Source organism: Furipterus horrens, unplaced genomic scaffold, assembly GCF_987537825.1.
Source record: "Furipterus horrens unplaced genomic scaffold, mFurHor1.1.pri manual_scaffold_3, whole genome shotgun sequence".
Classification (NCBI taxonomy): domain Eukaryota; kingdom Metazoa; phylum Chordata; class Mammalia; order Chiroptera; family Furipteridae; genus Furipterus; species Furipterus horrens.
This window is the reverse complement of record NW_028327173.1, coordinates 959,122-1,230,695: the sequence shown is the minus strand read 5'-3', so window position 1 is coordinate 1,230,695 and position 271,574 is coordinate 959,122. Positions and strand designations below refer to the sequence as shown.

The following is a 271,574-nucleotide window of genomic DNA, read 5'->3' as shown; positions in this document are numbered from 1 at the left end:
GGCTGTCCCCGCTCAGGTGCGTGGGGCCAACGCTAGCCCAGAAAGGCACAGGGCGGGGGTGGGGGGCGTTCCCACGATGGCTCAGCAGAGCCCCGTGCCCGCTGCGGCCACTCCCCGAGTGCCCCTGGCCATGGACGCGGCGCCCGCTGTGCAGCCCGGTGCCCGGGCGGCATCCTGGCAGGGCCGGGGGCCCCGCACCCGCACGCTGGCTCCGACCGGCAGCGCACCCGCCTGTCCGCCTGGCCGAGCACGGGCTGAGCAGCCCACTTGCTATTTCGAGGCTGCGGGCGCCGCGTCGGTGCTCAGTGTCACCGGGAGCCGGGCCGGGGGAGGAGGGCAGAACCTTCAGAACGAATGTCAATTTTCTGCATCAAATGTTTTGATAATTAAACAAAGCTGATCAAGAGAGGCGCGCGGCATGGCTCCGGAGCTCAGGAAGCAGCCCATTAAATGGAGGCCCCGAAAGCGCCGGCGGCGGCAGCCCCAGATTAATGGCTTGGCCGTAATAGATTTTCCCAAGCTCAGCCGCACGGGGCAGCGTGGGCCAGGGAGGGGCTGGCAGCCCGCGCCCGAGGGAGACCGTTAAAGGGACAGGGACAGTAAATCAAGGGGCCCACAGTGATGGGTGGGGCCAGCCGTGGGCTGCGACCCACCCACTCACGTCTGACCCAAGGTGTCCCCTCCTCCGGGGTGACGAGGGTCTGTGACCAGGCACACAGGCCCCGGCAGACCTGCTGCGCTGTGCCTCCAGCTCAGATGGACACACGGGCCGGAAAGGCTCCTCATCCACCAGGGGCTCCCTCCTTCCTGACACCTGCTCTGTCCAGGGCGACAAAGGGATGGGCCGAGGGGTGCTGGGCCCTGGGTGAGCCCCCGGGGCCCCTGGTGCTGCCTCGCCCTGCAACGTGCCACCTGCTGCCGTCTGCGCTGGCCGGGAGGGGTCAGGCTGGGTGCTCTGTGCGTCTGCCGGACCCCTGCCCAGGTGCACACGCTGCGGAGTACGGAAACCAGCTGAAGGAAGCACGTTTTCAGTCCCAACAGAGGCTTGATAGAAGCACACTACAGGCATGGTTTCCATCTGGGGTGCCTTCCAGGACGGGGGGCCTGAGAGGTAACGAGACCCAGGCCTGCTGACCCGGAAGGGCGGGCGGACGTGCACGTGGGGGCAGGCGGCCACGCAGCCCTGGGCCTTGCAGGACGGGCAGAGCCGTGGGGTTCCGGGCCTCTCGGGGCCCCTTGGCAAGAGGGGGCTTCAGACGCCGCCCGCCATCGCATGCCCTCCGTGAAGCTCTGCGGACTGCGGGGCGGGGGCGCCCCTGGAAGGGCCCTCCTGTCTCAGCGTTGTCAGCGGGTTCGCTCTGCGCTCACACCCTCGGGGGGACGCTCCACGAACAAGGAACAGAGACGTGCACCAGGCCTTTGGCTCTCGTTCAGCAAACGCTTCTTGGGCGGCTGTTGGGAGCTGAACCCAGGAAGACCTGCACAGTCCCGGGGTGGACCCCACTGGGCCCCTGTTCTGAGGCTCATCCACTCAGGCTGGTGGAGAGAACGCGAGCACCCGTCCCCCAACCTCCAGGCCCGGGCGCGTGGCCTCTCTGCCACCCCTGGGTGCGCTCCCCTGAGCGAGCCCGCAGCGGTGAGGTTTCGGCAAAGGAGTCCTGTGGGGGCGGTGGGCAGGCTGCTGCGGGGTTCTCCAGGGCGTCCAGGAGTTATTGAGTCCCCCACAACCTGGGGCCTCCCCAGGAATGGCCGGGAAGTCCTGGGTCCCTGTCCGGCCACCGTGCCTGGGCGTTCTCCACCAGCCTCAGCCCTCTCTGGCCCTAGGCCATGGGACCGGCCCGGGGACCTGGGTCTCCCCGGTGGCCCGCTGTGCCGCCACAGCTCCCCGGGGACACTTTGACCTCTCCGAGGCTCCTACCTTCTGGCCCCATGCTCTGGATCAGGAGGGAAGGATTTCGGGGGGGAGCCCCCGTGGGCAGCATGGAGCCAGAGCGCCCCCAGCCCTGTGCTCCCCCAGCTGCAGCCCCCTCCGTGCCACCCTCCCCCCGGGACACGCACGTGAAAAAGCCCCCACACAGGCCAGCCCACCCGTGCCCCGCCCAGGCTACTCCGACTCCAATCACTTATCTCCTCTGTTCATCCTGGAGAGCGGAGCGTCCCCTTCCCCGCACGGGTACCGTCTCTCCACACAGACGCACGCTGCCCGACGGAGCGGCCCGCCCTGAGCACGCGCAGTGCAGACCCAGCCCGTTGGTCAGCACCAGGACGGGGCGGCGGGGCTGCAGGCAGGGACCAGCGCGGAGGGCGAGGCGGTGGGAGGCCGTGTGTGCAAGGGCCTCACGGTGCTGGGCATGAGCGTGTCGGTGTGCAAGTCTTTGTGTGTGAGTGTTAGGCCCTCGTGAGTGTGTGTGAGTGGACAGGCCCTCGCACACACGTGTGTGTGTGTGTGTGTGCAAGCCCTCGTGTATCAGTGTGCAGGCCCTCATGTGTGTGCAGTGTGTCCCTAACCCTAATCCTGGACCTCGGCCCAGAGGAGGCGCCCCCCCATCCCCAGGGCCTGCGCCGTGAGGGAGCCTCCGGTCCCACGGGGCCCTGTGCACAGTCACCTGGAGGCCCTGCGTCCCAGCCCCTTGCAGGCCTGGACGCTCCACAGACCCACAGAGGCACAGCCCCGCCTGTGTTTGGGAACCTGACACCCCTCCTCCCTGCCCACCCTCAGGGTCTCAGGGTCCCTGTTCAAGGTCAAGGGCAGCCCATGCGGTCTGCTGTGTGGGGATCACCGGCCACAGGTGCTGTTGGCCATGCGTGCCGCCCAGCCCAGGCCGTCAGCACCGACACCGCAGGGTGGGCCTTTGCCTATCTCTGTGGGCTGTGACCGCAGAGATAGATCTACGCTGGCCAGGCCACTGCTGGCCGCAGGCCGCGGTGGGCACTGCAGAACCGGAGCCCCAGCAGTGATGTCTGCTTGGGGCGGGACTCAGGGTCCCTGACCTCAGGTGCCCAAGCCCTGGGACACTGCAGCTCCGAGTCTTAGGTTGTCACCTGTTGGCTGTGTGTTGGCTGCAGCCGTCGCTGACCCTCTCCGTGCCTCCTCTTGCTCACGTGCAGAGAAAGGGTAGCCGCCCGACACTGCAGCTGCCGACTGGATGAAGGCAGAAATGGGAGCATCCCGCCCCAGGCCTCCCCCGTGGCACGTGCCACCCCCACCACGGGGTCTCCAGGCTCCACTGGCCACTCTCTTTCGTGCCCGGCCACCCGCCCCTCACTGATCTGTGAGGCGCCGCGCTGGCCACCCCTAGGCCCAGGCCAGCACCCCGGGCAGCCTGGGCAACCCAGAGGGCGGGCGAAACCACCAGGCCTGGTGTCAGGACTTGTCCCCACTGTGGAGAGGACATCAGATGATCCGTGAGACTCCCAGTCTCAGGCTCCACACCCACAGAGCTCTGTGAGCAATGCCAATGCCACCGGGAAGAAGAGCAGGCCTTGCACCCGTCACCCGCCCAGCCCCGGGGCCCCTCAGGGAGTCCCTCCCACCCAGGTCACTCGCAGCGCAGGGACCCGTGGCCCATGGGGACCTCTTCCCGTATCCGTCTCCTCCCATTGGAAACAGCACCTGAGGTCAACACAGGCCTTGCCGGAGCCCCTAGATCTGAAGAAGATGGGACCTCGGGCCCAGAGCTTGGCCAGCTCAGCGCTATCCGCTCCTCACTCCCAGTGGCCTCTGTCCTCAGAACTCGTCCCCTGTCAGCCCTGGCACTGCACCTCCATCCGCCCCTGTCTCCCGGGACCCCACCTCTTCCTGGCCACTCTGCCTTTGTCCTCCTGGAGGGACCCCCAGTGGCCTCTGCTTAGCTGGCGAAGGATGTTTCCATGGAGCCAGATTAAGATTCAGTCACCGAAAACACTGGGGAAAAAGAGGGTGCTATCAGGACCCCGTCACCAGGGGCACACTGGAAAAACAGAAAATGGCCCCAGTGCCTCAGGCTCACCAGTTCTCCAGCCAGGATCCCCGACAGGAGGTCCCCTCTGGGAAGGGCGCCTGCCTGCAGCGGGGAGGGGTCTGCCATCCGGGTGCCCGTCCCCACAGCACAGACACAGACCAGGGGCTCAAGGGCTGGGGTCACAGGGAGGGAGCCCCAAAGGAGCAGGGGGGCGCTGTGGCCGCCGGCGCTGCAGCAGAAGGCACAGCTCCTGGGAGCCCCAGGGCACGGCTAGGCCCAGTCCCTGTGCCCAGGGCCGTGGGGACGCCTGGCCTCGACGCCACCAAGCAGGATAAGTCTCTCCAGCCTCCCCGACGGGAGCGCCCACTTCGGGGTCCTGAAGCGGCAGCTGTGCCGTGACCTTTACACCCCCGCTCAGCAAGGGAAGCAGCAAACCTCCACCAGAGGCCAGGCGGGCAAAGCGGCGTTTGGGGCTGGTAGTGGGTGCCAGGACCCTCATGCCTGGGAGTGACCGGGTGACCTGCGCCCCTGGCCAGCTGCCCACTGTCCCAGCCCGGAGACAGAGCCGCATCCGGCTCCATCCGAGCAGATCAGATCAGGTCCACTCCAGCCCCTCCCCACCCCTGATAGATAATGGTTTAATAAGCGATCTGTTTTTTATTTAAAGGGTCGGCAGTAAACCCAGATCACGTTTCTCACTTGGTGGGTCAAAAACCGCTTACGCTCATTTCTGCAATGTAAAGCGACACTCTATCAAATCAAACATTTCCAGATGCGCCCAGCTTGCGCGGAGCTGTGGGCTGCAGGCGGCGGGGGCGCCGGGAAAGCAAGCCGGGAACACCACCTACTGGCCGCCCGGAGCCCAGCCCTGCGCCCCTGCCTGGAGGCCGCGCGGCCCCCGGGAGATGCCTGTGGGGTGGACGCGAGGGACGGGCTGCCCGCGCTCACTGCCCCGCGCCCGGCGGCCTGCCTGCCCGCCTCTCCGGCCACCTCTCACCTCCCAGACCACAGCAGCTGGAGGAGCCCCCAGAGAGCGGGTCTCCCAGGGGAGCTGGGACGCGGGCGGGTGTGAGAACCGGGAAGGGAAGGAGGGACCGTAAGGGACTAGCAGCCCAGCACTGAGGGGAGCCCCTGCCTGGCACTGAGCTCACCCAGGGTCGTGGCCCCACACCTCAGCTCCACACCAATGGCGTGCAAGGACCCCCCTGTCTTAGAACAACACACACAAACTCCCAGAGGGCTCAGTGTGTGTTCGGGTCTGGAGCCCACCCGCTGCCCTGTCTCCGGGGGGCCACGAGGACCTCTGAGATTCCAGGCCACAGTGCCAAGGACAGGGGGACAGCCACTGGGCAGCTCCCCTTGCCCGCAAACAGGAAGCAGCAAACGATGTCCAGGCTGAGGCCACCACATTCAGTTTGTAAACCGCGGCTGCCCGGGGTCACAGACGCGGGGCAGGGTGGGCCGCCAGAGCGCCTGCGTGGCGAGGCCTCAGGAAGCCCCCTTCCCGTGCTTGGGGGGCTCCCAGACCCACCTGGGCCATATCGGGGGACCCCTGGAAACACACTTGCTGGCAGTCACCCTGAAGCACATTCCGTATGCAGTTTTTGCCCTGAATTAAAACCGCAGCCAACGTTAAATTTAATAATAGAGTTATAAACTCCTGAACGTGTATGGATGGCTGACCGGCCCCCGAGAGCAGAGGGAGGCTCTATAAATAGAGGCCCTTGTAAGCAAATATTGGGATTCGGTCCAAAGCTTGTTGAATTACCTTTTGTGCAAACTCCATGTCTGTGTCAGTCACGGGTGGGGCTCCATGACTGGGGACGCTGGGAGGACCCCCGTGAGCTGCCACCCTGCAGGACCCACCAGGCTGCTCCTGCTGCAGGGGCTCCCCACCCCAGAACCCAGACTCCTGCTGAAGCCCAGTGCTCACACCAGTCTCTGCGTGGTGCTGAAAGGCGAGGTGGGGACAGAGGAAAAGGGGGACGGATGACAGACGAGAGCCAGCTGGTCAGGAAAGTGCTGTCCTGCCTCCAGGCTACAGACAGACCGCCTCGGGACAGAGCCCGGGTGGGCCCAGCCTGACCAGAGCCAGCTGGATGGGCCACCCCCAACGTCCCCCAAGACCAGCCGCCCACAAACGTGAATGATGAGAAATGCTTGGGGTTTCTTGGGGAGCAGAAAGCCTTCCCCCACTCTGTCCCCTGATGGATCTCTGAGACGCAGACCACCCCACACACACACACACACACAATGTGGAGCCTGCAGGACATTTGCTGGCAGGTGGCTCAGCTGCACTGGCCATTCACTGGTCACACAATGCCGCAGAACAGAAACCTAAGCATCCAAGAATCTCTCCCTGCCCCCCAACCCCCGACACTCACTGGCCCCACCTGCAGGGACCCCCCTGGTCCCGTAAACACTGCCCTGTGGGTCTGGGAATCCCTGGCACTTTCCCAAATGCAATGTCTGCATGTCCACCTCTCTTCCCCTTCCCCTTCCCTCATCACATCTCTAAGTGTTGCTCACAAAGGTAGAGAGCAACCCCCTTCACCCTGGGGTGTACATTTCCCATGGAAGGAAATTGTAACAGACACTATAGGGTAAAACTCGGCTCTTCCTGAGCATAAATGCCACCTCCTCCAAGAAGCCTCCCTGGTTTAACACCCCCAACCCTGGGCACTCCCTCCTACCCTGAGCCACTCTGGGGTGGAGTCTGTGCTGTCTTCATTCTTGTCATCCTGCAAGGCCCCCACCATCACCACAAAGCCCCAGCCCCCAGTCCCTGGCGCAGAAAGTGCACCTGAAGGTGACGGGTCATTTCCATAGGAAAGTATTTGATGCATCTTTAAAATAAAATAGCTCAGGCTCAAATGTGTTTTTGCCTTTGTGACAAAATGAAGGCTTGATGCCAGCCCTTTATGTGGGTTTCCCTGAGCCCTACAACACCCCAGCACAGAGCCACCGCGGCCCCCGTACAGACCCAGGAGAGGCTTCGGGAGGCCAGGGGACCCCACCCATCACCCCGGTGCAGCCCCACACACCTGGCTGACCAGTCCTGGCCCAGAGTGACTCACTGATGGGCACCACATTTGTTGTCTGTGGGTTTTGGGGGGCCCCTCTGCCCCACGGCCATCCCTGCGGACTTGGCTGCCACCACTGTGACTGTCCACGTCGGGCGGTTCGGGGAGAGCCAGACCTGTGCAAGCGCTCCCTTCCCCCGCCCTGCACCTCTGAGTCCTTGGACTACAGCACCGGCCTGACGGGTCCTTTGGGATCAGGGATTAACTGATGACAGGCAGGCGAGAACTTAGTGCACCCGTTTGGATCACACACCCAAGGGTCACCCAGTTCCCTGCTCTGTCCTCCAGGGAGGGCAGCTTGGGAGGGACATGAAGGCGAGTTCCCTTGGACAGGGGGTAACTGAGCAGGGACTCAGAAAGGAGTGGCTGGTCCAGTCTCGGGGTGTCCAAGGGCACCTGGAAAAGCTGAGTGTCAGCCCCTGGTGCCTGGGAGGGGACAGGAACCCTTCCAAAGCAAATGACACCCCGCTCCAGCCTGGCAGCTCTCCCTCAGCTCCATTGTGCCCCCTCCCCCACCCCAGGGACGTGGTTCACTTGGGAAAGTGGGAAGCAGTGGCCGGCAGCCCCAGCTGCCCAGGGCACCCCTCAGAGAAGCAGGGCCTGGGGCGGGGCTCACCTGTGCTTGAGGCAAGCCACGCTCAGCAGCACTGGGGGCGGCGGGGTCCCTGACTCGGAGTCCTTGACCCGCCCCACCCAGCTTACCTCTGTGGGAAAGTCCTCTCAGGAATGCTCGCCATCATCCCCTCTCTGCCTAGGTGCCCGGTCCTTGTCACCAGACAACCCCCTCCCCAGTGATGTGCAGAGAGGAAAGAGGGGGATCCCATCCTAGGCCTTGGCCCTGTCCAGCCTCACAGCGACGAACAGACCAGCACTTCTCCAGGAAAAGCATGTTCAGGACAGGAGGCTTCTCAGAGGGGAAGGCCCTGCACTGTCCCAGAGGCTCCACAGAACTAACTCAGCCTTGAGGGATCCAGGAAGGCTTCCTGGAGGAAGAGGCATTTAAGGACAGGCTGGAAAAGAGCTGCTGGGGCCATAGAGGTCAGGAGAAGTAGCAAGGAGGGTGGTCACTAGAGGCAGGTTGGGGGTCTCAGCCAGGCCCACTGCCTCCCAGCAGGTCAGGGCTAGAGCCCCAATTCCTCTGTAAAGGGGTCAGCAGGACACTGGAGGGTGGTACTCAAGCCCAGTCACAGCGGACACATGGAGAGCATTTGTGGGGGGAGGGCAGCAGAGCCCCTCCTGGGTCAGAGCCTGGAAAGCCGGCCCTTGGAGGAGGGGCTCGGGCCACCTGCTGCCCTTGTGCCAGGCCCCTCGGGCCCTCCACCCCACCCCCCGCCATGGCTCTGCTGGCTGCTGAGAGCAGGCTTCTCCACAGCCCAGCTGCCCTGTCTCCCAGGCCTTGGACACTGCTCTCAGCAGGCAGGAGAGGGTCCAGTCCGGACAGGGTCCCCCAATGTGTCCTTGCCCAGGAGAGGGGGACCTTTGAGAGGGTCTCCACTGCTGCCCTGATGGGGTAAAGGGGTTTACACCCTCCTGCCTGGTGGGGGCTTCTCCCCACACCCGTCTCAGCCAGGAGACAGGCACTGCCCCGCTGGGCCCTTGGGGAGCCCCAGGGGCTTGGGATGCGGGTAGGCAGATTTGGGGCTCCAGAGGACATGGACCCCTGGGCTGCACTCTTCCCTGGGTCCTGGCCACTGAGCACCTGCCATATTCCAGGACTCCTTCTTGCTGCTGTGGACAAGTAAGAGGTCCCTGGAGCCAGCAGAGGACTTGGGGGCCTGGGAGCCCTCATATACCCCAGTACAGGCCTCCAGGCCCCGCCCGGACCATGCCAACCTCAGTTCTTTCAGTGCCTGTCCTGGCCCACCCATCGCCCCCTCCTCTACAAGCTTCAATGGCTCCCTTGGGCCCAGGCTGAGAGCTGTGCTCTCCCTGACTCCAGACACTCCTCTCTCAGGGTTCAGTGACCCCACACCCTCCCACTCACAGACACCCACCGTTTAGACACAGGCCCCCACCTCTATGCTCCCCCAACACCCCCCATTCTTGACTCTGGGCCTTTGCACATGCCGACCCCAGCCTGGAACACTGTCCCTTCCTCAGCCGTCGGAGAGAAGCAAGCACATTCCTCCAGGCAGCAGGCCCCCAGCACAGGCCCCGCCGGCCCCCCGCCGGCTCTAAGGTCCGCCTCCCCCTCTGTGTCTGCCCCTGGACAGAGAGCGGGAAACCCACGGTGGCAGCACCAGTCCCCAAGGTCCACGCACGCCCCGCTCCCCGGGAGCACAGCTGCACCCCCTCCCACCCCTGGGGGCGGGGGAGCCGGAGGGTGGGGGCCTGGGGTCTGGGCTTTGTTGATGAGCCGCCCTGCAAACTCGGCAAGCTCTGTCAAAATATTTTTAGCATTTGTTCTGTTTTTAAAACCCTGAGGTATTAGAGTGCACTAATCTTTAAAAAGGTTAATTTATTCATAGAGATTTTGACAGAGACATATGGCACCATGCAGCCGTGGCCCCTTCCCGGGGGGCGCGAGCGCGTGCAGAGCAGGGGTGCTCACACAAGCCGGACAGCAGCCACCCAGGGCCCGGGCCTGCCTCACCCCCCCGGCCGGGCCCCCACCCAGCCTGCCACACCCCCAGCATCGGCCTGACCACCCCCGTTTGCTCACTGACCTCTGCCCAGCCTGCAGGGCAGGGCTTGTCAAAGCCCTCAGTGTAAGAGGCAGGGCCCAGCGGAGCCAACGGCCTTGGAGCCACAGGAAGAGCCCCTGAGAAGCCCTGAGCACCCACCAGCCCCCTAGGGCCTGGAGTCGGGCACCCATGTCCCGTCTGGATGAACATGTCCTCCTGCGCCTCGACAGGGTATTGGAAGCACAAAGGAGGGAGTGGGACTGGCCTTCCTCCCTGGCCAGACCCTCATGGGCCAGGGCTTCAAAGGGTCCTGGAGAGGCCACAGGGCCCCCAAGGGTGGGCTGGGCCCTGTCATCCAGCAGTGACCCACCCAGGCAGAGCACCCACCCCACCAGGACCACAGCTTCAGGGACACAGGGGAGCAGGCAGCTCTAGGGTTTGTATGTTTTCAACACCGAGATCGGTCTCATCCCAGGGCCTTTGCACCAGCTCCTCTACCAGACTCCCCCCAGACCTTCCTGTGGTGGCATAAACACCACCTCCTCCAGGAAGCCCTTCTTGGTTACCCACAGACCACCAGAAACCCAGACCCCAGCATGTCACTGTTTTGTGTCCTTCGACCACCCCCTCTGAAAGGTGTGTGTTCATTTATCAGTGGTGTGCGTGGTTTGCAGCTCCCCCACCAGGGGTCTCCTCAGCCTCAGAGCCATCTATTGAATCCAGGAGCCCTATGCACATGTCTACCTGACATCCAGAGGCCCCTCTGGCGACTGCCACCGAGGTTAGTCATCGCACCCCCAGAGGGACACACACCTTTGTTTTCTGTTTCTTTCTACTGGGGGTGACGCAGCAAGAAACACCTCTAAGCAGGAATCTGTCCATGCGTTTACAGACTGGAGCTATCAGGCCCGAGGGCATGGCTTCCCCGCCACTGTGTTAGTGCCTCCAACAGCTGTGGGGAGACCTGCCCAGCCCACCCGGCCCGAGCTCTAAGCCTGGACGGCCTGTTCCCGTGAGCTGCCTGGCCCGGGCTGGAACCTGGCTCTGATGTGGGCTGGTATGTGACTCTGGGTGAGGGTCTTTTCTTTCTGCAAAATGGCTGGCAGCAAGAGCATGTAGAGCGTTTGGCCTAGAGGGAAGCTCAGTAAATGACCGTGTCCCATGCGGGGACCACTGTCAGCCCACTTGCTGGGCCACGCCAGGGAGGCAGGACCGGCAGTCAGGTGAGATGTCCCCTCCCACTGCTCAGGGGACACCCGGGCATGGCCCACACCCTGAGTCCCACGACACTGCACCTCCCCTGCTGCGGGGGGGGCCCTTGGGCAGCTCTGCAGAGCCCCCCACCCCACCCCGAGGTTCCCAGTTGAAAAGCCTCTGTGTGTCCTTGAAGGGACAGGAGGCTCGGAGCAATGGGGGGCTCGCACACACTCCGGGCCTCTGGGCCGCGTAAACAAGGCAGGAGAGGGCGGGGATTGGGTTACGCGGGTGGAATACCGTAACGTAAACACGGGACGGTTGGTGAGCTTCAGGTGAATTAGCCTGATTCAAGCTGTCAGCTTTAGGAAGTCTAAATAAACAGAGCCGCCGCCTCTTCCCGGCGGAGGAGGGGCGCGGGCGCGGAGCAGGCACGCGGTCCAGCTCATCCATCAACCTGCGGGCAGCCGGCGGCCTCGGCCACAGGAGCCCCGCCCCCAGTGTGGGCCCTCCTGCAAAGCAGGGCCCGTGGCCCCCGGGACGCAGCTCAGTGCTGCTCTGAGCCACCGCCTTCCCCTCCTTAGGGTGGGGCCACGGGGACACCAGCCACCCTCTCGAGGTGCCAGCCAGCTCTGGGGTGGGGACGAGGGGTGGCTCCGCTGGCCTGGGAGCGTGTCTGGCCCACAGTTGTGTCCACTGCAGGTGACCGTGAGAGGGGGGAACCGTACACCTGGTCCAGCTGACCTCGGAGATAGTCTCAGGGAGGTGTCCCCACCCAGGGCCGGGGCTCAGAGCCCAGAGGGGATCCAGAGCACCTGGCCCCACCCCGGGCTCACCATGGACCCTCTCCAGGGCCACCTGGCCACGGTGGGCATCAGGATGGACACAGACCAGCCCCTGCCTTGCAGGCCCACTCGCTCGGACGCAGGGCCAGACGGCAGGCGGGGCTCGGGCCTGGGGCGGGGAGAGGCAGCCTGAGCTCCAGGCCCTCCCCCGCCTGCCCCAGCCCCACTCGGCGCAGACTCGGGTCTCCGCCTTCCAGCAGCACCATCGCTCCAGGGAGGCTCCGTCCCATCAAGAGGAGTTGGAGGGACCCAGGGACTGGGTCTTAGGGCCACCACTTGGGGCAGCATACCCCTCTCTCTCTTGCCCCCCACCTTCCCTACTCTGCTCCCCACATCACAGCGGGGCCTCCGCCTCTCCACTCCATGGGGGGTGGGCACCCGTGGGTGGAAGCCGGCCGGCACCACCCCCCACACAGCTCTGGGGCGGTCACCTCTTTCGTACGGTACGACGTGAGTTGGGAGAAAACCCTCCTGATGTCTCCTCCCAGGGCCCCTCAGAGAGGAGCTCACGATGCCCCCTTCACCCCTTCCTCCCTTCGGCCTGTCGGGGGTCCCCCGCAGGTGGGAGACACAAGGCCGCACACTGCTCAGAACCCTACCCCTAAAAGTGGGGGTCAGCCCCACCACGCCCTGCCGATCCGGGAGCTCCACCTGCGGGGGGCCCTGCGCAGCCCAACGGAGCACAGGGGGGGCCCGGCCGGAGGTCACCCACGGCCCCACGACAGGGCGAGCGAGCCTGGCAGGGCCCTGCCCCACACTGGGGCCTCCTCGGGTGGCCCTCGGAGGAGGACCAGAGCGCGATGGGGAGGAGAGGCTGGATCGCCCCGACTGCCCCGTGTGTGTGGGTCCCTCACAGGAGCGTTTTCTGGGAAGTGGCCCTGAAGGCTCTCAGGCGGGCACCAGCCCCTTCCACACTCACTGGCTTTCCAAACGGCCGGCCGATTCCCCAGACGGTCAATGCTTCGCCCCTCCACCCACCCCCAAAGCGGAGACTCGAGTCCCGAGCCACCAGCTTGGGAACCGGCCGGTCTGGGCTGCGCCACCCGCGGGGGCTGAGCTGCAGCGGCTCCGAAGCCTGGGTCTCAGGTCAGCGCCAGCCCCGCTAGACCACCTGCCCGCTGGCAGGAAGGCGGGGTGCCCTCCCGTTTGGCCAGGAGTTTCCTGAGGCAGGGTCTTCAGGGACCCCAGGGCCACGGCCTTGCCTGAGTGCTGTGGCCTCGAGGGTCTCCTCGCCCTGACTCCGCAGACGGCAGGCTCCCCGCAGCCGCACCGCTGCACTCCTTAGGCCTCAGCCCGCGCCCCGGCCCTGGACAGGGCTGGGGGCAGGGCCACCGGGCTGGGAAGGGGGGCGGTTGCTCAAGAGGTCCCTGGGTGGCAGGAGGAAGCGGTCTCATCTGCGGGCGGGAGTTTGTTGATATCCATTTCCCTTCCTGGGGAAACTGTGTGCGTCTTAATCCAGGGAAGCCGGCCGGAATCCGCAGGGGCCCAGAGCCGCCCCGCCCCCGAGGGGCTCGAACCTAGTGGGTGGTGGGTCCCCGTGAGGCTGCCCCACAGGGTCGGAGCTTCTTCGCCCGCCTGCACGGAGCCCTCCACAGCCTCCGCGGGGTCGCACCACCGTGCCAGGCCGGGCCCCGCCTGGGCTCCGCTGAGCGCAGCACTCGGGGTGCTGGGCACCTGGAAGGGGCTCCTTCCCCACGCTGCTGCCCCTCACCATCGGCATTTTATTTCCAACCCGTTCACGGCCCAGGTCCTGGTGCCAGGATGGGGACCCTGCCTTCTCCCAGTCCCATCGGGGCCTGAGGGGACCATGTGCCCTGCGTCCCCAGCGCCTCCCCGCAGGTTGCCCCTGCAGAGAGCCAGGTCCCCATCCAGGGCAGACAGCAACGTCCACGCTGGATGCAGATTTGGGGTTCCGGGCTTGGGGATATGCGAGGTGGCCCAGCCGAGGGCCACAGATCCTGCCCGGGCCAAACCCCAGTGACATGGGCAGTCCCCAGGGTCCCCACAGAAGACACCCTCCTACCCTGGCCACAGCACTGCCCCCACCCCAAGTACAGGCATGGCTTCCTGCCCTCCCTGGAGTGGGCAGCTGGTGGCACCTCTGGCCTGGGTCTGCCCTCACTGCCTCACTTTTGAGGGTTCATTTCTCAGTGACACCTTGGGCCCCAGGAGAGAGGGGAGGGCAGAGCCACCCTGGGGAAGGTCACCGCTGCCCGTTTGCACCACACCTGGGCTACCCCTCACTACCCTGTGGCCGAGCTGGGTGACTCTCTTGCCAGACCCAAACATGTCACCTGTCCAAGCCACAAACTTCATCAAAACGTCGGGGAGCTGGGGGCTGCTGGCTGCGGTCGGCGCCCGGGGCCAGGACGAGAGACACACCTGGGACAGAGCCCCAAGCATGACCTCGGCGGGGCTGCCAGGGGGCCTCTCACCTTCCCAGACCCCCACCCTCCCCAAGAAGCCCCCCAACACACACATAGAAAGAAGGTCGGGGACAGGCTCCATCGTCCGAGCTGACCTCCGCAAAGCGCCTGGGCCTCGGCCTCCCCAGGTCCCTGGAGGGTGTTGTGGGCCTGTGTGGCTGTGATGGAGGTCCCAGCTGCGTCACCTCACGGAAGATCCTGGGCGGGGGAGGCACCGGGCCTGGGGCAGTCTTTCCCCTCGGTCAGCCCCAGGGCCTTCTCGCCAGACGGGGCGTGGGGGATTTGTTGCCACCGAGGCTAACAAAGGGGTCGTTACCGCACTGAAACTGGAGAACACGCAACTCTAAGCCTGACACGCGGCTGCTTCGGCCCCGAATGAGCAGAAACTAACATCTCTGCGCCACAGGCCTGAACGTTTACACTTAATTTAACAAATGGACTCTGCTTCCGGCTCAGCGCGCTCAGCGGAGGGGCCCGCGCCCCACGGGCAGGCGTGTGCTGAGCGCGGGGGACGGCCCCAGGCGTGGGCACGGGGCAGCGCGGCCCCTGCGTGGGTCGGGGCACCGCGGGGCACAGTCACCCGCGCAGCAGGCCCGCGGACCTCCACTCCTGCTGATAACGGAGTCGGCGGCCTTCCCAGCTCGTGAGGCCTGGTCCAGCCTTTCGGGGGGCGACACCCACGTCGATGGACAGGAGAGAGCATGGAGCTCGTTGCCCCAGAAGCCATGAGGCCCCCAGACTGGTCCGTCCCCAGCCTCGGACACCGCTCCTGCCGCCATGGCCCCTGACCTAGCAGGCGCCACGTGGGAGGGGAGGAGGGGCTCCCTGCGGGAGTGTCCAGGGAGGTGTCAGTGTCCTTCTGCAGCCCCCCGCCCTCCAGCCAGCCTCGTTTTACCTGGAGGTCCCCTGATGGCCCTAGGATGGGGGGCGAGAAGGGGGGTAAGTGAAAGAAAGTCAGCCGGGTGGGCGGGGCAGGCCTGCCTGAGGGGCAGCGGTGACACAGGGGGACCTGCTGAGGACGCTGCACCAGCCCCAGGGCCCCTGCGGGCAGGTCCACCGAGACCCTCCTCCCTGGGAGTGTCCCCACACGCTCCTTCCGACAGTTCCCTGGGAGGCCTGGAGAGCCGCAGACGCTGCCTCTGGCAGGGCTGACGTTAAGGAGAAGCCAGATGTCTTGGCCCTGAGAGGCCCCTGGGAGCCCTGAGCGACCCCCGCCTGGGCCTGGACACGGACCCAGGCCACTGTCCCCAGACACCCAGGTGTCTGGACCGCACAGAGCCTGTCTCTGGTGGCCTCTCCAGAGCGACCGCTCCCAGGACCGGACCCTCACCTCAGGAACACCCACCCCGGCTCAGCCCCACCGGCCAGAGCAGAAGCTTCCTCCCCAGAGCACCCGGGCCTGCTCGCTGTCCCGAGCCGGCCACAGGGCACCACACGGCACCGGCCTCAGCCCGCTCCCAGGGGGGCACGCATGGCACAGGGGCCTGTCTCCTGACACCCAGGGCAGGGGGACCGCGGCAGTCTCGTGTCCCCGCGTGGGAAAGCACACTGAGGAGGAAACAGAGCTCAGGGGAAGACGTGGCCAGCAGGAAGGGGAGGTGTCCTCCAGAAGGACCCGGCCCACGACGTCCCCAGGGGCCCCAACACTGGCACAAGGTTGCATGTCCCGGGTCCACAAAGACAAGAGCCCCGTGCCCAGGGCCGCGATGTCACTTGAGGAGCACACGCGAATGTCAACAGGCCGGCACCTTCCCGCCTCCTCCCTGCCGTTCTGGCCCCACGGTGACAGAGGAACCCTGAGAGGGCCGAGGTGTCCCTGCCGAGTGGGGCCAGAAGACGAGGTTCTGCTGACTCCCTGGACCCAAAAGGAAGCCACAGAGGCCGCTCCAGCCCCGAGCTGCGTGGGGAGAGCTGCAGCCAAGGCTGGGGTGCTGGGTCCGGGCTCCCAGGCCCCATCCCCAGCTGTGCGGCCGCCTCTCCCGGGGGGGGGGGGGGGGGGGGGGGCATGAGGACGGCGGGAACAGCGAAACCCTGTTCTCCGAGGCGGACACAGCGGGGAATCACCTCCACTCCCCTCGCAAAGCCACCAGTGGCCGGGTCACGACACAAGCACACGCCGCCGCCTGCCTTTCAGTGGCCGGTGACCGTCTGCCCCGTGCTCTGCACCCCCGGCCCCCGGCAGCCTCGCCAGCTGGAGGGCAGGCATGAGCGTGCCGCCTTGCAGATGAGGAAACTGAGGCAAAGCGAGACCAGCAGCCGATCAGGTGGCCCCGGTGAGGCCGGCCCCCCAGCTCTGCGTCAGGTGCTCCCGTGCCAGCTGCTGGCGGGACCCAGAAGCTCGGGTGTCACGCCTCCCAGAGCAAACTTCCAAGTCGCAAACACTGATGTTCACGGTTTGGTAGGAGGACCAGCCAGTGGTAAGACGGGGGCAGGGAGGGGGTGCCTGCCGGGCCTCCTGCTGCATGACCCCGGGGCTCCTCAGGGGTCCCCTCTCTGACACAGTGGCAGTGACAGCACCTGTCCTGCGAGGCGTCCCAGCTGAGCAGCCTGCCGCATGGGGGCCGCACCCTGAGTCTCGAGACTGCTGCCGGCCCGGCTAGGTGCAGGGCGGCCAGCGCTGCCCGGGCAACCAGAGGCCACAGAAGGGCACGCTGCTGGGCTCTGCGCTCTGCCGGGCCCGGGGCAGGGCCCAGGGGTGCTGGCAGCGGGTCACATCCAGGGCGGCCAGTGAACGCACGACCGAGCCCAGGGAAGGCTGTGCCCTGGGTCCCAGCAGCCGGGCTCGAGGACCTGGTGGCTGCGTGGGCCAGCTCCACCTCCACCCAAGCCAGCTCACCCTTCTCTCTTCCTGCAGGGGGGGGCGGGGCCGGCAGCCTCCTGCCTCAGCCCCGCCCCCCCCCACCGTCCCCAGGGCCAGGGGCAGCCTCCCTCCCTCGGGGATGTGTTAGGAAGACAGGACGCTCCTGTGCCTGGTGCCCTGACCCCCACATCTGAGCCCAACCTGTTCTGGGTCACTCCCAGAAAGGTCTACTCGCTGACCCTCAAACTGCAGATATGTGCGTGTACACGTGGGGGAGTATGCACACGTGCGCACATGTTAGCACACATACGCGCATGGAATAGTACACGCGTGTGTGCGCGTGGGTTGTGCACGTATGCGTGCATGGGTTAGTGCACACGGGTGTGTGTGGATTAGTGTGCACACACGTGCATGCATGGGTCGGTGCACACATGTGTATATGTGGGTTAGTGTGCACATGTGCACATGTGGGTTGGTTCGCATGTATGCAAACATGGATTAGAGCGCACATGTATATGTGGGTGGATTATGTGCCAAGGTCACGAAAACCAGAAAAGAGGGAGGCTGTCACAGCCCGGGGGAGCCCTTGAGAACCACGCCTGAAAGCCGCGCGGTCCCCGGTAGGGTCCTGGGGCAGAAGGCCGCTCTCAGGTGAGTCTGAGCAGAGTCTGGAGCTTGTGCCTGTAGCCTGCCCAGCCTGTGTCCCTCTGCATGTGTCTGGGGGCCGCTGGGTGGGGGGTGTGGGGACAGTCTCGAGGAGGACAGGCAAGGGGTCCAGGAAAGGATCCCCAATCTGGTTTGTCTGACACTCCGTTCAGCACTTCCCTGGAGTCACGGGACCGGGAAAGACCCCCAAAAAGAATGAACAGAAGCCTTCTGGGCCCTTTGCACCATTTCTGTTCATCAGAAATTACTCCCCAGAACAGAGCATGTTTCCAAAACCCACCCCCACACAGTGGCTCCCATGCAGCCGAGGCCTGACCATTGCTCACTCACGCCTTCAAGGTGCCTGGCCGCTGCCCAGGGGACCGAGGCCAGGGCTGAAGGGACCCACGGGGGCCCTGGGCTGAGCAGACATGGAGGCTCCTGGCCACATGTCTGGTGAGCAGGCCATGACCCCCAGGACAGTGGGGGCCTTGGCTGTGCTGCCAGCCTGTCCCCAGCTCCGTGACCCAGCCAGCCCACAGGTGTCACAGAACTGCCTCCACTGGCTTCTGAGAGACAGGTGGCCCTCAGGTGTGGGTGGCGGGTCCCTGAGAACGAGGGGCCCCACCCAAGCAGAGGATGGGGGACAGAGTGACCTCAAGGTGCCCGCCGAGAGCTCAGCTGTGGGCCCCAAGCAGGGAAGCTCCCCACGTACCACGCGAAGATGAACGATGGGCCCCGTTCCAAGCGAATCCCACTAATGACTGTTTAGCACGTCTGTAACTTCACCAACAAACTCAGCCTGTGGATCCCAGCGAGGCTGGGTCCTTGATTAATGCTAATGGCTTTTCTCGCCAGCTGCGAAAATGCATTTTCCATAATTTAGCTGTCATTACCGTGGGAAGGATTTATAAAACACACGCGCGCTGCGTGCCTGGCGGGCCTGGGGGGCAGCAGCCCTGGGTGAAGCGCCCCGAGCGGCCAGCCCCTCCCCCGCCCCAGGCATGACGCCCGCCTCACCCGGGCACCTGCCTCGGGTCCCCCAGCCAGGACACAGCGCGGCCTGTGTCCACCTCGGGGTGCAGAGCCTCTCCCCAAGCCAGGCAGGAAGGGGGGACAGGGTCCCTCTGTCTGGGACCAGGATGCCCCCATCTCAGGAGGAAAGAGGGAGAAGAGAGGAGAAAGGCCCTGTGGGCGGCAGGGGTGGGGGGGGGCACCCAGGCCTAACAGCAGCCAAAGCCCTTTGGAGATGTCGGGTGAAGTCTCTCAAGAGCAGAAGCAGCCACGAAGGACCCGCGCTCCAGCCAGCAGGAACCCCGACACCGTGACACCTGGCCAAGGGCAGGAGCCCCGGGGGCCAGGCGGCCACAGACACTGCCCCTCGGCTCCCCCCTCGCCTGCCGCCTGCACCCCGACTGGTTTCAGGCACCAGCAAATCTCTGGAAAGGGCACGGGGCGGGGCGGGCGGGCAGGGAGCGGAGCCGGCATCCAATCGATTAGCGCCCGCTCTTCCGCGGGCCGCGCGCGCACGCTGCCTTCAATTAGCGGGTCTGGCCGCGCGCAGGCCCGGAGCCACGGCCACGGAAACTCTCCTTCTTGTTTTAATCTTTCCCGAGCCGGCCTTTCGCCTCCAGCCCGTCTAATTGAAACTAATCTTCGCGGGCAAGGCCTGTCTCTTCCCCTAATCCTCCTCCAAGGAAGTTCACATGGTCCCAATTACAGCCCGCGGGCCCTTTCTTCCCGCCCGCGCCGCCCTCTGCCAGCCTCCGCTTTTGAAAGCTGCATTATTAACTCCATGCCTGCGAGTTCCTGCCCGTCACGGGGCCGTGAGATGCTATCGCCGGCTGCGACGGATAGGGTTACCGCGAAAGCATTTTGTGGATTACGTTTCGCACAAAGGCGACGGAGGGCATGATGGCGCGGAACCGGTGAGCTCCGCGCGCCGGGTGGAGGCGGCTGGCCCGCGGCCCGGGCTCCTGCTGCAGCCCGCGGCCCGGGAGTCCAGGGGGTTCTGGAAGCTTCCGAGAGGGGTGGAGAGGAAAAGAGAAGGGCGAGGCGCCCCCCGGCCCCGGGGCAGGACCCCCGTGCCACACTGGGGGGCTGCCAAGTGGGAGCTGGGGTCCCCGCAGCTGGCCCCGATGTTACCACAAGCCGAACGGAAATCCTACATTTCCAGGCCGCAGAGCGCGCTGTTTCCGAGCTCCAGGCTGGAATCCCGTCACCGCCGCGTTATCGCGGCTGATCAGGCCCAGTTTGGCAGCTGCGGATGTCTCCGGTTCTTTTTTTTTTTTTTTTTTTTTTAAGCGAAACTGAAATGATTATTATTTAATAAAGGCAGTTGTTGTTTCTTTTAAAGTCCCCGAACTCAGACCAGGGGAAGAGACAGTGAAAGGGCCAGGAGGCTGGCGGTCAGGGGAGGGTCAGGGAGGCCCTTCCCACACAGCCCCGCGTGGACGGGCCAGGCCACAGACACCAAAGCTGTGAGTGGAGCCCCAGTGCCCCGCCCACCCGCCGCCCCAGCGAGGGTCTGCTGTGCCGACCTGGATTTACGGCCTGTTTATGGACTTCGGGCTTAAAGCTAGAGGTGTGTAAATCACTCCCCCGCCACGCACACCGGCCAGCAGCCTCAGCGTTTCTAGAACAGTCCACGGATTGGGAAGGAACTCCCCACAGGAAAGACCCAGCCAAGACCCCAGTGAGTGGGACCCCCTGGGCAGGCTCTCCAGGAAGCTTCTTTCCGCCTCTGGGGCCAGACGCAGAGACCCGGGGCTGCAGGCTGCTGCGGCAGGTTCCTGGCAGCTCCAGCTTCCCAGCTGAGCCGGGACGCAGTGACCAGGAGGGGCCCTGGCCCAGGCGGCGGCATGGTGACTCCACGCCCTCCTGGTTCTGCCTTCGGCCCTCGCTGCTCTGCCCACTGGGCCCCGGCCCCCAGGCCTGGTGAGTGGGCTCCCCTCCCACACGTCTCCTCCCGCTTCCCGCAGCCTCTCCTTCGCCGAAGCCCGTGGTCGCCACTCAGAGCTGGGTTTTCTTACCTGTGGCTCAGAGCTGTGCCCCGGGTCCCAGAAAGATGAGGACTGCCTCCGAGAGTGTCCAGCGCACCACTGCCGGGCCCTGGGCCTGAGCAGGACACACGTGGCCCCCAAAGAATTTCTCCGTTCCTCCCTTGTCTATAACTTCTCAGCTCAGCCTGTCTCCTGTCCCCTCCAGCCAGTGTCCTGGCGACCAGAGGCCCCGGGACCCCGGTGCCTGCGAGTCTCAGGTCCTATGGCACCGAGCTGACACTACACGACTCAACCTGGTGCCCTCCTGGACGGGAGGGGCAGGGCGGGGGCGGGGGGGAGGCCAAATGAAGAGGAGCGAGGAGCGGCAGACCCTGCTCAAAAGCAGAGGGGGAGAGGTGGACATAAAATAAAATGAAATGTCAGGATGGCTGAAATCAGAGACTTTGGTGCCAGGTGCTGACGAGGACGGAGAGCCACGGGAACCCTGGCACCGGCTGGGAAGGTGGTCCGGCGGGTTCCTGCCAAGCTAACCCTAAACTTGCCTGAAGACGCAGCTCCTTCAGTGCTCGCTATTTACCCGAGAACGGGAAACACCTGGCCAACCGGGGGCTTGTAAGGGAAGGTTCAAAGCCGCGCTGCAGCGACCGAGGCTCCCTGAGCCCCTCCACACAGTGGGTGCGATGTGTTAATACACACAGTGGACACATGGAACACATAGACGGGTGGGTACATGCTGTGGGTATAATGGACGCGTGCGGTAGGTACAATGTATCAATACATGTGACAGGTGCACCGCGGGTGGACATAGACAAGGACCCCATGAAGTGGATACAGTAAGTGTGTGTGGTGGACGCAGCGTGTCCATGTGTGCGGCGAGCTCCACGGGTGGGTACACACACACAGCAGCTCACAGCACTTACCGCAGCCTCACTGCATTGCGGGACTTTTTAAAATATGATAATTATTTATCGCGGATTTTTCGCTCTATCGCGGGATTTTGCGGTACTGTATACGTATGTTGTTAAAGTTACGTAGGTGTAAGAGTGCAGAATATGTTTAAGAACATAAGTAGTGTTTATAAACGTGTGGGAAAGGTTAATAAGGGACCGGGAACGGTTTATACGTGTGTGGGAAGGGTCTATAAAGCCTTAGATACATATAAATACGAAATAAATGGAAGGTTCCTACTTCGCGGAGTCTCACCTACCGCGGGGCGTCTGGAAGGGGATGCCCGCGATGCGTGAGGGGTGCTGTGACTGCACCCCACCCAGGCCTACAGGCTGAAGTGCTGGCACGCCGGCGACGCAGGTGAGCCACGGACCAGTGGCGCTGCGGGGAAGCAGTGGGACCAAGCGGACCCACCTGGGTAACCCTCCGGAGGCTCCAAACAATCACGATGACAGGCACCCGATCCCGGGTTGCCGGGGGGTAGGGGCGGGGGTGTCTTCAGAGGGTGGGGGCCACTTTCTGGGGGGACGGCAGCGCCCCGCAACCTGAACAGAAGGATGGGAATACGGCATGACATTTGCCAAAGCCCGCCTACCGGGACCCTGCTGGGCGCGCTAACTGTGGCAAAACATGCGCAGTGTAAACTGTGCCGCGTTGGCCACCTGTGAGCGTACAGTTCAGAGACACTAAGTACCCTAACGTCACCACCGTCATCGCGAGAGCGTCCCCATCTTCCCGCCCTGAAGCTGTGTCCCGTGCCATGCTCGCCCCTACTCCCCACCGGCCCGGCCCCCGGCCCCCGGCCCCCGCACTGTTTTCTGCTTCCGTGAGTGTGAGGCCTTGCTGGGGCCTCGCGGGAGTGTTGTCACGCAGCACCGTCACACGCCGCCCAAGGACGGTTCGGGCCATGGGCCACACCCACAGCAGGGGCCCTGTAAGACTATAACGGGACTGGAACCCTCCCGTCACCTAGCGACGCTGAAGCCCTTACAACGTCGCAGGGCCACCACCGCGCGTGCGTTTGGGGTGACGGTGGTGTCGGCCCGCCGCTGCCCTGCAGCCGTGGGGCAGACAAGCCTGCACGAGGACGGTAGCCGGCAATTCCGTCCGGCTCTGGGGACGTGCGCTCAGCACACCACGTGGCCACGTGGGTCGGAATTGCCTTCCTTTCCAAGGCCGGGCTAGATTCCGCCGTAGTCGTGTGTCTGTCTATCGTCCGTCAGGCCACAGACCCCTTGGGCCGTTTTTACCCTTTGGCTCTTGTGAACCCCGCTGCTGAGCACACAGGGGCACAGACGTCAGGCCCCCACCTTCAGTTCTCTCGGGTCTCCCCCCGGACGTGGAACGGCTGCAGCCTGAGGCGGCGCCCTGTTCAATTGCCGAGGAACCGCCCCGCTGTCCCACGGCGGCGGTACCTCCCCGCCGCACCCACTGTGAGGAGGCTCCCGATCCTCCCGCGGCCTCGCGGCACGTGTTGTCTTAGGGCCGCGTTCTGACAGGCGTCTGTCACAGGCCAGGGTCACGCCTCAGCCGACGGTTCTAAAACTGTTAACGGAAACCAATGAAGTGAAACCCCTGGCTCTGCCCCCACGCCCTGAGCAGAAGGGGCCGCTCCAGAGCCCTGGGTCTGTGATTGGGCAGATCGCCCCGTAAGCCCCTGAGCCTCTGGATAAAGCAAAGTGGAGAACGCGAGGTGTGCCCCGGGGCCTGGTCGCTGTGGAGGGCCCTTCGCTGGTGGCTGTCAGGATGAAGACAGCATGACACCCACCCCCGCCCATGCCGGGCCACTCTCCCCTGCCCCGGACTCTCGGGCACCCTGGGGTGCAGCTCAGTTCGGCACAGATGCCCGAGACAGAGCAATGGATGCAGTCAGCACCAAGGTGCCTCCCTGAGACCCCAGGCAGTGGGGACATCTCACCATTAGCCATGAATCCCACGCGGGCCAGGGCACATGGCACGCTCGCTTTGCCTGTGACAGCTCCAGCACCCACCGAGGAGCTCAGCAAAGGTGCCCCCAGGGGACCCGCCTCTGCCTTCCCATCCCCGTGTGCTGATGGCACGGAATCATGGCGTTTCCAACACATTTGCTCAGAAATAACAGCGGCGGCGTCCACGGTCTGTGTGCGCCCCCCACCCCACCCCCGCCGGCTCTGAGATTAGACCCACTATAGCAGCAGGGGCCAGGCGCCAAGTCACAGCCACCCAGAGTGGCCCGGAGTGGCCTCCCAGGGCCCCGGGCCCCACCAGTGTGGCCAACGCTGGGCCCAGGGCCGCTCTGCACCGTCCTCGGCCAGGTTTGCGTTAGCTCGCGGCCTCCTCGGCCACCAGACAGAGCACTTGCCACACACGGTTCTGGGCGGAGCTCTGATCCCGCCGCAGCCTCCGGCAAGCACGTTCCTCCACGTGGCCCTGAGAGCCCTTTGCATGTGCTGGGGGGCGCGGGGGGAGTGGGGGCAGCATCAGAACCCCCTGGTCCTGAGCTTTTGTTGGAAAAAATGCAGACGCTTCAAGGGCTCCAAGCCTGTGACCAGTGTCACAGCACTGGGGGTCAGGCGGCGGGTCGGGGGGCCACCCTGTAGAAGCAAATGATGGTTGTTTGCATGATGGGATTTCTGTGGGAATCATAATTCACCTTAGATCTCACTCAGGGACCCCTTCACCCAAAGCCACCGCGCTGCCTGAGGACCACTCAGGTGTCGGGGACCGCCGGGCCCGAGTCTGAGGCCCAGCACGCAGGCGCGGCGGCGGAGGGGGGAGCTGAGTGGGGTTACATTCGGGGACCCAGGGGCACAGCCCCAAGGCTGGGGCTGCTGCTGAAGGCTCTCGCGTGAACTGCCCGAAAGCCACTGGGACCCCGCAGTTCCCACCCCAGAGTGACAATGAAAGGCCCAGGGTGAGAATAAAACCTCCCTTGGGGGCCTAGTGACTTTTCCAGATTCTCGGGGGGCTCCAGAGGGGTGCCAAACGGCTCCCCGGGGGCCGGGCCTCCTGTGGCCCACCCTCCCCTCCATGGTCCGGCTGCTTCTCCATCTGTCTCCCCCCACCCAGCACCCACTCACGTGTCCCAGCGCCCCGCCTTGAAACCTGGGCCCAAGCCCCACAATCTCCAGGGTCCCCGGGGCCCCAACCACACAGCCAGGCTCCAGCCAGAGGGGCCGGAGCCTCTGGAACGCTCCAGATGGCGGGAGGCAGGAGGGAGCCCGGGCTTCCCAAGGCGCTGGGAGAGGGCACCGCGCACAAAGCCCCATTCTCCTCGCCCCCGCCCGCCCTCCCTCCCGGTGGGAGAGCCGCAGCCACATTTTCCATGAAGGTTTCCCGCCCCGCTGCCCGCTGCTCCCAGCAAAGCCTCTTTGTGTCCCTTCCTGCCTGGCCCCCACCTCCATAAACACCTCAAGCCTCCGAGGCTGGGGCTGTGGGGGCAGGGTCCCGCATACCGCGCCCCCCGCCAGCCTGCAGACCCCAGGGAACTGCCCCCCTTCCTCCCACCCCCGGTGCCCCCGATAGGCTAGCATTTGGGGGGAGCAGGGATGAAGCGAGCCAGGCACTGACCCTCGTCCAGGCGTCAGGGGAAGGGGACCCGCGCCTGCCCTCTGCGCCCAGTGCCCTGCCTCCGTGGTTGCTGAGACAGAGCACGTGTGGCGTGGTGGGGGCTGACAGACACTGTCCCCGGGACGATGACCGTGGGGTGGCAGCCCAGGTCTGGCAGCAGGGCCTCTCGGGCTCCAGGGAAGGGCGAGTCCCTCGGGCACGCGTGTGCACACAGGCTGGACAGTGCTCTCCACACGAGGCCACGGCGAACGGCAAACCCACCGAGGAAAACGCGAGGGTCGCCGCACTACATGGGCCTCGGGAGGAGTCTGTTCACCGCCGGAGCTGAGGCGACGGCGACCCCGGGCCTCCACCGCTGTCGGCAGTTGCGAGAGTGGCCACGTGCGCCCGTCCTCGGGGCTACGCATCGCTGTCCGTGAGCAGGCGATTCGCGAACACGAAGGAGGACCGGCTCTGCTACACGCGCGGACGTGCCCGCTGTGAGAGGGCGAACCGTGCCCTACAGGGCTCGTCCCGGAGATGCGGTAATAAAGCCTCATGTGCAGCACACGACATGTCCCCAATGGCAAGAATGGGCCCACCCAGGTCTGGGCGGGAAGCAGGGGGCGACGGGGCCCCCAGCAACTGTGCTTTCTCCATCTGACCCTCTCCCGGGCAGGCCGCAGCCTGGCCCCCCCCACCTCGGGCATCTGCCGGGTGCACGCACAGGGAGACGGGCCCAGGGAGCGGCCGTCACTGACCCCTGGCTTCAGGGTGGCAGCGGGCAGGCCAGGCCGGAGGGCAGCTCCCTGACCAAAGGCCCGACATCGAGACCCGAGCAGAACAGACACCCGGTTCCCTACGGAGCCCAGTTGCACCCAAGGTCCTGGCCAGCAGTGAACAGCCCCTAGGCACCCCCAGTTTGTTAAAACTGTTATTGTACCCCTACCTCTGGATGGCCGCTGAAGGGGACTGCTGCCCACAGAAGAAAGGGCTCAGGAGACCCCAGTCCAGCGGCCACACCCTCTGCACTGCCCCCCAGCCCCCAGTGGGTGGAGGGGGGGCAAAGACAGTCATCCGGGGGCCATCCCAGCCCTCACTCAGCCCCCGCCTCGCTGACTCTATTAGGAAGAGTATGTTTTATTAATACTGGATATTAAAGTTTAATGCTGTGATTACAGGGGAAAAATGGGACTTCACCTTCGAGGAGTATTAGAGGATTCCACAGTGAGGCTGCGAGTGAGAGGGACATTTGTCACGGCCTTGCAGGGCGGTGGCCCCCATTCATCACACCCCCAGGCATGCCTGCATGGCCGGTCGGTGGACCTCACGCCACAGCTCTCCCTGCGGTGCTCCGGCAGGCTCTGCTCCCACCCGGGGGTCCGAGGCCACCAGGGAGGAAGCGTGAGTGGGGCAGGGGCACCAGGACCCCCACACAGGGGCTCCCAGCTCAGCACCTGCGCCTCTCCATCACCCCCAGGCCGCCTTCCGCCAGGCGGAGCCCAAGGCCAAATGCCCCTCATCAGCGCTCCTGTGAAGGGAGTTTGTGGGGGCACGCACCCCTGGTTTGCCACAGGAATGGGGGCCTGGACATCCCTCACCCCCAGGCTGGGCGTGACGGCCAGAGCACAGCTGGACCGCGCCCTCCTCGGAAGCAGGGGCCATTGGGGTGGGGCAGGCCTGGGGCTGCCGGTGGGCACTCTAGAAATGGGAGGGCACCGCCGACGGCCACGCTTCCTCCCCCTTAGCACCCCTGGGCAGAGGAATTGGGGTGCTGAGCCCCCAGGCGAGACTTTGAGGCCCAGCCCAGAGCCTCCCGCTGTGAGCCCTGCAGCCCGGCCAGCAAACCCAGGGTTCCCTCCTGTCCTCGCCCTTCTCCGCCACTACCCGCGGTAGCACGCGTTCCTCTCCACCGGCCAGGACACCCGGTGAGACACACAGCTTGAATCTTGTCACCTCCCCATCCCCAGTGCACATGCATGCATGCGTACGCACACACGTGCACTACATGCTCACATGTACACGCCTATGCACGTGTGTGCACAGGCGCACAACCTCATTCTGAGCACAGGGCTGATCACTACGCAGTGGTGCGGGGCCAGTGAGGTTCATGAACGCTTTGAGAACACGCTGCCGGTGATGAGAAGAGGTGACCAGGTCGGCAGGCCCGGGGTGGGGCGGTCCCAGCAGCCCCCACGTTCACCAACTCAAAGATGACGAGGGCCGGGCAGGATCAGAAATGATTCAGCCGACGGGTGGCAGACGGCCCTCCCCAATCAGACATCCCAGATCAGTCACCACATGCACGTGGCTGCTGAGCCCAGACCAGCCAGAGCCTCCCCCCCAGGCCCCCTCCAGGCAGCCAGGCCCGCTGGTCAGAGCGGTGGGCAAGCTGGGAGCCAGGCAGAGGTCCCACTTCTGTGAGGGACCCAGAGAGCCGGGTGTGGGGTCAGGCTGCGATGGCTCACATTCCCCTCGGGGGGGAAGCTAGGATGCAGAGGGCGCGCAGCGTGCTCCCGGGCGCCCCCAGGAAGGCCTGCGGGTGGCTGTGACCGGCCCTGAGCAACAGCCTCTGTGACGTGTCCGCCTGCTGCCTGGCAGAGCCCAGGGCCCGGGGACGGCCTGGCAGGGTCACGCGGGGCCCGCGGCCCCCAGCTGGGCGGGCCCAGGCCAGGTCCCTCTGCCCAGAGCAAGGACAGATGGCTGCAATGAGGACCCCATCGGTGCCTCCTGGGGAGGTCAGGCCCCCTCGGGGGACAGGGCTCCGGGGCCTGGCGGGAGCGGGCCGGAGGGGAACACCAGGAGCCGGGGCAGGCTGTGCAGACGGGAGCCGCCGCCCACGGCCACAGCCCTGCTGAGCTGGCCTGGGGGTTGGCAAGAAACGGCCTCCCGTGAAGCATCCCCATGGGAGTGACCTCACCCAAGGCGACCCCGGGCGCAGCAGCACAGACGGGTGAGACCCACGAGCGGGCCCCAGAGCACAGCCAGCCCCTCCTGGCAGGACCAGGGGCCTCGAGAGACCAGACCTTCAAGGGCAGAACCAAGGTGAGGCAGGGTGGGTGCAGGGGGCTGGGGAGGCACCCGGGGCCAGACTCCAAGCAATTGGGGTACCTGGGGGCCGCTCCAGAGCACCCCTTGGCATCGGCACAGCTCAGGGCGCAAACTGAACCCACAAAGCAAGAAATACCAGAGAGGCCCCGGCAAGACCCTCGGTCTGCGCTGCCGCCATGTCCCGGGTGTCCCCAGGCAGCCCCAGCTCCAAACAGCCGGTCACATTGAAGGAGCCCCGCCCGGCCCTTACCCAGAAAAATCGTGGGCGGGGGGCCACGTGGAAGGGGATGTGAGTTGGCGCCAGGCTCCCCCTGCTGTTGCTGGCGGCTCAGCAACAAACACGCAGGCACGGGCCCCCCGCGGGCACCTCGACCCCTCTGTTGTGACCGGAAGGAACAGAAGAGATTCAGTGGGCAGGGTGCTCAGACAGGGCATGGGGTGGCTGGCGGCGGAGGGCGGGGGCACCTTGCTTCTCCCTAGAGACTGTGGTGCGTTCTGAACTTGTATTGTGTTTTCAAGAAAAAGAAAAAACTCAATTGAAAATAAATATCCTCACGCTTCTCTGAGCCTATCTTTCTCACGCCCAAGAAACGCTGTTCACCCTGAAACTGGGTGAGGAAGGAGAGTGTGGGCATTGCAGGGACCTGGGGCCTCCCCTCCACCTCAGGAGCTCAGAGCTGGTGCAGGAGGCTGTCTCCAGGTTTCAGGCAGCCATGCAAGACGGGAGCCACAAGCCGGACGCGGTGAGTTCAGCATAAATTAAGGAAAATAAATAAAATCTAAGATCCAGCTCCTGAGTCACACTAGCTACATCTCAAACGCTCAGCAGCCACACGAGGCCAGCGGGCACCCCTGGACAGTGCAGATACAGGGCATTTGGGCACTGCTCCAAGGCAGGGTGCGGATGTCCCCGTCACTCAGGCCAGCCCTGCAGCCCCCCCTCCCCCAGTCTCCCAGGCCTCCCTTGTACACAGTAGGTGCTCAATCAATACTCCAAGAGCTGCATGCTCATCTGATGCCCTGGGGGGAGGCACACCGTCAACTGGGCAGAGTGGGATGTGCAAACAAAGGGCTGGTCAGGGAGGGCTTCCTGGAAGAAGTGGAGTGTCAGGCAGTGAAGTGGCAGTGAGAATTGAGGAGTGAGTAGAGAGGAAGGTGGAGGCAGCTGGTCAGAGATGGCAGCACAGATCTTGGAGGAGGGGGGCCCTCCAACAGTACTGGGCAGCGATGACACTGACCAAGGTATACGCGGACCCCAGGGACACACTATGACCAGGGATCTTGATGGCCCCAAACTTTCTGATGATTCTGATGAGCAGAAATGCTTTCATCCCTGGCTGGTGTGGCTCAGTGGATGGAGCACCCGGCCTGAGAACCAAAAGGGTCGCTGGTTTGATTCCCAGTCAGGGCACAGGCCTGGGTTGCGGGCCAGGTCCCCAGTTGGGGGCGTGTGAGAGACAAATTGATGTTTCTCTTCCCCTTTCTCCCTCCCTTCTCCTCTCTCTAAAAATAAATAAATAAAGTCTTTTTTAAGAAAGAAAAAAAGAAAGAAAGAGAGGGTGGGAGGGAGGGAGGAAGGAAGGAAGGAAGGAAGGAAGGAAGGAAGGAAGAAATACTTCAGGGGCAGGTCCAGACCCGACGGCAGTAGGAGCAGGGCCGTCCAGGACAGACTACTGGGTCATCTGGGCCACGTGGGACTGCAGCAGGTCCTGAGGAGGCCAAACGTGACCCCACGGAGCCTGGTGATCTTGTGGGGGTCTCCCTGGCCGTTGCGCCCTTTCTGCACCCTGAGACCCCCGGGCCGAGTCTCTGAGCCTCCCCCTCCCCACCTGAGCCTGGTGACCATTACTTGGAGCTTGAAGGAGCAAGGAACGCACCTGAAGGAACCCCACTCCTTGAGCTGTGTTTTTTATTTAATTTTCCAACGAACACACTCTTTTATCATTCAAAACCGTGAAAGTAAATTAAGGAGAAATGGGTTTCTTTCAATTAGGCTCCGCGTTGCTTTGAGTAACTGCCTATAATTCTATTTAATGAAAAAATAAAATCATTATTCCACGCACCCCCCCCCCCCCGCCCTGTCACAAGCCCGCAGACGGGCTCCATTAGCGCGCTCCGTACATTTATTTAATTAGAAAAATATTTTGTTTTCTCTGATTCTTTGGGAAAAGAAAAAAAAACCCTCCAGGCACAAAATTAATCAAATCTGTTACCTGGCGGTGAATGGCTCCCACGCTGCGGCGCTTCTCCGTCCACGCTGCTCCTGCCTCTGCATCTCCCCCCAGACGTGGGTGCCTGCCCCGCGGCCACCACTCTGCCCTGGATGCATCTGGCGAACTCAGATGCCAAGGCCCTCACTGCCGGGGGGGGGACCCCCGTGGCAGGCACGCAGGAAGGCAGCCAAATTCTTCCGTCGCCACAAAGAGCCGTCCTCTGGGCCCGGACCCCCACATGCTGCTTGTTAACCCACAGGCCCTGTCATGGCGCCCACCCCGGGACCACCCGCCCGGGCCTCATCTGGTCCCCAGAGACCTGAGTGAGGTCCCGGGTGGCAGGAGGGGTCCAGAAAGACCCCATAACTGTGAAGAAGCTGTCACTCCCATCCTCCTGGGGAACGGCAGGGTGTGGGGGTCAGACACTGAGGACCCCCCAGAGTGGCTTCAAGTGCCCAGCAGCAGTGCATTCAGTGGGGGGTGTCCCTGTACGGTCGGGGCCACTCTGGGCCTTGTTCTGGGGGTATCCAGTCACCCGCCCTTAGCGCTTCCAGAGCACAAAACACGGAGGGACCCGCTGGGAAGCCCCTCGGACACGGTGAGGCGGGGGGGTGCTGACACAGAGGCAGGGAGCTTGGAGCTTCGGGCCAGGGAAGCTGGAGGGACGTAGGTGAGACTCAGAGAAGAACTTCCACGGGGCAGGACTTGTGCATCCGGTGCCCTGGGCTGAAGGAGGCCGTGAGGTCCAGATCCTCAGCCCCAGAGCTCCTCCGCCCCCTCCCCGCCCTGCCCCCAACTTCCCTCCATCTCAGGGCTCCCAGAGGCACCTCAGAGAACCTTTTCTCCCGATCTCAAGTCATTCCATTGGAAGGAACAGGGCTGGGCAGTTAGAGGGCGCCCATGCACCACCCCGCTCGGGGAGCACGTGCGGCCCAGAGAGCTTCAGAGGGAAGCCCCCGCCTGCTCCCGGGGCGCCGTCCCCAGTGGTCCCGACACCCCGCTTACGTGGACCAGCGTCCGTGGCCCCATCAATCCTGCTATGTTCCTTACACAGCCCTGAAGGACTCGGAAGCAAGTTTTGTTTTGCTTTATTACTGATTTCTCCCCCAACACAAGCAGCTCCCCTTTATTTCAGGGGAGCTCAGGGCGGCGCGGGGCCGGGGAGGGGCCGGCTGCCGGGCGGGCGGCCAGGCCCCGGGTCTGTCTGGAGTTTACCCGCAGCTGCTCCTGAGCCCACCGGGCTGGGGAAGGACTATCTCAGGGTGAGTCTGATTCCACCTCTGGGGGGGCTGCTGATAAACCCTCGGACACACAGGCACGTCCTCCGCTCAAGGGGCTGGCCTGCCTGCCCGGCTCCCACCCAAACGCAGCCTGGGACGTCGCAGAAGAGAGAAGGTTCTGGACCCATGGCCACGGGCAGGGGAGCTTCATTCTCTGCAGCTGTCGGCCCAGGAAGTGCTGGAAACTCTTTAGGGATGTGTTCCCACCTGACACCTTGGCAAATGCCCCCACAGCCACCTGCAGGCAGGGACTGGAGCCCCCCACGCGGGGCAGTGAGCACACAGAAGAAGACAGCCATCCACACACTTCTGCCCGAACGGGGCGCCACACTCCCAGAGAAGAGGGGCCAGGTGCACGCCTCCGGGTCAGCAGGCCACCTCTTGGTCCCCATCCACTCAGAGTCCCCAGCAGGGAGAAGTGGCTGCCTGTTGACCATGTCAGGCAGCCACCCACTCCCACCCCACGCCACCTCCCGGAGTGTCCCACCAACGCAGACAGGGTCCCCTCCCACCCCCGCACACCTCCCAATGGACAGGGGCTCCCCGTATGGTCTCCAGGGCCCTGAGGAGCTACGGGTGTCTGGCCGGAAGCCTCTTGTCCCGCTGCCTCAGTCTCCCTCCTTGGCACCGTCCCCGGCCCAAGCTCTGGAGGACCCCATGCAGACACGCACTCCGAGGCTGGCCAAAGCCAGAGCGGACAGGCCAGCAGCCTCTCAGCGTTCGTGGTGACACCTCCGAGGCCTGTTCTCTCCGCCCGCCTCCCAGCCCCCACCCCACCCCCGCCCCTGTGTTAGGCTGAGGGCCCCCGCCCTCCCTGCCGCCCTCACCACCAGGGACAGAGCTGCGGTGCGCAGGGCCCCTCCGTGCGTGGAGCACGGCCTCCCCCTGCTGGCGCCCGTGTGAAAGGACCACGGGCCGGGATCTGGGCTGTCACCGCGCTGTTCATCCCCCGTCTGGGGTGCGGAGCCTGTGCAGGCAGACCCGGCCCTGCCAGGCCCGGGATGAACGCAGCCCGCGTCCACTGGAGCGGCCGCCGTGAGCAGGGCAGGCGCTGAGTGCTCCCAGGGGACGGGTCCCTGACCCCACAGCCACGGAGTCAGGAAGGAGACCAAGGGCAGACGGGAGACAGGGACCCAGAGGTGCGGTCACCGTCCCCCCCGGATGGGGAGAACCTACCAGCACCAAGGCCGCCGCCCTCCACCCATTGCCCAGATGGGGAGACTGAGGCACAGCCACCAAGTTGGCCGCGGCCCTGTCTGGGGTTCTTCTCTCTGCGGGCAGCTGGTCTGGGGCGATCTAGAGGGGACAACTGGTGACGGGGAGGGGAGGAGCTGGGCGGACCTCTCTAGTGGAGCCAGGAGGCCACCCTCCCACCCAGCAAGACTTCTCCCCGAAAGCAGCTGTGGGCAGGGCTGGAAGCCCAGGGTGGTGGCGGGCGCCGGCCGGTGTCCAGTGCCACCTGAGCTCCCACCCTGCTCACTCCCACAGGGGCCACCAGAGGCCCCAGCACCCCAGCACGGCCTGGCTGCACTGCTCCCTGGAGCCAAACGCTGGGCCTGGCCACCCGGCTGCCACCTCCACTGAGACACCAGGGAGCAGTGGGAGGCCACAGAACTCACCGGCCACGCAGACGGAGGGCTTCTCTCAGCGCCTCCGTGGGCGACCCCCGGCCCCAGAGGGGGCAGGGTGGCCCCAGCAGGACCGGACAGCGGGGCCAATGGTCAGTCTGTCCCCAAGCGAAGGCAGGCGGCTTCTGTCCTCTGTGCCACTGTGGCTCCTGAGGGGCAGCTGCCACAGGATGCTGGCCGGGGCCAGGGAGGACCGAGTCCACCTCCACCCACCCCAGAGGCCCGGCTCCCTGGGGGCGTGAGGTCGCCATGGCCTGGCCCCTGACTGCCAGCCCCACCCAGGAACCAAGACGGCACTGGGCCACTGCCCCCCACTCAGCCCCAGGGGAGCCTCATGGAGCCTCGGGCCCCGACCGCGAGGTCAGTGTCACCATGATGGAGAACGGAGGTCGCTGAGGCTGAGGCAGGTCAGCAGCAAACGGGAACCGGGAACCGACAGGTGGGGATGGTCGCCACACCATCACCGTTACCCTCACGCCCTCCTGAGGGGGGTGTTGACACCCCCACATCCAAATGAGGAGAGTTGGGCACAGAGCAGCTAAGGGGCGCGGCTAAGTGATTGAATGGAGCGGGCAAGGCTGCACCCTGCAGAGGGGGCACCTGGGTCGGATGCAGGCCCGGGGGCCAATTCAGGGAGGGGACCCCACGGTTCCCCAAGAAAAGCCAGCTGTGTGGCGGCAGCAAAGGAGCGTGACCGAGAGAGAGGCCTGGGGCTCCCGTGCCTCTGTACCCTCCCTCGGAGCAGGTCCGGGGTCCACAGGACTGTGGCTGCCCCACTCAGGCCGCTGGTGGGGGTCGGGAGCAGCGTCGGCACACACGGCTGTATGCGTACACACCAGCACACACACACACACATGTGTACAGCATGTGCATGCTTACACGCGGACATGAATACAGGCACTGTGTACATGCACTCACATATATGCCCACGCTTGAGTGCACAGCATGCACACGTGTGTTTGTGTGCGTGCACAGAAATAACGTGCATGGCACCGTGTGCGCGCATGTGCAAGCAGCTTCTGTGTTTCTGGTGCTTTGAGAAGCTCGGGGCACCCGGTGAGGAAACGTAAATGGGGCGTGGGCTGTCGAGCCAGAGACCCCACGGGTTCCCGCCCAGGTCTCCTGTAAGCTCCTGAGCCCCTCAGAAATCTCATTCTTCTTTTTCTGGTTTTAAATTTGCAAACATCATTTTCACAGAGGAGAGCGTAAATCCCTTTGAACATTCTAGACACACATGAGAGGGTAAAGATCAGTTCCTCCTCAATGCCTCCCCGCTCTGACCAACAACCCTCCCTCGAGGGCTTGGTAAGGAACTAGTTATCCTAATGAAATAACACTGGTAACTACAGAGCAATCTTAGATTCTCTTTAAAAGCCAATTCTGCAAACTTAGTGAAGTTGCCTTCTGCTGTTCAACTTAAAGTGCCAAGTCTGGAGAATCATTCAAAGCGTTAACGTGGAGCATAAGGCTGGGACCATCTAGACCAGGCCCAGCTCCCGTAGCTGCCCAGGTACTCAGAAAGCCCGCGTGGGGGGTACGTCGGCACCAAGCACCGCGCATGAGCAGGACGGTGTGGCTGTACCATCTCTTGGCTTGACTCCTGTGCTCTGGGGCCAGGATGATGACTCTCCAGGGAAATGACGGGCCCACCCCGCCCCCCCGGGTGACCTTTCCCATGATCCCAGACCAGCTTTTTATAGCCACTGTGCAGCGGGCTCCTAAAAAGGGCTGGTCTCACAGTGTGAGGCCAGGGTTTAAATGCGGTCCCCTTCAGGGCCCCGGGAGGTGGCCCCTCGCCCAGCCTGGGCCGAATCCGGCTGTCAGGACCAGCACAGGGCAGTCAACCCGTCATCTCACGTCCTGTGGCCGAGAAGTGCGTGGCAGGTGCGGGCCACCGGTTTGCTCGGGCCACAAAGCCGCCTGTCGCCCTTGGCATTGCTGCTCGGAAAACACGGGGCATCTGCTCAGCTCGGCTACAGGGTCGGAGTGCCACAGTGCCCCCTTCAGCCCCCGTAACACTGTCCCCGGCTTCGAGAACCGGGCCCTCCCGTGCTCCCTAATGGAGGAGCTCCGCTCCCACAGGGCCACAGGGAATGCTGCCGGCCAGGTGGATCTTCCGCAGGCCAGGTGTGGAACTTCCGAGGGCCAGGTGGATTTTCCACGCATCGGGTGGGGCCACAGGAGGGGCTTCGACTAATGGCATGTGAGCTCTCCACGGGGTGGGGCTGAAACACACTTGAGAGCCTGGCTCTGCTCCCAGTCCCTTCTCTCCTCTCCCAGTTTCCTGTGGCGGCTGCAGAAAATTGTCATGAACGTGGGGGCTTCAAACACCCGAAAGTTAGTACCTCACGGTCCTGGAGAGCAAGTCCCAGGTCGGTCTGCCTGGGCTAGTCCAGATGGTCGGCAGGTTCCCTCCGGAAGCTCCGGGGGCGGCCTGCTCCTGGCCTTCCCCGCCCCTAGAGGGGCCCACATCCCACGCTCGGGGTCCCGTCCTCCGCCTGCCAAGCCGGCCGCGTGGCGCTCTCTCCTCCCTGACCCTGGGTCTCCCTGGCTGCCTCTGCTGGTCCCTGAGGACCCTCGTGGCGGTGTGGGGTCCACATGCACAACCCAGGATAACCCCCATCTCAAGACCGTTCCCTTCACCGTCTGAAAGTTCCTTGTATCGCATAAGGTGGCACTTCTACAGGTTCCAGGGATTCTCATTTGGACGTGTTTCAGGTTCCTTACTCTGCCCCCCACCTCTCCACATGCTAATGTCCCTGCCCCTCAGAGGCGTCCCTTCAGCCGGGGTCTGGACCAAGGGGCAGGCCGAACCGAGGCGGCCGAACCCCGAAGAGCCACGGGCACCTGGCTGCCCTCCCGCCCAGGGCTGGAAGCCCCGGAGAAGCGGCGGTGGGTGTTGTTGGAGCAGAAGCTGCCTAAGACGACACTTGTGGCCGGGAACAGCGTCACCGAGTCCAGGTGGGAAATGTTGTCTCTAAGTATGTTTAAGGAGCAACGTATTTTCAACGGAAAACCCAAAGATTTCCCACCTCACTCCACCAAACACCTGTGGGTCCTTTCCTGACCCCCTGAGGCTTCCTTGTGTCTCTCTGAGGCCGATGGCGATGACAGTTATGAAGATCACAGTGTCACCCGTGGGGCAGGCCCCTGACACCCCGCAGGCCAGGCGGCTGCTCACCCGTTCCCGGGGCCGCTCTGCAGGCGCGAAGCCAGCCCAGAGCCAGGCCTGGGATCAGAGCTGGATCGATATCGCCTCCGTGAGAAGCTGGACCTGGCGGCGGCCGAGGAGCCGTGGGCCCAGGGGAGGGACAGGTGCGAGCCGGAGGATGTGGGCGTTGTGTCGACAACCCCTGTCCTTGACGTGCTGCAGACAGGCCCTCGGCCCTTCTCCGCTGGGCCCCATCCAGGGGCCTGACCCCGGCCTGCCGAGGTCTCAGGGAGCAAGAATCCTGCTAAGTCAGCCAGGCCCGACTCCCCAACCCTTGGTGGCAGGTCACATCCCTCGTCCCCACCCGAGATGTCCGGTCGCTCTGGCCTCCCTTCCGCGGGAACCCCCCATTGTTTCCCACCCCCTGACACCCTCACCTGCTCCTGAGCTGGAAACTTTCGTCCTTGTGTGGCATTGAGTTCACGCGTGTCCCAGCTGCAGACGTCTCGACTAGAGACGTCCTTATCCTCTCCCGGTGTCAGAATGACACCGTCTCTGACAGTGACCACCCCCACCCCTGTCGCCCCCAGCGCAGGCCAGATTCTCTACTCTCCTGTCCATCCCGAGGCTGCAGCCAAGGTGGAGGGGACCCACACCGCATGCGCGGGAGCCTGACACCTCAGCCTCCTCCGCCAGCCTCACCCCCACTCTCTGAGCACCCCGCCCTCCCTCACCCCCACCCCCACCCCCTGACCGTGCCTGCTGCTGACCCCACCAAGGCCAGCAAGGCCACCAAGGCCACCACACAGAAGGCCCCCCAGCCCCAGGAGCGGCAGCTCGCCTGACTTCATTAATCTCACACTCGTTTGCGTGTCAAAGTGCACATGGTTTCCAGTAAGAATGATCCAGCTGCTAATGAGGCTGTTTATAACTTGTTTCCCTGGTCACTAATGATAATTAACATGCAAATTAGCTCTGGGAGGGGAGGCTCTGGGGCCCCCGCTTCATTACCACGTTAATTACTGTTTGCCTACTTAACGTTGCAGATACAAATAGCGGCACTTAGGGTAGCAGGCAGGACGATAATTATACCAACGACATTTTGAGAAGTCATTTTGCTGTGTTATTTTTCTGCGTGATTAATGATTCCGTGCCTTGTTGATAAACTTCATTAGTGCAAACCAAAAGAGGCTGTGCACAGAGGCCGGCCAGCGGGCTCGGCCCACGGATCTCCCGGCCCGGTTCGTTACCGAGTTTCAGAGGAAGGAAAAGGCAGAGGAGGCAGTGGGGCAGCTTTGGGGGGGAGCAAACTTCCTGCACCTCCTGCCTCTAGGGCTCCTCTGAATCTGCTCCATCCACGGTGTCTGTTTAAGCCGCTGAATCCGGGGAGATCTGTGGCTGGAGGCTGACTTCCCAGGAAGAGTCAGGGTCCTCACCAAGGTCACAGGAGGCCCCGCTTCCCTCCGCCCCCCTCCCTCCTCGCTTCCTCCCTCTCCCACCTGCCAGGTGCCCTGCTCAGCGGTGGCAGCCCAACTCTGCCTCCCAGAGCCAATGTCCCAAAGAGAAAAGCCTGCAACAGACAGGGGACCGGCACGGGCAGCGTGGGTCCTAGAGCAGGCGAGGGGCAGAGGAACGAGGAACTGTTTTAGGGGAGGGCTCAGCAAGGGTCTCTAAGGAGCGGTGATGGACCCAAAGGAAGCGAGGGGGGAAGTGCAGGGAGACGGGCTGTGCAAAGGTCCTGGGGCAGAAACAGGCTCATCAGGGAACAGGTGGGTGGCACAGCAGGGGGCAGTGTGGCTGGGCTCAGTGGCCAGGTGCTGGGAGAAGCAGCAGGAGTGGGGCAGGAGCTGTTAGTTTGGGGAACTCCAGTAGCCTAGGGCCATCTCCCCAACACTGGGACATGAATTCTCAATCCTGCCCCCCCTCAGACAGGCGCTCCGCCCACAATAGCACCCCTCATGGTAGGTGGCCCTCAGCAAACCACCAGCCCTGTCACTGAGATTAAAACACACCCAGAGCAACAGGTGGGCAGGTGGGGGAGGGGACGCTCCTCCCTCGCTGCATTATTGATCAGGTACAGACCAGGAGAGCCACCATGACAGGTGCGCTGCCACCCACTCTCCCCCCTGCCAGGCCTGCAAGAAGCTCAGCGAGGCAGCAAGGCGGGGGGAGGGGGTCAGGCCGTGGGGGGTCGCGGCGAGGAGGAAGGGCCTGGGTGGATTGGTCACTGCTTAGGAGTGCACCCCAAGGGCGCTGTGCCTGCAATTCCTGTCCGTCTGGCGGCAGGGACCAGGGACTGAAATTTCATCTGGTGACGGCCAGGCGCTCACCCACTCTGGTCCCCTGGATCTCTGCAGGTGTCCAGCCGCTGCAGCCTCAGGTAAGGCCCCGGGGGCCGAAAGGCTGCTCAGAATCCTGGGGGTTGGGGTCCTGAGTGCTGGCAGCCAGGGGCCCTGGGTGAACTCACACTCCTCAGAGAGCACCCAGGGGTCCACGGGGTGGTGGGAGCTGCGCCCCGTGCAAGACCAGAGCTGCACCTGGCTCCCAGGGAGGGGGAGAGGGAAGCGCCCAGGAGAGTCCAAGGTCGCCTTTGGGGGTATTGGGTGCAGTCCTGGGCTGTTGCTAAGTGCTCCCCCTCGTCACCTGGATTGGCTGAGGAAATGAGTCCACCTTCCTGGTTGGGTACCTGAGAAGGGGGGTGGGGGGTGCCCCAGGGGAGACCACAGGGGACAGTGTGAGCTCGGGCCTGGGGCTGTGTGGGCCCTCTCCTCCCCATGTGCCACTGCAGGGCCGGGGGGCATGCAAGGCCCACCCATTTGCCTCGGGGTCGTGCCCCCCTGTCTGGAAGCCATGCCCTGGGCCCTGGCAGTGACGCTGGCTCACAGGTGTTGGGAGGGCCCACATTTTCTCCTGGCCGAGAAGAGCAGCCGTAGGCACGGGTCCTTCCAGGGCCACAGCAGGGTCTGTGAGCAGGGACCTCGCCGGGCACACACACACTGGTTTCTGCGCCCAGAGCTGGGGTGGGACCTGATCTGGGGCAGCTCTTAGGTGTCTGGGGGACGGGCAGTGGGCGAGGCAAGGGAAACGCACCTGCTTTTGGACAGGCGATGGGGAAAGTGGACTCTCCAACCCAATGGCCTTGGTGCCCCCCCTGAGGGGTCACGCAGATGCAGCAGGAGCTCCTCGGCCCCGGCAGGGGACCGCCCAGCTCCGCGTGCCGGCAGACAGGGCCTAGGAGCAGCCTGTCCCCCCACCTCCCACGAGGGGAAAGCCACAGAAGCGCGAGGTCACCACAAGGCCATCGCCAGCTGTCCACTTCCATAAACACTTCCACTTCCAAAGAAAATGTTCATAACATCACTCAGAACCTTCTTTCCAGAGTCGGGGAGGGGGTGGGTCATGACATCTCAGCATCTGCAGCAGGGACCTCATGCTCCTGCTGGGCCCGAAACATGGGCACCCACGTCCCTCGGGACGCCATTTCAGGGGTCCCTTCAGGGGGCAGGGGCGGCACCCTGTCCCTCCCTAAGCCCAGCCAGGTCTGACTGCACACCCACAGGCCACCGGGAGCAGGAGGAACAGCGCCGGGGCCTCCTCCGGTCTGTGACGACGGTGGCCCTGGGCTCCAAGCTGCCTTCCACTCGGTCCCTGGCACAGCAGAGCAGACCTCAGTCCAGTGCGTTCCGTCGGAGCCTGACGCTTCCTTCACAGGAAAACTCCATCTGCCCCTACTGCTGTGTTCACGCCATGAACTTCCCACAAAGAGGCCACCTGCCCTGTCCTGTAAAGGTTTTCACGGGCACAGCAGTGCAAAGGGCAAGCGCCCGGAGTCACCGCTACCAGCTGCCCAGACGCCATCAGAAACGCAAAGCCCCCTGCCACTGAGGAAAGGTCCCTCCTCCCGAACCCAGTCCTCACGGGGGCTGGAGTCACACACGGAGGTATACAGCACACCTGCTCGTGGTCCTGCATCCTGACCCTCCCCCCACCCCAGGGCACAAAGCAGGCGCCCTGGGGTTACCTGCCTCAGGTGTGCTGCTCCAGGTGGGGGCTGTGGTCACAGCCCGTGTCACGCCAGGAGCACCAGGCTCTTCTGGCCAGTGCCTGCAGGCCCTCGGGCACCGTGTGCCAGGCAGAAACCCGGGGGACTCATCGGGGCTAATGTGATGGCGAGTGGCAGGCAGCCCCCCACCTCCTGCCCCGGGCACTTCCCACGGCCGGTGGGACGGCTCCATTACGGGCCCTGCCTAATTAGGGTAATTAAAATGAAAGTAATCAAAGCAGTGGGAAGTCTCCTAATAAACTGTCACCACCACTGTGTGCAGCCCTCGGTGCTGTGCCTTTGTGAAGGTCGAGGAGCTGCAGGGAGGGCCAGGAGCCGCGCAGGAAGACCAGGCCCGGCTGACCACACCTGCCTGCCCCGGCAGCCCTTGACCCAGACTCCCTAACCGACTGGGGGGCCACCTCCCAGGAGACCCAGGCCCTGGGAAGGAAGCCGGAGGCACAGCACTCACACCCATGTCCCCAGGGAGGTCACCCACCTGGTTCCCTAGCCCTGCAGAGGATGGGGCTTGGCCTGACATTGGGGCCCTTGGCACCTCGAGTTGGGGGGGCTCTTGCCCAAAGCCGCACCATCTTCTCAGGCAGCCTGCAACTCCCCTGCCCTGCCCCCACCCTCAGGGGTCCCCAGGGCGCTGCCTGTGAAGGGCCCTTTCCTTCTGCTGCTGGAGGGGGAAGGACAGGATTCCCCAAATATCACCTGATGCTGCAGCCCCTTCCTCAAGTACAGGCGAGGTGACCCCAGCCTGCGGACCCCTGTCAGAGCCCCTCAGAGCCACTTGGGGCCGCCGTCCAAGGAGAATCCCTCGCCTTTGGGAAGACCCCCCAGGAATGCAGGTGGGGTGCGGGGGGAGCCTCGGGCGGTTTCCCTGGCAGCAGAAGGGGCTGGAAGCAGCCTGGCCGAGTTCTGGAGGGGGCAGGGACCAAGCTACCTCCTCCTCCGCGAGGGCAATGAGGATGCGGGCGAAGGGTGCCCCCAAACTGCGGTCAGCTCCCCCCCAGCGTCCAGGAGCCCCGCACCCTGAGCCCCTCACAACCCGCTCCGAAAGCGCCGGGAGCCGGGCCCCTCCCCGCGCCGGGGCAGGGTGGGGATGCAGGGGCAGCGGGCGGGGTGTTGACGCTCTCCCGGGAAACGCGCGGGCCGCCCCGGCCCGCGGCAGCGCTGCTGCGGCGCCTGGAAGCCCAGCCCCGGGGGGCCTTCCGGAGAAGCTCTCATGCCCCCGCCGCGCCCGGCCAGCAGCGAGGTGGGGGTGCGCGCGCCCTTCCCTTCTCCATGCCCCTCATCCTCCGAGCACCAGCAAGTGGCCGTGTGCGCCTGTGTGTCGGTGTGCCCGCAAGTGTGTCTGCGCGTGTCAGAGGCACTGACTGGGAGGGGGCTTGTCTGCGGGCGCTTTGGGAGACAGAGGAGAAGGGGCCGTTGGTACAACAGTTACTTTTCCAGGCCGGAGGGCGTGGGGGCGCAGAAGGGCATGCGAGGGCTGGTCCCCAAGCCTGTCTCAGAACGGACCCCCAACCAGGGCCAATGGCTCCCCGCCACCACCCAAGAGCCGGGCAGGTGCCCCTCAGCAGCCCAGCACCCACTCCCGCCCCCATCGCACAGGTGTGGCCGCTGGGCAGGGGGGTGGCCCTGAGGTTGGACAGGTCTGTGGAGTCTCCGTGCTGAGGAGGCTGGGGGACACTTCTGTGGCCCGGGTTGGTGGGGGCGGGGGGGTTCTGCCTCCCTGAGGGGCCTGTACCAGGAGGGCAGGAGGTGAAGCGAAGGTTCAGGGTTCCTGACCCCTCGGCCCACCAGCTCCTCCCCACGTGGGTGCTCCGGGGCCATCACGTGTAGCGCCCACTCTGCAGAGGAGGGAGCTGAGGCCCAGAGGCCTATGTGGGCTGGGAGCTGGCCTGGCAGACCCCGGCCACCGCCCCCCACCCCTGGGGACGCCTGCAGAGCAAGCTTCACCCGACGGCGGAGCTCACCCGGTTTCCCCTCAGCAGGACTCAGCACTGGCTGGGGTCTCGGTGGGGAGAGACGCAGGCCGCTCTGAACCAGGGCCGGGGGCTGCAGGGCGCGCGGGCTGACTGCTGCTGTCTGAGCGCTAACCACGCTCCCCTCCCCGCCGCAGGTGCCCGCGCAGACTGGACATGCACCCATTGGAGGCACAGGCGTGATGGCGGCCCAGGAGCTTGTGGCCTGCCTCTGCCAGGAGGGGGACCAGCACCTGGCCCTGGGGGAGCCCCCCCTGGCCACCGCCTTCTACCTGGCTGCGTTCAGCTGCCACGCCCCCTCCACGGTGCGCAGGGTGCGGGCTGCGCTGGCCGAGGCTCGGGGGGCATCCGTGGTGGCCACCCTGGAGGCCTGGTGCCGAGGGGACAGCCAGATCCCGGCCATCCACTGGGACGGCATGGCCGTGGTGTCCCTGACGGGGACCCTGGCCTCCGCCTTCCTGGCCACGCTGTGCCCGGACCACCCAGCTGCGGTCCTGCACTCCCTGGCCAGCCTGCTGGCCCGCGGGCGCCACGGCGAGGTGGTGCGGCGCTGCGGCTCCCTGCTGGACGCGCACTGCCAGCAAGCCCTGGAGCTGCGGCTGACCCGCGCCCTGGCCTGGGTCCTGTCCGGGGAGCAGGTGGACACTGGCCTGGCCGACTACCTTCAGACCTTCGCCTCGAGGGCCGACCGCACGGTGACCTTCGTCCGCACCCACCAGCAGCCCTACCTCCCCCTGCTGGTCGGCGCCCTCCAGAGCCACCTCTCACGGTGCCGGCGGGCTGGGGACAGCGCCAGCCAGCAGGAGGCCGACTGCCAGAGGCTCCTGGCCGCCCTGGACCCTGGGGGCACCTGGGGCGACGCCCTGGCGCCTGAAGCGCTGCTCCACGGGGGCCGCTACGAGGACTGCCGGGCCGCCTGCAGCCGGGCGCTCGAGCCCCACCCGACCGGCAGCAGACCCCAAGGTAGGAATGCGGGTCGCAACCCCCCCAAGGGTCGGGCTAAAGTCACTCCCGCTGTTCCTTCACAGCACAGTTCAGTCCTGTTTGTGGTGGGCACTGGGACACCACAGTGACGGGAAGGACACGCCCCTGCCCTGACAGAGCGCCAGGAAAAGAAGCAAAACAAATGCCCTGGGAAATGTAACACGCAAGGTGTGCCTCTAGCCAGACGCTCAGGGAAGGCTTCTGGGAGGAGGTGTCATCTGAGCCGCGACAAGGATTCAGACTGCAGCAACGGAAAGCGCCAGGTGGCTGACGGAGCCAGAGCCTGGCGTGTCCATGCCACTGAGCGGAGCTAGGGTGGCTGTCGGGGGTGGGGCAGGGGGACCGGAGGCCCTGGGGACAGGAGCCGTGGCCAAGCTCTCCGGGCTATGAGCACCTTCCGAGTTAGCCTCGAAGGACCGAGAGCCACAGGTGGGGGCAGGGGGCGCGGGTGCTGAAACTGTGACTCTGAGTCGTATCTGTAAAGTGTCCTCGGCTGCTGTGTGCAGCGTGTGCCCAGGGAGGCGGGGCTAGTGAGGGGCGGGGCTGCTAAGGGGGCGTGGTTGGGTAGGGGCGTGGCTGCTGAGGGGGCGTGGTTGGTGGTGGGGCGTGGCTGCTGAGGGGGCGTGGTTGGGGAAGGGGCGGGGCTGGACGGAGAGGAGCCATGGAGGGTCGAGGTAGGAGAGCCGGAGACAGACGATGGGTCTGAGATATCATCACTAAATTAGAAATGACGAGATTGTGGCTAGATTTAGTGGTGGAGAGAGGAGTGTGGGAAAGGTCGGGGATGATTTTAAGAGTTCACCTGCAGCAACTGGAATGCAGAGGGCAAGGGGGGGGCAGAAGGGGAGAAGGGGGTGCAGGGGTGTTACACACACCCCGGGGTAAGGTACCGCCCCTGCCGGGCCCCTCTGCTGGGTCCTCCTCCTAGTGGGGGGTAGGTAGAGGGGTGGGTGTCAGGTTATTATTCCACACAGTAGAGAGAGCTATGTAGAAACACCAGAAGAAACAACAAAAATGTATCAAACACAGGAACAGACTTTCACAAGATATGCAAAAAGCATTTATATTTATAGACAACAGCAAGAAATAGAAACTTTGTGGTTTAAAAAACTACCATTTAATATAGCAATAGAGAATAATTTATTTGAGTCATATGATTTTATGAAGATAATTATAAAATATTATTAAAAGATAATAAAGAATAATTATATGAGTAGAGAGGTGTTTGATGTCTATTGTTAGAAAGATTTGATATAGAAAAGGAAGGACCACTAATATATAAGGTGAAGAAGAAGGGGTGGGGGAAGAGGAGGAAAAAGAAGAGGAGGAGGAGGTAAGGAGACGGGGAGCAGGAGGAGAAGAAGGTGGTGGTATAAGGATTTGTTCCATCAGTTGGTGCAAAACTAGATAGAAAGGCCAATAAAACAAATTATGCCAGACACAGCACCGTCTGGAACTTCATACTTGAGAATGAGCACTGCAAATCTGTGGTGAAAGAACAGGACCATTACTCATGGACGATGCCAACACTCTACTTCAAACCATGCAATTTTTTCCCCCTTTGCTCGCCTCTGCCCAGTAACCCCCTTCCCTTCAGCAATCCCACCCCCCTGCGTTCATGCCCATGGATCATGCTTATAAGTTCTTTGGCTTTTCCTTTCTTATCTTATTGCATTGGCTAGCATAGCCTTACTTCTTCCCTTATGCGTTTGCCAAGTCTGTGAGCATCTTTATCACCAGTGTTTTGAACTCATCATCTGTTAGGTTGGCTCTCTCCTCATTGCTTAGTTCTCCCGCTGGGGCCTTAATCAGTTCCCTCTTTTGGGCCATACTTCTCTGTCTTCTCATTCTGACAGGCTCCTGTGTTTGTTTGCCTCTGTGTCTTAGGTAGAGCTGTCGCACCTGTTACATTGTAAGGGGCGGAGCCTTAGGTATTCGTCAGTACAAGGTGACCCATTTTACCTGTGGTGTTGTATGTGGGGGAGGGATCTGAGAGGGAACAATGCTCAGCACTCGCCCCTTTTGCAGGCACTTCTCCCACTTCCATATGGGACTGGCACCTCTCTAGCTGCTGCCCTGGCCGTCGTTCCCAGAGTGGGTGGGTCTGCGGATGTTCTAGGACCATGGGGGCCCTTTAAACAAGTGGACTCTGCTGAAAGACCAGCAGTTTCTTCCTCTGCCCCAACCCCCACTGCTTTGCACAGTCAGAAGCAATGAGGCTTGATTTTCCCCGGAACTGGGACATGAGCTGCATGGTCTGGTTGGAGGCTGGGAGCGCTCCCCAGGTGTCCTTCCTGACTTTTTAAAACATGTGACTGTGCTTTCTGCCAGCCTGTCGCTGCCACCGCTGCTGCCACCACCACACCACGTCCTCTCTGCCCCAGCTCCGCCCATCCTGCCTGTCTGGATGAGTATTTCTTCTTTGTATCTTTGTCTGTTGGACTTCCATGCAGCTAAATATTCTGGAACTTCTACTTGACTCTAGCTTTGAGGTAGTTGTGTTCCTTCTTAGTTGTGGAGGGAGATGTAGCGTGTCTGCCTGGGCCTCCATCTGAGCCGGAAGATGCATGTTTTTGCCTGTTCTGGCTGCATGAAGCCTGGGGGGAGGGGGTAGCCAAGTTGAATGTCTGTGTGCACATGAACATTGTTTGTTTGCTGCAGTCTTGTGCATCTCTTGTACATAAGCCTTGTCGGCTTTCAGAGTTATACGTTTTGGGTACTGGTCCTTTGGCTGGGAGTCTTAAAAGTTGGGGTGCTAAATATGGAGTCCAAATTCTTCACCCCTCATGGAGAAGCTGTAAGTTGGGAGTTCTCGCGCAATTGAAATTAAACTTTTTAACCGTCTGTGTTGCCCATAAGTATAGAAAATGAAAGGACAAGCCACAACAAAGAGAGAATATTTGCAAAATATACAATGGGCAAAAAATTAGTACCCAGAGTATGTGAAGAATTGCTACGTAAACCTCGTGCTAGAATTGGCAAAAGCCCTTCCCCAAGGAGAACACACAGATGGCTAATGAGCACATGGGACGTGCCCAACTTCCTAGTCACAATGCAAACGCGAGTTACGATGAGATGCCCCATTCTGCCCGCCAGACGGGGTGGGGGGAGCATTTTTAAATAAACGAGCCTCACTAGTCATCAGGAAGACGAAAATGAGACCAGCAGCGGGGAAGCGCTTTGTGTCTGCCAGACTGCCGACATTTTTCGGTCTAACAGCGGAAGAGTCTGGCTTCCCGTCCTGGTGGAGAGCGTGACTAGGCTCTGTGCCCCGCAGACAGCAACGGTGAGACTGGGACAGGCTGTAAACTGCACCCACGGGAAGGCACGGAGCAGTGACCGGATGCGGGCAGAAATTGGCGGTGGGCCCCTGGGACGTGGGGACTGTGGAAGGCGAGGCTGGCACGCTTGCCGCTTTTTGCCCAAGGAAACGCCTCACTCGGGTTTTATACAGGACGCGGCAGCTCCCCTGGCCTGCACGGGCCTAGGACAGGGGACAAGGCCGGAACACAGTGGCAAGTCCTGAAAAGGAGGAAGCCACACAGGGGCTGAGACCCAAAGCCTCTGTGTTCAATGTACCTAAATCCTCAGCTGACCGCCAAACTGTACACACAAGGGAGAGACTGCGTGGTCGCAAACGCAGGAGCCAGGCACTACAAGACCTGGATGGGCATTTCCGCCACTAGTTTGATTTTATCCAATTTAACTGCCTGCTGCAACAAAATTCTTCCTCTTCAGAGGAACATAACTGAATCCAGGCTCTGCAAAGCATCAACCAGATATCTAGTGCACAATTTTTTAAAAAATGCTAGACATGCAGAGAGATAGGAAAATAAAATGTGAGCCACAGTCCAGAGAAAATGAAGTCACTAGAAACCGACTTTGAGATGATCCAGCATATGAAGGACTTTAAAGGAACTATGAATAATATACTGAAGAACTAAAGGAAAATATGACCGTAATGAATGAACAGACATGGAATCTCAGCAAATAAATGGAAACTGTTAAAATTCTAGAATTGAAAAGCACAGTAACAAATGAAACATTTCATAGCGTGTTGGAGATAGCAGAAGAGTCTGTGCGCTCGTCCCATCTGGCAAACTGACGGAAAATGTTCAGAGCCTCAGTGCCCAGCTGAACAATATACAGGAGTCTCAATGCTTGGAACTGGAGAGTCGGGAGCGGAGCAGAGAACTGGGGTCCGTGTGGAGAAAGATGTAGCTGCTCCCCAGGCCCCAAGGGCTCTCCACCCGCCACAACTGCAGAGCCATTTTGTCAGCTGCCAGAAAAGGCTCGACAGTTTTTGTTTGGTTTGGTTTTGTTTTTGTTTACTTTGGCCACCAGGATTAGACAGAGTAACCCCGCTGTGGGTCGCCTCATTGGTTGGTTGATGTCAGGGTGCTGATGTGTTTTTTTTTACTTGGCTCTGGGCTGTGATGTGACCCTTACCCACAACGGCCGCCGCCGGGCAGGGCAGTAGCAGGTCTGCCTCTGGGCCTGCTCCTGTTTCAGTGGGAAGGGTTACTGTCGTTGTGGCCACTGTGCTGGGTCACAAGGAAAAGTGCTGATAGTTCAGAAGCTCTGTGCAAAGAGCACCAGTGGGGAGTTTCAGAGACCCGGGATGGAGCCACAGAGGGGCTCCAAGAACTCCCCTCCCCGGCCACACCTGTCATATGGCGGGGGGCAAGGGGTACCCGTGACCTTGGCCCCCACCTGTGCGGAGTTGTCTGGGGCTCCTCAGTGGTGTGCACCTGCCTGGGGCGCTGCTGGGGGCGGGGTGGCTTGGCTTTCTGTGCTGACATGGACCCTCACTGAGTCACAGTGCCCATCAGGCCGTGTTCCAGGCACCAGGCGGACCATTGATCCGTCTGTTTCTTGCAGCTCTGCGACTGTAGGACCGTCCTCCTTCTGCAAAGCAGAAGAGGAAACGGAAGGGGAGTTCAGTGAATGTCCTGAGTCCTCCACTCTGGGCAGCCGCATCCCCTTTCCTGGACCTGACCAGGGATGGGGGTCGGTGATTTGTTTCAGAGAGGATTGGGCCGGATGTAGCCCAGGGAAGAACAGAAACAGTCTCGGTGCTGACAGCTGCCCCCTACCAAGGTCACTCCGTCAGACCTCAGCTCTGGCTTTGCGCTGATCCCAGGAGCGGGAACTCAACCCTAATATTTATTACGAAAAGTCGGGGTGGGGGCTGGGAGGAGGTGTTGTAACTAAATCTGCATGTTGGCTGGGGATTGAGACAGACCGACTGCGAACCCGGGCTGGGGAGGCGTCCAGGGCAGCCGCCGTCCGCACTGCCCCGCCTGCCCTGGTCCTGCGCCCGCACCAGCGAGCTTCGGGCCTCCTGCCCGCGCTCCTCCCGGAGGGCCCGGAAGGTGCCACGAGCGGAAGTGCTTCAGAAGGTCCAAAGGCTGGGCGTTTGGGGGCCTACGCGTGGCAGCCCGGTGGGAGGTGGCCCAGCAGGTCCTCTGTTCTCTACCCCAGGTGAGCGTCTGGCCGCCTTGCTGGTCACCCGCGCGGCCGCAGCCTTCTTCCTGGACAGCGGGGCCCAGGACCTGCTTCGGGACCTGCACGAGGCCTTCCGCCAGAGCCCCTCGGGGGCGCGGAGGCAATTCGAGGCCGTGCTCTCGGCAGAGGACCGGGAGCGCGTGCGGACCCATGTGCAGGAGGTCGCGGACGTGGGTTTTGCCCACTTCCAGGAGGCCGTGCGGAGCCGCCCTGAGCTCCGCGAAGACTCGGACCGTGAGCTGCTGGCCCCGGTGACCTGCGCTCTCCGTGTCCTGCTGCGCGTGGCGCCGCCCGAGACGCGCCCAGCACTGGGAGCCCGTCTGGCCGAGTGCCTGCTGCTGGCCGGGGACGCGGCGGGCGCCCGGACGCTGTGCGAGCGCCTGCTGCGACCCTCGCGCCCCAGAGACCGTGCGGGCGAACGCACCGCGGGGGACCGCGCGCCTCTGCTGGCGCTTCGCGGCTTCTGCGCTCTGCACGTCAGCGACATGCGCTGTGCCCGGGAGGACTTCCAGGAGGTGGTGGAGCAGGGGCCGCCGCACCCGAGCGGCTGTGTGCGTGCGCTGTGCGGCCGCGGGCTGCTGCGTGTGCTGGCGGGCAGCGCGTTCCTGGGCGCGCTGGACTATGTCACCGCCTGCCGGCTGCGGCCCGATGAGGCTCTGCTCGTCGCCAAGGCGTATGTGCCCTGGAACCAACGGGGGCTGCTGCTGACCGTGCTGCGGGAGGAGGGCCGCAGGATGCTGCAGCGGAGGCCGGACCCGGGACCCACGGGCACGCGGGGCCGCCGGAGTAAGGCCGCGGAGGTGGATAGCTCCGTCGCGCAAGAAGGGTAAACCCTAGCCCCGCGTGCGCACTCCCGGGCTGCTTTGTTCTGGGCCCCTGCGAGGCAGTCAGGTGTGTTTCTTCCTATCTTGCAGATGCGTAAACTGAGGCAGGAAGCGGCTGGGTGATTTCTTTAAGTCGTTGGTGGCAGATTTAGCGCTGGGGCCAAGATCTCAGCCCTTAACAGCGATGCATTAAGGACTGACCTAGAGAAAAATTAGAACTGCAGACACAGAAATGAAAAAATAAAACTTACGCGTCACCCCACAGAGAGCACCCCCTTCTAGCTGGTTCTCTGCGCGTGTAAAACATAGTTCCCAGAAATGAATTGCCCTGCATACGCAATTGATCTCCCACGGTTGTCTCAGCCCAGCAGATCGCGAACACCTCCTCTGCCCGATCTGTCTCCCGCAGCCCAGGAGCCCGCGGGTGACCACGCCGTCATCCCCCAGCTCTGCTCTTAGTGGTCACACCTCCCTGGTGTCCTCTCCGCACCGTGCTCTGCCCCTAATATGGCGGCCGAGGGGGAGCTGCTGGGTCAGGGGGTGTGACCCCAGTGAGGTCCTTGACTTGGAGAGCAGCCCGCCTGCCCACTGGGGGCCGCCTCCAGCCCTGAGTTTCCTTTGCAAACTCTTGGCCAGCCCAGTGGTGACTCCGCAGCTGTTTTGAGCTGAAAGCACTGAGCTGGGGGTCTCCTGGGGGGCGTGCTTCATGTGACCCCACCACACGCGCGCGCACACACAAACGCACGCACGCGCGCACTTCCTCCGCCCCCCACTGCCTGGTTTGCTTTGCTTTGATTTGCTAGTGAGGAGGGATTTCGGTGTGTGTGGTTGGGGCCCGTGATATTTGTTCTCTCTGGGGATTTCCACATTCCAGGGTCCCCACCCCTCGTCCAGGGCACTGGCAATGTAACCTGGCGTGTTTCCTAGCTCTGCCTAACATTCCCCTGAGCCCACCAGCACAGACATTGTTACCCCGTCTTTGCAGAAAAGGAAAGTAGGGCAGGGTTGGCTGGGGCCTGCACACAGCCTCAATTCTCTTCTCTGCGAGATGCCTGCCCCAAGGGGTGGGGGGCGGTGGAGAGGGGAGGGCCGAGGATTCTGGGGGCAGTACATGCAGCGGCCCCTCCGGCAGCACCCTGGTCTCTGCATCTCAGCGGATAGGGAGCTGCCCGGGCCAGGTGCGTGGGCTAGGACTTGCCTGTTGCCTGCCCGTGGGGTGGGGGCGGGGGGTGACAGGGCGAAGGGAAGGGGCCTGCGCTCCCCCAGCCGCTCTCTCCACAGGAACACCCAGGGCGTGTACCAGCTGGCCCTGCTCCTGATGGAACTGGACACGGAAGACGAGGCCGCGCGCCTCCTGGCAGCCGACTCCCTGTACCGCCTGGGCCGCTTGGACGACGCGCACAGGGCGCTGCTCGTGGCCCTGGCCCGGAAGCCCCAGGCCGCCCCCGTGCTGGCGCGGCTGGCCCTGCTGCAGCTGCGGAGGGGCTTCTGCTACGACGCCAACCAGGTGAGGTCGGGGCCCAGCTCTGCTCCCTCTCTGGCCCTCGGGCTCCTCCTCTGTGTCCTGGCCCGTGGGCCGTCAGAGGAATTGGCTGCGGTCGGTGCTCCAGGCCCCCAGCAGGCATCAGCATGCAGCAGGCACCCCACACCTGCTTCTGTTGTGTTATGAAGAAAAAGGGCCAAGAGCCGCGTGCAGGCCAAGCTTCGTCCCCGATCTCCCGTGCAAACTCAAAAAACGGCTTTGATGTGATCCTGCCCTGGGACAGCGGGTGGGGGGACGGCGTAGGGATCTCCAAGCCCTCAGGCCTGCTTGCCTCCCTCCGAGACTGCTCGGCTCCCAGGAAAAAAGCGGAACTTCACCTCCCTGGGATGTTATGAGGGCTTCCTGCTGGAACGCGGTCGGAAGGTTACGTTCCGGGGGAAGGTGTCGGGCTCTGGGGCAGACACCGTGTGGCCCGTCAGCGCCCTCCTTCCCTCTGACCTGGTTTGGAGGTCTGGTCGCCCCGCACTGGGCGATGCAAGTGGAACGAAAGGATGGTCTGGGACCTGTGTCCCCAGCGAGTGGCCCGCAGGGGCACCATCGGATCTCTTTGGGGTGGAGCTGCTCTGAGCTCCAAGGTCATGTCCACCTGGTGTCTCGCTCCCAGAACGGGCATTGGTTCCAGGACTCTTGCTCCTCTGCCTCCCATGTCACGGAGGAGTAGGCGCGGCTTAGGGATACTGGAACACCCCAACCCCCCGCCATGCAACGGAGAGGAGCAGCCCAGAAGGACCTCACTCCTCCCGGACCCCAGCCTTCCCCGCGCTCTGCTCTGAGTCCTTGTCCTGTGATAAGCCACGTCCCCAGGAGCCACGCCCTCTCAGGCCACGCCCCCTCACGACACCGCCACCGTGGGCTACGCCTCATTGGCCACGCCTCCTCGGGCCCCACCTTTGTCAGCCGCTTCCCTGCAGGACGCACCCCATGACCACAGCCCGTGGCAACCCCTGTGGGCTACTCCCCGGAGGCCACAGCCCTGTGAGCCCAGCCCTGCCACCGTCATGGGGGCGGAATGGACTGGGGCACAGGGTGGAACTGCGTGACTGTCCTGCCCCTGCAGCTGGTGAAGAAGGTCGTCCAGTCCGGGGACACGGCCTGTCTCCAGCCCACCCTGGATGTCTTCCACCCAGAGGACCGGCAGCTGCTGCGGGGCCACTGCCACGCGCGGGCCCTCGCCATCCTGCGGGCGCAGCCAGGCGGGGCCGAGGGCGAGGCCCACACCAGGGAGGCCATCGCGTACCTCTCTCTGGCCATCTTTGCTGCAGGTGGGAGCTGCCCGCCCACCCGCAGGGCCCCCACCCTGTGCCGGGCGCGTGGGGGGGTCGGGAGCCTCTGCCTAGCTGGGGGCTGGGGGCCAGGGGATCCGAGCACGCCTTTGGTTCATGGGTTCTAGGGTGTGCGCGCCCTGAGAGGGCGTTTGCACCGAGGCCCTGGCAGTGCAGGTGGGTATGCCAAAGCCCGGGAGAGAGGCCAGGCCAGGCAGAACGTGAGCTGGGCCCACCCCACTCCCTTGGCCCTGGGGGTAGGAGGGCCAGCGGAGGCTCCTCTACCAGCTTTGCTCATCTCCCTCCAGCTACGGGAGGGGAGGGCTCAGTCCCCTAAGCCCATCCTGGGAACAGTGGGCATGTCTCTGCGTGTGCGCGCCAGGCCTCCCCGCTCACCCAGCCAACCCACGGCCTCGCTCTGGGTGCTGGGCAGGGGCCTCAGGGCGACAAGGGAAGGTACATTCCCAAGGAGGCACAGTGAGTTCCGGGGGTGCTCAGGATTCAGCACAGACTTGGCATCAGCGTGCCAGCAGACCTCTGGCTCTGTGCTTACTGGCACCTCCTCTCCACGTGGGGTGATGGAGACCCCGAGTGGGATGGGAGTGAGGGCTAGGCGAGCTAATTCTCGGACAGCTGGGGATGGTGCCGGGTGCAGAGTTCACACCCCACACACGTTAGCTGGGGAGGGGACACGCCCCAAAGTGTCCTGCAGAGCCCAGAGCATTGTCTCCGTTGTCCATCACAGGACACACACTTGGAAGAAGCATGGGGGTGACAGGCTCTTGGGGGAGGGTCCTGGAAATTAGAGGGCTCCTCCCTGCCCTCCTGCCACCTTCACACTGTGGCCATTATGTGCCCAGCCCTGGGGACCCTTCCTCCTCCTGGCCCCTCACCTCAGATGCAGCTGCAGTGACTCCTTTTCTCAGAAGCCCCTTTTGACTGCCCACCAGCCATCCCAGGCGCTGCCCCTCCTTGCTGTCTTGGTGCCCAGTGGTCTGTGGGCTCCCTGAGGTGGCCCCACAGCTGGTGCACCCTCTGGGCTTCCCCTCCCCTCATGGGGCACCAGGAGGGAGCAGTGAATGCTGGGTGAAGGCAGATGCACTGTGCCCCCCAGCAGTCAGCAAATGGTCCTGATGCCACGCACCCCTTCCTCCAGGGAGTCAGGCAAGTGAGTCACTGCTCACCCGCGCCCGATGTTACGGGCTCCTGGGCCAGAGGAAGACCGCCATGTTCGACTTCAACTCCGTGCTGCGGGCCGAGCCGGGGAACGTGCGGGCCCTGTGCGGACGGGCACTCCTGCACCTGGCCCTGGGCCAGCAGAAGGTACAGGCCCGCCCTCCCTACCTGGGACTGGGCAAGCAGCGGAGGGCACTTTGGGGGAGCTGCTGCCTTCCTTCTCAACCCCCAGAGAGGGAGCAGGGGGTCAGGCCATCCTGTAAGATACCCATCAAAACCGCACCTGCCCTGGGACTCACGGAGCCTCGCCCTCCCATCCCCAGTCTCAGAGTCCTTTCCAGTCACCCGATGTCCCGTGCCTCTGAGCCTCGGTCAGCATGGGCACATGTGCCAACCCTCAGAGCTACCAGGGGGCCCCCAGCTTAAAGTAATGAGACTTTGGCTGCTGTCATGGGTGCCCCCTGCCCTATCTACATAGAGCCCGTGGGTTCGGATCATCAGGGTGCAGGGGCAGGGCAGGAGGGGGCAGGGCGGGGGTGCAGGGCAGAAGGGGTCTGCTGCCAGGCCCAGGGCAGGTATTTATCACCGAGAAGACATGCCCAGAGGCAGCCACCGCCCAGCAGCCCTGGACAAGGCACTTCTCAGCCAACAGCAAGGTCTCTGGCAACTGACTGAAACTGGCTGTCTGCCTGAAGCTTCGCTGGGCAAAAGAATAGCCTGGAGGTCACCTGCCTGCCAGGTTCTTTCATTTGCTCCAGGGCTGCAGTCCCAGGACGCAAGGAAAACAACCCAAGGGCACCTCAGACGGCTCTTGCTTCTGCCTGTTGGGGTGTCCGTCTCCCCCAAGGGTGCTGGCAGCCTGGCGTCTGTTCCAGCCCAGGTGCACCTGTGGTCAGAAGCCAGCCCTGGACGCCCCGCCTGGGCCGGGCAAGCATCCATGGTTTGCAGACAGAGGCCCATTAAGCCGAGATGGGGTCCAGCCAAGAGCACCTCATTTTGCTGACACACTCGCCCCGCTGTGAGAGGGAAGGGACAGGGCTGTCTACCCCTCCTGCCGCCCACCCTGCGCTCTGCCCTTGCAGGAGGCGGTGGACGACGCCCTCTCGGCCCTGCAGCTGGACGCGCGCACAGCGGTCCCTGAGATCCGCTCTCTGAAGCCGGAGGCCCAGGCCCTCTTCGCGCAGAGCCTGTCATCCCGCTGCCGAGACCTCCTGAGCCGGCAGCGGGACACCGGGGCCCCCATCAGTGACAGGGACGCCCAGGGCCTCCTCGCTGTGGGGGAGGCCCTGATCAAAATCGAGGCCGGGCGGCAGAGTGGGCACACCCTCCTGGTGGACGTGCTCACTGCAATGGGTACGCCGCAGCCCGGGCGTGGGGGCGTGGGGGCGTGGGGGCGTCCCGGCTCCTCTCCGCCCAGGAGTCTGTTCTGTAAAACAGGAGAGGCATCCTAGACTCAGTGGCTCCTGAGGTCCCTTCCGCCTAAATCCCAGCTCCTGGGGCCTGGTCCCCGTGTGGGCCTGCTGTGTGCAGTGTGTCCGTAGCTCCCGGGCACCTGCGTGGCTTTGCCTGCAGGGAGGAGAAACGAGGTGACTTGGGGCTTCATACAACGCTCAGTCTCCTCGGTAACCCAACAGGTGGCCGAGTGCCCCTGGGACCCAGGCCCCACGCAGGTGGGGTTACACCCAAATGTGCCAAGCGTCAGCCCTTCCTGACACGTCCTGAACATGTTTCAGCGCTAACATGACAGGGGCGGCCTCTGTGCGGCCTGCATGTCCCGTCTGTCCCCTCGCACCCAATCCTGAGAGGCGCCCCGACCCCAGCCTCCGGGGAGCCTGGGGCTGCCGCTGCCCCCTGCTGCCCTGCTTCCGTGGATGATGGCCACAGTGAGGAGCGCAGCCTGGGGGTCATGGGCTCCAGTGACCCCCCCACCCCGAGGTGGGGCTGCTGGTAGCAGGCAAGTCCATGTGGCCTGGCCAGCATGGTGTCACCAGGTCCCTGTGCTCCTGGCTGTCCCCCCCCACCCCGGTGCTGAGCCCCTCCATCAGCCTGCTGCCCCCCGAGCCAGCACCGAGCAAGGGAGGCTGTGGCAGGCTCCCCAGCACAGTGGTCAGTGAGTCCCACCTCTTCCCACCCGGCTCAGCGCCACCCTGTCCTCCCCGAACCCCTGACAGGCAGCTACGAGGAGGCGGGCGTCCGCCTACAGGAAGCTCTGCACCCCACCCCGCCATCAGGGGCGGACCGGGCGCGGCGCGGCCTGCTCTGGCTCAAGAAGGGAGATGTGCCGGCTGCTGCTCGGGACCTGCAGTGCCTGGCGGAGACCGACGCTGAGGACCTGGGCTTCCTGCTGCGTCTCCTGGAGGCCCCAGAGCGGCAGAGCCTGGCCCAGGTGCGTGCGGCACCCCACAAAGGCCCCGTGTCAGCCCTCCCCGGCACCTTGGGTGCTCGGGGCCGCTTTGCAGCCCCTGTGTGATTTCGGGTGGGTGGGGGTGTGAGCCCAAGACATCCAGTGTCACCATCTCAAGCTCTGACAACTCCAGCAATTTTCTGGCTTTGCATGAGGAACAGGTGACTTGACGGGGGGGAGGGAGGGAACCCCCTCCTCAGAGCCAGGCAGAACCAGTCAGGAGCAGCTTGCTCTCGCAGAAAGCCCACCCCAGCCCCAGGTCAGGCCAGGGGAGATGCACCCATCCCAGTGAGAGTGGAGCTGGGGGGCGGGAGGGGGCTGCGAAGGGATGTCAGGCTGGGCTCACTGCCTCTTTGGCTGGCTGGCTGGTTTTCCACTCCACTCCTTACCCGACAAGAACGCCTGAGCGCTTTGCACCAGGTGCTGGGTGGAGCCACAGCCCCGCCCCGTGGCCCTCGCATGTCAGGGGAGACAGTGGGGGTTCACGCCAGTGTCCTTGCTGCAGAGACCCTAGGGCAGGGCAGTGGGGCAGCGAGGGCGCCCTGGGGGTGAAACCGTGGTGGGGAGACACAGGCCAAGGCACGGCCGGGATGGAGGACTGAGCTCAGAGCGTCCAGGGCCCGGCTACACCGGCGTCGCTGATGGGGCGGGGCGGGCCCGGCGTGGGCAGAGGTTCTGGCCTGAGCGCTCATGGAAGCCCGTCCCACGGGAGCCTCAGTCCGCCCCGGGCCCGAGGTGCAGGTCGGGGACGGAAACTGCGTTCCCGCGTGGCTGGATCGGTCCTTCGCTGGGCGGGAGGCCAAGAGGACTCGGGGTTCCAGCCCGTGTGGCCTGGGGCGCCCACGGCTCGTGTGGGCTTTGGCACCCGGGGTCCGCCAGGAAGGGAAGCCGCTCTAGGCGCCTCCACGAGGGGTTTATTTAGAGTGGACTACACGCAGAGAGGTGGGCAACACGGCGGGACGCGGCCGCCGTGGGCCGAGGGTGCCAGGAAGGGGGGCAGTGTCTTCGGGGCCAAGAACGCAGGAGGGGCCGCAGAGCGGGGCGTCCCCGAGCACCGAGCGGGTGGGGAGAGGCCGCCCGCAGGCTGCTTTTCACTGCGGGGCGCGGGCGAGGAAGAAACCGCGTGTTGCCCAGCAATGCACGCCAACCCGGAAAGGGGGCGGAAGTGGTCACGCCCCGCTTCCGGCATCGGTACTGCGCCTGCGCATGGCTGGCGGCACCGCCCCCGAGCCCGGAAGGCGCAGAGCGTGTCGGGAGGGGGCTGCGCCTGCGCTCGTGCGGTGGCTCCTCCCAGGGAGGCGGAGCCCGCTTGTCGTGTCCCAGGGCGGAGACGCGCGCTGGCTCCCTCGGGTCCCAGGCGGCCGTCCCGGCTCCGTACGCTGTCCGTCTGGGGGGAAGACAGACCACAGCTCCCGGGAGGGAACCCCGACAGCGACGCCACGGACACTGCACCCTGGTCCCAGCCAGGCCTCCCTTCCCCGCCCGGCGCTCACCTCCGCACCCAGACAGCGTCCCTGCTGAGTGTCGGGGTGCCCGTGCCCCCCCGGGGCTATGGCGCCGAGGGTGTGTTAGTGCGACCCGGCTGCGTAGAGGAAAGGGCGGGAGGGACAGCGGGCAGGCAGGGTCTTGAGATGCCCCGTTCTTCGGTGGGGAGCCCCGGGGAGGCGCCGCACGGGCCCCCGGGTCTATCTGGTGGGAGAGAGGCTGCGCCCAGACGCGGAAGGCGAGGCTGGAGGGCGGAGAGTGACCGCAGCGCCCGGGGGCCGCGGTGGCAGCTGCCGGCGTCAGTGCGGCGCGCGCAGGGGGTCGGGGGGCGGCCGCGTGTCCCCGGCTGCGACTGGCTCCCAGGACCGTAGGGAGAGGCCGCGGAGGGGGCCCCAGGGCCAGGCTGGGCAGAGGCAGCGTTTGCTGCTGGTCCCGGGCCCGGGGAACTGCGCTGGGGGGGCGGGCCGGGGGCGGGGCCTGCGGAGGGCCTGTGGGTGGCAGGGCGGTGCCCCCCGCCCCCCGGAACTCAGCGAGCCCCCCCGCAGGCCGCCGTGCAGGGCCGGGAGCAGCAGTGGCGTCCCGGGCTGACCGGCGCTCCCTCCTGTCCGCCCCGCAGGCCGCCGTCCGGGAAGCCAGCAGCCTCCTGACCGCGGGGCAGCCCCGGCGCGCGCTGGGCTACTGCTCGCTGGCCGTGCTGGCGGGGGGCGGCCGCGCCTGTCACCTGCGCCTGCGCGCCGCCTGCCTGGCCGAGCTGCGGGAGTTCGGCCGGGCGCTCGGAGACCTGGACCGCGTGCTCCGGGAGGCTGCGGGGGACGGCGACCTGCCGACGCGGGCGGAGGACCTGTGCTCCCGGGGCCGGCTGCTCCTGAGCCTGGGGAACGAGGCCGGGGCCGCGGGGGCCTTCGCCCAGGCCCTCAAGCTGGCGCCCGCGCCGGCCCAGAGCAGCCTGGGGGCGCGGCCCGGCCAGGCCCCCGCCGCGCAGGTGCTGCTGCGCCACGGGCAGCGCTGCCTGGAGGGGCGGCGGTGGGCCGAGGCCTGGGCGGCGGCCGAGAGCGGGCTCCTGCTCGCCCCCGAGCACGGCGGCCTGAAGAGGCTGAAGGCGAGGGTCCGCAGGGAAGCGGCCTCGGGCTGCCGGCTCCACTGACCCCGTGCTCATCGGGGCCACGCTGTCCACTTTCCCCAAACCAGGGGGGTGCCCACCCCGACCTCCAAGGCCCAGGGCAGGTGTGTTACTGGAGAAACCCTGGATCTCCTTGCCGGTGCAATAAAGGATTACAGATCAGCGAGCCTGGTAGCGTGCACGCGACATTTGTCAGCGCGCGGGGGAGCACAGGCTGGGGTGGCCCGCTCACCCTAGGGTGGCCAGAGCGCCAAGGAGAGCGAGGCCTTCGACCTGGGGACTTGCATAGTCGGCCGGATGGGGGTGAAGACACTACATATTGATTGACAGGCAAAGGTGGTGCCAGCTTTCCTCGGGGGAGCGTGACCACCCAAAGGTGTCAATGGGCTTCGTCCTTTGGGCACCGTGGACCCTCTCCCGCCACCTCGGGCCTTGGGGTGAAAGCGCAGTTTCCAAGGGTCCCTTTCCCAGATACCAGAAAGGTGCATAGGGGTTTCAAGGACTGTCCTCCCGTGCTCACACAGTGTTTCCTGGGATGCAGGGACACCTGGCGATGTCACCAGGCCAGGCCCGGGCCTGCTGGTCAGCGGGTAGGACCTGTCTCCCTCTGCCCCTAGTCTCCTATATAAGGTTCTGTGTTAGATGCCGTGGTGAGGGTCAGGCCTTGTTCCCCTCTGCTCAGGGCCCACAGCGGACAGCCCGCCCCGGGGAGCAGACAAGGGAGTCACACTGGCCTGGAGCGACCTTCCTGGGAGGCCCAGAACCCCTTGCTGCAACGGTGTCCTGGTCCCCAAAGCTGAGCCCTTGTGGCTCTAGTTCGGGGAGATGGCTCCGCCCTTCCCTGGGCATGAGGCTGCCTTTGATCCTGGCCTGAGCCTCAGGCGGGGCCCCCAAGGACAGAACTTCCCGGCTGGGGCCTGCCGGCTGAGACCCATGCTTTCATGGAGCTGTTCTGGGGAGCCCCATACCCAAACCCCCACCGCTGCAGCCATGGGGACCACGGGGCCCCTCCCCCTGCCCACCCCACTAATGAGCAAGGGCTGGCCTTCTCTGGCTGCTCCGGGACCGCTATGGGTTATAAAGGTATTTTGTGGGTTACACTTGCCCTTGGTTTGCATGGGGAACCCTCTCTCAGCGGGCGGGGGGCGGGGTGCAGAGCTGCCCATGGCTGTGGGTTTTGTGGGTTTGTCTCAGAAGCCAGAGCCAAGTCACAGGGGTTTTCTCTTGGCTTTGTGAATGAGCCATGCTAGACAGGCCACTTTGAAAACCTGGACCTGGGACCCTTCCCGCACTCTGCCCGGGGGACAGGCAGGGTCAAGGCCGTGGCCACCTGCCTCCTCCTTGCTTTCCTCTGTGGCTGTCTCTGCTTCCGCCCACCACAGACGCACCTGCGTGGACCCCCACCACCGCCGCTCAGGGCCCAGGCGGGGCTGTGGCCCGGCCCTCCCACCCCACACCTTCGCAGAGGACAGCTTGGGCCCCGCCCCCACCTGTCTGCCTTCCGGGACTCTGTAAACACCCGTGGATGCCCAGGGACGGGCGCAGTTCAGGGGTACACACGAGGGTCCGAGCGGCTCATGTAGACGAGTCAGCTCCAAGCCGTGGGGTGGGGGCTGGCCCAGGGGTCGACCCCCCAAGCTTCAGGAGGATAGACAGACACAGTGGGGACCGTCACCACCTCTGCCGTCACCCGCCACCAGGAATTCCTGCCCCCCTCCGTGCCCTCAGGGCCATATCAGAGCTGTCCTGCTCCCCCACGTCCAGGCAGCTCTGCCCGTCGCTGCTGTCTTGGGCCCATGTCACCGTTCTCGGTCAGCCTGGGCCTCTGCAGAGGGGCTCCCTGAGCAAGGTCCGCCCACGCCCAGGTCCAGGCCCAGCCTGCCCCGGGGACGCTCCCTCACCCCCTGCAGGTACAGGTGACGGCAGACCGCTACCCCAGCCTCACACCGGGCACTCAAGTGGACAAAAACCACCATGCCCTGCGCGGCGCCTGCTGTTCACAAAGCCACGGCACCTTAGGGTTCCGAGAACACATTCCCGGGACAGTAGAGGTGGCGCGGCCTGACTTGGGACAGTGAAGGATTTGCGCAGCCCCTGAATGTTGAACAACTGGACTCGGGAGGAAATAGAGTCTGCAATTGAGAGTTCTGGAAACGTAATGGTAACAAACACAGGACGATGCCTGCGATTCAGCCTCACAGTCCCAGACAGAGGCTCGGCCCGAGGGTGTCCATGGCTTGGTGACCCAAACAAAACAGGTGATGCCTGTGCTCGATTTGGGAAGAAAGAAAGAGACCACAAACAGGAAGTCAGAAGGCAGGAGTGCGTGGGAGCGAAAGCAGAGGTTAGTAAGTAGGAACAGGAAAATGGAGGAACTAATAAATAAATAAATCCAAAATATAATCATTCAAAAGTGCCATAAAATAGCTGAGTCAATAGGACACAAAATCACCCTGATCCATGTGGCTCAGTTGGTTGGGTGACGTCCGGCAAAGTAAAGGGTCACTGGTTCGATTCCCGGTCAGGGCACGTGCCTGGGTTGCGGGTCAGGCCCCCTATTGGGGCGCATATGAGAGGCAACCGAGCAATGTTTCTGTCCTCTCTCCCTCCCTTCCCCTCCTCTAAAAATAAATAAAATATTATTTAAGAAGGCTGGAAAAGCACAGAGACACTGTCATGTCCTCCCGACCTGCTGATGGGTGCTCCTTGGCAGGGAGGCCGGGCACCCGCCGACAGCCCCGTGCGGAGCCAGTGTCGGGCTGGACCGGCCCTTGTGGTCATTGCGATGTCAGGGCGCAGTGGAGCGAAGGCCGTCAGGGAACTTGGAGGGACGGGATTTACTGCTCACAGGTCCCAGAGGATGCACGGCATGGCAGGGTCACACAGTGAGGTCAACGGGTGGGAGAGAGTGCGCGGCCTGGGGCTCCGACTTGATTGGGGTCCAGGGGGATGTGGGGGGTTTTCTGGGGTCCCTCATTATTGGCTCCTTTGGTGCATAAGAGAAGGAATTAGGTCTCGCGAGACTGGAGGCAGGCTCCCCTCCGCAGTCAGTGATGTGGGTACCCAGAGTTTCGGGGAAGGGGAAGTTCAAGGGTGGAAGCGGCCTCGCCCCGGGCCTGGGGGTGGTGCTGCTGGCTTCTGGCGTCTGTTTATTCGGGGTGAATGTGCTTTGAAATGGCAGTTGCTTTCACTACAGACAAAATTTTTAAAAGTGACAAGGACAGTGACAGAGGACATTGAAAGGAGCATAAGCGATGACCTTTCTCAACTCTGCGTGAACACATCCGAAGGCTTGGATGACATGGATTCGTTCCTAGGGAATATTCTTTAACTAAACCGACTCCCGAATAGACGTGAAGTCACGCAGGACTGGAGCCAGGCAGGAGGGGAAGGCGGTGAAGGAGCCCCGGCCCCCCCCCCCACCATGCAGGCCCGGGTCCCAGTGATGTCGGGGAGATGCACCAGCCTTTAAAGAGGGTTCATCACAGGCAGGGGGCTTTCAACTCCTTCAGAGCCAAGGAGGAAGGCTCCCAAGTTCTTTTGCAAAGAAAGCAAGATCTCAACCAAATGAAAGCCATGGCTAATTTCATTTAAGGAGTAACAGCTCAAAAGCCCTACACGAAACACCCAGAACAAGTCCAATGGCCCCGCAGCTGGGTGAGGCCCCCCGAGCCATGCGTGCGGAACGCAAGCTTGCTTGGAGCTGAAGTGCTTGCTGGGGTTTGTCAGAGCGGCAGGGGAGGAAGAATCCTGTGACTCGGGGGGAGGGCTGCGTGGGGCGCACCGGTCACACGTAATCCGTCTGCTCCAAGTGCTGTCTCCCTGCCCCCCCCCACCCCCCCACGTAACACTGGGCAAGTCCCAGCGTCTCCGCCTCATTAACTGTGGACCATCGGGGCCAGACGTCGTTCCCCAAGTGAACTGTTGGGGTCACGTCGGCAGCTGACGGGAGCCAACGCAGTGCATCCAGCGTCCCCGGCAGGTGGGCCCGTGGCAGCAGAGCCACCCCTGTGTGGAACTGTTCCCACACAGAATTCCCACGTTTCTCAGTGTGACCTTGGAAATCCTGCAATATTGGGGTGCATCTGCCATTTCCTCCTGGGTCAGCCGTCGCCCTTGACCCCCTGCCCCCCAGTGTGGAGAACCAACCCCGCTTACAGCAGGGGAGGGGGGCAAGGGGGTGAACAGCAAAGGCGCCCTCTCTCTAGGCCCCCAACCCCACGCAAGCTTCTCGCAGGGTTTGCCGTGAGAAGTGACTGGTCTCTTTGGAAGCTGGAGAACAAGCCGCTTCCAAAGAAAAGGGGGGCTCAGCAGACTTGGGGGTCAAGGTTCCCAGCTTCGCCTGAGCCAGACCAGACACCCCCTTCCTAGTTTCAGGGTGCCATTCCTTCCCAACCCCGCCCTAGCTCTTCATGAGGAACGTGGTGAGAAAATCGCGCTGACTTCTGCTGGGGCCAGGCCCGCGCACTCCCTGAGGGTTCTTTCGGGGCCACATGGCGTCCTCGATGGCTGTGACTTCAGCTGAGCGTCCCACAGTAACATGGGAGGCTTGGCCGCGTGGCACCGTCCTGGCACCGCCGCGGCTGGGCGACACCGTGAGCCGTGGCACCTGGGCCCTCCATTCAGCGGCCGCCTCCACCCACCGTGCACCGGGGACCCCCTTCCGAGGACCTCAGCCCTGCAGTCAGGCCCCAGGACACAACCAGGCCTCTCCCCAACCCAAGCCCTACCTGAAGGTCTGGTGGCAGGGACCACGCCCAGAGCCACCCTGGTGACCCGGTCGGGCATGAAGAAGGGAGGCCCAAGCTCTGCCCAGGGCCCCGGCCCCCATCAGCGGGGCTGGGGTGGCTGAGTCACGCTCCGAAGAACTGGGCGCCCACCAAGCCCCAGCCCCTCCCCCACACGCCCAGCCAAGGTCGCCGGCCCCCTGGGGATTGAGCCTCAAGTCTCCAGGGACAGAGGGAGGCAGCAAGCCCCACAGCAGCCAAATGTGGGTGTGTCTGGTTGGGGAGCCTCCTGGCAGTCATGCCCACTCCCATCGTGAGCAGGGACCCCCACCTCCCCTCACACGTGGCAAGGCCCCCACGACCCACCCTGGAGACTGAAGGGAAAGGACACCATGACGGAGCCTTTGCAGCCCCCACTGCCCACATGGCGCTCTGGTCCTGCCCTCTCCACCTGTCGGGCCGGGTGGGCAGGCCCTTCCTTCCCAGCAGCCCCTGCGGCCCCCGTGGACTGAGGGGCCAAGGAGCAAAGGAGGAGAGGGTAAGGGGGCAGGGCCAGAGGCCGTGGAAGGGACACCCACGCAGCGGGGAGCCCCGTGCCCTGGAAACTGCCCTCCGCCCCCTCCCCCACAGCAAACCCAGATGGAACTCGGAACTCGCTGCCTGGGCGCAGAGGGTCAGCGCCTGAGTCACAAAGGGCCTGGGAGCCCCAAGGCGTCACGGAGCCCCTGAAGCCCCGGCCTCCTGCCCCTGGGAGCCCTTCCGCCCGGCCCCGCTCACTGCAACCCTCGGCCCTCCGGACCCCCGCGGGCCGGCTGTTCCCGAGCGGCCTACAGGTGAGCCCACCGAGCGGCCGTCCCCTGAGAACACCCTCCCGGCCCAGGGCCCAGCCCGTAAGGACCCCCGTCCTCGTGGCTGCAACCGCCTCGGGAGGCCGCGGGTGAGGCCCTCAGCTGCCCGCGCACGGCTCAGCCGTGCCCAGCCCTCGGTGGGGAGGCTTCTCCTGCGTGGGAGCCCGGGAGCCAGCAGGACAGATGAAGTGGCTGGGCCATGTCCAGTGAGGGACTAGCTCGTCCGTCCTGTTGACACAGACGCCGGTGAGGCCAGGGTCCCAGGTGCTCAGCCAGGCCAGAGCCGCCCGCCCCCACGGACGCGCCTGATGTGCCAGGCAGTCGGTCACCACCCACTCAGTCACAGAATGGTGGCTGATGGCCGGGGGGGGCGGGGGGGCGGGGGGGGGGGACACGGCCCCTGCCCCGCGTGCTGGTGGGAATGGACATAGAAATAAGGAGCGTGTGTCTGGTGGTAAAACAGAAATGCGCGTGGGGTGCAGCAGTGCTGGGGCTGGCCGCAGTGAGTCTGACCCCCGGGGAGGCCTTGCTGGAGGTTGGGGAGGGGCCTTGAGAAGGAGCTCTCGGGGGAGGGGAGGAGGGCAGCAGTGGGGTCAGGGCGGGGAGGACATGGGGCCACAGCAGGAGGGGATGGCGATTCCTGGGGGTCCTGAGGTCAGAGCAGGCCTGGCTTCTCCCCTCAAGTTGGGGCAGGGGAGGCCCAGGAAGTGAAGAGATCACCTGAGCAGCCGTGGGAGTTGGGACAGAGCTCAGGCAGACCCTCGGTGCCAGCGGGTGAGGACATCTAACCCAGCCCTGGGGGTCTCGGCGGCCGGATGCGCGCTGCCCTGGGCCCCAGCCTCGCCTCGTGCAGGGCCGGGCGCCGGGCGTGGGCATCGGGGGTGTGAGTCTGTCCTGGTGAGGACGACGCCCGCTGCTCCCAGTGCCCGAGCAGCCTTTGCGGCAGAGCTCCAGGTACCAGCAGAGGAGGGGCCCGCGCACCAGCGTGCACGTGTGTGCTTGTGCACACACGTGCTTACACATGGGCACACTCACACCCATGTGCACACATGTGCGTGACTCCCAGGCAGGCGTGCGCACGTGCACACACTTATCTACACACACGCATACACGGAGCACATGTACACTCATTGCACACACACCTGCACGAGCTCGGAATTTGCATACAGATGTGAACACGGGTGTAGGCCGGCCCCCCAGCAGCAGCCCCCTGACCTGGACAAGGAGCCTGGGTCTGGCGCGGGGACCCCACGCCGTGGGCAGCACAGTACAGTCCCCGGAGCAGGCCCTGCCGGACACCAGCCTGGGAGAGGCCGACCCTCGGAAGAGGCTGCTCTCAGGGCCAGCAGGCTGGGCTGCCCCCCAGGGGCCCCGGCACTCAGGGACTCCAGTCCAGCGAGGGGTGGGAAGCCCTGCCGCACGGGGTGAGGGCCGGGCAAGGACTCGGCAATGGAGGTCAGGGCTGAGCACCCCGAAAAGACCTGGCACCTGGTCCCAGCAAGCGTCAGGCCCGTCCAGCCTCAAGCTCCACAGCACGCTTCCCCTGCCCTGGGTGGACACTGCCCCGGCCCTTGGCCTTGGGGTTGCTCACCCTGCACCGTTCCTGTCTAGAGACTTGGTGACGGGGAAGCTCGAACACCCGATGGGGATGGTGGAGATCGGCCGGCCAGGGCAGAAGCGCCCCAGCTTCCTGGAGGGGAGCCTGCTGCTCCTGCTGCTCCTGGCGACGGGCGCCCTGGTGGCCTTGCGCCTCCTCTACGCCCCCAGCAGAGGTGAGTGACGGCGCCCTACCCCAGGCCGCCACCCCCCGCTGGCTCACAGCCCCCCGCCCCCGGCCCTCTGAAGGGGCTGCGTGCTGCCCACCGGGAGGAGCCGGACTCCTCAGTGGGGCGGGCAGGGGGGTCATTGACCTGCTGGGGGCTGGGCCGCCTTCCAGAGGTCTCTGCCCAGAGACCGGCTCTGGAGCGCGCCTGGCTCTGCGGGACGCTGAGCGTTGCAGACCAGGCAGGCCTCTCCGGCGGCCGCGTCCCTTCGCCACGCGCCGCAGTTCCCAGCCGGCCCAGCAGCAGGAGCCCGCGCTCCAGGCTGGGACCCGCGGCGTCTCCTGCTGCCTCCATGGCCACCTGTGGAAGAGCCTTTAGGGCTCCTCCTCCCCTGGCCCCAGGGAGGCCAAGGTCACAGGCGCCTCGTGGCTTCCCGGACAGACAGACTGCGTTATTGGAAGATGGTGGGAGGGTGCTAGGCTGGGGTCCCGGAGAGATGCAGGGGCGGCCAGGGCTGCCCTGGAGGAGTGGCCCCCACCAGCCGTCCCCACCCCTGTCCCCTCCCAGGCCTGTGAAGGAGCCGGGACTGCCCCCCTCCAGGTCAGGGGCTCATGCGCGTGCCCCTGGGCGCCAGGCACCTGGTCAGATCCCAGCTGCGCCCTCGGGGGCGGCAGGTGTGCACCGCTGGCCGGTGCTCCTCACTCACCCCGTGGGCTCGGGAGAACCTGCAGGTCTCTCAACAATGGGGCGCCACAACCTGGTACTAGAATGTCCCCCACTAGCCAGCGCGCCTGCACCAGCGCCACAGTGGGACCATCCGGGCGGCCCCGGGCAAGGCTGCTTCTGGGAGCCAGAGCAGGTCCGCCTGCGAGTGAGGTGGCCCCCTGCCCAGGTGCAGCGGCGGGGGTCTCCGGCCCCCCTGGGTCTCCTGCCAGGGTAGATGGGCACTGCCAGCTCCGTGGGCGTGGGACGGGGGAGGGGAAGGGTCGCTCGATACCCAGAGAGCCCTGGGGAGCCTGAACCCCAGAACACCTCCGCTCAGGGCTCCCCAGCCTGCAAACACCTGGCTTAGAGGGTTCCAGGGAACAGGGCTGAACCCACCCACCTCAGCTGTGGGGAGCACGGGGCCCTGGCCTCTCCTGGGCAGTGAGGAGTGGCGAAGCCCGCCCCAACAAGGGGGACCGTCCCTGCCCAGCCTGCCTCCCCCTCCTCGCCATCCCATAACTACAAGTGGGGTCTGCCGAGGCTCCAGTCAGGACTCTGGGCCTGCACCCCCAGAAATGATCCCCCAGTCGATCGCAGCCTCGGGTTGAGTTCACGGAAGGTTTTATGAGCGGTGTAATTCTTTATTTCTACATTTTTCATTTCCACGATGATGTTTTTATTGCCTCAAGAGTTATTCAGAAATGTTTTATTTTAATTTCCAAATGCACAGAGATTTGTTTAGTTACCTTTTTAAATTGGTTTCTAACTTAATTGCTTTGCTGTCAGAAACCGTGAGTTATGGGATTTTGATTCTCTGATACTTGCTGAGTCTTGCTAACCCGTGGGCTAACCCGGGGTCAGTTTGATAAATAATCCGAGTGTGTTTGTGGGACAGAGCCAGCCCCTGTCAGATAGACACAGACGTGGATGCAGGCACGGACAGACCCATTAGAGACATTAAATCTTCTGTGTTTGCTTTTTCCATTGTCTTGATCTTTTCATTGTTGAGAGATGCCTGTGTTAAAACCCTGCCCTGGAGAAGCACCCACTTTCCCGTAGTTAAGTGAGGTGTCCGGTTACCTGCTCCGAGGTCGCCTCGTTCTGTGAACACAGATGTAGACTTCGTGTGCCTTCCAATGCGTGTGATCACGTGCCGGCCCCTCCCGTCTTACCGCTGCGTGTTGCCCTAAGTTCCGTTCCGTTCTAACTTCTCCTTCGTCTGATAGAAACTTAGTAGGGAATGCTCGTCGGCATTAGCGCCCTCCATTTCTCCCAGTGTCCTCACGGAAACTGCGTGTCTTTGGCTTCAGCGTCGCTCGTGCACCGGCTGCGGCTGGAGGCCCTCGTCCTCCGTCTGCCTCCCCCGCGCGAGGCCGGCTTCCCCGCCGTGTTCCTGGCGCTGCCTGCACCTCTCTTCTTGCCCCCTTTTGGATCACGCTGTTGTTTTTCACTCCCTTTCCCCCCTCCGGCTCGGAGGCTTTATGTTTCTATCTTTCTCATGGTTACATCGATGCTTTGTTTTAATATTTGTTATTTTTAAAGTTACAGATAAACCCTTTTCAGAAAATGAAAAAAAAATTTTTTTCTCTTAAGTTGAAATTACACAGGGAAACGCCGTCTCCTGCCCGCAGTCCTCCCGCCCCGGGCTTCTGCTCCTCGGGGCAGCCGCGTCTGTCGTTTGCGCCGAGGCCAGGAGACCGGCCTGCCGCCTGTGTTGGCGAAATGTAAAGATTTACTGGGACACGGCCGCGCCATTCACGGGCGCGTCACCTGTGGGTGCTTGCGTGTTGCCCACAGGCCTCAATTCTCACTGTCCGGCCTTTACAGAAAAACATTGCCGGCTCCTGTGTCTAGAACCCCGACTTGGAGCCCTCTCTCCATCACCCGTGTGAGGTCTTGGGAGGCACAAGGCCGGGGTTACCACCCCGACTCCTAAGTCTGACGGCCTGGCTGGGCAAGTCGCCACACCCGGCCCCCGCCTCGTTCCAGCCGTGTGGCCCGGGAGGTTTCTTCACACCTTTATGGCCCGGTTTCCTCGTCTTCAGAATGGGACGGAACGTGGTACAACCTTAGAGGCTCACTCGAGGGTCCAGTGGTTTAGTGCCTCAACAGCGCGTGGAAAAACCTCTGCCGTGCTGTTCATGAGCGGGTGCAACCACGGAGCATTGGGTGTGGTCCTTGGCGTCCCAGGCCCCCGCGCTCCCGGCGCGGGCGCAGCATGGCCTCGGGTAAACCCCGCCATCGCTCGGGTGCTTCTGCTGGGGAGTTTGCACAGCTGAGCTCTGAAGGGCAGCTGGGATCCGTTTTCCCCCCTTGTTATTGTTTGGCCTTCTCATTACTAACAGCTCCCCGGCTGAAGGCATTTTCTTGCCGTCAGATTATTTGATTACAGGCCTGTGTTTGTCCACGCCTGCTGCCTGTAAAACACGTTTCCCTGCGGGACACCGTGACAGGCGACATGAGTCCAGGCACTCATATTCACACGTGGCACGTCTTGGTAATCACCCCAGGCCTAGGTCCATTCAAAACGACATTTCAAAATCTTAAACTTCTTCTCCCATCTTCTTATCCTTTCTGCAGACAGTTGCTTAGACGTGAGCAGCTGTTAATGCTGCGCAGGTGCGCCAGGTCGCGATCTCCCACGAAAGGCTACACGCCTGAGTGGCAAAGTCCTGGAAGCGTCCAAGCTCAGGCGAAGCCCAGAAAGAGATCTGCCCGCCCCCCGGCCCCCGGCCCAGGCGACCTACCCCCTCTCCGCGGTTCTGCTCCTTTCAGAAGAGGGCATCCAGCTGAGCCCTTGAGACCCGGTTCCTCTCTGCGGCCCAAGGGTCTATAACTGTGGGAAAGAAGCTAACGCTCGCTCTGCGTAGCAATGATCAGGCTGAGGGCAGGTGGGGGACTCTGGCTTGCGCCCACAGATATAGAAGGTATGTCAGTATCCTTCCAGAGTGCCAGGAACCCTGGATCGGTGAGCCTTACCAAGTTCACTCACAGTTTTATTATTTTTTTTAACCGTTCCCCGTGCTCTGCATTTTGTATGAAGGTTTAGATTCCCATCCGGCATTGTTTTCCTCCCTTTAACTCTTAGTGTAGTTAAAGGGTCTGGGAATGAATTCTCTCGGCTTTTGTTTGCCCGAAAAGCCGTTGTTTCACCTGAATTTTAGAAGTTACTTTCTCAGGGTATAGAAACCTGAGTTGACCATCCCCCACCCCTCCCCCATCTCATCCCCTCCATTGACTTCCGGCTCCCATAGTTGTGAGTGAAAAGTCGCCTGTTTCCTCTTGACTCCTCTGTGACGTTTCTTCTTTTTCTGATGCCCTCAAGATTTTCCCTTTTCTTTGGTTTACAGCAGTTTGCTGTGGTGCGTCTAGGGGTGGGCAGCGTGTGTGAGTATTTGAATATTTATACTGTTTCTGGGGTATTTGGCGGGGGAGGCTTTATTATCTTTCACTAATTTAGAACATTTTTCAGCCATTATCTTTGTTAGTCTTTGTTCTGCCCCTTTCTCTGTCTCTTGTAGACTCCGCATCTGTGTCAGGCAGGTGGCGTGATGTCATCCCACAGTGTCTGGGTGCTCTGTTCAGTTTTTGTTACGCATTTACCCCTTGTGAAGCCATTTGACCCTGATCAGCATTCCAGCCCATCGGGTTCCCTTGGCCGCGGCCGCTGCCTTGGCTGACCACAGAAGCCCTTCACCACTCATCACGTGCCCTTCATGTCTCATATTTCCGTGTGTGTCCTTTGATAGTTCCCGTCTCTTTGCTGAAACTTCTTATCTGTTTGCTAGATCGTTTGACTTGTTAATCACAGTGGTTTTAAAGCCCCCCTCTGATGGCGTCCATCGCGGGCCACGTCTGAGTCCCGGGCTACTGATCAGCTGGGCCTGCAGCGATGGGCTGCGTTTTCTTGCCTCTGTTTGTGCGTCCCGCACATTTTCACGGAGGGCGGGCCATGCCGAGAGGAAGGGCCTGAGGCGAAGAGAATTTGCACCATGAGTGGCCACGCCGCTCCACTGTCAGTCTGTCGGCGTGAAGGGCTGGGTTCCTCTAGTCAGGGGTCCCCTGATTTGGAGTTTGGCTGTCACTGTTGTCACCGTCAGGGCCGCAGCTGCGTTCCCTCCAGCAACAGGCTAGCACAGCTTCACGCTTAGAGAAGCAGGCCTGGGGTGCCCAAGGTTGTCACCCTTGCCCTTGCCCTCGCTGCAGCTGGCAGCAGTCCTGGGTACCGGGGACACCGAGGGGCCTCCCTCCAGCCTTTGTTCCTGCAGAACCGGCGGGTTGCCCTTGCTTCCGGTGCTGGGCTCACGCCAGGCCAGTGGGGTTCCCGATGCGCGGCCCAGTCTCTGTCTGTGTCACACCTGGCCCCCAGGCGGAGCTGTCCCTTCGGTCCTGCCCTAACCCCCACGCCCATCCAGTTCCGTCTGGTGCTGAGTTTCCTGCCCCGTCCCTCGTGACGACCGTCAGTGTGGTGTCGGCCTCAGACCCTGGGCAGAGGCTCTGGACCCTGGACTCTCGTGCCGGCCAGTGGGTGTCCGCCTGGCCCCTGGGGGCGAGAGGGCCCACTACCCCCGCCCCCACAAGAGGAGGTGCAGGCAGGCAGGAGGAGCTCCGTGCGGTGCCTCTGCAGAAGCAGAGAGTCTGCAGCCCGGAGACCTGCAGAGACGGGTCAAGATCCGGGCCCCCGAGGCCACCTTCCACATGTCTGGGTCGGATAAGCCCCCGTGTGAACTGCCTGGGTTCCGGTCGGCCTGTTACTTCTCCCTCATGGAAGCTCCTCTTTTCATTACTGTAAACCCGTGTTCCCATCGGCTCCCCCGTGGGAACCCCGTGCGACCCGGCTGAGAAAGCCCCTCTGGGAACACGTGTGAGCCTCCGCCACGCATCCGGGGCGCGGCCAGCGGGGACGGTGGGAAACCCTCAGCTCGAGCTTTCCCTGACCACATGCCTGTGTAAACGCACACCCCACGGCCGCAGGACAGCCAGTCTGCGGTCACGCACTGTCTAGGCCACGGTCGCTCTCCGCCCAGCAAAGTGCTTTGCAGCCCCCGTTTTTTAGAGAGAGAGCCAGGAATAGGAGAGGGAGGAAACAGAAATTATTTAAATCAAGGCCAATTCCAATCACAGTTGACCTTTGGGAGAGAACGAAACGTTCACAGGAAATGTCAAAACTATGTTTTCAATGTCGAGTCTTTGTGGAAACAATCTGCGTGTTACAGTGATTCGTGCGAGTGTGACGGAGCACAGGGCAGGGTGTGGGTGGGCAGGGTGCCCTGACGCTGCTCCCCCTGTGACAGCGAAGGAGAAGGTGCCCCTGAGGGGCTCCTTGCGGCATTTCCTGCGGCGCCCACTTTAGCAGGGGGCGGGGGAGGGGGAAGGCTCCGTGCCTCTTCAGCTTCTGTGACAAAGGGCTTTGCTGTGTTTGCTTCTTTCTCTGGCTTGGAGAAACAGATTTTTAAATAAGAATCTGGGGCTGGAAGTCCAGCCCCTGTCCCTCCCGGGACTCATGGGCAGCACCCACGTCCCCGTTGGGTTTCCGTGATCACTGAGGCAACACATGTGAAAAGCCCGTGTGGAAAGTGTGGCTCTCATCTACGTCAGCTCTGCAGTCTGTAAACCCCGGAAAGGTCCCCACCAGGAGACGGGGGCCACCGCGCTGGGACCGTGGGGCGGGGCGGGGAGGGGGCCGATGGCAGAGACACACAGGCATGGGGGCAGCATGAACTTACCTGTCTAGTTCTGGTAATTTGTTCTGGTTATGGGTGCAGTGTGCCGCTAACTTTCTTTTTTAGAAAAAGAGAACCTTTGTTTATTTTTAAGATTTTATTTATTTATTTTTAGAGCGAGGAGAAGGGAGGGAGACAGAGAGGGAGGGAAACATCAGTGTGTGGTTGCCTCTCACATGCCCCCAACTGGGGACCTGGCCCACAACCCGGGCCTGTGCCCTGCCTGGGGTTCCAACCAGCGACCCTGCGGGTCACAGGCCGGTGCTCAGCCCACTGAGCGCCCCCAGCCAGGGCAGTGTGCCATTAACTTATAAAGTAACATCTCCACTCACTTGTATTACACTTACATTCCGTTTTCTATAGTTTCCATTTATCTGATAACTTATCAATTACCTGTATATGTTTCCACCTTCTGTACAGAGCCCTCCTGATCATGGTTACTTTAAACACCCTGCTCCCTAACTCTGGTTCTGCTCACCAAGTCTGTGGGCTGTTCGGGGGGGTTTTTTGTTATGAGTCACGTTTGCCGGCTTCTTCACGTGGGAAGGTTTCTCCCAGCTTTCCCGATCCGCCCCTGCCCTCACTCACTGCCACCCTGCGCACATGGGGGTCATGGGAAGACCTCCACCCCGCACCTCGCACCAGGCTGCAGGCAGGTGTAGGAGGCTCTGACCAGCTCCCCCAGCTCCGGCTCTCCTTCTAGCAGAGGCCTGCGTCTCCCCCAGCAATGGCTGAGTGACAGGGGCCACAGGGGCCTGCTCTCCTGGCAGGGCCTGCCCCTCTGTCCCCGAGGGTGTGGGCCTTTGAGGGCCCTGGGCCCCTGAGACAGGCAGACACTGCGGGGCAGCCGGGACCGGTACCCGTTGGCCCCGCACTTGGGCTTCTGGCCTGCGGACCATCCTCTCCTCTCTGGAGCTCGGATTTGCGTCCACGGGTGCAGCGCGCAGCTCTCTGTCCACTTCCGCTGCACGGGGGGCTCCCTGAGGGCAGGGCCCAGCGCCGAGCTGGCTCACAGCACCCCGCTGATTTTGGCTGAGTGGATGGACAGGGGACCGAAGGAAAGAGCAGCAATGGGCAGAAGGAGAACCCACCGCCTCACCCCAGGGAGCATCCAGCATTCTCAGAGCTGCCCACGCCTCTGAAAACGGGGTGGCCAGGGTTGGCCCCGCACTCGGCCCTGCCGGCAGCCCTGACCCGGCTGAGCCCAGCTCCCTGGGAGGGCGGGAGGAGGGAGGGTGGCTTTGCACTCTCAACAGACAGTGAAGGGGGAGAGGCCAGAGCTGAGGGTGGCTCATGGAACCCACTGAGCCCCAGCAGGTCAGGGAGCCCGCGGGGGAGGGGCCCTGGGACTGGGGCTGGCAAGCCGGGAGCCCCCAGCCCCCTCCCACTCAGATGAGTTCTGCTGGGGTCCCTGTGTGTTGGGACCCTGCTGATGAGCCCTCACGACAGGGGGGCGGGCGGTGGCCCCGTGCGGGGATGGGAGCGCCCCAGGGCCCAGCACGGAGGAGAAGGCCAGCACGCTCCCCAGCAGTCCCTGCGGTGCCCGGGAGCAGGAGGCTGAGCCAGGGGCTGAGCGCACCTTTCTCCCCAGGGGGGCAGCTGCCACCGCTCACTGACCGGCTGCGCTCCTACCGGCTCGAGAAGATCGCTGTAGCACGAGCGCCCCGAGGTAGCCTCGCCTTCCCCACCAGACCCACGGGGCGGGCGGGCGGGCGGGGGCCCTCGGCCAGGCCGTGCCCCCTGCAGACCCCGCGTGTGTGGCAGTGCAGGGGGCCCTGCCCAGAACGACCCGGGCCCCCCGGAAAGAGAGCACAGTGGCAGGAGGCAGGCTGTGCCCGGGGGCTGGGAGCCAGCACAGGTCACACTGCCCCCAGGCTTGGGCGCTGCCCCTGAGGCCCGGCAGGGACACACCCATACAACTAGCAGGAGGGCGCGGGGGAATTGGGTCTGGGGGCCAGGGGGTCAGGGGGTCGGGGGGTCAGGGAGTCAGGGGGTCGGGGTGGGCAGAACCGGCGGTGCAGGCAGGCAGGCTGCCTGGAGGAGTGGGCCCCTGACGGGCTGGGAGCTGGCAGGGCAGAAAGACAGGAAGGCATAGTGGCCGGCTTCTGCCCTGGGCTCTGGGGCAGCTGCAGGGGGCTCGCCCTCACTCAGGGCCCAGGCCTGGGCCACCCAGGGAGGACGGGTGGTGGCCCTGTGGACTTGCCCTCGGGGTGCCAGGCTGGACCGCTGTTGGGGCCCAGTGGTGGTGGGGAGGCCGAGCCCCGCTCCCCGACGCAGTGCCCCACCCCCTGCCCCCACCTGCTCGCCCGCCTCTCTGGGGCTCCCACTGCTCCTTGCCCACAGCCGTGGAAGCGTCCAGGGAGGAGGGCAGAGTCTGCACCACCCCCGGCTGCGTGATAGCAGGTGAGCCCACTCCCCCCACGCCGTCCTCAGCCCTGCGCTGCAACGGCATTGGCCAAGGGGAGCGACCCGGAGGGAGACCGTCACCGGGACAGAGGGCAGGCCTGGCGGCTCTGCCTCTGCAGAGGCCAAGGAAGTGGGTCCTGCCCCCGATGTTCACTCCCCAGCCACCCCCATTCCCCTCCCAGAAGCACCTGCATTTACAGAAAGGTCTCACGAATGTACATCCTCAGTCAGGTGTTCTCCCAGGAACTGATCTTAAAATTGGGGGTCACGTGCTGCCAGTTGCAAATAAAAAACAAAACAGTGAAAATGGTGCAAGGGAACACTAGTGAAAAAAACGTGGGGTCATGGGTGTTCCTGCGGGTGCTTCCTGTGAGGGGCCAACCACATGGAACAGAATTCTGGGGGTCCTAGGGGGGCCCAGCCCGGCCGCCTCCGCTGAGAGCAGTCAGCCAGGCGCGGGGCCCCATGGTCCCTGTCCACTCAGGTCCTGGGGTTCCGGGGGCAAAGCCATGTCCTCTAACAGAAGACACCCCCCGTTGGTGGTGGTGGGGAAGAGCTGCCCCTCCTCCCATCCCGGGACATGGGGCTCCAGGGACAGAGCAGGGCCACCCTCCTGACACTCCCGTGAGCCTGTGGTCTCAGCCCATCCCCCGCCCCACTGCTAGGACTCCTGGCTTCCTGAAATTAGGAGGGAATAGAGGGATTCAAGGTCACAGGGGTTCAAGGTCACGTGGCTGATACATGGTGGCTCCAGAGGTTGAATCCCCTGCTTCCAACTTTCCTGAGGCTCAGAGAGGGTGACTAACGCCGCGAAGGGTGCACAGCGGCGAGGGAATGTTGGCCAGCCTGCCAGGGGTCCACAGCGGGTGTCCCCTCTTCCCCTCCACCCCCTGGGGACAAGCAGCCGCCAACATCCTCCAGAACATGGACCCGTCTGAGGACCCCTGTGATGACTTCTACCAGTATGCATGCGGGGGCTGGCTGCGGCGGCAGGTCATCCCCGAGACCGACGCGCGGTACAGCGTCTTCGATATCCTGCGGGACAAGCTGGAGGTCACCCTCAAAGGTGAGGCGGCAGGACCGGGGCAGCCCCAGCTGAGGCTGCACGCCCACCCCACTCAAGGCCGGCGGCGGGGCCCGTGGGGGTGGCCTGTGAGCCCCCCTCCATCCACTGGGCCCAGGGGCGGGACCCCCTGGGACAAAGGCCCAGCAGGGGCAGAGGGACCGCCTGTCGCCCAGTATGGCGGGAGCACGGGACCTTGGCCTGGCCCCCCAGCAGCCTCCTCAGGCCCTCACCCAGCTTCCGCCCGGGCACGCAGGGGTGCTGGAGAAGCCCGCCGCCACGGACCGGCCGGCCGTGCAGAAGGCGAAGACGCTGTACCGCTCCTGCATGAACGAGAGTGAGTGGGGCCGGGGCTGCCCGGCTGGGACCCTCCTTAGCGCTGGGCCCCCAGCCCTTGCAGCAGAGCGTGGGGAAGGGGGTGCCACTCGGGGCTCAGGTCGGAAGGGCTGTGGGCTGTGCCCCCCCCGGCCACCGTGCCCAGGCTTCCTGAGGGGCACGGACTTACTGCCAGCTGACCGTGACCCCGCTCACACCCTGACCCCAGCACAGGCCACATCCTGTTCAGGCAAGAGGAGGACAGTGAGGAACCTGGCTGGGAGCCCCAGGACATGTGCGCTGCACACGTGTGTGCACGTGTCTGCATGTGTGTGCGTGCATGCATGTGGGTGTGTGCTCATGGGTGCGTCTGTGTGCATGTGCATGGGTGCACCATGCAAGCATGTTTCTGTGTGCTGTGGTGCATGTACTCATGTGTCTATGCGTGCGTGCTGTGTGTGCACATGTATGTGGGTGTGCGTGTGTCATGCATGGGGGCTGTGTGTTGTGTGTATGTGTGTGTGTATTGAGTGTTGTATGTGCGTGTGTGTGTGTGTGAGGGGGGCACCCAAAAACCCAGAATTACCTTCTGGAGGGCGGGCCCCTTGTAGTACAGACTCCCCCTCCAGGTGAGGGTTCTGGGAGCCCCTCTGTGTCAGTGCACCAGCGGGCATCGCTGTGAGAGGCCGCGTTCGGCTTCAGTGAACTTTTGTTTGGAAGACTCACTGTGCGTGCCCATTCCATGACGGGTGGGTTACGGCACGCCTGCCCGGGCCACACGGAGTGGTCAGCAGGGCATGACCACAAACAGCCTGGTCCCGTGCCCCAGCTGCTTATCCCCCCGACCGCGCCCCCAGCAACTTCCTTTTGTTTCTCCAATGAAAAAAGTCCTCGAAGGGAAACGTTTTGCCAACGTGGAAGGCGAAACAAAAAACAGCAGCAGCACTAAAGGCATCAAAACCAGTGAGTTCAGGCGCTGTGCCGAGCAGGGGGAAACGTCTCTGTGCGTAGGCACATTGCTTCCAGTGGAGAGGACTCTGCAGGTGACTGAAGGTCAAACGTGTGAGAATAAATACACCATTTTTGTAAATAAATTCTGGGTTCTCTGAGTCCCCCCTCATATGTGTGTGAGTGTGGGTGTGGGTGTGTGTTAAAGAAAAACCTGCTCCTGATACTTGTTGAAAATGGAGAGGCAGACTGCCCAGGGCCCTCTGGACAGCATGGGACCCCCGTCATGGGGCTTTGCAGAGCGGGGGGGTGGAACTCCCAGCAGCAAGGAGGCCAATAGGGGCTTTGTCGCCGAGGAGCGGGGGAGGGGGGGCGGTGGAGTGGATGGAAAATTCCCAGGAGGAGCTGCCATGGGTAGAGGGGGAGATTCTGGCTAAACCAGCCTAACGGGATTCTTGCGGAAGATGGGGCAGGTGGTCAGACACCACCTGGGGACAGGGGGGCTGAGGACCCCGACTGAGTACAGAGGACAGAGCTCAGCAGGGTTCCTGCTAATTGGATTTAAGGAGGGGGTGTGCCATGGGCCTGAGAGAGCCCTGGGGCCTGACCCCGGCCGGTCAAGAAAGAGTGTGTTTGTCTGTGTGTGCATGGGGGGGGTAACGATTATAGGTGTGTGTGTAGGTATGTGTGTGTACAGGTGTGTGGGTACATGTGCACACATGTACACACATCTGTGTGCTCACATGCATGCACATGTGTGCGTGTGCACATGTGTGCACACATGTTTGTGTGTGAGCATTGTGTGCTGTGGGATTTCTCAGTGCTCTGGTTCCTATTACGAGGACTTACACACTTTTTTTCTGGGGGTGTCCCGGGGCTGGGCTGCCTTCTCACTGGGCCCCCCGCTGTGTGGGTGGGCTTCCCAGCTTCCTGGGGCGCAGACCCAGGCTCATCACTTGTGCCTCTGGAAGCAGGGGGTCCGTCCATCCAGCCTGGGCAGTCGCCAGCAGGTGACGGGGGCTTCCTGAGTTCCCACCTGCACGGAACTCCCAGCCCGAGACTCAATGGCGCAAGGACAACAGCCAGGCCACATCTAAAACCCCAAGTCTGAGCCCCAGTCTCTGCCAGGAAACCAATCCACCATCACAGGAGCCAGCCCCGCAGACCCCACCGCTCAATGACGCCTCCCTAAGCTCTGTCCCCACTTCCAGCAGGGCCACCCAGAACCGAGGGCACCCCTGGCCTGCCATAAAGGCGCCCTGCTGCACGATGTCCCCACGGGGCTCTCCCCTACCCCGCCCGCCCCGCACTCCTGTGCCTTCCACTTGCGAATCTCCCTTGTCTCCACACTCTGTGTCCCCACGTTCGCCTTGTCTCTGAGCCGAGGTCCCCCATGCGTCCTGCCAGCTCCTTGCTGAGCTGGAGAAGTGGTGCTTTAGTCTGTCCGGCCGGGGTGGCTCTGAGCCCTGCCTGCCCCGGCCACAGCCCTGCCCCCCACTGGCCCGCCCTCACCGCCGGCTGCTTGCAGTCCCAGGCCTGTCCTCCCCGCCCCGGCCTCTGTACCTGGTGGCCCCTGTGTGTTTGTCAGCTCCCACACCCCCGTCACACCCACGTCCCATTTACAGGCCCTTCCATGTTCCGTGTGGGAGAGTCTTGGCGGGAGGGCAGGCTTGGCACCTGCCGTGCGGCACCCCCACGGGTCTGGGCAGGTGAACAGCCCCTCCGTCCTCTCCCAGGCGTCATAGAGGAGCGCGACTCTCAGCCCCTGCTGGACACCCTCGAGGCAGTGGGAGGCTGGCCGGTGGCCACGGAGGGGTGGAGTGACTCTGTAGGTAAGACCAGGGCGAGGATGATCTCACAGGGGGCACCCTGAGCCTGGGGCCCCTTGGCACCGAGGCCTTCCAAGCCCAGGCTGGGGACTTTGCACCCGCAGCTGGCAGGCCCCCTGTGGCTGTCCGCTCCAGCTCTGAAGAGGGGCATCCCTTCCAGACCCCTGGGAAAGACTCATCTCCCAGACCCAGGCCCAGGGACCCAGGGCTCCCAGCTCTGGGAGTGGCCTCTACTCTTCACCCTGGGGGCGGAAACGGAGTGTACCCGGGGCTGGAGACCCCCAGCACACCCCCGCTTCCAGGGCCCTGATGTGCCCTGTGGACTGTGGAGAAGGGCATCCCCCACATCCCCCAGCCCCCAGGCCCACACGTGAGCTGTGCAGGGGTCCCCTGTGCCCCCCGAGGTCTCGGCTTAGGGCGCCGGGATGCACTGTGCCCTGCGCAGCTGGGCGGGGCCCTCGGGCACCCGTGCGGTCTCCAGCGCGGGGCACTGACTCCCCAGGCCCCGGGTGGGAGCTGGAGCAGCAGCTGGCCCTGATGAACTCGCAGTTCAACAAGCGCGTCCTCATCGACCTCTTCGTCTGGAGTGACGACCAGAACTCCAGCCGACACATCATCTACGTATGAACCACGCGGTGGGCCGGGGCTGGGAGGCAGGTCCCCGCGCCTGGCTGGGCTCTCGCAGCAGGGAGACAGCCGGCGCCATGGCCAGAGTGGCAGACGAGCCCCGGGTGGTGTTCCGAGGGCCCTGCTCTGGTCCATGTCTGCGGTTTGGGGGACCAGCGGCCTATGACCTGTGTCCTGGTCAGAGGCCCGTGTGCAGAGTGGGTTCTCGGGAGGAGCTGTTCCATCCTTTGGCACCTGGGCAGCCAGCCTGACCTCAGAGAGCCCCACCGCTGGCCTCGGCCAGAGGCCCAAGAGCCCCCTGGGGGAGGCTGCGCGCCCCTCAGCCCACGCTGCAGTCCTGCCCCGGCAGCCTCCGCCCGCCACCCACCAAGCTGGGCACGGGCACCTGCACACAGCCCAGCACCGCCCTGCTTCTGAGTCCTGGGGAAGGGACGGGGCCCGGCCAGGCTGTGGGGACCCCAGCACCTGGCCCAGGGTCACACCTCTGTGTCTCCAGATAGACCAGCCCACGCTGGGCATGCCGTCCCGGGACTACTATTTCCAGAAGGGCAGCAGCAAGAAGGTGAGTCCGGGCCAGACCCCAGGCCCCAGGCCCCCGTCACTTTGAGGCCACTGGGGTCCCCGCTCCCCTGCACATCTGCTCGACCCTTGGCTCCACAGCCAGCCTCTGTGAGCACCTGCGTGGGTGGAGCCTGGAGCTCTGGGTTGGGGACAGGCTTTGTCACCATGGTTGGGACTGTCCCTGAACCTCGGGGACAAGCTCAGCCCCACAGCCCTGAGGGGCACAGCCCGCCAGACCCATCGCACCGTGAGATTTCTGCACGGGGCTGTCCCCTCAGCCACTCTGCTCCTGCACATGGAGGAACCCAAGATCCCGACAGTGGCAAGGCGGACAGACCTGGGCCCGTGGGGACAGGGAGACGGGGAAGGAAGGGGAGGGCGCAGAATGCTGACAGGCGGGGGTGTGACGTGGCCGCGGCAGGCAGAGGCGGCCGTGAGAAAGGACAAGCGTGACTGGAGGCCGTGTGGCCGCAGAGCCAGCGAGGGACCCGCCTCAGAGCAGCTGCCCGGCCCCGGGAAGGGCTCCCACCTGGCAGCCCCGGATCAGGCCGGGCAGCTGCGGTGGCCCCGGGGTGCCCGCCTGCCCTGAGAGAGCACCAGGCTGGGGCATGAAGGCAGCGGGCGAGGCAGGCATGTGCCCCCGAGTCCCGGCTCCCGGTCCCCAGGCTGAGGCAAGCGTGGCTGGGGCAGCCCACCCCTGACGCTGGCGCCCGACCACCCTGGACAGTCCCGGGCCTTCACCGAGCACCTAACGCACGCCAGCCAGGCAGCCCGGCAGCCTAGCCTCCGAGTGCCGTGGAAGCTCGGGGGGCATGGGGCACGGCTGGGAGGGGAGAGCGGGCGCTCGGCCCTGAGCTGTCTGGGCGCGGCCTTGGCTGGGGGCCCAGGACCGGGTCTGGGAGGCAGGCGCAGCCGCCCCGGGCAGGCCTGTGGGAGTGTGAGCAGTAGCGGAGGGCCCGGCCCGGGAGGGCGTGACCGTCGGCAGTGCCCCGCGTGCCGCCGTGGCCCGCCGGCCGAGGTTGGTGGCCCGCGTCCTGGGAGCCGGCTCCGTGCCATGCACAGGCCCACCCCCACCCCAGAGAGAGCTCCCTGGGGGCCACCGGACCCCATCCTGCGTCCTCCGGCCCAGGTCCGCGAAGCCTACCTGCAGCTCATGGTGTCGGTGGCCAGCATGCTGCGGGACGACGGGAACCTCCCCGAGGACAGCCACCTGGTGCAGGAGGACATGGAGCAGGTGCTGGAGCTGGAGACGCGGCTGGCGAACGTGAGGCCCGGCCCGCGGGCAGGGGACCGGGACACACCGGGGCCCTGGGCACCACCCCGTGGTCACCGCCGGCCCCCATGCAGGCCACGGCCCCCCAGGACGAGAGGCACGATGTCACCGCCCTGTACCACAGGACGGGGGTGTGGGAGCTCCAGAACCAGTTCGGCCTGAAGGTGAGTCTGGGCGGGGGGCTGGGGGGCGGAGGTGGGGGCCACGCGGCGCCTGGTGGTGGCGGGAGGCAGACCCCGCCCAGGCCTCTCTGCTGCCCGCCTCTCACTTAAGCGCAGAAACACGTGCGGCCCTGAGCAGGGCCCTGGAACTGGTCCTCAGACAGGGACACTCACCCACTGGGACAGCAAGTGTCAACCGGGCAGTGCGGAGCGGGGGGCCCTCCATCCGCGAGGAGGCTGCTGTGCCGACCCCGGTTTCCTGAGCAGGAAACAAGCTGGGGAGACCCCACCACCGTCCCGCTCTGAACCCCAGCAAGACGCTGCCCACCCATGGCCCCGCCTGCTCCCGACAGAGGGGCCCGTGCCAGACCCGTGGGCCCTCCCCTCGCCACAAGCTGAGCCCCGGAGGGGCTGTCTCTACAGAAGTGGGGGTGGGAGTGCTATTCTAGCCACTGCCGGCTGCTGCAGGGCAGAGGGCAGAGGGCAGAGGGCATGGACTGGGACAGAACCAAGGTCGGAGGCTCGGTCAGACCCACAGCCAGAGTTTAAAATAGTCCAATTACTGGCTTATCAAAGGCAGGTCCGCCTGCTCTCCATGGCCAGTGTTCTTCGTGTTTTGCTTGAGAAACCGTGGTCCCCACGCCAGGGTGGCCTTGAGTTTATTTTTTACAGAGAGCAACGAAGAAATCATTTATTGAAAAGACTCCCGCCACCCCTCCCCGGCACCTCTGCTCACAATCAAACATCCGTGTGTGCTGCGCAGTGCGTCTGCCTGCGTGTGTCTGACATCCCTTTGTCTGCCGACCCCCGCGCCCCCGCTGCCACATTTCGGATAATTCTGTTCGACACGGGACATCTAAGTCCTTTGTCCTTCGGAGTCCCCTGGATTATTCTTGGTCTCTTGCATTTTCTTACAAAACTTGGTCAGCCTGCCGATCCCACCGGCAGGCCTGTGGAGATTTGGTGGGGGTTGCTCTGAATCAAAGTATCAATTTGGGGGAGACAGACTCTTTACTGTTGCGTCTTCCGGTCCATGAACCTAACAGATGTTCCCATCTGTTCACGTGGTCAGCTGTTTCTCTCAGCGGGCTTCATAGCTTTCTATGCCAAGACCTCCCACATCTTCCGTGAGAGGTAGTCCTTTGTTTTTTTATATTATTGGAAATGTGGTGTAGCCCCGTTGCGGCTGGTACCCAGGAATACGGCTATGTCCCCAGCGCTGTCACCCAGGGCCCGTGCCGGGTCCAACACCTGGACGTCCTCTTCGATTCTGTCTCTTGCGCACAAAATCACGCCCTCGGTGAAGTTCCGTTTCTTCCCTCTCAAGCCCTGCTGCCCCGCTCCCATTTGCTGTCTCACAGGACTGGCTGGGACACCCAGCCTAGTGCCAAAGGCACAAGGACGTTGGTTGATTACGCAGGACACCACTTATATTTTCTATTCTCTTTAGTCACTTGCTAAGCTGTGTTTTCCCAGGAATCTTTCCATTACACTCCAGTTCTCAGATATATCAGCATCTCTCACCGTCCCCGACTGTCGGCTCCGTGGTAATGTCACCGCCCCCCGACGTCCCCTGATTCTGAGCGTCTGCACCTGCTCCAGCTTCCTTCCTGGAGGTTCTCTGGGGGAGCGGCTGTCTCGGATGCCCGGGCCTGTACGCAGCTCTCTCCCCCCAGGGCTTTAACTGGACCCTCTTCATCCAATCGGTGCTGTCTTCTGTCAGAATCCAGCTGCTGCCCCATGAAGAGGTGGTGGTCTACGGCACCCCCTACCTCCAGAACCTGGAAGACATCATTGATGTCTTCTCGCCCAGGTGAAGCCCAGGGAAGGGCCCCGAGTGCTCCGCCTGGGTGGCCGGCCGTCCCCTGCCCCCAGCTGCTCCTCTCAGGCGAGAGCCCACAGAGCACTGAGGCCCAAGGCACGGGGGGCGGGGGGGACAGTTCACGGCCTCACATTAGAGAAAGGAGGCCCTCCTTGAGCACCCCAAATGTCCAGGGCCAGACGGGCTGTATCTGGGGGAGGCTCTGGAGGTTTTCTCCACTGCCCTGAACGCCCTGGTGTGGGTAGAACCTGCAGACGGGGACCCATGGCCGCGTCCCTCCCGGGAAATAGCACCCGCCCGACGTGTCCGCCCCGCCCCGGCCCGCAGGACCATGCAGAACTACCTGGTGTGGCGCCTGGTGCTGGACCGCATCAGCAGCCTCAGCCGGCGCTACAAGGACGCGCGCGCCGACTACCTCAAGGTGCGTCCTGGCTGCGGCCCCGTCCCCGAGCCCCCGTCGCTCCCTCGGTTTGTTCAGGGTACTGAGCACCGGCTGGGGCTGAGGTCACGGGGTCAGAGCCCCGGCGGAGGCCAAGGCGGCACCTGCCCGCTTGGGGCAGCAGGACAGTAGGCAGCGAGCCAGCCAGAGGTTTGCCGTCTCAGAACCCACGGGTCGGGCAGGAGGGCGGGTGGGCTCTCCATCAGGGCCCGGGTGAGCTAAGACACTGGGGCAGACCCCAGCGGCAGAAACGGTGGTGGAGAGACAGGGGCAGGGGGCCGGCGGGGCTGCTACATGGGTCCAGGCCGGAGGCCACTCTGGCTGCTGGGGGGCGGGCAGGGGGGAGCGTGGAGGCAGGGGACCCGCCAAGGGCCCTGTGGTCATGGTGGCTGTTCTGGGACAATGACCTGGGAGTGGCGGGGTCAGAGCACAGGCGGCACCAGCACCCAGGTGTACGTGACTCCAGGAGAGGCACTGACGACGGGTGGGTGGGGCGTCCCTACTGACGCAGGGGCGGAGGGACCCAGGAGTCGGGGGGCTCCGAGGTTCTGTGCAGAGCAAGGGGCAGGCAGAGGCCCCGCGCAGCCCCAGGTCACGGGCAGGCTGGGCTGGCGGCCGGCCAGGAAGAGGGAGGGAGCTGAATCCCAGAGCTCTGCGGAGACGGGGAGGGGTACACTGGCTTCTCTGGGGGAAGGGAACCCCACGGTCCTGCAAAGTGGGGCACACGCTGGTCAGAAATTGGGGCCAGCTGAGATCTGGGGTCAGGAACCGGATGGGGACACATGTCCATCTTGTACCCTGGGGCTTCTGGGGACCGATGGGCCAACGTCCTCATTACCTCTTGGGTGATGAGAAAAGCAGGACCCCAAGAGCTGGTGGCTGAGCGGGCACGGTCCCCAGGGCCACTCTGGAGTCACTGCCAGCCTGGGGACAGGGCTGCCCTCCTGGAGGACAGAGTCCGGCCACACAGACCGGCAAGGACAGGGGATGAGGAGCTTGGGGCTGGGCAGGGCCCTCCATTCCCAACTTCCTGCCTGGGTTGGAGCCCCTCCCTCAAAACCACACACCTGACCCTCCCCATGCCCGTGCCCAGCATTCGGGGTGAGTCTCTGAGTGACCCCGTACACCCCATGGGCCGAGTGCAGGGAGTCGTCAGCAAACGCAGCGGAATGACTGAGGAAGGAATGGAGGGAGGGAGGGAGGGAGGGTGACGGCACCGGTGACCGCCAGGCGCTGTACGGCCAGACCAAGGGGGCGGCGCGCTGGCAGGAGTGCGTCGGCTACGTGAACAGCAACATGGAGAGCGCCGTGGGCTCCCTGTACGTCGCGGCGGCCTTCTCCAGACACAGCAAGGACGCGGTGGGTGCTCGGGCCCGTGACGCCGTCAGGGGACCACACAGCACCCACAGGGACTGGCCCCGTGCAGATTTAGGGGGGGGGGGTGCAGGTCGCATCGCCACCAGGGGGCACTGTAACAAGAGCTCCCAGAGAGGGGGCCCTGCCTGCCCCCCAGCAGCACGGGTGTGTTCGGGGCAGGGGAGTGTTGGGAACACACGTTTGCCCTGGGGCCCAGCAGCAGGAGGCTGGGGGACCCTTGTCCGTCGGGGCTTGTGGCCCTCAGCCGGGCCCGGACCCTGCAGGCTGCCTGGGAAAGTGTTCCGTGTGCCCGGGGGTGGGGGGCCCCAGGCACCCCTAGGACAAAGTACAGCAGCAGGGACCCTGCCCTAGGAGGGTCATCCCGCCCACCCCCACCCCACGTCGGGCGCAGACAGCAGCCCGGGCCGGCCTTGGACCGGAGCCCGCAGAGATGTGGGGCTGGTCGCCTGAGCCCCCGGGCCCTGCCCCCCAGGTCAGAGAGCTGATCGACAAGGTGCGGGCTGCTTTCGTGGAGACCCTGGGCGAGCTGAGCTGGATGGACGAGGCGACCAAGAGGAAGGCCCAGGAGAAGGTGGGCAGGAGGCTTCCTGGCAGACAGGAGAGGGCAGCGCAGGGCAGGGCAGGTGGTGATCTCCGTTCCCCTCACTTTAAAGAGACGGCAGGGGGTCTGGGGCTGGTGGGCTCAGGAGGGGCCTGTGGGCAGAGACAGGCCTGCGGACCCCCAAGCGCCCCAAGAGTGGGTGGGGAGACCAAGGCCTCAGGGAGCGGAGCGCTCAGGAGTGAGGCCGGCACCCACCCGGAGCCCCTCTGGGCCAGGGTGACACCAGCCAAGTGACACACCAGCCCCAGCCCCACCGGACCCCCGGCTGGCTAGGGGGTGCAGAAGCTGGGCTGGGGCCGAGGCCCCCCCCAGTCTGGCTCCATCAAACCTCCTCCGCAGCCTGCAGGGAGGGGCCCAGCCCTCAGTCCCTTACCGACGACGCGGTGAGGGCAGAGCCGGGTGCCCCCAGGAGGGCAGATGTGGACCACCCCTCTCTGCTTCAGGCCATGAGCATCAGGGTGCAGATTGGGTACCCCGACTACATCCTGGACAAGAGGAACAAACGCCTGGACGAGGAGTATTCCAAGGTGCGCCCCGTCTCCAGCCAGGGGGCCTTCGAAAGCCCGCATCTCAGCCCTGGCGCTGCCCTGTTACAGATGGGGAAACTAAGGCCCCCAGGGGACAAAGAGACTTGCCCAGAGACACGTCAGTGTGCAGAGTCAGGGTCGCCTGCCCCCGCGCCTGTCAGCCCCGGGCAGGACTGCCCAGCGAGTCCCAAGACCAGCCCCCAGCCGCCCTTGACCTGCCCCCTCCCCGGACCTGCTCGCCGGCAGTGAGCGCCCCTCTCCTGCAGCTGAACTTTTCAGAGCACCTGTACTTTGAGAACGGCCTGCAGAACCTCAAGGCCGGGGCCCAGCAGAGCCTCAGGAAGCTGCGGAAGAAAGTGGACCAGAACCTGTGAGTGGGGACAGCACGTGGGGGCCAGGGCGGACACGGCCTCAGAGCCACCCCTGCTTCTGGGGCCAAGGGAGGCGCCGAATGTCCTGACTGGCCCGCCCCTGCCCTGGCTGTTGGCAGCGAGTGCAGGGCTGCAGGGGTGGCCCGGAGGGAGGGTCCCTGAGGCCAGGGCTGCCCGTGACCCGCTCACTCATCCCAGCTGGATCATCGGGGCTGCCGTGGTGAACGCGTTCTACTCTCCCAACCGGAACCAGATTGGTACGGCCGCCCCCTGCCCCCCTTCCCTCCATTGCCAGAGGTGCGCCTCGGCAGCCCCCTTCCTCCTGGGGTCCCCCAGCCCGCTCTCTCAAGGGGAGAAGGTGCCATCGCTCCCACTTGTAGGAACCCCGCCCTGCCCAGTCTGGGTTTGGGGCAGGGCAGCAGCCCCCACCCCCCGGAAGGAAGGCAGCATGAGGTGCAGATAGCCTGGCCTAGGGTGCTGGGCCCGCCCTACCTCAGCCCCCGGGCTCTGAGCCTCCGCGTTCCCAACTGTAAAACGGGGGCGTGTGTCCTGCCCTCCGCCTCCCAGGCTGTAGGGTTCCGTGTTAGGACTCCAGAGGCCCCGGCACCCAGGGGGTGGGCTCACTCACAGCGACTCTGTTGCCCCGCCCACCCCCGCCTGGGCAGTGTTCCCTGCAGGGATCCTCCAGCCCCCCTTCTTCAGCAAGGAGCAGCCACAGGCCTTGAACTTCGGGGGAATTGGGATGGTGATCGGGCACGAGATCACACACGGCTTTGACGACAATGGTGAGAGGCTGCTGCGGGGTTGGGGCTTCAGGGCTGCACCCCCAGGTCACACAGCCCCTCCCCGGAGTGCAGGGACTGCGGACCAGGTCGGGATCCTGGGACAAGGCCCTGGGGCTGTCCGCCCAAGTCCTCTGTGGTTCGGTGGGAGTTCCAAGGCCCAGGACACAGGAAGGCCTTGCCAGGTGCCCGGGATCTGTGGCAGCAGCGCAGGTCTTGAAGGGCAGGCTCAGGCCCTGGCTGGCCCCCTAAGCCGGGCACAGGGCTGGGGGCCTGATCCTGACGCCCCCGTGTTTGCCGCCCCCGCTCCCTGGGTCCCTGGGCCTGTGAGCTGAGAACGGCGACACTCCCAGCCCGGAGCCCAGCCCGGTGTCCTTCCGGGGCAGCCAGCTGCCGCGCTGACCTGACATTCAGACCTCCTCCCTCTGGGTGCGGCCCCCCTGCCTGGTCCTAGTGGCCTGTCACCAGTCACAGGGACTGCAGCTGCAACCCAGGGAGGCTGGCGACCCTGTGCACCTTCCAAGGGCAGCCCCATGTCCCAGGACCACACCCACCCGTATCCCGGGTTTACAGTTTAGACATCAGGAAGGGCTATTGAACCACAGGGCCTCTGGGGCCCTAGGACCTGGGACCCCAGGCCCTGACCCCAAGGGTGGCCTGGGAGACCACCGAAGCCCCCTCCCTCCCAGGGCCTGAGCCCCGGTCCCGTGACAGCGCGCTGGCCCCCGGGAGCAGGCCGGGCCGTGCTCTGCTCACAGGCATGAGCTCAGACACTGGGGTCCCTGGCGGACAGCCCACCTTGCCCCCACCCAGGCCGGAACTTCGACGGGAACAGCAACATGCTGGACTGGTGGAGCGACTTCTCCGCGCAGCGCTTCCAGGAGCAGGCGGCGTGCATGGTCCGGCAATATGGGAACTTCTCCTGGGACCTGGCGGAGCGGCAAAGCGTGAGCGAGCTGCGCCGGGGCTGGGACCGCCTGCAGCCCTGGCCCCCGGGAGGGGTGGGGGAGGCCGCGCCGCTGCCCGCCGTCCTGTCTCCTGCACGCAGGTGAACGGGCTCAGCACCCTTGGGGAGAACATCGCTGACAACGGAGGGGTGCGGCAGGCGTACAAGGTGGGTCCAGGGCCCCGAGAGCGAAAGAAACTGCCCCCTGCCCAAACCCAGGGGTATCTGGGCCCCTCGACTGCCAGGAGCTCATCCTAGGTGGGTGCTCCGTGGGGGCTGCCTGGGCAGGGAGCCCATATACAGCCCTGCCACTGAGTAACTAAGGTGCTGAGCGCCTTCCCTGAGGTGCTGAAAGGGCCCTCAGCACAGAGGCCGCACCCACTCCGGGACAGGCCTCAGAGCCAGCCCTCCATTCTGGCCAGGCAGCGCGGCCCCGGAGGGAGGGCAGACCCGTGCCCAGCCCGGTTGGTGCCCAGCCCGGTTGGTGCCCGCAGGCTTACCTAAAGTGGATCGCAGAAGGCGGTCAGGACCAGCAGCTGCCGGGACTGGAACTAACCTTCGACCAGATCTTCTTCATCAACTACGCCCAGGTAGGAGCCATGGATCCCCTTCCCAGCGGCCCACTGTGGGGCACACTGTGGGCAGGAAAGCCTGACAGGCCTGGAAGGCTTCCAGGAGGAAAGGATGGGAGGGGCTGAAGCTGGGGAGGAGTCAGGGGAGGCTGTGGAGGGCACGAGGCCCCTGCTGCCCCACCCCCACCCCTCAAGGAGGAGCAGCCTGAGACAGGGGGACCCCTTCTGCCTGCGGTAGAATGAGACCACTCTCCCCTCCCCACCCCCCGCCAGGTCCCTTCCATCTGCTCAGGTCCCCTCTAGCCCCACCCCCCCACCCCCGTCCAATCCCCAAGACCCGCCCCTCCCCGCAGACCCTCGCCCCCTCTTCCGCGGTCCTGCAGCCACGCTCCCCGTGTGCTCACAGGTGTGGTGCGGGTCCTACCGGCCGGAGTTCGCGGTCCAGTCCATCAAGACTGACGTCCACAGTCCCCTGAAGTACAGGCAAGCAGTCCCCACACCCCCAGGCCCCCACACCCTGCCTGGCCGGCAATCTCAGGCCCCCCCATCTGCCCGCAGGGTCCTGGGCTCCCTGCAGAACCTGGCCGCCTTCTCCACCGCGTTCCACTGCGCCCGCGGGACCCCCATGCACCCACCGGTGCGGTGCCGCGTCTGGTAGCCAAGGCCGAGCCGCAGCGCTGCCCACGCCCCCCCGTGGTCCCGGGCGTCCCAGCCGCTCGGACACGGTGCAGCCGTGGGGACCTGCCTGTGCCCCGTGCCTGAACGGCAAGCACCATGCCAGGCCTGGAGCAGAGGCCTCGCCCCGGGCACCCAGGGGTGAGAGCCGGCCCCAGCCCGGCCCTGAGAGCTCGCGGCACCCACCTCGGCCCATGCACGCGTTTAACTGTCCTCTGCCCGCCCCTACGCACGTCCCCCTCAGATGTCCACGCGCCTCAGACCTGAGCTAAGTAAACGCTTCAAAGACGGCTGCTGCCTCGTCGTTCTCGGCCCTGTGGGTGGTGGGTGGCAGCGCCCAGAGAGGGAGCGCCGGCTCTGTCCACCCGCTGCTGCCGCGGGCTCTGCCGCTGACCCTGGTGGCCTTGGGCGAGGCAGCTGCCAAGTGCGGAGACTGCAGGGCGCTCGGGGGCGGGGGGCTGGGGGGGGCGGGGGCGTTCCTGACAGGCACCCCTACCCCGCGGCCTTTGTCTGGGGTCACGGCAGTGATCAGGATGTCCCCAAACGATGGCCCTCGGCCCTCAGGGGCCGCACGGTCAGAAGGAGGACTACTAGCAGGACGAAGCCGGGCTCAGGGGTGGGGGGGTGGCCCAGGAGCCAGGGGAGAAGTTAAACCACAATAGGACGTCTTCGCCTGCTCCCAGCTTTTAAGTGACCTCTGAGGCGGTGGGGGACTGCACCCAGCAGGGGTGGGGTGGGGTGCTCACCAAGCCCCACCCTGGGGGCACACGGGAGCGACTGAGACGGTGGTCTGGACCCACTCAGGCCAGAGAGGGCCCGAGGAGGTGGGCCTGGGGGTTGGAAGTGCTGTCGCGCCCCTTAGGGAAGGTGGGCGGGCGAGAAGTACCAACTGGGCCAAGACAACCGCCACCCGCCACCCCCAGCAGGGGCAAGTGACGATTCTCCCAGGGAAGGTCCTGCGGGCACACCAGCCCTTTCTGTCAGTCTCTGACCGTCCCAACTCTGAGGGCGGAATGGAGCCCACCTCCCTGGGAGCTGTTTCGCTCCCACCAGGCGTGAGCACTGACTGACCCCTCCATCTGGGGTTCCTTCTGCCACCTGGGACCCCTGCTCCCTCGTTATCACACGGAGCCCCACCCCACCCCCATCATGCCAGTCTTCAGACCCCTGGCGCTCCCTCCCCGGGGAGGCTGCAGGGGCCCGTGCAAGCCCGGCTGGCCCCGAGGACGCAGGCCCCAAGCCCATGGAGAAATGCCCGGAAGCAAAAACGGCACATGAATGTGCAACACTGCCCGCCCACCAGGCAGGGCTCTGCGTCCCAGACCAGAGACCCCAGAACAATCCTTCACATCCGACTCTGCAGCGTGCCCAGGGCGGCAGACGCCTCCCAGATCCTCAGAAGCCTGGGCCTTCACCTCGGTCACACCCGTGTCACACCCACACTTGGGGCATCGTCACAAAGGCCCCCTCAGGCCAGCCACACCCCCGGGGTCCAGAGCTCTGGCCCACGCACTAGCAGCCTGCAGCCCAGGTAGAGGAAGGAACGTACTGGACACTCCCCTCCTTTCAGGGCACAGGTCAGCCACCAGGACCACCGACAGTCCCCCAGGACAAACCCAGCCCTCCTGAGGCCGAGGGGACGGGCAGCTCACTGCCTGCAGGCCCTGGGCACACGTGCCCACTGGAGAGGGCCCTGCTGCGCCTGCCCGGCCAGCCACACTGCCCTGGCCCTCCCTGGCCTCCCGCCGCCTGTTGCCCCTCTGCAAAGGGCAGTGGCACCGACATCCTGGGGTGACCTAAGCCTGCAGGGCCCAGCTCAGCCCCTGACCACGCCGAGCGCTGCCCCCAGGGGAGTCGGTTATCAGGCAGTGCCCGCCGCAGCCAGAACTGACCTGCGGCAGCCTGCGGTCAAGGACCAGACGCCCAGGGCCTGCAGGTGCACTTCTCGGGAGGTAGTGCCCAAGGACATGGGGACAGAGTCGCAGCTCTTTGCAGCACAGGGTGCCCGTGAGCTGGGAGGATGGAGGCAGCCTGGTCAGCCGTGACCCCACCTGGTTACCGAGCTGAGGGCTGTTCAGCTACCCCCCACCCACGGCTGCAAGGCCTTCCGCCTGCGGAGGTGGCCCTGCCTGCCCACACCCTGGCTCACGCCCCTGCACCCAGCCTCCTGTCCACCGTCGGCGCCCAGCTTGCGCACCCAGGGCGGGGGGGCCAGAGCAGGGCTGAGGCCCAGAGGTGGCGGGTGGGAAGCGGGAGCAGGGCTCGGCTGGACTGCGCCGCGGGGCGCTATGGGGGTGTCCAGGGAGGGGTCCTGCGGGTGCCGATGGGGGCAGCTCGGCCTGGGCTCCCATCCCAGCTCCTCCTGCGGGGGGGCATTCTGGGGGGTTCAGGGTCTGCAGCGACCAAAGGCGGGGGCGGGCGCCGTTGGCCCGGTAGAGACCCTGTCCGATTCCAGGCCGGAGTCACCGCTGGGACCACGCCGTCTGTCCGCACCGGGAGGGACACCAGGGCAGGGGGTGCGGACCGGGGCCACCGCTGGGGGGGCCGGGAGGGGCGAGGGGCGTGACGCTGCTCCTGGGCTCTGCGCGCGCGGGCAGGCACCAGGCTCCGAGCTCGGCCGCCCCCGGACCGCCTCCCGCCTGCTTCCCAGAGTGCCCTGAGGTATCTAATTTGCATATGCATGAGAACGGCGCCAATGGTGTCGCAGTGGGCGGGGCTTGTCGGTGGGCTGCTCGCCCGCTCGCAGGGCGGCTCGGGGAGGTGGGGCAGAACCGCGGGTCCCGGGGTGGCGGCGCCGGCCTGCGGGCGGTGGGTGGGGTGCGGGGCCAGGTGCAGGGTGCAGGGTGCAGGGTGCAGGGTGCGGGGTGCAGGGTGCGGGGTGCAGGGTGCGGGGTGCAGGGTGCAGCGAGGGGCGCGGGGGGAGGCTGAGCTGCCGCCAACGCCCGGGCTCGGCGGGGAACTTCCCGTCCAGCAGCGGCCTGGTGACCCCGGGGAGCAAGTGTATCCAGGACGCTGTTTTGTCTGCGGGGACGGGAGGCGCTGATCTCTCCAGCGGAGAAGAGCCCAGAACCTCCGCCTCCCGCGCCCTTTATTGAGGGGGGGACTCGGGAGCTCCAAGGTCAGGACTTAGGGGTCAGCCATACGCTCTCAGACGCTTGGGCCGCAGGGGACAGTCACCGATGACAGATGTCAGTACAGAGAACGCAGGGACCAGCCTGGGTCGGGCCTGCGGAGCATCCCCACGCGCGCCGACGGCAGGGGCGGGGCTTCCCGCGTCCTTCGCTGCAGACGGGGCGCAGGTGACCAAGGGGCAAGGGGGGCGGGGCCGGCTCCAGGGCATCGCCCGCGTCCCTTAAACCCAGGTCCCGCGGGAGCCCTCCGAGCGGCCTTCGGTCCTGCCTGCCGCGCGGGCGTCCGGTTTCCCCTGAGACCTGGAGGCCCCCCGGGGGGGGGGGGGCTGGCTCACGGCTTGGGCTGCAGCTCCCTGAACCACAAGGAGCGGTTCCCCACGGAGGGGCCCAGCGGCGCGAGTCCAAGGACTTAGCTGTTCCCCGAGGTCTTGTTTCCGAGTGAAGATCCCGTGGACGCAGCATTTTCTCAGCTACACGCCGTGCCGGCCTGGATCATGCAATGCTGTCACTTTCACGCCAGCTAAATACACACTTTTAACCCACAGACTTCGGTCACAGGAGCGGAAGGGGCCTGCAGCAGCGTCGAGGTGCCTCGTGACTTTGTCCTGTGCAGTCCTCACCACAGCACGGGGACACCCGGTTTCACCGCCGAGGGACACAGGCACAGAGGCCAAGGGGGACAGACCCCGGCAGCGGGGCGCCTGCCGGGGTCCCCAGCCCAACCGGGCCTGGCTCCGCGGGGCTCGGGGTGGAGGGGGACAGAGGCTCCAGGGCCTGGACCAGGCTGGCGGAGGAAGGCGGCAGCCTGCCCTGGGTTTGGGGGGGAGCCCCCTCATGGCACCACAGCATCCGCCATAGAGAAGGGAACACAGGCCACAAAGGGGTCTGCAGTGTCCTCAGCGGGGGTGGGGCTGAAGCTCCAGACAGCAGAGCAGAACCCCAGTTGCTCAATCAGAAAAGAGGAAGTTCATCTCTGAGGTTCTGAAGTCCCAGAGAGCAAAACCAGGAAGGGGAAGCCACCCAGACAGTCACAGCACAGGGGCATTCCCACCAGGAAAGGAGCCAGGGAAGAGCCCAGGGGTGCAGCGCCCATGGGGCAGGGCTGCCTCTGCAGGACCTGCAGCCCCCACCCCAGGGGCGCTGGGTCCCCAGTGGGGGGTGGCCAGTATAGAGACACCCCAGAAGAAGGGGAGTGAGGTCAAAGGCCTCTGTCCTGAGCCACGCCCACATCCGTCTTGCCTGCCTGTTAGAGGCTCAGTGTCTCAGGAAGGCGCCAGGTGTGAAGCAGGTCTTTCGGGTCCCCCCCCCCCCCCCGCCCCGAGCTGTGTGGCTCCTCCCTGACGCATGTGTGTCTCTGTCAGGAGGAACCCGCCCAAAAGAGGTGGTTTTCTCAGGTTGCTTGTCCCCACACTGGCGGTGATGCTGCTGGGCTGGGTGGGTCCCAGTTCCCTGTGGGTGCTGGGTTCTTGCTGGGCAGTGGGCTAACTCGGGACGCGGGGGCCCCCCTCCTCCCCTGGGAGATCCAATTGACTCTGAGTGTCACGGGCACTGGGGAACAGCCGGCCACAGGATCTTCATGCTGACCGTACCTCGCAGAGGAAATGGCAGCAGGCAGAAGGGGACACCAGAGCTGCCCAAGCCATGCGGGTCCCTCAGGCCTGGCCAGATGTCACCACGGTGCCTGTGGAGGGGACAGCGTCAGTGTCCCCCAAGTGACTGACCAGCTGACCAACGCTCAGAGGGCAGGCGTCCGCGCCGTCTCCCAGAGCCTGCGAGAGCTGCCAGGCCCCCAAGGACCCAATGTGGGGGCCACGGAGCCAGTGGCGCCCACTCCTGGGGGCTTAGCCTGCACAGGCCGAGGAGACACCTGCTGCCGCTCAGGGGCTTGGAGACCCCACTCGCCTCCGCATCAAACTCATGAGGCGCCTGAGCCCTCCCCTCCCCCAGCACCGTGAGGGCACCCACGGGACACCTGGTGCCCCACCCCCCGCGCCCGGCCCTGTGAGGCTCAGGGGAAAAGGCTTAAGGGGTGTAAACCTTCAGTTATAAAATAAGTAGGGCACAGGGACCCAGTGTGCTGCATTGGGGACAGACGGTTACCGGGCTTCCTGTGTCTGCCAGGCATGGAAATGTCTGATCACCGTGTTGTGCCCCTGAAACTGGTACAATGGTGGACGTCAACTAGGACTTTAAAAGTTTTAAAAGAAAACTCAATTCTTTTGAACCAATAAAATGTGTCCTCACACTTCCTTCTGATTCCGCTTTTTTCACATGTTGAGGTCATAAGCGGGTCAAAGTTCTGAATTCTGCTGTTGTTCTGACCCTTTATCATAAGCGTTTTCTCACACTATGAAAGACGCTTGGTGATCGTTTTAGTTGGTTGTGCAATAAGAAGCTATGTGCTCATTAAATTACACAGCAATGTGTGCGATTTGATTAAAGAATACGATTGAGAATAAATAACACATACATATGCTTCACCTGAAAAATGTATGTTTTGACCCTGGCTGGTGTGGCTCAGTGGACTGACCACCGGCCTGCAAACCAAAGGGTCACTGGTTCGATTCCCGGTTGGGGCACAGGCCTGGGTTGCTCGCCAGGTCCCTGGTTGGGGGCGTGTGAGGGGCAACCACACATTCATGTTTCTCTCCCTCTCTTCCCGCCTCCCTTCCCCTCTTGCTATAAATAAATAAATAAATAAACAATTTAAAGTTTATTCTGGGAAGACATTTGGAGAGATGGCTGTGTCCTCTGTCACCGACCTTAGCCACTGACGACCTTGCCTGCGCGGTGAGTATGGGACTCCCCCAAGGCTGGTGCGATTCTCTGCACTGGAAGAACTCCCCCTGCTCCCCATCTCTTTACATCCTGGTGGTCTCAGGACTTCTGTTTTCAGTCAGTGGAGTCTAGCCCTGGCTGTCATTTCTTTTGGTACTGAAACTGTCCTTGCTTTGTGCCACAGGACAGCCTTCAGACGGCTTGTGACCCACATTCCCCATCCTGTGCACAGAGACCCCCTTGGGACGATGGCGTCCCAGGGACAATGAAGACAGCCTGCCGCCCACAGTGGCCCCTAAAAGCACCTTCCCCGGGAACAGCCAGGGCTCCCTGGGAAGGGCGGGCCCGGGAGGGACAGGGTGTTGGGAACAGGTCCTGACGTCCACGGGCGGAGGCCACACTCAGCACCTCTCTCCCCACTCAGTGTGCACGGGCCCCGAGGCGTCCCCACGGGGTCCCACCAGCCCAGCCTCCACCCTGAGAGTCCCCTCCAAGTCCACTGACGTCACGTCCCCCTGCTCATGGCCGCCTCGGCCAGCACAGCACCTCCTTCCCTCGTTAGGGGGCTCAGGGGGGACAGCACAGCCCCCATGAAGTTTCAGCGCACCCCGACCAGTACCCCCCCTCGGGGACGAGAACCCCCATTCCCCTAGGCGGGGACAGGTCTGGGGGGCACCTCTGGGCCCTGCTGCTTGTCCGAGTTCAGCAGAGCTGCCTGGGCCCCTCCCTGCCGCTGCCGCCGCCGGGCCTTTAATGCTCCTGGAGCAGAAACACCCGGTTACTTTTTTTTTTCTTAAGAGAGGAAGAAACAGAGAGAAACACGGACGTGCTAGAGACACACCCATGAGTGAGCGGAACATTGATTGGTTGCCTTTCGCACGCTCCTCACTGGGGACCTGGCCCGCAACCCAGGCTGTGCCCTGACTGGGGATCGAATCGGTGACCCTTTGATTCACAGGCCGGCGCTCAGTGTCCTGAGCCGCACCCGCCAGGGCAGGGACATCAGGCTTTTCACCGGTGGGAGGGTCACTCCCTGCCGGCCAGGGGGCAGAGTGCCAGCCCGCTGCACGGCCGCAGGATCGCCGCGCTGGCATGGCCGGCAGATTCCAGGCACGGCTGTGCTCACGGGCGTGGCTGCCCACCACGGCCACTCCTCTCACGCAGCCAAGAAGGCGTCACTTCTCCAGTGAGAAGCGCGTGCCTTACGCTCACGGAGTGACCGTGAGAGCCCACAGAGGTCAGCGTGACCCCCCGTGACGGGCAGCACGCCCCGCCCACTGAGGTTGGCTCCTGAACGCCTTCTCCATGGAGACGGCCAAGCTGTCGGGAGGGAGGCCCGGTCCCGGGGCCAGGGCAGGGAATGACCAGACGTGCCCGGGCTCCCGAGGGGCCGGAGCTGACGGAAAGGCTCCTGGAACGATGGGGATACGCCGACAGAACGCAGGAGCCGGCTGGAAGGGACTCCCGCGGGAGCACGGGGGACGGGGTCGGCACCAAACAAACGGGACTCCCGGCCAGGACCCAGCAGATAGAACGAACAGCACGAGGCCATCGCGGGATCTGGACGCACGAGAGGGAACGAGTGAGGGAGTGAACGGGGAAGGCTCCCCTCCAGGTCAGCGCTGCGGGTGGACAGACGCAGGGAACGGAGCACGTTCGGTCTCCGAGCCTGTCCTCCGACCGCGCTCGGCTGCCCACCGCGTCGGCCCCTCGGGGGGTCCCCGGAAGTCTGACCAGGACCCAGGTACAAGCTCTCAAAGCATCCGGCAAAGACTACTTTCAATGAGCAATGAAAGCATAAACAAAAAGGCACTGCAGTGGAAATAGCGTCAGAAGTGACAGTCACCAGTGACCCACTCACGGCCCCCTGGGACCGGTCCCCGCCCGCTCGGGGCCCACAGCCCACCCTGCAGCTGAGCGGCTGAGCCTCACAGGCCGGGCGCGGGGGGTGGGGCACCAGGTGTCCCATGGGTGCCCTCACGGTGCTGGGGGAGGGGAGGGCGCCAGGCACCTCATGAGTTTGATGCGGAGGCGAGTGGGGTCCCCAAGCCCCCAAGTGGCAGCAGGTGTCTCCTTGGCCTGTGCAGGCTAAGCCCCCGCAGGAGTGGGCGCCGGCGGCTCTGTGGCCCCCACATTCGGTCCTCGGGGTCCTGGCAGCTCTCACAGGCTCTGGGAGACGGCGCGGACGCCTGCCCTCTGAGCGTTGGTCAGCTGGTTGGTCACTCGGGGGACACTGACGCTGTCTCCTCCACGGGCTCCGTGGTGACATCTGGCCGGGCCTGAGGGACCCGCATGGCTTGGGCAGCTCCGGTGTCCCCTCCTGCCTGCTGCAATTTCCTCTGCAAGGTTTGTTCAGCATGAAGATCCCATGGTCGGCTCTGCCCCAGGGCCTGTGACACTCAGAGTCAGCCGATCTCCCAGGGGTGGAGGGGGGCCCCCGCGTCCCGAGTTAGCCCACTGCCCAGCAAGGACCCAGCACCCACAGGGAACGGGGACCCCACCCAGCCCAGCAGCATCACCGCCAGTGTGGGGGTCAGCAACACTACCTGAAGAAACCATGTCCTTAGGGCGGATCCTCCTGCCAACAGAGACACATGTGCGTCAGCCGGGGGGACCCGAGAGTCCTGGCTTTCACCGAGCCCTTTCCCCGAGACCCTGAGCCTCTGATACACAGGGAAGACGGATGTGGCCCCCCACTGTCCCTGGGGCCACGACAGGTGCAGAGACAGGACACCCTGCCATTTCCCAGCTCCCAAACCCCGTCCCTCGCTCCGACCAATGGGACCATAACTCAGGGTCCACGGCGGTACGCGGGCACTGGGCTGGCACAGGGCTCCTTAGGGAGGGGGTCCCACCCTCCATGCCACCCCCCAGTTTGAGAAACAAAGCCAGGGACAGTGTCTGCACGAGAGCACTGGGACCTGAGCCCAGGGGGCACCGAGGGTGTTACTTACTTCGTGACTTCCTAATGCAAAGGAATACGCATATAATTGACAGGAGGGAGAAGGTGATGAACATGACGATGAGCCAAGGTATCTGGGAGGAGCATGTGACATCTGTGCTAGTGGTCCCAGCCTTTGCTTCCCTCTCCCACCAGCCGCTGCACCTAGAGGAGAGGGGACGTGGGACGTGGGGCTGCAGGCACACGCTCCTCCTCCGCGAGGGCAGATGCGCGCTAGGACCCGCCCCGCGGCCGGCTCTCAGCGGTGCAGGCGCCCGCCCCCCAGCCTGGTGAGTGGGTGGCTCTGGGGGTGACATCAGGTCTGTCTGACTCCATGTCCCGCAGCTACGGGGAGACGGGGGAGGGACGAAGTCGCGGGGCAGACATGGGAACAGGGACACTCAACTGGAGGAAGGGACAGCGAAGGAGGTCACAGTGGCTGCAGACCCCGCTGGCGTCAGGGACGGAAGACCGTGAAAGCCAGCGCCCCAGCCAGAGGGACAGACGCAGGAGGGGACCAGAAGGGAGAGGCGGGTGGAGACAAGGAAACGCACCTGGGGAGGGGGACGCAGACGGGTGGGGTGGATGGGGACAAGGGACAGACGGAGGGAGTGGGGACGAGGAGAAGGGCAGGGTGGAGCCAGAGGCCCCCGGTCGCCTCCCCTGTGGCAGACACTCCTGGTCACCCCAGCCGCCCCCAGAGACGCTGAGCACCCAGGTCAGAGTGGAACACGGGGTCAGCATTTGCGGGCCCCTGCGGCAGGGGCAGTGGGGTCCTCACTCTGAGAGCCTCTCTTACGCCTCCCCTGACACCAGCATGGCAGGGAAGCCCCACAGCCTGACCCTGGGGACACCGCCGGCCACAGGGTCCCGGGTCCCTGGCAGCAGCACCCCGACTCCAGGGCTCTCAGCCACAGTGACCAGTTGTGTGAGAGCCGCTGGACTTCGGGGCCCCGTGTCTGCTGCGGGTGGGCCCTGATGCCCCAGGGGAGCCTGAGAAGCCCCCTCCTGGGGCCACCCCGGGTCACCTACTTGGTCCAGGGCTGACACGCGGCCAGGGTCCCATTGGGAGAGAAGGTGCCGGGCGGGCAGTCCTCACACACCGTGTCCTGCCGCTCGGTGCCTGAGAAAGAGTGTCAGGCGGGAGCTCCGGGGGTGCCCTTGTCCCCTGGGCGGGGCCTGGCTCCTCGGAGGGGCTGTGACTCACCGTGCTCCTGCACCCGCTGGCCTGGTCGGCAGCCACGGTGGGGTCTGCACTCAGCACACTGGTCCCTGTCCTCCCACACACAGAAGTGGCCTTGGTCACAGCCACACACGGTGTTCGCGGTGCGGGAGCACGTCCGCCTGGTCACCAGGCCCATGTCTGGGACCCAGAGAAGGAGCTCAGGCAGCGGCAAGGGCCAGCATGAGTGGTGGCGAGGGCCCCGTCACGGGAGGAACCAAGCCGAGGGCTGGAGGGCACCTGCAGGCTGGGGGCTGCTGCCTGGGGCCTGGGCAGGGCACAGGGGGCAGCAGCCTGACCCAACTCTGCTCCCAACTGGGACCCGGACAGGGGTACCCCAGGCTCAGCCAAATCATACTGCTGGGAGCTGCTGGATATCGGGGGGAGCCCCAAGGGGGCCCCAGGGCCACGGCCAGCATCAGACAGGGGCAGTGGCGGAAGGGTCTCCTCTTCAGGGGGCCAGGCGTCTTGGGGAGACTTAGATACCCCGGCCTGGTCCCCGACAGGAAGTGAGAACCAGTCCATGACGGGCCGCACCTGGAGGCCACGGTCAGCCCCACGCCGCCCGCCCTGCAGACGCAGCCCTCGGACGCGTCCCCGTCCTGCTGACCAGGTTGCTCGGATGGCAGCAGCGGGACATCGAGAGCCCCTCGGCCGCGGGGGCGGCGGGGCACCCTCCTGAGTGGCGGCCTCAGTGCTGTCTGACCCGGGCTCAGCCCAACGCGACAGCATGAGGCTCACCCCACCTCACTGAACCCCAGAGCGCTGTGGCCTGCACGCCTGTCCTCGCCTTCCTGCTGGGCCCCTGTCCCCAGGCCACCCGCCCGGGCAGGAGGAAGGGCGGGGTCCGTGCTCAGCCTGAGGAGGCGTCAGGGTGGGCATGGGGGTCGGGGTTCTGGGAGTCTGCACACCACAGGGGGCGGGGGCCCTGCGCCCAGGCCCCGAGGGCTGGCCCTTTGCCCCGGGCTGAAGATCACAGTGAGGGGGTGACGGGGGAAGGACCACGGGCCCCTCTCTGGTGAGAGGCGGACGTGGCTGCGGGCCTGAGGGTCCCCATAGGATCCACAGCAGGGGCTTCCCCCCGCGATGGGGGCGGCCAGCCCGGGGCGGCCAAGGGCCCTGCAGCCACGCGTGTGCAGGCGCAGCTGGACGGGGGCTCAGCTTGGCAGTGGCGGGGCCCGTGTTCTCACCTGGGTCACAGACCCGACACTGCAGACACGCGTCCAGGACATTGACGTCGGCAGTGTAGGTCCCCGGGGTGCAGGGCACACACAGTGTGCCCGTGTGCTCCCTGCACCTCCCCTGCACCCGGTAACCTGCAGGCCAGAGGGACCCACACGCTCAGGACGGGGACGGCCCTCAGGGGCCCAGGCAGGTGGGCACCTCCCACGGCAACTCAGAGGTGCCTGAGCTGCTCCCAGGCCACCGTGGCCAGTTCTGGGGGGAGGGAGAACTTTCTGGAAGAATGTGGGCCTGCCGGGGACACTGAGACCGGGCTCAGAAACCCAGTCTTATGGCCATAGACGGGCTGGCCGCCCCCCAGCCCACACCTGCTCACCGTGAGCAGGGGTCCCAGGGGGTGAGCTGAAGCTGCAGGGGTGCCCTGGGGCCGAGCCTCCCAAACCGCCCCTCTGTGCCCCCCCCCCCGGTCCCCACGCCTCCCGTGGTGCTGGGTGCTGGGCAGAGGGGCTCCAGGTCATGGATGGCGGGCACGTCTGCCCACACAGGGTCCCTGCAGGGTGGCACCCACCTGGGCGGCACTTGGGGCAGCACACGGCCCCCGCGGGGTACTCCTCCGGTTTGCATGAGGGCGTCCCTAGGGCACAGCGGACACGTCCCAGGACAACAAGGCACAGGGCCTGCGGCGGACGAGCGGGCGCTGACGGAGCGGCTGCCTGGGCCTCGGTCTCTCCTCCCAGGAAACGGGCTCCAGCAGCCCGTGTGGCCCGCGCACCATCGGGACGACACGCAGGGCCCCCCCCCCCCAGGCTCAGGGAGCTGTCCCGCTTCCACAGACGGCCGCAGAGCTGGGGTGGGGCCTGAACCCCTCATCCGGCCCCCGTATCACCCCTGCCCTGCCCCCGCCCTGTGCTCACCAGCGTGGGCCCCCCACCCCTGGGACCCACAGCGCTACCCCCGTCTGCACAACCCGGGGCCTCCTGCAGGCCTGTCTGCGAGGACCCGCGGAGCCCTGGGACCGCAGGGCGGGGCAGGGACACAGGATGTGGGGACGGGCTTGGCGATGAGGGGTCGTCCGGAGGGGTGACCGCTGTGCTGACACAGAACCACGCAAATGGCATGGGCCCCCCCCACACCGCATGCAGACATACGAGGCTCAGTGAGCTGGGCCTGGCCCCACGAACGGGAAGTTTGGGGCACCTTCCTGGGTTGTGGGCCGGTCGCCCCTGGTCACCCCCGGCTGCCAGTTGGGGGCCTGGGAGAGGCAGCGCAGCAATGTTTCCCTCCCTCATCAAGGCTCCTCTCCCTCCCGCCCCCTCTCTCTCCCTCCTGCTCCCTCCCGCCCGCCCCTTCTCTCTAAAAATAAATAAAATCTTTAAAAAAATACATTCTAGTTTCTGTCCCGCGGAAGCCACACAGGCCGGGCGGGGGGCCAGTGTGGACAGTTTCGACTTTATCTCCCAGGACAGGCCGGCCAGCTGTGGGCGAGGACCCGCCCCCGCCAGCTCCTGCCCAGACCCTTGTCCCAGCCCCTCACCCTGCGGGGGCGGGGGGCGCATCTCTAGCCCCTGAATAAGGCGGCAGGAGGGGGCTCCACAAGGGGAGTTCTTAGGATGGGGACATGGCCTTCCTGCCTGTGCCCTCGGGCCCCGGTGGTCAGGGAGCCGACTGTCAAAGGCTGGGACAGCGCGGGGGAGGTGGGCTGCGGGAGGGGGGGCATAGTCCCGTGTGACAGGGACGGGGACGGCAGAGGCTCAGGGCCAGCACTGCGGCGGTAGGACGACGGTTCTGGGCAGGGTGGGACAGAGAGGAGGCTCCGGGAGACTCACGAGACTCAGGGTGTCAGCTTTGAGTGCCAGCCTCCAGGGGAGTGGGCCCCACGCTTGTAGAGGCTCCATGACCCGCCTCAGGGCCCCGCATTTTCCGACGTCTGTCTCAGGATTCTGGCCGGTGGGACCACCGACATGACCTTGCTTTCTGCCGCCTCTGGGGAAAGAGAAAGCGAAAGCAAACTGATCATTTCTTCTCCTGCCCCTTTGTTAGTTAGTTCCCCTGAACCTCGCTGTTAGACTGAGAGGACCCAGGAGTGGGGGGGGGCGGAAACGGAGGGGAAGGGGGGCTGAGCGCAGCCTCCCCTGCACGTGCTCCCGTGCAGTCAGAGGGCACGAGCCTGGCAGAGTCCTCGGGGCCCCTCTCCTACCCATGTGCGGCCCCCCTGAGGTCCCAGTAGAAGTGGGCACCCTCCAATGCTCATCTTCATGTTCTTGGGGCTCTGCCCCCCCGGGAGCTGACACGTGGCTTCCCCACCAGCCAGAGTCCCCTGGGCTGCCGGTGCCCCCTCTGCCCCTCCCACGGGCCGGTTCCAGAGCTCAGCCCCCACACGGGCCCTCTGCCCCGTGGCAGGGGGAGGGACACTGTCACCTGGAGCACCTGGGGGGCTCCCACACTTGCTCATTTACACTGGATAACTCAGGTCTTTTAAGCCAATAAAATGTGTCCTCACACTTCCTCCAGATTCCGCTTTTTTCACATGTTGAGGTCATAAGCGGGTTAATGTTCTGAATTCTGCTGTTGTTCTGACAGGGGCAGTGGCAGAAGGGTCTCCTCTACAGGGCCAGGCGTCTTGGGGAGACTGAGATACCCCAGCCTGGTCCCTGACAGGAAGTGAGAACCAGTCCATGACGGGGCGCGCCTGGAGGCCACGGTCAGCCCCACGCCGCCCGCCCTGCAGACGCAGCCCTCGGACGCGTCCCCGTCCTGCTGACCAGGTTGCTCGGATGGCAGCAGCGGGACATCGAGAGCCCCTCGGCCGCGGGGGGGGCGGGGCACCCTCCTGAGGGGCGGCCTCAGTGCTGTCTGTCCCCTGCTCAGCCCAACGCGACAGCATGAGGCTCACCCCACCTCACTGAACCCCAGAGCGCTGTGGCCTGCACGCCTGTCCCCGCCTTCCTGCTGGGCCCCTGTCCCCAGGCCACCCGCCCGGGCAGGAGGAAGGCCGGGGTTCGTGCTCAGCCTGAGGAGGGGCCAGGGTGGGCATGGGGGTCGGGGTTCTGGGAGTCTGCACACCACAGGGGGCGGGGGCCCTGCGCCCAGGCCCGAGGGCTGGCCCTTTGCCCTGGGCTGGAGGTCACAGTGAGGGGGTGACGGGGGAAGGGCCACGGGCCGCTCTCTGGTGAGAGGCAGGTGTGGCCACGGGCCTGAGGGTCCCCGTAGGATCCACAGCAGGGGCTTCCCCCCGCGATGGGGGCAGCCAGCCCGGGGCGGCCAAGGGCCCTGCAGCCACGCGTGTGCAGGCACAGCTGGACGGGGGCTCAGCTTGGCAGTGGCGGGGCCCGTGTTCTCACCTGGGTCACAGACCCGACACTGCAGACACGCGTCCAGGACATTGAGGTGGGTGGTGTAGGTCCCCGGGGTGCAGCGCACACACAGTGTGCCCGTGTGCTCCCCACATCTCTCCTGCACCCGGTAACCTGCAGCCCAGAGGGACCCACACGCTCAGGACGGGGACGGCCTCAGGGGCCCAGGCAGGTGGGCACCTCCCACGGCAACTCAGAGGTGCCTGAGCTGCTCCCAGGCCACCGTGGCCAGTTCTGGGGGGAGGGAGAACTTTCTGGAAGAATGTGGGCCTGCCGGGGACGCTGAGACCGGGCTCAGACACCCAGTCTCTGCCCATAGACGGGCTGGCCGCCCCCAGCCCACACCTGCTCGCCGTGAGCAGGGGTCCCAGGGGGTGAGCTGAAGCTGCAGGGGTGCCCTGGGGCCGAGCCTCCCAAACCGCCCCTCTGTGCCCCCCCCGGGGGTCCCCACGCCTCCCGTGGTGCTGGGTGCTGGGCAGAGGGGCTCCAGGTCATGGTTGGCGGGCACGTCTGCCCACACAGGGTCCCTGCAGGGTGGCACCCACCTGGGCGGCACTTGGGGCAGCACACGGCCCCTGCGGGGTACTCGTCCCGTTTGCATGAGGGCGTCCCTAGGGCACAGCGGAAACGTCCCAGGACAACAAGGCACAGGGCCTGCGGCGGACGAGCGGGCGCTGACGGAGCGGCTGCCTGGGCCTCGGTCTCTCCTCCCAGGAAACGGGCTCCAGCAGCCCGTGTGGCCCGCGCGCCATCGGGACGACACACAGGGCCCCCCCACAGGCTCAGGGAGCTGTCCGGCTTCCACAGACGGCCGCAGAGCTGGGGTGGGGGCTGAACCCCTCATCCGGCCCCCGTATCACCCCTGCCCTGCCCCCCGCCCTGTGCTCACCAGCGTGGGCCCCCCACCCCTGGGACCCACAGCGCTCCCCCCGTCTGCACAGCCCGGGGCCTCCTGCAGGCCTGTCTGCGAGGACCCGCGGAGCCCTGGGACCGCAGGGCGGGGCAGAGACACAGGATGTGGGGACGGGCTTGGCGATGAGGGGTCGTCCGGAGGGGTGACCGCTGGGCTGACACAGAACCACGCAAGCCGGGGTGGGGCCCCCCCACACCGCATGCAGACATACGAGGCTCAGTGAGCTGGGCCTGGCCCCACAAACGGGAAGTTGGGGGCACCTTCCTGGGTTGTGGGCCGGTCGCCCCTGGTCACCCCCGGCTGCCAGTTGGGGGCCTGGGAGAGGCAGCGCAGCAATGTTTCCCTCCCTCATCAAGGCTCCTCTCCCTCCCGCCCCCTCTCTCTCCCTCCTGCTCCCTCCCGCCCGCCCCTTCTCTCTAAAAATAAATGAAATCTTTAAAAAAATACGTTCTAGTTTCTGTCCCGCGGAAGCCACACAGGCCGGGCGGGGGGCCAGTGTGGACATTTTCGACTTTATCTCCCGGGACAGGCCGGCAGCTGTGGGCGAGGATCCGCCCCCGCCAGCTCCTGCCCAGACCCTTGTCCCAGCCCCTCACCCTGCGGGGGCGGGGGGCGCATCTCTAGCCCCTGAATAAGGCGGCAGGAGGGGGCTCCACAAGGGGAGTTCTTAGGATGGGGACATGGCCTTCCTGCCTGTGCCCTCCGGCCCCAGTGGTCAGGGAGCAACTGTCAAAGGCTGGGACAGCGCGGGGGAGGTGGGCTGCGGGGCGGGAGGGGGGGCATAGTCCCGTGTGACAGGGACGGGGACGGCAGAGGCTCAGGGCCAGCACTGCGGCGGTAGGACGACGGTTCTGGGCAGGGTGGGACAGAGAGGAGGCTCGGGGAGACTCACGAGACTCAGCGTGTCAGCTTTGAGTGCCAGCCTCCAGGGGAGTGGGCCCCACGCTTGTAGAGGCTCCATGACCCGCCTCAGGGCCCCGCATTTTCCGACGTCTGTCTCGGGATTCTGGCCGGCGGGACCACCGACATGACCTTGCTTTCTGCCGCCTCTGGGGAAAGAGAAAGCGAAAGCAAACTGATCATTTCTTCTCCTGTCCCTTTGTTAGTTAGTTCCCCTGAACCTCGCTGTTAGACTGAGAGGACCCAGGAGTGGGGGGGGGGGGGGGGGACGGAGGGGAAGGGGGGCTGAGCGCAGCCTCCCCTGCACGTGCTCCCGCGCAGTCAGAGGGCACGAGCCTGGCAGAGTCCTCGGGGCCCCTCTCCTGCCCATGTGCGGCCCCCCTGAGGTCCCAGTAGAAGTGGGCACCCTCCAATGCTCATCTTCATGTTCTCGGGGCTCTGCCCCCCAGAGAGCTGACATGTGGCTTCCCCACCAGCCAGAGTCCCCTGGGCTGCCGGTGCCCCCCTCTGCCCCTCCCACTGGCCGGTTACAGAGCTCAGCCCCCCACACGGGCCCTCTGCCCCGTGGCAGGGGGAGGGACACTGTCACCTGGAGCACCTGGGGGGGCTCCCACACTTGCTCATTTACACTGGATAACTCAGGTCTTTTAAGCCAATAAAATGTGTCCTCACACTTCCTCCAGATTCCGCTTTTTTCACATGTTGAGGTCATAAGCGGGTTAATGTTCTGAATTCTGCTGTTGTTCTGACCCTTTTATCATAAGCATTTTCTTACCCTGTTAAATACGCGTGGGGAACATTTTAGTTGGTTGTGCAATAAGATGTGTACTCATTAAATTACACAGCAATGTGTGCGATTTGATTAAAGAATACGATTGAGAATAAATAACGCATACATATGCTTCACCTGAAAAATGTATGTTTTGGCCCTGGCGGGTGCGGCTCAGTGGACTGAGCACCGGCCTGTGAACCAAGTGTTCCTGGTTCGATTCCCAGTCAGGGCATGTGACTAGGTTGCACGTCAGGTCCCCAGTTGGGGGCACATGAGAGGCAACCACACAGTGAGGTTTCTCTCCCTCCCTTTCTCCTTTCCCCTCTCTCTACAAATAAATAAATAAATAAATAAAACAAATAACTAAACTTTTTTTTTAAGAGACTTCTGTTTTCAGTCAGTGGAGTCTAGCCCTGGCTGTCATTTCTTTTGGTACTGAAACTGTCCTTGCTTTGTGCCACAGGACAGCCTTCAGACGGCTTGTGACCCACATTCCCCATCCCGTGCACAGAGACCCCCTCGAGGCGATGGCGTCCCAGGGACAATGAGGACAGCCTGCGGCCCACAGTGGCCCCTAAAACCACCCTTCCCGGGAACAGACAGGGCTCCCTGGGAAGGGCGGGCCCGGGAGGGACAGGGCGTTGGGAACAGGTCCTGACGTCCACGGGCGGAGGCCACACTCAGCACCTCTCTCCCCACTCAGTGTGCATGGGCCCCGAGGCGTCCCCACGGGGTCCCACCCGCCCAGCCTCCACCCTGAGAGTCCCATCCAAGTCCACTGACGTCACGTCCCCGGCTCACGGCCACCTCGGCCAGCACAGCACCTCCTCCCCTCGTTAGGGAAGCAGGGGGAACAGCCCAGAGTAGCCATGTAGTTTCAGCGCACCCCGACCAGTGCCCCCCCTCGGGGACGAGAACCCCCATCCCCCTAGGCGGGGGTAGGTCTGGGGGGCACCTCTGGGCCCTGCTGCTTGTCCGACTTCAGCAGAGCTGCCTGGGCCCCTCCCTGCCGCCGCCGCCGCCGGGCCTTTAATGCTCCTGGAGCAGAAACACCCGATTCCTTTTTTTTTTTTAAGAGAGGAAGAAACGGAGAGAAACACGGACGTGCAAGAGACACACCCATGAGTGAGCGGAACATTGATTGGTTGCCTCTCGCACGCCCCTCACTGGGGACCCGGCCCGCAACCCAGGCTGTGCCCTGACTGGGGATCGAATCGGTGACCCTTTGGTTCACAGGCCGGCGCTCAGTGCCCTGAGCCGCACCCGCCAGGGCAGGGACATCAGGCTTTTCACCGGTGGGAGGGTCTCTCCCTGCCGGCCAGGGGGCAGAGTGCCAGCCCGCGGCACGGCCGCAGGACCCCCATGCTGGCATGGCCGGCAGATCCCGGGCACGGCTGTGCTCACGGGCGTGGCTGCCCCCCACGGCCACTCCTCTCACGCAGCCAAGAAGGCGTCACTTCTCCAGTGAGAAGCGCGTGCGTTAGGCTCACGGAGTGGCCGTGAGAGCCCACAGAGGTCGGCGTGACCACTCGTGACGGGCAGCGCGCCCCGCCCGCTGAGGTTGGCTCCTGAACGCCTTCTCCATGGAGACGGCCAGCGCTGTCGGGAGGGAGGCCCGGTCCCGGGGCCAGGGCAGGGAAGGACCAGACGTGCCTGGGATCCCGTGGGGCCAGAGCTGACGGAAAGACTCCTGGAACGACGGGGATACGCCCACAGAACGCAGGAGCCGGCTGGAAGGGACTCCCGCGGGAGCACGGGGGACGGGGTCCGCACCAAACAACCGGGACTCCCGGACAGGACCCAGCAGATAGAACGAACAGCACGAGGCCATCGTGGGATCGGGACGCGCGAGAGTGAACGAGTGAGGGAGTGAACGGGGAAGGCTCCCCTCCAGGTCAGCGCTGCGGGTGGACAGACGCAGGGAACGGAGCAGCTCAGTCTCTGAGCCTGTCCTCCGACCGCGCTCGGCTGCCCACCGCGTCGGCCCCTCGGGGGGTCCCCGGAAGTCTGACCAGGATCCAGGTACAAGCTCTCAAAGCATCCGGCAAAGACCACTTTTAATGAGCAATGAAAATATAAACAAAAAGGCACTGCAGTGGAAATAGCTTCAGAAGTGACGGTCACCAGTGACCCACTCACGGCCCCCTGGACCCTGTCCCCACCCGCTCGGGGCCCACAGCCCACCCTGCAGCTGAGCAGCTGAGCCTCACAGGCCGTGCGCGGGGGTGGGGCACCAGGTGTCCCGTGGGTGCCCTCACGGTGCTGGCGGAGGGGAGGGCGCCAGGCACCTCATGAGTTTGATGCGGAGGTGAGTGGGGTCCCCAAGCCCCCGAGCGGCAGCGGGTGTCTCCTCGGCCTGTGCAGGCTAAGCCCCCCAGGAGTGGGCGCCGGCGGCTTCGTGGCCCCCACATTCGGTCCCCGGAGGCCTGGTAGCTCTCCCAGGCTCTGGGAGACGGCGCGGATGCCTGCCTTCTGAGTATTGGTCAGCTGGTTGGTCACTCAGGGAACATCGACGCTGTCTCCTCCACGGGCTCCGTGGTGACATCTGGCCGGGCCTGAGGGACCCGCATGACTTGGGCAGCTCCGGTGTCTCCTTCTGCCTGCTGCCATTTCCTCTGCAAGGTTGGTTCAGCATGAAGATCCTGTGGTCGGCTCTGCCCCAGGGCCTGTGACACTCAGAGTCAGCCGATCTCTCAGGGGAGGAGGGGGGCCCCCACTTCCTGAGTTAGCCCGCGGCCCAGCAAGGACCCAGCACCCACAGGGAACAGGGACCCCACCCAGCCCAGCAGCAGCACCGCCAGTGTGGGGGTCAGCAACACTACCTGAAGAAACCATGTCCTTAGGGCGGATCCTCCTGCCAACAGAGACACACGTGTGTCAGCCGGGGGGACCCGAGAGTCCTGGCTTTCACCGAGCCCTTTCCCCGAGACCCTGAGCCTCTGATACACAGGGAAGACGGATGTGGCCCCCCACTGTCGCTGGGGCCACAATGGGTGCAGAGACAGGACACCCTGCCATTTCCCAGCTCCCGAACCCCGTCCCTCGCTCCGACCAATTGGACCATAACTCAGGGTCCACGGCGGTACGCGGGCACTGGGCTGGCACAGGGCTCCTTAGGGAGGGGGTCCCACCCTCCATGCCACCCCCCAGTTTGAGAAACAAAGCCAGGGACAGTGTCTGCACGAGAGCACTGGGACCTGAGCCCAGGGGGGACCGGGGGTGTTACTTACCACATAACCTCCTTCTCCGAAGGATTACGCATGAAATTATCAGGAGGGAGAAGGTGATGAACATGACGATGAGCCAAGGTATCTGGGAGGAGCATGTGACATCCGTGCTAGTGGTCCCAGCCTTTGCTTTCATCTCCCACCAGCCGCTGCACCTAGGGGAGAGGGGACGTGGGACGTGGGGCGGCAGGCACACGCTCCTCCTCCGCGAGGGCAGATGCGCGCTAGGACCCGCCCCGCGGCCGGCTCTCAGCGGTGCAGGCGCCCGCCCCACAGCCTGGTGAGTGGGTGGCTCTGGGGGTGACATCAGGTCTGTCTGACTCCATGTCCCACAGCTACGGGAAGATGGGGGAGGGAGGAAGAGGCAGGGCGGCCAGGGGAACAGGGACACTGAACTGGAGGAAGGGACAGCGAAGGAGGTCACAGTGGCTGCAGACCCCGCTGGCGTCAGGGATGGAAGACCGTGAAAGTCAGCGCCCCAGCCAGAGGGACAGACGCAGGAGGGGACCAGAAGGGAGAGGCGGGTGGAGACAAGGAAACGCACCTGGGGAGGGGGACGCAGACGGGCGGGGTGGATGGGGACAAGGGACAGACGGAGGGAGTGGGGACAAGGAGAAGGGCAGGGTGGAGCCAGAGGCCCCCTGGTCTCCTCCCCTGTGGCAGACACTCCTGGTCACCCCAGCCGCCCCCAGAGACGCTGAGCACCCAGGTCAGAGTGGAACATGGGGTCAGCATTTGGGAGCCCCCTCCGGCAGGGGAAGTGGGGTCCTCACTCTGAGAGGCTCTCTTACGCCTCCCCTGACACCAGCATGGCAGGGAAGCCCCACAGCCTGACCCCGGGGACACCGCCGGCCACAGGGTCCCAGGTCCCTGGCAGCAGCACCCCGACTCCAGGGCTCTCAGCCACAGTGACCAGTTGTGTGAGAGCTGCTGGACTTCGGGGCCCCGTGTCTGCTGGGGGTGGGCCCTGATCCCCCAGGGGAGCCTGAGAAGTCCCCTCCTGGGGCCACCCCGGGTCACCTACTTGGTCCAGGGCTGACACGCGGCCACGGTCCCATTGGGAGAGAAGGTGCCGGGCGGGCAGTCCTCACACACCGTGTCCTGCCGCTCGGTGCCTGAGAAAGAATGTCAGGCGGGAGCTCCGGGGGTGCCCTTGTCCCCTGGGCGGGGCCTGGCTCCTCGGAGGGGCTGTGACTCACCGTGCTCCTGCACCCGCTGGCCTGGTTGGCAGCCACGGTGGGGTCTGCACTCATCACAGTGGTCCCTGTCCTCCCACACACAGAAGTGGCCTTGGTCACAGCCACACACGGTGTTCGCGGTGCGGGAGCACTTCTGCCTGGTCACCAGGCCCATGTCTGGGACCCAGAGAAGGAGCTCAGGCAGCGGCAAGGGCCAGCATGAGTGGTGGTGAGGGTCCCGTCACGGGAGGAAACCAAGCCGAGGGCTGGAGGGCACCTGCGGGCTGGGGGCTGCTGCCTGGGGCCTGGGCAGGGCACAGGGGGCAGGAGCCTGACCCAACTCTGCTCCCAACTGGGACCCGGACAGGGGTACCCCAGGCTCAGCCAAATCATACTGCTGGGAGCTGCTGGATATGGGGGGGTAGCCCCAAGGGGGCCCGAGGGCCACGGCCAGCATCAGACAGGGGCAGTGGCAGAAGGGTCTCCTCTTCAGGGGGCCAGGCGTCTTGGGGAGACTGAGATACCCCGGCCTGGTCCCCGACAGGAAGTGAGAACCAGTCCATGACGGGCCGCACCTGGAGGCCACGGTCAGCCCCACGCCGCCCGCCCTGCAGACACAGCCCTCGGACGCGTCCCCATCCTGCTGACCAGGTTGCTCGGATGGCAGCAGCGGGACATCGAGAGCCCCTCGGCCGCGGGGGGCGGCGGGGCACCCTCCTGAGGGGCGGCCTCAGTGCTGTCTGACCCCGGCTCAGCCCAACGCGACAGCATGAGGCTCACCCCACCTCACTGAACCCCAGAGCGCTGTGGCCTGCACGCCTGTCCCGGCCTTCCTGCTGGGCCCCTGTCCCCAGGCCACCCGCCCGGGCAGGAGGAAGGCCGGGGTCCGTGCTCAGCCTGAGGAGGGGCCAGGGTGGGCATGGGGGTCGGGGTTCTGGGAGTCTGCACACCACAGGGGGCGGGGGCCCAGCACCCAGGCCCGAGGGCTGGCCCTTTGCCCTGGGCTGGAGGTCACAGTGAGGGGGTGACGGGGGAAGGACCACGGGCCGCTCTCTGGGCAGAGGCGGACGTGGCCGCGGGCCTGAGGGTCCCCATAGGATCCACAGCAGGGGCTTCCCCCCTCGATGGGGGCAGCCAGCCCGGGGCGGCCAAGGGCCCTGCAGCCACGCGTGTGCAGGCGCAGCTAGACGGGGACTCAGCTTGGCAGTGGCGGGGCCCGTGTTCTCACCTGGGTCACAGACCCGACACTGCAGACACGCGTCCAGGCCATTGAGGTGGGCGGTGTAGGTCCCCGGGGTGCAGGGCACACACAGTGTGTTCCCGTGCTCCCCGCATCTCTCCTGCACCCGGTAACCTGCAGCCCAGAGGAACCCACACGCTCAGGACGGCGATGGCCTCAGGGGCCCAGGCAGGTGGGCACCTCCCACGGCAACTCAGAGGTGCCTGAGCTGCTCCCAGGCCACCGTGGCCAGTTCTGGGGGGAGGGAGAACTTTCTGGAAGAATGTGGGCCTGCCGGGGTCACTGAGACCGGGCTCAGACACCCAGTCTCTGGCCATAGACGGGCTGGCCGACCCCAGCCCACACCTGCTCACCGTGAGCAGGGGTCCCGGGGGGTGAGCTGAAGCTGCAGGGGTGCCCTGGGGCCGAGCCTCCCAAACCGCCCCTCTGTGCCCCCCCCCGGGGTCCTCACGCCTCCTGTGGTGCTGGGTGCTGGGGTGAGGGGCTCCAGGTCATGGTTGGCGGGCACGTCTGCCCACACAGGGTCCCTGCAGGGTGACACCCACCTGGGCTGCACTTGGGGCAGCACACGGCACCCGCGGGGTACTCGTCCCGTTTGCATGAGGGCGTCTCTAGGGCGCAGCGGACACGTCCCAGGACAAAAAGGCACAGGGCCTGCGGCGGACGAGCGGGCGCTGACGGAGCGGCTGCCTGGGCCTCGGTCTCTCCTCCCAGGAAACGGGCTCCAGCAGCCCGTGTGGCCCGCGCACCATCGGGACGACACGCAGGGCCCCCCCCCCCCCAGGCTCAGGGAGCTGTCCCGCTTCCACAGGCGGCCGCAGAGCTGGGGTGGGGCCTGAACCCCTCATCCGGCCCCCGTATCACCCCTGCCCTGCCCCCACCCTGTGCTCACCAGCGTGGGCCCCCCACCCCTGGGACCCACAGCGCTCCCCCTGTCTGCACAGCCCGGGGCCTCCTGCAGGCCTGTCTGCGAGGACCCGCGGAGCCCTGGGACCGCAGGGCACAGCAGGGACACAGGATGTGGGGACGGGCTTGGCGATGAGGGGTCGTCCAGAGGGGTGACCGCTGGGCTGACACAGAACCACGCAAGCCGGGGTGGGGCCCCCCCACACCGCATGCAGACATACGAGGCTCAGTGAGCTGGGCCTGGCCCCACAAACGGGAAGTTGGGGGCACCTTCCTGGGTTGTGGGCCGGTCGCCCCTGGTCACCCCTGGCTGCCAGTTGGGGGCCTGGGAGAGGCAGCGCAGCAATGTTTCCCTCCCACATCGAGGCTCCTCTCCCTCCCGCCCCCTCTCTCTCCCTCCTGCTCCCTCCCGCCCGCCCCTTCTCTCTAAAAATAAATAAAATCTTTAAAAAAATACGTTCTAGTTTCTGTCCCGCGGAAGCCACACAGGCCGGGCGGGGGGCCAGTGTGGACATTTTCGACTTTATCTCCCGGGACAGGCCGGCCAGCTGTGGGCGAGGACCCACCCCCGCCAGCTCCCGCCCAGACCCTTGTCCCAGCCCCTCACCCTGCGGGGGTGGGGGGCGCATCTCTAGCCCCTGAACAAGGCGGCAGGAGGGGGCTCCACAAGGGGAGTTCTTAGGATGGGGACATGGCCTTCCTGCCTGTGCCCTCCGGCCCCGGTGGTAAGGGAGCGACTGTCAAAGGCTGGGACAGCGCGGGGGAGGTGGGCTGCGGGAGGGGGGGCATAGTCCCGTGTGACAGGGACGGGGACGGCAGAGGCTCAGGGCCAGCACTGCGGCGGTAGGACGACGGTTCTGGGCAGGGTGGGACAGAGAGGAGGCTCCGGGAGACTCACGAGACTCAGGGTGTCAGCTTTGAGTGCCAGCCTCCAGGGGAGTGGGCCCCACGCTTGTAGAGGCTCCATGACCCGCCTCAGGGCCCCGCATTTTCCGACGTCTGTCTCGGGATTCTGGCCGGCGGGACCACCGACATGACCTTGCTTTCTGCTGCCTCTGGGGAAAGAGAAAGCGAAAGCAAACTGATCATTTCTTCTCCTGCCCCTTTGTTAGTTAGTTCCCCTGAACCTCGCTGTTAGACTGAGAGGACCCAGGAGTGGGGGGGGGCGGGGGGCTGGGCACAGCCTCCCCTGCACGTGCTCCTGCGCAGTCAGAGGGCACGAGCCTGGCAGAGTCCTCGGGGCCCCTCTCCTGCCCATGTGCAGCCCCCCTGAGGTCCCGTAGAAATGGGCGCCCCCCAATGCTCATCTTCATGTTCTCGGGGGCTCTGCCCCCCCGGGAGCTGACACGTGGCTTCCCCACCAGCCAGAGTCCCCTGGGCTGCCGGTGCCCCCTCTGCCCCTCCCACTGGCCGGTTCCAGAGCTCAGCCCCCACACGGGCCCTCTGCCCCGTGGCAGGGGGAGGGTCACTGTCACCTGGAGCACCTGGGGGGGCTCCCACCGCTGTTCATTCCCGCTCCCACTGTCCCTGGAGGGGGCAGGGCTGGGCGATTCCTGTCCCCATCTCACAGCTGGGGAAATGGGGACTCAGAAGCAGACGAGCTGGGGCACATGTGGGCAGGCCGGGGTGGGAGACCCCCACACAACTAAGCGGCAGGCTGAGGGGTCCCAGACAGGCATCCCAGCCCCTGTTCCTGGTGCCCCGGATGGGCAGTCACTGGGGGAGTGGGCCCTGAACCCCTTGGCTGCCACATCACAGGCTTCCCTCATCTGTGAGGCTGCAAAACCGATGTACAGGGTGGCTTTGGTCTAATCAGGCCAGTGCAGCTGCGGTGGGCGTCCCGCTCCACAGGCCTGGGCGGGTCCCTATCGGGCTCTCCCCAGACCTGGGAACTGTCCCTCCTGCAACTGATGGCTGGACGCCCAGCCCAGGCTGACCCGGGGCCCCTCCTGGGGCCAATGTCCTCGGAGTCGCTACCTAATTTCATTTCCCGGGAGCCTTACATGGAGAGCCGGGTGCTTCCATGGGGGAGTGGGGTGGGGTCGGCAGAGCTTCGAGCACTCAGAAGCTGGGTCCCCCGTCGAGCATCGTCTCCCAGGATGGCCAGCCCAGCTGCGCAGACCCCAGTGCTCAGAGGCAGGGTGGGGTTCAGGCGGGACCCAGGGTTCTGGGAGCAGCCGTAATTGTCCCAGCAGCACAGGTTCCTGTCCCCACCCCCAGGGGCCCCCCGTCCTGCTATTCCTCTGCCTGCAGACCCATGGGCTTTCCAATGAAAGGCAAGCCCTCCCCCCATCTGCACTGTCCCCGAGCCCCAGCGAGCCCTGGGCAGTGCTGTGCAATGACCCAAAAGCCCCAGCAGCATGCAGCCTCCCTGGAGTGCCCAGCCCCCTGCCGTCCTCTCCAGACCCCCCAAAAGCCCCAGCCTGCTCTCTCCGAGGGGCTGCTCTGCGCTGTGGCGCCCCAGCAAGCCTTCTCCCATGAGCTCTCTGGAAAACCCCTGACCCGTGCTCCCTTTCTTTCTGAGGGGAGACTTCCAGGGCCTGGCAGGTGGGACAGGGGTTATGAAAGCCCCCGGGCTCCGTCAAGCCCAGTCCTGGAGGGAGAGAGGCGGGGCACCCGGATGGCCCGCCCTGAGCGCCCTCCTCGGCGGGATGCTCCTCAGCTCCCCCAGCTTTGTGTGAGCCCCCCCAGGCTGGGCGCCCGGCCCTCGCCCTCTCGGGGTCAGAGGCCTGCGGTGAGAGCCGCCCAGTGGGCAGCAGAGGCCGCGGGGGCTCTGAAGGATGAATGGGAGCTTGGTGTGGGGGCAAGGAAGGAAACGCCATTCTCCGGGAAGGACGTGGGTGGGACAATGTGGCCGTAAGGACTGGAGGGCCACTCCTGGTGACGCGCGGAGCGGGTCACACCTGGTGCTGGTGGCGCCCCCAGCTGGCAGGGAGCTGCTGCTGTCGGGCCGCGGTGGAGGGCGAACAGAGCGGCTGCAGCCACACGAGCAGGCTCCTGGGACCACCCAGGTGGACAGCTGAGAAGCAGGCAGGGCACGGAGACAGGACAAGTCAGGTGACGCCCAGAGGTGCCGAGCCTCTGGGACTGTCTCCAGCTCTCATGGCGGGGCGCAGGGGGTGGACGAGAGGCCGGGGCCAGAGAGAGAGAGAAGTGGGGGGCTCAGGGGGCATGGGTCAGAGGGCGGTCAGCTGGTAGGTGCCTGCTGCAGCCTGTCCTGCTCCTGGGGGGCAGCATGTGGGGGGGGGGACACCCAGGTCTGCTCTCCACCCCAGACCGGCTCCTCCCAGCAGACCAGCATGTCGGTTGCTGACTGAGACATCTACCCAGAGTCCCAAACTTAGGGTCTCCGGCGCCCCCGCCCCAAATGACCACCTACAATCTCCCCACCTTGGGGAAGGTCCTCTCGCCACCCCACTATCAGGACCCTGGGGGGACAGTCGCATTCCATACCTCAGCACCCCTGCACCCACAGCCGGGCCCGCGCGGGCCTGGAAGCTGCCCCTCCCCCGCTCCGTCCAGGCACCCCCGGTGCCGCGCCCCCCCCTCCGGCTCCCCCAGCTCCCCTGTCCAGGTGTTGCCACACCTAGAGTCAGGTCCCCGAGTCTCTGCATCACAGCAGTGAGCACTGACCTCCGTCAAGATCAAGCAGGTGGAGCTTATTCAGATTGGCGCTTATGTGCAGGGAGTCGACCAAAAGGAGAAGCGCCGCCCCCTAGGGACCTCGGGGTGGGTGTGGGGCTGGGGGACGGGGGTGAGGTCAGGTGTCCCACAGTCACCACGGGGCGACGGTGGGTCCCGTGGTGCTCACCAGGCCCTTCCCATGGCCAGGGGGCCACCCAAAGAGCCCGGAGAATAATTCTTGCTCAAACATTCCGCTTACCGCGTGACGGACAAAAACTACTGTTTTGCAAAATATCACGGGAAGAAAAGGCACCAGTCATGCGTTGTTTCCTCCGGGGCTGTGGCGAGGCTCCTTTCAGTTACGAAATGTTACTGAAGCAAGCGGTCACAGACAGGCCTCCCAGATGAAGTTCCTTCGGTCAAGATAGGACCCAGTCCTGGCTGGTGCGGCTCCGTGGACTGAGCGCCGGCCTGCAAACCAAAGGGTTGCCGGTTTGATTCCCAGTCAGGGCACAGGCCTGGCTTGTGGGCCAGGTCCCTGGTGGGGAGCTCACGAGAGGCAACCACACACTGTTTCTCTCCCTCCCTTTCTCCCTCCTTCCCCTCTGTCTAAAAAATAAATAAGTAAAAACATATGCAAGTTAAAAAAAAAGATAGAGGCCAGGGTTACCCCTGTACTGTCTCACAGGCAGCCCCCGGGGACCTTTGCAAACTGTAGACCAGGCGCCTTTGTCCCCAGTCTGACACCCCAGGTGCCCACCGCCGTCTGCCCACGGGGGCCCCACCGGCCCCCACCTCAACCTCAGCCCCTGCTCACGGGTGCCGGGCCCTTGCCTAGACTTACGGCACCCAGTCCCCTCTCAAAGCAGCTGCCTCCCTTGTTTCAGCTCAGGAGGAGAGTTCTGGGAGGCTCTCCCTGGCCCTCTGAGCGGGACTGGACCCAGGGAGGGCCTCTGGCCGCTGCAGCGGGGGTGCCTTGGAGCCTCGGGGCCTCCTGCCACCAGGGTGGCAGCACTGCCCGGAGGCCATCGGCCAAGCCGGGGACAAAGTCTGCGACCGGGAGAAGGGAGAGAGAACAGCAGGGCCGGCTGGGAGAGAGGGAGACCAGGCGGGCAGACCCACCAAAGACACGGAGGAGGAAACTACGAAAGGAGTGTCCACAGGCTGAGATGGGCACACAGTAGGCCCAGCAGGGCACATGATGGGGAACGGACAGAGTGTAGGGGCTGACTGTGCGCAGGGGCAGCCTTCCTGGGAAGTTTAGAAGTGACGATCAAGCATCTTAGATCACCGGCTGGTTCATCCAGAGTTCGTCCACGAATCACCCAGGAAGCCCCACCGGGGAATGACGGGGCTGCGAGCACAGCCACCGAACGCAGAGGAGTGTGCGCTCGAGCCTTTACAGGAACAGAGAACGCTGGAAACAACCTGGCTGTCCATCAGGAGGGAGCGGCACAGCCTGGACTTCACGCTCTGTCGCAAAGCTGGAAGCTGGAGACGATGAGTCAGCCTTTCTCAGAAAGGCGGCGACGCGCACCTGCGGCGTCCTGAGGGAGGGGCAGCGTGTCGGTGTGAACGGAGCCCCGGGATCGGTCTGGCGCGGTGCCCGGGGTGCGGTGCGTCTGGGCTGCAGGGCAGAGAGGGGCCCGAAGCAGAGCGTGGCGGGCTTGCCGCATTAAGGGTGCGGGATTTCCCAAGCAGACGGAAGAAGTCACAAGCTCACTTCCAGTAACGGGGAAGCTGCACAGACCGAAGGCTCCAGAAGTCTGCAGAAGATTCACTTCTGCTCACGGAAAACAAGTTATGCGTGGAAGCAGAAAACTCCAAACACCAGGGCAGGGGCAGGGGGCTCTCAGGGCTGGGAGACAGGGGAGTCCCGAGCAGCCAGCGGGGAGAGTCCCCACGGACCCAGCGGGCGTCCTGCCTCGTCAGGAGGGCCCTGCTGCGTCTAAGTAAAAACTCGTCTCAGCCTGTTCTAGCAAAGCTCAAACACAAGCCACCAGAAGACCACAGCAAGACACGCAACTGAGCTGTAACACTCTGAAGAACGATTAGAGGGGGAAATGTCCGGGGAAGAAAACAGGTAAAACACAAGGTCCAGCATCCAATCAAAAATCACTCATATGCCGCCCTGGCTGCTGTGGCTCAGTGGATTGAGCATCGGCCTGCGAGCCAAGTGTCGCTGGTTCGATTCCCAGTCAGGGCACGTGACTCGGTTGCACGACAGGTCCCCAGTTGGGGGCGCAAGTGAGAGGCAACCACACAGTGATGTTTCTCTCCCTCTCTTTCTCCTTTCCCCTCTCTTTAAAAACAAACAAACAAACAAACAAACAAATAAATTATATTTTTTTAAAAATCACTCATATGCCAAGAAGCAGGAAACTAGGACCAAGAAAAAAATAAGTCAGGAGGAACAGACCCCAAAGTAACGGCAATGATGGGATTACCAGACAAGGAGCCCAAGTTAGCCATTAGAGACTTTATGTAGAAGAAAATATAAGCAGGAGAGGAGAAATGGAAGATATAAAAAAAGAACCGAATGGAAGTTTATAAAGTCTCACGTGAAACACGTGCTGGACGGGCGTGTTAGTGTGACGAGGCTGCCGTAACAACGCGCCGGGATAGGCTGGTTTACTTCCCGGTTCTTCAGGCTGCAAGGCCAAGGGCAAGGTGATGGCGGGTCTGGCTTCTCCGGGCCCTTCTCCCCGCGGCCTGCAGGCGGCGCCCTACTCGCTGTGTCCGCCCTCGAACTTCGGTCTGTGCTGCACATCCCTGGTGTCTCCCGTATCTGTATTTCCTATTCTTTTTCTTTTTTAAAAGATTTTATTTATTTATTTTTAGAGAGAGGGGAAGGGAGGGAGGACGAGAGGGAGAGAGACATGAGTGTGTGGTTGCCTCTCGCGCGCCCCTCACTGGGGACCTGGCCCACAACCCAGGCCTGTGCCCTGACTGGGAATCGAACCAGCGACCCTTTGGTGTGCAGGCCTGCAAATATCACCTGCCCAGGTGATATTTCCTATTCTTAATAGACTCCAGTGAGAATGGATTAAAACGCACCCATATAACCTCATTTGAATTTACTTCCCTCTTTTAAGGTGCTATCTCCAAATACAGTCACATGCCAACTAAGGTGCTGGGGCTCAGGGTGTTAAATATAGATCTGGCACCCCCAAGTCGGGGACACAATCCAGAGACAACAGTTGGGTTCACAACAGGTCAGGCGCTTCAATGGGCTGTCAGTGACCTGAAAGGTACAGGTGACAAAAACTGTCCTCAGTGAGTAAAAAGGAAACAGAAAAATGAAGAGTCTTAAAGACCCCTGGCGACTACCAAGCCGTGGAATACAAATGGAATTGGAGTGTTGTTTTAAAAGAGAGGACAAAAACAGAAAAAATACTTGAAGAAATAATAGGTGAAATTTCTCTAAATTTGAAGAAAACTCTAAACCCACAAGTGCCAGAAGATCAATAGACTCCAAGAAAAAGAAGCAGAAAGGAACACCCAGCCAGGAAAGTCACAACCAAATTCCTGGAAAACAGCGACAGACGGCAGTTTTTGTTTCGTCTGAGGTGACACCCACTTCGTGTACGAAGACGCGACGGCAGGGGTTGCTGGAGACTTTCCGCCTAAACCAGCGCGTGTCAGGAGACGCTGGGAAACACCTCTGAAACGCTGGGAGGGAATCCCAGCGTGGATTCTGTACACAGTGAAACTACCTGCCCAAACTGAAAGCAAAATGAAGACTCAGGACTGCAAACGAAAGCTTGGATAACTCACCCCAAACAGGCTGGCATTGTACTGTGTGAAACGTTACGGGCTGTTCTTCAGGCACCAGGAAATCAGTCCCAGGAGAAAAGTTACCTCTACGCAGAGGGATAGAGTGGAAGAGGTGGTAAGTGTGTGAGGGAACACGAGCCATCTCTTCCTCGTTTCAAAAATGTGTGTTAAAAACAGAATGCTGACAGCAACCAGAGCGATATATTGTTGAGCGCGTGGTCTGCAGAAGGCCGACCTGGGAGAACCGCAGCAACGGGAGTGGGAGGGGGAGGGCATGCGCTGCTGCCAGGTGCGCCCCGTTGGAGCTGAGTGGTAAGGTACGATCTGAAGGTGGACTCTGGTACCTGACCACGCCTGTGGTAAGCCCCATTGCAACCACAGATAAAGCAAAGATAGTGCAAACAAAACAAAATACTAGAATATATACACTCGATGAAGAACAGGAAAGGGAAAGAGGAAAAAGGAAGAAAGAACAGCTAATAATTTGCAAGATGATAGGTCCAGATCCAACCATATAGAAAATTACACTGAAGGTAAATTGTCTAAATACTCCAATTAAATGCAGAAATTGTCATCTGGATACAACCCCAATACCCAGTTGTAGATTGACTACAAGAAACCCAATTTACACATCAAGGTACAGGTAGATTAAAAGTAAAGGGATGCAGCCATTTTAGACCTCCAGCCAAGATGGCGGCCTAGACAGACGCTGCGTCTCCCTCCACAACTAAGAGGGAACACAATGACCTCAAAGCTAGAGACAACCAGAAGTTCCAGAAAAACCAAGCTGCATGGGAGTCCAGCAAACAAAGATATAAAGAAAAGATACTCATTCAGACAGGTGGGAGGGCGGAGCCGGGGCGGAGAGGACGTGGTGTGGTGGTGGCAGCAGTAGCAGCGACAGGCTGGCAGAAAGCACAGTCACACGTTTTTTAAAGTAGGCGGAGACACCTGGGGAGCAGTCCCAGCACCAGAATAGACTGCGCTGCTCATGGTCCCAGCGCCAGGGAAACATCAAGCCTCATTGCTTCTGACTGTGCAAACCAGCGGGGGTTGGGGCGGAGGCAGAACCTCCGATCTCTCAGCAGACTTCACTTGTTTAAAGGGCCCCCATGGTCCTAGAACGTCCGCAGACCCACCCACTCTGGGAACGATGGCCAGGGCAGCAGCTAGAGGGGCGCCAGTCCCATACAGAAGTGGGAGAAGGGCCTGGAAAAGGGGCAAGTGCTGAGCAAGTGGCATTGTTCCCTCTCAGACCCCTCCCCCCCCACAGCGCCACAACGTGGTGAAACAGGTCACCTGTACTGATGAATCCCTAAGGCTCCATCCCTTACAACGTAACAGGTGCAGCAGCTCTGCCTAAGACACAGAAGCAAACACACACAGGAGCCTGTCAAGGTGAGAAGACAGAGAAGTATGGCCCAAAAGGGGGAACAGAGCAAGGTTCCAGTGGGAGAACTGAGAGATGAGGAGACAGCCAACCTAACAGACAAGAAGACAGACAACCAAACAGATGCAGAGTTCAAAACACTGGTGACAAAAATGTTCACTGGCTTGACAGATACGCTTGAGTACGGCAAATGCATAACAGAAGAAGTGAAGGCTATGCTAAATGAAACAAAGGAAAATCCACACAAAACCAATGGTGAAGGGAATAAAACCGGGGTTCAAATCAATGATTTGAAACATAAGGAAGAAAAAAACAGTCGACCAGTGCAGAATAAGGAAACAAGAACTGAAAAAAAATGAGGAGAGGCTTAGGAATCTCTAGGACAACTTTAAATGTGCCAATATCTGAATCATAGGGGTGCCAGAAGAAGAGGAAGAACGAGAAATTGAAAGCTTATGTGAAAAAATAATGAAGGAAAACATCCCAAATTTGGTAAAAGAAATAGACATACAAGTCCAGGAAGCACAGAGTCCCAAAGAAGCTAGACCCAAGGAGGACCACACCAAGACACATCATAATTAAAATGCCAAAGGTGAAAGATAAAGAGAACATCTTAAAAGCAGCAAGAGAAAAGCAGAGCGTTACCTACAAGGGGGTGGGTGCCTATAGAACTATCAGCTGATTTCTCAGAGGACACTTTGCAGGCAAGAAGGGACTGGCAAGCAGTATTCAATGTGATGAAAAGCAAGGACCTACAACCAAGATTACTCAATCCAGCAAAGCTATCACTTAGAAAGGAAGGGCAGATCAAGTGCTTCCTAGACAAGGTAAAGCTAAAGGAGTTCATCATCACCAAGCCATTATTATATGAAATGTTAAAGGGACATATTTAAGAAAAAGAAGATCAACACTACGAACATTAAAATGACAACAAACTTACAACTATCAACAACTGAATCTAAAAAATAAAAACCAAATCCAACTAAGCAAGCCAGAACAGGAACAGAATCATAGGTGTGGGGATCATTTGGAGGGTTATCAGTTGGGAGGGGGGAGGGGGAGAAATGGGGAAATGGTGCAGGGACTGAGAAGCATAATTGGTAGGAACAAAATAGACAGGGGGGAGTTAAGGATAATTTAGGAAAGGGTGAAGCCAAAGAACTTATATGCACGACCCATGGACATGAACTAAGGGGGATGGGATTGCTGGAGGGAAGGGGGTGCTGGGTAGAAGGGAGAAAGGGGGAAAATATTGGGATAACTGTAACAACATAATCAATAAAATACACTAAAAAAATTAAAAATAAAAGTGAAAGTAAAGGGATGGGGCCTGGAAATTACAAGAGACATGGGAGCTATACAGAAAAATAGCCCCCCGAAATTTGCAGAGGCATCTATAAAAACCCACAGCTAGCCTCAGTCTTAATGGTAAAGGCTGCATGCTTTTCTGATCAGAAGCAAGGAAGGAAACTCCGCAGTGGAAAACCACGCAACAATGTAACGGTGGAGAATTGTGACCCCCGCCACCATCTTTTATGTTGTCTCTGTAAGTGCTGCCTCTGAGGCGTATGTAGCTTGTTACATTCGTGGGAGGAGGAAGGGAGGAGACGGAAAACCAGTTCAAAGCCTTTACTGGGGGCGGGGCCGGCAGGGGTCAGCACCAAGGGAAGGGGCAGAGGGATGGGTAAGGGCGTGGAGCAGACCCTCAGGGGCCGTGAGTCACCCGCTCCAGAGTCCAGGATGCAGGCGGAACAGCAGTGGCCTCTGGTTAGGGACGGTTGGTTGCTGCAGGAACAGAAAGTCCAGGAGATTTATGGCCCTTGTTTCTGGGAAATAATCAAGGGGGGGGAAACCGATTCTCAGCAGGATGTGGCGGCTGTGCCTCAGTCGCCTGAGTTCATGGGGACCCTTGTGATCGGGTGTCTGGCCCGTGACGCAGACCCTCTTTGTTTCGGCACCAGCAGTGGCGCAGGGCTGCGAGACCACAGGCCGCGGTTTCCGAGAGCACAGTGACCGCAGCCTGTTCTGCAAGGCCTGACTCGGGTGGCAGATCAGGGGGCAGGCAGCGTGGGGTCTCTAGCCCTAACAGCTTGTAGAGGAGCAGAATGTTTGTATAAGAATCCTAGGGACGAGTTTCAAAAGACACAGACTCCAACCTTCAGGCATCCCAGCTCGGGGAGGTTTGCGGACCTTCCCCCATGGAGCCAGGATGACGGGAAGCCAGGAGACTAAACCAGGATGACGCCACTGGCCTTCCTCCGCCCGGGGCACAGCCTGCTCACCCAGCGCCCGGGACCGACGGTGCCTGTCTAACGCCAGGACGCCCGGCATGCGGGCTGTCCCTGGGATGGGCCATCACCTCAGCTCACGGGCGCAGGTGTGTCCCGGCTGCAGCGCACCAGCTGCAGCTGGGCTCTTCAGGTGAGGCCACTAGATGACTTGCCAGCACATCTGGGACACGCACCCCATGCACACACATGCACACGCATGCACACACGCACATCCCAACCAGGAGGACAGGGAGGCCAAAGGACTTGAAAAGGGACAGAGAAGGTCAGCCTATGATGTGCAGAACAAAGGAGATGTACCTGCCTCTCTGCGACCCCAGACGCCAGGTGTCCTTCCCCAGAGGGCTGGGGGTCTGTCACCAACTGCTTTCACTTTCTGATTGATTCTTTTTTGCACTTTGTGGGTTTTTTATAACAGCAACTTTTACTTTTATAAGAAAAAGGTTAATCCAGAAATGCATTAATATTCACTGCTGCTGAAGGCCAGGCCACCGGGCCAGCCCCAGGGGACCCCATAATTTCCCCAGAAGGCGCTTCAGCCATTACTGTCTGCTGCAAGCCCTGTCCCCACTTCCTCTCTGGGTCCCCTGCACCCCTCAGCCCTGGACCGCAATCCAGAAATGAATCAGGCCCCCAGGGGCCACCTCCAGAACTCCCAGCAGCCAAAACATGGGAGCAGCCCAAGTGTTCGTGGACGTGTGAGCCAGACATGACATCCACAGACAGGGATATTGTTCACCTGCCAAGAGGAAGGAAGCTCTGGCACCTGCCACAACGCGGACGCACCTGGAGGCCGTCCTACTGGGCGGTACCGGCCAGACCAGACACGGGAGGACATGCGCTGGGTGAGTCCAGGCACGTGAGGTCCCTTGGGGATTAGATCCAGAGGCAGGAAGTGGAGGCTGGGGAGGGCAGAGGATGAGGAAGGAGTTAGCGCTCAATGGGGACAGAGTTTCATCCGGGGAAGATGCAAAGTTCGTGGAACGGCTGCACAACCGTGCAAACGTGCTTAGGGCTGCTCACAAGTGGTGAGGGTTTGCGTCCAATGTGTACGCTGTGTCACAGTTCTTCGTTAAGATTTATTTATTTTTAGAGAGAGGGGAAGGGAGGGAGAAAGAGAGGGAGAGAAACATCGATCGGTTGCCTCTCGTGCTCACCCTGACCTGGGACCGAAACCACAATCTAGGCTGTGCCCTGACCGGGAATCAAACCCGCGAAGCCCAACCCACAGAGCCGCACCAGTCAGGGCAAGTTTTAATCACAAAGTTTTTACACAAAACTTTTAATCTGGTGACAGACATTCTCTGCCTTGGTCAGAGACAGCCGGCGTCCGTCCGTCCGTCCGTGCAGCGCCCCCGGGAAGCGGGCGCAGGTCCTTTGTGGACTGTTTGTTACAATTAGCTGTGAATTATCTCAGGAAAAAAAAAGTCCCCAGAAAAACAAAAGTGGACCGAGAAGCACTCAGAACTGGCGCTTTGCCCCGGGGTACAAAGGGGGCTCAGCGGAGCACAGAGCCCGTGCGGGGAACACCATGCGGCTCGGAGCAAACACCAGCTCACCACACGCCACGGCCGGCCACACACGGAGGCGGAGGCGCGCAGGCCCGCCCCCAGGGCAGGGGACACGCAGGGCGCCCTCCACCACCCCGCCGGGAGGGAGGCAAACACTGAGCGTCGCTGCCACCAGAGGACCAGCTGCCCCTGAGCAATCCCGGGGCGCCAGGGGGGCCTCCCCACCTGCCCTCACTGGCCTCGACACGAGGTGCTAAGTTGGTGGGGTAACAGAACCCGAACTGTGAAGGAGGGGCTCGGAGGGCCACCACTAATGGGGGAGGCCCGGGACCCCAGAAGCAGCAGTGGCCTGAACGAGGCGGGCCGGGGATCACGGCCCCCGGTGACCTGTGCCTCCGTCTGGTCTCTCTCGGGGCTTCCCCAGAAGGTAACGCCCACCTGGTTCTCAGCGGCTCCCCACCTGCTTTCCGGGAACAGGCGCACGGCCACCCACACCTGGGCTTCCCCCACCCCCTCTGGCCCGGGGGCTGGGGCGGGGCCGCGGGACCCTCCTCCCACTCGCCACCAGAGGGCAGCACGCCCCACGCCCTGTGCTCGCCTCCCTCGTGGCGGGGCGTGGGTTGGGGGTCTCACACCCTTCCCTGCTGTCCCCCCCGACCCCGCAGACGCAGACTGCTCCCCGCTAGTCCTGGCTCGGTGAGGCACGCTGCTGGGCTCCAGCCCGCGGGGCCTCACCGCCAAAGCGCTTGTCCGGGGAGTCAGCGGGGTGAGGTTCGGGGCACCGGGCAGGGAGGCACAGAGGGCGGCGCTCTCCTTGCTTTGCTCAGTCCATGCCGAGAAGTCACGCGGGGCCAGGAGCGGGCGACGGAGGCCCAGACCTGATCCCACTGCCAAGGGCACCGGCCCACCCCGGCCTCCATGAGTCCTTGGCCCCATCCCTGAGGCCGCAGGCGCTCGGTTCCTCATCAGGGAACCCAGGACAGCAGACCCAGGCAGGGGCCCGCCCTCGTGGGGGCTCCCCGCATGGCCTGGTCGGCCTCCACATCCCTGAGGATCTCCCTGTAGTTGGGGGCCAGGTGGGTGGGCCTTGGCCCAGGGAGCGACCAGGAGGGCAGGGGTCCAGCCCCTTGTCACACGGCCCCACGTATAGCCCGGGCGGGGGCCCAGAATCTCAGAGGTGGCAGTCTGCCTTGGGGCCGGTGAGGGGAGAGAGCTAGCTGGAGCTGCAGACCAGCGCCTTATTCACGCTCCACGGTGGCCAGCACCGAGGCATGCGCTGCATGTGCCGCCCACACGCCCGCCATTCACTGACGGACACGCCTGCATCCCACTGGGATGCCACCGAGGCCCCACACCCGCCCTGCAGTCCAGCCCTCGGCCAGGTCCTTCCCATGCTCGGCACCCGCAGCCCGCCCCACTTCCACATAAAACACCCGGTCCTTTCCCAACCTGGGAGAAACAGAGGCCCAGCTGCTGCAGGCCTGGCTGGGATGACCAGGAAGCCCCTGCCCGCCCCACGGTCAACCACGTACAGCCTTTGTAACACACGGAGCCCTTGTCCAGAGGGGAAGACTCTGGGAACCTCCTGTCCACAGGCTGGGCTGTTGGGCGTGGGATGGAAGGGAAGCCCGTCTCTCCTGCAGGAGCCCAGGGACCCCAGGGTCCGGCGACCTGGCAAAGTCACCTCCAGGGCCACCACCCAGGCCCCCGTGGGCGAGGGTGGGAGTGGGGGACAGTGAGGCTCGTGACTGTGAAGCAGCAGAAAGGGTCTCTTGTGCAGGTGGTCTGCACTCAGCCGGGCCTGGGTCTCCGTCCACATGGGCGCAGAGAGAGCGCAGAGCCAGCCAGTGAGTGAGCTCATCTGGGGGAGCAGGGCCATGAACGCAGGACACCCGTCCCTCGGGGGGCACCCCGCCTCCACCACCTGGCCAGGCCCGGCGCTGTGCTCACCGGGGATACTGCCACCTCCATCTCCACAATGTCCCTTTCCCACCTCAGAGCTGGGCTGGTGCCCCGAAAACTCCAACAAGAGGGAGAGCAGAGAAGTGGCGAGGGGCACCCGCCGGACCCCGCCCAGACCCCCGTGTGTGCCCTGCGCTGCTGCTGCAGTGACCCTGACCCATCTTCACTTGGGGATGGGCAGGCGGTGAACCCGGGATCAGGCAGGGCGCGCGGCCGAGAGCGCAGCCGGGGGAGCGGCCAGAAGGCTGTGGCGGCAGCAGGGGAGCGGCAGCGCCTTTATGCAGCCCGGGCCGGTGGGGCCGCTGGAGCGCGCGCTTTCCCACGCTCCGCAGCCAATCCGCGGCCAGGGTGGGACAAAGAGCCGACCCCCGGCGGGCCTGGGGCTGGGATAATGGCGCACCCCCGCCCCCAGCAGGTGGGGGGTGGGGTTGGCGGGGGACAAGTGGGTCGTCAGCTGGGACACGCCCCGCCTCTGCGCTCTGATCTCAGGCCCCCACAGAGCAGGCCCCGCCACGTGGTCCAGCGCCTGCCCAGGATGCAGAGGCCAGGGGAAGCGCCGTTTCTGGGGGCCAAGCACCCAGCGCAGCTCCTCCCCTAACCCAACCTCCCTGTCCTCTAGGCACAGGACCAGCGTCCCCACTGGCCATCTGTGCCATTAAGGGGCACGTATGGATAAGATCGTGGCCACCTAATTTGGAGGTTCGGATTCACAGACAATAAAAAACCCCACGTCAAAGGTGGATAGCTAAGCACTTCATTAAGCGAGAGCAAAGGGAAAGCAGGACTCAGGCTCATAGGTCACCAGACGGGAGCTCACCAGTGCCGGAACATAGGCGTTGGGGAAGCCCGGAGACAGCGTCCGGGGTCCGACGGGGAACGCGCCGAGCGAAGCGTCCTTCTCTCGGGTGGAACTCCGAAGTCTTACTTTGGGGGTTAGGCTTAACTATGTTTTAGATAAAAGAGGCTACGCGCCAAGGGCTTTCCCTGACTTAGCTAACCAACAGGTTCCTCTGGGAGGGTGGCCCGTCCTCCTCGAAGGAACAGTTAACCATTAGAAGCACTACTCTCCCCGGGAGAGAGCACGCCTATACAGCTTTTCATTCTTGCAATAAAGGGCACAGCTCGGGCATAAACAGCGAGGATTCTCAATGACCCTTTAACCTGTCACCATCCTCTGGTCACTGCCTGTCCCCCTGAGCCACACTTGGCCCCTCCTCTGGGCTCTCCAAGTCCTCACACCTGACTGGTGTGCCCACCAAACAAGGAGCTCTCCCAGACAGCTGGGGGCTGGGCCTGGCAGTACTCACTGGGTGGCTGAAGTCGCTGCAGGGCCAGCCCAGGATGTGGAAGCCACAGGAAGGAGACACAACATCAGGGAAAGGGTGCTCAGAGAGGGGTCCACACACTTTGGGCCAGGGCTGCTGCCCCTGAGCATCCCCACCCTCCTCCTGGCTTTCCGAAAAGCCAGGCTTCAGCTTCCACCTCCTCCAGGAAGCCCCCCCGTGACCTCTTCCTCCCTTCCCCAGACTGGTCTTTGTATTATAAGGTCAGTAAAGGTGCTCTGGACAGTTAAATCCCAGGGCAGCGTCCTACGTCCCACCCGGCTCCCTGGGACCTGGGAGTTTTAGACACCAGGGAAGAGGCCGTGCTGTGTGCTTCTCAGACGAGGAAACTGCAGTCCAGGAGCAGGCCTTGCCCAGCCCTCTGCCCCACCTGTTCCCCTCTGTCCCGTGGATCGTGTGACCAGATGGGCTGGGGGGGGTGGCATGAAAGTAAACGGGTAAGCCTGGCACAGGCACGGGAGCAAGGAAGCACACCCCTCAGGGTGAGGCCAGGCCATGGGGGGGGGGCAGCAAGAACGGGAAGGCTCCCCCATGCCAGGCCCTTCCCCTGGGCGCCCAGGATGAGTGAGGGACTCAGAACGGTGCCAGCCCTGGGCCAACCGGGAGGCCGGTGCCTCGCCGGGGCCACTGCACAAGACACTCCCAAGGGCCCAGCCCTGGGGCCTTCTGAGCCCTCCATGGTCCGTGGGCAGGGGCCGCCCCTGGGGATGCAGGGCCTGCTGGGGGTGGCCAGGTAGGGCGCGCTGGGCCTCTGCTTCCCGCCAGCCGCCAGGCCCTGAATGGCTGGGAGCCTTTTGTGGGCGAGCAGCTGGCGGCCCTTTATGTGGGGCTGTGGGAAAGTCCCCGGGCAGCCTCTCACAGCCTCTCAAAAGCCAGGATTATCTGCCCTCGCCGGCAGGACACCCTCTCAAGGACGTCCCCTCGGTGGGCTGGGGGCAGGGGCCCCTCCCCAGAGGTCCCGCCAGCCAAGCCCTGGCCCCACAAGTCCCTGGGCCAGGAAGGGTCCCCTGAGTGGAGAGACCCTCATCCCTGGGCTCCCAGCCCTCCAGGCCAGCTGCCCAGACTCAGAGCTGCCACGAGGCTGGACGGGGCTTTCAGGGAGTCCTCACCCCCTCAACCCTCCTGTAGGCGCCTCCTGGTTGTCCAGGCCCCTGGCCCTTTGGGGGATGGTCAGTGGAAGGGCTTGCTTGGGGCTGACAGCCCCCACCACCACAATTCATGGGGCTGCACTGACTCCACGCAGGTCCAGGGCTGACACCAGGCTTGGGGGTGCTCGGGGGGCCTGGATGGCGAAGCAGGGCAGGGATGGCACTTATCTAGCACCTGCTGCATACGGGCTGAGCTGGGCCCTTCTTCCTGGACCTGCTCAGAATTCTGGGAGGAAAGTGGGACCACACCTGCCCCACACATGGAGCAGGGGACAGGCCCACGCCAAGCTGCTTGCTGAGGTCACAGGGTCTCTGGCGCACTTTGGCCCCAGAGCTCCAGCCTGGCCTAGCTCCGTCGGCCGGCTCCCGGGAAACGGAATGCAGAGGGGTGCGCAGAGCCCGGGTGGGGATCACAGATGACAGTGATGTTCATGCCAGCAGCTGCGTGCTGAGGTGGCCTGATTGCTGCGCCCTCATACACTCTCTCTGTCCTCGGCGTGTGCCAGGGAGGTACTGCTTTTAGCCCCGTTTCACAGATGAAGAAACTGAGGCCGGGAGAGCCCAGCCGCTAAGCAGCAGTGCCTGAGTCCAACCCCTGAGCCCACAGCCCTACCCATGAGGCCGGGCTGCCTCCCGAGGTCCTCTGATGGGCACCCAGGGGCTGCCATCCAAAGCCGGGGGGCGGGGGGTGGGGAAGGAGTCGGGCAACCCTTTTGTCCCTTTGTCAGGACAGAACTTGCCGAGGACACCAGGGGGCTGTGGGAACGGTAAGGCCATGGCAGGGCCAGATGGGAGGCCTTCCAGCGTTGCTGGGGAGCTGCTGCGGCCCAGTCCCCAGCCATCAAAGGCCACTGGGGGCCTCGCCCTGCTGGGAGACCGCACCCCAGATGGCCTCTGGGCCCCAGCTCCGCACAGAAGCAGGCAGCCCTTCGAATGAGCTTGTCACCTGCACGCACCCTTTGTGTAGGATGAATGTCCTCCATAGGGGGCAGGGGTGGGACGCCACCCTGAGCGACCCAAGTTCCCCTCGGGGCTGGGTGGGGGACAGGGCTTTGAGGCCGCTGCCTTGGAGGGGCCCCGCACCCCTGGGTGGCCCTGTGTGGCAGCAGACTGGCAGGGTCCATGGTCCAGGGGGACCCCAGAGGCTCCCTCCTCACCCCCAAAAGAACATTTCAGAGGCTCAAGGGGGCGCTGACAGGGGCCGTCCTCACTCCCCCGTCAGGGGGGCTGCGGGGTTCCCCACAGGGCCCAGGGCCCGGGGCAGGGGAGGGGAGCGGAGTGCTTTTAGGCCCAAACCGGTCTTTCCCAGGTGCAGAGAAGCAACCTGCTCTGGGAGCACAGACCCCCGCGGGTGTGAAAGGGGGGTCCCCCCTGGACGTGGGAGAAGCACAGGTGGCCAACACGGGGGCTGAGTGAACCCCTCCCTGGGGGGAGGGGCGGTGGCCCATCTGTTCCAACCCAGGGTGCAGTCTGCGCTGACCCCCCGGCAGCCTGGCCTCGGGTACAGACGGGCCTCAGTTTGCTCACAGGTACAGCGGGTATGGGCTGCTCCACGTGGGCGAGGCGGCCTCTCCTGCGTGGGGCTCCCACAGCAGCCCCCTAACGAGAAGGGCGGTTGGGGCGAGGCGCCTTGGCAGCATTAACACGGCCGACAGAACAGTGGTCCCCCGTTCGCACCCGCCTCGGCCGCAGAGGGAAACGTTTTCTGAAGAGCCCTACAGTGAATATTTTAGGGCCGCAGCGCCCCCCCCCCCCCCCAGCTCGGCCTCCCAACGGGAAAGCAGCCCTTCCCTGAGGCAGGAACACCGGTATTCATATTCGTGGCGGCCGAAGTGGGAATTTCATCTCATTTCCACGAGTCACAAAGGATTTGTCTTCTGTGGATATTAGTGTCAGCCCTTTGAAAATGGCACGGCCGTCCTGGGGAGGCGCAGAGCGGGCCGGAGCCCACCTTGCTCTGAGTGTGCCTCTAACCCCCCCCACCTAGAGGTGGGCGCACTGGCTCGTCCCCGGTTAACAGATAAGGAAACTGAGGCACGGAGGGTTAAGTGCCCTGCCCTCGGTCACCCAGTGGGGAGACTCCCTGGGGGGCGCCCCCGGCTGCCCGCGCCCCGCCCGACGCGCGGACCGCCCCGAGGCGGGGCCGGGGCGCGCGCCGGCCGTTCCCACGCTGGGCTCCGGGCGCGCCGCGGAAGCGTGCCTGGGCCCCCGGCGTTAGTGCCGGGCTCTGCCTCTGAATGGAAAAGGGCGGCCGCGGGGGGCGCGGGGGGGCAACTCCCAAAAGACCATCTGGCTCCGCGTTATAATAGAGCAATAAAGGGCTTGTCTGCCCTCAGGGGTTGGGAACGGGCTGCTCTCTGACACCGCGCGGTTTTTAACCAGCTCCGGAGGCGACCCGGCCCTGCCCCGGCCGCGCGGGGGGCGGGAGGGGGCGCGGCCACGTGGGCGGGTGCGGCCCCTGATGGCGGGGGGCGGGCGCGGTGAGACGTGGGGACCCGGCGCTTTCCCACCGCCCACGCGTGCGCGTTCCCCGGGCCCCCGGGGTCTGTGCGCGCTGCTCTGGAGTCTGCAGCGCTGCCGGTTGGGAATGTGGGGCCTGGCTTGATTCGCAAAAGCGGGGTTTCCAAGTCTGGCCCTGGGACGCCGCGGGGGCGGGATGAGGGAGAAATGTGGCCCATGGGTCACCCCGCTGTGGAGGGCAGGCGCCCTCCCACTACACCCCGCAGTGGGGCTCCAGGGTAGAGGCTCTTGGTGATGAGACGAGAGAAGGGGGTCACAGTCCCACCCTCCAAGACTCAGGTCCTCGTGCGGAAAAGACGAGGCTGCCACTCAAGGGTCCAGGCCCCCCTGAACCGCAGAACCCGATCCCGCCGGCAGATGTGTGACCTCACCCCGTTTCTGAGCCCCCCCACCCCCAGCCAGCTTTGAACGCAGGCTTCTGCTCCGGCCCAGCCCCCCTCCTCCCGGCACTCGCACACAGCCCTTCTGGAGCGTCCCTTCCCTGAGCAGGCCCCGTGGCTCCCCACTGCAGAAGGAGAGGTTGGCGTGCAGACAGGGGGCGCGCGGAGGGCCCTGTCCCCTGACCCAGCGGCCCGGGCTCAGCTCCCTGGCCGTATCTGTGGCCAGAATCCCAGGCAGGCTGGAGCCGTCAGCCACAGCAGTAGGGGGTTCCTTCCCGGCCAGGCCCCAGCAGGCCCCCAAGACTGTTGGAATTTGGGGGTTCCCCTCCACCTCTCTTGCCAATGTCAGGTGGGCATCCTGGTCAGGGTGGGGCCTATCTTCAACATAACTCCATGGTGGGCTCAATCCGTACTCTCACATTCTCTCCCACATGCCAGGGCCTGCCCAGCCCCAATGTCTGCCTTCAGGCCTCAGTGCCTCCCAGCCCCGGTGTCTGCCGCAGGGGACAGGGGCCCACAGTGCAGTGGAGGGAGGTACAAGAGCCCCAGGTCTGGTGGAGGGGGTGCAGGAAGCGGAGGCCGAAGCCAGGCTGGGGTGGAGGCTGGGGCTCCTGCTGGCCGTGGTGGGCCAGGCCGCAGCACCCCTCACCGGAGTGCAGCTAAGCAGCCAGCGTTTCCCACCAACTGCGCTCTGGGTTCCCAGCCACCAAGGCAGCCTCCCAGGGTGCATGGAGCGGCGGCCCCCACTGTCCGGTCCCGGGCCCCTCAGCTACCGTGCACCACTGAGCCCGCCATCTGCAGGCTGCCGGGGTTCGGGACCGCCGGGCAGAAGCCGTCACCTCTCCCCAGGTGCCCCGGCTCTCCTGGGGACCCAGCCCCACTGTGCACCCCCTCACGTGAGCGCCCCAGGCCCCCAGCCGGGGCTCAGCACACCCCTTCTCCTGCCACCAGTCTGCGTTCCTCTGGCTGCTCCAGAAGGAGGAAGGCAGCCTCTGGAGGCTCGCGTCCCAGCTCTGACCCTCCCCGACTTCCCTGTGGCCTCAGCAGCCTTGATGGGACAGGCACGTCAGGGACAGGAGTCAGTAAACACCCCCACTCCGTGGCCTCGTCCTCAGGTCCACACCCGTGTGTGTGCCTCTTGCCTGACAAACGCTCACGGCCAGCCACTCATCATCATCATCGTCGTCATGACGCCAGCGGCCGAGTGCACCCCACCCTGGGCAAGTCACCCTGCCTCCGTGACCTTCCGATGCCTGTCTATCACGTGGGCACCGGGACACTCCCCCTGCATGGTTGTCCTGAGAAGTCACTGCTGCCTGCACCCACCCCCACCCCGCCTCGTGCTGAGTGGGTCCTCAAACCCTGAGCCTCTTACCCCGTGAGCTCACCCAGCCCCTGCCAGATCCCCTCGGGGAGACGCAGCGGCCAGACCACCAGCCCGATGCTCCCCAGCGCCTGGGCTGGCTGGGATGGAGACTGGTCTTGCCTTGTCCCTTTACCTCCTTATCATCTGGGTGCAGGGTCAGGGGCCACAGCAGGTGGCCTGTCTGGCAGAGGGAAGGCCTGCGGCCCTGCCAGGGAGCTGCTGGAGGCCAGGAGGGGACACAGCACGCATTTGGGTAGCCCCCAGACAGGGACCATGGTGCCGAACACTTGCAGGGTGCACCATCCCCATGCCACACACAGTCTGGGGTCCATATGGCGGCCTTGGACTTGGGGCACCGTGCCACTGTGGGCTGTCCCCGCCCCACCTTCCCCGGGAGGCCAGCCTCACTGCTGACCGTCCCCAGGCTGCCCTCTCCCCACAGTCCCTGCTGGAAACCCTCCTGGGACCAGGAGCACCCCGGGCAGCCGGCGCTCCTGAGGACCCTGCCGAGGTTACCACCTTTTCCAGAGAATCTCGCCCTTGGTCTGGGGTGGATCCGGACATGGCACTGGGAGGTCTCAGTACCAACAGAAACTAGAGGGGGGTGTTGCCCAGCTGGGGAGGGAGTGTGTGGCTAGTCTCGGGGACACGAAACACATTCCCCCTGTCATGCAGCCGCCACCCCGTCCTCTCCAGGACTCTCTGTCTTCCCGCACTGCAGCTCTGTCCCCATTGGCACTCCCACCCCTCCCCCCGCCCCTGCACACTGGCTGCTCTCTGTCTGTCCCTGAGGGCCTGACTCCTCCCAGGACCTCCTGGGAGTCTCGGTCCTTCTGTGTCTGGCTCATGTCACTCAGCATGACGTCCTCCGGTCCGTCCACGTTGTAGAAAGTGTGAGAGTTTCATTCCCCTTTAAAACAAAATTTTTTTTCTTTCAGAGAGTGGGGAAGGGAGGGAGAGAAACACCAGCTGGTTGCCTCTCATGCGCCCCCAACTGGGGACCTGGCCTGCAACCCAGGCAAGTGCCCTGACTGGGATTCGAACTGGCGACCCTTTGGTTCATAGGCCGGGTCACAATCCACTGAGCCCTACCAGCCAGGGCCTTCCTTGCTGTTTAAGGCTGAGTCGTGTTCCCTAATGTGGACAGACGACCTGGTGTGTGTCCATCATCCACGGACACTGGGCTGTTGCCACCTGTTGGCGCTCGCGAGCAGGCTGCCACGCATGTGGGGGCGCAAGTATCTCCTACTTTCAGTTCCTTTGGGGACACACCCAGGAGTGGCATTGCTGGGCCCCGGGGCCGTTCCACGTTTAATTTCTGAGAGACCTCTGCACTGCACCCACAGCGGCCCCACCATGTACAGCCCCAAGGCCCTCTCTGGCACATGGAACAAATACTGTGCTTTGCCGCCAGCCTGGGAGGGGTGCTGTTGGCGGGGGGGTGTTACGTAGAGATGGGCCCTGGTCCTGGACTCCTGGATTCTAGCACAACGGTGCCTCAATGGCCGTTCCTAGGACAGCATTCGCTCTAGACAGCCCGCTCCACCGGCCGGCCTCCCAGGCCTACTGAGCTGCGCGGATGGGCGGCAGAAACTCTCCCTCATCCTCAGAGCCTCAGCTGGAGGGAGGACCCCTCCCCAGCTGCAGGGGGCAGCCAGACAGAGGATCTGGTCCCCCAACATTCTGGGTGCCGGTGTGCAAAGCCTGTCAACCCTCCCTCCCCCGCCCCGCCCCCTGGGCAGCCCCGCCCCTCGACTATGCTGCCACTCACCTTGGACTGCGTGAGCCAGGAGCCCTGCGAGTTTCCCACACTGTGGCCCCATTCACAATGTTAAACGGCCCACAAAGGCCAGGCGTGTGCCTCGGAGGCCGGAGCTGCCATCTGGCCTGCACTCGGGCGGGAGCCAGCCTTTCATCCTCTGGCAGGGATTTAACACCATTCATTTCATATTTCCCACAACGGAAAAGTGGATCAAAGCTACTTTGGGCCGGAGGAGGGGGGACGGGGCAGGGAGAAGACAGCCCCAGGCCCACCCTCGCCTCCCTGAGCCAGCCACCCTGGTCGCGGCGGGTGGGGAAGCACTTGGGGTACAGTGGGGGCTGGACCACGACTCCTGGCACGTGTCTCCTTTGCGCTGGGAGCTGGCTTGGAGGAGAAGGCCAGGGCAGGACAAGCCCCAGCCCGCTACCCTCTCCGAAGCTTGGGGGGCTGGCGCTGGAGGCCCCACCTGGGTGCCACCTGGGTCCCCACTGCCAGCAGCCAGGCAGTCTGCACATGAGCTCAAGCTGCTTCCAGCCGGTGGAGGCCCGGGCCAGGGCCGGGGTGGGCTTGGGGCGTGCCCTCATTCCTGCACCCCCTCAGCCCTTGACTAGCACCTCCTGGGCGCTGGGTCCCAGGGGCAGGATGCAGGCCATGGGGGACACAGTGAACTAAGTCATCCTGCCCCCCCCCCCACCCGCCCCCAGGACACACATAGCACAAGCCCCACTTGGGCTGCAAAAGGCTCCCCTGGATGTCCCCGGGTCCCCGCCACAAGCAGCCCATGTGCACGAGGCGGTGGGCAGAGGGCTGAGCACGTGGCCTCACCAGCTCACCCTGGTGCATCACACAAGGACCACATACCTGCGGGAGGGTCTCATCAGCTCCGGGGGCAGCCCAGCTCACAGCGTCCCCTGCTTCCCCACAGCCAGCCCAGGAACTGTGTCCCTTTCGAGAGCTGTGTCGGTGGGGGGAAGGGGGGGCTGCCTTTCCCCCTCCTCCCAAGCCACCTGAAGGTTCCACCCTGGGACCCCCCCCAACTCATCCCAGTGGGTGACCAGCTGGCCTGTGGGGCCGCACTGTGCTGTCTCCAAGCCAAGCCTGCCCTGGCTGTCCTGACACCATCCTGCCTGCTTCCCGGATGGGGCCTTCACTGGGCAACCAAAGGCTCCTTGTATACAGTGGGGGTGGGCTTCTGCTCATAGCTGTGGGTCGCTGCCAAGGCCCTGGGAGGGGGAGGGTCTGATTGGACCCTTGTTAAGGCTCTGAAGTTCCAGCCACACTCGGGTGGGCTGCCGTCCAGGGAACTGTGCTCCTGGATTTAAAATCTGATGACAGTGCCCTGGTGCCCGCTGCGACGCCCTGCCCAGCCCCAGCCTCACCCCTCCCTCAGCCCCCACAGGACAACGGGGTCCCCGGCTGGGCAGATTCAGAGGAAGGTGATCATTCTGGGCGCAGAGGAGCTGCCAGCAGCCCCTCTCCTAGGGGCCCTGGGGGCACTGGGGGCCCCAAAGCTGCCACTGGCCCTCAGCTGACCAGGTGCGGCATTCCTGAGGGCTCCAGGCCCACCCTGCTCCAACCCGGGTGTCTGCCACCTGACACCCCCACCCTCAAAATGTCCAAGGAAAGCAAACCTACAAGAGCCCATCAGGCTGGGCACGCAGGAGCAGTGACACAACCCAGTGCTCTGGTGTCCTCTGTGGAGAACAGGGTCAGGCTCCCCGCCAGGTGCGGTGGGGTGGGGTTGGGTGGGCCCCAGGTGCTCTCTGGGGTGCAGTGGCAGGGGGGACCGCCCAGGTGCCCGTCTCTGTGAAGCTCCCCAAAGCCCAGCCAGAGATGCCTGGCAGCCCATGTTCTAGCTCTGGAGGTCATGTGTCCCAGGCCACATCCTGGGACTTGCCAGAGGCCAGCAGGCGGGACCCTAAGACTGCGGGTCCCTCTGCCACCCAAACACAGGGAGAAGCAGACGCCTGTGCAGAAGTGTGGCCTCCTCTGGCCCCTCCCCTGGGGGGGCAGCAGGTCCCTGTGAGGGAGGGTGCCCGCTGCCCTGGAAGCCACTGCATTTGTTAGTCCTGAAGCTCTTCCCTTACCCGCGCTAGTGGCCTCTGCCAGCCAGCAGCAGGGAGTCGCTGAGGGCGGGGGGGGGGGGGGGGAGCGGGGAGAGCAGGGGCGGGGAAAGGTCGCTCCTCCCTGCCCCCCTCGGCTCCGCGGCCTGGGAAAAGGCAGCATATTGGGGCGCGGGGCTCCCAGCACAGGCCCAGGATGCAAATGAGGGCGAGCGCGTTCCCACAGCCCGGACATTGTGCCGGGCGGCCCACCTGCTCCTCGGGGAGCGCCCATTGTGCCCGCGCCAATTCACAGGCAATTTAGCGTGCGCTAATGGGCCGGCGCCTTTGTGCGGCCCGCGCCCCCACTGGCCGCCGAGTGTGGGAACGGCCGCGGCGCCCGGGCCCCAGGCGCCAGCCCGCCGCCCGCGCCTATATAGGGGCCGCCCGCCCGCCCGCCGCTGCCTGCTCGCCGCCCGCCTCTCTCCGCGCCGGCATGGCCCCCAGCACCGTGGCCGTGGAGCTGCTCAGCCCCAAAGAGAAAAACCGAGTAAGTGCGCTCCCCGCCGCGCGCCGCCCCCGCGCCCCCCGCGCCGTCCGGCCGCGCCCCTGACGCCCCCGCTCCCGCAGCTGCGGAAGCCCGTGGTGGAGAAGATGCGCCGCGACCGCATCAACAGCAGCATCGAGCAGCTGAAGCTGCTGCTGGAGCAGGAGTTCGCGCGGCACCAGCCCAACTCCAAACTGGAGAAGGCCGACGTGCTGGAGATGGCCGTGAGCTACCTGAAGCACAGCAAAGGTGAGCCCCCCGGCCCCCGCCGACCCCCGCCGCGCCCCCCGCCGCGCTCACCCCGCGCGCTCACCCCGCGCCTCCCCGCAGCCTTCGCCGCCGCCGGCCCCAAGAGCCTGCACCAGGACTACAGCGAGGGCTACTCGTGGTGCCTGCAGGAGGCCGTGCAGTTCCTGACGCTGCACGCGGCCGGCGACACGCAGATGAAGCTGCTCTGCCACTTCCAGCGGCCGCCCGCCGCGCCCGGCGGCCCCACCAAGGAGCCCAAGGCGCCGGCGCCCGCCCCGGCCAAGGCCAGCGCCGCTGCGCACCAGCCCTCCTGCGGCCTCTGGCGGCCCTGGTGACCCGGCGGGACGTGCGGGCTGCCGCGCCCGGACCAGAGGGCCCGCGGCTGCTCTGTGCTAGGGGAGAGCCTTCCGGTCCGTCCGCGCCACGCGGGGCTTGGGCGGCCCCTTCTCTGGAAGGCTCGCCCCGAGCCGGGCGGCCAGCGGTAGGGTCGTTCTCAAAGAATGTGCCTGCAGAGTCCTTGTCATTTAGGACAGTCGGGGACCCCCTTCTGCCAAGTGTCTGACCCCATGGGGTTGTTCTGTGTTTGCATTTCCGCAAGTGACTTCTGGGAAGTCCCCGCTGCCCGGGGTTCTATGACATTTGTAGGTATTGGGGGCTCAGCGCCCCCGCTTGTAGAGGACTTTCTTCAGGGCCCGCCGCTGCAGGGTCAGTGGGCCGGCGGGCACATTTGCCTTTTGTGAAGGCGGAACTCAGGGTGCGTCCTCATAGGAAAGAGTCGGCCTGGATGGGCGCCGCAGGGCCACACAGAGCCGCGCGGGCTTGGTGGCTGGTCCGGGCCCACAGTGGGCTGTGTGGGGAGGGCGGGGGTCTCCACCATGACCCTTAAAGGGTTCCTGTGTGGGTGGGTGCTCGTGGGCTTGACTTTGTACTCAGAATCTGAACCCGGTCTCGTGGCAGCCACGCGACTGTTCTGCAGACTTCCAATAAAACCTGGCTCCTCAGTCCTCTGCTGTGTGTCTCTTGTGCCTCACAGGCGTCCTTGGCAGCCACCGGGCATGCGGGGACCGGGGTGTGAAGGGGAGGCAGCATTGTCGTGTGTGCACCGTGGGGGGGAACCTCTGGACACAGGAAGAAGGACTGGGTCCTGGGAGGGAGGGAGGTGAGCAGCTGGGAGGGAAGCAAGGGGAGGGAGAGGCAGCCTTGCAGCCCACATGGCCTGGGGGGCAGGAGCAGGGGACACACCCCAGACCTGGGTTTCTGCCCCAGGCCTCTCACTAGCTCCCTGCAGGTGGGGTGAGAGCCAAGTGACAGCTTCCAGTGCTGTCCGTCTGAGAGGGACCTGAGGGCCGCAGCCTGTGCTGGAGCTCCCGCTGCAACAAAAGGGGTTCAGCTGGGCCTGACACACAGGAAAAAATGTCCGTCCCCACCCTGACCCTTTGTGGCCTGCAGCACCCACCCCTGGACATGCTCCTGGGGGCACCTGCTTGGCTAACCCACAGGTGGCTTCCCTGCCCTCCCTGCTGGCTGGCCCCTCGCCAGGGCTGGGACAGGCAGTGCTGGAGACAGACCTGCCAAGGGCAGTCCTCGCCTCAAAAAGGACACCTATTTTTAGGCAGGTCAGCAGTTGAGTCTGCAAGGATCTAGAGGTGCCCTGGCCTGCCCAGGGGCGAAGTCCCCCCTATGGGGAGCCGGCCGTGGGGCCAGAGACATTATTTTCAGAGGCGTGGGGCCCAGCCGGCTCCTCCTCCTTCCTGCTCTGCGCTTCTCCCGCTCCATCTTCTATCCCTTTCCATCCTCTCTGCAAGGGGGTGTCCAGCGGCGCCCCCTCCAGGCCAGCGTAGTACCTGCTGTGGCCTCTGGGGGTGAAGCTGAGCACAGGCCCCGGGAGTGGTGAGCAGGGGACAGAGAGCCGCCGCCTCCTCCACCCCAACCGCTTCCTGACTATGGGGCCGGCACCCCAATCAACGGGGTGGGGTGTGCCTCCTGGTCAGGCTGGCGCCCAGCTGTCCCACTGTCCAGGGTCCTGGATGTTTGAGAAGGCCCTCTGGCAGCAGACCCCCTGCACTCTTCCACCCCAGTCCGCCCCCACCCCCGACAGAGCCACCCCCCGCCCCGTGGGAGACCTGCAAGGGCAAGGCTGCCTCCCCCTGCCTGATGCCCGGACGCACGACCCCTCCTGTGGCTCACCCTGGGGCTCTTCGCGCTGCTCCCAGGCCTCTGCCGTGGCAGCCTTGCCAGGTAGCTGGAGCATGCTCAGGAGGTGGCTGAGGCCCCCAGAAATGAGGCTGCCAACCTGGGGTCACCTAGGGGAAAGGTGCCAAAGTCACTTGCGGGCCCTCTATCTACTTCCAACACGGGGTCCTTTCCCAAAGCACCCAGTGTCTCTAGAGGGGGACGCATCCCTTAAGGGTCCCCAAGCCAGTGAGGGCTTCCCGGCGACTGACCCTGGGACCCCTGCCACACTACCCCATGTGTCCCTGCGCCAGCTTTGGGAGCTTGCTCAGCTTCTTTGCAAACGCCCCTAGATTCCCCCGCTTGCCAGAAGACAGCCTCCTCCAGGCAGGAACCCCCTTCGAATTGGCCATCAAAGCACACATCTTCCCCAGCTGCAGGTGCATGTTCCACGCCGGACTGGGGGCACCGCGACGGCAGGGTCCCCAGCTCCCCGTCTGGCGTGGGACTTGTGGCACCGACAAGCCAGCATCCCTGGAGACCTAGGCGATGGGTCCCACACGCCTTCCCGCCAAGTGCCAGGCTTAGTGCCCCACACGCTGAAAGAGGCAGGTCTCTGGTAGTCTGCAAGCCCCAGGGGGCACCTCTACCGTAGCTCGAGGTCAGCACCCCGCGAAAGAACAAAGATAACAGTGCGGAGGCTCAAACAGCACCGCAGAATTTTTGGGCTCCCTTCCGGGCCGGGCCTCTGGGACCCCAGCCCCGGCCGGGCCAGACCACGTGGGCGGGCGGGGCGGGGCGGCCGCTGTGCCTCATTAGCATAATCTATGCGCGGGAGGCGTTTATCATTCAAATATATGCGCATATATCTCCATGGCTGATGAAGCTGGCCGGGCACATTCAAAATGGCGGAGTGTGGAGCGAGCGGCAGCGGGAGCGGCGGGGACAGCCTGGACAAGAGCATCACGCTGCCCCCCGACGAGATCTTCCGCAACCTGGAGAACGCCAAGCGCTTCGCCATAGACATCGGTAGTCGCGGGCGGACGCGGGGAGCGGGGCGGTGCGCAGCGGGCGTGGGCGCGGGCGGCGGGGTCGGCGGGCCGGGGGCGGTGGCAAGGACGAAGGGCGGGGCTCGGGCCGCCGGCGCGCACAGCCTGACGGGCCTCGTAGTCCGCGGGCCGCCAGTGCGCACGCCCTTCGCGGAGGCTGGACTACAGCTCCCGGCAGGCGCCGCGCGTCCGGAGCGGGACATGCCGGGCCTCGTAGTCCGCCTGCGGAGGGTCTGCGGCGCCGCTGGGCCGCCCGGGCCGACTGGGTGGCTGTCCCGTCTGGCGGGAGATCCAGGCCGGGATGCGGATGGGCTGCAGCCCCAGCAATGGTCGCGGGAAGCCTCGGCAGCCGCCCGGAACCCAACCCAGCGGGCCCTGCTCTCGGACGGTGGCCTTTTGGCGGGAGTTTCGACGACCTGGAGATGGGACCTCGGAACATCTGCTGGCCTCGGGTCAAAGCCTCCGGGTCTCCCGCGGCCTGCTGAGGAGCCCCCAGGGGCCACTTTAGCCCCCAGCCTCTCCCAGGCCCTGTGCCGGGCCTCGCACACCCTCCCCGCAACCCGTTGTCACAGATGAGGGCACGAAGGGGGAGAGGTCACCTAGTGGTAGGCGGCCAGCCCTCGGCTGCTGCTCAGCCCGTGTGTCAGGACGGAGGGCTTCCTGGGGGCGGCCCGGTGTATAGGCCACAGCCGCTCTGCACCTCCCCCTCGGCGGGATCGGGGCTGCGGCCGAGCTTGTGTCTGTGACTGTCGGCTGTCCCGCCCCAGCACCTGCCCCGCCCCTGGCTGGTGGTTGCCGCTCAGTGGGTGCTGGGCTGGACCTCCTCTCCCCGAGAGGCTGGGCCATCGGCTAGGGCCGGTCATCTTCCGAGAGCCCTTCGCGCGTGATGCACTGGCACTGCCCTGCTCTTGGAGGTCACTGGAGGCACAGGCCTGGGGGGGGATGCCTTCCAGGGAAGCGGGGGGCTGGCGTGGACGTGCAGCCAGCGCGGATGAGGGCGCAAGGTCCGTCCGCGGAAACCTGGCAGAGTGTGGTGCCCGCCTCGGTGGCGGGCTGGAGCTGGTGGGCGTGAGAGCCCAGCGGGGGTCGCCCGCTGCTAGGCCTCCCCCGGGGCTCAGGTCAGCCCCTCGGCCACGCTGGGATGTGACCGCAGACCAGTCGGGCGTGCGCTCTGCCTCCCCCCACGGGGGCTCTGCTCTGGGGGAACAAGGCAGCCTTTCGTGTTTCTGCAACATGGCTGAAAATGGACTCGCCACAGGGCCTCCCTTGGACCTTCATTGTGGCCCCCAGGAAGGGGACGGCTCCGGGGGCTGGAGCTGCCTGTTGCCCTGGGCGGAGCTCCTTGGCAGCAGACACTCAAAGGGGTATTTTTGGTGTCAGTTTTACTTCCTCTCTTGGAGGTTTCCCTCGGGTCTGGGTCCCCTGTCTGCTGCTTCAGGGACCCGTACGTTGTCAGTAAGGACGGACCTTCTCTTTGTCAGTGCAGCTCTGTGGGTCTGTCCCCGGTTTGGCTCGCAGGCAGGCTTGTCTGTGTGCTGCCCCCGCGGCCGGCGCCTCTCCCCCAGGAAAGCTTGGGGCCTGCGGTCTCGGCCAGTCCTTGCCTCTTGGCAGGCACCTGGGGTGCTCACCCATCAACACACACTTGGCAGGAGCACCCTCAGTCCCAGCGTGGAAGGGCAGGTCAGGGAGGCGGCAGGGAGGACAGCCGTGCCGGGCCCCGGGGTCTGGGGACCGAGCAGTCCTGGCTCAGGTGCCGAAGTGAAGCTGCGGGCAGCCAGGGGCGTGTGGGCTGGCGCCTGCCCTGGCTGCTGTGACAGCCTTGGCGGGGCTGCCATTTGCTCTCATTGCAGGGCACCCTGGGCACAGCTGGGTGCCTGCGCCCCCAAGGCTCCGAGAGCTCCCTCTGCTCCAGGCCGGCCGGCCCGTGCCGCACGTCCCTGCTCCTACCGGGCCCCCGTCTGCCCTCCTCGGGGAGCGGGACGTGGTCCTGGCTGTGCCGGAGGTCCAGGCCGCACTGCTGGGCGGCAGGAGCACTGGCCCTCGCAGGCCTGGTGACGCCGTGTCTGTTTGCAGACTTGGGGCTTCCCGGAAGCTCTGAGACAGCCCGTGGGAAGCCACCTCCGCCGTCCTCATCCCGTCACAACAGCATCTGCCTTGCTTGTGTTGGACCCATAAGAAACCCTGTTTCAGAGTCACTGTGGCTGTGAGCAGGTCACTCCCCCTCCTGTCTGCCACCCGTGGGCCGTCACAGCCGCGGCCGTACGTGGAGCCTCCCAGGTGCCTGCTGTCCGACCCCGGCGTGCTCACCAGAGCTCAGCCTTTAGGACGCTGCTCTGGGGTCCTTCACGCGGCCTCTGGCAGTGCCCCAGGGGCCTGACCATGGGGACAAGGCCTTGCTGCCCTCGGTGGCCTGTGGTCGCTCTGGGCCTTGGGCCGCCCCAGCCTGAGCCTATGGAGGGCAGGCTGCTGCTCTCGGGCCCGAGGCCTCAGATGGCCGTGGTGGGCGTGGCGGCCGCCGCCTGTCGCCCCGGAGAGCCTTTATCTCCTTCCCTGCTGTGACCCCCGGCCGCCAGGCATGTGCTTTTCAGTGAAAACAGTGGATTCAGCAGCTTTTCACTTTGGGTCATTTTCAAGATTAGAGCTTGAAACAATTTTCCTGAACTGCTAGTGAGCACCAAGGTCGCCCGGAAGTAGGAAGTCCCCCCCCCCCCCCCCCGGGACGCGGGGCTCAGGGTGACGGCTGCCTCCAGCCCAGTCTGGTTGGGGACCAAGAAGAGGCAGACCTGTCAGAGGAGCAGAGCCTGTTCGCCTCGGCTTGGCGCCTGCAGGGTGTTAAGTCCAAGCGGCAGCAGCCACCCTGTGCACGTGACCCGAGCACCGGGTGGGGGTGGGGGGCTGAGCTCCGGCCCCTCCCATCCTGCTTCTCGACGTGCGTTTGTGTCTTGCCTGCAGGGGGGTCGCTGACCAAGCTGGCCTACTACTCCACAGTCCAGCACAAGGTCGCCAGGGTGAGGTCCTTCGACCACTCGGGCCAGGTGAGCCTCCTGGGCGTGGGGGCTGGCGGGCTCTGGGGTCAGCTCCAGGTGGGCCGGAAGTGCCACCAGCCCGCACCCGGGCCTGGCAACCGCCTCGTGTCCTCATGCTGCTCCCCCCGCCAGCTCAGATCCCGGAGGTTTCTCGTGCCAATGACCCTGCCCCCTCTTAGCCCCCCTCCCCCTACCTTCACAGACCCGGCAGGGGCCCCACCCCCACTCGGAAGCCTGCCTTCCCACCCGGGAACCCCCTGCCCAAGGTTGGCACCCAGAGTCCTGCCCGTCTCAGAGATGACGGAAACAGTTGGCACTGCCGGGTGGTGCGTGGCGGTCCCCTCCCAGTGTGCACACCCCCCCAGACTCCGTCACTCTGACCCCAGGACGCAGAGCAGGACCACGAGTCGCCCTATGAGATCTCTGTCCAGGAGGAGGTGACCGCCCGGCTGCACTTCGTCAAGTTCGAGAACAGCTACATAGAAGCCTGTCTGGACTTCATCAAAGACCACCTGGTCAGCACAGAGACCAAGGTCATCCAGGCGACGGGGGGCGGGGCGTACAAGTTCAAGGGCCTCATCGAAGAGAAGCTGCAGCTGAAGTAAGTGGGGACGTCAGGCCCAAGGGCGGGGGGCTGTGGCCTCTGTGCTCGGGGTCAGGCTCTGAAGCAGTGGTATCCGAGGTCAGCCCGGCTCCTGCAGCCGTGGTGAGGCTTTGGGGGGCAGGCTGCGGCAGGATCCGGGGGGCGGGTACCCGGGAAGAGGCAGGAAAGGCAACAAGCCCTGAGGAGGCACCTGCCCGCAGGCAATGCTCCGCGTCCTGCTGGGCAAAGGTTCCCAGGGCTGCAGCCCCGCGTGGGAGGGGGGCTGTTTGTACGGGGGTCGTGCAGGGGCTTTAGGTGGGCCAGGGATGCTGGCCTGTCCACAGGGAGTGTCCGTGAGTGCAGAGGGGACACTGATCTTAGAGCTGTTCCATCGAGAGCAAGCGTGGCTGTGGGGTGAGGAGCTGAGCTCGGCCGGGCAGAGCAGCGCCCCCGGGACTCGTGATGCTGCGGCCGCACCGCCTCAGCGCCGCCCCCTCCCCTTGCAGAGTGGACAAGCAGGACGTGATGACATGCCTGATAAAGGGGTGCAACTTCGTGCTGAAGAACATCCCCCACGAGGCCTTCGCGTACCAGAGAGATGCCGACCCCGAATTTCGATTTCAGACAAATCACCCCAACATTTTCCCGTATCTGCTAGTGAACATCGGCTCCGGAGTCTCCATCGTGAAGGTGAGGCAGAGCTTTTTGGCATGGGGTAACCCAACACTCACTGCGCGTCTGCGCCGCTCTGGGCTCAGGGACACAGGCAGACGTGACTCCAGCCTGGCGCCGGTGTTCATGGCCCGAGCCATGTACCATCTGTGGGAAGGCGGGCCTCCTGCGTCCAGCATCAGTGCCCACCCAGCCCGCTCAGCTGCGCCTTCAAGAGTGTCATTGGACATGTCTGGGGGCAGCCCTGGGCCACCACACCCCTGGGCGGGACCTGCTGGGTGGTGGCTGGGGCCCACTCGCTAGTGCGCCTGCCCGCCCTCTGCTCCCAGGTGGAGACCGAGGACAGGTTCGAGTGGGTCGGCGGCAGCTCCATCGGAGGCGGCACCTTCTGGGGACTCGGGGCTCTGCTCACCAAGACAAAGGTACCCCTGCGGCTGCAGGAAGACGCTGCTGGCTCCGTGCTGTTCCCGCCCCTCAGGGAAGGGCGGGCGCTGCGGGCTGTGAGGCTGTGCTGAGCTCGGGGTGTGACGGAAGTGGCTCCTTCCTAGGCCTCATCCTGACCCTCCGGGGTCTCCGAAGGGCCGGCGTCCGGTCGGCCAGAGCACGGCTCCGCTGCGGGGCCTTGGAGCGCTTCCTTTCTCTGGCCGCCCCACGCGTGGCCCTTCCCCCCACGGCGTGGAGTCAGGGACAGGGCCCCGCCACTCCCCGCACCTCACCCGCCCGCCTGTGTCCCTGCAGAAGTTCGACGAGCTGCTGCAGCTGGCGGCCAGAGGCCAGCACGCCAACGTGGACATGCTGGTGCAGGACATCTACGGCGGGGCCCACCAGACGCTGGGGCTCAGCGGCAACCTCATCGCCAGCAGCTTCGGGAAGTCAGCCACCGCCGACCGAGGTACTGCCCCTGGTGGCTCGCCCTCCCGCTCGCCTGCCGGCGCCCCTGCCCAGCAGCTGACGCAGTCCCCGCGCCCGCAGAGTTCTCCCAGGAGGACATGGCCAAGAGCCTGCTGCACATGATCAGCAATGACGTGGGGCAGCTGGCGTGCCTCCACGCGAGGCTGCACGGCCTGGACCGGGTCTACTTCGGCGGCTTCTTCATCCGCGGCCACCCTGTCACCATGCGCACCATCACCTTCAGCATTAACTTCTTCTCCAAGGTAACGGCCGCGCCCCTCCGTCTGCTGCCGCCTGGGCTCTGCTCCTCCCAGGCGCGCCAGCGTGGACCCTCTGTGTCTTCAGAACCAGCCCGCCCGTGGGGCGAGGGGGCCCGCAGGCGCCAGACGAGCAGTCGGGCGCCCACTGCCGGGCCTCTGCCCGGCGTCCCACGCTGGCGCCGCAGGGCGGTGTCTGAGATGGGGCACGTTGCCAGCGCGGGGCCTGCGGGGCGCGCCTGCGGCTGCCAGAACTTCTCGGGGCCCGGAGGCGGCTGTCCTGCTGGGTGGGGCCGTCGGGGCGGGCCCCTCGAGAACCCTCCAGTCACGTGGGGGGGGCCGCCTGCGGGGGCGTCAACGCTGGTGCGCTGAGCTCTGGGCAGCAGGTCAGCCTCGTGCGCTCTGGCCGTTGCAGGGAGAGGTCCAGGCGCTGTTCCTGAGGCACGAAGGCTACCTGGGGGCCATCGGGGCGTTCCTGAAAGGCGCCGAACAGGACAGTGAGTGGGCGCGGGCCCGCCGAGGGAGGTGGGGAGGGCGAGGCCGGCCAGGCACCCAGGGTGGGGCCTGCACCAGACAGTCCCGCCCAGCCCCCTCCCCCACCTCCCCCTGTGGACAGAGCGGCCCTGCGGGCTGTGACGTGGCTTTTGCTGGGTCCCATCTCTGGCAGTGTCGGGCCAGGCCTGCCCCGGCTGGGACTCTCCCAGGCAGCGGTGGAAGCGGGGTCACGGGGGCGTGCATGTGCCGTGCCAGCACAGGGTCCTCGTGTGCAACGTGGGCGCCGTGCCGGGGCCGCGGTGCATGTCCCTCGCTGTCAGCCAGGCTCGGTCCCTGAGCCGTGGCCCCTCCAGTCCGTCCTTTCTGAAGGGCCCTGGGGCAGTCGCAGGTGTCCTTCTGCCCTGGGGTGCGCAGGGGCGCTCAGTGCCGTCAGCACGGCCTGCGGCGAGCGCCCCTTTGGCCCTCGCTCCCGTCTGAGGCGCACGAGAAAAGTTTCCTGCGACGCTTCGAGAGGCCTAGGTGGTCGTTGCGCAGGGCCCACTGCCGGCAGTGAGGGCCAGCACAGAGCGGGGCACCCCCCGGCTCACAGCGGGCTCTCCTCGCCAGACCCGAACCAGTACAGCTGGGGAGAGAACTACGCAGGCAGCTCTGGACTGATGAGCTCCTCCCCCGAGCTCTGCCCCACGCAGCGGGCGAGGGGCGGCATGGTGAGTGCGTGCCAGCCTGGCTGGCTCCTGCGGGGGGGCCCCTGACGGCCGGGGCGCCGTGTCCTGGGACAGACTTCGGGGCAGAAGGAGGACAGTGCAGCTTGCTTTCCTCCTCGCCTGCTTCTCGTGTGTCCGGAACATCCAGCGGGCACCTCGGGGACTTGCAGCCCAGACCCTGGGTTTGCAGGGAGGAAGGAAGGGGCCCTTCACAGCAGACCCGGGGTTCGAACCAGAGACCTAGGAGCCTCCTGGGCCTGTTCCCTGGGACAGTGTCTGTCTGGTGGTTCCGGGCGGCACTGGGCACACAGAGCTGCTCCCCTTGGAAGGGGCCGTCCTTCCCGCCGTCCCCGCTGGGGTGAGGCCCACGTGATGGGAGGGCTCCCGGCCTACTAAGCGTCAGCCGCGTGCATAAGACGCTGCTGCCGGCCCATCCTGGCGGCTGTCATGTCACGGGCCGTCACGGGCTCGTCAGCAGCACATCCCAAAGGGCCCATCGGTTGTAACCTGGTGAGTGGTGCCGGCAGATGGGCTGCTCAGTTCAGGCAGCGCGTCCGGGCACCAGACAGGATGCTGCCTCCTGGCTCCGACGGCCACGGGCGCGGTCGCACGCCGTGCGGCAGCGTGCCTGGCCTGTCCGGTGTCCGAGTGCACAGCCCGCACGTGCGGTGTCCTCCAGCCTGAGGTCTGGCCGCACGGCCCCTGCCAGGCACTCCCGGGCGCAGGCCGCCCCGGGCCCGCCTGGCAGTGACGGTGCACAGTTCCGGTTCGTGGGAGGTGACCAAGTCCCCTCCACAGCCCTTCGTGTGCCTGCTGTGCGGGTTCCCACGTGGACTGAAGTGCAGGGACCCGCCGCCAAAACGAGGCTCCACTGGGAGCTGCCACCTGTTGGGAGCAGGAGCCCCCAGAGCCTGTGGCAGGGTGCACTGGAAGCCAGCGACCCCCTTGGGTGACAGGCCTGTCCAGGCCATGCAGCTCAGGTGTCGGGTGTGCTCCAGTGCACGCGTCCTCACCTGGGCTGGGCCCCGCGGCCAGCGGAGTTCACGCGTCCCCTTAGCCCTGGCCCAGCCTCACGCAGGGCGGGCCGGGGACTGGGCCTCTGCACACTCATCTGCGTCAGTTCTTGCAGTGAAAACGTAGAGCCGGGGGCGAGCCCCAGCTGGTGCCCGCAGACATGGGAGGCCCGTCGGGCGCCGTGGCCCGGCCCTCCCTGAGCGCCGCTGGGGCAGGCAGTTGCGGACGCTGGCCTGTGGTCAGCAGGCATACTGTGAAGACAAAGGCGGGGACTGCCTGTCCCCCTGAGGTCACTGTGGCCCTGCCCTGGATCTGACAGTGGGCAGGCGCCGCCGGAGAAGGGCTGAGTGTGGACAGCACCCTGGGGGGCCCTGAAGAGGGAGAACAAGGCCCAGAAAAGCGCTGGCGTGTCTGGGGGCCACAAGTGTGGAGAAAAGGGGCCCAAGATGCCCGGCGTCACTGGCAGGAGAGCAGTGCGGGTGTGAGGTGACGTCACGTGGGCGCAGGCTCGGGGCCCGGGTGTTTGGGGCCACCAGACGGCGGCGGGCATGGTGGGGTGGGGCCCCGAGACAGGAAGGACGGGGTGCTCGTCAGCTGCACGGGAGCCCCTGGCCGACCTCCCGACGCCTCCCAGGGAAGCCAGTTCTGAAAGCGGACAGAGCTCGGGCTGGTGATTGAGGGGAACGCGGCTGACATGTGCCTGCTGCTCCCCCGCAGTTCGACCTGCTGGAGATGGACCGGCTGGAGCGGCCGCTGGTCAGCCTGCCGCTGCTGCGGGACCCGTCCTCCTACGTGCCCGACACGGTCGACCTCACCGACGACGCCCTGGCCCGCAAGTACTGGCTCACCTGCTTCGAGGAGGCCCTGGATGGGGTGAGGGGCGCCGTGTACAGCCCACGGGGGCCCTGCCTGGGCTCCCCAGGGCGGCGCGCGTGGGGACCAGGTGGCGTTTCCAGGAGCCAGCCAGTCTGTGAGGCTGGGGGCGGACTTGGTGCCCAGGCCAGTGTGCCACCCGGGGTCGGTCGGGCCAGGAAGCTGGGACGTGGAGTCAGTGGGGCCCCTGCGTCTCTTCAGGAAGCACAGGGGTCACAGCCCCAGGCGGGCCGTGGCTCAGGCCTGCAGAGGAAACAACGGCCCTTAAGAGGCCCCTGGGGTCTGTTTCCGCGGTGGGACCCGGCCCTGCCCTGCCCCGGTCCCCGCATGCGTTCTGAAGGTGGTTCAGAGCCTCCTGGCCTCTCGGGTGGGAGCTGGTGGCCCATGGGATGCCCAGACTCGCATCGGATGACATCGGTTTGCGCCTTGGGTCCGGGTAGCCATGACCGCTGTTCCGCGCTAACAGAGAAAGGCCCAGTAGGTGGACCCACCAGGCAGATAAGCCTGTCGCAGTCACTTCCGCTGACGCCTCCCGTTGGCGTGCGGGGCTTCACTGACCGCCCTGCCCTCGGCAGGTAGTGAAGCGTGCTGTAGCCAGCCAGCCGGGCTCTGTGGACGCGGCCGAGAGGGCGGAGAAGTTCCGCCACAAGTACTGGGACAAGCTGCAGACGCTGCGACACCAGCCATTGTGAGTCTCCCGCCTTCCCCCGGGGTGACTGCACGTGCCCAGCCACGCCAGGTGCTGGAAGCACCCTTGGGTGTGCGCCAGGGCTCCCCTTGCTGGGGAATATGCATTCACACCGGGGGCTACTCCCACAAAGCCCTGGTGCATGTCTGCGCACACCCCAGGGTGCTCAGCCCGCCTAGGTGTCGCGTCTGGATGCTGTGAGGGTGTCCCTGGGGCCAGAGGCTGCAGCCGTCGGCCCCAGGCAGCGTGTCCACCCGCTCAGCCGCCTCTGCCTGGCTCTGTCCCCAGCGCTTACGGGACCCTGACTGTGCGCAGCCTCTTGGACACGAGGGAGCACTGTTTGAACGAGTTCAACTTCCCAGATCCCTACTCCCAAGTGAGTGCCATCCTCCGAGGGGGGGGGGGGCGTGCCTGCAGGGGACACAGTGCGGGACGCGGGCTCCTGTCCCACTAGCTCCAGAGTTACGTCCTGGAACTGCCCCGGCGCTTCCCACCGCCCTCCCTGGTCACGCCGGCCGAGCCCTCCTGAGCCCTCTGCGCAGGCTAAACGTGCCGGGTGTCAGCACCCACAACCCGCACACGTGTTGGTGCGGGAATGCCAGCAGCATTTTAACGTGACCCAAACTTAGCTTAAGATTTTATTTACTTATTTTTAGAGACAGGGGAAGGGAGGGAGAAAGAGGGAGAGAAGCGTCAATGGGTGGTTGCCTCTCGCACGCCCCAAACTGGGGACCTGGCCCGCAACCCAGGCCTGTGCCCTGATTAGGAATCGAACCGGTGACCCTTTGGTTCGCAGGCTGGTGCTCAGTCCACTGAGCCACACCAGCCAGGGCTGGGCTTGTTTAAACTTATGCAGTGATGTCACCCAAGCGTTCCATCCCCTTAGTGTGGCTCACAGTTGGTGGCATCTGCAGCTGGGGGAGATGTGGCCCTTTGTCACTCACGGCGAGTGTCGCATCCCTGGCAGGTGAAGCAGAAGGAGAACGGCGTGGCGCTGCGGTGCTTCCAGCAGGTGGTCCACGCCCTGGACGCGCTGGGCTGGCAGGAGCGGCAGCTGGCCCTGGTGACAGGCCTGCTGGCTGGGAACGTCTTCGATTGGGGCGCCCAGGCCGTGTCCGAGTAGGTGCAGCCCTGCCCCTTCCTCTGGGCCCCGCGTCCCCACGGCCGCTCTTGGCTCGCTCCCGGCGGGCTGCCTGGGACCAGTCCTGGGAGCGGCCCAGGGTCCTGGTGGAGTCGCTGCTGCTTGCGGCTTTGGGGGCACAAGCACCCTTGGGCAGCACCTGGTGGGCGAGGGGGTGGGTTTGGGGCTGCCGTGTCCAGTGGGGAAAGTCCAAGTTGGTTGCCACATGGCGTAGGGAGGACATGGCCCTCAGTGTCTGAAATGCGGAGGCGCCTCCCCCCCAGCGACCCCCCCACGGCCCGGCCTGCGCTGGGCGGCCGGCGGTGGTCACGCAGCTGAGCTGCCGCTGACGGCTGCAGGCCGGCCCGGGTGGGGTGCACAGCGAGCCCTCAGGCCGAGGCTCTGGGGTGTTGTGACCGTTTCCTCCTCCCACTTGCAGCGTCCTGGAATCTAACCCCCAGTTTGGGTTTGAGGAGGCGAAGAGGAAGCTGGAAGGTAGGGACGCCGAGGGCGGTTCTACGGTGGGACTGGGCTCGAGCCGGGGACGGGTGACGGGGCAGCTGGCTCCCACCGTGCTGGGGGGACCGGCCTCCAGGAGATGAGGGCGGGGTGCCGGGGGGGCGTGACGCCCATCGCGGACGTGGCTCACTGCTTGCCCTTGTCCCCCAGAGCGGCCCTGGCTGGTGGACTGCTATGACCGGTGGCTCCAGAGACTGAAGGTACATGTAGCCACCCCGCCCCGCCCCTGTCCCGGGTCACAGCGTGCACGCGGGCCTGAGGAGGGGTCGGGGGTCACTGGAGGAGCCGGGGCCCCCAGCTGCAAGTCTTAAGTTGACCATTCCCTGTCCCAAGCTGGACTCCTGCAGCGACCGCTGAGTCGGCCAGCTGGCCTCGGTGCCGAGGTCGTCTGGACCAGCAGCTCTGGGAGCGGCCGGGGCAGGCCCTGCCCGGCGCCCGTGGGACCCAGCGGCCTCGGCCTCGGCCACGGGGAGTGTGGCGTGCGGAGGGTCTGAAACGCTTGGACGCGCCTGTTCCCAACTGAACGTCCTGGTTTTGTCTTGCAGGGGCCCCCTCACAAATGTGCCTTAATTTTCGCAGATAACAGTGGAGTAGACGTCATTTTGGGAGTCTTCCCCTTTGTCAGGGAGCTTCTGTCTAGAGGGACGGAGGTGAGTGTGGGCTGCACACGGGACCCTTGCCCGGCTGCTCTGCCCTTGGTGGGGTTGGCGCGGCCCTGCAGGGCGCAGCAGGTAGGTGCAACGAGGCAGCGGCCCGGCGCCTGCGCACTGGGCCGTCCTCTCCCGGGCCACCAGGCAGCGACAGGCGTGCGGGGCGTCCACAGCCGCCCCGACGGGCGGGTGAGCATCTCGGCTCGGTGCCGGGTGGCAGCCAAGGTCCCTCAAAAGTCCGGGGTGTCTGCCGCAGGTCATCCTGGCGTGCAACTCGGGCCCCGCGCTAAACGACGTGACCTACAGCGAGTCCCTCATCGTGGCCGAGCACATTGCAGCCATGGACCCCGTTGTCTGGTAAGCTTGGCGTGAGGCCAAGGGGCCCTGGACGGAGAAGGGGGTGCCGTGGGGTCTCCAGGGGCCCCCTCACGGGCACCCACCCCTTGTGCTCACAGCTCGGCGCTCCGAGGAGAGAGGCTGCTGCTGCTGCAGACCGGCTCCAGCTCCCCGTGCCTGGACCTCAGGTACCTGCAGCGTCTCCGCCCCCCAGGCTCCGGCACCCCTCCCCCGTCCCCCTGGGCCCCTGTGCAGTTGTCCCTCTTTCCTCGGGGACCCTGTCAGGGTGTCAGGAGCTGGGTCTGGCTCCTGTGCCAAACACCCAACGCCACCTGGCTCGGAGGCCAAGGGTAGGGACCCCCACCTGTAGCTGTTGGGGGCTGTTCCCCGTGATTTTTCTCAGACAGTGAGTCCATCACTGTTGCTCTGTCTGCCCTGGGGGTCCTGAGCCTAAAGACCCAGCCACCCGGAGCCCGCGTGTGGGGGCCGCTGTCAGCCCGCCATCCGCTGCCGCTGTGCCAGGCAGAGGGGGAAACCCCACAGGAGGAGCGGACCCTTTACAGTTCACCGAGGCCCAGTTTTCAGAACGGGCTGCGCGCCCGCAAGGGACGCGCGGCCTCAGCTCGGCTGTGGACCTGGAGCCCACGAAGTCCGGAGGGTGGGGGTCTCTGCGCCCCCGGGGCAGGCAGGGCGCGGCGTGCGCCCAGGAGTCCCCCAAGCCCGCCTCACTGTCCTCTTCCTCCCCGAAGCCGCCTGGACAAGGGGCTGGCCGTGCGGGTGCGGGAGCGCGGCGTGGACCTGGTGGTCATCGAGGGCATGGGCCGCGCCGTCCACACCAACTACCACGCGGCGCTGCACTGCGAGTGCCTGAAGCTGGCCGTCATCAAGAACCCCTGGCTGGCCGAGCGGCTGGGCGGCCGGCTCTTCAGCGTCATCTTCAAGTACGAGGTGCCGGCCGAGTGAGGCGCTGCCCCGCGCTGGTCGGGAGCGCCCTTCAGCCGCGACGGGGACAGCACCCGAGGCAGAACATCTGCGTCGTGTTTCCATGACTGACTCCGGCCGCGCGCCCAGCGGGGGCCTGCGGGCCTGGCGGTGGGCTCGGCTCTTCAGTGCTGCCGTGTTCACGGCGGGGGACAGGGCCAGTCCCGTGGGACCCCCGCGGTGGAATGTATTTAACTGTTAACCTCGTGTGCATATATTAAATATGTGTATACACCTGTGTCGCCGACAAGGACATGGGCTCCGGGCACGCGCCGCACAGATTCCCGAACGAGACCAGAGCTACGCGTGCTTGGCTGTGTGGGCGCCGGAAGCCTGCGACCCCTCCCCGGGGAAGCTGAGGGCAGGGTCCTTCCCTGCGGCCTGCTGCTGGCTGCCAGCGTCCCGGCACCGCTGCTCACGGGACAGGGCATGGAGCAGCACCCCGACTCGGGAGCCCGCAGCGCAGACTCAGGAGGGCCCTTGGCACGGCGGCAGGTGTGCTCCTGCTCAGTGCCCGTCAGGCCCTGTGGGCTTCATCACATGGCCTTGAACCTGCGCCCCAGCCCTGCCCGTGGAGGGCGGGCGTCCCTGGACCCAGCCCTGGGAGAGCCGCCGGCTGCAGGAGCCCACTGTTCCCAGCTGCTCCCCCAGCCTGACGTGTCCCTTGAGTTACAGACCTAAGCCACAGATGCGTTATTGCGCGGCTCGCTTTGCAGTCCGCGTAGCTGTGGGGGAGCCCTGCCCAGGTGGGCTGCCCGGGACCCCCAACCCTGGAGGGCCCAGAAGCAGGCTAGGGTGGTCACGAGGGCAAGCTCACCTGGCTGTCCCCAGCAGGGCCTGAGCGTGCTCCCCTTTCTGCTGCCCTTTACTTTCCACCAAGGCCCCCCACATGGTCCCTGTCCTGCTGGGCCACAGACAGGGACCCCCTTCCAAGGGGCTCTGCTCTGCCCCAGGGCACGGGGCAGAGCCCGACCCACCACGGCCCCCGCCCCTGCTTCCCGTTCATGTGGGGCAGTGACCTGTCCCCCAGCACACCAGCTCCTCCGGTGGCCATGCATCATGTCCTGCCTCCCTCACCCCCCAGCTCCGAGACCCAACAGCAGCAGCTCCGGTGGCAGAGCTGGGGCTGGCCCTCTCGCAGGTGGCCCCCAAGGGGCGCGGCCAGTGCACCCATGGTCCCGGTCCCTGGGAGACCCCCGTCCCCGTCCCCTGCCTGCCCTCCGTGTGGCTCAGCAGCATTTGGCTGCCGGGCCGCCTGCCCTGCTCCTCCCCCAGCTGCCTCTGTCCCCTGCTCCCTGGCAGCGAAGAGGGCCCTGGCCTAGGGTCCCTGGATCCAGAGGGGGCCCAGCCCAGATGTCTCCCCAGCTGCCCAGGCCTGGCCTCCAAGAGCGCTGGACAGAGGCCAGGGGGACCTGCAGAGGCAGCACCATGAGGGGCCCCAGGGCGCCGGGCACAGGCCCCTGACCAGTTCCCCAGTCCCCAGGGCCCCTCCTGTGACACCCTGTCCCTTTCCAGCTGGAGCAGAAAGGCTTTGGCCCCCGGGCGCTGAGAAGGTACCCACATGGCAGGAGGCAAGGCCCTGCCACTTTGCCGTGAGAAAGCAGCACACACGCACCACCGGAGCCCTGTGGTCTGGGCCTCACTCAGCGGACAGCTCCCCAGGCTGAGGCCCTTCCATGCCCGCTCCCGGCGCTCAGCAACACCCCCTTCCTGAGACTCCAGCAGCCCAGAAAGCCTGTCTGTTCTGGGGTTGTGCCAGGGCTCCCCCCATGCAAATGCGCCCAGACTAAGGAGGGTGGAGAGCTACCAGGTCCCCAGGGGCTGGTGGGACCAGCAGATACTCTTCGCCCAGGCCTCTGCTGAGCTTGGAAGTGGTCAGCACAGGTCCCTGGGGCCCAGAGGTCTCCAGTGAGGGAGAGTGCCCCAGCCTCCCAAGGGCCTCTGCTGGGACAGCAGGCTGTTCCCCGGTGGTGGAGCCAGCTGCACTACCCACTGCCTGAGGCAAGAAGATAGGTGACTGCCCACTGCAGAGGTGGGGGGCGGGGGGAGACACAGCGGGCTGGCCCCAGCAGACCCTGTGGCACGGCCAGCACCCCAGCTTCTCCAGGGAAGGGGCAGTCCTGGAACCTGGCGTCATTGAGACGAGGTTAAGGCAGCCAGGGGTGCGGTGTCCCTGCCCAGGGCCAAGGTCTGCCCCCAAGGCGGGGTGGGAGGCAGCAGGGGTGTATGCCGGGGCCATCCAGTCCAGCACAGCCCTCCGCAAGCAGGGTCAGGCGTCCTCGGACCTTGCAGACCCAGGAGCACAGTGCAAGGCCACGGGAGCTGCAGGCCGGCAGTCGGCCCCACACAGAGAAAGCACGAACATGTCCACTGGAGTTGTATTCAGGAATTTTTAAAAAAGATTTCATTTATTTTTAGAGAGGGGATGGGAGTGAGAAAGAGGGAGAGAAACATCTGTGTGTGGTGGCCTCTTGTGCGCCCCCAACCGGGGTCCTGGCCTGAAACCCAGGCCTGTGCCCTGACTGGGGATTGAACCAGCGACCCTTCGGCCCAGAGGCCGGCGCTCCGTCCACTGAGCCACCAGCCAGGGTGGGAATTTACAGTCTGAAAAGTCCGTACAGAGCAGGGTTTGTGCAGAACAAGCCAAGCACAAGGAGCGGCTCAGGGCACCCGAGCGGGGCTGGGCAGGCTCACCCACACGCAGCCACACACAGCCACGCAGCTAAGACCTGGGGACCGTGGGGAAGGACTCGGCACCATTTTAATGTCATAGAAGCTTTGTGTCTAAAAATTTAAACATCTCTCTATGTATATAGCTTTAAACGGTGGGGAACTTGGCCCAGCGATGGACATCCTCTCTCCAGGAGGCGGGGTGGGGGGCAGAGGGCAGGGCTGCCAAGGGGCACGCAGCTTTGGGGACCAGCTCTCTCCACATCTTGAGCAGACACTGGACCCTGCCCTGGCCGCTGGGTGAGGGGAGGGCGGCTGAAGCCCCACTGGGGGCTGGGTCAGAGTCTGAGCAGCAGGCCTGGGGTGCTCTTGGGGACTGGCGCATCCCCAAAGCTCTCGTGGCCCACGGAGCAGGCGCCCTCAGGGGTGCCCCGCTCCTCCTCCGGGAGCCCCTGTGGGCCCCGCAGCCGCTGCTGACGCTCCTGGGCCTGGCGGGCCCGGCTGGCGATGGCACGGACGCGGCTCTGGCTGCGAGACGGGCGCCGCTGGAAGGCCGAGCTGCCTGCCGCCCCTCCCCCGGCAGGGCCCAGGCTGGTGGGAGACGTGATGTCTCCCGCCTGTTGGAACGCTGTGAGCCAGCGCAGCTGCTCTGTCAGGGGGTCCCGCCGCGGCGCCCGCCCCGCCGGCCCCTTCCCAGCCTGGCCCAGCCTGCAGCCCAGGCGTCTGCCCAGGCCCTCAGCGTGGGGGACAAAGTCATCGGCAGTCAGGTCCCCCAGGCTCTTGGACTTGGTGGACACAGGGCAGTCCCCAAGGCCTGCCAGCAGGAGGCATCCCCAGGGTGGCCGAGGGGCCAGGGCCCAGGGCCGATGCTCATCAGGGGCTGCAGCCCACAGGTTGGGGCTGGACTTGCTCTTGGTTGCAGAGAGGAAGTCCAGGCAGGCGGCCGAGGCCAAGCAGGGCCGCGGGGGCAGGTGTCCAGTTGGGGCCCCCGAGAGGCTGTCTCGACCCAGGCCCAGACCCAGGCCTGGCAGGGAGAGGTCAACGACCGTGTCGCTGGACGACAGGCTGGAGGAGGAGGACACACTGTCGCTGTGGCTGCCCGGCTCCAGCCGCTGCCATAGCCGGTCTCCACCTGTGGCGTCCGAGCACAGGGCCGGTGAGGGCCTGGCCAGGGGCCATCGTCCACTCAGGGGCTCCGAGGGCACCTGGCCCTCGCTTTTGGCCCTTCTGACCAAGGGCCGGTGCCCCAGGGGCCGGGGCTGGCCCCGGCTGTCCGTCTGGCTGCTGGGGGCCACTTCGCACGCCCCACCAGGGCCCCTACCATCACATGTCTGCTGTCCGCTCTCGGGAGCTGGTTTTGTGTCCCCGTGGCTCTCGGTCCTGAGCTGGAGGGGCACAGTGGCTCCCAGAGCTGCCCCTGGGGGCCTCTCAGCTTTGGCTTTGGGTCCTGTGGAACCCCAGGGCCTTCCCCTCGGGGGGCTAGGCGGGGCCGTCTGCAGAAGTGGGGGGCCGGGGCCCAGGGCTGGCTCCTCAGCAATGGTTTCCAGGGAGGAGGCCGCCCACTGCACGGAGAAGGAGCGGGTGTCTGCGGGGGGGAGGGAAAGGAGGCGTCAGGCGAGGGCCCGCGGCCTGCACCCACGGGACACAGTGGCCCTGTGCCCTGCCCTCCGGCGGCCCTGCGGCTGGATCCTCCCGGGCCAGGGCAGCGCAGGGCACACGGGGGACCAGCCCCGTACCTGTCACTCGGCTGCTGCTCTCAGTTCCTAACTATGGAGGCAGCATGGGGACAGAAAGGAGAACAGGGTGGTCAGTGGGGGGGGGGGGGGGGGCTGCTGACCCGTGGACAGACAGACAGCGAGGGTCAGGAGCAGGAAAGGGAGCAGGCTGGCTCAGCATCCCTCTCCCCCAGTTTGGGTCCCCCCCGCCGTGACAAAGTGCTGCCGCCAGCCACGGGCGTGGACTGTCCAGTGCAGTTCAGACCATACAGGAATCCCCAGGGCAAGGGGCACGTGCGATCTGCTCCGCCTGGCGCTTGGCCAACTCTGAGCTCAGTCCAGGAGTCTGGGGGCATCTGGGTCAATGTCCCAGAGGACTGCTGTGCAGGGTCAGGCGCCAGGACAACGCCAGCCTGGCCCTGGAGGGAGACCGGGCTGGGACTGGACCCTGTGCCTGGGTCCTAGGACGGCCAGGGAGGCAGGGCCAGCAGGGCACTGGTTTTCACCAGCCTCAACTGGGCCACAGGCCTCCGGGACAGCCTGGCTTCTGTCCCACCTGAGGTGGGACATTCCAGGGTGAAGGTGGCTGTGGCCGGCCCCTCGGCCCCTTGGGGATGGGGGACTCTGAGGGCAAGAGAGCCTGGGGTCAGTCTCGGTCAGGTGGGGGCTGGGGGCCCGCAGGGCAACGACAGAGGGAAGGCAGATGCAGGTGCTGAGCACATATGCCGCGGCAGCTCCGGACACAGAAGTGCAGCGGGGACAGCCGGCCAGGCCATGCCAAGGGCTGGGTGTGCCACAGGAGACGCGGGGGGCGCCCTGGTCTTACCGGTGGAGAACACCGGGGATTGACTCCTAATCTCCTCCAGCTTTTGAACGAACAAGGCACTCATCTCTCCCTGCAGGGCCCCCTCGGGCCAGTGCGGGGCCACCGCGGGGCTGCCCGGGCTGCTGGAGCGGGAGGACGCGGAGCGGGCGCCGCCCGGACCCTCCGAGGCCCCTGCACTGCTTCTGCCCGGGGCCGCACAGGGGGCGCCCAGCAAATCTGCCCGGGCCAGGGGCTGCTGGCTGATGGCCACACACGCGCCCACGGGCGCCGGGCTGGGCGGCCGCCCCCCGAGCAGGCCCTCAGCCTCCTCGCCGGTGCAGGAGCCCACCACGCACTTCATGCAGGAGGCGGCCACCCCGGCAGGCCCGGGGCCCTCGGGGGCACGCAGGAGCCGCCCCTGCCCAGGGCTCCTCTCTGCCGGCACCTTACCTCGGGGGCTGCGGCCTCCGGGCTGCTCCCGGGCCGGGGCCTCCACAGCCGGGCCGGGGCTGGGCGGCGCAACGCCCAGGGCCTCCCCCTCAGAGCCCACGTCCCGAGAGCCCAGGACCAGCTCTGGAAAGGCCTTGAGGCCTGGCTTCTGGCTCTTGGCCGGGGCGCTGGCCGTGCGCCTCAGGAGCCGTTGGCTGACGGAGGGCCGGAGCGGGGGCCGCCCAGCAGCATGACTGTCCAGAGAGCCGGGCTTTGGGCCGCGGAGGAACAAGCCTTTTAGGCCCAGGGCCTGCTTGACCTGCAAGAGAAGGAGCCCACATAGCTGGCGGCTGGGCACCGGGGGCCCGGGCCTGCCCTGCCCAGCCCATGGGCACTTGAGCGGGCAGTGACCTGGTGGTGCCCGCTGCAGCCCAGGGCTCAGCTGGGTGAGGGCATCTAGGCGTGCCAGGACAGGGCCACCCAGGGCCGTGTGCAGGGCGCCTCCACTGGGGACATTGGCTGCCACAGCCTCCACGCTGACCAGGGTAGTGCCCTGTCTGCACCACGTGGCGCAAGCAGGTCTTAGGGCAGGCAGAGCCCCCAGGGTTCTCCCAAGCTGAGACCTCAGAACCTGCCACCACACTGTGCACCTGTCATGGGTTGCACGGCCCCTAACCCTGGCAGGTGGTGCCTGCAGGGCAGTGCTGGTGTGGAGAGAAGAACTGAGAACCGGCTGGAAGCAGGCACCGCCGAGCTCCCGTGGGCCCGCCCCCGGCGCTGCAGGCCCAGGAAGCAAGCACAGCCAGGTGCAGGCCAATGGTCTGCTCTCCACACCCCGGCCCGGCCCATGCACCTGGAGGTGCTACCTCTTCCAGGAAGTCTTCCTGGACTCCTGACAGGCAGTCTTTCCCAGCCTCTCCCTGTGCTCTGTGCACATGGCCCCAAGGGCAAGGCTAACGCCAGTTTGGTGGCCCCTGAACTGCTACTGGCCCAGGGCCTTTGTGTGTGGCAAGCTGGGCCCAGGAGGTTCTGCAGGGCCTCTCCTGGCAGCCTCCCTGCCTGAGGGGGGCAGCTGGAGGTCCCCGGGACCAGATGGTAAGGGCTAGAGAGGCCAGCAGCTGCATCCCGAGTGTGCAGAGGCCAGAGTGACCTCGCATGCAGAGACCCCAACAACAGCGACAGCTCCCCAATGACACAGTTGCACTTCTGTGCAGAGGTGTCACAGTGGCCAGCACTTGAATCAGCTTCCAGACTCAAGATCCCAAATGCAGAGCAGTTTGGGCAAAGTTGGCTGGAAGGTCATTTAGAAGAAGGTCCAGGATTCAAGCTCAGAGTTCCTGATCCCAGGACCTCCCCCCCCCGGCACTGGACGTTGGGGGCACGGACAGGCAGGGGACACATGGGGGTGCAGAGAGGGGAAGGAAGGGGTGGGGCGGGGATGCTGGGAGAGCTTGCCGCCAGAGGCCGGACACGGGCTTGGGGCAGGGCGCGCGCACAAGAGGCCTGGCCGAAGTCCTGGACCTGCTTCGTAAATGCTGCTCGGTGGCTGAGGATGGCCCAAGGGCCCTGGAACCCCCAGGACCGTATCACGATCCGTGTCACATGAGCCGACAGTCTCTGCAATGCTACCAGGAGTCATGGATGCTAAGGGCTGGCCTGAGCATGCGGGCGGGGCGGCGGGCTGAGGGCCCAGTGCCGGGGTACCTGCGTGCTCCTAACGGGGCCGTGCTCCTAAAGGCAGACTTGGGACAGAGAGAACCCACTGCAAGACCAAAGAGACAGAGTGAAGGCTGTGAGGCACAGACAGCGGGGGCGCGGAGCCCATGGAGACCAGCGCACACGACAGACAGACGGACGGACGGACGGACGGACGGACGGATGGACGGACGGACGGCAGACGGCGACGGGCAGCTGGGAGGCCTGTGGAGCCCAGTCCAGCCGGCAGCTCGGCCCGTGGAGCGTGGCAGGAGAGAGACGGTTAGTGATGGGACCTGCGAGGGGCCTCGTGCGCGCCTGCCTGGGCCCTGACGTGGGGCCAGGGAACCCTGGGCGGGGCAGACTGGGAGAACGCCAGCCGAGAGGGCTGTCCCGGGGCAGCAGCCAATGTGCTGCGGTGCAGGGTCGGGGCGAAGCCAGGCAGATGCCTTCCGAGGAGGGACGGGGAGCCAGGGGCCTGAGAAGTAGCGAGAGGCACGGGAGACGCAGGAGACGTCCGCCTCCTAGTGCCCCCACCACCCACTGCACGGGGGGAGGAGCAGGCCCGGCGGGGTCCCCAGCAGACCCCACGGCCCTGGGGTCGTGGCTGGGTGGCTGCGGGCAGCCTGCAGGTGGCACTCACCTTACCACTGACGTCACTGGTGGCCACGTGGACAAAGATGGAGGCTTCCTCCATGCCCTCCAGGTACACGTGCCGATAGCCTGAAGCACCGACCACAGGTCAGCCCTCTGCCTACAACCCGTGAGCCCAGCCCAGGGACTCTGCCTCCTCTGGGAAGCCTGCCAGCAGTGGTCTGGACTACAGGGACCTCTTCCTCCTCCTAGGGGCTTGGAGAGGGGCTCCTCAGAGTGAGCTCCCCTCGCTGCCCACAAAGTACCTGCCTCCTCAACTCCCTCCATCCCCAGGCACCCCCAGGGCAGAAGCCAAGTCACAGGAGGAAGCTGAGCCCACCCTGCCCAGCATGCCTCTGCTAGCCCACGGGGACACTGGTGTCCACGGGTGACACTGGTTGGTGTGGGGATGCTGGCTGCAGCAGGAGAGGCTGGCCTCTGTGGGGACATGAGCCCAGGACTCCGCCCTCCCCGCCCTGCCAGCCCCTGTCCACCTGGCATCATGCTGCTGAAGGGCAGTGTCCTCTGGCCGATGAAGTCACGCCCGATGGGGTCGTGGTCCCAGACGAGGAAGCGCACCAGTGCCACTTCCGGCATGTGCACCACGAACACCAGTGTCTCCTCCCACATGGGGTTGAAACCTGGAGGCCACCAAGAGGAGGGGCTGTCACTTCCCGCCCCAGCGCCAGCCTGGAGGCTACCTCAGCCCACACCCTCCGCCTGGACCAGCCGCATGGCGTCCAGCCGAGGGCACAGCATGGACAGCTCCTTGGGTCCTGGGAGGCGGCCTTGGCACGACCGGCACGCGGTGTCCCCAAGCACACCCTCACCGTTGTCGTCCACCACGCGGGTCTGCTCCTTGCAGCAGTCCACCGGGAGCCCGATGACCTCCACCTCCACGTAGGGGTCGATGATCTGCAGGGAGGGCAGGGTGAGGCCAGGGCTGGCGTCTGCACCGCCGCTGCCCACCGAGACCCGGCGGCCACCGCCTACCTCCCCTCGGTCCCCCAGCATCGAGTCCCGCGGCTTGGGGAGCTGTTGCCCGCTGATGATCCGAAGCACCAGCTGCTTCTTGAGCTGCCCGGGCAGGGGGTCCTCGGAGTTGGGGTTGAAGGTGCCTGGGGGGGGGGGTGCATGAAGCTGACGGGGTAGGACGAGCCCCCCAGCAGCGTGGCAGCACCGTGAGAACCCCACTTACTGGACATGAGCCCCAACCCAGGAGGGAGGGCAGGCAGCGCTCCAGCGTGGACCCTGGGACCTCCATGCCACCCTGTGACCTGAGCACAGCTCGTCCCCTCTGGGTGGGCCAGTGCCTGGGAGCACAGCGGGTGGGCACTGGGCGCAGGTGACGGGTGACAGGGCAGTGGAGCTTGCAAGGCTGACACCTCGAGCAGGTGAGTGCAGAGCAGCCCAGAGGGGGAGGGGCGGGTTAGGGTCCCACAGGAGCAAAGCCAGGTCTTTTCTGCACGTGTGTCCCAAGAGGAGTAGGGAGGCTCCCGCTGCAGGGGGGGGAAGGGGGCTCCCTAACTCATCCCTGCCGATCTCAGCACTACCCTCTGCCCCTCGGGTCCCCGGGTCCCCCAGGGCCTCACCCTGGCACATGCATTGAGGCTTCAGCACGTAGCCACAGTTGCCATTGGCACTGAACTTGGCCCGGTTCAGCTGCAGCATCCGCCCCTCTGACTGGTAGTTCAGGGCAACTGCAGGCAAGGATGTGCAGTGGCCGGTCAGCGCCCGGCCGGAACCTCCCGCCAGCCGTGCACCGCCGCCCATGAACCTGACAATCGCCGGCATGAGCAGGGCCCTGAGGCTCGCCGTTGTGCCATCAGGGCCACGCGTCCAGGCAGAGGCCCCCCCCACCCCGGCCCTCAGGCACCAGAGGGACTAAGGACCCCCCCCCATGCCAGGCTAGTGAGTGGGCCGACAGAAGCAGCACAGGCCGGGCGCCGGCCGCACCCCTCTGGGCCCCTGAGCCGCGCAGCGGCGCCACCCACCCATCTGGCAGCCGGCGTTCCAGAAGGGCTGCGGGTTGTAGTTGCTGGAGTCCACGCGGTAGGAGGACGGGTAGATGCGGGACAGCTGGTGCTGGTTGAAGCGCAGGTACTGCGCCGGCTTCTGCTGCAGGACCTGCTGGGCCTTCGTCTCGCTGAAGGACGACACCTGCCAGCTGGACGCCACTGCGGCCGCCCACGGCCAGCGTCAGGGGCGCTCCGGGCTGGGGCCCCGCCCCCCCAGGCCCCCCGAGCCCGGGCCGCTCCTCACCCTCCGTGTCCACGTCGTGGGCGCCCACGGACTTGGTGTACTTCACCAGGTCTGACAGGGCCCGCGAGAGCTGCATGGTCTTCTTCTGCCGGGCTGCCCTGCGGGGGGGGGGGGGGGGGGCGGGCGTGGGGGTCAGCGCCCTGAGGTCACGCCCCTCCCGACTCGGGCCAGCCGGGGCACCCTGGTCCGAGAGGCGGGCTCCAGGTTAGGCCAAATTCATGGGTTCACGTAGAACGTCCATCAAGCGTCTGCCTGGCCCTGAGCTCTGGGAGCCAGGACACGTAGTGGATGTGCTCAGAGGGGACGCTGGGGCGGGGGCAGCACGAAGCCCCCCAGGGACCGCCTCTCTGACCAGATGGGACTCCTGGAACAAGCCCAGGGACCTTCCCCGGGAGCCCCCCGCACCCCCCACTGCCCCGCCCCAGAGCGGTCCCCGGCCTGCGCCTCCGACTTTGGCTGCGGTCCCTGCTGTCTATTCAGGGGTCTGGGGTCGGGCAGGCGCTGACCCGCGGCTCTGGCTGCCCTGCAAGTCAGGGTCCTCGTCCACCTCTTCCACGCTGGCCACCTTCTTCAGCTTTCTGCTCCTTTTCTGTGTACAAGGAGGGCCGGGTCAGGTCAGCCCCAGACCCGGCCAGGCCGTCTGCAGAGGCCAGGAGGGTGCAGGAGGTCATCCTGGGGTCCCGGCGCCCACCCTGCCCGGGGAGGCCTGCCCCGTCCTCTGTGGTGCTTCTCAGCCGGGGCCTCAGGTGACCTGAGCTCAGGACATCGGCCGGTGTGGGTCAGGGGACGGCCACGGGCCCTGCGCCATCTGACCAGGGCTCGGACCCCAGCACCTGCAGCTGGCTATGCAGCCAGGAGCTCTCAGGGAAGACCCCCCTCTGGCTGGCGCAGGGACAGCGGGGCATGGGGGTGCAGGGAGGACCCCAGCCCAGGAGCCCCCCAACCTTGCGCTTGGAGAAGCTGCTCACGAGGAGCCGGCCGTTCCGTCTGCTGGCTCCAGCATCCTCCCCCAACTCCGTGTCCTCCTCAGCCTGGGAGGAGGGACAGACGGAGGGACAGGGTGAGCCCAGCGCCAGGCCAGGTGGGCAGGGGCAGCCCAGGTGGCCTTTCTGGATGAGGCAAGGGAGCAGGGCTGGAGGACGGGGCACCGAGTGGGCTGGCTGCCTTCCCGAGCCCCACGGGAGGCACCACCCGCACGGAAAGGTGGCGGCCCCAGCGGACACGCCGCCCCAGCTGCTGTTTGAAACTCCCTGCGCTCCCCGCTCTGAGCTCTTCCGGCAGACGGTGCCGTCCGGGGGGCTGGGCCGGTCCTCAGCCAGCTGCTTATGTAACAGCCTTCCTGGGGGGGTGGTCACCTCTCCCCCGTGCCGCCTGCTCCCTGCCGTGGCCCAGGTGTGCCTCCTCAGACACGTGAGAGCCCCGCCTCCCCACAGCCGCGGCTGCTTCCTGTCCCCCCTTGGGCCACGGTGAGCCCGTGCGCCACCCCGTTTACAGAACATCCACGTCGGGGCTCTGGCCCGGCCGGAGCTCATTCACACCAGGGGAGGCCTCCGCAGCCACCGCCTGCCCCCCGGGCCCCGCCCAGCTCTGCTCGGGACATGAGGACCCCATCCCAGGACCTGTCCCCATTCAGGGTGGCGGCTGGCTCTGTCGGGCTGCCGGGCACCTGCGGCTGAGGGTCCACGTTAGAGGGGCTTCAGCCAGAGGCAGGTGCACATGCGCCCCCCCCCACACACACACACCCCGCGCGCATACACCCCGCGCCCCGGGCCCCCACATGCTCTCTGTAAACTCCCCCTGGGAGTGCCCAGTGCACAGGCCCCCACCTCCACGCCCCGACCTGGCAATGCCAGCCCCTCACCCAGGAGGCGAGCAGGTGCCTGCGGTGAGGACTCTGGTCCCTGGGGGCGGGCAGGACCGTCAGCACCTGCCCCCCGGGCAGAGTGGAGGGAAGGGGACCCCAAGAGCCCCCCGTGGGCCTGTGACGCTGCCCACCACAGCTCATGCACTAGGAAAGGGAAGAGGGCCTGGGGCAGTGTCGGGGCTCCTGTCCCCAGCAGCTTCCCTGCCCTCTGCTCACTCCGGCCCCGGCAGCAGCTTGGCCACCCCCGCACCTGCAGGGTCAGCAGGGCCACCTTGTGGGCTCCTGCCCCGGACACGGGTCTGCCCTCCTGAGTGACGGAGGGGCCTGTCTGTGCCCTCCTGGGCCTTCTGGGCGGCGGAGGGGGGCACACAGAGAGGCTCTTGGGAATGCCGAGCCCCGCACCGCCTCCGAGACGCCTCTCCCACGGCCCTGGCAGCGCCAGCCTTGCCCCCTCGTGTCCTTACGGTCCTCGTGCTGGCCGAGGCCCCGGGAGCCCCGCTTAAAGTGTTCACCAGTGTGAGGCCAGCGGGCCTCCGCTCCTTAGACACTGCTCGAGACCCCCACGAAGACCAGGAACCCGGGACCCGCCAGCAGAGGCTGCCTGGCCCAGCATCCCAGAGAAGTGGCTGCAGCCAGAACCCCTGCGCACCCCAGGACCGGCCGGGGAAACAGCACCGGCCCCCAGGGCGGCTGCAGGCAGCAGCGCTGTTGGCAGTGGGGGACCCACACTGGCCCCTCCGGCCCCAGGACGCAGCCGGTGCTCACGGAGAGCCTGGCGGGTGGGGGAGTGTCCGCACCTCAGACGCAGCGCGGCTGCAGGCCAGGCCCCTCCCGGCTGAGGGGGTTCGGTCCTGGACGCGCTGGGGGGCGGGGTCTCCTGCAGGGGACCAGGCCTGGCCTTGGGAATGCCAGCACCCACAGGTGTGCCCAGCACACGGGGTGGGGACCCCTTCCTCACCCATCACCTCTACCCTTCCAGACGACACTCCTGTGTCCCCACACACCTGCCCCCTCCCACAGGGACCGTCCCTGGGACCCATGGAGGGGTCCCCGCCTCAGGCCCTCCCGCAGCAGACAGGACAGACAAGCACGTGGAGGCGTGTCCATGACGCCCTGTCCCAGAAGCTCCCCCACCCGCCTGGGTCCCCCAAAATTGCTCTGTGGCCGTACCCGGTCATCCCGGCAGGAGAGGGCAGGGGCTGGTGGGCGTGGGGCTCCCTGCTGCCCCCCAAGTCCTCACACCGGGCAGTTCAGCCTCAGCTTTCCCTCTTCTCCCTCCGAGAAGCCTCCCTGAGAATCTACGCCCCGCCCCACCCCAGGCTGCCCTCCGGTTTGCCCCCAGGGGCGCTGCCGGCTGTCTGGCTGATGAAAAGCAGGGAATCCAATCCCCTCTGCCTGGCTGGGCACCCTGCCCACCTGCCTGCCCGCCCACTGCAGCCTCAGGCGCTGTTTTCTCCGCCTGGATGTCTTTGAGACTGAAAATAAATGACCACTTGTCAGCAAGGGACCTGTGGGAGCCACCTGCACAGAGCACCCCGTGAGGGGCGGTGGTACCAGCTGCGCTGAGCACCCACGGATGGGACACGCGCCTGCGTCTGAAGGGGCTGCAGGCGCCCTGCCCCCCTGGTGCAGCCAGGGAGCGGCGGCCTTCCACCATCGCCCCAGCCCCGCTCGCCTGCGAAACAGGCGCGCCGCCCCCTCCCGCCCAGGCCAGCTGCCCTGCCCACCCCAGTGCCTGAGGGGCCCGCGGGTGCTCTAGCCCCTTGGCCGATAGGCCTGTCCCTCACGGCTCGCTGCCCCCCTTTGAAGGGACTCCGACTCCTCAGCCTCAATGCCCAGCCTGGCACCACACTTCGGCCTCCCGCGGCAGCCCGCCCCCCGTTAGCCCACGGGGCACCTCCAAGGGCTCCTTGCACTTCCCCAGGAGGCTGTGGGGGGCTCTGGGCAGCCCCCAGTGTTGGCAGGGTCCTGAGGTCCTGCGAGCCCCTCCCTGTCCCTGCCCCCAGCCCCACCACCTTCAGCAGGAGCTGCAGGTGGCAGGGCAGGCCCCGGGCCTCTAGGGGACAGACTGCAATCGCTAGCCACACGGGAGCAGCCACACACACCGGGCAAATGGTCACTCAGCCACCCGCTGTGACATGGCGAAGGCAGCGGGGCCCATGCAGCCATGTGTGCAGTTGTGTGCATGCACAGGTTTGTGTGTGTGAGCATGTGCAGGCATGAGTGCAGGTGATGTCTGAGTGTGTGCGCATGCAGGTGTACACGTGTGTATGCAGGTGTGTGTGCAGGCACACGTATTTGCACAAAGTTGTGTGCAGGTGTGCAAAAATGTGTGCAAAGTTCATGCGTGCACAGGTTGGGCATGCAGGGGTAAGTCGCATGTGTGTGCATGTGGGTGGGTGAGTGCATACAGGTGTGTGCAGGCATGTGCAGGTGTGCATGTATTGGAGCTTGTGCACATGTGTGTGCAGGTGCATGGGGTGAGTACGCACAGGTGTGTGCAGGCATGTAGGGTGTGCAGGTGTACACAAGTACGCACAGATACATGCGAGTGCACACATGGGTGCATGCATGCGTGTGCACAGGTGTGCACAGACTACATGCTCAGGCCCGTCAGCCAGCCTCAGGTGCTCACCATCCTGCCCTCTGCCCTGTGCCCAGCTTTCCCTGGTGGAGGCAGCGCCAGTACAGTGAAGTCATTTGGGTCCTCGTGGTCTCGAATCTTTGACTCCTTGATGAGGGAATCCAGTTTCCTCTTGGCAATGTTTTCCACACGCTTCCGGTTAGTGGAGGCCTGTAACAGCCCATGACCAGGCCTGGCGTCAGCGCCCAGCCCTGTGGGCAGAGCCACAGGGGCCTGCTGGTACCGGGCCGGCCCGCCCCAGAAGGAGCTGGGCCCGTCCGGGCCTCTCACCGGTGCTGCCACACAGACCGCTGGGTCACCGTGCCAGCCCTCGCACCCCCCGCCCACTCGGGGCCAACAGCAGGCGCGCGATTTGCCTCAGGGCTGCAGACGGAACCCGGGCCCGTCCGGCTCCGGCGCTGCCCCCTTCGGCTGCATGACGCTGCTGCGGGGCTCCGCCAACCCGCGCACACGGCAGCTGCTGGCTCAGGGCCTGGGACCCGCCAGTCTTCCGAGGAGATGGGAGGGGACAGGACAGACACCCAGCCCGAGGCAGCCCCAGGGTGGCCCTGCTGAATGTGGAGCCCTCCCGGGCAGGGCCTGGGCCCCGGGCAGCTGGAGTGGGTGCCAGGGAGACCTCGCAGAGCCGGGCGTGCCATCAGCTTGGGGCCCGCGCAGGCAGGCCCTCCTGAAGCGGGAAGGGTCCCGCTGCCTCGGGGCTTCCTAAGGCACCAAGGCGCCAAAGCTCCTGTGCAGTTACCTTCCCACGCGATGGCCCCTCGGGGCGACACAGTGCCACCCGTCCCGGGAGCCGCCGCCCACCGAGCGGGGCCCAGAGCAGAGCAGACACCAGTTCCCGGGCCTCCGGGCCCCACCGTACAGAGCTCCCTGCCCCCCACCGCTGGCAGCCCCAGGTCCAGCGCTGCCGGAGCGGGACAGCAGAGGTGCCGTGAAGAGGGGCCAGCGCGCTGTGGAACTGGTTTCCTGGACTTCGGGTGCTGCCTGCAGGCGGGGCAGCGCGGGGCTTGGGGGTGGCAGGGCAGGACCAGCAGGCAGGCACCTGGGCGGGAGCAGGGTGGGCTGGAGAGGGGCCCGGAAGCAGGTGTCCTGGTGAGAGCTCAGGCAGGTACAGGTGCGGGGGGAGTGGGGGGACCCGGGGAGGACCCCTCCCCCCATGTGGCCCCCTTGCTGAGCGCAAGATGAGCACACAGCACCCCGAGAAGCAGGCACCCAAGGGTCCCACACTGGCCGGGAACGCGGGATGCATGTCCTGTGTGGAGGGGCCCCGGTGGCCTCAGACCGCGCGTGTGCCCGGCAGCCCGGTGGCTAGCACGGAACTCCGGGCCGCTGCCGAGTCCTCCTGGCCCCCTTCCTTCCTCCCCGGCCGCCCCCGCTGCCCTCACTCACGTCCCCATTGAGGAGCTTGCAGTCCTCGTCGATCTCGTCCGCGCTGTCCTCATCAGACACCTCGCCCTCCTCCGCGTCCTCGCTGAGGCTGGCCGGGAGCTTCTTGCCCTGGGGGAGGAGGGGGCTGTGGGAAGGCCCCGCAGGAAGGGCTGGGGGCAGGTTCCACCACGGAGGGGGCCTGTAGCCTGCTTGCGGGCGGGGGCCGGCCCGGGCAGCAGCGTGGGAGCGCTGCCCTGGGTGTGATGCCGACGTCCCCGACCGTGTGGCCAGGGCAGACGGGCCCCGGGCAGCACCGAGCGCAGGCCAGGGCTCACCTTCACCAGGACCTTGCCCCTGAGCATCTGTGGGGAGGGCAGCCTGGTGGCATCCTCGTTGCTCACAGACGACAAGTCCAGCTTGTCCCCGAGGATGTCGGTCAGATACTGAGCCATCTTCTTCTGCTGGACCACACTGCAGTGGTTCTCAATGGACAGGATCACCGGGTACCTGTGACCCCGACGTGGGAGGAGCAGGTGAGGCCGGGGGGCCAGGTTCCACTGTGTAGGTCCCAGGTGGCCTGCACTGCTGAATAAGAAGGGGTTTCCTCCCTGACCGGTGGGGCAACGGGAAAGGTTGCTGGTTCGATCCCTGGTCAGAACACACGCCTGGGTTGCGGGTTCGGTCCCCAGTCAGGGCATATGTAAGCAGCAACTGATCAGTATTTCTCACATGGATGTTTCTCTCCCTCTCTTTCTCTCTCCCCTCCCCTCTTTCTAAAAACAAATAAAATCTTTTTAAAAAGAAGGGGTCCCCACCAGGGCCCAGGATAGACGGAGCTACTGGCCACTCATCAATAGCTTTTACAAGCACCTGAGCAGGTGGGAGAGGAGCTGGGAGACCTTAGTAAAGAAGGCACGCATGTCTCCCCCATGAGAAAGCAAAGGCAATTGTAAACTCCAGGAAAACCAAAGAGAACCCTTGAGCGAGTCAGAAGTCATGGCTTATCAATGATGCGGATGGAACGGAAGCAATGCAGCTGGGAGACTGTGAGAAGGGACCCCCTGGGTCTAGACACTGGAGACACCGTCCGGAAGATGGCCCTGGGGTCCTAACACAGCCTGGCACACACCATCCGTGGAGCGCTGTCATCTGCGTGGCGCTGCGTGGGGCTTTTCATTGTGAGTTCTCCCCTCGTTTGATTTTTTTAACCATGTGCCCATTTTACTTGGATTTTTGCCAAAAAGCAAAAGAACCCTTTCAGAAAAATGTAAGTCACTTGGACCAAGAGGACAGGAACAGGGCCAGGGACGGGCAAGTCCTGTGAGCAGAGACAGCCAGCAGGTCTGGGGGCAAAGGTGTGCATCGCCCTGTTTCTCAGGCAAGGAGCGAGGCCGAACCCCCGCGCCGGCAGAGACCACGCCGACCCATGCAGTGCGGGCCCTGTCCTGAGACCCCCGCGGGCACCGGGCCGCCCTGGGCCCTGAGATGCCCCTCACCTGCAGTCCCGGGGCCCAGGCCACCCTGCAGAGACTGCTCACAGCCGCTCCCCGCCACACACACACACACAGCCCCAGACAGAGCCAGCCCCTCCGCGTGCGGCCACGGTACTTCCCTGTCCTCACTCAGCCCTCCTGTCCTCCACAAACCAGCCCCGTCCGCGCCTGCTAAGACTCGAAGGTAACTGGCGGCACGGGGCGGCCTCTTCTATTTCCAGAAACCAAATTGGATTTTGTCAACAGTGTCTGCAGCCACAGCTGAGTGACAGCAAACTGTGTCTGGACACAGAGCAGCTTCTGGGGGTGATCAGTGCCAGAGCCCGTGGCCGCTGTGGCCGGCTGGCACCGGGCTGCCGCCGAGGGCGCGTGGACCCGGGCACCTGCAGAGCCCCGCCTGCCACTGCTTCCTGGGCCCCGTCCTCGCCAGAGACCCAGAAGGCAGCCCCTCAGCCCCCGCCCCAGGAAGGGTGAGGGGCAAGGGCAGCCCCCGGGCCGGCCACTCACTCGTTCTTGAGGAAGGCGTACTTGTTGATGGTTTCGATGACGTCTCTGAAGAGGATCTTGGAGGTCAGGGTGTAGCCGTGGCACACAATGGGCTCCCCGTCGGGCCCGTCCCAGCTGTCCACTGCGGGCAGGCGAGCGAGTCGGCTCCACGGCTGCGCAGCCCGGAGGCCCAGAGCCCATGGCCTCCTCCCGCTCAGCGACTGACCCCGGGGGGCCTTCCCCAGCCCCTGCCCGGCACCCTGCCCAGAGGCCTCAGACAGGACACGCCAGCCCACGCCCCAGGCCGGGCCGCCCGGCACTCACCCTCCACACAGCGGCAGCCGGCCTGCAGCACCCAGGCGTACATGTCCGCCCGCGACTGGGACATGAGCTGGTCGCCCACGAGGTAGGTGTTGTGGGACGAGGTGATGAAGTAGTGGCTCAGCGGCCGCGTCATGTCCTGGTGAACACGGTGGTGCTCGGGGTTGAAGATGTCCCCGGCGGGGCTCCGCATGTAGTTGGTGAAGCCTGCAGGGCAGCGTGGCGCGGGGCGGGCTCAGTCCCGCCGTAGTCACGTGCTCCAGCTGCCCGCCCAGGTCCCCAGGCTGCCCCTCGGTGCCCCCACGCCCCGCTGGCCTCCAGGAGAGTGGAACTGAGGGGACGCCCCACGTACCGTCAATGCCCAGCACCCCCTTACTCTTGTTCTCTGGGCACGGCTCAAACTGCTGAATGATGTCCTGGCAGCTCTCGAGTGTCACGCCAGCCATCTAGACCAGAGAAGGGGCGCAGCCCAGGCCAGCCATCCATCACCAGGGTGGCCCAGCCTCGGTCCCACCCGCCCTCGGCCCCCAGGCCGCTGCCTCCAGCCGTGCAGTGGGGTGGGCTCTGGGCCCTGCCGTGCGCTCCCCCACCTCAAGGCTCACTGGCCACGTCCAGTGTCACATGACTCAGGACCGGCCAGCGGCCCACAGGTGGTCCCCTGGCTTCGGAAGCCCTGGCTCTGAGGATGCTCAGGCCACCCCCAGTCGCCACCCGGAGAGCTGTGGCTGGGGGCGGGCTTGGCAGAGAGCGCGGCTGGGGTGTGAGACGGTGCAGCAGTGCCTGACCCTGTCCCACCTGGAAGGATCCGGGGCCCGGGGGCCACCTCTCCTCTCTGCCAAGCTCCTCCTGCTGCCTGCCTTTGTCCCTCACGGGAACGCGGCCCACCGCGGCCAAACCCAAGGTGGCCCTTTGCGTCAAAGGCCGCGTGAGCTCCCCGGCTTCCAGGAGCCCCCAGTGCCCCATAGCAGACCCACGAGCGGGGCTTCCAGGAAGTCCTCAGGAATGTGGGGGGTGGTACAGGTGAGGGGGGGACAAAAGGATTCAGAGTTCCCAATGGCTGTGGACTTCGGGAGGGCCAGGCACCAGGGCACCCGACACAAACCACCTGCTTGGAGGAGGGTTTGGCCCCGGACTGAGTGCAGAAGCCCTCTGAAAGGCTGGGGCAAAGGTGAGGGAGCAAAGGTCAGTTCTGTCCATTCCACGCCCAGGCCACCTGCCCACCCTCTGCCCCTGTGCAGGCAGCAGGGACAGGGACTCATGGCATGTGTGATGCCACCCACAGCAGCCAGGCTGGAAGCGAGGGGCCAGGGTGCTGGGTCCCCCCAGGCCGGGGCCAGCCTCCCACGTGGCAGAGGATGGAGAGGAGGCCGGCGGGCGGCCACAGGACGAGCCCCAGCGAACCGTGTGTCTGCAGCGGGGAGGGAGCTTGGGTCCAGCCTGGGGTGGCTCCCCTGCCCCACCTGGGTTTCCAGTGGCCCCGAGGGACATGTCTGAGACAGGACAGCACAGCCTGATGGGAGATCTTAGGCGACGCCACAGACCGCCCTGGGTCCCCCAGCCGGTCCTCTGTGGTTCCTGCCACCCAGCCCTGGCCGTGCCCGGTGGCAGCTGCTTGCGAGCTGTCCCCGCAAGGCTGACTCCCTGCACACGAGGTCGGGCAGGCCTGCAGCCTGAGCCATCCCTGGCTGGGATATCTGGCCCCAGAAGTTCTGTCCTTGCCCGCTCTCCACCCAAAGTGGGCCGGTGTGGTCCCGGGAAGGAGCTTGTCCTCGCCGCTGCCTCCTACCAGCCCCGGGAACAGGGCCACATGCTGTCTGAGCCCCCACGGGGCCCTCCCTCCTCCAGGGACACTGGCCTTTCCCTCCCCCACTCGGACCTCCAGTGTCCTGCCCCTCAGAGCTGGTGGCACCAGCTCCTCCAGGGCCTGGGACGAGGGGTCCAGGCCTTGAGTCTCTGGACACCAGGTCCCTGGTCAGCAGGGCAGTGCCCAGGGAGCACTCAGCCCCTCCGGATGGACGGGGCTGCCTGGGGCCGAGGGAGAGGGACGCGCGTGCCCTACTGGCACCCGGAGGCATCTGGGCATCTGCTAGATAAATGGGGGAGGGGAGGCGGCAAAGGCCCGAGCTTGGGGGCGCAGATGGGACGGCTGGGCCCAGGAGCCCTAGACCCACGAGTGTCCACACTGAGGACGGTGCCGTGGCCCGGTGCGAGCTCCCCCCAGCACCCCGCCCCTGCCAGCAGCCCTCACCTTCTGCTCCACCTCCAGGAAGCGCTGCAGGTTGGCGGCGTCCAGGTGGTCCTTGTGGTTGCTGTAGGTCAGCAGGAGCAGGTAGAGGTCCCGGCGGGTGGACATCATCTTGTAGAAGGTGCAGAACTCCTCGAAGCCCAGTGTGCCCTGCCTGTCATCCGTGTCTGCCTCCTGCGACACAGACCTGTGGGTCCCCCTGTGTCCCACCCCAAGCCGCACCTACGAGGGGCCCTCCAGGCCCACCCCCACTTCTCAGTCACCCCTGCAATCCCCCTCCCTCCTCCAACACCACTGCCCATGTCACAGCCTCACAGTGGCTCCCGGGACCCTCACTGGGGTCCCCTGTGACTCTCCCACCAAGACCACTGAGTGACCCTTAACACAGACCTGACCACACGTGTCCAAGCCTGTCGAGGGCAGCCTGCAGCTGAAGCCAGCACAAGGCCCCGCACTGGGAGCCAGCAGCCCCCCGAGTCACGCCCACCCTGGCTGTGACCTGCCATTGCAACGGCTGCCTCCCACACAGAAGAGCCCCAGGCCCATCGGGTGCAGCGTGTCCTGGCTCTGGTCCCCACAACAGAGATGAGAGGACCTGCCACTGTCACCCTTCTGCAGACAGAGGGGCTCCTACGCGCCCACGGGAACCTCAGGGAAAAGCCACTGGGACCCCAGCGAGACCGTGGGCCCCTCACAACCCCACTGGCTTAGGGAGCATCTCTGAGGTGTCAGGCCCTGGGGACACTGAGGGCCATGGTGCTGCCCTGGGGACAGACCAGAGGGCGAGGGTGCCCAGCGCCTGGGTGCCGGGCCGCCCCGAGGCCTGAGGTGCACTGACGCCAAGAGCCCCTGGGAGTGGGTGAGTCAGGACCTGAGCAGGTGCCACAGAAGACACTTGCTCGGTCCAGGGGTGAACAGAAGCAGCTCAGAGGGGCCTCCGGTTCAGCACCATGGACAGCGGTGCCACAAGCCCGGTGGGCCATCTGGCTAGTGTCTTCTGTGGCGACACCGTCTGGGGCGGCCCTGGGGTGGGTACCAGGTCCCTAAGGCCCCCTCGGAATCAGGAGCATCACCAATGAGTCTGGGGGCAATAGCCACCCCCCCTTGTCCCCATTCCCAATGAGAGCAGGGCTCTGGGAAGGCTAGATCCTGACCTGCACTCCTGGCTGCTGCCACCACGGCACTGCGGCTTGGAACTGAGGTGGGTGCCCAGCGGGGCATCCTTGTCCATTGTCTTGCCCAGGACCCAGGCGCCTATGCCAGGGACCCATGCCCAGGCGGGGACAGGGTCAGCTTGGTGCTAGGACATCAGCCAAGAGCCATGTGGCAGGGGCCCAGCAGATGCCTAACAAAGGCCCCGGTGTGTCTGGTGCTGGGTTTGAAGGCAGCCCAGGAGCCGGAAGGACAGACCGGCCCAGAGCACATGGTGCAGGTCAAAGGGTCCCTCTGGGACAGCGCAGTCCAGCAGCCCTGCCGGAAGCCTGGCTGTGGCTGGGCCTGAATGCCCATTCTGTGTGACCCACGGGGTGGTCTGGCCTCCACTGGGCTCTGCCTGAGCGGCACAGTCGGATCTCCACCAGCTGCTGTTCCCAGCAGTGACTAAAAATGTTCCATGAGGACTTCCGGCCAAGATGGAGGCCCAGGCAGACACGCTGCATCTCCCTCCACAACTAAGAAGGAACACAGCTACCTCAGAACTATGACAACCGAAGTTCCAGAAAATCGAGCTGCATGGAAGTCCAGCAAAAAAAGATATAAAGAAGAAATGGTCATCCAGACAGGTAGGAGGGGCAGAGCTGGGGCAGAGAAGATGCAGTGTGGTGGCAGCAGTGGTGGCAGCAGCAGCAGTGACAGGCTAGCAGAAAGCGCAGTCACACATTTTTTAAAGTGGGGGGAGACACCTGGGGAGTGTTCCCAGCACCAGACCAGACCGTGTAGCTCATGGTCCCAGTGCCGGGGAAAATCAAGCCTCATTGCTTCTGACTATGCAGACCCGTGGGGGCTGGGGCGGAGGCAGAAACTGCTGGTCTCTCAGCAGAGTCCACTTGTTTAAAGGGCCCCCATGGTCATAGAACGTCCGTAGACCCACCCACTCTGGGAATGATGGCCAGGGCAGCAGCTAGAGGGGCGCCAGTCCCATATGGAGGTGGGAGAGGTGCCTGAAAAAGGGGTGAGTGCTGGGCAAGCAGCATTGTCCCTCTCAGACCCCTCCCCCACATACAGCACCACAACGTGATGAAACAGGTTGCCCTGTACTGACCATTCCCTAAGGCTCCGCCCCTTACAACCTAACAGGTGTGACAGCTCTACCTGGGACACAGAGGCAAACACAGACAGGAGCCTGTCAAGTTGAGGAGACAGAGAAGTATGGCCCAAAAGGGGGAACAGACCAAGCTTCCAGTGGGAGAACTAAGTAACAAGGAGACAGCCAACCTAACAGACAAGGAGATAGATAACCTAACAGATACAGAGTTCAAAACACTGGTGATAAAGATGCTCACAGGCTTGACAGATATGCCTGAGTATGGCAGATGAATAAGGGAAGAAGTGAAGGCCATGCTAAATGAAACGAAGGAAAATCTACATAAAACCAATGGTGAAGGGAAGGAAACCGGGGTTCAAATCAATGATTTAGAACATAAGGTAGAAAACAACAGTCAACCAGTGCAGAATGAGGAAGCAAGAATGAAAAAAATGAGGAGTGGCTTAGGAAACTCTGGGACGACATTAAATGTGCCAACATCCAAACCATAGGGGTGCCAGAAGGAGAAGAGGAAGAGCAAGAAATTGAAAGCTTTTGTGAGAAAATAATGAAGGAAAACTCCTCAAATTTGGCAGAGGAAATAGACATACAAGTCCAGGAAGTACAGAGAGTCCCAAAGAAGCTAGACCTAAAGAGGACCACAGCAAGACACATTATAATTAAAACGCCAAAGGTGAAAGATAAAGAGAATCGTATAAGCAGCAAGAGAAAAGCAGAGAGTTGCCTACAGGGGGTGCCTATAGGACTATCAGCTGATTTCTCAAAAGAAACTTTGCAGGCAGGAAGGGACTGGCAAGCAGTATTCAAGGTGATGAAAAGCAAGGACCTACAACCAGGATTACTCTATCCAGCAAGGCTATCACTTAGAATGGAAGGGCAGCTAAAGTGCTTCCCAGACAAGGTAAAACTAAAGGAGCTCATCATCACCAAGCCATTATTATATGAAATGTCAAAGGGACTTCCTTAAGAAAAAGAAGATCAAAACTATGAACACTAAAATGACAACAAACTCACAACTATCAACAACTGAATCTAAAAAATAGAAACAAAATCCAACTAAGCAAACCAGAACAGGAACAGAATCATAGGTATGGGGATCATTTGGAGGGTTATCAGCTGGGAGGGGAAGGGGGAGAAATGGGGAAATGGTGCAGGGACTAAGAAGCATAATCGGTTGGTACAAACAGACAGGGGGAGTTAAGAATAATGTAGGAAAGGGTGAAGCCAAAGGACTTATATGCACGACCCATGGACATGAACTAAGGGGGTGGGATTGCTGGGGGAAGGGGGTGCTGGGCGGAGGGGAGCAAAGGGGGAAAAATTGGGACAACTGTAATAGCATAATCAATAAAATATATTTAAAAAACAAAAAAAAAAAAAAAAAAAAACAGCTCCCCGAGCCCGGAAAGGATAGAGCCAACCCCCAGCCTCACAGACGGACCAGCGCAAAGCCGCAGTGGAAGCTGGCCCGAGTGCTCCCAGGTCATGAGGCCGAGGGCCGTGCAGGACCTCACCACACCCCGGTCACCTCAGACTTCACTGCATGGCGAGCGAGCCCCTCCTCGCCCCGCACACCGGTTTCCCCTCTGGTCGGGCCATTTCCAGGGGTGGACACGATGGTGAGATTTCTCCACAGCCAGGCTGACAGCGCCAATCAGAGCTACTCCGCCCGGCTGGACAGAGGCCAGCCTCCCTCCCTGGGCTCCGCGCGCCGGCCGAGAGCGGCCAGGCTGGTGGGCAGGGAGGCACCGCTGCTCGGGAACCCAGCTGTCTGGGCTGCCCAGGGCCTGGGTCTGTGGCTTCCGGCCGGCAGCCCCTACTCACTTCCCCCGCAAGTCAGCCCGGAGCCCACCCTGCCTGCCAGACCCAGGTGCAGGGTCTCCTCCACTCTCCAGGGATCCTCGGGGTGATCAGGCAGAAGCCTGGATACAGCCCATCTTGAGGGACCCCCCCAGGTGCCGGAGGGTGCGTGAGAGACCCAACACCCTTACAGGAGGGGGGAGAGGGGCTTCCAAGAGCCCCCACAAGGGGCATTTTTAAGCCAGGACTCGGTGCTGGAACTTCAGGCCCTAGGACCTGTACTCGCTCACACCCCACTCTGTAAGGGGGCTTCTTCCTCCGGCCTCCGTGGCCGATCTGGACCCCACATCCTGAGCCAGCCCGACCCCTGCTGGCCCGCATCACAGCCTCGCCATTCTGGAAGGGCCTGCTGACCCCAGAGCTGCCCCTGGAAGCAGGACAGGCAGGCACCAGGCGGGGATGACCTGCAGGTCTGAGCGGTCTGCCAGCTCCTCGGCCCAGGCTGGCCCTGTCCCCTCCGGGGCCTTCAGGAGGGGCCCCGTACACCTCCCGTCCGCAGCCAGCAGTCTGGGAGCAGCCCGCTCACCCCCGCTCACACACCGGCCCTGAGCCACCGAGCGTGACCACCTGTCTGTCATCAGAGCCCAGCAGGGGCTGCACCGGACAGAGCCGTGAGGCTGTGTGTGTGCATGCATGTGCCCGTGTGTTCGGGTATGTGTGTGTGCCTGTTCAGACGTGCACGACACGTGTGTGCATGCCTGTGCTTTGTGCACATGTGTGCTTGTGTGTCTCGTGCTCAGGTGTGTGCGTGTGCGTGTGCATGCGTGTGCGTGTGTGTGGGTGCAGAGCCTGGGTCAGGCCCTCAGAACCCCCTCTGCAGGCGGCACTGAGGCAATGGGGCCCTGACGGCTGACCACGAAGGCCTCTCCTCGGCTGGAGGACGCATCTTCACGTTCTAACACCAGGGTGCTCGGGGGCTGGAAGGCTGGCTGTGCTGCCCATGCGGGGCATCTGGGCACCTGCGACCCCAACAGGAAGGGCGCCCCCCCATTAGAGTGGTGTATTAGGGGGAGGGAAAGGGGGTGTGGCCCCCTTTGGGTGTTCCTCACTGACCAGCACCGGCCCCAGGTGCCCAGGCCTCTGGACTGGGAGGACCCAGCTCAGCTACAGAGAGGTGGCAACGGCCCAGGACGGCCGGCCAGGCCGCGTCCCCTGCATCGGCTGCAGCCCCGATGGCAGCGCCCAGGCCACCCTGCAGCCCGAGCCGGGCGGCCGCCCCTGGACACACACCTGCAGCCCCTCATGGTGTCACGCCCGCCGGCCCGAGCGCCCCGCGGGGGCCCCGCCGCCTCACCTTGAACATCTGCTTCACCCGCTGCCGGGGCAGGCTCACGTTCAGCTTGTGCAGCAGCTGCAGGACCTCGCCGATGCTCAGGCTGCCGTCGCCGTTCCTGTCGGCCTCGTCGAACGTCTGCTTCAGCCACTTTGGGGCCGAGTTAGGGGCCGACACGGGACCAGCAGGGCCGGTGCCCCCGCCCCCGCCCCCGCCCTAGCGCCCCTTCTCCCACCCCTCCCCCAAGCGTGAGACCCAGCCCAAGGATATTGGTCCCTGGTGCGCTGGCGGCGGGCCAGGCTGTCCTCGTCGCTGATGCCGGCCATGAGGTAGCGGAGGCCGGTGACCCAGGTGCGTGCCTCGTCGCTGCTGGGCGAGACCAGGCCCAGCGACTGGCGGTGGCTGCCGTGGTAGATGCTGAAACAGCAGTTGGGGTCAAAGCTGCCGTCGGGGTAGCGCTGGAAGATCTCCGACTGGCGGCCCTCGCTCACCTCCTGGATGGAGTCGATGGAGACTACGGGGCGGGGACTCCGGTCACAGCCCGCCCCTCTCCAGGCAGCCCCCCAACCTCCTCACCCAGGGGGGAGCTGCTCTGAGGGGCCCCCCCAGGCACCCACTCACTCTTGGCTTTCTCATTCTTGCGGGAGGGCCGCCATCGGATGCAGGAGCGGTGCTCGTCCAGGAAGTAGAAGCGCACCAGGCCCTTGGAGCTGCCGCGGAGCTTCACCATCTGCGTCCCCGCCTGCATGGCGCTCATGCATCGCTCCACTGGACGCGCCAGCCAGCACGCGGCAGGGGACAGGCGGAGACAGACAGACAGCAGCGCCCGTGAGTGCTGCGGCAACCCCCACACGGCCAGCCCCCCCATGCTAGGGCGATGTGGGGGCCACTCATCCACCTACCACCTGCCTGTGAGGGCCGAGCTCAGTCCCCAGGGCTGCCTGGGACCCCGGGTGCTGGCCTGGGCTGCACCCCAACCTGGGATCCAGATCAAGGCCCAAAGAGGCCACAGAGACGTGGTGACTGCCCAGTGAAGGCCTCAGACAGGAACGGCCGCCAGCCCATCCCACCGTCTACCAGCAGGACAAGCCCCTGTGGCCACCATGACCTGCCCAGTGGCTACTACGCAGGAGAGGACTCAGCCACGGGCGGGCAGTCCCCCACGATGCTCAGCCTGGCTCCCAATAGCCTGCACCCCCTGCCTGGCATGTTCAGGGAAGCTACCCCCCTGCATGCTGACAGCCAGGGCCCCACAAGGGGATGGGCAGAGCACCTGTCAGAGCCAAGGACGGGGCCAGCCCTGCCTCCCGGCCCCAACCACCTTCCCAAAGGCCCAGGTGTCCATGCCAGCCGGGACCCCATGGTCACCTGAGCGAGTCCCACCTACCACTCTATCAGAGTCCCACTCAGGGCCCAGGGCCCAAGGCCCGAGACCCCGCCCCAGTGCTGCCTGAGAGCAGACCCCAGCTGACACCTGGAGGAAGAAGGGCCCAGCCCCCACCCCAGCCCCACAAAGGCATCACAGAGGGTCCCTGGGGCGCCTTTGACACCAGAGCCAGGCTCCCCACCACCCACCCAGCGTACCCACCGCTGCACAGGGCCGACCAGGGTCAGAAAGCCCCAGGCGCCACCGCCGTCCGCACGCTCAGCCAAGCTCCTCCCGCTCCTTCCCCGCCTGGAGCCGGGCACCTGAGGCTGCTGCCTGGTGGCTCCCCGGCCTCCAGGTCCCCTCAGCTGTCCCAGACGGGAGCTACAGGCCACACGGGAGGCTGGCCGGGCCCAGGGCCCCTGGTACCCACGGGCCAGGGCCGACGGGGCAGGAGGCCCACGGGGGAGAAGGGCGCCCCGGCCCCTCCGTCCGCACGCGCACCGCACACACCAGAGGCACCCCTCTCAGCCCCTCCTGACTGCCTGTGCCTGCCCCTGTGACCTGAGTCCCTTGTGACTCCTCAGGGCCGACAGGCCTGTGCCACTCTGCAGGGTGTGACCCCAGGGACCCCCAGTCCTGTCCAGCTCTGGAGCTCGTCCTGCAGGAGCCTGTGCACAGACAGACGTGCTTGGCACAGACGGACGCATGGGCAGGGCCACCCACCGACGAGGGGTCCCCCTCAGCTGGGCCTGGCACCATGGCTGACCGGGACGCGTGGCAGTTCCCGTGAAGGGGAGTCCCTGTCCAGGTCCCGCGGAAGGCACCCCAGCCCCGCGCTCTGCAGGGGACGCGCGGCCGATGCTCCAGGGACGAGCACTCGCTGTCAGGAGCCAGGAGCACGGGCTTAGTTTTATCCTCACGGTGGAAATGGGTCTTGTCCTAACACAGCTGGCGACGGGAGGCCAGCGGCATCCTCAGCATCTCCGCTGAGCCCCGGGGGAGGCAGGGAAATCAATTTAATCTTCCAACAGAGTGCAGAGTACACCACAGGCTTCCGGGCAGAGCCCACGCAGGCAGGCAGACCCCCCCCACCGCGGGGTGCAGGTGCGTCCACGCGTCCACTGAGCAAGCGTGCTCCCGCGGCGTGGGGGTGGCCTGGGGCCGCGTGGGGGTGCACGTCCTGCCGCCCCTCCACAGGCCCTGCTCATGCTCCAGCCCCTTCCTGCTCCAAACTTCTTTGCCTTTTGAAGGACCTTTAAGAGGGCACGTCCCAAGTCCACTAGACAGGGTGGTCAGCAACCTCGGGACTCGTGGGTGAGGCTCCCTGGCCCCACCCCACCCCCAGGGGGTCCTCGCGCCCTGGGCCTCTCCAGGAGCCCTGAGGCTCCCCCCTTCTCTCTCTGTTGCTGTTGTGGGCCCAGCTCTGCACACAGTAGGTGCTCACACTGCGCTTGGCTGGAGAAGAGGAAGGAGGCAGAGGCTGAGCAGGGATCAGCCGGCCCCTGACCAGGCCTCACAGGAGGGGGCGCCGGGCCACACACAGATGGCTGAGATTATTTAAACATCTGAGAAGCAGCTGCCCCCTCCCCCAGTGTCTGGGTGCCTGCCCCCGCCCCCAACTATTTTTATTTAATTAGAGAGTGTGAGTGGGCTCCTCATGCCATCACCCCTGCAAAGTGGCTGTGCCCAGTGCCTAGGGCTGTGGGAGCCCGGGTTGGCCTGAGGGTCACTTGACAGGGTCAGCAAAGCCTCTGTTGGTCCCAGATAAGCAGTGGGCGGAGGACTGGGGACAGGATGGGAGTAGGGGCAGCTGGGGCAGGAGTGGGGGTGGCCAGGGCAGGAGGGTCACACTGGCCCCTCCACTGGCCAGGATGTGCCCCTTTCCTCCCACAAACCCCCCTGAGGGGCAGGCAGCGCAGGCTGACAGCAGGAGAGGTGAGAGCCGTTTGGGCAGCACTGAGGCCGCAGGAGCCAGCCTCTGGACCCCTGCCCTCCCCTGGCCTGTGCTCTAGAGCCTGGGGGCCAGGGACAGCTCCAAAGGCCAGCCACGATCTGTCCTCATGCCAAGGACTGGCCCCACCTTCCCAAAGAGGCCCCCTGGGGTTCGCGTGGTCTGCGAGGGCCAGCAGCAGCCTGGTCCCTTCCCAGCAGGCACCTCGATCAGCCCCAGGGAGGGCCAGAGGGACCGTCCTGCCTGTCACCCGGCAAGGAGTAACACACCAGCGACAGGCGCAGCTGTCCACAGCGGTCCCCGGCGCCTGTAGCAGTGGGCAGGAGTGTCCCGCGCCTGGGGCCCGCCCCACAGAAGCCCCTCCAGTGCCGTCCTGCAGCCCACTGAGGCTGGCTGGCCGCTGCCCCCGGGCCCCAGCCAGGTCAGTCCAGCCTCCGCGATGGCCGTCCCAGAGCAGCTGCCCCGCCCCCGTGCTGCTGAGGGGGTCCCCACCTCAGCCACCGCGGTGACATTAACCACACGCAACAGTCCTGTGGAGAGGACTCTATTAATAGTGTCCCCAGCCTCCTGCCCTCACAGGTGCCCCGGTTCGTGTGTTCTGGGGGTTCCTGGCCAGGCCCCGGGGCGGAGTTTGGGAGGGGCATGCAGGGGGACCCATGTGCACCTGCCTTGGTCAGAGCGCCCTGGAGGGAGGTGTACAGCCTACAAGGGGATGGGGTCCCCGGGGGCCTCTGTCAGCAGCGAGGACGGAAGAGAGGCTCCCAGCCTCCATGGGGGTGGGGGCACTTTCCTGAAAAGTCACCAGATGGAGCCCAGCCTGCCTGTCGGGAGGAGAGGAAACTCCTGCAGAGTGAGGGAGGGCCCCGCTCCCAGGGAGGGTTCTGGAGGCTTTGGTGGAGCTGGCCCTGCCCCCACTGCGTACCCCCCCACCCCGGGGAGGCAGGGGGTGCCAGGTAGCAGCTTTCTGGGCTGGATGCCACCGGGCAGAGCGGGCAGAGGGGACAGAAAAGAAGGCTGAGCCCGAGGCTCTCCCCAGCCTCTGCTCCTCCTGCCAGGGCAGCCGGCCCTTGATGGTGGCTTCTTGGAGAGCCCTGGGGCCTCGGCATGGAGACACCAGCCTCCAAGTTTACCGCCTCCGGCAGGGGGCGGGACCCCTGCTCTGCTCCCCCTGCCTGGGGCCAGGCCCCGCCTCCTCTCCCAGGGTGGGCTCTCCTTGAGTTTCACCTGACCCTCTGTGCTGTCCCCCTCATGCCCCCCCCCACTGGCTGGGAAGTGGGTGGTTGGCTCTTCACTGCAGGACCCTAGACTCCAGGGAGAATTTCCAAAGCAAACAGCTCGGTGGTCGGGACAGGCATGTGGGCCAGGCCAGCTTCCATGGACGGGGAACAGCCACCCTGGGCCGCCCCTCGGAGGTGTGTCTGTGGGCTCCCTGACCTGAGCAGGACCCCCAGGATAGTGTGGCCCAGTGTCCCCAAGTCGGGGGCCCCAGCATGGCTCCCAAGGACGTGCCTGCTGATGGAGCCTTCCTTGGGCACCCTGCCTGGGTCCCCCACCCTCGGGACCTCGGGTCCCTGTGGATGCTCAAGCAGGTGGGCTGTCAGGGTGGCTTAGCTCCCTTCGGCCAACTACCCAGCGCAGGATGTGGTCCCCCCCTGGGGTCCCCAGGGCACGCTGCCCCTGGCTGGTGGAGGTCCCCTGCTGGGGCTGCCCAGATCGGTGGCTTCCTCTCCCCCCAGCCTCCCAGGCTCAGAGAACCCCTCCTGTCCCCACACTGGGGGTGTCCGTCCCCACCCGAGGCCCACGCCCGCAGCCTTCCCCACACAGGAAGCCGGGCCAGCCCACGGGAGCCCACATTCACGGCGCTGGAAGCGGGGTCCTGAGAAGAGGTGACACTGGCGACTACTCAGCCCCCACCGGAGGCCCCTCCCCAGCAGCTGCCAACACGGATGGGGAGCTGCTGGCACCGCAGGCAGCGCCCTGCGTCCCCGTGCGCGCAGGCCTTCCAGGAGGAAGGTGCCAGCAGGACCGAGGCCATCGTCGCCGGCTCGGTAGCTGCGCAGCAGCAGGGCCAGGACCCCAGCCACCTGCTCCGTCCCCGGCTGCACATGGGAGGCCGTTCTCTCCCCGGAGCGGGCGCCCGCACGCTCTCAGCAGCAGGCAGCCCGGCCAGCAGCGTCCGCACCACCCGCCCCACCTACACCTGCCACACTGTCCTCTGGTCACAAAGGGCATCTCGCCAGGGACGGGAAGGGACAGCGCGTGGGCCAGACCAGCGCACTGAAGGCTCCCAGCCGCCCGTGAAGGCGGTCCCACGCTGTCCCCCGGCCACAAGAGGCCCCGGGAGGGTGGGCGCCTTGCTTGCAGCCACACAGCTCATCGGAAGCCCTGCCAGGAACGCGCCATCCTCAGCGCGTCCAGCAATGACGCCTCTGCACCCCACACACACTCAAGGGTCCCCATTCCCTCCTCTGTGCCCACCCCAATCAGGGGGCAGCAACAATTAGGTCCAGGACAACCAGGATGTGTACAAGTTGCCAGAAGGCAGGCTCCTACTCTCCTCGGACCCCAGCCCTTAACTGGGAAGTTCTTCAGCTGTCTGGCCCAAGTCACTCCTGCCACAGCCGCAGCGCCAGCCCCCCCGCCCCCCGCACTGCCAGACACGTGCTGCACCTGGGGGCAGACAGAGACCCTGCGTGGAAGAAGCCCTGTCCCGTAGGGTCCCTGACACCGCACTCCTGCCCCTCCTCCCGCCCCAGCTCCTCGGTGCTGCGCAGCCCTGCTGATCTGTGCCATCTGCCCAGGGCAGTGCCGGGTCCCCAGATCAGGGCAGCAGGATAGACCAGAGCAGGAAATCTCCCTCCTGGGGTCCAGAAACCTGAGAGCAGCACCGAGATGGGGGCACCCTCGGGGGAAGGCGGCCGCTGCGCTGTCCGTGGTGCTGAGTGAGGTCCACCCGCCCTGGACGAAGGCGAGCCCCCGGATCCCGCAGGCCAGGACACCCCATATCTGACCCCCGTAACCAAGGCCGGTGTCCGCTGGGAGCAGGCTGGAGGTCTGGGGACCCTTTGGGCTGAGGTTGGGGGCACCTCCTCCTGCCGCCCACCAGGATTGTCTCCGCCCTTCACAGGGAGGCGCCAGCACGAGGGATCTGGGCCCTCCCAGAGGCCCCTGGGGGGGGGGGGGGTCAAGCACTGCCTGTGCGGGGTCAGTGGGTCACCGAGGGGCCGCTCAGAAGCTGCTCTGAGCTCCCTGAAGGGGTGGCTACTGTCCCCTTCTTTGAGCCCCTCCTGTCCGCCTTACCTTGGTCCTGGCTCAGCCCACCAGGGACCCCCGGCTCTTCCATGGCCTGCGGGTGCCACCCCCACCGCTGCTAGCGCTGCCCAAGGGGGCGCGGGCGGCAGGCTGGCCCTGCGCGTCCCTGAGCCCGTGCCCATCAGCATCCACGGGCCGAGCCCGAGCCCGGAGCCGCCGGACCGCCCTCCGCCGGGAGCCCCGCCCACCTTAACCCTTCACAGCCCGCAGGGCGCGGGGCCCGCGGGGGAGGGGGCGGCTCTCAGAGGCCAGCCTGGGGGTGGGGGAGGGGCGGCGCCACACTGCCCCCCGCTGCTGTCCTGACCTCCAGGCCTTCCTAGCTGCTGCATGCCCCCCTTAGAGCTGCCTGTCCCCCAGCTGGCAGCCCCCATTCGACCACAGGGTCTCTCTATCCTGACACACAGCCCCCCCCAGGGCGGAGGAGCCAAATCCCTCCTGGGCCCCCTCCCTGCCTCCCCCACACATCCCTTGTCCCTCAGTGAGGGTCCTGCAGAAGCCCCAGGGGTCTAGGGGATGGTGAGGGTCACCAGGAGGCAGGAGGAGAGCCCCCATCGCAGCCTGCTGCCCCGAGCGGCGGGCAGTGAGCGGGACCTGTGCTCAGCAGCCCCCACCAACCCCCCCCCCCCCGCCTCTTGCTGGGAGGCATGTTCTGGTCTGACCTGCTGCTCTGGCATCTGAGGGACATGACATTTCCCAGATCAAGGGAGGAGATCTCCACCCTGGGGCTGTTTGGGAAGCTGACAGCTTCCGCCTGCAGACAGCTGCTCACCCTGACCTGCAGCTCTGGGCATGGCCTGGGGAGGTGTTTGGAGACCAAGTTTGAGATGGGCCGCCAGCCCGGTAACCCCAGGTGTGGCTGCCTCCTGCCAGGGGAGGCCCCAGGTGTAGAGGGGGAGAGAAACCAGGTCAGCTCACCACCTCCACCTGGATCCTGCCCAGGGAATGCCCCAGGGCCCGCGGCCCAGCTCCCTTAAAGGGGCAGCTGTCCTCCACCCACGGCCACTCACGGATCCCGGGCCCCTCCGTCAGAGTGCCCACTGCCTGGGCTCTGGGGACCTGCCCTCGTGAGATGGCCCTATGACTCTCCCGTGTCCACACTGGCCACATAGGGGCTCAGCGTCAGGGTCCCTAGGCCTGTGTCCACAGGGGTCTCAGAAGCGAGGCACCTGGTGTGACTGATCGCCCTGCTGGCCGCAGCCATGGGGGTCCTACAGCTGAGCAGGAAGGCAGAGGTGGGGTCTGCCAGGCCAAGAGGGGGCCAGTCCCAGCAACAGGACCAAGTGCAAATGTGTAAGAGGTGGCCGGAGGCCAGGGAGCAACTGTCCCCCCGTCGGACAGTCCCCTCTGGGAATGGCCAGCAGCCCCAGTTCCAGGGGAGGAGAGACTGAGGGCAGGAGGGAGAGGGGACACGGGGGGGTGAGGAGGGAGAGGGGACACGGGGGGTGAGGAGGGAGAGGGGACACGGGGGATGAGGAGGGAGAGGGGACACGGGGGATGAGGAGGGAGAGGGGACACGGGGGATGAGGAGGGAGAGGGGACACGGGGGGTGAGGAGGGAGAGGGGACATGGGGGGGCAGGGAGGGAGAGGAGACACGGGGGGTGAGGAGGGAGAGGGGACACGGGGGATGAGGAGGGAGAGGGGACACGGGGGATGAGGAGGGAGAGGGGACATGGGGGGGCAGGGAGGGAGAGGAGACACGGGGGGTGAGGAGGGAGAGGGGACACGGGGGATGAGGAGGGAGAGGGGACACGGGGGATGAGGAGGGAGAGGGGACATGGGGGGGCAGGGAGGGAGAGGAGACACGGGGGGTGAGGAGGGAGAGGGGACATGGGGGGGGCAGGGAGGGAGAGGAGACACGGGGGTGAGGAGGAGAGGGGACACGGGGGATGAGGAGGGAGAGGGGACACGGGGGATGAGGAGGAGAGGGGACATGGGGGGCAGGGAGGGAGAGGAGACACGGGGGGTGAGGAGGGAGAGGGGACACGGGGGGATGAGGAGGGAGAGGGGACACGGGGGATGAGGAGGGAGAGGGGACACGGGGGGTGAGGAGGGAGAGGGGACACGGGGTGAGGAGGGAGAGGAGACACGGGGGGTGAGGAGGGAGAGGGGACACGGGGGATGAGGAGGGAGAGGGGACACGGGGTGAGGAGGGAGAGGGGACACGGGGTGAGGAGGGAGAGGGGACACGGGGGGTGAGGAGGGAGAGGGGACATGGGGGGGCAGGGAGGGAGAGGGGACATGGGGGGTGAGGAGGGAGAAGAGACATGGTGGGCAGGAGGGAGAGGGGACACAGAGCAACAGCAGACAGGCCCGGGAGAGCAAGGCTGATGGCCAGGGGCGTGCGGACCACAGAGTCCGGCAGGGTGGGGCTCAAGGCCCAGCCTGCTGTCCTCAGAGCGGACAGAAGGCTCCTGACCACTCTGCAGTGAAGCTGAGACTCAAGTTCAAGTTCTGATGAATAATCCATGGCGTCGTCAGCCCCGCCCCCCTCCCCGCGGCCCAGCGAGATGACTTCCGTTACCACAGCCTGCGATTGCAGGCGGTGATTAAAAGCCGCCTGCCGCACTCGTTAATTTGCTTAAGATTCTCATCTCCTAAATGTCCTTTCTGGGCGTTTAAGCAAAATTCTGTCTTTGAGAGCATTTGGCGCGGCTGGTGGTGGGCGGGGCTGCCCGTCCCTGGTGGGCCTCAGGAGTTCTTGATTGCAGAGGGGACCAGAATAAGCAGATTCTGTCGGGTGACAGGGGAGCGAGCCTGGGGCCCCTGCCTGAGCCCCTCTCTGGGGGATGTGGTGCACCTCATGCCCTGGAGCGCCCGCCAGGCACACTGCCCCTCCGCTGCAGCCCCCTCCCCTGCTTGCCTGCCTCCCAGCTGCCTTCGCCCGGTCCCGGCTACACAGACCAGACCGGATCCTGCTCAGGGCTGACAGGGCAGAGGGGCTCCAAAGAAGAGGCTTCCCACCCCTGGGGACAGGGCCCAGGCCTGCACACCAGGGCACGGGTGGGTGTGGCCGCAGAGAAGGGCGCCCAGAGCTGTCATGCCTGCTGGCCTGCTCCTGGGCTGAGGCTTCATCTTCCAAGTCTAAAACTCTATCTGGGCAGGTGCCAGCCTGTGGCCAGATCTGGCCTGAGCTCCGGCTGGGCCTGTCCTTCAGGCCCCGAGCGCCGCCAGGAGGAGGCCGGGGGAGACTGAGGCCTCAGACCTGGGGCCTACAGGCCTGGGATCCTGGCCAGGACTGCAGGTGGGCAAAGCTCCACCCTCCACCCTCCACGCCTGTGCCGTGGGGACACTGCTCCCAACAGCCACGACCACATCGGACGCTGAGCCCGCCCCTCCCCACCCAGAGCCGACCCTGAGAGCCCCGCTCCTCGACACCACTCGGTTCACGCGCGTGCCTCAGGCTGGCACTGTGCCAACTCCCCAGCCCCCCCCCCCCCAGTGTCTCCCCCTAGTCCTCCCTCAGCTGGAGGGCTTCCTGCTCGGCAGCCTGGACAGAGGTCCCGAGAGCACAGGGCCTGCCCGGGGTCCCGGTGGGCAGGACGTGGGCCCCGACCCCACAGCCGCCAGCGCCACAGCCACTCCCTGAAGCCTGCTCCCCACGGGTACTACTCGGGGGCAGTCCCTCCAGGCAAAGTGCTCATCTCCCCAAACTGTCCAGGTAGCACCACCTGGGGCGGGGGGCTGGGGTCAGGGCAAGGCCAGCCCCCGGGCCATGACCAGGCCAGGTCATGTGGGGACAGACGTGGGGCGCTGGGCGAGCGGCTGAGAGGACCCCATAGGCCCTCCCCGAGGGCTCCCGGGTGCTGAGGAGACCACAGACAGCCAGAGCGCTGGGGGCTTCGGGACAGTCCTGCCTGAGTGGGCACAGACCCGCTCACTCACCTCCCTCCTCCCGCCCCCCACAGCACAGCCCTGGAGCCCCGCTCAGGCCACAGGCGCCTGGCCGAGGCCATCGGGTCGGGGCCCTGCCCGTGCTGCCTGGCCCCACCGCCCGCACCCGTCTGGCCTCGATTTCGCGCCCGCGGGCAGCAGCTGGGCAGACCCACTGCCAGCCTGGCACTGAGGCAGGCAGGCCGACTCCAGGGCAAGTGCAGCCACACAGCCCAGCCCCCCCGGGGACACCCTCCCCGCACGGTGCCCCACAGGGTCTGTCGGGCTGCCTCTGACCAGGCCCCACCCCCCGCAGCAGGCTGACCCGTGTGCTGCGCCACCTGGGCAGAGGGGCCACTGGGACGCTTGCACTGATTAAAAACACAGAAATCCTGGAAATCAGAAGCAAGTGCATGCAAATGGATACACATTGGCCCCTGTCTCTGGCTCTGGGGAACCCCGGGCAAGGGCAGGCAGAGAATGGGTCGCCAGAGTCACAGCCTTTGCAAAGCCCAGGCAAGACCAGGCCACTTCACTGGAGAGCAAGGCCTCTGGGGGACCGAGGGCCTCCCACCGGGGTGCAGAGTCCTTCCTCTGGCTGGGCAGCAGCAGGAGCGGGGGCTGAGGGCACCGAGGGGCCTGGGCAGGGTCAGAGCACAGAGGAAAGAAGAGCAGGTGTCCGGGGCGGCCCGCCGGACCCCTAGCTGGACAGACGTCAGCTCTGACCCTCTCACATGCCGATGACGAACGCACAGCGGCCCTGTCCCGTGGTGCTCGCCCGGCACTGCCCCCTGAGAGCTGCGCCCCGGTCCCCCACAACGACGCAGCTCCACGTAGCATTGTTCCTAAGCGGGCCGCACACAGACACCACCACCTGGGTGTCCGATGGTGGAACGGAGGCCATTCTAAAATCCTGGGGGGCAGCACAAGCGTCTCCAACACCAAAGCTGCGTGGATGGTCAAGGGCTTGTGGTTCACATAGAATCCGTCCCCAGGCTACCCTGGGAGGGGACCCAGAGGGGACGCCCTGGCGTAGCCCCAGGGGGCATCTGTGGCATGAGGGGGCCGCTCTAACCGCTGGCACCCGCAAGGTTCCGAAACTGTGCGCCCAGGTGGGACCAGGTGCCAAGCAGGGGGCTCCAGGCTGACTGCAAAGAGGGCTGGTTGCGGGGGCAGGGGTGCCAGCAGCCTAGAGCCCCTGGTGCCTGCCATGTCACCTGCAGGGTGAGAGGCCTGTCACCAGCCCGGGGAGAGACGCCCAGCTGCAAGAGGCCGGCACGCGCCACTGCACACCGCCTCGTCCCCAGACTTGACCCCTTCTGAGCCAGAAGGACGATGGCTGTGTAAGTGTGGGTGTGAGACACCGGCGAGACGCCAGACCCCAGGAGGCTGACGAGGGGAGTTACGCTCAGCCTCCAGCCCATCCGCAGGGGGCCGGGTCTGTGCGGACAGGTCTGGGCTGGGGGCCCCGCAGGGGACAGGGCTGTACCGCCCACCGCTCCCCTGTGCCCGGAGTCTCACCAGGCACACAGCTTACGGGCTCACCAAGAGGCCCCTGGAATCCAGCTCAGGTGGCAGCGAGGGCCATCAGGGGGCAGGGGCACTGCCCTGGCAACACCCCCACCCAAGCCACCTTCCCGAGACCCGGCGCCGACGGGCCCAGACAGGCTAGAGCGCCGCTTTCTGCCTTCTGAGCGCACGAGGTCTGCCCCGACTCAGCGGGCCTGTCCCTCCACCCCCAGGCCTTGGAGGCAGACTGGGTCTGCTCGTACTAAGACATGGGCAACCACAGGCCGGAGGCAGCGTCTCGGGAGGTCGGGCGTGAGCATGAGCTCAGAGCAGGGGCCCTGGGGGACACATTCTCCTTCCAGACAGAGACCCCAAGATACTGCTGGAGCAGTGTCTGCCCCCGAGGTGGACAGTCTTCAGGGCTTGCTGGGCAGCAGAGGGGGACCACACAGCCGCCCCGATTTGGCGCACGGCACAGGGAGGGGGCTCGGCACCAGAGCAGCTGCCCCGGCAGTGAGCATTGCCCCCCAGACGGCCGCCCCTGGGCGCCTCGCTTCCACAGCCCTCGCTCAGCATCCCTGAGGCCCCACCCCAGCCGGGCATCTTTCCTTTGCTTTCAGGGTTGCCGTGGATGCCGGACCTGGGGGGTGGCAGGTCCCGCTCTGCCACGTGGTGGCTTTCACGTGTGTGCCCTGACACACACCTTCACCCGCAGCCTCGGGTGAGTCCAGCCCAAGACAGACACGGGGCGGGGACCCAGGGCCCCATGCTCCTGACCTGCCGGCCTCTCTCCTGATCCTCAGCCCCCAGCCCCCCATGGATCACGGAGCCCAGCAGCCACCCGGGGCTGATACGCAAATGTTTATGTTTTCCTTTAGAACAAAAAAAAGGAACGAAAAGAAGAAAGGGGGGTGAGTCACTGAGGAGAGTCACGCAAAGAGCAGAGGGAGCAGCCCCCCCACCAGAGGCAGCACCCACCCCACCCACCGGAGGTACAGGCGCAGGTCAGCCCGGCTTGGGTGAGTGCTGCCCAGCCCCCCCTTGGGCCCCTTCTAGGGAGCCCTCACTGACCACCTCCTTGCCCCCGAGGGTGGGGGGCTATCCGAGGAGCTGGGCCCCCACCACACACCTGGGAGGAGGGGTGCCTCCCCATTTCGGATCCCCAGGGAGCATCTAAGCCACCCACTCATTTGGGGTGACTGCGACCAGGACAATCACACACCCCAGAAAGCAGGCATCGGGGGCTGAAACCGTGGCTGAGGGTACAGTGACCTGTACCACAATTCACAAGACTGCTAAGGAGCACAGGTCACCCCCGAAACCCTGGCTCCTCACAGCACCCCCACCCCCAAGGCCAGACAGGCCCCCAACCTCAGAGAGCGCAGGGGCAAGCGGAAGTCCCAGGGAGTCAGGGGAAGGCCAGCCCAGAACAGCCACTCGGGGCCAGCTCTGTCCCCCAGGGATGGAGCCACCAGCTGGTCACTGCAGGCTGGCTCCCCGGGAATGGCACCCCATATCTCAACCTACCCTGGTGCCCCAAATCCCAGGCCACCAGACTGGCCAGAACAATGACCATCAGGGCAGGACTGAAAGCCACTGCAGTCACAGGGGGACGTCAAGGACTAGAGATGGCCAGGCCGGGGACCCAGGCTGGACAGAGAGGACCCGAACCAGTGGCCCAGGGAAGACCCTGACGGCCTTGGCGGCACCCAGTCGTGGGGGCGAGTCCTGGGTCCCTTCCTGCCTGGGGCCCTGCGGCTCTGAGGTCGGCTCTCAGCCCACCAGCCACAGGCCCTTCCAGGCCTGGAATGCAGTGGGGAGGGCCCTGCCCAGCGGAGGGCTGGTCCTCTGAAGACCTGGGGTCCTGCTGGAAGAGCGAGCCCTCTCCCTGCTCCCGCCAAGACCCCTGGACAAGCCAAAGTCACAGTAAGGCTGAGAAGGGGACGCTGAGGCCAAGGCGGGAAGGGCCACCTGCACTGGGGGAAGCAATGAGCCCAGAGCCCCCCTCCTCCATCTCCCCTCTGCCCTGCGGGAGCCGCATGTGTGGGGGGCTGTCTGCTCGGGGATGCCTGGGTCCCCAACCTGGCCAACCCACCCTGGTGACCTCATGTGTCTCAAGAGCACCCAGTGGAGACAGTGACAGCTGAGTCACCACCCAGGGCGTTTTAAGGCACAGCTGGGTGCACGGGGGCCACTTCCGTCTCTTTGATGAGACAGGAGGGCAGGAGGCAGAGAACACGGGGTACCAGCCAGGAGCGGGGTCTCCCGCTGGACACCGAGCTCAGGGGGAAGTGACCTGACACCCAGTCTCATGGCTTAGTGACCCCAGCTGCAGCTAGCAGCCCAAGGGGCGCCAGTGGGGAGGCTCCCTGTGCCCGACGTCCCCACAGGTGTGCCTGACTCTCCCTGGGCCTCTGTCGGTCCCCACCCATCCGTCCATCTGTCTCTCCACTCTCCTGAGAAAGCCCCGGAGCGTGCACTGCCCAGAGGCTGTCCTTGCCTGGCTCCTGGGCCGGCTGGCCAGCTCAAGCCCCGGTTTCTGTGGGGCACCCCCTGCAAGTTGGACCAGGCAGGAGGGGGGCAGCGCCAGGGAGAAACGGGCCCCCCGCACCCCCTCACTCTGGACCCAGCTTCCCAACCACGTGCCATGCCCCCAACTCAGCCTGCGGATCCGCCAGTGCCCTCGCTCACAAACACAGACACACCAAGCCCGGAATGACTCCACGCTGCGCCGTGGGCCGCACCCGCTGGGGAGCGGGGAGCGTCACTGAGGCAGACACAGCTGCAGAGCCGCTTTAAAGATGCACTAAACACGCAAACACAGTTCCGCCCGCCCATGGGGAGACCTGCCTCCGCCCGCAGCTGCTTACAGGTATGGAGTGAAAGTGGGGGCACGGGGCAGGGGCAGGGCAGGGGAGGGGCCCACGCTGCCATTGCCCTTTGCATCCCATGCCCCTTGCAGCAAAGCGCTGCCCCACCCCCCCACAAACCTCTGGGAGAAGTCTCTCCCAGCGGGGAAACCAGAGCCAGCTCACCTCTGCAGGAAAGTGGGGCTACCCAGGCTCCAACTGCCCCCCACTCAGCCGGGGCCCCCTCTTGGGGCCCTCAGCTCCCCCTGCGCTCCCCACCGCAGCAGCCCTTCGAACAGCTTTGAACCACTGAAGCCCGGAGACACCCCCGCCCCCGGTGGGGCTCTGATGAAGGTGTGGTGGGAGCCCACGCCCATCAGCTCTGGGCGTCCACCCCCAGGAGACCCGGGTGGAAGCTGAGGCTCTGGGTGCAGAGGAGCTCACCCATGTCCCAAGGATGTCGGGGTCCACAGGCTGAGCGTGGGGACGCTGAGGCCCGCCCTGCCAGCGGCTGCCCCAGCCCAGCACCAGCGGTCCCTGCAGCCAGCTCAGCTCTGGGCCCTGCCAGCGGGAGAAGCTGAGGGCACGCCGAGCCAGGGAGCGCCGGAGCAGGACGGAGGGAGGGTGGGCAGCCGTGGCCACTGGGCCAGGACTCCTGGCCTCTAGACTGAGGCAACAGATGTCTGTCACCGCCTGTCCGGCAGCCCCGGGACACTAAGGCAGGACTGGGCAGCAGGGCCTGTGGGGTCAGCAGGAAGGATGCCCTCCGGAGAATGCAGGTGCCTGTGCCCGGGACTGGCTGCCCAGGGGCGCCGCCACGACAGGGACCACAGCGCCGGAGCCTCCCCAGGCGGCGGGGAGCCGGGTGCTTCCCTGCGATGACCGGGTCAGAACTGGCAGGCAGGCAGGTGACCGGCCCAAGGTCCCCCAGCCACTAAGGGGAGTGAGGGAGGTGAGGCTGGAAGCCTCCTGGGGCCTCCCTGCGGGACCAAGCAGAGGGGACACTTCAGAGACTTGGCCCCCAAGTCCCCTCTGCCTTCCCGTCTTCCGGGGTCAGTGGCTCAGTCACCCATGGGCCATCCACGGAGCCTGTCACAGCCGCTGCTCCTCTCACCGTCCCAGCTGCCGTCCCACGAGCCCCTCAGAGCTCCACAGGATCTCAGGAGCCCCCTACGCCAGCCAGGACTGGGTGTGTGTGCATGGCTGTGCCCAGGTGCTGGTGCATGCCCACGTGTGCCGGGTGTCCATGAGTGTGCCCGTGTGTGCACCAGAGTCCGTGAGTGCCGGGTCCAGGGGGTGTGGGAGATGATGACGTGGGTGCTGACGCTGCGGACGCAGGTCAGTGGGGCGCTGAGGGACCTTTCCCTCACCGTCCGTCCGTCCGTCTGGGCTGAGTGCATGGCGCTGCCCAGCCTCCCTGGGTCCAGCTTGTTCGCCACCAGCCCAGCCGCCTGGAGCCCTGCCCCCCCAGCTCCACCTGCCAGGTTCTGACGCACAGCAGGAGCTGAGAAAAAGGTGTGAAGAGTCTGCTCTGATCTGTGGGGGTGGGGACCCCTGAATCCATGCAGTTGGCTGCGGGGAGCAGGAAGGAGTGTAAAGAAGGCAGGAAGGAGAGCAGTGGGGAGCAGGATGGGGCCCGGTGCCCGGTGCGCGCGCACACACCACACACACACACACACACACACACACACACACACAGAGCAGGGCCCGGGGGTCAGAAGAGCCCCCAGCTGGACACAGTCCCTAGGAGCCAGTGCCAGGTACCCCACGGGCCTGGGCCCCTCTCCACAACGCAGGCTGAGCAGCTCCGCTGGGCTGAGTGGTCAAGCAGCCTCCCTTGTCCCTCTGTGCTGGGCAGCAGAAGGGACAAAAGCTCTGCTCCCGGCTGGCTGGCTGCCGCTGCTGGGGACGCCTCCCAGGAGCCCCTCCTCCTCCTCGTGCGAGGCTGCAAGGCTGCGGGACTGTTACACAACAGACCTAAGAATAATCCGAGGGCGGGCGGTGCAAGGGAGCTGGGCGCCCTGCCTCCTGGGACCCCCCAGGGTGGGGTGAGCGGTGGGGCCCACGGCACACAGGCCCTGCTCCTGCCTGGGCCTGGAGCAGCTGGAGGCCAGAGGGGTACCCAGGGACAGCCCCCCCAGCGCCTGGAAGACTGTTCTGCTGAGTCCTGACTTCCGCACCCCCCCCCAACTCCTGGCTCCCAGGGGTGGGCCTGGTGGCTGGGAGTGGCAGGCAGAACCCCAGAAGGTCCTGGGCCATCTGTGACCAGTGGCCCCAGGGGTCAAAAGTCCTGGCTGGGCCTTCAATGGCCGGAGAGCAGGCAGCCACAGAAGAGGGGCTTTCAGTGGGCCTGGTGCCTGCGCCCCCAGTGGCTGCGTGGACAAGAGCGGGGGAGGGGACGGCGGGCCCGGCAGTAACAGGAGTGCGGCTGGCAGCCCACCCCTCGCCTTGCCCCCACCCCCAGCAGGTGGCAGGCAGCCTGTGTCTCCCTTCAGGGGTGTAGACTGCGGGGCAGGCGTGATAGTTTTCAGCTAATGAAGTACCCTGTTAGGCACAGAGTAACAGAATATATACAAATTGGCCCACAGCTCTTTATCTATTGCAGACATTAAAAATTAAAATCCAGTTACAACCGTATTGTCAGGCCTGGCTGCTGCCGCTTACACCGGCAATCCGAGTGGGGCGGGGTTATGTAACCTGAACTCTGCTGCGGAGCCTGAGGGCCTCCTGCCCCTCACAGCCCCCCTGGAGGGTCCCACCCGCAAGACCCTCTGGCCCCTGGGGATCCCACAGACCTGCCGGCACCAGCAGAGGGGGGATCCTGCCTGCTCACACACAGAAGGGACCCCTGCCACCCTCTGGGACATCATGCCCGCACCCCAGCTGCTCTGAGGGCGGCTGGGTGACAGCATGGCCCCTGCAGACCCCACTCCAGTCTCATGCTCACTGCTCACCTGGGCTGGGCCCCGGGCCAGGGTGTCAAGGCCACCAGACTGACGCCCTGGGAAGCCCTAGCTGCACAGCCAGCTCTCACTTCCTGAGGGCAGGGCAGAGGCCAGGCCAGGGCCACCAGCAGCTGGGACTTGGGGAGGGGGCCATGGGGACCCTTCGGGCACAGGTGCCAACCACACACACTCCACCTGCTGCACGCCTGCCTCTGCCACCCTTTCTGGAACCCCAGGCCCCCACACACAGGGCCACACAGAGGACGTGGTTGGTACAGATGGATACGACGGATGGGGGCTGCTGAGAGTCTTTGGGGTTCATTTTTTTCTGTTATTTCAGGCAAGGGCTAAGGCCCAGAGTCATACAAACTGTCTGTGTCCCCACCAGCCAGGAGAGGTGACAATGACCTCTGACCTGCCCCTCTCCCAGTCCCACCGTTCCCGAACTCCCCTCTGGCTGCAGCTCTCTGATTGAGCCTGTGGGCTCAGTGGGTTCCCTGTGACAGAGCATTTGGGCGCCAGGCCCGGGTGCCAGGGCAGCTGAGTGTCACCTCTCAGACATCAGGGCATAAAGGACGAGGGAACACAAACCAGGTTTGCTCTCATGGGTGAAAGGTATGGAAGGTCACAGGACAAAGGCCAGCCCCAGGGAGCATCAGCGGTCCCTGTCCACCTCGGGCGTCACTGAGCAGGACGGAGCAGAGGGGAGGAGAGGGCACAGGGCCTCCCGTTTCCACGGTGTCTGCCCTCCGCCTGCTCCAGAAGGGCCCCTGTGCCCTCAAGGATGCGCAGGGCAGCAGGAAGCTGCGCCCCCTCCCACCAGCACCCTGCAGAGCCCCTCACACCCCGAGGGCTGGTGCTGCGGGAGGCAGGCCCAGGCCGGCGGCTGCCACGTGTCCACCCAGCACCTCCCTGCAGACCCAGACGGCTGTGCCCCTTACGCACCACCCACACCCAGCCCGGGGGACGAGGCGTCCCGTCCTGGGCTCAGCGGGGCTCGGCCTCAGCACAGTCACAGCCCGTGAAAGACCCAGCCTCCACCAGGGAAGAAGAGTTGGCAGAGGCCGGCCCCCAGGTCCCTCAGCCCGCACCCGCGGCCTCCCAAAGCGCCCGGGACCGCTCGCCTGCCTGCAACCCCACACCCACGCGCCTGCCGCCCTCCGAGGTCCGGGCCCTCCCCTTCGGGTCTGCACCTCCGAAGCAGCTCAGCCCACCTGCGGGCCCAGGCAGCCGGGCGGAAGGGGAGCAGCGCGCGCCCCCTCCCCGACCCGCCGCCCGCCGCCTGCCCGGGGCAGCGGCGCCCCCGCGCGTCCACGAGCCCGGGCGCAGCAACAGGAGCGGCGCGGCACCTACTGTGCTTCCGCGGGGCGGCTCCCGCGTCCATTGTCTCCGCGGTGGTGGTGGTGGCGGCGGCGGCGGCGGCGGGGCCGGTGGGGTGGGGGCGTTGTCAGCCGCTGGCCTCGGGCTTGGGCTTCGACTCCCGCTCCTACTCAGGCGGCATCGCCCGCGGCTCGGGTGGCCCGCGGCGGGCTGTGCGGTGCGGGCTCCGGCGCGCTGACACTGCGCCCGTGCAGGCGCCGCGCGGAGAGCGCTGTCACTCGTGCCGCCCGCACCACACCCCCTGCCCGCCCCACGCGGGGAGGGGGCCCGGGGCGCGGGCTCGGCGGCGGGTGCAGAGCTGGGGCACGGAGCACAGAGCGGGGCGCAGAGCCCCAGGCATCGGCCCCGGGGCGCAGAGCGCACGGTGGGGCTCGAAAGTCTACCCAGCACCCGCCACGACCAAAGTATTTTTCCAGCAAATATGCTCCCGCGGCTTCCCTGTTGCCCCACTTCCCCCTCTGCCCCGCTCTGCGGGGCCCCAAGCCGCGATTGGGAAGAGGGCGTGGCCGAGAACCCTTCCCCATCCCAAGGCTGGGCACCGGTGGAGCAGGTGGCACTCCCACCCACCGCCACTGCTGTGGCTAGGACCCCTGCCCACAGGTACCTGGAGCCGGTGGGGGAGGGGCAGCAGCCCAGCTGAGCACAGGCATCCCTGCTGTTTAGCCAGTGAGACCCCATGCAGACGTGCAGATGGTCCGCAGCCGGGGCTGGCCCCTGCCTCCCCTGAAACTAGTCCCTGCACCAGTCCCCCTCCTGCTGCTCCCGGTTCTGGAGGGCCCCCAAGGCAGCCGTAGGGACAGGCCCTGGATTCTGCATCCCCTCCTTCCGGGGAGCCCCCTCCCCTCCCCCCTTCCACTGCGGCGGAGGAGAGCAGCATGCACGGGTCTGGAGGCGAAGACCCCACTTCTGGCCCTGGGCTGGGGACGTGACAGGAGAGCTCCCTGCAGACCCACAGGCGACCTCCGCCAAGCCCCTCCCCTCTCTGGGCCACCCTTCACCCAGGTGTGAAACCTGCTGATATCTCAGGTCTTTCCAGGTCGCTGCAGCCCAGAGAGGTCCCTGACTCCCCAATCCACACAGCAGACTTCTCGGCTGTGCTCTAGATCCCAAGGCAGATCTCAGGATGCTACCCAGATCATGAGCTGACCCAGGGGAGGCGGCATTTGGGCAGCTGCTGGACCTCCAAGCTCCCGAGACTCCCTGCCTTCCAGGTGCACCAGCCAAGGGCCACGCCCGGCTCCCAGCTCTGTGCTGCCGTGGGTTTGGGATGCTCTGCCCAGCCGAAGCCGGGATGACTTGGGCAGTTCTGCTCGGGGTAGCATCGGGCATGTCCATCGGGCTGCCAGCTGGTGGTGAAGACCCCACTATTATCACTGTGAGGGCCTGTCAGAGCCATGTGGCAATCAGGGCAGCCCCTCCTGCCCACCCAGGACCACCGTGGAGGCCAAGCAGGGCCCCTCAGGCTGCTTCCTGGCTTCCTCTCCTGGAAGCTGTGTCCACCCGCCTGAGGCCAGGGCAGGGCCACCCACACCTCACTCCTCCCCACCCCCACCCAGAGGGCATGGGCTGGCCCAGGACCCCCAGGTGAGTGAGAAGGTGGACACACGTCAGACGGGTGGGGACGGAGACACCCAGAAACGAGCAAGGAGGCCTAATGGGGTGAGTGGACGGTGGATAAAGTGAAGGTGCCTCTGGCAGGTGCTCAGGGCCGGCAGGAGCCAGCTGGGCCAGGGCAGGACCCCAGCTCAGAGGGCCCGTGACATTCTGTGGTCACACGGCTTCAGGGGCGTCCCAGCAGGCGCCTCCTCTGTATGTCCCCGTCCCCAGACTTCCTCAGGGACAGTCCCGAGCACCCTCCCATCCGTTCCTGCCTGACAGTCGGCCAGTGGGGAAACTTCCTGGGGACCCGGGTGGGCAATACCCCAACCTTGCCCACTGCAGGCAGCAGGGGGATCCTTGCTCAGAGATGGAGATGCCAGGCCTGGGGGCAGGGCTGTCTGACACAGTGACATTCCAGGAGCCCTTGGAGATGCAGGCTCTGGAAAGAGCATCCTCTGTGCCCAGGAGATGTGGCCAAGAGCCGAAGGCCCAGAGACAGAGACAGAGACCGAGGGCAACCCTGAGACAGAGAAGCCTGGCTCTCCTCCAGCACGAAGCCAGAACTGAAATGCAAATTAGAAACCACGAAAGAAGCCTCCTTTCTGAGCCAGAGACTCCAGGAATCCAGGAGGCCCGCAGGAACGTCTGGGCGGGCCAGCCTGCTGTGGGGTGAGGGGCACCTGCCCGAGGCCTGTGCTGTGCAGGTACACCCACCACACCCACCAGTGGGGGCGACGTCAGCAGCCAGGCAGACAGCCTGCCCGGCAGCCCACCGCTGCCCACCTCGGAGCCACGCCAGGCCTTAGCCTCAGCCGCGCTCTGGGTCTGAGCCTCGTTCTGATGCTCCCGCCCGCGGCGCAGGGACACAAGCCCGAGCAGTCTGCTCCTGACTCCACAGGCTCAGGGACACCAGGCTCTCCCACCATGAGACATCAGACCCCTCAGCCTGGCACCCAGGGGGACCCACCCATTGGCACATTCCCTCCTGCCTAGTTTCCAAGGCCTGGAGCGAGGTGCCTCCTCCAGGAAGCCTTCTCTGGTTCCTCCCCCCTCTCACACTCCTCTCCTCTGAGACTGTGTGGCACCCAGGGCCTGAGCCACAGGACTTCACTCACGATGTCACACGGGCCTTGTCCTCATGCCCAGTCAGTGCTGCCCAGCAAGATCACGAGGTCCCTGCAGGCACCATGCCCCCTACTTCCCACACACCTGCCGGACCAGCTTCAGGTGGCCTCAGTCAGAGGGACCCCCAGCCCATGTGCCCTGGGACTGTCCCCGTGGGCAGCCCTGGTGAGAACCCAGCTCAGAACCTCCTGCTGCCCGAGGTCACCAGGGAGGACACACAGGTCCGGAGACGCGCACAGAGGCAGTGACAGGCACAGCAGGGACCGCGGGCACACAGGCGCTGAATCAATAGTCTAATTGGGTGAATGTGCAATCTCAACTCGCTAAATTTAGAAAGTGTGTTTCATTTCTCACGAGCATCTGCTCTTAAGACGTTTCGTTCTCAGCGAACCCAAGACAACGTGCGGAACCCGCTCTCAGCTCCTGCTTCCCACACAGAGCCCGAGCCCGGGGCAGCCTGGGGCAGCCGAGCAGCCGCGCACCTCTGGTGGGCACAGGAAAAGAGGCGAGTGACCGGGCCCCTGGCCCTGAGACCAGAGGAGGGGCCAAAGGGCCAAAGGTCTCCATAGCCCCTGCTGGCCTTAGGAGCCCTGGATTCCCGAGACCCCTTTTTCTTTGGCAGGGAAACAGGCATTTCATTGAGGCCTGGCAGGACAGGGTGGGGCCGCTGAGCTGGGTCCGGCCTGAGAGGGCCCAGTCACGGCCAAATCGATTACAGCCATCTACCCACGGGCCAGAGCCTCAGCCCCTCTGGGCCCCTGGGTGAGGCGGAAATGATCGAAGCCCTGCGAGTGTGTGAACAGCTGGGCCCCCCAGGGCAAACCCACAGGCCTCAAGTCCTGGAACCGTCAGGGGAGGTACCCACGGGATGGGGGCTTCCCCGGCCTGAATGACTATCACACGTGGCAGCAGGGACGGGGCCCCCATCCTGAATGACTATCACACGTGGCAGCAGGGACGGGCCCACTGGGTCCCAGAGCGGGGACCACCCGCAAGGCTCTGCCCCGGGAGCCTGGCGCTTCTCTGGGTGGGGCTTTCTGGAGGAAAACGGTTACCACCGTCTCCCAAGACCGCGGACTCAAACTGGCTGGCAGACCTTCCGGCCGCCTGTTAGAACTGATCTAAACCAGGAGCCACGGGCGTAACGTGAGCCCAGAGGCACCCCGGGAGCTCACTGGGACCTGCCACCTGATCTGCTCAGAGCTGCTGTGTTCATTCAGAGAGGCGAGGGCGGCCCTCCCTGCCCAGGCCCCCTCAAGAAAGGAGCCCAAAGCTGCCATGGTGCAGGGAGTGCGGTGCTTCCCCAGATCACCCCAAAGGGTCCACGTGTTCCGCTGGCCCTGCTCCCACCGGGCTGGGCAGGCGGCCGAGGGCAGGGTTCCAGCCGGCTCCCCGTGCCTGCGGCTCTGCGCTGGGGGCGGAGAGCGGCGGGCAGCAGCTTCAAAGGGCTCCGCGCCTAGCGGAAACCTCCCGAGGCCCAGCCTGAGATGCGGCTCGCGAGCCTTTCCTGCCGCGTTATTTATAACCGGAGCGCTCAGAAGTTTCCTAGCCGCTCGGTGTCTGCCACGCTGCTTCATCCCCTGGTGAGTGAGGCAGCCAAGAAGAATCAGGCCCCAGAAGCAAGGCAGAGGTCAGAGAGGAAACCAGGCACCTCCGGCCCCAGGCTGGGCTCAGCAGGGTGGAGAGGAGGGGCCCGCAGGCCCAGGGAACGCGGGGCATCGCGCTTCTCTCTCAGTTTGCTGTATTTTCAACGCAAGTCCTCTGAGTTGGTCTTGCTTTCATGGCCAAGAGAAAAAAGCAAGCCAGGCTGACACCGAGGTCCCAGAGGGGACATGAGCACGCTGTGATGTGGGAAAGCCCCAGGGTCCGCACGTCCTGCCCTGTGGACACATGCCTGCCACCCCTTCCACATGGCCCAGTGCTGCAGCCACCGAGGCCCCTCCAGCCCCAGCTGCGTGAGGACACAGTCCCACCCCCCAGCCCTGCGGGGACAGGATGCCTGAGCCAGCCCGGCTGTCTCAGTAGTCCCCGCCATGTGGCATCCATCCAGAGGGGCCCCCAGGAGGACCTGTCAGCCTGCAGAGGCCGGGAGACCCAGGTGGGCAACCACCTTGCTCGGAGCCCCAGCAGCCCCACCGCGACCCTGCCATCTCCGGTCCTTGGTCAGCCGGGTCCAGCACTGTGTCCCACCCTCGCCCGCCCGCAACATCCTGGCTCCTCACTGGTCCTGCCCAGGCTGGGCCTTCGCTTCACCAGCAAAGCAGAAATCCTGCGGTGTGAGCTCGATTTGGTGGCCGACCATCTCTGAGCAGAGGCCAGGCAGGGCGCAGCCCACGGCAGACCCGTCAGCACCCCAGGCTCAGCGGCCAGGGTGGGCTATGGCAGGGCAGGGCGGCCCGGCCTGCAGCTCACAGGCCTGGCCGTGCCCTGCGGTAATGGGGAGGCAGATCCCGAGGCCTCCCGTCTCCGCTCCGTCTGCGCACTGGGAGGAGAAAGAAGGCTGCTGCTGGGATCCCCACAGAGGGGGGAGATGCCTCTGCCACCCCTCTCCTGCCTGACCTGTGGGAACTGCACCTCCCCGTCTGCCCAGGGAATCTACCCCAACAGTTCCCCAAGACGGTGTGCACCCCCAGGGTGTCTCCTGGCAGCAGGCGGGCCCCCACCACCCAGCTCCTGTGGAATGTCCCTCTGTAGTTCCCCTTGGGGTGCACGCCACCTGGGGGCCATGGACACCCTGATGCCGCAGGGCCCAGCACCTCCCAGAGGCAAGACCCCAGGCAGCCTCCAAAGCCCCGTGGTGGGGCAGGCTGGGGCCTGGGGTGACCAATGGCCACTCTGAGGGGCTGGGACCTCCCTCCCTGGAGGGCACACCCTCCGTGTCTGTCCATCGCAGCCCACAGGGCCAGCCCCGATCGGCCCATCCAGCACCCATGACCCCAGCAGCTCCTCAGGGTGGGTGCTTGCAGATCCTGGCAGGGGCGCTGTCCGGACCAGGGAGGGACCCAGCCAGGGGCAGCCCAGGCCATCACCACACCCAGCGTGGGCCCCTGGTGTCCCAGGGCTGCGGACGAGGCTGGCCGTGCCCATGCCAATGTTGGGAGTCTGCGTGCCAGGCCCCCAGCTCGTGCACGGCAGCGCCTCCCGCAGCGCCCTCACCCTGCAGACCCGGGCAGCTCATCTGCCTCCCCCCTCCCCTGAACCCTGGAACGGGGGTCAAGTAGCTCTGACAGATAGAGAACGGGGGCTGCTGGGGGCGCCTGGGTCTGTCCTTGCTGTCTACACCCCAGCCCAGCAGCTGCTGGTCTCACCGGGCCGAGGGGCGAGGGGCCAGCGGCCGGGGCCAGAGCGAGGTCAGCAGTTCCCCAGGACCCCCAGGCCACGCTCGCTGCCTAGTCTGCAACATGCTGCCACGCACGCCCCACGATGGCTGGTGATCGCGAGTCTCAGTGCCGTTGACACAGAGTGGGCCCGGGGGATGTCACTTGGCCCTGTGTGAGCCGCCTGACCTGGGCTGCACGGCCCGAGAGGCGAGGCCCCAAGACAGACCCCAGGTCCACACTTCCTGGGCCCCACTGTGACCTCCACCCTCACACTCACCTGGGCCTGCCGCTCAGGGACAGAGCTGGCATCAGCCAGGGAGGTGCGGCAGCTCTCAGGAGCCCAGACAGACTTCAGCCCAAAACAGGGAGGCACCTGCTGACCGTCAGGAGGTGACCGTCGGGGGGTGACCGTCCCCAGGCCACATTGGCCTGCTTCACAGGCTTTGGGCCTGTCCCCGTTGGCCGGGACACCTCCCATTGGTCAGCAGTGCTGTCTCTGGGAGCCTTCCAGGAGGACCCCGAGGGCCAGAGCAGGTGCTGCGATCCCTGCCCTCAGTCCAACGCCTGCAAAGGACCTGGCCAGACATCCGCAACAGCCACCCAGTCATGGGCCTGGACAGGAGCACGGGAGGGGCAGCAAGGGTGGGCCCCTCTCCTCGCACCATCGCCCCGGGATCCAGCCACCACCCCAACCCAGGACCGCAGGCCCCCCCAAGGGCTCCACAGCCCCCCTGCCCCGTCCCAGCCCCCCCTTCCCCTGGGTGTTTCTTCCCTGCTGAGCTGACAAGCAGGACCCCAGAGCCTGGGCAGGGAGCTGCAAGGCTCTGAGCAGCCATTGCCCTGGGGCTGCAGAGGCCCGTTCCGACGCACCTGGGGAACGTGGGAGGGACAAGCCTGGGCCCGCTGCGCGGCACAGGGGCGTGGGGAGTGTGAGCATGCATGCACACGCACGGACCCATGCGGAAGCCGCGTGCACACCTGCACATGCTCACTCCCACCACGCTGCCCTGGGGGGCTGCCGCCAAGCGAGTGGCAGGGGCCCCCCAGGAAGAGCAGGCACATGTGTGCACACACCCCCCGCAAGGCAGGCTTGTCCTCATGCTCACGGAGCCCACGCTGGCCAGCTGGGTCCCACGCAGACCCCTGCAATACGTGCACCTCACCCCAGTGCCCCCCGTTTGACCCCTCCCTCCCCCTCCAGGACAGCTGAGTCAGGGGCCCCTGAGCTGCTGTGACCCGCAGGGGGCGCAGAAGGAAGCCCCTGCCCCCCACTCTGTACACACGCCAGCGGCCACAGGCGGGTGGAGGGCCCCGCAGCCCAGAGCTGCACTCCCTGGGCTCGGCCACACGGGCGGCTCCAGTGGCCCCCAGGCTGGACGCCAGAGCCCGCCCCGCACTGGGACACCCTGCCCTCTGACAGCGCCCAGGCACCAGGCCCAACACCCGCAGAGAAGAAGTCACTCTCGAGATGCCCCACCAGCCCGAGCCTCGCATGCCCACCGCTCTCACAGAGGGCGCCTCCCGAGTCAGGGGCTGGCAGGCCGGGGCCAGCGGACAGACGCGCACGGCACACGGCAGCGGGCCTCGGCCCGGCCCGCCACGTGGACGCTCAGGGCAGAACGCAGCCAGTTGTTCTGGGCCAGAGAGGACAGCCCGCGCCCCAGACACTACGTAATTCTTCCACGTGGGCTGGTCTACCTGGCCGGACGTGCAGCCAATTACGCAGCAGGAGCGAGACCAGCCCAGAGCGGACGGCGCGGGGAGGAGCCTGCGCGCCTGGGGGAGGGGCGCCGCCGGGCACCCACCCCTCACACTGGCCACGCCCACCCGTGCGTGGGTACGCCTGTGCGATTCCAAGTGTCGGAAGTGGACATGCGGCCGGCGAATGTCAGGTAGCAGGAGTCAGACTAGCGGTGACTCCTAGGGTTTGAGGGGACGCCCCAGGGAGGGGCAGGCAGGACGTCCTCCCTCCTGGCCTGGGCAGTGGCCACACGACCTTCTCCAGCCGCGTGCCCCATGCGTTTCACCGCACGCGCCGTACTGTCCCGTCTCGTAGAGCTGAGAGGGGAGAGCGCCGCCAGACCAGCATGCCTGACCGTAAGAGGCCACAGGACGGAGAGACGGCGCAGCGAGGACCAGGCCCGGAGAGGCCAGGCGCCTCCTCAGGACGCACAGCCAGAGCAGCAAGGCGTGCTGGGGACCCCCGAGTCGACCGAGGGATCCGGGGGTCTAACCGAGCTCCACGGCACAGGAGGGGAGCTGGTGGCCCCAGAGCTCTCCTCCTAATCAGCGTGTCTGTTCTGCGTCCCCCCACTGGGGACACGGTGCAGGGTCCCCACAGCAGCCCGCCGGGTCTGCAGCTCAGTGGGGGCCTGAACCCGGAGCCCCAGCGTCGTCTGCCCGAGAGCCTCACTCACCCACAGGCAGAGCATTGATGCGCAGGAAGGTCCATGCGCTCTCCAGGCGGGGCCCGGGGTCCCCGGGCGGGGGGGCCATGGTGGAGGGATCCAGGGTTCTCCTGGGGCAGGGCGGCAGGGCCGAGGGGGACGGGCCGGCTGTCAGCAGGAGGCTGGAGGAGGCTGCTCTGAGGTTCCTCTGCCCCCAGGACCTCCGTGTTCCCCTCCAGGACGGGGTCTGCAGCTCATGACACCTAGAGACCGGGGGGCAAGAGGGGGCGTGAGGTCTGTGGGTAACAAGGGCTCCTGCACCCCGCGGTGATCGTTTCTCTGTGCTGGGACCGCTTCCTCTCAGAGACGCTGCCGGCCCTTCTGCTGAGGTGGGCTGGAAGCACTGGCCAGGTCTGGGCCCCATGGGGGCCCCACGGCCTGGGGGTGCCTGGGCCCCTCCTCAGCCCGCAGGTCCCACTCACTCCCAGGCCCAAGGGCTTGGCCCACGTAGCCACCACTCGGCCTGTGCAGTGAACAGAGGCCACCTTCTGCCCCTTGACCGTTGGATCAGGCTGCAAACCCCCAACTCTCCCCACGACCCCAAGTGGGCCCCAGGCTCTGCCCGGCCTCCTCACGGTCTCCCCGGGACTCAGTCCCACCCCAAGCTCTGACTGGGGCCCGCTCCTGCTTGGACCACCCCCCTCCTCCTTCTCTCCTTCCCCCCCCAAGTCGGCCTGCTGCCCGGCCCTCCTCGGTACCTGCCGCTCCCCCTCTGGACTTCCTCCTGGGCCACAGAGAGACTGCAGAGGCCGTGGGGGGAGCCCAGGGCCTGCCCAGGAGAGAGCGTCCGGTACCTGGTCTGACCCAGGCCCTCCTGACCCCCGGAGCAAAACACAGTGACACCCACCGCCCAGGGCCCCTCTCAGCAGCCCCACCTGCGAGCCTCCTCAAGCCCAGACCCCTCAGGCCGTCCCCCAAGAAAGGACCCCTCGGCCGTCTTGCCCTGCCTCCGCCCACCCCTCCAGGGCAGCGGCAGGCTAGACCAGGCCACCGCAGAGCGGGCAGCGGGCAGCCCCCAGTGGGCGCCCAGGACTCACGGGACTCCTCAGCCCGTCACAGGCCCACCCTCTTCTCCCGGGTCCCCTCGCCCACGGCCCCGCTCCGGGCTCACCGACATGCAGGGGGTCTCCCCACCCAGGCTCCCTCCCGAGGCCGGTGCTGGCTCCAGCCGCCGTCCTGGCCGCCGCTGCCGGCTTCCGGGCGCAGTGGGAGCCCAGGCGCCGTGTCCAGACACGCCTGCGAGCGCCGGCCGGGCGTGGGGCTCTGGCGAGGCTGGCGCAGTCGCGCCGAATTAGGCAACAGCACCGGCACAAGCCGAGGCGAGGCCGCTGAGGACCGCGAGGTCAGCCGTGGGCGTGGGCCTGGCCCTTGCCTCCTGGCCCTGCCCCTCCAGCCACAACGGGCCCCCTTCCGGTGCCCTCACTTCCAGCCAGGCCAGCCCCCTACAGCTTCGGGGCCGGTGGGAGCAGAGCTGGGGGGCCTGCAGGTCGGAGGGGCCCTGCTGATCACACGTGGGGCCTGCTCCTTCTCTCCCTGGACGCGCTGGCTGCTCCCGACACCCACCGTGCCCCCGGCTGGGCCCCACAGCCGCCGAGGGAGCACCGGGGGGGCCCCGGGCAGGCCCTGGCCTGCTCCCAGACGTCCTCCCTCCTGCCCCCACCTCTGTGTCAGCGCCCAGGAAGCGGAGCTGCCACACCCACCACTGGCATCCCCTGGCTCTGCAAGACCCCGGGGCCCCAGCCTCTGGAGGGGAAAAGGGCTAGTGGGGCGCCCTCTCCCTACCAGAAAGCCTACCCTCTAAAGGCAGAAAGGCCCAGAGCTGGCAAGACCCCACCCACCCACCCACACACCACCACCCTCTGGGACATGGCCAGCTCTCCCCTAACTCCAATGGACTCTTCCTAGACTCACTGCCCAGTGTCCCCCTGGGGTCCACCCTGGGCTGGACACCTGGCCCGAGGCTCCGAGGGCTAACACTGCCTGTCCCCCAGCCTCTGCCTCATCCTGGGGCCCAGCATCCGGGTCCCCCAGCCCTGCCCATGCCCAGTGAGGGCTGCCGGAGGAGGCCCCTCTTCAGGCAGCCCCGCACTGCCCCACGCTCCCCAGGTTGGGAGTGGGGACCAAGGAGGGGGAGTGCCAGCTGGCGACACAGAGTCAGGCTGGGCAGCCCACGGCTGTGCTACCCCCCCCCCCGCCCCCGCCACTGCCCAGGAGCCTCTGCCTCCCCCGCCCCAGGCCTGGCGGACAAGAAGGGCAAGAAGGAAGGCCGGCCGTGCGGCTGCCACCCCAAGCTGGTCCCGCTGGGCAGGTGGACACGACCCTGAAGAGGTTCTGTCCTTCTTGGATGAGGCAAGCCTGTCACTGAAGAAACAAAGTGACAGCAGAAGGCAGGATCTGTCCCCAAGGGCAAAATGCAGGCTTAGGTTAAATTCAGTATTTTGGAGACGGCTGCTCACGCCTGTGGGCTGATGGTTCTCAAACGTGCAAAGGATCTTTCTCATGAGAGCCTGGCGGCAGGCACCTGATATAATGAAATGCGTCAACATTTGCAAAGTCTGCCCAATTCACCAAACCTGTATTTTTCAGGGGATCCAAAGCCACACGCAGGACCCACCGGAAGCGGGAAAGAGCGAGGTGCGTGTTGACCACGCGACCGTGGGTGGCGCTGAGGCTCCGGCTCCCCCACGGCGGCCACCTGGCAGAAGCCACCGTTTGTTCGACAGCTTACAGAAGAAATCCCTGGGATCCTAAAAGCCAGCGCTCCGGGAAAGAGCCGCCGGTGTTAGAGATTTGCAACAATGTAAAACTGTTGCTCTTCTCACTGAAACTTTGTTTCGGAGAAAATAGTTACTTTCATACACTGTGATTTATAGCAACGTGTAGCAAGTTGACTGTTGTTATTTTTAATGACAGGTCAATAAATATTTTTACAGGATTGGCTTTAATCTCTAACGTGGTAAGTAGTAAGTGACTCAGGCGGGTTCTGGTCAGGACGTGGCAGCCGGCGCCCTGGGCGCAGGCCCGCGGGTGGCAGGAGCCGGCTGCACTGTGTGCACCCTCCCGTGGTGGCCGAGCGCAGGCTCTGACTGCAGGATCCGGAGCTCAGAGCCAGGGGCCGCGGGGGCCACACCCCGCGCGTCCATGACAGATGCAGCCACACCAGGGCAGGCGCACAGATGACAGCCTTCGTTTAGCAGACAGTTGGTCTGTTTTATGCAACTGGATTAGTTTGACTTAATTTCAATCGGGCTGTTTAACAACCAGCTCACACAGCTGCTGGTGACCTCACAGCCAGCTCCGGAGCTGGCATGAGTGGCTCCATCGTCCCCACTGGGCGTGACATGCCTGACAAAACCACTGGGGTCCCAACGATGGTCAGACAGAGCGGAGAGGGGTCGGAGGCCAACGCATTAGTGCGCTGCTAGTGTCGATAATAAATAATGACTTTAAACCATGGTGCAGTCTGAAAACCACCAAAGCAAACGAGGTGTGCTGAAGGCGTCCCTGAGGCCGGTGGGGGCGGGGGGGCAGCACTCCATCACCTGATGCCCTAACCGTTCAAGAGTGGGCCTGGCCTGTGAGCTTTGTGTCCAAGGCCCGGAGACGATGGGAAGGCAGGGGGCAGGGTGCCTCTGGGTCAGAACCCAATCTGAGGCCCACCTCTACAGAGCCAAGAAGCTTCCTCTCTGAGCCTCGGTTTCCTCATGGTCCCAGGCGAGCTGGACCCAGAAGGGAGCACACCAGGACTCATCATGATTGAGATACCAAAGGTGAAAGATAAAGACAGAGTCCTGGGGAAAGCAAGAGAGAGGTGGAGAGTTGCCTACAGGGGGTGCCTATAGGACTATCAGCTGATTTCTCCAAAGAAACTTTGCAGGCAGGAAGGGACTGGCAAGCAGTATTCAAGGTGATGAAAGGCAACCTGCAACCAGGATTACTCTACCTAGCAAGGCTATCACTTAGAATGGAAGGGCAGATGGAGTGCTTCCCAGACAAGGTAAAGCTACAGGAGCTCATCATCACCAAGCCATTATTATATGAAATGTCAAAGGGACAAAAGAAGATCAAAACTATGAACACTAAAATGACAACAAACTCACAACTATCAACAACTGAATCTAAAAAATGAAAAAATCCAACTAAGCAAACCAGAACAGGAACAGAATCATAGGTATGGGGATCACACGGAGGGTTATCAGCTGGGAGGGGAAGGGGGAGAAATGGGGAAATGGTGCAGGGATTGAGAAGCATAATCGGTTGGTACACAACAGACAGGGGGGAGTTAAGAATAATGTAGGAAAGAGTGAAGCCAAAGAACTTATATGCACGACCCATGGATATGAACTAAGAGGGGTGGGATTGCTGGGGGAAGGGGGTGCTGGGCGGAGGGGAGCAAAAGGGGAAATAATTGGGACAACTGTAACAGCATAATCAATAAAATATACTTTAAAAACACACACACACACACACACACACACAAAAGCTCCACAAGCCCAGAAAGGATAGAGCCAACCCCCAGCCTCACAGAGGACCAGCGCAAAGCCGCAGTGGAAGCTGGCCCCAGTGCTCCCAGGTCATGAGGCCGAGGGCCGTGCAGGACCTCACCACACCCCCGTCACCTCAGACTTTGAGAAGCTCTGTGTCCATGGTGGGTGTATCGGGAGGGGGAAGAGCAAGAAGGAGGTCCGGGCGTCCTGGGGTCTCCCTTAGCCTCCATTTGGCAGATACGGAAACTGAGGCCCAGGGAAGGTAAAGACCCTCCCTAGCCCATACCCCAGGAGGTCTGGCTCCAGGCCCCCACTCAGCATTAGGGGGTCACTGTGCTGACAGTGCCCCTTCGGGAGGGTGTCTCCAGGGGGCCTCCAGCACATTGCACCTCACCCCCTGGCAAACTGGCTGCACTCCCTGTAGCCCCATCCAGGAAGGGCCCCCAGGCCAAGGGCCCGACCTCCTTGTGCCCTCCAATGCCAGCGTCCGGAATGGGTGCTGCTCCCCTGGGCTGGAGGGAGAGGAGCAGGTAGGTGAGCTGGCCAGCTGCCTCGATGCCCCTGCCCAGCCGATGGCCTTGCTCAGGCCTCCCTCCCGGCTTAGTGCCCACCCGTCCTCCATTTTCAGACAGACCTGGGTGTCGCCGCACCTGCTGTGGACAGGCACAGCCTCCTGAGCTTAGACCACTTAGCTCTGCCACACGGATGGGCCCCCTCCCTTCCCGGGTCCCCCAGCCCGGCTCTGCTCCGGGTAGAAGCACCATTCTCCCAGGAACCTGCCTTCCGGTCCTGGCCAGCACAGGACACGCAGCCCCGGAATTGCCCGCCATCCCTTCCCAGACCAGCCTAGGCCCCAGGCCCCAGGCGGCCCTGCCCTGGGCCAGCCCTCACCCCGCTGAACAAGCAAGCCCCTGACCAGGCACTGCTTGGCAGCTGCTGTGTGGCCTCCCTACCGCCCGGCCCAGGGACGCCCCTGCGTCTCACAGGCAGGAGTCCACTGCCCACCTGCACCCACCTTCACCTCCCTCCACCCCCATGCAACCACCCAGCCTCCAGGGCCGGGGTGCCATTCTCCGGGTTCATTTGAGTGAGCAGTGAGCCCTGTACCGTGAGGTCGGAGCCAGGTCCCCTGTCCAGGCTACTCTGCTGTGGGGGTGTGGGGGGGGACCGGCCATGGCGGGAGGCGGGGGAGCACTGGGCTGGACCCCATCAGCCACCTGTGCCCGACATCCACACAGCAGCGCCCCGCCCTGCCCTCATCCAGCATGGGGCCCGCGGCTGAAGTCACAGAAGTCACGGGGGCCTGTGCCGCTGAGATAAGGGAATGACTTTGGCCGCCCTGAGGCTGCCCTTTGGGATATTGACTTTAAGCTGTTTATTAAGAAACAAATGACTCAGAAAGAACCTTTGGCCATCCCCCCTTTCCTGCCCAAGAGACGCAGACAGAGAAACGTGCTTCAGGAAGGGGGCCTGGGCGGAACCCCCCCCGCATCTGCACCCTTGCTCTGCCAGAGGACCCCAGGCCCGTTACCGAGGTGCCGCCGTGTGTCCCACTGGCTCTGAGCTGCCTGGCAAGGAACTCCCTTCCCGCGTGTTTGGCGCGTCCTCAGCTTCCCCAGAATCACCCACCCAGGGACCCCGCCCCCACCCCGCTCTCCTCTGTCCAAAAATGTCTGGTGTGCCCAGCGCCGCCTCACTGTCTTTGGGGTTGTCATGCTTATGTGAGATCCCGCGTGCGTGGACTAAAATCCGACTTTCTCTGGTTAATCCGCCTTAGTTTGAATATTGGCCCAGCTAGAACTTAGAAGGTGGGCGGAAGTGTCGCTGTCAGCACTCACTGAGGTCTGGCAGTGACAAGGAGCGCTCTCCCGCTCTGGCGACAGCCCATCCCAGAATCGTGGGACCTGAGAGCTTGGCAGCCCACGGGGCTCCAGGTCATGGTCACCGGGGGTCACCAGGGGAGGGGAGAGCCGATTGATTGATGGGCAGGAGCTTCCGGCCCGCACCTCCCACCCTGACTTTTCTCTGAAACCCACCGTCAGTCAGTCCCCGCAGCCGCGTCCCCACCTTTGCACCGAGGCCTGGTGAGCGGTCACTCTGCTCTGTCTGTGGTTCTGATCCAGGTTCCCACCTGGAGGGGTAACGCGCTCCCCATCTCCGAAAGCCCTGCCGCTAACCTGGTGGCGCAGACGAGCCGATGGCGACACCTGCTGGCCGTCCTGGGGCTCCGCAGCGCCAGCGAGGGCGCTGAGGCCATCGGACGCGCGTGGGGGTGTAGGCGGGGGAGCTGTCCCAGGACCGACCCGCAGAGAACAAGGCACTTGGGACACCAGCTCTGGCCTGGCCCCAGACGGGCGGGACGCGCCCAGGGCAGGCCCCGCGCCCCCGGCCGTCACCCCGAGGAAGGCCGCACACCAGCTCCAAGCGTGCCTGGGTGCCAGGTGCCAAGGGCACGGCGTCCGTCGGGGCGAGCCCGCAGTCTGGGCGCCTCTGGGGCCAGGAAGGGTCTATGGGTTTCAGACCAACCGAGAGTCGGCCGGAAACTCGTGAGGCCAGTGTCTCCACGCGGGCCCGCCTTCCCCCGACACCCACCCCAAGGGTCTGCCCGCGCCGCCGACCGACGCAGCAGGCGGCCTCTGCGCCCGGGAAGTGGGGTGGACAGGCAGGGGCGCGGCTCCCGAGAGGCGCAGGGGCAGGAGAGGCCGCGAGAGCAGCCAGGCGGGGCCCCCACCCGCCCTGAGCCGGTCCCCACAGCCTGGCGCTGTGCCGCGGGGCCGGGCCGGGCTGCGGTTCTTCCCACGGAAGAGCCTCGGAGATGCGAGATCAGAGCAGAGCTGAGGCCGGGCGCTGCAGCCAGTCCTGCCCCGTGGCCTCCCGGCCCAGGTCGTGGGGCGCCTGGCTCCCCAGCTGCCCCCACCCACTTTCCCCCAAGCAAGCCCAGCGCGGGGCGCTCCGCGCTGCAAGCTAAGCCGGCCCGGGGCGCCCTGCCCTCCCGCCGCACACCACCTCTTCTCCCGCTTCCCTTCCCCCAGGCTCCCCGACGCGCTGTGGCCCGAGGCTGCGCCCTGGGCCCTCCCGGCCCTGCCCCCTCCGGGCCACAGCCTTGGCACGTCTCCCCGGCCTCCGCGGGACCGGGGCCTCCGTGGTGGGCAGAGAGGCAGGGCGGGGTCAGGGGTATGAGCTTGCGGCCCCGCCCCTCTCGTCGCCCAATCCGACCTCACGGTCGCCCTCAAGGCCCCGCCCCTTACGCCGCGCGGCCCCGCCCCACTCAGCGCCCAATGCGAGCCCGCGGCCGCGTCTGTGCCCCCGCCGCGCCGGCCGGGCCCCGCGAGCAGTGACGCGCAAGGCGTGCGCCGCCGTCAGGGGCTGCCGGGGTCCCCGCGGCCATGGCTCCCGCGGCCGCCAGCGCTCCCGAGGTGGTTCGCGCGGCTCAGAAGGATGACTACTACCGCGGCGGGCTGCGGGGCGCGGCGGGCAGCGCCCTGCACAGCCTGGCGGGTGAGGCCGCGCGGGCGGGCCCCGTGGGTGGGCGCGCCGGAGCCGGTGGGAGACCCAGGCGCGCCCGCAGGGGAGCTCCCCGAGTGCGCGGCCGGCAGAGGGGCCGGCGCAGGAGGACGATCTGGGCCGGGGGTGGTCCAGGGCGCCACGCCGCGAGGTGGACGGACGAGCCCCCAGACCCGGGGCCGTTTGGCCGGGGCCTGCGCTGAAGGAAGGAGCGAGGGCCGCGGGCGGCCGGGGCCGGGTGTTGAGAGAGGCTGGGGGCGGGGAAGCCCCGCGACGGCCGCTGAAGCAGCCCGGGGCTGGGGCACTGTCGGAGCCAGGGCCGCGTCTGTCCTACTCAACACCTGGGCGCAGCGGCAGGGGCCGCCGTCGGCGCTGTGCGAGTACTGCCGCGCTCACTCGGGCCGTCTCTACACGGTGGGACTCGGCATGCCCGGTCTCGCAGATCGGGACGCTGGGGCTCCTGAGGTCCCAGCCGGCAGGGCGGGGAGCTGGGACAGGGGCCGGACAGCGGTCCTGCCTGTGCGCTCCTTGTGGCCCGGGTGAGTCCCGAAGGGGCAGATGGGCTGCGGGTGGGCAGATCCTCGGGCGGCTCCGTGGCCCGGGAAAGGCAGGCGCAGATGCAGCGGTGAGACGCACCAGCGGCCGGGGCAGGAGGTGCCCTTGGGACCGGCTGGGCTCCCAGCCGCGGGCTCCGGGCCTGGCCGCGGCCCGCCCGCACAGTAACTCTGCTGCTCCTGCTCCCAGGCGCGAAGAAGTGGCTGGAGTGGAGGAAAGAGCTGGAGCTGCTGGCTGATGTCGCCTACTTCGGCCTCACCACACTTGCAGGTAGCGCCCCCGGGGGCCCTTGGGGCCGGGGCGCCCAAAGCCGGCGCCGAGGCCAGAGGCCAGCGGGAAAGGAGGGGACCCCGACACCCTGCCCTAGAGGAGAGGCCAGGCCCAGAGCCCCGGGCGGGGCCTCTGCGCGCTCTGACGGTCGCTCACCTGCCATGTCTGTGTCCTTCTTGTGGCTGAACCCTGTGGCCCAACGGGGGCCCTGGCACTGAGCCCCAACACAGGCCACGAAGGCCGTGGCGGGGCGTCCCCCTTGACCAGAAGGGCAGTGTCCGCCCCAGCCTCTCCCGTGGATGTCCCCCGCCCCGCAGGCTACCAGACCCTCGGGGAGGAGTACGTCGGCATTGTGCAGGTGGACCCGTCCCGCAGCCGCGTGCCCTCGCTGCTGCGCCGTGGCGTGCTGGTGGCGCTGCACGCTGTGCTGCCCTACCTGGTGGACAAGGCCCTGCTCCACCTGGAGCACGAGCTGCAGGCCGAGGCCGACGGCGCGCGGGCCCGGTCGGGAGCCAGGCGCTGGCTGCGCCGCCGCGCGGCGGCCCTCACGGAGCCGCAGAGGAGGGCGCTGCTGCGGGCCGCGCTGCTGTTCCGCCAGGGCCTGGGCTGCCTCCAGCGCCTGCACATCGCCTGGTTCTACATGCACGGCGCCTTCTACCACCTGGCCAAGAGGCTCACCGGGGTCACCTACGTGAGTGCGGGCGCTGCCGGGCCAGCGCCGTCCTGGCCCGTCTGCGTCGGGTGGGCTTTTCGGGGCCCAGACCCTCAGCGGCCTTTCGTTGGTTCACATTTGGCTTAAAAAACCAAACACGAAGCTCGGTTTCCACACACCCCGAGGGTAGGGCGCGTCTGTCTTCCGGAGCCAGTGTGCAGGCCGCCCTGGGTGCCCGGCCCTGCGCCCTGCTGTCTCCTCTGGGCACAGCCCTGACACAGGGTCAGGTGTAAGGGCGTCTTCCTGTCAGTGGCCGCACAATGACCGTGTGCGCCCCGCTGCTGCCAGCCCCTGCTAGTCCCCGTGGCCGTGCCCGCCACTCCGCTAGACGCCACTCACGCCTTGTCCAGTTCCTTTGCTCCCCTCGGCCTGCCAGCCCACCAGAGGGTCTCCAGGTTGTCTCCTGTGTTGCTCGGAGCATGACGTCCCCCTTCATGAGAGCCCTTCCTGCCTGTCCTGGGCACCTGGGCCTCCCCGATCAGTCCTATCTCAGCCCTTAATGTGCTCGTCACCCTTCTGTGTGTGGCTGAGCCTGGGGGCACATGGCTCCGCCCAGAGGGCTCTGCCCTCTCCCGGGGCATCCAGGCCTGCCGTGGGCTCTTCTCTGCGCAGGTACCAGGGCCTGGCAGACTTGGCTGCCCCAGCCCCAGCCAAGGGAGGGAGACGGGTGGCCATGGCCAGAAGTTATCCTCATCACTAGCTGCAGGAGAGGCTGGCACATGGTGTCAACTGCAAGCAGGGACCTTCATTGCCGCAGCAGGCAGCTGGATGGCAGCAAGTCCCACGTGCTTTTCCTCTTGCCCGCTGGGTGCTCCTTCTCACGCTGCTTTGCTGGGTCCCTACCTCTGAGCTGGCGATCCCTGAATGTCCCCACCCCCTCAAACCCTCCCCTGCCTCCAGCACCACGTGCACACTTCTAGCTCCAGGCACGTCTTCGTGGCCCATCGCTTTGCTCCTGTCAGGATCGAGTCCTGAGCTGTCCGGCAGTGTCGTCGTCCATGTCGTGCCCCCCCCCCCCCCCCGTGCAGAGCTCAGGCCCCAGGAGGCACTCCTGCCCCCTCGCTTAGCTGGGAGGCCCTTGGTCATCCTGTGTCCCGTCTGTGCACCCAGAGGCCAGGGCTGGGCCTCCTTTGATGGGGCACTCGAGTGCTGGAGGAGGCGGGCCGTCCGGGCTGTCTGCTCTGCCCGCTGACCGTGCCCGGGGTCCTTCACAGCTCCGCCTCCGCCGCCCGCCTGCAGAGGAGCCGAGGGCCTTGGCGAGCTACGGGCTGCTGGGGCTGGTCTCCCTGCTGCACTTGCTGCTGACCGTGGGCTTGCAGCTATACGGCTTCCGGCAGAGGCAACGCGCCCGGCGGGAGTGGAAGCTGCACCGCGGCCTGTCTCACCGCAGGTGTGCAGAGCGGGCACCCGGGCGCGGGGTCTCGGCTCGGACATGCTGCTGGCCTGTGGGGGCCAAGCACCCCCACACTCAGCAAGGACTTGAGGCTCCACCCCCCCTGCCGTCCTCACAGGAGCCACCAGGAAGAGAGAGCAGCGTCCAGAAACTCCGTGTGCACCCTGTGCCTAGAGGAACGCAGGCACTCCACAGCCACGCCCTGTGGCCACCTGTTCTGCTGGGAGTGCATCACCCAGTGGTGTGACACCAAGGTCAGCTGCCACGGTTCTGGGACACGGGCTCCCAGGCAGGTGTGCGGGACCGGCTAGTGGGCTGCCACGGCCAGCAGCCTGCCTCTGAGCCCTCGTGTCGCGGGTGGTGGGGCAGGTGGCTGTAAGAGCCCCCAGAGAAGCCAGGTGCGGGGCCCCATCAGGAGTCAAGGCGCGGTTGCCATGTGTGTGTGTAGGTGCTCTGCCAGAAGCCAGCTGGAGTTGCCCTGGCATCTGAGCGTCCATTCTGGGGAGGCCCCAGCCCGCCTGCACATGCTGAACCCTCCGCCTGGACAGGCGCCCGCCAGGACCTCCCCTGTGGGAGCACGTAGGACACAGACGCCTGCCCTGGCCCTTAAGAGACTGCAGGGACAAGGGCGCACTGAGCCAGGCGGTCAGTACGGGATGCCTGTCATCCATGCTGACTCCAGGGAGGGGTCTGGTCCTGAGCCCCCACACACCTCTGCTGGCAAGCTTAGCTGAACCCAGCCTCTCTGGGGATGGGTGTGGGGGCACCCAGGCGCGGCAGGGAAACCTCGTTGACCCATGCACAGGCTGCTCTGGGTCCCTGTCCCTGGTTTGTGGGCCCTAATGGGTGCCTGGCAGGCAAGGGGCCGACCTTTCAGGGCTGGAGGGAAACAGGCCTGGTTTCAGCCAGTGGCCTCAAAGGTAGGACCACTGGGCCTAAGGAGATGGGACAGAGGACAGGCATGTTCATCCCAGAACTTCCTGAGAGGCTCAGGCTGTCTGAGAGACCTCGTGGGCATCTTGGCACAGCAGTCAGTGGCGGCGGCCCAGCCCTCAGCCACCCCATCCCCGCATGGTCTTCTCGGCTGGGCCCGTCCCCAACTCCTTCTCCCAACGCCCAGGGTCCAGGCCTCCCCTCCAGGTTTGCGACTTTAAGAAATGCCAGCCACTTCCCATTTCACACTGAACACAGGACACGGCGTGTCACTGAGATGCCACTGGGGGTGGGCCCACAGTGGTCTCGCAGGGGACACAACCCATGTGACCTCTCCCTCCCCCACAGACGGAGTGTCCCCTGTGTAGGGACAAGTTCCTGCCCCAGAAGCTTGTCTATCTGCGGCACTTCCGGTGACCAGGCGACGAGCAACCCAGGAGCAAGCTCAGTGCCTTCATGTTGACCTGACATGCGCAGAAGCCGTAACATTCTCTAGTTTTGTCCTGTTGTCCCGTGAGACACTGTGTCAGCGGCCCAGGGTGGAAGCCGGGTGGGGCCCGGCGGCACAGCAGCTCATTCCCTGGCTGCACCGACTGCGGAAGCAGCTGCGACCCTCACCCTCTCTCCAGTGAGAAAAGGTGCCAACGCCCAGCGGATGGCCCGGGCTCGGCCTAAAGCAGCACGTGCTGAGTGAGCGAGGGTGGCACTGCTTTCGGGGCTGCGACCCGTCCACCAGCCCCCCGGCCCCCTGCCCCGGCCCAGCTGCTGGGTGGCCAGGCACGCCCCTCACAGAACTAGTGAGGCCGCTCTGTCCCCTCCTGAAGCGCTCGGCACGTACCTGTCAGTGTCCCGCCTAGGAAGTAGTCTGGTCCTGGGCCTTCCAAACGCTGGGGGTCTCCCCCGGCCCAGGCCCCTGGTGGGGCCGGGCCAGCTGGAGAGAGAACTTTTCTCTTCCTAACACCTCAACCCACAAGCTGCCTCCCAGAGGCTGGCAGGTGGAAAGGTGTCACCTGTGTGTCCAGCCTACTTCCTGCCACGTTTTTGTTATTTTCAGTTTGGAACTTTTTAAAAAACTGGTTCCAGAGGCAGGACCTGGCCATAGGCATCATTAAGAACAAATTCCACGGAAGTGTCAGCGCATTAAGGATGCCACACAGGCGGAGTGACAATCAGATGTCTCGGGGTGGTGTGACGTGCCCTCGCCAGGCCCTAGGGTCCGCTGGACGCCCCTGCCAGAGTGCCCGCGCAGACCTCCTCACAGTGGGACAGCAGTCACCCAGCATCCGACGACCCCGTCCTCCTCGGTGACCACGGTCCACTGCAGAGACTGGCCCCCGTGACCCTGGGCCAGACTGAGGAGCAGGCCTGCAGGCGAGCGGGGACCAGGTGGGCCTCCACGGGTCCCGAAACCCTTCCACTCCGAGCAAGGGCACATGACTTCCCGTCACATCAGGCCTGAGCGTTTACTAGGAAGAGTGGGTAAGACGGAAAGGTGTCCACCACCCACCAGCTGGAGGGCCGTGGTGTCACGCAAGCACATGGAGGTGAAAGCACCGTCGGGGGACAGGGGTCTCAACACAACCTCTTAAAAGCAAGAGGAGCTCAATTCCTGCTGTGCCAAACCTGACAAAAGCAAGGCCACGTAGTAAATACGTTAACATTTGGAACCTGAAGGCGGGCGGGGGACTGCCGAGCCGCGAGCCTGAACCCCCAGACCCAGGACAAGAGGCAGCTCGTGCTCCGCCTGTCCGCACCTTCCATAAAGACTGCACGAGAAAGGGGATGCTGTCTTTAATAAAGTTTGAATTAAAAAGTCACTTAGTAAAAGGGTTATGAGCATTTGTTTTTTATCACATCGAAAAGTCAACATGCAGCCGTGTTCTCACAAAACGGGGCGCCGAGCCCAGCGCGGGGCTGCTCGGCTGGGCTGCGGCCCGCGGGAGGGGCTGCTGCGTGAAAACAAACTCAAGTGAATCCAAACAGGTCTTGACGTGTGAAAGAAATATGTCAAAATAATCTCGAACAATTAAAATATAATATATATTTAGGACTCCGGGCCCCCAGGAGCAGCCTCGGGAGTTAAGCACAGAGTTTCCAGTCACGGTGGATGTCACCACCACACACCTCGGCCGAGGTGCCAGTGGGGAGGGGCGGGACCCAGCGTCACTGGGGGACCTTCCAGGCGCTGAGCTCCTTCCAGCGCAGGGCTCTGGCAGCCTCGTCCTCCGGCGGGGCGGCAGGACCAGGGGCGTCCTCGGGCAGGTCCGCCCGGCCCCCCAGCCCCACTGCGCTCGCCCAGCCCGTGCCCTACCAGTTCCGTCCGTTTCAACACCTGCGTCACAGAAAAATAAATCAATGCAATTCCGCTTAATGCCAGTTTCTTCCAGAACCTGGTATTTCGGTTACAATAATTGAAGCTCCTCTTTAGAAAGAAAATCCGACTCCCTTGTCATCAACTACTTTATGTGAAGAAAGGAGGCGCCGTTACAGGGGCTCACCCCGCCTCGGGCTCCGGGGCCGCCCGCCGTTTAACTGGAGAACGCCTTGCCCACGTCCTCCTTCCCCTTGTACGTCCTCTTGCCGTGTGTGAATGGGATGTACCGGTACTTGATCATGTGCTGGGGACAGAGACAGACAGACACGTCAGGCAATGAAACCAGGACTCAGCAGTGCGCTGCCACTCCACGGGGGGGATGGACGGACTGGCCCGGGACAAGCGGTGCCGACGAGTGGCGCGGTCAGGCCCATTTTAGGGTGGTGTGCGTGTAACCTGCTGTCACCGTCCAGCAGGTCCTGAACTGACTCATAGGACGCCACCGTGCCCAGGAGGAGGGCGCGACATGGGGCCCTTTCCACCCGGCCCCCAAGCGGCCTGCCCAGGGGCACCAGGCTGCGCTGGTGGAGGGGGCGGGTGTCATGTCCCCGTCCCAGGCCTGCCTGGAGCTTCCTGCCACCCCGTGTGCAACCGAGGCAGATCCCACATCGCCCCCCGACCACTTCCCCCGCTGCCGCGACGGGCGCAGCGCCGGCTGGTGTTTACCTTAATCTGCCTCTTCATGGTGATGCAGAAGAGCATGATGAAGTACATGACCAGGATGGGCCAGAACACTGGCACGTTGAACGCCTCGAAGAAGGTGCAGACCATGGCCACCAGGATGCCCTTGGTGGCCGCGTGCCTGCGGGAGGGGGAGGGTGAGCACAGCGCTCCTGAGCAGCGGCTCCGCGTGCGCCTCACGGGCAGCGTGCCATGCGGAACCAAAACGTAGCTCAAAGCATTCCCGAGTCACGCCAGTCTACGACAGTGGGGCAGGGTGCTGCCGCCACTCTGCCCTGGGGCCCCCACCGCGGGGCCCCACTAAACAACTCCTGGCGCTCCCCTACCTACAGAGCAAAGGCAGCTTCCTCAGGGCACTCCCAGGCCCCCCACCTCGCCTGCTTTCTGCTCCCTCTCCCCAGCATTTCACACTTGGTCCCCAGACTTGCTGAGCGCTGGCCGGGTCTCTCACACACACCCAGAGCACAGAGCAAAGATGTGGCAGCTCATTCCCTCCATTTTCTGACCCAACAAATACAGGACAAACAAGGTCACAGAGCCCCCATGCCCTGACAGTGGGGGTCACCACTGTCACCTGTCACACTCGCGTTGCAGCATACACGTCACCACCTCCTGGGACCAGCCAACCCTCATCCCAGAGCACAGCGCTTCCCAGAGCAGCTGTCCCCAAGGCGAGTCTGCCACGTGCCCGAAAGCAGCCTCTTCTCAGCCGGCCTCTCACAGCCTGGGCGTGAACTGGCGTCCAGGAAGCCACGGGCAGTGGGCTCCCCAGAGGCCCCGACCCGCCACCATGCCAGCGAGCACGGCACTCGTATCCTGGTGACCAAACGCTCAGACCAAAAACGGCAAAACTCTTGTGTTTAGCCACGCAACCTGCCAGCTCGCGAGCAGGAGAATGGTCTGTTCTCGCTCTTGTTAACCACAGCCGAGGACCAGCAGCTTCAGGAACTCACTCACCAGAACTTGAACTCTGGAAGCCTTCGGATGAATGGCCGGAACTCCTCATTCTGTCTCGTCGGTAACGAGGGGCCGTCATCTGAAAGGCAGGGCACCAGTTTGTCTCCACGGCCCCGTTTACAAGTTTCCTCTAACGCTCCTGGATGAAAAGGCCTCACACGTGACGTAGATCCCTTCAGCCCATTTAGGAATCTCATTACTTTAAAAGGTTCATTTTAGGTTTTCTTTTTAAGAAGAATTTCTGTATGCTTTGATTCCTTAAAAAGTCACCTGCATGTGAGTTCAGCTCCGGAACACACGGATGCGCCCCACAAAGGGACAGAGAGAGGCAAGGGAGCAGGCGCAGAGCGCTGTCCCCCGCCCTGACCCCACCCCGCCCCCGACAGGCACCTCCCGCCGGAGAGGCTGAGGCTGCAGACAAGCCCCCCACTTCTTCCCTAACTCCCCCAAATGGCAACATGACACAGCAGGGCTGTTTCATGTCACGTTTTCATTAAGTGTCCTGGGAAGGAACACCGCGGGCTGCTGGTCGCTACAGGGACAGTTCCAAAAAGATGCCCAGCCCTCGGGAGGCGTCCCTCCCCGTAACCGGGAGCACCTATGGGCAGGGAGCTGCCTCTGGGTTTTCCCAGTGGGCACAAAGGTGCTGGGACACGTGGCACATCTGCTCAGGCTTGTCCCGCCCGCCCCTGCCCTGGCTGGCCCCTCAGGTGAGGTTCGGGCCCCTACCTGGCCCAGGGACAGCCAGGGACAGCGTGAGCCAGGAACTTTTCAAGCCACCGCCCTGGGAAACCAGAGCCCCAGCACTCAGGGTCCCGGAGGCCCTGTGAGCCACTGTGGGCTGCTGTGGACACCTCTGGTTCCATGTGGAGGGGACCTGGTTGCCGAGTGTGGCGATGGCGCCAAGACAAGAAGGCGTCCAGCCACTCTGCATGGGACCTTGACAAGGGACCCCGGAAAGGGACACGACCCCGTATGCCTGTCTAATCTGCACGCGGGGATGACAGAAGGAACACCCCTCACATGGTGTCCCGAGGGTTTAATGAGTCGTTCCGCAAGTGAGCTCATCACAACTACTAAAGGGCTCGGTGTGCCTCGAACCAGGAGCGCAGCCTCACCGCGTGGCCTTCGGACGTCGCTGGAGAGAAGGGAGCAGCCCCGCGAAGCGTGCCCCCCGGCCCTCCCACCGTGGCAGGCGGGCGCCCTGCCTACCTGAGTCCTCCATCAGGGAGGGGTCCACCTTCGGAGACAGGAACGCTATGAAGAGGTTCAGGTGGTAGATCCCCAAGGCGTAGGTCACGATGTACCAGCCCTGGAAGAGAGCAGGCGCGGTCGGCGGCGCCCGGGTCCCGTGCAGACCACGGAGCCTCCGGACCTGTGCGAGCCGACCTGAGCGGCAGGCGTACCGCTCGCGGGAGGGGCAGGACCACAGGCAAGGTGACCGCGGAGTCCGGGCGCGTCCACAGTGACCGCTGTGCTCCAGCGGTTGGTCCGTGGGTCCTCACGGGGGACCAGCCGCCGCCTCAGGCAGGAACGCGGCCGACAGGGAGGGTATCCCAGGGCTGCGTGCCCGGACGCCCCCCGGAGCCCCGACCCTGTTACCACACGCTGTAGGGGCGTCTCCTCCTCTCCTGGGAGAAACCCAGAACCGGAAAGTCAGGGAGCCAGAACGAGGCCAACAACGTCCCAGAGCCCAACCTTCTGGGGAGCCGTGGAGGCGGAGGAGGAGCCGCACAACGCGAGCGAGCGGCGCCTGGGCCCGGTCGGGGAGCCGAGAACCGGGCGCGGACGGGCTGACCGTGCAGCTTCGCGGGGCAGGCCGAGCCTGGGGCGCGCCCGGTGGAACTGGAACAGCCACGTGGCCCCCGCCCGAGGTCTCTGGGTCAAGCTTTTTGGCTCAGCCTTTCCTTTACAGAATGGGCCACGTTCCAATGTTAAAAAAACCAACCTAACATGCCCTGCCGACGCCCTGCAGACCACGGCCCGCGGCACTGACCCATCGCCCCCCGGAACCACGTGGGGTTGACCAGCAAGAAGACGACATCCAGGAATAACATCCGAGACACGTTTCTACACTCAGTTTCAGCGAGAAGGAGCCGCAGTTCTGGACAGAGCGCAGCAGCCAGTGAACAACACGTCCCTCTGGGGACCACGTCCCCCTCGCTCCTGGACAATGCCTGGGAGGAGGCATCTGCCCAAATGACGCCGCGTCCTCCCAGCTCCAGAGAAAACTCCCCGGACAAGGCCCGAGCCTGGGGACGGTCAATGGCCTCCTCTCAAAGAGAACATGCATCTAGGGACCAGGTCGCCAGGGTGAGCGCGCACTCAAGGTTTAGACCAAGCAGATGTCGCCTGAGCTGAGGACGAGCCCTCACGAGCACCCTGGGCCACGAGCCTCACACTCAGTTGGACAACATGCACCCTCCTCCTTGGCCTCAAAGGCCGCTTTGCCCCAGCTCCCCCCCCTCGGTGTCCCAAGGCCCCGGCCTGCTGTGGGGACTTCCCTGGGAGCGCCACAGAGTTTGACGGGTTCAGAGTGAACTGTGAACGGTCCTTCTTTAAAAGACAGTCACAGAGACGTCTTCCATTTGGTGCTGAACGAGGTCAGGGACCGTCCTTCAGAACACACCCACTGGTCCCGGCCACACCTACCTGCAGCAGGTAGACCCGGATCATGTAGATGAAGCTCAGGCCCAGCGTCACCACCCAGCGCACGGCCGTGTACGGCGTCGACTTGTCCAGCCAGGACTGGTAGATCTGCAGCAACAAGAGGCCGCGTGTCACATGGGCCCGCAAGGCCTCCTGCAAAGGGCACCTCCCTGGTCATCTGCTTCAGGTGCATCCCAGCACCGCGGCAACAATGGCCAACCCCAAATTTACATGCAATGGTGCCTGAGGCAGGGCCAACCCTCGAGCAAAATGGCTCTGAACCAGCTCTCAGCAGACGAGCCTTGAGCACGGGGACACGACCGCTGCCGAGAGGACTGCCCAAGGCAGGAAAACGGGCACCTCGGAGTCGCCCCCACGCCGACTCAGCCGCCTGCCCCCTGGAGCCGTCCCAACCCCGGCAGCGCGGAGCGTGCACAGGTGGGCACCGCAGTGGCTACAGTTTGCAGGCGGACTCCCGAGTTTACACGTACCTGTGCACGTACATACGTGTGCACCTAAGTGATCAGTACATGTGTGTTGTCCGGCCTTACTTTTGAAATTACTTAAGTTTTAATTATGAAAATTTTCATCAAGTCATAAAAGTAGAGAATATGAGTCCAGGTGTACCCATCATCTGGATTCAATAATTATCAAGTTTTTCAAAAGTTTCTTTAATTTTAGAAATCGATGCAGGGCCACGTGCACCTGTTCACTGAGCGAGGCCTCGTCCCGAGCCTGGAGGCCACACACAGAACTTGAGCACCATCGGAGGCGCTGCTGGCTACGGCCGGCACAGCCCACGGGCCAATGCCACGCCATGTGCAGACCTACGCAAGGGGGGGTCGCGCGGGCGCGGGTGTGGGCGGCCGGGAGAGGGGACCCCAGCAAGCGCAGGGGCCGCTGCCACACCTGTACTGCCTGGCAGCTACGAATGGCCTTCCCGTTACCGAAGGCTGAAACCCACCCAGAAAACGGGGGCGGCAGAGACCACACGTGGTCCCAAGGCCTGAGCCGCTCCCTGTCGGGCCCTTTGCGGAAGACACCGCGCCCGGCCCAGGGAGAGCCACTCCTGATGGCGGGGACGCTGGCGACCTCGCGCCCGCGGAGAATGTCTTGGGCCAAGTTTCTTGTTCAGGCGCCTGTGCAGCCATCTTCAAACACCCACCTGTCCGAGCCGCGTGAAGAACCTGTACAGCACAGAAGGCTTCCCGTGGACGGACTCGCCAGCGCTGTCCCCCTCGGACATCCTGTGACTGAGACACAAGACACTGTCAAACAGGAAGGCGGTGCGGCCAGACTGCTCTCAGCGATGTCCAGCAGTCGACACTGCTCCACGCCACCTCCTCCGCCCCCCGGTGACTTCGCCCTGAGAGGTCCCGGGGACAGAAGGGCCGGGACGGCACGGGGCATGCAGAGCCGCGCCTTGGACTCTCAGTCCTGCTCCGCTGCCCGGATCACACCCCTCGCTGGTCCCAGGAACCACCGCTGCCTCTGGAGGCCCATGGACGTGATTTCACGTCCACCTCCCTGAGGCCGCACCCAGGCCTGCCCTCGCTCCAGAGGCTCGCCTCTGTGCCACCTCCTCCTGTCACCTCTCGGGCTGGTCCCCATGGTGCCGGCGGCCAGCCAGGCATCTCCTGGTCCTCTCAAGGCAGCATCCTCCACGCCACCAAGAGGAAAATGTCCCATTCGACTCCCCGGGAGTCATCTGCCTGTGCCCCAGTTTCTTATCGGTCGGCGGAGGTAATCCTACCTGCTCATGACTATTTCACCACGCTGTTGTGATTCCCTGAGGGATACCCTGTGAGAACCCAGACGACCGAGGGAGTGGGCTTCATCCCCCCAACTTTACTAGGGGGGAATGTTAAATATTTTAAGCCCCTTGCCCTTGTGTCCCTAAGCTGGTAAGGACACCAGGACAAAGCTCACCACCGCCCCGCCCTGCAGGCTGCACCTCCCCAATCTGGTGCTGTAGTCAGGTTTGTTCCACGGCCCCTGAGCTGCTGCCGTGAGGCCTCGGTTTCCTCACCTGGAGAGTGACGCTTGCTGACAGCAGCCCTTGCCACCCTCAGATGGAAACCCAGGCTCAGAGGGTGTGGGGCGGCCCTGTCAGCCCCGCTCACCGCGGCGTGCACCTGCCCCGACTCTGTCCGAGCCCCACCTCCTGGTCACAGCCACGCTGCAAGCGCTTGGGACGTCCCCGTTTTGACACGGAGGTCAGCGGGCTGGTGGTGTGGTCCCGGGTCTCGAACGGAAATACCGTCCCATTACAACTTCGACAGTGAAATAACCTGAGCAGCCCCGCTACGCCGCGTCACCAAATTCGCGTGACAAGTGTGGCTGTAACTCCAGGACTACATACCCTGGCGCTGGCGTGGACACGGGCAGGGCTCTGGGACGTGCCCGGAGGAGGCGGAGAAACGCCCTTTGCTCCCTTAGAGATGCAGAACCAGAGACTCCGGAGAGAACACAGGAGTGTGGCCCCCGGCGCCTGCACATCCCCCAGTGAGAGCTCCTGCCCGAGGGCGGCCGGGGCTCCCAGACCTTCCTTCCCTCTCCTTCTCTAAGACGAGGTGCTCCGCAGTGAAACGCTTCTATTCGGATGAGGCCAGGAGTGACGTCAGAGCGAAATCGCAGCCGACCCCGCCGAGCACGCCCTGAACACGGACGACGGCGGATGGCCCCCCACGCCCCCAGCCGTGCCCGCCGCTCTGCGCCCCGACTCAGCGAACAGCCGACAGCAGCATCAGGAATGTGAACTTTGGAGCCAAACAGGCTGCTGTCAGCGCCCGGTTCTGTCACCCCCTGGCGAGGCTCTGGGCCACCACCCACCCCACCGGCGGCCCGCGGCCTGTGGAACCACCCGTGGTCCCTCCCTCCTGGGTGTGCGCGCCCCGGGGGCCTTGTTGGCAGCCCGCTGGGCCTCCTAGGGGGCCCGGGTACCTGCTTTCCCGTCCCTTACAAAGAACGCAAAGCAGAGCCGACCAGCGCCCCAGTTCCTGGGGGCCCCCTAGCTCCTCCTAAGTCCCCTGCGAGACCTGTTACGCACGGCCGACCCCCGCCGCTGCGGTTCCTTCCGCGAGATGCCCTTCCAGGTCGCCTCGGCTCCTCCCCCCCGCGCCCCCCGGGCCGACCCCGGCGCTGTCCGCCGGGCCCCAACCACGCCGCGCCGGCTGCGGTCACTGCCCGCTCCACACACACGCGCGGCGGGAGCGCGACGCCAGCTCGGAGGGCCCGGGCCGCTCACGGGGTTCCGCCTCGCGCGTTCCCGAGCGAACTGAGCAACGCGCGCGCCGGGGAACTTCCCGGAGGCACAAGGTCCTGTGCGCACAGGGGGCCGACGGACGGTGCTGCCGGCGACAGCGGCAGACCCGGCGGGCGCCGCCCGTCCCTCCCGGCCCGGAGACCTGGCCACTCGGCCCCCGGGGCCGCGCTGCTACCAGCATGCCATCCCGAGCGCCCGACTGCGACGCCGGAGCCTTCCCACCCGGACCCCAGCGACGAGCCCCGACGGCAGCGAAAAAACGGACAGGACGGGGCCGCCCCCACACCACCGCGGCGGGCAGCCGGCCCCTCCCGAGACGCGCAGCGGGATGGGCGGGCCGATCACCCCGCCGACCCCGGGGGCCCGCGCCGGCCCCGTCCGTCCCAGCCCGCCTATCCCGGCCAGCGTCCGCCGCCCGCCGCGGCGCCCCCGGCCCCCGCCTACCCCGGGCCCCATCCGCCCGCCGGTACCTCGCGGCTCCGCAGCGCCCGAGCGCGGTCTCCGAGGGCCGCGGGAAGGAGGACGCGGGCAGGGGCCGCGCCGGCACTTCGCTCGGTCTGGGAAGGGGTAGCCGAGCACTTCCGCTCCGTACTGCGCGGCGCCGCCTCCGGGCCTCCAAGATGGACGCCGGGGCGGAGCCCAGAGCTTCCAACCATTTCCGCTTCCGGTGCGGGCGCCTTTTCCCGGCGGAAGGACGCCGGCGGCGGAAATGCGTCGTGCCGCGCACGCTCAGACGCGTCCTCTGGCTCCGGGCCTGGCGACGCTGCTCCGGAGCTCGTTTCCGCCCGAGGACTGCGCTCGTGGCCGCGCCCCAGCGGCCGAGCGGCCACAGGAGGAGGGCTTTAGCGGTTGCTAAGGGAAACCTGTAGCGGCAAGATGGCCGCCGCCAGGGAAAGAAGCCTGCAGCGCCGGGACCCGGCGGGGCGGCCGCCGCAGGACGGTAACGGCTGCAGGCCCGGGGCTCAGGGCGGGCGGGCGTCCGTCTGGGTAGGAGGGAGGCGGGCAGGGGCCCGAGGCCTGAACCCGCGTCCCCCGATCCCGGCGAGACTCCCATACGTGCCTCCACGAGCCCCGGTCTGCACCGCGAGTCCTGATCGCCCCCGGCCCTGGAAAGGGTCGCGCCTCCCGGTGTGCTGGTGCCCCGCGGGACGGGCGGGGGAAGTCCCGGGGCCTGGAGACCGAGCCGGGAGGAGCCGAGCCAGGACGCGCGGTTCAGAGGTTTCGTAGGAGCTGTTCTTAGACTTAAAGGGGCCGGAGTGACTCCGAGTCCGCGCCTCTCTTCGGGTGGAATCTGACCTCGATGAAGAGAGATGGGGAATCTGGTAGCGCCCACAGTTCCCCGTACCCGCTCCCGCCCAAGGGGCGCCTCACAAGCAGGGGCTGGTGGGAGCGGGGTTGGCGGTTTGATGAGTGGGGGCTTCCTCCTGCGGGGGCAGGAGGCCACGGGAGGCGCGGCTTATTCCCCCGCCGTGTCCTCCCCTTCCTCCACGAACTGGGCTCTGCTCAAAAGTCCCCTCCCGCTGGCTGGTCCGATCGCGCACCCCGCGTCTCTGAAGGCCGCGCAGGGGGCCTGCCTGAAGGCCGCGCAGGGGGCCTGCCTCTCCGCGCCGAGTAGGTGCTCGCGGTGTTTGGTGCGCAAGCAAATGAAGGCGCGGGTGGAGGGACAGGAAACAGGAGAAGTCCTGGCCCCGAGACTGCAGCCTCGGGCGGCCACGACGGGGAGTTTCAGGAGGCGAAGTGCACGGGCACCTTGGGGGCCCTCGAGGGGGGCTGCACGCCGTCCCTCGGTGCCACCGGGGTGTTTGTCGGATGTCAGCCGGGCAGCCTGTGTCCTGTGCTCACCTGTGCATCTTCTTTTCAATGTGCAGGTCACGGCACCTACATGTACCCCAATTCTTTCTTTCGCTACGAAGGGGAGTGGAGAGGCGGGAAGGCCCACGGTAAGAAACGTCTGCAGCCTCTTCCTGCAGCAGCCGCCTCACCGCTGCCAGCCCGTTTCCCGGGTGGGCGGCGCCGCGTGCCCGCGGGACTGGGCCCTCGCGCCGGCAGTATTGCCCGAGACAGGCAGTTCCTGCGGCGCCAGGGCTCACCGGGGATGGGCATGACGCCCTGGTGCTGCCCCGCGCTGGCCACAGGGCTGGCTGTGGCCTTGGGGTCGTGATGACCCCTCGGCCTGCCGCCCTCTCTCAGGCAGGGGAACCGCAGCCTGGAAACCCTCCCTGGAGCCGTAGTTCGTCTTTGCCAACGTGAGAGTAATGGCGGCTGCCTTTATGGCTCGTTTCTGATGAGAAGGCGCTTCCCTCCTTCTGTAGAAAGTCTCAGCTACAGAGGAGCAAGAGAGTCTGAAACGCAGCCTGGAGGCATCCTGGGACGCAGGGCCCGCCGCCCCCAGCCCTGCTCAGGGCGATGTCTCTCCGGGCTTCTGCCGGCTCCTCCACGCCTGCCGGTTTTTCTGCCGGAGAATCCGTCTCGTGCTGTTTTCTTAGATGAGCTCTTATACCCGTTGGCTCCTGTGTTTTCTGTGTTTTTGACCTTTTGACTGTTATTGTAGTATTTTTGCCACACAGAGACTTCGCATTTCTACTCAAATCTCTGACTCTGGGCATGAGGTTCATACTTGAGACTTAGCAGAGCCTGGCCTGGGTTCAGTGGGTCCTCCTTGTTGCAATGCATCCTTCAGTGTCACCCTGTGTCCCACAGACTCTCTCCCTCTGCCCTTGCCCTGACGGGGATAAGGTGACCAGTGTCCCTGCTGAGGAGGTGTGGAGCACAGGGTCCCCTCTGCACTTCGGGTGGCTCTGCAGTTACCCCGGCCAAGACAGCAGAGCGCTAGTCCTGTGTCAGGAACGTCTCTCCCAGTCAATGCACCTGCAGGAGAGTTTGCAGGCTGTACCTCCTTGACGAGCACAGGAGCCACGTGCAACGGCCTGGAGCTCCGAAGCCCAGCTCCTCTCTGAAAAGCGGCCCAGCTACCTGTGAGCACCAGCAGTCACCCCCAGCCGCTTCTGACACCCCATCACGTGTCTTTCCCCAGGCCGTGGGAAGCTGCTGTTTAAGGACGGGAGTTACTACGAAGGCGAGTTTGTGGACGGGGAGATCACGGGAGAAGGCTGCCGGCACTGGGCCGCGACAGGTTAGCCCTGGGGACGCCTGGCAAGGTGCTGACTCCTTCCTCACAAACCCGCTCCCTCTGGCTGCAGAGGGAACTTCTGTTTGTCACGTGGGGGCCCCGGTTTCCCTGAGGTGCCCCATAGCAGCATGTGCCAGCCTGGGGCGGCACGAGGGGTGATGGCGGGCTGCCCACAGCTTGGCCAGGGGCTGTCTCCAGACCCTCGGGCCCTCTCAAGCAAGAGTGGGGGTCAGTTCTCAGTGGGGAGAAGGCTCACCCCACCGACTCTGGACATCGGTGCCCCCTGAGGGTCAGCGTGGGTGGACTGTGCAGGACCCAGGAGGGCGGGTCCAGCCCCCCTAGTCCTACGGTCCCTCGCCAACCAGAGTCAAGAATAAGATGAAGAGACTCTCTGTTCTGGAATGGCCCTGCTGCCACCATTGCTCAGGGGACAGGGGACACAGGAAACAGCTCTGACCGTGAATGCGTGTTTCCCCTCCCCGTCGTTCACCACAGGGAACACGTATTCCGGTCATTTTGTTCTGGGAGAGCCTCAAGGTCATGGAGTCATGAAGTACAGAGCCGGGGGGCGTTACGAAGGGGAGCTGTCCCACGGCATGAGAGAAGGTCTGGTGTCCACCGGAACTTGGTGGATATTGTCAGCGCTCCAGCACCCCATCCCACATTTGGATTCAGTGGGCTGGGGGGGCTCAGGGACCCGCACCTGACCAGGGAGCCTGGTGTCCCTTGGGTCCAGGGCCCTGGCCCCAGTGTGGCTGTGGAGCTGGGAAGGAGACGAGCGTGCTCCTCTGCCCCCAGAGCCGTGCCTGGCCCAGGGCCATGAGTGTGGGGCTGTGCCTATGACATTAGTCCCCACTGTGTGACAAGCCACCCAAGACCTAGTGGCTCGAAGCAACCACCATTTTATTATTTGCTCACAGTCCTGGAGTCAGCGGTGTGGCCTGGGCTCAGCCAGACAGGTCTTCTGGCCCGGTGTGGGGTCACCATACAGCTGTAGTCACGGTGGCCCGACTGGGTTGGTGGTCCCCGGGGCCTTCTCCGTGGCCTCGGGACTCCCAGGGGCCTCAGCTCATTCACGTCCTGCTCACCCTGGTGGAAAGCATGAGACCAGAGGCCGCACTCGGGAGTGGGGGGCAGACTGTGCCCCAGGAGGGCGGGTGGGCGATGGGCACGGCCTAAAGACCTAGGCTCAGGGCTCCGGGAAGCCCAGCTGCCCCCACAGGCCGGCAAGACGCTCCCAAACACCCGAGCGTCTGCTCAGCTTAGAAGGAGGAAAGACCTCGCGCTCCTGACCGCCCGGCACCCACAGCCCCGAACACAGCGCGGCAGCCCCTTCTCACGGGTGTCCTGTCTGCCTTTAGGGCGAGGTCCTCAAGTGGCCGTTAGGGCCCCGCGCCCACGTGCAGCCTCCCACGAACACGCCCGCCACAGGCCTGGGCTGCACAGCTGGGCCCCGCCTGCAGGCAGCGGGGCGCTCCCGCCTCCATGTGGGTCTGCGGGGCCCCTTCAGGGGCGGCCCTGCCCCCTCACGCAGGGCCTTTGAGGGCTGGGCCCCGGAGCCGCTTCCCCTGGCGACGTGGCTGCTGGCGACGTCCCCAGTCAGACCCTCTGTCCCCTGGAAGGGTGGCCGGGCTCCTGGGGGTCCCGCCTCGTTCTCAAGTCCCCACCTTCCTGCCCCGGGGACAGTCCACCTGCCGCTGGCATGAGGTGACGCTGGCCTCTGGCTGCCTCCTCAGGACACGGGAGTCTGGTGGACCAGGACGGGAGCGTGTACTGGGGGTCATTTCACAGCAACAAGCGACAGGGCTTCGGGCGCATGGCCTTGCGGTGAGTGTGCGGCCCGAGGCCTGTCCCCCAGCCCCGCACCCAGTCGTGTTCAGGGCCATCTGTGCCCCCTCCTCAGTCACCAGAGCTGGGCGGGTGTGTGTGTCCGGGAGGAGCATCAGCCCCTCCCGCTGCAGCACCCCCGCCCCCGGGGAGGTCAGGAGGGCGTGCGGCCAGCAGGGTCCCCGGGCCGGGCGCCAGGCCTCTCCCACGACAGGCCGGTTTCTCGTTTAACAGCCTGCGTTGGAACACGCCTTCTCCACTCCCCCCACCCCCCGCTGTCCTCTCCGAGCCCTGCACGCCGGGGGCCGTGGCCGTGTGCCCGGCAGGACCGGCGCCTGGCGCCACAGTGGCTCCGGCCATCTGCTCTGGGCCTATTTCTGCCTCGGTCCCGGTGGCGCACGCTGAGCCCGGTCGGAGGAGCGGGTCTGAGTCAACGCACCACCTGGCTTTCCTGCCTGAGAGCAGCCTCTGCGTGTGTCCCTCAGGAGCGGTGACACGTATGAGGGCGACTGGGTCCGGGACCAGCGTCAGGGGCACGGGGTGCTGCACTGCGTGGACGGCTCCACCTACGAGGTACCCGGGCCCTCACAGGGTGCCCCTCACACGCTGCCCTTCTCAGCCCCGCAAGGGGGTGGCCCTGTGCCCACTTCGCTGGTGACGGCGTGGCTGCCCCGTCTGCTTCTCTCGTGCCGGGCACTGCGCCCCGCTGCACCCCACCCCTCGCCGTGCAGGTGCCACCTCTCAGGTTTTAGGGGCCACACGCGGCTTAGGAGGTGCAGGGGTGCCTCAGGATCTGCCTTCTTTCTTTCACTGGACACTGGCCTGTGTGCCGCATGGGAGACCCACGAGCGGGAGGCAGAAGTGGCATCTCCACGTGCCCACGCCGTGCCTGGTCCGCGCGGGAGCCCTAGCACAGACCAGCAGCCCCGCCGGGCCTTTACGCGCCGCTGGAGAGCAGGTTACCTGGGCCGTCGTGTCTGGGCGTCACTGTGAGAGCTGAGACCTGAGCAGAGACAAGGAGCTGCCACCTGAAGGCCGCAGGGAAGGGCAAGTGCCTGGCTCAGGGGCCGGATACGGGGCCCACGGACCTGCAGGTCACAGTTTGCTCTAAATGTCACAGGCGGCGCTGGCAGGAGCTGGGCGTCTGATCTTTGCATTCAGAGGTCCCTCTGGTGATTCCGGGACCCTGCCATCAGCAGGAGAGGCGATGGTGGCCCGTGGGTGGTTTGGCTGCGCGGAGTGAGCCTGCGAGGAGACCTGCAGGCGCGCCTGTGCTGTCCCGCGTGGAGCAGAGGCCCCGCCCCCAGGCGTCCTCTGGGCTCGGGGGTCTCTGCGTCCCCGAGCTCCGCCCTGCGGCCTGGGCGGGGCGGGGGCGATCTGCGCGTGAGCCCCTTTGCAAACCGCCGTGACCCACACAAGCTGTCCGCTCAAGGGGGCGTCCATCCGGTCTCAGAGGACCAGCCTCCCGCTGGCCAGGGGCACCACAGACCGAGCTGCAAGGGACCTGGGCGGACCCCCCTCCGTCCTTCGCCCACCCCCCACCCTGGAGCCGGCACGTGTGGTGTCTGGTTTCACGTCCTCGCCTCTCCCCGGTCTCCCAGCACCCCGAGGGGAGGGCCCGGCCCCCCTCTGCAGACAAGGAAACCAAGGCACAGACGAGGCTTCTCAAGCCAGGGGCTGCGGAGCAGGGCCGCCGGGAGCTCCCACATCCCCCCGGATCCAGGCCCACAGGCGCCCCAGGGGTGCAGGCAGTGTGGGCGGGCGGGGCGGGCAGAGAGCTCCCATCCTTCCAGAGGTGGTGGAAGGCTTCGTCCCCGAGGCCGGTCTGTCCCTCAGCCCCAGGGCCTCGCCACAGTCGGGGCTGCACACTGGCTGTTGTGGCCTGGCCACTGGGGCCCCCCACTCGGGCCTCAGACCGACAAGCCTGCGCCAGCCCGCCCGCCACCAGGGGGCGGCCCAGCCCGCCGGCCGCGGCTCCGGGTTGATGCCGGTCTGCCCTGGGCTGCAGTTTTGTCCGAAGTGGGGGGGGGGGGGGCCGCTGCCTGGACCGTGGCCCCGCGACACCCCCGGCTGTGCTGGCCCAGCCTGCAGGCCCTGGAGGGAGGCGGCGGTGTCATTGCTTGGGGCGCCTTTCAGGTGAGCGCGTGTCCCTCCAACAGGGAAGCCTGGTCTTCCGTGTCACACTTCCCGGGGACCCAGACACTGAGTCTGCATTTCACGCAACTCGGTTCTGTCCCCACCTGGTGGACCCTTGTGCGCAGGTGAACAACCTGGCTAGAACCCGAGGCCTGGACACGCAGCCCCACAGTCACGGTGGTGGCCTGGCCAGTGGCCCATGTGGCCAGCCCCAGGCCGCTGTCTTGGGTCCTTGGCTCCCTGTCAGCAAGCAGTGGCGAGGGTGAAGCAGCTGCTGTCACTGGCAGCGTGGACAAGGACCGGCAGACATGAATCTGGCACACGGGCCCAGAGGGGCAGCCCGTGCTGGGTCAGTTACTGAATTCCTTGGCCCCCGGCCCCTGTTAGAATGGACTCGGGGTGAGTGGAGCAATGCTGTGCCCATGGGACGCCCCTGAGCGCAGCACACACGGGACCCCAGGCCAGCTGGCAGCCCGCCAGGACCTTCGGCGTAGCTGCTTGTGCAGGACAGTGGCCGCCTGTCCGTCACCTGCCCGGTGAGCGCGGGCAGAGGATCGTGGGCTCAGCTGTGTGGACTCGGGGCGACGGCCGTCTTCTGAGCCCCGTCTCTGTGCTGGCACCTCCATGCTGGGGGTATGCTGCCTGGCTCCGGCTCCGACCTCCAGGTGTGGAGGGTCACCCATGAGCTGCTGGAGGGGCTGGGCTTGACACCCGAAGTGTGTGTCCCTGAGGGGCAGCTGTTCCCCGGGCTCCCATGTGAATACCTCACCCCACCTGAAATCTTTGTTGTGAAGCACACATCACGTCAGACCTGCCATTTGACTTGTTACGGGCACTGCCCAGGGGCATCAGGCGTGTCCCCCTGTCCTGCAGCCGCCCGCCCCGCACAGTGGCTGCTCCCTGTCCCTGAGGGCCTGGCTCCTCCCGGGACCCCCTGGGAGGCTCTGTCCTTCGGTGTCTGGCTCGTGGCGCTCAGCGTGATGTCCTGCGGGTCCGTCGGCGTTGTAGCGGGTGTCAGAGCTCCCTTCCTGTCCAAGGCGGAGTCGTGCCCCCTGGTGTGGACAGACCACCTGTGTGGGTCTGTTGTCCACGGACACTGGGCTGTTGCCACGTCCTGGCGCCCGTGAGCAGTGCTGCCGTGCACGTGGGGGCGCATGCATCTCCTCGGGACCCTGCTTTCGGTTCCTTCAAGGACCCCCCAGGAAGGAGGTTGCCAGGCCCTGTGGCCGTTCCATGTTTAAGTTTTGAGGGGCAGCCACGGATCTGTCCCCCACAGCGGCCCCCCGTCTTGCGTTCCCACCGGCAGTGCAGAGGGTCCGGTCTCTCCACGTTCTCGTCAGCTCTTGTTTTCTGTCTCTGAAAGTAGCCGGCCCAGAGGCTATGCACCCTCCTGACGGTACTGGGAGGTGAGCCCCGGCCACCGCGGTGGCTTTGCCCGCCGTCCCTGCCAGGGTGGCACGGTGGTCTTTGACAGGACTCTCCTGTGCGGTTCCCTGTGCTCCTGCCGTCGCCCTTGGCTGGGCCGCTGGCATGTACACCGCTGTCCTGGGGGCACGTGCCCGCAGCAGTCACGCCAGGCCCTGCGACCTCCTGGCGCGGGCGGGCGGGCGGGCGGGCGGGCTCCACCTCCTGGTGTCTCCCCTCGGAGCCTGTGCCCCGAAGCAGGCCAGGCCGCCCTGTGAGGCGGCCACCAGCACTCTGCTTTGTATTTACTTTCCAGGTAACTTTATTTTCTGAAAAAACAAAACAAAACAACAGAAAACTGAGTGCGTGGCTGTTTCTATCAGCGCCCCCTTGGCCACCACGGCCGTGAGCCGGGCCCAGGACCGGCCCTTCCAGTAAATGCGCGGTGCAGGGAGCAGGGGGAGGCGTTTGGGAAACCCTCTGCCACCCGGTCGGGCGCCCGTGTTCCCCGACACCCAGCTTTGTAACGAACCCGCGAAAAATCAGTCCTGGAAAAACTTCCTCCTGGACGTGACCGTTCAGCATCTTCTGTCGGGAACTAAAACCAGTAACCGCCCTTTCTCTAGTGAAGGGAGCCCCACAGTTGGGCCTGGGGGCCCGCGAGCGCCTCCTGCCTCCGCTCCCCTGTCGGGGTTCCTGCGAGCGTCACCCCGGTTTCCTGCGGCGCATAGTGTGGACCTTCCACGCTGCCTCCACCTCTGAGGGACGCGGGGCCGTGTCCCAGGCGCACGTGGAGCACAGGACTGTGCAGACCTTCGGGGCCTGTTTGAGCGTCTGGGGGAGGAGGGGCCTGGGCGGCCCCGTCATCGTGGGACCCGTGCCCGGCCCCACATCCCTGTGGGGTCCGATGTCAGCGATGTCACATCAGACACACGAAGGCAGCTTGTATTGACGTCAGCAAAACTCGCAGTTCACACTCTGAAACCAGAGGAACTTGGGACCCAGCTCACCCCACGGCCCTGCTGACAGCTGGGAGGTGCATGTGGAGACGGGTGGGCACGGGCCCCCCGCCAGGTCACCAGCATGCTGCCCGGAAGCTGGGCAGTCGCAGGGCCCTGTCCTCACACGGGACCTACCCCCGGCCCGCCCTGCCTGCAGGCCCACGATCCCCAGAGAAGGTCCTCAGTGGGAGAACGGCATCCTCCAGCGGCCAACAGATGCTGAGGAGCGGGCCCTGGGGCCCCAGTGAGGGCTGGCGGGGCGTGACCGGCGTGCCACTGGTTTCGAGTGGGGGCAGATCCAGGTCTGCCTGGGGCATGGCGGGCACAGACGCAACTCCAGGGAAGGCACGGTCCCCTCCCCTCGGAGAGAAAAACAGCCTTGTCACTGAAACGCTTCCTGAAATGAGAGTCCAGTACTTAATTCTCAGTTTATTCCGAAGCAATTGGAGCAGGGAAGCACCCACGGCGTCCCTCACCCTCACCCTCACCCTCACCCAGCGTGGGGAAGCCAAGCGCCATCGAAGGGGTGGGCCCGGGCAGACAGACGCTCGGCCTCCGGCCTGCCGGTGCCAGCAGAGCCCGGCAGCCGGGGACACAGCCCAGCCATTGCCTTCCTGCCTGCACTGCACCTGCCACAGGGGCCCTCGCCTGGCCTCACCGGGGTAGGCTGGGGGGACAGCGGCGTGGGCACCTGCAGCCAGGAGCCACGCTTAGGGACGTGGATAAGTGACCCGCGGGTCCAGCGCGCGTGGTGCCGGCTGTGCCAGCTGCAGCCGTGCGCAGGCTCGGGCAGCAGAGCCGGCGCGGGGCTGACTCGGGCTCCGACCGCCCGCCTGCCCGGCCCCGCGGGCGTGAGCTGCTGTTCTCGGGCGGCGCCCTCAGGCTGCCCGGGCCGCGCTGCAGGCTGCGCTTGTGAGCTGCTCAGCAAGTGACCGCCTGTTCCAGGCAGCCCGTAGGAAGTGCTTTTCCTCGGGTTTGGGGTATCTGAGCTCTTCGGGGGTGCAGCCTGCGGCACCGGCCACCCCCGGGGCACCTGCGGCCGAAGCCACGCCTCCTTCCCCATGCTCCTTCCCCCAGCCTGCGGCTCAGGTCACGGAGGCCCGGGGTCCCCTGCGGGCAGCTCCCCCGAATGGGGCGCCGACTGCAGCCCCCTCCACCGGCCCAGCTGCTGAGCGTCCTGCGCCCCTTGCAGGGCGGGCCAGGAATCGGGGCCCGGTGAGCTTCTGCAGAAGAGTGACGGCCCGAGCGTGCCACTGGCTGCACCATCTTCTAACAGAAGTAACTTAAGAGTCAAAACACTTGTGGTCTTGAAATTCTCCACGAAAATGACGTTCCTGCCCTTCCACGTCATGCCTCCCTCTGAGTGTGTGCGGTTCAGAGAGAGGCTCCACACGCGGCTGCGTGGGCTCCGCCTGCCTTCAAGGGGCCTTGCCATCAGCCAGGAACAAGCACCGCCGCCCCTCACCCGCGCGGCCGCGTGGAGGCTCGGCGCCCTTTACTGCGCTCGGCCCAGACGCAGTGCCTCTTATTGAAAGGGTTTTTCTGCTGAAAAGTGTGCCCTTCCGAGCCTGTGTTTTGTGCATGTGCCATTGTTCCCAAACGTCCTGGCTTCTTAGAATGCAGAGCATGCACTGCATGCAAAGGCCGGCCTGGGGAGGAGGGACACAGGCCCCCCCCCCCCCCCCCCCGCCGGGCAGCATGGAGCCTGCCTGAGCCCGCGGTCCTCTGCAGGGGCAGTGGCACAGCGACGTCTTCAGTGGCCTGGGCAGCATGGCCCACTGCTCCGGGGCCGTCTACCATGGCATGTGGATCAACGGCCACCCCGTGGGTAGGTGCCCCCACCCGCCCCTGCGCCTTGAGATGTCCCCTTGTGGGGTCAGGTCTGAGCCTGGCTGTGTTTCCCCAGGTGGCCCTGGGCAGTCACGTGGGGGGTGCTGGGGCGTGAGGAGGTGCATTTCGATGTGGTTCAGGAGGGCTCGTGCAGAGACCCCATCAGACCTGGGACCCGAGGGGGCCTGCTGCAGGCGGGGCCGCGCAGCATCGGGTCTCCCAGCCGCGGGGTCTCCCGTGGCCTCCGTCCTGCCCTCACCTGAGCGCTCTGCTCTGCAGTGTGAGCACAGCGGGCCTCCTCTGGGGGGCTGCCTCCCCTACCATGTTGACCCTGAGCATTAAAGTGGCTCCCCACCCTGTTAGTCCCTAGGACAAGGTGCCACCCTGCACCTTGGGGGCCTCGGCACCGTTGGCGGGGAGAGGCCACAGGCCACCAGTGACAACTGTCCTAGCTCACAAGGGCACCTGCTGAGCCAGACAGACTCCTGGGAAGGGAAGTGGCCGGGGCTCTAGGGGAGGGGCCTGGCATACCCCTGGGGTGCGTGGCCACCCCACAGCCAGGGTTAGGGCCTGACCCCAGGCACCCCCCCTCAGGCTCTGGATCCTCCAGGGTCCCCCTCTTAGTAACATCACCTTGGGAAGGAGTCTGGGTCCCACCCACCCCCAAACTCAGGCTCTGGATCCTCCAGGGTCCCCCTCTTAGTAACATCACCTTGGGAAGGAATGAATCTGGGTCCCACCCACCCCCAAACTCAGGCTCCTGTCAGAACTCCTGGCTGTGATGTGGCCTGACTTCCCCCGCCAGTCCCAGGCTGGCCGGCTCACCCCACACACACCTGGTGGGCAGTGGAGCCCATTCAATGCAGTCAAGTTTGCTCTGAAATAAATGGCCTCAGGGAATGACAGCTGGCCCCAGGCGGGGGCCTGGGTCACTTCTTGGAGGGAGGGAGGTGTCTGCCATTGGAACCTGCAGGCAGAGCCCCTCTCGGTGCCCCAGGTGGTCCCGCCCCTTGGGGGAGTGGCCCCGCTGGGAGGCAGGACCCACACCTGCACTGCCGCCGCTGGCGCAGGCGGGAGGCACCCAGCACCCAGTAACGCCGGCTCTGCTCTCCCGCAGCACCAGCCGTGAGGACCCTGATTCTGGGCCCGGAGGTGATGGACGTGGCCCACGGTGCGGCCTTCACAGTGAGCGTTGAGCTGCAGCAGGAGGACGGGGCAGTGGCCGAGAGTAAGCGTCCCTGGGGCCGGGGGGTCGCCAAGCTTTTCAGGAGGACAAACGGGCGTCAGCTTCTTAGGCAAGAAGCCACGCATGTGCATGTGTGTGGACACGTGTGCTCTGTGTGTCCGTGTGCATGGGAGAGCGTGTGTGTGACCTTGCAGAGAGGACGATGACAGCAGTGCTGTGTACGCCTGCGAAGGCCAGGCCCGGCCCAGCAAGGGGAGAGGTCCTCGTCCTGCAGGGCAGCCAGGCAGGGACAGGTTTCCATCTGCCTGCGCTGCTCTTTTAAGTGACGCAGCTGACCCTGTGGTGCTGCAGGGGAGGGACACACTGACGTCCACAGCCCGTGTCCCCAGGGCGCACCCAGGGAGCCCACAGACGCCACCGTGGGGGCAGGACCCCCGCTAAGGGGCGCGTGAGGTTGCTGCCACACTGGCTCCCCGTAGCTCAGGGAGCTCCCCGGGCCCACCGGAGCGTGGAGCCGGCGCCAGATACACTCAGTACCTCACACACCGCACAGCTCGTCTGTGTCAGTGATTCGTGATTTTTAGTGAGTTCGCAGTCGGACAACCGTCACTGCAGCGTGGCACCGCCTCAGAGCCTTTCCTCCCCAACAAAGACCCCTCGCCCCGCACCGCCCACGCCCAGAGCCCAGCGCAGCCAGGGGTTTGCTCCTCTGGGCGTTCCCTGCGAGCCTGTGGGGGTGTCTGCTCTGCTGCGTCCACTCGCCTCGAGTTCCCGGGGCCACTGCCCTGCCGTGCGGGTCGGCCCCCCCATTTCTCTCCTGCCCCGTGGTCCTCCATCACCCGCCTGCCCACCATGGACGCTGGCTTGTGGGCCCTGCTGGGCTGCTGGGAACACTCCTGTTCATGCATCCGTGTGGATGTGGGTTTTCACCCCTACGCCTGTGGGCAGGGGCGCGGGCGTGCACAGGGATTCAGCCTCGAACTCTTCAGAAACCGCCCAAGTGTTTTCCTGAGAGGCTGCATGGGTTTTCGGTCCCACGGACGGAGCAGGAGGGCTGATTCTGGCCCCCACAACCCGGTGTCCTCCACAGGTGTCACTGTAGGTGCCGAGCGGCACTGAGCGTGGGCTGACGTGACACAGGGCCATTCCGGTCATCTCTCTCTCCTTGCATGTTCATCCACTTTACGTATATGGCCAGATTTGTCATATAAGCCTGTTCCGCTCGTCCCCCCTTTGCCACAGCGAGGCTGCCTGTCTCCTCCCAATGTGGATGATTGCATTGTTTTTATTCTGTCCTGTCTGGCTGGAGCATATCGATTTCGCTGATAAATAACCAGCCCTTGGTTTTCTGCTGTCTATTTTATTAATTCCTGTTTTAGTCTGAGTCCTTGCTTCTCTTTACTTTGGGTTTAATTGAATGTCCTTTCTCTAGTTCTTCAGGGGGAAACTAAGGTTAAATCAGACCTTTTCTAGTACAGAAGTTTCATGGCTATAAATTTCCCTCTGGGTGCTGCTTTAGCTGCATCCTGGGAATGTCAGGCATTGTGCCTTCATTTTCATTCAATTCAAAATACTTTGTGTTTTCTTATTAGACTCATGACTAAGTTAGAAACATATTGTTTCATTTTCAAGTATTTGAAGATTTTTCTAGAGATTCTTCTGTTAATGATTCCTAATTTAATTTCATGTGGCAAGAGTCATGCTTTGTGTGTCTTGAATCCTTTTAAATGCATCAAGGCTTGTTTTATGGCCCATAATATGGTCTGTTTTGGCACCTGGTTTGTGAGCACATTGAGAAGAGTGTGGATTCTGCTCTTTTGTTTGGAACGTTCTATAAAAGTCAGTCGGGTGTATTTTGGTGATATTGCTGCCCGAGTCTGCTATATCCTTGCTGCTTGTCCGTCTGCCTGTCCTGTCCAATACAGACAGTGGTGCATTGAGATCTCTGATTGTAATTGTAGGTGTGTCTGTGCTTCCGTTTCTGTCACCTTGGGCTTTCTTATACTGACGCTCTGTTGTTAGGGGTGCAAACGTTTGGGATGTTGAGGCCCTTTAATTAATTGACCCCACATCATTGTGAGATGATCGTCTTCACCCCTCGTGACAGTCTGCTCGCCTCTGCTCTCCGTGACGTGATGCAGTCACTCCAGCTTTTGGCGGCTGGTGTCAGCATCTCTCTTGTTCCCCGGTGACCTGTGTGTGTCTTTGGGTCAGGTGTGCTCTCTGCAGGCGGCATGTGGTCGGGTTTGCCTTTCTCATCCAATCTGACCGTCTCTGTCTTTTAATTGGCATGTTTATTCCATTCACATTTAATGTAATTATTGATATAGCAGGTTCAAACTTGCCATTTTACCATTTGCTTTCCGTCTTCCTCAGTAGTTTTTCCCGTTTATACACTATTCCTATCTTTTTGGATTGAGTATGTTTTGTTATTTTGTTTTATCTCCTCTGCTGTTGGCTTAGTATTTGTCCCTCTTTGTTCTGTGCTTTGGGGGCTTAAGGTTTACAATCTAGGCAGCCGGTCAGCCTGCTTCCAGGCAGTACCACACCCGTCCTGCGCAGGAGGGGCAAAGGGCACGTGGTTCTCTCCACTCCCAGTCTCTGCATTTGTCTTCGTACAGCTTACATTCCTGTGTCCAGTGAACTTCATGATACGCTGCTATTGTTCTGGTTTGAACAGCCGTTTGTCCGCCTGTTGAAGAGTGCTGTACTTCCCTGGCTAGCATGGCTCAGTGGGTCGGGCGCCATCCCACAGAGCGAAAGGTCGCAGGTTCAATTCCTGGTCAGGCACATGTCTGGGTCGGGAGGCAACCGACCCATGATTATCTTTCTCTACTTCTCCCTCCCTTCCCCTCTCTCTAAAAAAATATAAATAAGTAAATAATAAGTAAATAAATTTTAAAAGAGTGCTGAACAGACAGAAAGGGGTGCCCCGTCCCTGCCATTTCTGGACCTGCTCCGTCTGCAGATTCCACTGGGGACCATTTTCCTTCTCCCTGATGGACTTGACCTTTAACATCTCTTTCATACAGGTTTTCTGGTGACAGATTCTTTCAGCTTCCATTTGTCTGTAAATGTCTTGAATTTATTTTCATCTGTGACTTTCGTGTCCCTGTGCTGTCACCTGAGGGCAGGCTCGGCGCCCCCATTCTCTGAGCCAGCGGCGGGCGGGCAACGGCGGCCACAGGATCTGTCCTCGCCTTCCAGGGCCCCCGTCCTGCTGGTGCCCAGGCCTGGGAGACAGCTGTCTCCCTGTGTGTCGTGGGCTTTCCTGGCCGCTGGACGCAGGAGGACAGACCAGCTCTGGTGGCCCCATCGTGACCTGAAACAGGAGCCGATCGGGGCACAGCTGGCTTTCACATCATACTTGGCTCCACTTCCTTCCAAGTCAGGGTCCTTCCCGTGTTTGCCCTGCTGCATCTTTTCCAGATCTTAGCGTCACAGGGACTGGACGTCAGGCCTTGGTCAGTGGCTGCCACTGCCTCCCTCTCCATCGCACCCTGAGCACCAGGGTCCCTGGGACCACCCTGTGCTGGGTGTCACAGGGTGCGGATGGAGGGACAGCCCACCCCTGGGCCAGGGTGGGAGCTGGGTAACAAGGGGCAATGTCCCCCAGGTGACCAGGCCCGCGAGGGAGGCGAGCCTCCACGTGTCTGCTCGTGCTGCTGCATGGCCGGCAGACACCTGCGCTTTGGGGTGGGCCGGCACCGGAGGCACAGAGGGTGCCTGGGGCCCAGAACCGGGCTCAGGTCAGGGGCAGGGCGCACGGCTCAGGCAAGGGCCTGGAAGAGCAGGGACCAGGCGGGGAGCGGACGGACAGCTCAGGTCAAGTGTGGTCACTGCCGGGGCTCGTGCTGCGAAGGTTCCGCCTGACGCCCACCACCATGAGCCCCACGGGAGGGCCCCAGGCCTGGGGGTCTGCTCCTCCCAGCCCGGCAGGCAGCGCTCCTCTCTGCTTCTGGAAGGTGAGAGCGGCCGGGTCCTCAGGATCTCCGCGGGCGTCAGGCGCGCGCAGCTTCCTGCCTGCTCGGAGGCCAGCTTCTTCCAGGGGGACGAGGACAGACAGGAGGTGCCCATCCAGACCCCGTTGTGAGTCGGGGTCACCAGGCGACCCTCGCGTGGGGCGGGGGGAGGGTCCCTCCTCACCTTAGAGGAGGAGTGGCCTGAACTGCTCCCACTGGGGCCTCCTCACAAAGCTCCACCCCGCACTGGGGACCCGACAGTGACCCGCAGGTGTAACGTGCTGTCAGGTGGGAGGGAAACCAAGGCACCCAGTGGGTGCTGGGCAGGCAGGGAGCTAGGGGCCAGGACTGCTGTGTGGTCTCAGGCAGTCCCAGAGGGAGACCCCTGCCCCGCCCTCGCCCTTCCTTCCACCGTCTTATCTCAGAGGGCAGCCTCGGCCCTTCTTCCTCCCCGGGATGGCCTCTGGGCTGCCTTGTCCCCCGGGGCCAGGCGACTCCTCACTGGCGCTGAGCTGAGCCCGTCTTTCCCTCCACAGTGGGTTTGAGTGCATCACCTACCCGCTGTTGAGCCCCACACCTGGCAGCCTGGAGCCCGGAGACACCCCAGAAAGTGCCGGGGACCTGGAGGTGACGCTGACATCAGACACCTTGTGTGGCCAGGGGGACACCCCCAGCACCCTGCCCGGTGAGTGGAGGTGACCACATGGTCAGTGGTGGGCAGTGCATTGGTGACAGCAGGTACCCAGGACCTGGACACAGTGGGCCTTGGAGACAGGATGCCCTACGGAGACCCTGCCCACGCCCACAGGCCGCGCTGGAGAGCAGGCAGGATGCCGCCTTTAGGCCGGCTGCCGTGCTGCGGGTGCAACAGCGGGCGAGGGCTGCCCACCCCAGCATCCAGGCGCCTGGAGCGCGGGCCCCACCCCCGCCCCTGCGGCCCCTGGTGGACAGAGCTGTCCCAGGGCCCCAGCGCCTGTCCCGCCTCCACGAGCAGGTCACGGGCCCGTGTGAACTCTGTGGAAGGTCATTCTGCTACTTCTCCATGAGTCTGTTGGTGAGGCAGCCCCTGGGGTGCCCGTGTCTGGGCTGATTCGGGGTCCTCCAGGGGGCCCGGCCTGGAGGAGGCCCACGGTCAGCCCGGACGGGACACCCACACCCTTGCCTCAGGAGCTTGCCTCGCCCCGACGGGTCTCGTGTGCTCGCCTGGTTTCCCCGCTGATCCCTCTCCCCTCTGGTCGGCATCTCCGAGGGGGCTCAGCCCCCCATTCCCCAGGGAGACGCGGCTACGGAACCCAGTGGAGCCCCTCCCCCTGCCGGCCAAGCAGGCGATGACGGCCTCACTGTGGGTTACCCTGGAATTATTCCCGTGAGCCGGGTGCTGGAGCTGGGCATTCACGCGTAAGCACCGCTGGGGGCACGGAACCCTCCACCACCCCGCGGCCCAAACACACGGCCCACAGAGGTGCCCCAGCCACGCTTCACCTGTGGGGGTCCTGCCTGGCTCCCGTGCCCGCCCGTGGAAGCGCAGCTGCGCCCCACGCTTCTGCACGTGAGGAGCGGGACGGCCAGTGAACAGGGTCTGGGTCCCCACCGACAAGATTCACGCACACGCCATGGTTGGGGCCCTGACACTCTCCCCAGCCTTTTGGAGAGCCACCCCACCCTGTCCCCACAGTTAGAGTTCTAGCCCTGGTCACTGCGGGGGTCACAGGGCCAAGCTGCAGCACTGTGACTTCAGACAGACCCTGCTGGAGGGAAGGATGGGGGTCGGGTCCTTTCCTGGGGGTGCCAACCAGTCCAGGGGGACTTTGGGGGGCCTGCCCCACAACCCCCTCTACCGCGTTCACCTCGATACAGGAGCAATTTCAGCTGCGGCGCCCGGGACGTAGGTGGAGACCAGGCCCCGGGCCCTGAGGCGTGTGATGGGCTGCGCTGCCAGGGTCACTGGGCTGCCTCCTGACAGGATGCGGGGTCTGCCCGGATCAGAGCCCCTTGGGGAGCAGAGGGGACCGTGTTCTGTCTGGCTGGGACTCGCTCAGTTGGAGCAGTAGGCGGCTCAGTGCCTGTTGAAATCACGGCCATGTGGAGGCTGCATCAGAGAGCCCTGGGTCCCCCCATGTGCGTCTGGGACCACGTGGGGATGGCAGGCTGGGCCACTGTTTCTCTGCTGTCTTCTCCCTGAAGCCCCCGTGCCTCAGCTTCCTCTTCTGCAGAGCGAGGCCAGCCGCGTCTGCCTCCAGGGCTGCCGACCGGGTGCCCACTCCAGTCCCCATCACGGGGTGCAGAGTGGGGCCCCTTCTGCTTTTCATTCTCCTAAAACTGGCATTTCCCTCGTGGGACAGTTCACCCCTGAATGCTCCGCAGGACCGACCAGCCCCACTGAAGTCTCCCCTTCCCACCGCGGCGTCCAGAGTATCCCCCAACTCAAGGCCCTCGGGCCTTCACCCTGCCCGTGCCCAGGCCCTGAGACATGGGGGGCTGTGTCTGCTCTGGGTCACAAGTACGCCGGCCACCTGGCTGTCCTGGTGGGTTCTGCGGAGGAAATGACGTCATTGTGAATGTCAGCTCTGCTGCCGGGAGGACAGTGGCCAGCGTAGGAGAGAAGCAGAAATGATAATGGCTGTACGAGGGAGCCGCTCCCCCACGTTCACTCAATCCAGAGGCAGGGGCCGGCCCCCCTGATCACCAGGGAGCCCCTGTGGCCCCGGGTGGGCTGCACAAGCACCAGCCATCACGCCCCGATTCCAGCTAGGCGGAGGGGGAGCCTCGTGGGAGCCACGCCTCACCAGGCCACCGGGAGACAGGAAGCGCAGCTTGGCCCCTAAAACCCAGTTCTGGAACCCGGGAGCAGGGAGAGTGGCTGTCCCGTGTCAGGCAGCCACCTTTGCCAAGTGCTCTGGCAACTCAAATGAGAAACCCGCCGCCAGCCGGCACTCCCGGGCCCTGCTGGGTGCACAGCCCCCCTGGGGACCGCAGGGGCAGGGCCCCGGCCTCCTGCTGCCACTGAGGGACAGGGACGACCAGGCGCCAGAGGCCAGCTCCTCCCGCAGCTCCTCCTCCAACCTGCGCTGCCTAAGGAAGCGGGCCCCACGTGTGACGCACCCGCACTGCCATCCCTCCCTCTGGCCCCGCCATGGACAGACGTCAGGCGGCAAGTGACTAAAGCCCGGCCGGTGGTGAGGACCACAGATGCGCATCTGTCCGACCAGCAGAGCGCGTGGGAAACAGCACCGGGCCAGCTCATGAGGGTCCCGGGGAGCAGGGGGCCCGCCAGGCGGGCAGGCTGCCGCGCAGTGCTGGGGTGAGGGGCGCCCTGTCGCAGACAAGAAGCGGGGCCTGTGGCCACCCTGGTCCTGGACAGGAGACCCCCGAGCCACAGGGTCTGTCCCCTAAGCAGACGTCCACAGCATCCCAGCTGGACTCTGGTGGGCAGCATGGGGCGCGTGCAGCTGCCCACCACTGCGAACGCCCCTGGAAGTGACGCCTCTGCTCAACAGAACGTTATGGCTGACCTCCGGCCCGAACCCGTGAGCAGCGAGACGTCTTCTTTCTCAGCGGCCGGTGGAGAGCAGGGCGGGAGCAGGGCTCTGAGCTGCCCCAGGGGAGGGCAGAGTGGGCGGGTCTGCAACCTCACATCTGGAGTGGCGCCCGTGTTTCTCCGTGTTCTGGAGCTCGCGTGCTGAGAGCTGGGGCCACAAGGAGCTAGGCCCCAGGAGGCGGACACAGCGCAGGGACCCACCGCCCCCCGCCACGCCACTCGCCCGCCAGCCCTGGATCTCTCTGAGGGAAGGAAGCGCGGCCCCTCCTAGGCTCCGGAACCTGGAGTGGTGGAGCCGCACACCGTCGTGCACCGAGGAGAGGAGCCCCAAGTCCAGCCACCCGCCGGGCCAGGCCACGGGGCCTCAGCCCCGCCCCCACCATGCGAGCCCACCCAGCACCCGCCCTGGAGCTGGCCCTCACCCCGTGCTCACAGGTTTTTGGCTCCGTCCTTCCTCCCACATTCAACGGGCAGTGAAGAGAATAAACCCTCTGAAAACTTGGTTTCCAGTTATCCAAGTAAGTGCAGTGGCGAGAGAAACAACTGCTTCCCGGAGACCTGGGGTCAGGCGCAGCGATCGCGGAGCCGCGCTTTATTGTCCTGTCGAGACGAAATGTTTCGGTTGTTTCTAACTCTCGTTGCGAAGAAAAGGAGATTTCCTGGACGTGGACTATTGCCAGATACTCTCAACCCGATTTTGGTTTAGTTCCAGCACCCAGATTCTGGTAACAAAGCACACTGATTTTATATTCAAAAAGATTTTTATATTTAGTCTCTTAACCTTTTGTAAGCCCCACCCACGGCTTTAAACAGCGGAATCCTTTTATGTTAATTGCTGTCAGCGGGGCGTCTGCCTCGACCCCAGTAATTTAGGCCCATTGAATCCTAATGCAGGTGCTGGTAATCCCAAGGGCCCTGGTCAGGCTGGCGGGGCCCCAGCAGCTCCCACAATCCCCCGCGAATTGGATCTGGGAGCCTAAAAGGCTGTCGCCGGCAGAGAGAACCTTGGGTTGCTTTCTCTCCTCCTTCTTTTCATGCACAAAACCCTCGCAGGGAACGTTTCCAGTTGAGCTGAGTGGTTCTTTTTCATTCGTTGAACAAATGGTTCTGAGCAGCCATCAGACGGGATCTGAAAAGAAGTGCCCGTGATTGTGAGACAATTTCAAAAATCAAGGTGCCCTTTGCCGCTAGACCCACCTGCCAATGAAACCGTCGGGCTGTGGCGGGGAGAGCTGGGTGGCAATGCATGGCCTCTCGCGGCGATAATGCATTTTCATGCTAATTGTCTGCAGTTAATTATGGCGGAGAGGCAGGCAGGAACCAGGGTTTTCAAGGGAAACGTGCTATGAAGTTCTAGTCGAGGAACGAAACCACGCAGAGGGGCCGCCCAGGAAAGGAGAAGAAACTGCGTGGCTCCCGGGCCGGCGCAGCGGGGATGGCGGGAATCAACTCAGCTGCCAGTCGTCGTGGGGCGTCTGCTTGGAGCCGGGCACTGGCGTGGGGCCGCAGGGTCCGGGGACCACAGCACCGGGCCGCGCCTCCCGTTGTCCAGGGAGCTGGGCTCTGTCCCTGCAGCTGCCCCAGCGTTTGGGGGGCTCCAGGGAGGAGGGGAGCCCATCAGCGGGGCCTGGGGCCAGATGGCCTGGGGTCTGATGGAGCTCCCCCTTCCTCCTTCCTGCCACCCAGAGCCTGGTCTGGGACCTGCAGCACCTGCTTCCATGAGACCTGTGGCCGCGTGGGCGCAGTCAGAGGGCAGGACCCCAGGGCTGGCGCTGCCTCCATCCGCACATGCCCAGCCCCTGGCAGCAGGTCTTACTTAGGCGACCATTGTAGGGGAGAAGTTTCAGAACCCTGAAGAGAGAGACAAGGGAGGTGGCCGGGCACTGGGGGCACTGGCTGGCTCTGCTGGCAGGAGGTTTCCTGCAGAGCCGGGGTCTCGGGTGGCAGTGACTCTGTGCCCACATGGATGCACTTTCAGGAGGCCCCCGCTCACGTACTGCGCGCAGCTGTGTCTGAGGAGGGACTGACAGGGCTGGGACCCAGGCCTGCCGCCCAGCAGCACGGGGCCACTGTGGCCACCCCCTCTCGTTGGCCCGCCTGGGGCCACGGAGTCCTGTCCCTGGCGGGGACGTGGGGAAGCTTCCCATGGTGGCCGAGAGCCTGGCTGTCAGCAGGTGTCCTCCCATAGTCACACTGTGTGAGGACGCCCTGCTCAGGGCCAGGCGGGGCCCGGTGGCTCTCTCTGTGACCCTGGGGTCTGGGTTGTCTGCTGGGTGGGTTCCAGGCCACTCAGAGCCACAAGGTCAGCCAGTGACGGTGGCCTCACCTGCGTCCCAGTCTCCCTCAGGTTTGGGTTCTGACGGTGAGGCCGCAAAGGGAACTCAGCCAGGGCTGCCGGCAGCTTCCGGTGTCAGACATGCGGCTCCTGCCTGGCCCCGCACCCGGGGCCCACGTCCACCCTTCCGCTCCCTCCCTGGACACTGCCCGGGGCGCCCCGTCTTCTGCGGCCTCGCCCCAGGGTCAATTTTGTGCGTCCCAGCCTGTGGCCCTCCTCCGTCACACCCTGTGGGTCCCTGTGCCCTGGGGAGAGGACACAGTGCTCCAGTTCTGCCCAGCTCAGGCGGAAATGCCACCGCTGGTCACCGCAACCGCAGCCTGTCTGGCAGGTAAAGAGCTGGGACGGGGGCGTTCCAGGGTGTGGCCTCTGTGATGCAGGAACTGCTTCAGGCAGGAGGCGGGGCAGGCCCCCATGGACTGGGGCAGAGTCAGGACAGGGGACAGGGAGACACGGGGGTGGGGCGGGGTGGCAGGAGATGCCCAGGCCAGCTGAATGCACAGGTCCGGGCTCCCCCGAGGGCCACCCTGCACAGCGCGGATGTGGGCATGAGAGCTGGTGTGGGGGTGGGGGTGCGTGCATGTTTCCTGTGTGGGCGTGTAGTGATGTGTGCAGGTGTGTGTGGGTGTGCATGTAACCTGTGTGGGCATGTGCAGAGTGCATGTGATGTGTGCGGGCGTGTGTGGGCATGCATGTAACCTGTGTGGGCATGTGCAGAGTGCATGTGATATGTGTGGGCATTGTGAGCATAGAGTGACGTGTGCAGGTGTGTGTGTACATGCACATGGTGTGTATGTGTGGGCGTGCATGTGATGTGCGCGTGTGTGGGGGCGTGCACCAGAGTATGGGCCCTGAGCAGACGGTCCCCGTGTGCTGAGTCGTGGGAGTGAGGCTGCGTGTGAGCTGTGTGCATGTATGTGTCAGTGTGACAGTGGGTGTGGTGCCACACCCCACGGCCATGTCAGGGCACAGAGGTGACCGCTAACGGGTCCCTGGGAGCAGCGAGGGGAAGAGGGGGAGACACTGCTGCTCCAGCCCCGGCCCGCCAGCGCCTCAGCACGGTGGGGAGGCCCCGGCCCCTCCCGCTCTGTCGAGGCGCTCTGCCCACACGGGTCCCCGCGTTCTCCCAGGCCAATGCGCCTCTGAGAGCCAGGCCTCCGCCCTGCGTCAGCCACAAGCCTCCTGACCTGTGCAAATCCCCATGACGCGGCAGTAGACACCCCTTCTTCCGCTGAAGGACGGGGAGCAATGGGTCCCTTTTGCGCACAGAAGCACAAACGCGCAGCCCAGGGCTGCGGTGTGAGCTGCCGCGCCAAGACCTTAGACCTGACCGGTCGCAGCGGAGGTCCCACACCCCCGTCAGGCCATGTCTGCCCACGGACCGCCCACGCCGCAGGCCCTGTGGCCTCTCCCTGCAGGTGGCCCTCCACCAGAGAGCTGCTGCTGCCGGCTGCCCCGCCTCCGGCCACCGCGTGGTCCCAACGCCTCTGTCCAGGGTCGTCCAGGAGCCCCTGGGACCACGTGAATGGAGCCACTTCCGAGTAAGTGGAGAACGTGGCCCCCGAGGAGGGGCCTCGGGTGCAGCCTCTGGCCATGATTTGCACACAAGTGGCCCAGTGTCCAGACCCCACATCCTGTTGCCCAGCGGCCCCTGGGGGCTGGTCACCTGCACCTCCCGCTCCGCCTCCCCCAGGACAGGCGCTGCTGTGGCTGAGCTGCACCCCCAGTCGAGAAGAGGAAATGCCGGCCGCCGGGCCAGCTGCCTGCTGTTGAGGCTGCACCCAAGGGCCAGGGCGGCCCGGGGGTTGTGGGTTAGTGGGCACCTCAGGGAGCCCATGTGGGGGCTACCCACTTCGCCCTAACCGTGCGGCACAGGTGCCCTCAGCCTGGGACCTGCCCTGGCGACCTGCCTGCAGACCGCCTCCCGAGGGGAGGACGGGGAGGCAGCAGAAGCAGACTTGGAAAGAGCCCCAGATCAGCCCCCCGACCCTGGGGGTTCGCCAGCGAAACGCGTCCCCTTTGAGTTCCGTTTCGGATCCCAGAACGTCAGAGCGCCCGAAGGCGAGGGCTGGAAGCGGCGGCGAGCCTCGCGGTGGGGCCTGGCGTGCGTCTCGGGGGAGCAGCCGAGCGTGGTGTGAGCGGGCGGCCGGCCCCAGGCGCACACAGTGTCCTCTGTCCCCTGTCCTCCGAGCGTGCAGAGAGCTCGGCCCCTGGGGACAATGTGTCCATTTTCCATGCTTCAGAAAAGGCAGGGGAGGGCTGGCGCGGGGCTTCCCTCTGTGACCTGGGACCGGCCCCGGCGGGGGAGCGAGGCTGGCCACTGTCTGGGTGCCCGGGGCCAGTGGCCGTGGAGCCTCGCTCTGCCTGGGGCCCCCGATCCACACCTGCTCCCCACAGATGTCGGCCACGCCCGCCTCTCCTGGCCCAGGCCCGGCCACGCGTCCCCTCGCTGGCCTGCTTCTCACTCGGAGACGTCCCGGGGGTACCAGGTGTGCCCGGGGACAGCAGCCCTCGATGCTCCGCTCTGCACGCAGCCCGGCCCCAGGTGACAGGAGCTGCCGCCTGGCTCACCTCCTCCCGGCCTGGACCGAGTGCTGCCGCCGCACGGTGCACAGTGGGAGCAAGGGCTCCTGGCCGCAGGGTCGGGAGGGCGGGACCGGGGACAGCGAGGTCTCTGCTCCACCTCGAGTCACCTGTGGGGCTCGGGAGCCCTCGGCCCTCATGCCGCTCACCTTGTCGGCCACCAAGACAGCCTGCCTGCCGTCAGCTGTGAAGGGCTCTGAGGGGCACACCCCGGGCCACGCGATTCTGTCACTGTCACGCCAGCTGCTGAGAGACCCTCCCCACGGGGCCCCCCCGGACAGCTCTGAGGGACAGAGGGGACAGGCTTGTCCCAACACCCAGAGCTGTCCTGGCTGGCTCACTGAGTGCATACGGAGGCAGCCCCTGTGAGGACCCCGTGATGGTCCCGGACCCCGTGTCTCCAGACCACAGGGACCCCCAGTGGTCTGGGCCCGCAGCAGTGGAAGAGCTCGGCGGGAGGGGCTCCCGGGAGTGTGCGCGCATCTGTGCGTGTGTGTGCATGCATTGTGCATGCGAGTGTGCATGCACGCACACGCAGGCACCCCAGATGTGGAGAGGCCCGCTGGCCCCGCAGCCTGGGGACTCGGCCCAGCTGTGCCGCCTGGTGAGGAGGGGCCGGGGCAGTGAGGGCAGCGAGCCCATGCAGGCTCCCGGACACCTCCCCCCGTGGGTCGTGGCGGCGCTGCCCCGCGCGTCCTTGCGTGTAGACGGCGCCGGCCGGCTGCCGCCCCCTCAGGAGCGAGGCCCTCCGCTGGCCAGCCTGCCCTCAGGACTAATGGGGCGTGTCTGTCACCTCCGCAGGCCTCGGCTCTTGTCCCCTTAGGGCCAGTAACGTGTTTTGATTCACTTAAATGAAGACGACATTCAGGCCTGTCGCTGGGGGCCCCCTCGAGCCCTGTTTGTTCCGGCGGCTTCTCTGCGTCCCCGGCGTCCTACACAGGTGACTGCGGCGTCTAATTGAGTCGCTGTTAAGAGATAATGAACTGACGTTTCCCTCCCAGGGAGGTCAAGCTGCCCGATCCATAGCCCCGTCCATAGCCCCCCGCAGTGACCTCCCTGTCACTGACAAGCTGTGATTAAAGTCGTCGCTGTGCGGGCACCAGAGCTGGGCATCTGCCCCCGGGCCCAGCCTCAAAGGGGTCCTGGCTGGGGCCACTCAGGCCCCTGTAGGCCGGGCCGGGCCCTCCCTGAGCACAGGGGGCATGAGACCCTCCGCTCCCGCAGCTGGTTTGCTCGGGGCCCATGGAGCCACGCAGGCCTGCAGCTCAGCCCCCCAGTGGGCAGGTGGGGTCCGCCCTGGCCACAGCCGCTGGGTGCCGGCCGCGTCTCGGCAGCAGGTGTCTTTGATCGGAACTCGGGTCTGACTTCCTCGGGGTGGAACCTGCCGGCAGACCTCAGCCCCCTCTCTTCAGTGGTTTGATCCAGTGGGGCCGCGTGTGCCAACGGGGTGGACGGGGTGAGGAGGGGCCACAGCAGGGGTGAGCGAGGCGGGGTGTGACTTGAGGGTGTGGCCCTGGGTGCAGGGGAGAGGAGGTGTTGTGCCCCCCCGACTGCGCGTGACAGGTGGAAGCACCGGGGCCAGGGATCCCAAAGGCCAGGTGGTGGCCTGGACCCCAATATGGGGCCACGGAGAGACCAGGACTGGGGACAGAAGGCAGGACGTCACCGCGTTCCTGGCCAAGTAACCAGGAGGAGGGGGCCTCTCGCACAGAGAGGGGCAGACTGAGCTGCCGCCGGGGCACAGTGGCATCAGTGACGGGGTCAGGGAGGGGGGCAGCCTCCCCCCCGGGCCAACAGCGCACTGAGCAGACGCAGGCTCGGGTGGGCACTAAGCTACGAGAGGCCCCGCTGTCGCCTCCCCCACCCCACCCCCGCCGCCCGAGAGCGGTCACTTCCCCGGGGGGACAGCAGGCGCACGCAGGCGTCTAGGCCACCGCACCGTCTCCTCCAGGTCCCGACCCAGCCCCTCCACGCTCCACGCCACCGTCCACACTCGGTCCGACATCACACCTGCAGACTGCCGACTGGGCAGCCCAGGAGGCGGCAGGGAGGGCATCCAGGTGGGACAGTTAGCGAGTGTCACCTGAGGTGGCCAGAGCCCGGCCATGAATCGTGCCCTGGGGGCAGCTTCCCGAGAGGCCACCAGGTCAGCGAGGACCCTGGAGTCCTGCCAAGGGCAGCGCGGGCGGAAGGGTGGGGATCAGAATGGGATCCGCACCGCCGGCCGCGCCGCAGAAACGGTAGGAGGAGCCCAGCAGAAGCACATGGACCCACAAGTGGGCCGCAGAAGGGCAGCCAGGGGTGTGGCCCAGGGCGGGCAGACCTGGGCACATCTGTGTGGGCGCGCCCACTCCAGAGCGGTGAAAGCACCCGCCCGAGTCAGGAGGGCTGAGCCCGAGGGAGGTGGCCTGCGCCGGGCTGGTGTGGGAGGCGGTGATTTGCACACCCTGCAAGTGGGCGTGGGTGTGACGCAGCCGGCCTGAGGTCGCTGCAATCAAGGGAGCCCCACTGTGCCGTCACCTTGGCCCAGGGGCACGCGGGGACAGAGCTGGGGCCCACTGTCCCGACATGCCGGCGGTAGGTCCCCTGGAGGCCCAGACAGCTCAGTTCCCCGTCATCACCCCGGACGTAGGCAGCACGTGCAGCAGGAGCGCGTGGACAGAGCGCGTGAGTCAGAGCCTCGCGCAGGCAAAGACCTGTGTAGAACGCGTCGGAATGAAGGGTCAGGGCTCTCGGGGAGAAGCCGCCTGGAAGCACTTCTGGGGCCCATCACGCGCCTCCTGCAGAAGCAGGCTCCCGGGAGGAGACGGCAGCGCTGGGGCCCGTCCTGCACAACGCCGACTCTCGCCCCGATGCTGTGTGTGAACCAGGCAGCCGCGCCCACGGCACAGCCACCCTGACCCGCGTCGGGGGTGGTCCCGGGGCAGCCCCTGTGCCAAGCTAACGTCACGGCTGTACCGTCCAGCCCCAGCCCCAGGTCTCCGTGGAAGCAGCAGGGGAGGGGCCGCTGGGGGCAGCCACCGGAAGGCAAGGCCCTTCCCGTAACCCTGGGGTCCCCGGGAGGGGCAGGGGCCACAGAGGGGTGCCCGCTACAGGGACAGGCAGGCTTGGCCCGGCCCTCTACCCTCTTGGGCACCTGAGGATCTTGGGGTCTCCTGGGGAGACCTTCTGGTTCCTGTGCCCCCACTTGCTGCGGATGTGGCCCGAGTCCCCACAGCACGCAGGCGTCACGTGGACGCGTCCTTCCTGTCGCACAACGCCCAGAAGACGCCCCTGGGCTCGGCTGGCCAGCACGGGGCCTCTGACCCCAGGCCTGTCCCAGCCCCAAAGCATCAGCCCGCCCGGCCCCGAGGGCGGCCCCAAACAAGACCCATGGGGAGCCTGTCTGTCCACACTGGGGACACCGGGGGCTGCCAGGACCCAGTGTGGCCATGGCTCAGCCCCCCAACCCTCCAACTCACCTGCCTGCACTCAGGGCAGGAGGGGCAGGGCCCACAGCCCCGCCCTGTGGTCGTCCTGCCTCAGCCCCTTGGCCCCGTGGAGGGTTCTCTTTTCTAGAAAACCTCTTTCTCCTCAGCAGGGGGACGCAGGGCCCGCTGCCCAGAGGACTGTCGGCGGGTGCAGCGAGGCCGTGCCGAGTTCCGGAACGTCCGCCTCGGGCCCCGTCCGCCCAGGTGCCACCTTGTCCCGTTCCTGGATGGCCTGCATAAGGTAGGGGCCGGGAGACCCCGCGAGGCTGAGTCCACACCTGCCAAGCCCTGCAGCCAGTGCGTCGGTGTCTCTGGGGAGGACCAGCAACCCCAAGCACCTCCCCTCTGCTCCCTGCAGAAGGGGAGCAGCAGGCCCAGGGGCAGCCTGGCCCCAGGACGGGGGCCCACCGTGCGGGACCCACCCGGAGGCAGCAGGTAGGAGAGGTGGGCCCGCTCACGCGAGTTTGGGGGGCTGGTGTGCCGCCCCAGCCGCTGGGCCACAGGTGTGCACCTTCTCTACACCCCTGCCTCGGTTTACCCGGCCTTCAACGCCACAGATACCATGGGCCTCAGTTGGCCCAGAGAACAGGGATGCAGAGTGCTTCCTCCGTGGGTGCCTGAGGCCTGGTGTCCCTGCAGCCGCCGGCCCCTCGGGCACTTGCTCAGACAGAGCCGAGGGCCTGTGGCCGATGGAGGGGGCGGGGCAGGGCCGCAGGGCGCATTCCTCAGGGCTGGGGTGCGGGTGCTGTCACGCGCCAGGGGCCGTGCCGGCCGGTCCTGCAGAGGCCGAGGCTCATGCAGATCCAGTCTGGGTTTTCACCCGACAAGTCAGAGGGGCGGGCGGCGGCCGCCTGTGGGCAGCGCGATCCCGTGTCTCTGCGCCTGTGGCTGTGCTCCTCAGTGACTCTCCTTCCAGCCAGGGGGCTGCACTCCTGAGAAGCCTTTCCTGGCCTCTGCCTTCAGGAACAGTGTGCCCCCTGCCAGCCCACACGGGGGCCGTGGGGAGTGAGGCGCAGCTGCTGTGGAGCGGCCGGCACCCACCGCCTGCCACCCGTGGCCTCCTTCTGGGGGTGGGACCCTGGGACCTGGAGCTGGAGCTGGGGTGCCCTGGAGACGCGGTCTCTAGACCCCTAGAGAAACCACTGCCCTTGACAGACACAAGCCCACCCCAGAGAGCACAGCACGCCCCCCGCCGGGCGGCACAGAGGAGCCTCAGGGGCCAGGCAGGGTGCCAGGCCTCCGACCCCTGCGTGGGTTCGACAGCCCCCAGGAGCCCAGGCCGGTGCTCCAGGGGGCGCCTCATGCTGCCCGGGACCAGTGCGCCTTTCTTGACGCTGCCAGCGGGGTCAGGGCATTGAAATGGCCACAAAAAGGGGCCGAGGCCTCGGGCACAGACCCGGCCACCCCACTCTGGGAAAATAAGAAGCTCGGCAGAAGTGCGGAGTGGGCCGCGGGCCCCCTGCGATGACACGGCTGCCAGGTGCGGGGGACGAGCCGGGGACACCTGCGGCCGGGGTGTCTCGAGCTGACAAACCTCGGATCCCTGCAGAGCCGCCGTCTGAGGCCCGTGTGTGGATTGGACGCAGCGCTCCCTCTGCGCGGTGACTGCAAGGGTCACCATGGCAGCTGAGCGGGACGTGGGGACATCTCACTGCCGCAGAAGCGAGGCCCGGGCCGCCGGCCTGCGGAGCCTCACGTGCCCCGGGCCCTCGTCTGCGCGAGGCGGCACCCAGCCCGGAGGGTGCACATGCGTTTTGAAATGCCTCCCGTCCCTGAGAGGGAGCTTGTGTTGTGACTGGCAGCCGCAGCCCATTTCTGCCCACGTCTGTGCCACCCGTGGCCCAAGCCTGCAGGTGCCGGGCGGTCAGGGGCCAGGCCGGGGCCCTGGCCCGTGCAGCTGAGCTTGTTTTCCAAAGACAGAAACTCTGCAAAGAGGCTTCTCGTCTGAGCTCTCACGAAGCTCCCCAGCGCAGGGTCCCAGCCTTGGGGAGGGGTGGGGTGGGGAGGGGGCCGTGCAGAACGCAGACACATGAACACATCTTGTTACCAAGCCCGTGTCCAGCACGCCTCCCAGCCTGTCACGGGTTCTTCACCTCCTTCTGATCCTCCTGTCCCCACTGTCCCCACCGCTGCTGCCACCCAGACACCCTGCTGCTGCTGAGCCCGTGGCCTCAAGACTTCCCCCAGCAGCCCCCAACATTGTGCCCCCAAGTCCCCCTGCCCCATCCTGGTGTTTCTGGGGCGCTCAGCCCCCACCCAAGGGAGAGTAGGGGAAGCCTGCCCGAGCCTCCCTGCGCCTCCCAACTCCTCTGCCGAGGGATGAGCCCCGCCGGCGGCCTCCCTCTATTTGGGCACCAGCTTCCTGCACCAGCATCCAAACCTGGCGCTTGACCCAGAGAGCCCACCTTCTGGAATTGCAGCAGAACTGTCCTTTCCAGCCGCCGGCCTGGCTCCCAGAACGGAGCGCACTTGGGCGTGCAGACCCGCGTCTGGTTCGCATTAAGAACCCTGTGCGGCGCAGCCGTGTGGTTCCCGGCCCGGTCCCCCCAGGGGCGGTGCCTTTGCCGGGATGCGACCACAGGACAGAGCCCAGGTGGGGTCTGGGGATGAAGATGTTCCCGACACCCTGCGGGGGCCCCAGCTGCCCCGGCGCCAGTGTGCAAACCCACACCGGGGTAAGGAAGGGGCATGCGGGCCCCTGCCATGCAGACCTTGGCGTGTCCCACCGGACGTTCTCACCGCCCCTCAAGCACGGGGCCCCTCCTGCCCTCCCTCAGGACCTGCTGTGAAGCGGCCCCCTCCGCTTCCTGGGATCCATCACTGCAGACCCCTCTTTCGGACCCGGCCACGGAGACGGGGTGCGGGGCCCCTTCAGGTCTCCTGCCCATCCCCCGCCCCGGCCAGGCCGGCTGAGGCAAGCGCAGCGGCGGCCGCAGGGCCCGGCCCCAGCTGCACCACAAGCCTTGATTCTGCATCCTTGGCTTCTGCACAGTCTCCCTGCCCAGGCCTGGAGGGAAGGACCACCAAGCAAAGCTGCAGGGGCCAGCATGGGGGCACCCGCAGGTCTCACCCTGCGGCAACAAAGGGGCCGCACTCAGCACAGCCCCAGGGACACAGGTCAGCAGCCCCTGGTCCAGCGCAAGGCTGAGCTGACCATGGCAACAGCCGCCCCAGCCCGCAGGCCTCCCGGCAACCCCAGGACACTCCTGCTTGCGACCCGCCGCATCACCTCGTGGGGGACGCAGGCACTGACAGGCTAATAACAAACGGCCGCCAGCGTGTCTCCGCGGTGTCAGGCCAACTGGCGAACACACGCTGTCAACGAGCTTCCCAAGGTGTCAGCAACTGTGGTCGGAGCCCCCACACCCAGGAGCTGTTGCGCTGGTGGCCCTACCCGGCGCCCTAGCACCTGCCAGCAACGTGCGGCCTGGCTGGAAGTCCTCTGGTCCCAGCACCGGGACAAAGAGCTTCCGCTTGTGGGGCGACAGGAGCACGTCCCGGCCGCAAGCAGCCCACTTCAGGGGCGGCCACCCCAGCAGGCGGGACCTGAGCGGGGCTGAGACAGGTGGCCGCCCCCCCACCCCCCGCCGGGCGCCGACTGTGGCCGTGGGCTGGGGCCCGGCCCTTCCCTCCCTCCGCCAGGTCGCCCCTCGAAGCCTCAGCCAGCCTCCCTCCTCTGCTCGGCCCCCGGGTGGGTGTTGCCCACCCTCGCCCCACACACAGCAGGAGTGACTGGAGATGCTCCTCTCCGTCCCCAAGAGGGTGCAGGGCACGCGCCTAGTTTCAGTCCCAGTCCCTGGTGGGCTCAGGAGGGTGGCAGCCTGCTGGCGACTTCAGGCGTAATTCTGCAGCGTTGTCTGCAAGTAAGGAAGTGTCTGGGACGGGTATTTCCACGGAGGGATGGGGAGAGGGTCTCGGGTGGGGGTGCGGGCTGGGCCCATGGACACACTGTCCCGTGTGCTCTCGGGGTGCCCGGGGATGGCCCTTGGGGCCCCGCCCCATGGAGTGGGGGTTTCCATCCACCCACCCCGCAGAGTCCTGGACGACTGGGCAGGCAGGGCCGCCAGGTCACAGGGGGGTGCCCCGGCCCCCCGGGGACGCGCACGGTCCGGCCCCCAAGCTGCTGCCCCACCACGGCCAGGCCAGCCCGAGCCCGTGGGCCTCCCTCTCCGGGAGAGCCTGTTCCCACCGCGGCCTCACGCATTCCTGCGGACACATTCCGAGCAGATGACGGAATTTCACAACACGCACCAGTGAGGTGAACGGGTGTCAGCTGCAAAACACGGAGACGCGACTCTGTCCACGTGGCCGGGAGCTGGCCGGCCACCCAAAGACGCCAGCGGAAGGGGGGACGCGGCCTGCCCGCCTTTCCCAGGAACCCTGGACTCGGGCTTTGGGTCGGAGCCGGCAGCCGCAGCCCCACCGGGTGGCGTCGGGAAGTCCGCCGCGCGACCTTGCCTGTAATTGCTCATTGGCGGCTGGACACAGATGCCCGAGCCTGACACGGGCCACGGGCCCTCCCCCACGTGCTCGGAGAAAAGCGGGCTTAATTAAGACTTCCGTAATTAGTCATTTAATCAGTCATTAGGCCGGCACAGATGGAGCCGATTAGTTTTCTTCCTTGAACACGCAGTCGGTGCTCACAGCCCCCACGGCTCCCTCTGTGCAGGTCGTGGGTGACCGCTGAGCACCGCCTCGAACACAGGCCTTTGTGCCCTTGAGAGGCTGCCCCTCTTGGCGGCTGAGCCAGCAGCCCGGCCCCTCACCAGCCCCAGCCCGGCCGCAGGATGACCCGCCGTGCCCCCCGCCATCGACTGATTGCAGAGCCGCCGGGGGCTGGGGGCGAGCCCACCGCTGGCTGGCCCCGCAGGGACTCAGGGAGCCTCTGGGCAGGGGCCACTAGGGTTGCGGGTCCCCAAGAGGACAAGCTCAGGACAAGCCCCGTGGTGGGGTCCATGGCGAACCCTGCGGCTGCAGCCACAGTCACCTCCAAGGCAAGTCCTGGTGTTCGGTCCCCCAACACTCTGTGTCTTGCATCAGGCCCAGCCCAGGTTTGCTCCAAGAAATCCCTCGTGAGGTCCACGGGGAGTGCAAGGCCGCCCACCTCTCGGCCGCCTCCAGCCCACCTGTGCCCCCCGGGTTCTGCACAGCCCCCTCCAGCCCTCAGCTCGGGCCGGCCCTCTGCAGGAAGGCCGCCTCTGTCGCAGGGTGTATGCCTGGCTGTGGGCGGCCCTGCACCAGGCAGTGGCCTGGCAGATTGTGGGTTCATCTCCACAGGGGAGGCTCAAGGGACAGCAGGAGCCCACACAGAGGGCGAGGGGCAGGACTCAGGGTGGAAGTGGCTGGGGCTAGGGACCCCAGGGCCACGTGGACCTCTGTCCCCTGGGCTTCCCCACTGGCCAGGGACCTCTGCATGGTGGGCTCAGCCTCCGCCTCCGAGTCCCTCGGCTGGAAGCTCCTTGGGGTGAGCAGGAGCAGGGACAGGCTGTGGGGTTCCACCCCAACCCCGGGGACAGCAGCGCCTCTGCCTGACACCTGAGGCCTGACACAGGGCTGCAGTGGGCACGCCCCAGTGGGGGGCTGGGAGGGGGTGCCTGCACGTGGGCCCCCTTGGCAGGCATCCCCAAACAGAAAATACCCTGCAGACTCTCCAGGGCCTGGGGCACACTGCCTATGGGCTGGGAATTCATTAAGTCTCTCGTGCCTCTGCCCCTCGTGGCCCCGTGCGGCTGGGGAGCCTCACTCTGAGGAGCCCACCCCCTCCCAGGAGCCTTGGAGCCTGGGTAGGAGAGGCCCCCTGGGTGCCCCAGGGACAGAGGAGCCTCCACAGACGGGCTTGGCCCCGAATGAGGGCCAGCTGTGTCCCAGCAAGGAGCTGGGGCAGACCAAAGGGAGCGGCGTCCGGAGCTCCCACGGGCCGCAGAAAGGGGTCCTTCCGGCAGCCGGGTGCACGGGCCTCCAGCCTCAGCGGCGGCGTTGGCAGAGCGCTCACGGGCCGTCCCCGTGGGAACAAGCCCCCCTCAGACCTACCTGGCGAAGCCTGACCAGGAGGCCCAACAGGATCGAACTGGTTCTAAGTATCAGCCCCGGCAACGTAAAGTTCCCACTCCGGGCGCAACCACAGACCACCGGGCACACAGCACGTGTCGGAAAGCGCGGCCCATAACGAGAAACACCGACCAATCAAACCGACTTGGGCACAACGCAGCTGGAGGAACCACCATGACTGGGTCCCACGTGTCCAAGGGGAAAGGCTGGGCGTGGCAAGGAGAGACAGGAGGTGCGGGAGGAGCCGAACGGCACCCCCGGCGATGCCACAGCAGCGTCCGGGGGGCAGCGCGCGGGAGGGTCGGCAGCGGAGCAGGTGTGCGGGAAGGGCGCATGAACTTGAAGGCAGAACGGCGGGGACAACTCCGACCCCTGGGAGACACCATCTTGGGCCAGGAGACAACTTCCAGCCACCAAATGCACGGGAAACAGGAGGCTCCGGCGTGGGACAGGGGAGGAGGAGGGAACACGTAACTCAAAGCATTTGCAAGTTTGATGAAAGCCATAACCCTGCAGACCCAAGACGCCCCACAAACCCCAAGCACAAGACGCGTGAAGACGGGGCAGCAGGCCCAGCTGGTCGAGAGGAGGGCTCCCTGGTGGTGGAAGCGCGGGGCAGAGGGGTGAGCCCTGGCCCTGCCGGCCCCTCCCGCTCCCTCTCCTTGCCCACCCCATCCCAGCCCGCTCCTTCCCTGCGGGGCGGGCAGCATGGATTCCTATCACCGGTGGCCCTGCCGCCTCCCCACTCCCTGGGGCTCAGCCTAGCGCTGTGTATACAGTTGGCGCCCAATCAGTGCTTCTGGGGTCACACCACCGTCCAGGGCTCCAGGGGCGCCAGGTTTGACCCACGGGTCTGCGAGAACGTCAGCCCGTCGGCGCCTCGAGACCCCCCCCCCCCCGGCCTGGCTCCCCCATTTGCTCGCAGCCCCGGGGCTTCTGTAAAAATGCTCCAGCTCCTTGTGACCCGTTCGCTTCTCTTAAAGCTGCAGCCCGGCCGACTCTGGTTATTCTTGGCGCTAAGTTATTTATCTGCCCCCCTCCTCCCCGCACTTCCGAGTCCTTAACATGGCTCTGGGGGCCAAGCCGAGGCCCGTTCCCCCCCAACTCGAAATGACGTCATTGTAAAATCTTCTGTCTTTACATTTTGATCGCCCAAACCACGCATGTGGTATGTGATGGTATGTAAACTTGGCCAAGGGTCAGAAGCCGGCAGGTCTCTGAGCCCCAGCCAGGGAGCCCCACGGTCCCGCCCTCTGATGGCAGGAAGCACCTTGTCATGTAGGGCCGGGTGGGGGTCCTCTTGGCACCCCCAGTCCCTTCGACTGGATAATTCAGGGCCCAGCTCAGCAGGTCACACCTGGGGCCTCTGCGCCACCCAGAAAGCACACCCAGAGGCCAGAGGACTCAGCATCCACACCATGCCCACCCCCTTGTCCCTGAAGGATGAGGGAAGCAGGCCAATAGCCCGACCCAGGGCCCAGCAGGTGGGCCATGTGCACCCATGTGGGGCGTGTGACCCTCCCTGGGGCAGGCGGGTGGGCTGGCTTCAGGAGCAGATGGGAATGCTGATAGGTCGTGCCTGCCCCCACCCCCCACCCCAAGAGTTCAGGCAGCTTGGCCAGAAGGGCAGGTCCCCATCCCCCAACACAGGGCCTGGCCCCAGGGACCCCACCCACCATCTTCGCCTGCTGCCTTTTCTTTCCCACTTCACAAGGCGACAAAACCCTTTGGTTCCCAGGAGGGGACACAGGGCCCTGTGGAGGTCCGGCCTCCGGCTGCCTCTCATCACTTCTTGCCGGCAAGTCGGTGCCAGTTCCTGGCAGGCTCTGCTCCGTGGCTGTCCCCTGCTCTGCTTGCCAGGCCTGGACACCTGGCCCTGCTCAGGCAGAAGTGACTGGCGGACGGCGGTGGGTCTGTCCCTCCAGTTACAACTCTGTTTGGTCCACGTTTGGATTAGACAGAGAGATGCCTGGGCTGGGGGCAGAGCAGGGACGTCTCCTGTGACCCTGTCCGCCAGGGGATGGCACACACTGTCCCCCTAACGCAGTATGGGGCCTCTGAGGACAGGACAGTCACACCTGTGCCCTCTGCAGTTGGTGGGGCCCAGCGCTGTGCCCTTGTGTGTGCATGGCCATGCATGTGTGTGGCCATGTGTGTGGCTGTGTGCATGCACACACGTGGGGCCACATGTGTGGCTTGCATGGCTTGTGTGCTTGCACATGTATAGGGCTTTGTGTGTCCATGCATGTGTTTGCATGGGCATGGCCATGTGCGTGACATGTGTGCGTGTGTGTTGCACACACATGTGGCCCTGTGAGTGTGTTATGTGGCCGTGAGCATATGGCCATTGTATTGCATGTGTGTGGCAGCACTGTTTTCCCATGTGTGTGGTTGTGTGTGGCTGTGTGTGTGGCCATGCATGCGTGCGCATGCCCATGGAGCCATGAGTGTGTGGCTGTGTGTTTGTATGTGTGTGGCCTTGTGTGTGTGTGTGGTGCTGTGTGTGGCCGTGCGTGTGTGTGTGTGCATGTGTGGCCGTGCATGTGTGTGGCTGTGTGTGTGTGGTGCTGTGTGTGGCCGTGTATGTGTGTGGCCTTGTGTGTGTGTGTGGTGCTGTGTGCCTGTGTGTGTGTGGTGCTGTGTGTGGCCATGTATGTGTGTGGCCTTGTGTGTGTGTGTGGTGCTGTGTGCCTGTGTGTGTGTGCGGCTGTGCGTGTGTGTGTGGCCGTGCGTGAGTGTGTGTGTGTGTGTGTGCGTGTGTGGCCGTGGTGCTGTACCCTCAGCGCCCTGGGAGGTGCATTCAGACCCTTCCTTCTTTCCTCCCTGCAGGCCTGACGCAGCAGCCAGGGCAGAGCCGGGGACAGCGGCCTCCCCAGGTAGGTGGGCAGTGGGAGGACCCCGCCAAGTGGGCCATCTCAAGCTGTCAGACCCAAACAGATCGCTTATGTCACCTCTGGATGGCAGGCACTGGCTCCCTTCCTCTGAACGTCGCTGCGGGGTGGGTGCCTGCCCGCCCAGCCTGGCCCACCCCCAGTGCAGCTCTCCAGATACCCCAAGAGGCCGGATGTGGGGTCCTGGGCAGGCGGAGGGACACGGACTGTCCTAGGTTCCTCACATGGGTTGGCCCCTCAGAAAGGCTGAAGGTGCTGGGTGGCTGTCCAGTGAGGGTGCTGGCCATCCCTGGGTGCCTCTGTCCCCTCTGCCCGGGTGAATGTCCCTGCCAGCAAAGCCCTGAAAGGCCCCTGTGTGGGGGGCAGGGGTCTGGGCAGCACCTTACCTCCCCTTTGGGCTGACAGAGCCCATCCCAACGGCAGCTACAAACGTCTGCTGACTGGCCAAGAGGGCAGGCACAGTGGTCACCCCCTTTCAGGACCCCCACATGTGACTGAAGACGAGGTGGTGTGGAGGGACCACCCTCACGCCATTTGGGAGCGGCCAGCAGGGGGTCGCGGGGACTTCACAGGACCCTGAGAAGCGATTTCCAGGCTGTTAGGGGCAAGGCCAATGGGTGGCGGGGCCCCGGAGGTGCGGGCTGGGCTCCGTGGGGGACACTGGGCACAAGGCCCACGACGGGACCACGGGGCGGTCGGGCCCTGGCCTCGGCTGGTTTCTGAGGCCAGCAAGGTGGCCCCCAGCCAGGCTCCTTCCCACCGCCCAGAGGCCTCGGGACGAGGTCACACGAGGCCTGGGGCTGCTTCTGTAGCCGCTGCCCGCTGCGCTCTCGCGGCTCTGCGGCGCCCTTGGCCACAGTCCACGTGGCTGCGTCCCCAGGAACACCTAGAGACCGGCTGCTTGGGAACACGGGCGTTTCCATGGCCGCGGGGGGGCTCGGGGCCCTGGGCTGTGGGACGGGCCCCTCCCCACCGCTCGGCCAGGCCCCCGAACCGCGAGTTTCTGAAGGAGCTCACTCAGGGCCTAGCCCGCTCTCGCCAGCCGGTCACCTCTGGTCCTGCCCCGGACTGCACCGCGTCGCAGCGCCTGGGCCCGGGTGGCGGGTCACCGCACGGCCTGTTTTCCAGACCGGGCGCTGGAATGTCCCCACGGTGCAGCCGGCTCCCGCACCCCGGTCGGCGGCGGCGGCCGCATTCCTGGTGTGAGCCCGGGCCAGCCCGCGAGCTTTTTCCACGCTCCGGTGCCAGCCCCAGCGGTTTCTATGGCAACCTCACTTTCTGTTATTCCTTATTTTCTTTTTTTATGGCCTCTCCAACTTTGAAGCTCTCCAGACAGTTTACAGACTGCAAAGGGGAAGAGTGCTTTCCCCTCCCACCGGGGTCCCCAGCAGAGCGGCTGCCCACAGACCCCCGTGGCCCCCCCACAGCCCCTCCTACAGCTGGGCTGTCAGGGGCTTCAGAGCAGACACGCAGGTCTTCAGAGTCCTGATTATCGGAGAAAACATTTTAGAGGAAGTGACTTGTTCTCCTGAAGGCGGGGAAGCCTTTTCGAAAGGACCCTGGCGCCCCAGCCCCGGTCCCTTAGCACCAGGGTGTCCAGGGCTGTCACTGGGCCTGGGCCTGAGGGTGGAGGTGGCCCCTGGGCCCCGGCAGCTGGGGCAGAGAGGGTGGCCAGGGCAGGACGCGTGGGGGGGTGTGGGGCGGGTCTGAGGGTGTCAGTGGGGCTGCTGGGGGCCAGGCCGAGCGCACCCGTCTCCTGCAGGGGACTATGTCATCCTGATCCACGACGTGACCAGCCCGCCATTCCTGGGCCGCACGCTGCCCCCCGCCTTCAAACGCCTCCGAGTCTCTGCGGAGGGCCCTGGTCAGCAGTCCCACGGCCCTGCAGAAGGCCCCACCGCCCAGGACTAGGAGGGCCGTACGGAGGCACAAGGGAGCCCCCAGCCCCCAGCACGAGTGTCCCCACAGGAGAATCCCCTCACTGTGAAAGGACAGAAAGGCTGCCTCTACTCTCCCTCTGTGTCCCTCCCCAGTCGGTCTGATTGGGGGCCAAGGGAGCCCCCCAAGGACCCCAGAGCCACTGGCTTTAATAAAGTGCTTGACACCGACGGCTGTGTCACTGACGCTAACATCACAGCAGCTCCCCCCACACAGGGGCGCACGGCGGCTCCTCTGAGTGTGCCCTGCCCCCTCAGCCTCCTCCCCGGGCCCCTGTTTTGGTGGGGACTCGGGGCCCACGGGCGGCCAGGGAGTCAGAACTGGATCCCAAAAGAGAGGTCAAGGCAGTGAGCAGGTTACCTGTTTTCCAGAAATGGGCTGCCCATCTGCAGGAACTACTTCTCCACTTTCTGGACCTCAGAGCTGCTGACGGGCACCCAGGGGGTCCACGCGGGGCTGCCCAGGGGGCTGGGGCGAGGCCACCATGGGCTCACAGGTCCCGGGGAGCCCCAATCCCAGGGCCCGCCTGGCCCCCGGATGCCCTCGGCCTGGAAGCCCCCAACTCTCCCGTCCTCTCAGCTGACCACCTGCTTTGTCCTTTGAGGAGAAACAGGGATGGGGGGACGCCCACCCTGGGCCCGTCGTCGGCAGTGCCCTCTGGGCCCGAGTGCATGGTCCACGCTGCCGTGCCCCCACCGCCACTTCCCCTGGCCGCCCAGTGTCGGGGCGGGTGTTGGTTCCCACCTCCCTGGGGTGCTCAAGCACCTCCTGGCCCTTCCCGTGGCCTGGGCCTCTCCCCAGCTGCGAGACGCCCGGTCCACCGGTGACGGGCAGCCTCCCTGGGGCATCGAAGGCAGGTCAGACTAAACATGGCCCAACTGAGTTCCTGCTCGTGTCTTGGACCCGCTCAGACCCTGATGGCTGCCACCTGCCTGCCTTCTGCCCTGCTCTGTGGCCGCTGCTGTCTGGTCCTGCCCTCCGAGCTCAGGCCCCGCCCCCCTGCCCCCCACTTCCCAGCAGGTGCTGTCAGGCTGCACTGTGGGGCCCCCCAGAGCTGCCACTGCTCCTGCCCTCATCTGCTGCTCCGACCTCTCTGGCCAGACACACAGCCCCTGGGCCCAGCCTCGGGCCACTGCGCCCGTCCTTTGCTTCCCAGGGGTCTCCTCAGGAGGCCTCCCTGGCCGCCTCACCCACCCCAGCGACCCCTCCCACTCACTCTGGGGTTCACCTCCCCCCCATGCATGCGCTGTGAGCCAGCACACCAGGCCCCTCACTGATGTGTTATTCGCCGTCTCCTGGAGGCAGATGTGGGGGCAGCTTTGCTCACTAGGGCAGCGCGCGGCCTGCAGGGGGCCACGCACACCCCGCTGTGTC

At 65.2% G+C, this 271,574-nt stretch overlaps 10 protein-coding genes and 1 long non-coding RNA gene across 12 annotated transcripts; 6 read left to right on the top strand and 5 right to left on the bottom strand.

The window, feature by feature from the left end:
* The first annotated feature begins 41,599 nt into the window (after window positions 1–41,599).
* On the top strand, window positions 41,600–58,865 carry TTC34 (tetratricopeptide repeat domain 34). The gene is made up of 9 exons (XM_090271443.1): window positions 41,600–41,662; window positions 42,530–43,355; window positions 48,861–49,710; window positions 50,990–51,215; window positions 52,309–52,513; window positions 53,670–53,836; window positions 54,772–55,042; window positions 55,861–56,075; window positions 58,195–58,865. Exons 1-9 carry the CDS (start codon window positions 41,633–41,635, stop codon window positions 58,720–58,722), a joined length of 3,318 nt encoding a protein of 1,105 aa, XP_090127569.1. The 5' UTR covers window positions 41,600–41,632; the 3' UTR covers window positions 58,723–58,865.
* Window positions 58,866–65,903: 7,038 nt separating this feature from the next.
* On the top strand, window positions 65,904–90,040 carry MMEL1 (membrane metalloendopeptidase like 1). 2 transcript variants are annotated; one of them, XM_090271441.1, is made up of 23 exons: window positions 65,904–66,045; window positions 74,056–74,133; window positions 74,808–74,867; window positions 75,775–75,936; window positions 76,190–76,270; window positions 78,933–79,028; window positions 79,528–79,646; window positions 80,149–80,214; window positions 81,343–81,477; window positions 81,561–81,650; window positions 83,324–83,460; window positions 83,797–83,890; window positions 85,139–85,267; window positions 85,758–85,856; window positions 86,330–86,413; window positions 86,680–86,783; window positions 86,983–87,041; window positions 87,450–87,569; window positions 88,380–88,513; window positions 88,615–88,680; window positions 89,007–89,102; window positions 89,491–89,567; window positions 89,643–90,040. In XM_090271441.1, the coding sequence occupies exons 1-23, from the start codon at window positions 65,916–65,918 to the stop codon at window positions 89,740–89,742; spliced, it is 2,316 nt and encodes a 771-aa protein (XP_090127567.1). In that variant the 5' UTR covers window positions 65,904–65,915; the 3' UTR covers window positions 89,743–90,040. The 2 variants fall into 2 exon arrangements, with proteins under 2 accessions (XP_090127567.1, XP_090127568.1); XM_090271442.1 differs by lacking the exon at window positions 74,056–74,133.
* A 7,509-nt stretch (window positions 90,041–97,549) lies between these two features.
* LOC150014073 (uncharacterized) lies at window positions 97,550–106,381 on the bottom strand. The gene is made up of 9 exons (XM_090271429.1): window positions 106,172–106,381; window positions 104,912–105,020; window positions 103,917–104,480; window positions 101,022–101,147; window positions 99,817–100,038; window positions 99,642–99,732; window positions 98,623–98,774; window positions 98,170–98,246; window positions 97,550–98,007 (listed from the first exon to the last, which is right to left on the bottom strand). The coding sequence occupies exons 1-9, from the start codon at window positions 106,238–106,240 to the stop codon at window positions 97,888–97,890; spliced, it is 1,530 nt and encodes a 509-aa protein (XP_090127555.1). The 5' UTR covers window positions 106,241–106,381; the 3' UTR covers window positions 97,550–97,887.
* On the bottom strand, window positions 101,549–103,333 carry LOC150014074 (uncharacterized). Its single transcript, XR_016509614.1, has 3 exons — window positions 103,318–103,333; window positions 102,840–102,996; window positions 101,549–101,690 (listed from the first exon to the last, which is right to left on the bottom strand). It is a non-coding gene; the product is annotated as an uncharacterized LOC150014074 (long non-coding RNA).
* A 3,065-nt stretch (window positions 106,382–109,446) lies between the features above and the next one.
* Window positions 109,447–115,630, bottom strand: TNFRSF14 (TNF receptor superfamily member 14). Its single transcript, XM_090271428.1, has 9 exons — window positions 115,506–115,630; window positions 114,401–114,557; window positions 113,142–113,250; window positions 112,585–112,710; window positions 111,378–111,533; window positions 111,203–111,293; window positions 110,182–110,333; window positions 109,729–109,805; window positions 109,447–109,566 (listed from the first exon to the last, which is right to left on the bottom strand). The coding sequence occupies exons 2-9, from the start codon at window positions 114,467–114,469 to the stop codon at window positions 109,447–109,449; spliced, it is 900 nt and encodes a 299-aa protein (XP_090127554.1). The 5' UTR covers window positions 114,470–114,557; window positions 115,506–115,630.
* A 23,132-nt stretch (window positions 115,631–138,762) lies between these two features.
* On the top strand, window positions 138,763–140,369 carry HES5 (hes family bHLH transcription factor 5). Its single transcript, XM_090271440.1, has 3 exons — window positions 138,763–139,165; window positions 139,246–139,411; window positions 139,493–140,369. The coding sequence occupies exons 1-3, from the start codon at window positions 138,950–138,952 to the stop codon at window positions 139,744–139,746; spliced, it is 636 nt and encodes a 211-aa protein (XP_090127566.1). The 5' UTR covers window positions 138,763–138,949; the 3' UTR covers window positions 139,747–140,369.
* Window positions 140,370–142,458: 2,089 nt separating this feature from the next.
* PANK4 (pantothenate kinase 4 (inactive)) lies at window positions 142,459–155,675 on the top strand. The gene is made up of 19 exons (XM_090268478.1): window positions 142,459–142,612; window positions 145,585–145,667; window positions 146,045–146,259; window positions 146,748–146,931; window positions 147,243–147,335; window positions 147,652–147,805; window positions 147,886–148,067; window positions 148,477–148,558; window positions 149,163–149,263; window positions 150,992–151,147; window positions 151,723–151,835; window positions 152,124–152,211; window positions 152,803–152,954; window positions 153,395–153,450; window positions 153,625–153,674; window positions 154,020–154,124; window positions 154,381–154,481; window positions 154,580–154,648; window positions 155,210–155,675. Exons 1-19 carry the CDS (start codon window positions 142,489–142,491, stop codon window positions 155,421–155,423), a joined length of 2,322 nt encoding a protein of 773 aa, XP_090124604.1. The 5' UTR covers window positions 142,459–142,488; the 3' UTR covers window positions 155,424–155,675.
* A 2,178-nt stretch (window positions 155,676–157,853) lies between these two features.
* On the bottom strand, window positions 157,854–188,191 carry PLCH2 (phospholipase C eta 2). The gene is made up of 22 exons (XM_090268477.1): window positions 188,085–188,191; window positions 182,086–182,232; window positions 181,725–181,978; window positions 181,486–181,614; window positions 176,072–176,242; window positions 174,176–174,269; window positions 173,827–174,030; window positions 173,524–173,644; window positions 171,859–172,030; window positions 171,545–171,652; window positions 170,150–170,308; window positions 166,595–166,681; window positions 166,157–166,239; window positions 165,651–165,748; window positions 165,383–165,565; window positions 164,981–165,088; window positions 164,382–164,506; window positions 164,219–164,303; window positions 163,883–164,029; window positions 163,399–163,478; window positions 161,082–161,379; window positions 157,854–159,696 (listed from the first exon to the last, which is right to left on the bottom strand). Exons 1-22 carry the CDS (start codon window positions 188,125–188,127, stop codon window positions 158,450–158,452), a joined length of 4,143 nt encoding a protein of 1,380 aa, XP_090124603.1. The 5' UTR covers window positions 188,128–188,191; the 3' UTR covers window positions 157,854–158,449.
* A 28,752-nt stretch (window positions 188,192–216,943) lies between these two features.
* PEX10 (peroxisomal biogenesis factor 10) lies at window positions 216,944–221,482 on the top strand. The gene is made up of 6 exons (XM_090268476.1): window positions 216,944–217,126; window positions 217,877–217,957; window positions 218,275–218,648; window positions 219,884–220,059; window positions 220,181–220,316; window positions 221,344–221,482. Exons 1-6 carry the CDS (start codon window positions 217,015–217,017, stop codon window positions 221,410–221,412), a joined length of 948 nt encoding a protein of 315 aa, XP_090124602.1. The 5' UTR covers window positions 216,944–217,014; the 3' UTR covers window positions 221,413–221,482.
* Window positions 221,483–222,825: 1,343 nt separating this feature from the next.
* RER1 (retention in endoplasmic reticulum sorting receptor 1) lies at window positions 222,826–231,552 on the bottom strand. The gene is made up of 7 exons (XM_090268474.1): window positions 231,392–231,552; window positions 228,822–228,909; window positions 227,660–227,764; window positions 226,220–226,319; window positions 225,008–225,086; window positions 224,036–224,171; window positions 222,826–223,613 (listed from the first exon to the last, which is right to left on the bottom strand). Exons 2-7 carry the CDS (start codon window positions 228,900–228,902, stop codon window positions 223,524–223,526), a joined length of 591 nt encoding a protein of 196 aa, XP_090124600.1. The 5' UTR covers window positions 228,903–228,909; window positions 231,392–231,552; the 3' UTR covers window positions 222,826–223,523.
* Window positions 231,553–231,678: 126 nt separating this feature from the next.
* MORN1 (MORN repeat containing 1) lies at window positions 231,679–270,355 on the top strand. Its single transcript, XM_090268475.1, has 14 exons — window positions 231,679–231,861; window positions 232,790–232,861; window positions 233,956–234,054; window positions 234,547–234,657; window positions 235,788–235,878; window positions 236,364–236,451; window positions 242,151–242,247; window positions 243,367–243,477; window positions 247,401–247,524; window positions 247,934–248,082; window positions 259,431–259,564; window positions 259,682–259,758; window positions 268,201–268,247; window positions 270,025–270,355. Exons 1-14 carry the CDS (start codon window positions 231,798–231,800, stop codon window positions 270,171–270,173), a joined length of 1,413 nt encoding a protein of 470 aa, XP_090124601.1. The 5' UTR covers window positions 231,679–231,797; the 3' UTR covers window positions 270,174–270,355.
* The last annotated feature ends 1,219 nt before the right edge of the window (window positions 270,356–271,574 follow it).

Bases quoted from the DNA above. Each gene is read 5' to 3' on its own strand.
- RER1 (XM_090268474.1), bottom strand. From the start codon at position 228,902: ATGTCCGAGGGGGACAGCGCTGGCGAGTCCGTCCACGGGAAGCCTTCT. The intron at 227,765-228,821 runs GTGGGTGTTTGA...TTGTTGCTGCAG, and splicing joins TCTTCACGCGGCTCGGACAG to ATCTACCAGTCCTGGCTGGA. The intron at 224,172-225,007 runs GTGAGTGAGTTC...CCCCTCCCGCAG, and splicing joins CTTCCAGAGTTCAAGTTCTG to GCACGCGGCCACCAAGGGCA.
- HES5 (XM_090271440.1), top strand. From the start codon at position 138,950: ATGGGCCGGCGCCTTTGTGCGGCCCGCGCCCCCACTGGCCGCCGAGTG. The intron at 139,166-139,245 runs GTAAGTGCGCTC...CCGCTCCCGCAG, and splicing joins GCCCCAAAGAGAAAAACCGA to CTGCGGAAGCCCGTGGTGGA. The intron at 139,412-139,492 runs GTGAGCCCCCCG...GCCTCCCCGCAG, and splicing joins CTACCTGAAGCACAGCAAAG to CCTTCGCCGCCGCCGGCCCC.
- TTC34 (XM_090271443.1), top strand. From the start codon at position 41,633: ATGCCCCCGCCGCGCCCGGCCAGCAGCGAG. The intron at 51,216-52,308 runs GTGAGGTCGGGG...CTGCCCCTGCAG, and splicing joins TCTGCTACGACGCCAACCAG to CTGGTGAAGAAGGTCGTCCA. The intron at 52,514-53,669 runs GTGGGAGCTGCC...CCCTTCCTCCAG, and splicing joins TCTGGCCATCTTTGCTGCAG to GGAGTCAGGCAAGTGAGTCA.
- MORN1 (XM_090268475.1), top strand. From the start codon at position 231,798: ATGGCCGCCGCCAGGGAAAGAAGCCTGCAGCGCCGGGACCCGGCGGGG. The intron at 234,658-235,787 runs GTCTGGTGTCCA...CTGCCTCCTCAG, and splicing joins GTCCCACGGCATGAGAGAAG to GACACGGGAGTCTGGTGGAC. The intron at 236,452-242,150 runs GTACCCGGGCCC...GGTCCTCTGCAG, and splicing joins TGGACGGCTCCACCTACGAG to GGGCAGTGGCACAGCGACGT.
- TNFRSF14 (XM_090271428.1), bottom strand. From the start codon at position 114,469: ATGGAGCCTCTACAAGCGTGGGGCCCACTCCCCTGGAGGCTGGCACTC. The intron at 111,534-112,584 runs GTGAGAACACGG...TCTGGGTCCCAG, and splicing joins GTGTCGGGTCTGTGACCCAG to ACATGGGCCTGGTGACCAGG. The intron at 110,334-111,202 runs GTAGGTGACCCG...CCTCTCCCCTAG, and splicing joins GCGTGTCAGCCCTGGACCAA to GTGCAGCGGCTGGTGGGAGA.
- PLCH2 (XM_090268477.1), bottom strand. From the start codon at position 188,127: ATGGAAGAGCCGGGGGTCCCTGGTGGGCTGAGCCAGGACCAAG. The intron at 173,645-173,826 runs GTGAGTGCCGGG...GCCTGCCCGCAG, and splicing joins CGGCTGCCGCTGTGTGGAGG to TGGACAGCTGGGACGGGCCC. The intron at 166,240-166,594 runs GTTGGGGGGCTC...CCTTGTACACAG, and splicing joins GCAGCTTCTCCAAGCGCAAG to AAAAGGAGCAGAAAGCTGAA.
- PANK4 (XM_090268478.1), top strand. From the start codon at position 142,489: ATGGCGGAGTGTGGAGCGAGCGGCAGCGGGAGCGGCGGGGACAGCCTG. The intron at 152,212-152,802 runs GTGAGTGCCATC...CATCCCTGGCAG, and splicing joins TCCCAGATCCCTACTCCCAA to GTGAAGCAGAAGGAGAACGG. The intron at 154,482-154,579 runs GTAAGCTTGGCG...TTGTGCTCACAG, and splicing joins GCCATGGACCCCGTTGTCTG to CTCGGCGCTCCGAGGAGAGA.
- MMEL1 (XM_090271441.1), top strand. From the start codon at position 65,916: ATGGGGATGGTGGAGATCGGCCGGCCAGGGCAGAAGCGCCCCAGCTTC. The intron at 75,937-76,189 runs GTGAGGCGGCAG...CCGGGCACGCAG, and splicing joins GCTGGAGGTCACCCTCAAAG to GGGTGCTGGAGAAGCCCGCC. The intron at 83,461-83,796 runs GTGAAGCCCAGG...CCCGGCCCGCAG, and splicing joins ATTGATGTCTTCTCGCCCAG to GACCATGCAGAACTACCTGG.
- PEX10 (XM_090268476.1), top strand. From the start codon at position 217,015: ATGGCTCCCGCGGCCGCCAGCGCTCCCGAGGTGGTTCGCGCGGCTCAG. The intron at 217,127-217,876 runs GTGAGGCCGCGC...TCCTGCTCCCAG, and splicing joins CGCCCTGCACAGCCTGGCGG to GCGCGAAGAAGTGGCTGGAG. The intron at 218,649-219,883 runs GTGAGTGCGGGC...GGTCCTTCACAG, and splicing joins GGCTCACCGGGGTCACCTAC to CTCCGCCTCCGCCGCCCGCC.
- LOC150014073 (XM_090271429.1), bottom strand. From the start codon at position 106,240: ATGGAGCCTCTACAAGCGTGGGGCCCACTCCCCTGGAGGCTGGCACTC. The intron at 105,021-106,171 runs GTGAGTCTCCCC...CGTCCGCCGCAG, and splicing joins AAGCTGACACGCTGAGTCTC to GCCCTGTGCCTTGTTGTCCT. The intron at 98,247-98,622 runs GTAAGTAACACC...CTCTGTTGGCAG, and splicing joins TTGCATTAGGAAGTCACGAA to GAGGATCCGCCCTAAGGACA.